Source organism: Puntigrus tetrazona, chromosome 2, assembly GCF_018831695.1.
Source record: "Puntigrus tetrazona isolate hp1 chromosome 2, ASM1883169v1, whole genome shotgun sequence".
NCBI lineage: Eukaryota > Metazoa > Chordata > Actinopteri > Cypriniformes > Cyprinidae > Puntigrus > Puntigrus tetrazona.
The window spans coordinates 24676379-24906378 of record NC_056700.1 but is presented as its reverse complement, the minus strand read 5'-3'; the positions used below and the strand labels follow the sequence as shown (position 1 = coordinate 24906378).

At 36.4% G+C, this 230000-nt stretch overlaps 11 protein-coding genes, 1 long non-coding RNA gene and 1 pseudogene across 24 annotated transcripts in view; 10 read left to right on the top strand and 3 right to left on the bottom strand.

Moving 5' to 3' along the window:
* Positions 1 to 55616, bottom strand: part of pde1cb (phosphodiesterase 1C, calmodulin-dependent b) — a 69042-nt gene extending 13426 nt beyond the window's left edge. Inside the window, exons 1-8 of one of the 3 annotated variants that reach the window (XM_043264671.1) lie at positions 55145 to 55616; positions 41752 to 41802; positions 39960 to 40131; positions 7225 to 7338; positions 4908 to 5090; positions 3656 to 3722; positions 2728 to 2844; positions 2526 to 2666 (exon numbers count right to left, since the gene is read on the bottom strand). In XM_043264671.1, coding sequence (XP_043120606.1) covers positions 2526 to 2666; positions 2728 to 2844; positions 3656 to 3722; positions 4908 to 5090; positions 7225 to 7338; positions 39960 to 40131; positions 41752 to 41802; positions 55145 to 55343 — 1044 coding nt within the window. In that variant the 5' untranslated portion in view covers positions 55344 to 55616. Of the gene's footprint in view, positions 1 to 2525; positions 2667 to 2727; positions 2845 to 3655; positions 3723 to 4907; positions 5091 to 7224; positions 7339 to 25931; positions 25959 to 29250; positions 29510 to 39959; positions 40132 to 41751; positions 41803 to 46109; positions 46416 to 55144 lie in introns of those variants that run through there. The other 2 variants (XM_043264680.1, XM_043264690.1) reach the window with 2 other exon arrangements.
* A 1647-nt stretch (positions 55617 to 57263) lies between these two features.
* Positions 57264 to 63601, bottom strand: viml (vimentin like). Its single transcript, XM_043264823.1, has 9 exons — positions 63021 to 63601; positions 61464 to 61524; positions 60114 to 60209; positions 59242 to 59403; positions 58987 to 59112; positions 58647 to 58867; positions 58484 to 58527; positions 58305 to 58390; positions 57264 to 57721 (listed from the first exon to the last, which is right to left on the bottom strand). The coding sequence occupies exons 1-9, from the start codon at positions 63521 to 63523 to the stop codon at positions 57680 to 57682; spliced, it is 1341 nt and encodes a 446-aa protein (XP_043120758.1). The 5' UTR covers positions 63524 to 63601; the 3' UTR covers positions 57264 to 57679.
* Positions 63602 to 69046: 5445 nt separating this feature from the next.
* Positions 69047 to 107120, top strand: cntnap2b (contactin associated protein 2b). The gene is made up of 25 exons (XM_043264492.1): positions 69047 to 69421; positions 81307 to 81417; positions 82263 to 82456; positions 83810 to 83957; positions 84489 to 84692; positions 85725 to 85909; positions 87171 to 87314; positions 89538 to 89796; positions 89949 to 90098; positions 91114 to 91276; positions 92979 to 93085; positions 93934 to 94053; positions 94956 to 95074; positions 95182 to 95266; positions 96093 to 96249; positions 96958 to 97085; positions 97271 to 97441; positions 97965 to 98183; positions 98309 to 98545; positions 99360 to 99587; positions 100277 to 100410; positions 100522 to 100615; positions 102778 to 103008; positions 104536 to 104610; positions 105329 to 107120. The coding sequence occupies exons 1-25, from the start codon at positions 69343 to 69345 to the stop codon at positions 105526 to 105528; spliced, it is 3942 nt and encodes a 1313-aa protein (XP_043120427.1). The 5' UTR covers positions 69047 to 69342; the 3' UTR covers positions 105529 to 107120.
* A 438-nt stretch (positions 107121 to 107558) lies between these two features.
* Positions 107559 to 117515, top strand: cul1a (cullin 1a). Of its 7 annotated transcripts, XM_043264592.1 has the most exons (25): positions 107559 to 107775; positions 107929 to 107952; positions 108040 to 108332; positions 108937 to 109013; positions 109277 to 109571; positions 109655 to 109832; positions 110168 to 110335; positions 110431 to 110481; positions 110561 to 110651; positions 110759 to 110922; positions 111754 to 111916; positions 111996 to 112126; positions 112245 to 112352; positions 113000 to 113106; positions 113194 to 113242; positions 113350 to 113481; positions 114159 to 114276; positions 114365 to 114441; positions 114531 to 114662; positions 114844 to 114936; positions 115043 to 115090; positions 115527 to 115609; positions 115721 to 115826; positions 116089 to 116202; positions 116813 to 117515. In XM_043264592.1, the coding sequence occupies exons 5-25, from the start codon at positions 109432 to 109434 to the stop codon at positions 116891 to 116893; spliced, it is 2334 nt and encodes a 777-aa protein (XP_043120527.1). In that variant the 5' UTR covers positions 107559 to 107775; positions 107929 to 107952; positions 108040 to 108332; positions 108937 to 109013; positions 109277 to 109431; the 3' UTR covers positions 116894 to 117515. The 7 variants fall into 7 exon arrangements, with proteins under 7 accessions (XP_043120527.1, XP_043120547.1, XP_043120537.1 ...); XM_043264612.1 differs by lacking the exon at positions 107929 to 107952 and having other exon boundaries at positions 108240 to 108332; XM_043264602.1 differs by lacking the exon at positions 107929 to 107952.
* A 1022-nt stretch (positions 117516 to 118537) lies between these two features.
* mcm6l (MCM6 minichromosome maintenance deficient 6, like) lies at positions 118538 to 126051 on the top strand. Its single transcript, XM_043264555.1, has 17 exons — positions 118538 to 118672; positions 118751 to 118897; positions 119297 to 119407; positions 119978 to 120227; positions 120966 to 121131; positions 121299 to 121444; positions 121940 to 122090; positions 122301 to 122442; positions 122531 to 122672; positions 122893 to 123000; positions 123082 to 123237; positions 123771 to 123899; positions 124060 to 124221; positions 124311 to 124422; positions 124987 to 125184; positions 125567 to 125706; positions 125798 to 126051. The coding sequence occupies exons 1-17, from the start codon at positions 118578 to 118580 to the stop codon at positions 125918 to 125920; spliced, it is 2478 nt and encodes an 825-aa protein (XP_043120490.1). The 5' UTR covers positions 118538 to 118577; the 3' UTR covers positions 125921 to 126051.
* A 633-nt stretch (positions 126052 to 126684) lies between these two features.
* On the top strand, positions 126685 to 142220 carry ahrrb (aryl-hydrocarbon receptor repressor b). Of its 2 annotated transcripts, none has more exons than XM_043264748.1 (9): positions 126685 to 126839; positions 126963 to 127071; positions 127375 to 127556; positions 137310 to 137407; positions 137590 to 137679; positions 139121 to 139226; positions 139440 to 139576; positions 139754 to 139926; positions 140789 to 142220. In XM_043264748.1, exons 2-9 carry the CDS (start codon positions 127010 to 127012, stop codon positions 141639 to 141641), a joined length of 1701 nt encoding a protein of 566 aa, XP_043120683.1. In that variant the 5' UTR covers positions 126685 to 126839; positions 126963 to 127009; the 3' UTR covers positions 141642 to 142220. The 2 variants fall into 2 exon arrangements, with proteins under 2 accessions (XP_043120683.1, XP_043120693.1); XM_043264758.1 differs by having other exon boundaries at positions 126686 to 126839; positions 139443 to 139576.
* Positions 142221 to 142687: 467 nt separating this feature from the next.
* Positions 142688 to 151317, top strand: exoc3 (exocyst complex component 3). Of its 2 annotated transcripts, none has more exons than XM_043264660.1 (13): positions 142688 to 142823; positions 143551 to 143727; positions 143813 to 144032; positions 144812 to 145493; positions 147231 to 147348; positions 147442 to 147567; positions 147654 to 147754; positions 147847 to 147957; positions 148530 to 148671; positions 149186 to 149308; positions 149483 to 149644; positions 149750 to 149871; positions 150208 to 151317. In XM_043264660.1, the coding sequence occupies exons 2-13, from the start codon at positions 143584 to 143586 to the stop codon at positions 150416 to 150418; spliced, it is 2262 nt and encodes a 753-aa protein (XP_043120595.1). In that variant the 5' UTR covers positions 142688 to 142823; positions 143551 to 143583; the 3' UTR covers positions 150419 to 151317. The 2 variants fall into 2 exon arrangements, with proteins under 2 accessions (XP_043120595.1, XP_043120585.1); XM_043264650.1 differs by having other exon boundaries at positions 142688 to 142829.
* A 566-nt stretch (positions 151318 to 151883) lies between these two features.
* zcchc2 (zinc finger, CCHC domain containing 2) lies at positions 151884 to 169362 on the bottom strand. Of its 3 annotated transcripts, XM_043264542.1 has the most exons (15): positions 168636 to 169362; positions 165231 to 165339; positions 165066 to 165136; positions 160988 to 161059; positions 159214 to 159314; positions 158402 to 158496; positions 158201 to 158284; positions 158051 to 158087; positions 157663 to 157747; positions 157198 to 157268; positions 156941 to 157032; positions 156718 to 156810; positions 155230 to 156288; positions 154517 to 154556; positions 151884 to 153954 (listed from the first exon to the last, which is right to left on the bottom strand). In XM_043264542.1, exons 1-14 carry the CDS (start codon positions 169197 to 169199, stop codon positions 154543 to 154545), a joined length of 2547 nt encoding a protein of 848 aa, XP_043120477.1. In that variant the 5' UTR covers positions 169200 to 169362; the 3' UTR covers positions 151884 to 153954; positions 154517 to 154542. The 3 variants fall into 3 exon arrangements, with proteins under 3 accessions (XP_043120477.1, XP_043120457.1, XP_043120467.1); XM_043264522.1 differs by lacking the exon at positions 154517 to 154556; XM_043264532.1 differs by lacking the exon at positions 154517 to 154556 and having other exon boundaries at positions 157198 to 157265.
* A 172-nt stretch (positions 169363 to 169534) lies between these two features.
* Positions 169535 to 196197, top strand: si:ch211-106n13.3 (vWFA and Collagen domain-containing protein). Its single transcript, XM_043264506.1, has 30 exons — positions 169535 to 171363; positions 171715 to 171837; positions 172210 to 172773; positions 173314 to 173479; positions 173618 to 173843; positions 174035 to 174208; positions 174356 to 174433; positions 174654 to 174665; positions 174757 to 174840; positions 174936 to 174989; positions 175069 to 175122; positions 175196 to 175249; positions 175334 to 175378; positions 175478 to 175531; positions 175624 to 175677; positions 175801 to 175845; positions 180079 to 180132; positions 182417 to 182461; positions 182728 to 182781; positions 183074 to 183127; positions 183313 to 183366; positions 184471 to 184542; positions 185205 to 185240; positions 186171 to 186215; positions 186647 to 186679; positions 188334 to 188480; positions 188561 to 188615; positions 194740 to 194931; positions 195018 to 195095; positions 195181 to 196197. The coding sequence occupies exons 2-30, from the start codon at positions 171753 to 171755 to the stop codon at positions 195369 to 195371; spliced, it is 2859 nt and encodes a 952-aa protein (XP_043120441.1). The 5' UTR covers positions 169535 to 171363; positions 171715 to 171752; the 3' UTR covers positions 195372 to 196197.
* Positions 190332 to 192800, top strand: LOC122323021. The gene is made up of 3 exons (XR_006246933.1): positions 190332 to 190628; positions 190805 to 190906; positions 192343 to 192800. It is a non-coding gene; the product is annotated as an uncharacterized LOC122323021 (long non-coding RNA).
* A 217-nt stretch (positions 196198 to 196414) lies between the features above and the next one.
* ccr12a (chemokine (C-C motif) receptor 12a) lies at positions 196415 to 198756 on the top strand. The gene is made up of 2 exons (XM_043264960.1): positions 196415 to 196498; positions 197057 to 198756. The coding sequence occupies exon 2, from the start codon at positions 197085 to 197087 to the stop codon at positions 198141 to 198143; it is 1059 nt and encodes a 352-aa protein (XP_043120895.1). The 5' UTR covers positions 196415 to 196498; positions 197057 to 197084; the 3' UTR covers positions 198144 to 198756.
* Positions 198757 to 212474: 13718 nt separating this feature from the next.
* hecw1b (HECT, C2 and WW domain containing E3 ubiquitin protein ligase 1b) lies at positions 212475 to 229771 on the top strand. The gene is given in 21 exon segments (XM_043222910.1): positions 212475 to 212961; positions 215718 to 215825; positions 217091 to 217185; positions 218617 to 218692; positions 219797 to 219966; positions 221417 to 221559; positions 221705 to 221805; positions 222247 to 223404; positions 223539 to 223640; positions 224348 to 224498; positions 225791 to 225903; positions 226601 to 226721; positions 227250 to 227436; positions 227525 to 227659; positions 227778 to 227852; positions 227854 to 227884; positions 228593 to 228689; positions 228787 to 228870; positions 228984 to 229050; positions 229052 to 229091; positions 229602 to 229771. Coding segments are annotated over 21 exon segments (3696 nt in total). The 5' UTR covers positions 212475 to 212489.
* Positions 229772 to 229991: 220 nt separating this feature from the next.
* The window catches only part of LOC122327488, a 1881-nt pseudogene continuing 1872 nt past the window's right edge, over positions 229992 to 230000 (top strand).

The following is a 230000-nucleotide window of genomic DNA, read 5'->3' as shown; positions in this document are numbered from 1 at the left end:
TCGATAATACATTGCTGACATAACAATGGGGTTAAATGGAAAGCAAATGGCTAAAACTCCCACCTTCTAAGATTTGATCTTTGATCTGGTCCCAGTGACCTCAGAAAAGATCTACACAATGCCTCAAAATATGATCATTTCTATTCTTTCACTCCATGACAACTACTGACTCACGTACATCTTTACTTCTTAAGAATATTAGATGAATCTGAGACAAAGTTGATATTAAATTTAAACAGCCTAGAACTCAAATAAAGCATTGCGATTTCAAATTAAAATTAAACTCTACACTCGTCCTTTACGACTCATTTTTATCTATTTGTATTTTAGAAGAAACAGAAGAAGAAAGAATTTTAGCATTTAGTTTTTATTTAAAGTGCCCCTATTATGGGTTATGAAAAATTCGTATTTTGGTTTTGGGAGGCTGACATGCATGCAGAGTCAAAAAAAACACTTATAATACGCGTTTATTTTTACCTTATTTGTTCAACGACTCCCAATGATTTATTTTTCGAATCGGTGATTGATCAGTTTCATTTAAAGCGGCGTTTGTGAGCTTTTAAACTCCAGAAGCGGCACCTAGAATTAGCATTTTCATTCAGACCAGTGTGTAAAGACCAACAAGTGGGCTGGCGATATGCTAACGTTTCACACTGACGTCAACACAAAACGACTCGTTTCAATGATTCAGAGTCGACTCTTTCTTTTGAGAGACAATAACTTTATACGCAGTGCACTTTCAGACTGAAAACTTTGCAGGATGTTTTCATTCACTGCTGTGTTACGCACTTCATGAAAGCTCATTTACGAAAATCCTTAATAGGGGTGCTTTAAACGCGACCGAGAACTTGTGGAAATCTTTATTTCGCGGCAATTAAAAATGCGGTTTAATTCTTGGTAAGAGAAGAGCAGAAGCAGTGGAATAATGAACATCTGTTGACAGACAGGCTCTGAAGGACATTCCCACAGGACTGCGTCTTAATATTTAATCACCTATTAGAACGACTCCAGTTTGTTTCACCTCGCTGAGTCGAGCGTGCAGAACAAACGCTGAAGTGCACTGTGATGAGAGAAGCGGCTCTCTGTGAGCAAGCATTAATTGTGCGAAGGCCAGTCAGACGGAAGATAAAGCGATTTGGGTCAGTGACATGTTAAGACACTTATACGAGTAAACAGTGAGAGGATTTCTCTTCAGGAACTGCTGCTTTATTATTGGCCTGCTGATTGTTCATTAGAAAGCTGAAGGTGTGTGTGTGTGTGTGTGTGTTTGTCAGCAGAATTAATGATTACGCCGCTGGCTTTCTGCGCAGTCACTCATGAGTTCGTGCCCACAGGCTTCGACATGTTGTCACAGTAACATTATCAAGATGATTAACACCGTATCTGCATTGGGAGCGAGTGGAACAACGCAATATTAGATCATTATAATCAACAAGCCCCGGTCTATGCTGCAAGAGCACGGCGTGAAGAGAAGGTAACGAAAGGCAGCGATTGAGTGTTGTCGTATTGTGCTGTAAACACAAGATATGAGTTGGTGTTGTCAACTTCAACTAGAAAGAATAGAAACAGTTTTGGTAGTTAGATGAAAAACTTTATATAATTATAAATTAAATAAATTATATATAAACAGAAATGAAAAAAAAACAGAATGTTGCCTTAGAAACTAACTAGTAAAATTAGGCTAAAGTTCTTAAATACTACAATAAATACTAAAATAGGTTGAAGTAAAAAAAAAAAAAAAAACTACAGCTGAAATAAAAGATGCTCTAAACTATACAGAAATACACAAAAGCAAACCAACAAAAAAATTCTATACAAAAATATATTACTCTACAAATAAAAGCTAATTTTTATAAAAAGCATTTAAATCTAAAACAAGAAAATCTGTTAAAAAAACACACAAACAAAAACAGAGACATATCTAAAAATTATTTCTTTAGATTAATTTAGCAACATTCTCCTGCACTGACATTAGCATGTTGCCAAATGTATCTCATTAATTAAAAAAGACTGAACATACAAATATTAAGTAAAAGATTGCAAAAATTGCACTTTCTTAAATTGTATTATTTTATTTTATATATTGAACTGTATCACACACACACACACACACACACACACACACATATATATATGTGTGTGTGTGTGTGTGTGTGTGTTTTTGTATATATGCGTGTGTGTGTATATATATATATGTGTGTGTATATATATATATATATATATATATATATATATATATTTTTTTATTATTTATTTTATATATATATATATATATATATATATATATATATATATATATATATATATATATATATATATATAATATATAATATGATTTATTATGAACACCTCTGTAATTTCACCTGTCATCCTGGATGGATTATTTCATTGATCTTTTGCAGAGCATAATGGGAATGTCTTTCTTATGAAGAATTAAAAAAAAAGATCTCGTGACCTCTTGACCTATTTGATTGCAGCCATGGCCCTGTGATGTGATCTCTCTGTGTTGGTGTGTTTAATCTCACCACCATCCCGGTCTTGAGGAGCAGGTAGTGCACGGTCTGTGTGACGTCGGCGGCGTGTATCAGGTTGTGGTACGGGTTTTTATGTTTGCTATATCCCACCTCCAGAGCCTCCACAAACGAGACCAGCGCTGAGACGGGGATCTGTCAGAGAAACAGAGTCAATACGGCCCTCAACTATCACTTTCACAAGAGCTGTTTTCACCTTGAAGCGGCTGATGAGGTCGTATCGGGTGAGGAGCTCATAAAAGATGAATTTGAGAGCGTGGTCACCGCTCGACTCGTTCAGAGCAAAGACATCAAAAGACCACTTATCCACATGCTGTGGAGAAAAAAAAACACAAAAATAATATTTTGGGCACTTTTATGTCCTAATAACTAGTGTTACATTAAAACCCCGCAGGAAACATTGTATTATGCCTTTATTTATAAGTGGCTATATGTATGATTTGTACAGCTTTGTATCATCATCCATTATTGTGTGATACATATACACACACACACACACATTTATATATGTGTGTGTTAGTCAAAACTTCAACAGATTATATCATATTATTATAATAAAATTATATACATTTATATAAAAACTAAATGAAATCAAATACATAATATACAATAATTCCAAATTTCTAATGATATTTTATCAATTTATTTAAATATATTATTTCTGTTCATTTTGAGAAAAAATAATTGTATTTAATAATAAACGTCGATATAACAATATTGTATTCGTATAAATATTAATAATAACTAAATATACCATTTAAAAATATTTTATAACACAATGAACTAATAAATAAATGATAGATTGAATGAATGAATGAATTTATTTATTTTTGCGTATTGTTTGCAATTTAGCTGTAATGTTGTCAAGAGAAAGAAGTCAGCCATTTTTTTCATTTTCAATTTAATTCCACCAAATAATGCTATTATACACAGTACATCATCTGAGTTATGGAGGAAATGTTCTTGACTTTCTGGGGAAGTCGTCTGTGACGCATGTTAGCGAACATGAAAAGGGAAAAAAGTATGTTTCGTCCACGTGGCCAAAAGTAGCCTGAGCCTTTTGTGATACTTTGAGAGCAAAACCAAGAGAAAGAAGCTGAGTGATAAAACACTGTGTGTTTTACCTTGAGCACTGTTATGACAGACGGAGGGTAACTCAGTCCCACCATGTTAGAGGTTCTCCGGTACATTCTGTTTGAACGAGATAAAAACATCAAGTGAAAGCGGCGGAGCAGACCACAGGCTCTCCAAACACAAGGCCCTAATCTTCACCTACAAAACCCCAAAACATCAAATGTAGAGGACAACCTGTACTTTCTTTAAGGAAATGCTTTGTCAAAGCAATTTATTTGTGCAGTGTTGCCTGAAATGCATTAGAGTTTAATGAAATGATGCTAACGGATGAGAGAGAGAGAGAGAGTGTGGCAAAGTGATTGTAGTTATTCAGACTTGTCAGGAGGATGATGTATATGCACAGGCTGACTCACTCTGAGCTCAACACATAGATTTATAATCATTTCACAGAAGACTTTAATGCTGCCTGGCAAGAGAAAAAAAACCTGAAGAGGAAGCAGATTGATTCATGAGCACTAGAAAATGTTGGCCTGTGTTCATAGTTTAAAAATAAAAACACACACGCGCACGCACACAGCTAGATGTTATTTATTTTCCAGTGTTGATATTATAACTACAAATAAAATGATGAATATTTAAATATTATACCAGTCAGATTGATCGTTGAAATAACTCTAAAGTAGAATATTTTTTAAATAAATAAAATGGGTGTTAAGTAAAGATCATGTTCCATGAAGACATTTTGTACATTTCCTACTGTAAACATATTAAAACTTAATTTTATCATTCATATGCATTACTAAGAACTTCATTTGGACGAGTATTTAGGTCAGTATTTTTTTGTAACCTCAGATTCTAGATTTTCAAACAGCTGTATCTCGGCTAACAACCAACCTATACATATATATATATATATATATTTAATAACTAAAAACTTAAATCAAAAATGCATGAATTAAAAATTGCTTAAGCTTGAACTACACTAAAAATGAAAACTAAAAATATAAAAGTATCTCAAGCTAACAACCAACCTATATATATATATATATATATATATATATATATATATATATATATATATATATATATAAAAATGAAAACTAAAAATATAAAAATTAAAATCTATGTTATGTCTCTTGATTTACTGAAATGAGTTTAATGACATTCTAGACAATGCTAGTTGTAACATTAAAAAACAAGGCAAAGGTATAATAACCTTGTTTAAATTGTAAAAAAAAAAACGAAACTACATTTTGACATAAAGGAAGAGTTTTTAGCATCCTGCTTCGTGTTTAACCCCACCTCTCCACGAATATCCCAGCCTGCACTGCGTGTACGATGCTGCGAAATCGCGGCTTCTCTTCGGTCCGTCGCAGCATCAGGCCCATCTGCCGCGTGAAGGTGGAGGCCAGCCAATCACGGACCTCTGACGGCACGGAATCTGATTGGATATCGCTAAGCTCATCCTCGGTATCGACCAATCGCCTTAGAGAAAGAGAGAGCGGGAGGGAGGGAAAGACTTTATACGTATCATCACCGCTTACACGCTGTGACAGGTAATTGTCGCGCGTATAAGGAGGATGAACAACTATTTTTACTTATTCTAAACTGTGATTGATGCTCGAGCCAAGACCTGCTGGTTTAGGACTAATCCATCGCTCATCCGCATAATTACGGTAATACCAAGTGCCTTGTAAATAAGGAAAAAAATACATTTGCTTTGAAACGGCACTGGATTGACATTTAATGATTTTACACCACTAACAACTTCTTTTGCAGTAACTGCGCCATAAACATCTGCGTGTCCAGACGTAAGCTGTTCTGACAGATTTAACGGTCATAAATCACGGAGCGAATATGAATCTGATCAGGCCGGACCGAGAGGGTCTCTGTGGTCTGGCATGTGAGCGGGTTTGTCGTAATCCCGGGCCGCAGTGACGTTCCAGTTACATAATTCCATAAGCTTTCATCATTTCTGCCATCTAGATGTTCACAGCTGTTATTCTTCACTCTGCTCGTCAAAATAAAAAGATATTAGTGGCACTGGAGCGCTGCATTGCCCCGCAGAGATATTAAATACTGTTATTGAGCGGGAATAAAAAACGCGTGTTTTCATGTCCACATTTATTTATTCAGTTATTCATTTAGAAGTTGATTTTATTCTGAGGAAAACATGTCTTGGTGACATTTCAACTCAAATATAAAAAAAAAACTATATTTTGCGTAATTCTCACACACACACACACACACACACACACACACACTACTTTTGCCAAATAATGAATCGTTTCAAGTTTTTGTTCACATAATATATGCGTATATATAAACACACACACATGCATGTATACGTTTAAGAAGAATGTTCATATTGTTTATGTTAAATATATTTATATATAATACAAATACAATATACAGTATAACTATACACTGTATGTGTGTGCATTTACATATACATAATAAATATACGCCAATTGTTTGACAGCAGTAATATATATACTCAAACATATACATACACACACACACAAGCTTAACACACACATACGTATAAATAAAAATATAAATACACACACACACACACACACACACACACACAAACAAACATATATATGTGTGTGTGTGTGTGTGTGTGTGTGTGTGTGTGTGTGTGGAAAACATAATAAATAAACATTACATAACTTTCATTAAATGACAAATACGTACCTGAGCTTTTTAATGAAATATTCTATTCATCACAAGTTAAAAAGAATCAATTATTTATCGTGTTTAAATAAGAAATTTCTCTCAAGAAATCAATGTGCAGATCTTAATAGTCCCTATCAGTCTTCCTTTCATAATAGTTTTTTTTCCGGCCGCATTCAACCAGAGAGTGGCCTGAACAGCCACATAATGGTAAAGAACTATAGTATTAAATGGTTAATAGCGCAGAAAGTATATGACCATCATAATCATCTACAGTTGCATTTGCGCGACACTTCCAAGTTATTGCTATTTTAAAGAAATATATGAATAAATAAATCACCACTTAGGTAGGGTTAAGAATATTGACATAAATTTACATACATTTAAAAAATCTTTTTTTGAAGGTCCTGCTGAAGGACACAGCAGCAGCTCTGACCCCGTGACCCTTTCAACCGGCCACTCGCTCAATCCAACAATCTTGGGATTGAAGCGCGCAGATCTTTAACCGCTAATTTAATCGACCTCTGTCCGCACGAGGTGACTGATTCTGGACCAATTTTGCAATTTTCCCATCGCAACGACTCCATTAAGGGATTGTGTGGAAAAGCTGGATCAGCATCTGACGCGGAAAGACTGAATAATGCCTTGCTACAGCTTCGTGAGCAATGCAGCGGGGTGTGAAGAGAATAAAACAGCTTGGAGATGATTATTCATCATAAATGTACAACGTAGTCCAAGCAGTTGCTTTGCAACTGATGGCTTTCATGAAACGGCACGAAAAAACCAATAAGTCTGGAACGGCATAGCTGTATTGCAATCAATACATTTTTTTAAGCCCCGTTTATAATTCCAGTTTGACTGCCTGTGGTTATATTATTTTATACAGAAGCAACAGGGAGCGGGAAAGTAAAGTAAAAGTGTAAAAACCCACACGCTTTACCTTGTTTCCTCGATATAAACCGATTCCAAAACAGTGGCAGCATATTCCAGGTTTTTCTTCAGGTCCACGAGAGACGCCTCTCCTCTCTCCAACTGTTTTACCAAACATCGTAATCTGCAAAAACATGCACATGCACATACATTTATTATGAACCGCAACTGCATGACTGTTTATTTAACGGAGTAATTATCTGAGAGCACCAGCCAGCGTCGGTGTGACAAATTCAGCGCTTAATTCTGCACAAACAAAGATCAATATTAAACTTCCTTCCCTGAAAACATAAATCTTGAAACGCAGAAACAAGAAACTACTTCTGTTATACGCAGAACAAACTAATGAATCAGCAAGGTGGCGGTAAATATATTTATTACAATAAAATAATTATATTTCGCGTATATTGCTGTAACTTTCTATTCATCAGAAATCACAAAAAAATATAAAGCGGCGCAAATAATTGAAATAGTGCTAAAAATACTAAGTAATGTTTATTGAGAATCAAATCAGTATATTAGAGTGATTTCTGAAAAATCGTGACAGTAATGATGTTGAAAAATCACAATTGCATCACATGAATATGATTTTTTTTAAATATATTGAAATAGAATTTTTTTTTTTTCACAATAGTACAGCTTTTATTGTATTTTAATGCAATAAATGCATCCACAGTGAGAATAAAAGACCTTTTTAAACAGTTTAAAGCTCAATTGCGCTTTATTTTAAAGGGTCTTTTATTGCTACTGTAATAGTAAGGACATGTAACGTGTAACAAGACACCTTAAAATGAATAAAATCTTACCAAAACCAAACCTTCAAACCCTTTTTTGCTCTGAAGTGTCTGTAAGAAGCTTGTGTTTGTACAACTGAGCTTGATTAATTGAGCTTTTAAGACTTTTAAGACTTAAGTCGATTGATTAACTGAAGCTGTTAGTCTTATCAAACCCATCTCCAACGACCCACGACTTTCGAGTCAGATCACTCAAACGCTTGACATGTCTGTTAAACCCATTAGACTGTCTGCGGATATTTTAACGCAGTGCAAAAGCGAAATCATTAAATAATAGCGAAATTAGTATTAGTGGGAAATGGCTATGCTTTTTTAATTACAGCCCTGGGGTCACAGGTCAGATCTGAGAGCTCTGATGCGGTGGGTGCTAAAAGGTCGATTTATTGGTTTGCGATTTGTTCACGTTGCTGAAACGCCGTCACGCTGATTTGATCCGTCTGTGATCATACTGCTGCGGCGGCGTGGTCATTTCCCTCAGGGCAACTATCGCGTGTTTGCATACACTGTATTCATCCGGCATTTTTATGTTAAGTGTGTATCTGGATGCGACAGCGGCGGGCATTACAGAAGCGCAGCTGCGCGCCACCTGCGTTCACCGGCACAGGTAGCGCTTTCTAGCGCGGAAAGGCGGCCGGACGGCTGTCACATTGACAATCACACGGTGGCGGGGTGCCATCGACGCTTCGGGGGTCAATGCAATCACACAGGAAGATTAACATTTTCCACTCAACGCTTTGACAGCTGCCTGCAGATAAAAAGGAAAACCCAAACCCCAACGGCCCTGTTCATCTCGACACCTGATCTCAGATCACACTCTCAAACCTCAATCAAACACAACATGACTAGTTTGGTATGTAATGCGAAATAATCGTGTCACATTACAAGGCTGCTTTTTTTGCAATTAGTTTGGGACCTAAATGACTTTTTCTGCCTTGCCTCTATTCGCTCTTAATTCAATCGCATTGCTACCTAGGGAAAAAAATGCTGAAACTATTTAAAAATGAAACAATAAATTTGTGATTTAGTATTGCAGTTTTTCTTAATGTTTGTTCATTTAAATTTTTATATATAAATTTTTTTTTTTTATAAATTTTTCTATAAAATTTTAAGAGATTTAGTCATTTTGTTGTAATTTTTATCAAATTTATTTGTCGTTTAAATTTGATTTTGTTTTTACTTACATTTTTACTTAAGGTTTTAGTCGATTTGTTGTGTTTTTTGCCGCTTGATTATTTTTATTTGTATTATTTTTATAAGATTTTTAAAAAATCCACATGGTTTAATTTTGATAAACTTTGTTTAATTTGTTTGAATTATTTTAGAAACTAATTAAAAATGAGAATTGTTGCTCGAGCAACTAATTTGAAATAAGTTTTTTGTTCTATATTTTGTTTTTAGTAGTTATTTAAGCATCTTTTTTTTTTAATTTTGTAATTTTTTTTTTGTCAGTTGTTTTTTTTCATACATCAATTACTACATAAATAACTACATAAACTACCTTACTGTAACTATTTTGTCATGTTTTTTGTATTTTATTTGTATTTTATTTTGAGTTATGGAAATCTTGTTTTATTGTTTGAGTTAACAATAATTGCCCGACAAGAGATCTTATATTTGTCTTTGGGGTTTATTCCACACAGTCAGTTATTTTCTGGATGCAAACTGTTATAGAAAGATTTATGACGGAAAAAATATAGCAGGCTTGTGTTTGAGATCCTGGGAGATAATGCCATCCATCAGAAGCATGGCAACAATAGCAGTCCTTAACGCTCTGCACACAAAGCTTGTATCTGCCGGGATTGACAGATGTCTCAAGACATGTGGGTGGAACATGACGTTTGATTGGATGAGCACAGCCGTCCGTGTCAGCGGCTGCCAATCAAGTTCAGCAAAGCAAAATCGTTTCACGAGAAACTTCAGCAGATTATTTTTTGCAACAGGAGAATGACTGCAGCCTTACCTCAGATGCACGCTTCAAATACTGTAAGCTGTTCTTGCAGCTCGTTGCTCTAAATTATGATGATTAGGGATATTTTACGCGTTCGTGATATTCATTAGGAGTCGTTTACAAGAGCTGAGTTCAAGATCATTTGTGATTTCTAGATTTCACACCTGAAAGAGAAGAGTATGCGCGTTTTCTGTTTGTATGTTCATTCTATGAATCACATGCACGCATGTCGGAAAAAGTGTTGTAAGATCAAATTTAGGATGGTTTCTCTGCAACATTTTATAAATAATACCCCTTTTCAATTTGCAAGACATTAATTCAAAGTCGGGGAGTCGGGCAGCACAAAAAAATGGTCTGTCGGGTAAACTAAAATGTGCTTCACGTGGTAACCTACCTGGTCTCATGGCATAAACGTCGCGAGACACGAAATACGTACCAATAACTACATATCACAGCAGTTTCCAAAAGAAACGAACACTTGAGGCAGTAAAATCTGACACCTTTTATTACTTTTTAAACAAATTCATAGAGTTTCGAAGACTTAATTTTATATCATAAGTATATATAAGTATATAAGTATATCATGTTATGACTTCAAAATAATATTAATATGCTGGGAGATTTAAATACTGATGCTTTTGAACTTTAGCGTCACACATATCCAGCTTCATATCTATGTGTTTTCTTAGACGCTAGCGAGGCGAGGATCTCTAGTTCAAAACCCGTGTAACTATGGTTTGACAAACAGTTAAAATCTGTGTAAAAGGAATTGAAACGACACATTTTTATATCAGTTTTGCATTTGTTAACACTATCGGGTAGGTTTATGGTTGGATTTGGTGTAGGGCGAGTTTACAACACGATCACAGTCCCTGGATATTTGAATTCTGAACTCCCTCTATATTAACACAATAAAAATGTGCCAGGGTTCACGTGAAACTATGTTTCAGCGCCAAATTAGTCTTTGAAACTGTGGCGAAACAAGCAGCAAGGCATTTAAAACGGTGTTGCACAAAAAATGCACAGAGGCACATATTTGTATGAGACCAGGTTGGTGGTAACATCTAAACAAACTTACAATACTGTATTCCAATCATTATTATCTAATGTAATTAAATCAAGTTAAACACATCAGACTAAACTTCTACAAACTGTAAGAAAGAGCTGAAGACTTTTTTTGCTCTAGCTACTGTACTACTCTACAGTTTACTCGAGTACTCTTGTACTTGCTCTTGCACACAATAAAAAAAATATTGTTGCAATTAGCTATCACAACATAAAATGTATCATTAGTGAAAATAGGGACCTTTTTACCCTGTGGAAAGCATTAGTTGAATGTAAAGATTGCATGAATGTTACAAGGAAAATTTTTACAGGAAAATCCGACTACTTTATCAGGAGACAACCTTGTATAATTGTCTAATCCAAACTGTCACTGGAGCCTAGGATTGTGTCAACTAAGCTATTAATTCACCAAATTAGCAAAACAGTTAGCACTTGCCATGAGACTGTGTTGTGAAAACCACAGATACTTGCATGCTAAGGTCTATTGGGATGCTCAGCGTGGCTCACGTTGGCTGCCTAGACCTAACATCCTTGAGCATTTATGAGCAAGAGAATTATTATATTAAACATCAACCCCATTCATCCATCATACGGGCTTTTATAGCTGTGGAAAAGAGATTTCTGCCAGAGAGAGCGAGAGCGGTTAGAGCTCAGCGTTGCTTCCATCTTGAATGTGGATTGATCCAGCGGGCTATAAATTCAGTCTCCCGAGCAAAGTCACCATTCACACTGACTGCTCATGAGATATTCATGCAGAACCGCCCGATCGCTTTAAGGCAGGCCATGTTTTCATGGCTGATGAATCTCCGATTGAATTTGCATCGTTGTGAGAAATTCACAGTTTTGGGCTGTTGTGAATACTGAGACTTCAGAACAGATTGTCAAATAACAGAGTGTTATTAGAGATAAAATAAACCGAAATAATTAAATAAAAAATGAAGTTCGGATCATTTTACCGACTCGGACCTTTGAGTCTCGTTCAGCAAAACGAGTCAATCTTTTTTCGAGTCATTTCGCTCATTTTAGCAAAACAATTAAAATGTTTTGCATCACTTCCATAACATATCTAACGTTACTACTCCTTACGCAAATGTTGATGACGCAACAAAATTGAATCGTTTGTTCATTGAATCGTTTGTTCATTGCGTGGCAGCCCAATAAGCTTTAACCAACGCAGTATGTTCCAGAAAGAGAACCGATTAGTTAATCTCCCAAGTATTTCAAACTAATTCCAGTACAGAACCTGAAGGACACTGCTCATGCACGAGTGAACGAATCACTCCCCGAGATGACTCGTTCTTCCCGAGTCAAATTAAAAATTCGTTCAAAATAAGCGAATTATTAGCCCATTAGCTGTTATAAATTCACTGTAAACCGCAGCTTCTTGAGGCTTATTGATTTTTTTATAAGATGCTTCCAGTCCTCGATTCTGATTGGTTGAGCCATGTTTGAAGCTGTTGTAAAATACTCTATAAACGCATACTTTTCTTTACATCTGTGTCGCTCGGCAACCGCTGTGTTCCAACCGCAAGCGTTTCTGAGGAACTATTTTGTTTGGGGGACGAATAATGTTTCGTATTAATTTATTACACTTTAAGCCTGGAATATACTATGGCTGGGCCAATATATATTGATCAATATCGCACATAACATTGCGGAGATTACTTTACTGATGCTTTACTGATGCGCATAATATATTGATCGATATTTATCGCCTAGCCCTAGAATATACTACATGATTTCCCTTCCGATTTCAACAAGTCATGTAGTGTATTCCAGCATTTACTTGCCAAGGTTTATTTTGTAAACCTTACATATGGAATAGGCATTCCAGACATATTTAAAAAGCAGTCTAAAAATAGTTATAATAAAATAAATAATACAAATTTGTATTTCAATTATACTAAAATAGTACTGATAATAGCACACCTTGTCAAAAAGCTACACAAATCATTAATGACAGGCTAAAGTTTTATTCATACTGCAAAGGGTTGGTTTAAATCCCCAGCCCTAGTACTATATGAGCAATGCTAACGTCAAGCAGCACTAAATAAAACACAGGGGAGAGCTAAACTGAGATTTCAGCTTGATCCAAACCACAGGCATCATAAGACCCGCTTCAAGCTTTGTTTAATCCTTGGTCTGTTATTTTTCTTCCTGGAAACAGTTTGAAATGCAGAGAAGATGTGATGGCCAAACAATCCAACAGCTTATTAGAGCGCTGATCTCTGAGCGGGCCAGCGGAGGGCAGAGCCACAGCCACCACACTGAGATTAAAAACACACAGACGCACACAGAGACAACACGCACGCTAATGCTCATTTCTATGCAGAGAGTGGAAATCACATGTGCACTGGAAAAAAATTGTGTAGGATTTACTTTGAAACAATTTGCACAAGCAATAAGAAAGAAAATGCAAGTAGCATTTAATGAAACATGAAATCTTTGTAGCAGAAAGACTATCTTCTTGTTAAATGTTCTCCAATTATCCTTAAAGAAATTCAGTTTTCAGTGTGGCATTATGGACATTTGTAGCACGCTGCATGCGGGATGCAAGAGTCAGTGTACGATAAACGATGCAAACCAATGTTTAAACCTTGACAACATTTTTTTAAAGGAGGGAAAATGATGTAAAATCTGTAATATTCCTTTTATTTCTACACTTGCTTTACAACTCTGAATAAATACTAGAATTACCGTTTACTCATTTTCCTGAGCATTTTTAAAAAAGAACATTTTATATTAAAGATGGGACCCAAGCCATATTTAGCAACCACCGGAGCAACCTCGCAGCCACAATAAAAAATCCACCTGAAGCCATTTAACACAAAGCTGTCCAATAAACATAGGTACACCATGCATCTAGATTGTACCATGATGACACTGACTTGTATTCTACGATGCACGTTTCTATAGAAAAATACATCATCTGCATGGGCTACTGATAACAAAAAGAGCATGATGAAACACTTAAGCGGTTTTATGTGTACTGAAAAAAGTGGAAGAAGAAGGAACAAAGCAACAAGGCCCTAGCAACAAACACACTGTGCGATGATCATGCTGAATTTCTGACACTTCAGAAAATGACCCCAAGATATCTTCGATCGTCTCAGGCTTAAAACAAGCTGCCGTTCACTGGATACTATCCATTCAGACCATTTTTTCCTGACCGTTTACCATTTAAAGGTTTATGAGTGACTCTAAAACATCAGTGAAACAACAGCATGCTAATTCACTCAGTCTCTCTCTCAGTGGCAGCCAATCAGTGTGTTAAGGGTCAGACTGGGCAGGAAATCAATTAATGACGAACGATCTGAAATAATGATGGAACACTGTGTTGCTGGGGTCTGGAGAAATGTCAGCGAATTGTTTTAGCGTGTAATTAGACGGTTAATGAGAGCCTTAATGAACAACATGCTCTCCGTGGATAAAAGTCCTGAAGAACGAGGACAGACAGAGAGAGCAGATATTTCAGCTTCAAAATCACTGAAAAATGTAGCTACGGAGAAATGTAGAAGAAAAGAGCTGTGATGTAGCAGCTGGTTTTAAATGAAAAGTAATAGAGAGTTAAGTACTCATCTGGTTGGCTCTGTACTCTAACTAAAGCCAAGTAAAAAAAAACAAAAAAAGATTTAAAGTGATAAATTATGATCTTAATGAGTGATTGTGGCGATACATAGTAAGCTAAGCAGATTTCTACCTACACAGCATACTAACTGAAATCAAAAACATTGATATGAAGCACTCCATGTGGCCACAAAAAATGCAAACACTGTTCAGAACTTTTTCAGAAGGTTTTGGTTTTGTTTGCGTGCAGACCGATCGGTGTATAACCACGGTTCCTTATGTTTTCGAAACCCTCTCGAGGTACTTTGAATCAAAGCAATACAGAAATTCTGGCAAGGACGCGTCTGGGAAAAATGGCACATATGGTCACCATAATTTATAGTCAACATTTGTCTCAATTAGGTCATTCATCGATTAAATACACTTGCTAAAGCACACAGCCCTTGAGTCCTCTTTTCCCCAGACAAGACCAGCACTTTAAAATTGCCTAAAATGCTTGTGTTTTGGCTTTGTTTGGTCTCTCTGCGGCGCTCAAACGTTATACGTATGTGTATTTGCACTGCTTTAGTCGTTCTCTGTAGATCTCTCCTTCTTGCACGATCGTGTACGAAGCCTGCATGCCATCGGTCAAACCACTTTTCGGTCTACACCATCAACGACAGGAAAACAAAGCCAAATTCCAGACATTTTAGGCAATCTAGAAATCCCGCCCAGAGAAAAAGAGGATGCATTCTGCCTAAACACGGTCGTTTATGCTCAAACACACAGGCACAAAATGAAGCGGGAAAGCAGTTATAAGAGCATTTGTACAAAGTCTACATCCAGTCCTCCTCTCTCGGGTATCCACACAAATTGGAAGTAAATGACACAATCGCATATACAAACACTGCAGGAAATCAGCAGGCGCTGATGGGTTGTGTTGACATGTGTCGGTTAAAAGAAAAACAGAGGAGTAATCTGGATTAAACAGACGAGGACAGTTACTGAGGGATCCAGATGGCATGCTGGAGACGCTCGGGAAGAAAAGATGGCAGAAGACTCTTTGTAGAGTCTAACTACAATATATCTTACTGACAGTATCTGCATCTGTGAAATATTTTGTTTAACTGCTTGCCATGTGACCATTAACCAACATTTAGAGAGCCACGAACACGCAGATGAATTATTAAATCTTATGTACATCATTTAATTGTTTCTCAAATATATGTCATATGCAAACACGTGCATCTTAAAACAATACGATGATTTTCTTTTGGGTGCTTTTAGTTTTACATTTTATAACAAAAAAGTTTTCAATAAGTATGAAATGATTTGGAACGCGGTGCATTATGGGATAAATCGATATAGATTTTGCGGATATGTAATTTGAGGATACGAAAAATGGTTAGATTTTTGGAATTCCATAATAATTAAACTGCACTGTGACTAAATACATTTTCGTGTGTCATGTAGCCTGGGGATAGATGTGGACCGGCACTCGGGGTATAAAGATTTCTGTCCTTATTTCCAGAACAAAAGGTCAGTTAGTCACACACGCCCGCTGTAATCCAATAAAAGCAATCCAATTTCTGAAAGGTCACTAAATCTACATATTACTCCATCAGATGAAAACATCATGGGTTTCTTTAGCAGACTGACCTGGTACACACACACACACACACACACACACATATACAATCATCATCTAGTGTTTATGGTCATAATGGCTCTGTTCTAAACCTTAGTGAGCAGCTTATGTGGCAGTATTTTAAGGATGAATTTAAAAACATCCATTCATAACAGATAATACCCAAACAATGATATATATATATATATATATATATATATATATATATATATATATATATATATATATATAGCAGTGAACATCTGCAGTGGATCAAAACCACTGCAGATGTTCATCACAGTTGTCCTACAACCAAAATCCATTGTTGTCTTAGGACTACTTTGAACCTTTTTGATCCACTTCAAATGTTGACTACTGTACACAGATATATAATGTAATATACTTCTAAAAACATTTTAAAGTGCCCCTATTATGGATTTTTGATAACAACCTTTCACGCAGTGTGTAACACAGACTACCAAGCCGTATCACGATGATAGCGTATTGCCCGCCCACTTAATGAAAATGCTAATTCATTCTTTGCCACTAGGAATCTTTTATAACCCATAGAGGCAAAAATCCTAAAATATTTTATATTATATGGAATAGTTTATGCATTTTTATTAGCACTATATATTTCAGTGCTCGCTTTTACATTTATATTTAACCTATATTTAACGACCCAGGTTTCTGGAGAAGTTTGTGACTTCCGTAGTCCGCCTCACACCTCCGTGTCACTTTGATAAAACCTCTATTGTGGCTGCGTGACAGCTGACATTGTCGAGGGAAGCAAAACTGACCTGCGGCCTGTACGGTGATTCATTCTTAATGGAGTTTCTTTGTTGACCCAAGAGTGAAAACACCAAATCACTCAACCGAGGGCGATGAGCACGGGTGAGTGTGACGGCACTGGAAAAATATCCAAACTGGTCTCAACATGAAAATACATACCTCTGTGCACTTTTTGTGCAACACCGTTTTTTGTATCTTTCTGCACGTTACGCCACAGTTTCAAAGAGAAATGTCCACCGAGTGGTGCTTAAACACAGGTTCGGTATTTTTTTTCTTACTTTGATATAGGTACATAATGCTGTGTTTTTATTACGTTGCTTCAGGTACATATTGCGACGGTTCAGAATAAATAATCTGGGGACTGTCACTAAAATGCAATGCTCTATCGTGTTGGAAATATGCCTTACACCAACCCTAAACCTACCCAGTAGTGTTAACGATTGCAAAACTGATGTTAAAAACACATTTGTTGAGGCGACAGTATCATTTTAACTTCCTTTCATGCAGATTTGAACTGTTTTGTCGAACCGGAACTCCTCGCCTCTCAAGTACATCTCTATACTCCGTGAGCTACTGAAGAAAAGCACCATTTATGATAGATATGAAGCTGGATATGTGTAATGCTAACGTTCGAAAGCATCAGTTTTCGAATCTCCCATCATATTAATATTGTTTTGAAGCCGATATTCTTTAAGCAACTGCAGCGATATGTACTTATTGGTACGTATTTCGCGTCTCGCTAAAAAGTGCACCCAGGTACGTTTATGTCATGAGACCAGGTAGCAAACATCAGTATACACTGCATGCGTTCTTCTCCTCACATTTTACCTTCTTGTTGCTATTCGTCTTCATCAAATGCGATGTGAGCGGCGCTCGCCTGTGCCAAACACGCCACCACAGTGTTAGGGTGATGTGGGTGGTTGCCAGGGTTTTGCTGTGGTTGTTAAGGTGCATGGTTGTTTACTTGCCCGAGTCAAAAAGCCCACCCCCAAGTCTCTATTCTGGTCTACTCAATGCACATCCGAGCTGAAAAGCAGCAGCTCACCTCTCTTCGACATATCGTATGATTTAAAGCAATAAATCCGGCTGAAAGTAACAGATTAGCAAGCGAGCAATTGAAATAGCGATAGTAACTCCCTTGGCACGCAAGATAAATAGCAAATTACGTCAGAGTAAATTACCCAAACATACTGTATTGGAGTATAAAATATTCATAAGTCAACAAGCCAAAGTTAATAAGCAAAGCTACGTTGAGACACTGCATGAGGAGACACGGCGCATAAAAATAATTTGTGCTTTTGCTTCGTTCAGATTAAAGTCCTCTGCATACAAACGAACGCTAAGTTGTGTCCTCGGTTCACTTGTATTTATTTACCGTAAAGAGCAGTTCTTGACCAGACACTAATATGCATGCTAATGTCTTAAGCACAGACTAGATTTACTGCTTTAGCGTTCACTTCCAATTTAATACTCCAAACCGTGGATAATTGCACGAAGGTCTGTTCTGAGCATTTTAGAGATTGGTTTCTCTGTGAAACGCAGGCTGTCCGGCACTGATTAATATTCCATTAACAGCTCAATTAAGCAATGATTCATTAAGAGAAGAATAGCGGACCAGCACTAATGCAGAAAGTCCAGCCGTGAGTGAGGAGGGCTTTAATAGATCCTACACACGGGTTACAAAAGTAACATATATTTTCAGTTTTCTTTAGTTGATGTTCTTGGAAATGCCTGCGCTGCTCTTTTCTAGTCCAAAAATTTCAAGTTATATTTTACTGTTATTATTATTATTATGCACAGGATACAAAAACTCACAGAGGTAGTTAATAAAGACGTGTAATTTGATTTGCTCTTCAAACTAAGTCGTTATATTGCTTTAAATACTTTACCAGATCGTACTATATGGACTACTTACGTACCATTTACATTTATCGAGATAATTAACGCTGTAGCATTCTTTACAAAACAAGATTTCTGCAGGGGGAAAACACATATGGAAAATTAATCTCACAAAATACACATCCAAACACTTCAAAAATGTTTAGAAGCATAGATTATTTAAACGTTTGATTCAAACAGCTTTTGAGTGTTTTCAGCTTGGTTTTTTAGTTTTCTCAACTTTTTGGTGTATAAACTGCTCAAAAACCTGCTAAAGCAGGTTGCCATACGCTTTTACATTTTCTCAGCTTTTTATTTATTGACAGTGTATAAGCCGATAGAGGCTAATATATTTAAATGAATTAATTATTGAATTAATTTAACTATTTATTTAATATTTGTTGTTGTGCACTAAATTTAGCTTTAAAAGTTACCACAGTCGATTGAAATCCTATAACATGTAAATACATGAAATGCAATTAAAATAAAATGTCGGAAAACTGTTATTTAAATTGTGTTATACGATCAGAACAAAAGTGTGTGTTGTGCTTGACAGTCCAAACTTTATTCTACCATTTGTCTTTTATATATTAAAATGTTTAGCTTGTCAAACGATTAAGCAAGATTAATCGCATACAAAATAAAAGTTTGTATTTATGTGTGTAGTATATATATATAAATATATACACACACACATATATAACACATTATATTAAATACATACACATGCATGTATATATTACAGAAAAATATGTTATATTTATATAAAATATTTATATGTATTATCTAAATTATTAGATTATTTTTAAATATATATGTGTATATTTATATACAAGTGTACATAGTTAATGCATATATAATGTAAAGTCGTAAACACAAATTTGATTTTGGATGCAATTGCGAATAATCATCGGACAGCTTTTTTTTAGGCTATTTGTTCCTTATCTACAAAATGTGTGGAAAAACATTAGATTATCAAAACATAATTGATAATCTAAATAATTGTTGCAAGACTACATAATCATGGAAAATAACACCAAGAACATTGTGTTCAGAATCAAGTCTCACTGGTTTAAAATGACATGAGGGTTAGAAAAAGATGACCGATGACTGTTCATTTTTTGGGAAACCATTTCTTTAAAAATGTTCCACCATTAGCCACTGACACACACACACACACACACACACACACACACACACACACACACACACATACACACACCTACACATTTGAAGACAAACATCAGGCAGAGCAAATAATAAATAGTTGGTCCCAAGCCCGTTCGATATCAATCCTGTTAGTCAGAGCAGCTGATGGATTGGTGAAGCCTGGCACCATGTCGAAGGAGGCCAGAGGTAATAAAGTGGCATGAATGCTTCATTAACCTCAGGAGAGATACTCGGCAGTGAATGAAGCCATCATCTGTGCAAATCTGAGTCTGCTGCAAAGTTGATATGAGTGAGAGTTCAGGGGAGCGAAGGTTTGATCTATGGTGCCGCTGCAGACGATATAGAGGCCTGTAATTACTAGTGCAAGGAACTGCCGGGACTGCTTTTCATTTCGCTCGCGGAGGAAAAATCCATTTACAGCCGCCAAAACAAAACAACACGAAAGTCAATGCTTTAAAGGGAGCAGCATTTTACGGAAGAAAGATTGCTTTTGTCCTTTTGAAACGTAAAAGTTCAAAATACTGCGCAAACTTACTCAAAACGTTCGCGACTCGCAACAAAGGCCCTTTTCAATTAAAAAAAACTAAAAAACATTAAGTGAAGCTAGTTTGACATTGAATCACTGCTGGTCAAATGAGTCCAGTACTGATGGGCGATTCATTCATATAACAAATGAAAAGTTCAGATGCAAAAGCCTCTAAGTGCCATCTGAAAGTTTAATCTAAAAATGATCATTTTTATCAAGCTCCTATGCTCAGTAATTTTACTCCAATGGCAATGAATAGGTACTTTTTTATGCAATTAAAGTGAAATGACTTATCATAAATATAGGAGCTTAACATTTCAGAAGATCATTTCATATTCAAGTATTCTTCACTATTAACTAAGCCGCAAAAAATATTTCAGAAATCTGTGACTTTTACATATTAACATAGATTAACACTTTATTTAAAATAAAGTTTATTCTGTGTTCAGAAACTTGCTCATTCCAGTCAACGTGAAGCCTTAAAAAATACATATAATTTTGTTATTTTGATAATAATAATAAGTAATATTTTCTATTTAATAATAGTAATAAAATATTTGTTATTTAGTTTATTGATGCACACCCAAATATCGTTCAGGAAACTATATTAGTGTGCTGTAAGTGAAATTATAAATGAAAAGTATTATTATTCATTTATCCGTAACATTATTAATTGATTATTTGTTTGTTTGACTGACATTATGTCAGTCACATGAGCATATTAAAACTTGACTGTCCACATTTATATTTATATCACAAAAAAAGTTACTAGTTAATATAATTATTACTACTACTGCAGTGGCTACTGCTACAATTATTAATCTTGATATGAGGTTTGGTTCATTAAAGCTTGGTCCGAGCTGTGAGATTGTTTGTCAGAGTCCTGTCTGTAGGGGGCGCTTTGTTACGAGGGGGCGGACTCACACCTGCTCCAACAAAGCCACTCGTGACAATTACACAGAGCCCACGCACGCATGCAAATCAACCCCAAACACCTGACAGGAAGAGCAGGGGGGGAGGAGAGAACGATGAAGGAGTGGGAGGAGCATCAGACAGCAGAGGAATGTAATTTGCATGAATCTGAATAAGTCACCCCTCTCATTATCAAAATTGTGTAGCTGCGGAAAGACGGGAGGAATCGCACAGGAACACAAGCACGCTAATATTATTTTCCTGCACGCAAATGTTATATGTACAGAATAGCCAAAATGTGCAGTTTATTAAACACATCACTCCTCAGGGAGCAGAATATCCCACAATGCATTGCACTCAACCTAATGAAATTAACTGAAAGCAATATCGATCACAATTTTTAAAAGACACAAAAAAGTCCATTTTTAAACTCATTTTGACAATATTTCAGTAGTTGTTCTTTAGAAAAAAACGGACAAAAGTGATTTTAAAATACTAAAAATTGAACTATAAAAGGTAAAATGTCTAATAATATTATTTCATATTTAATAAAATATTTTTAAGCTTATATTTTAATTAGATTTTTTTTTTAAATTACCGAATGGTTCTAATTCTCGTTATTAACTGATTAGCTGTAAACATATATTTGTAGTTCTCATAATTTATTTTGTTTGTAATTTTTGTGCATCTATCGTGTTTTCGAAAGAAGTCCTGTTCACCGCAAAACACAGTTATATTGTGAAAAATTATTGCAATTTAAAATAACTGTCTTCTATGTAAATATATGTTCAAACCGAATTGATTCCTTTGACGTAAAGCAGAATTTTCTAAATTTTCAAACATTTCCTATTATTATCAATGTTAAAAGCATTTGTGCTGCATCATATTTTTGTGGAAAACATGATACTATTTTGATGAATAGAAAGTGCAAACAAATTTAGAAAATTCAAACAAAATAGATGCAAAACACAAAATAATATATCTGGGTGAGAACTTGCTAAACGAAACACGCAAGAGAGGCACCAGATGCATAGCCTGTAAACACTTAAATTGCAGACACATTGCATTTCATTATATTTTAAGAGAAATCTGCCTGTTTGTGTCACACATTCGCACTCAGTCAACGTTCAGGACTCACTCATATCAGTATGTGGAGTGGTTTTGAAGAGCTCGTGTGAAGTGTGTGTGATTGCTGGTGTCATTTACATGCAGGTGTCTCAGTACCGAATGAGCCCAACGCTCCTCTCTTTACCTTCGGTGAGTGTCTGCATCAATTAATCGTGCATTGATTATCAGCCTGCATTTACAGCCTATATTTACTCAAAGGAGCCATCTCCAGGTGCAAGAGCTCTCAGACCTTCTGCCACCGCAGGTCTCCGGCAGCATTCAACTACAACAGCTACAACTACAGCCAGAAAAAGTACAAAATGATCACTTTTGAGATGAACTGCATAGACAAAGTCAAACATGAGATAACACAGGAGAATCTTAGTAAATTACATGAGAAAAAGTTTTGTGCCGAGACGTTTCACCTAAAAAATGAAACGTCTATCAATTTAGTCTCATGTTGTTTGTTTCCAAACAATGAAAGCATACGGTGTACAAATAAGTTCCATAAGCACCATACAATTATTATATATAGTATACTGCATGCGTGAGAAACACTAGAAATCCACTTCTTCAACTAATTACTAAAACTACTAAACTAAAAGTGCATAATATCTTATAAACTATTATAAATATATTGTATTTAATGTATTAATGCATTTTATTATATTTAGATATTTATTTACATTTTATAGAATTAAAAAAATATTTATGTTTATCTTTATTATAATTATGCAAATATACAAAATATTTCTTAAATCTTAAATGTATCATTTAGTAATTTACTTAAAGATATAATATTTTAAAGTTTTTCCTTCATACATTTCATATTTTGTTTAAAATAAGTGGCTTATGCTCACCAAGGCTGCATTTATTTGATCCAAAATACTGCAATACTGCGATATGTTAGAACAATTTATTCATTCATCTATTTGCTGCTCGAGAAGCACTTCTGATTATTATCGATGTCGAAAACAGTTCATCCGCTTAATACCTTTCTGAAACATGTATGTCTTTGCGATGAATTTTGCAGATTCTTAAATAAAAGAAACGTCTTGAACAGAAACGGAACCGTTTTAATAAAAGTGAATGAAAGCTCCTCAAGTCTTCCTTGTGTACCGCATGCGTGTGTGTCCGTGTGAACGCTCACACACACACACACACACACACACACACACACACACACACACACACACATGTTTGTAACTGCCCTGTTGCGTCTGTAATGACAGAGTCCCAGAATGCTCTGCAGCCAATTAGCCTGCCATAATTACCCAGACTCCCATTGAGCTGTCAATCAGAGAGGAGCTGCACAGGAAGTCATCCCTCCCTCTGTTAGCGGAGGAAAGTCTCCGCTGAGCCCTCCCCAATTAAACCCACTCTTGCTCTAATATTAGACCCAGCTTCGGCGTCTCTCTTACGCTACGCTTCAGCATGGGCTCTCCTGACATCTTTCTTTCTCTGTTATTGTCTCTCCACCTCTTCTCGCTCATAATTGCGGAGTGCTCAGCGCAGGCCGAAGTGCATTTGTTTCAACAGATGTTTTCAGAGAGCCTTATACCGCCGTCGTCTTTCTGTGCTCTGCGTTGCCATGTGATTCTGATTAATGCACAAGGTGACTGTGCTCAATCACACGCTTACTCTATAATCACACGCAGACAGCTCTTATGATGGAAGCTTGTTTCTGTAATTGGGACTTTTTGTCTCACAATTAAGACTTTTTTCTCTCGCAACTTTGAGTTGTGAAAGGCTTAACTCTGATTGTGACTTTTTATATCCCTTTATTCTGAGTTTACATCTCGCAATTCAGCATTAAGGTCACAAATTTGAGTTTATGTCATAATTCTATCCTGCAACTCATTCATTTATAACCTGCAATTTTGCATTTATATCCCATAATTATGCTTTTATATTACAATTTTGAGTTTATATTCCGCAATTCTGCATGTACATCTCATAAATCTCAGTTTATCCCTCAATACTGCGCTTATATCTTCTAATTATTCCAAAATTCTGTATTTAGATCATAAATTTTAGCTTATATCTCCCAATTCTGCATTTATAACTTATAATTCTGTTGATATCTTGCAATTCTGCATTTATATCTCACAAATCTGAGTTTATATCTTACAGTTCTGATATGATATCTCATAATTCTAGCTTGCAATTCTGTTTATTATTTCTTACAATTCTCTATTTGTGCCACAAATTTGAGCTTATATCCTACAATTCCACATTTATCTTACAATTCTGTATTTATGTTGCAATTTTCATCTTATATTCCACAATTCCGCCTTTTATATCACACATTTGAATTTATATCTCACAATTACAGCTTGCAATTATGTTTACCTTTTTGCAATTTTGCATTTATATCATATCTTACGAGTTCATATCCCAAAAGTCTGCAATTATCACAAATTTGAGCTTCTATAATTCTGCATTTATATCTTTCAATTCTGTTTATGTCTTGCAATTCTGCATTGCATCTAACAAATCTAACTGTTTTTTTTTCAGAACTGGAACAGAAAACGTGGATATTTTATTCCAAGGTGGAAACAAGCTTCCATATATGGAAATTTACAAAGTATACATTTTATTTTAAAAATAAAACAAAATAACAGGAAATCAAAACTGCCTATTTCTTTAAACTCGTCGTAGACTCATTGAATGTTATCACAAAAAACTAATAATTTTGCTGGTTTTTGGAACTGGTTTCTAGCTGGTGAAGGCTAGTTTATGTGAGCTGCTGTTATACTAACTTGGCTTAAATGATATTGCTCAAGCTGTTTAGTCCTAGTAGACCACTTTTGACCGGCAACAAAGCACTTATTATGCTCCAAAAAACCAATAAGTAACTCTACTCCATCACAAGATTACTCCAAACTCACGTGAAATCGCTTGTTATGTTCTGACCCAGCTCTAAAAAAAAAAAATCAACAGGAAGTCAAAATTGAGCAATGCACGTTTCTGGTCACACTACATCATTTTTATACCAGCCCCTGATGGAAAATCCAGTTTAAACCCACTTGAAGTCAACAGGAAGTCATAACAGACCCCATTTATTTTCTTAACGCATGTTTCTGGAACCTTTTGTGGAATGGAAATGTTCCATGCATGTTAATAGTTCTTAATGGAGCCATTCCAAAAAACAACAACAACAGCCCGACCATTAGAAGGGAGGTCATCCACCTACACCGGTTTAGACCAGCTACCTTCAGGTGCTTTTAGATGGATTTTTCCGTGCTAGAGTGAATGTTACAAGCGTTGAAGAACTCGTATTTATTGCTAAAAGTGGTTTTCACTGTAGATGGTGATGAGTTCAGCACTCCTCAGATCTTCACTGCCTTACCTCTGAGATGTTTTCTTGTACTTCCTCCTGTAACAAAACAAACACCATATTAAAACCTGTATTCAGCTGTTGCGCACAATTCTATTGGATTAATTTCACAAATAATACTAAACACACACGCACAGTGCATTTCATAACGCACACCAACACACACATACATACACACACAGACCAGAGATGTATTTATGCATATTATGATATATTTTTATTTAAGTTATATTATTTTGTCATTTAATTGTCAGGTTGTTTTTATAGCCCTGCAAGTTGCAAAACGCTTTTACTTTAATTTTAAGCATTTAAAGTTCTTCATGCAAACCCTTTCTGAGTAAAACTAAATAAAAATAGAAAATGTTAAATGTTATTCACAAATAACACATGCTCTTCTCTAAAAAATAAAGTTCATGTACATGTAAATGCGGGCCATTTTGGGAAAATTATGAAAAAATATTAATATTTAAATAAAAAAAAAACTCTGTACACCCGATTGATATCAAATCCAAATCCGGTCTTTTTTCAGTTTTTGAGAAATTAATTCATATGGAAGTTTGTTTCAAAAGGCATTAGGTCAGCTTTTTATATACAGGCTGCTTAAAGCTCTGCTTTTTTATGGCGTGTGGCTGACAGCTCATATATGTCTCTCCATAAAGCCCATTAACAGCGCGAGGACGGCGAAGCAATTAGTCAACGCACAGGAAAATCTCGGAGCTGCCCAATCATTACTCATTCCTGCCGTGAGCCACTATCACTGGTGCCTGAAATGACTCCTTAGAAAAGGAAACTCCTTCTTTCTGTCCCCCCTTTTCTTTCTAAAGTCCCAAACGCACCACTGAAGTGTTGCATACACGCAAACACGCACGCAGAACGTGCACACTCACGACAGCTGTGAGTGTCCGAGGCTTTCTGTGAGATTAAATGCTGATGCGGTCAGATTTACCCACTGCAGTAACCTTTAACATGCACATATACAGCTGCTTCTACATGCCCAAGCACAGCAAAACAGCTTAACATCCCGTCAACTGGCCTGACGTACAGTAATCCAAACCCAGTGAAGGGACTAACACAATTTTGGCAAAAAGAGCTCTTGTTTTTGTCTCTCCCCTTGAGAGAACAACAAAGTTCTTAAAGGAGTAGTTCACCCACAAATACTAAGATGTGTCATTGCTTTCAGTTACATCGTAATCGTAGGCACAACTAATGGTGCTTTTTGAAGCTTGAGAGTCACTGGTTACTTTCTACTTTATTTATAAAGACACAAACAGCTTGGATATTCTGCAAAATGCTCGATATTCTCAATACGTTCAACGAAAAACATTAAACTACATGGATTTTATCCTGACTCTGACTTCTGATGTACATTCAAGTTAAATGTGACATGTTACAATAAAATAAGGGAGAGAGACTTGATTTTATTTATAAGCAAAAAACTGATCGAAACCAAAAAGACTTTGGGACAAACAAGAATTTCAGCATTGAGATTTTTGAGACAATTAGGAAAAAATAAATATATAAATAAATCATTTACAAATGTGAAAAAGCAATAATGATATTTTTAAATTAATATTTTATATATTAATATTATAATATTATATATATTTTATTTTTATTTTTTTGTAGCATTTCCCATCTAAATCTAATTAGGAAATTAGGGCATTTTTTTAGGAAAACAATGATTAATAAGGAGAGAGGCTTCATAAAAAACTGATTGAAATAAAAGACATATTTCAGTATTAGGATATATATGAAACATATATAAACATATATAAAAACACTAAAAAAAAAAAAATATATATATATATATATATATATATATATATATATATATATATATATATATATATATATTTTATTTAGTTATTCCTGCTTTTTTATCATTACATTTTTCCATTACTAAATTATTGAAGATAATGCAAAACATTTTGGAAATACTTCGTCAGCTTAAAGTCAACATAAAACCAATTTTATGATTTTGATATGAATGTATGTTTAAGTGAAATATGATATTTAACGAGGAAAATAAGATAGAAGGGACTTGATTTTATCTCTCAAGCATTGATTGGATTATGAAACATCTGAGGGGAGGAGTTATAAAATGAAGGGTTCTTATTGACGTCAACAGAAAAAGAAAGTCATTTCAGAGTTATTATTTTTGGATGAAAGATTAAAGACATTCTCTTCTTTTAAAAAACATGCACTAATGAATCATTTGCAATAAGATCAATATAAACAAAAAATAAATAAAAAACTAAGGATCAATTTGATTTGTTGTTAACTTAACCCACACACAAAAACACTTCAAACTCAGCATTATCAGAAGAAAGGTTACTATTCTGCTACATGAAGAGAAAATATGAGAGAAGACAAACAGCCCTCCCCTCATTCATCTCTTTTTTGCCTTTTCTTTCTCCTTCTCTCACTCATCTTTTCTTCTTCACTCATTGTGAGGAAATTGCATTTCATTCACTGACTTCTGGGACAATATAGAGACTTTCTCTCTAGCTGCCCAACAACAGCCAGAGAGAAAAACCTGATTGACATCAAAGAAATGAGTCTGTCTGCAGATGATGGAGCTGTTTAATATAGATTTGAGAAGTATTTGAAACATATTCATGAAAAGTCACCAGGTCTCAGTTAAACGGCCTTATTGCAGTGTGAATAAAAACCTTTCTATGGAACAATTACTGTAATTTATTTGTTAATATTCGTTTTCTGCTAACATTTTGCATTTACAATTGCATTCTTGGGGGCATTCATCCAGAACAGTATTTAAAGTATTACGGCAGGACTATAATAACACATGACTTTTGAGAAAAAAAAATTCTCCATTGTATTATTATTATTATTATTGTATGTTATTGTGTGCATATAGTAAACTTGATTTATTATTATATTTATTATTTGGTAATTTATCAATTTGTTCATACATATTTCAAAAGGTATCCAAAAATGTTTGAATTATTTACAATTTAATTATTTAATTAATAATCTAAAAAATGTAATGACACAATACAATACAAATTTAAGAAAATATAATATAATATAATCAATATTAAATATAATGAATATTATTATTTGTCCATATTTGGGGTACTACCATTAAAACTGTATTGCAGCAAGTGACTTTCAGTGACAAAAAAAGCTTAACTGCCTCCTAAAAAAACAGGTTTCTGAATATAATTTCTTATTTTTCTCTGCTTTTTTTGGGGTGAAAAGTGAGCTTCAGAATGTTTGTCAGCCTCTTAGATGAACACACTCACACACACACACACACACAGACAGACAGAGAAAACACAAGAAAACCTGTTGAGAAGCTCATACTCACAGTCCCCGCAGTCGGAGCCAGATTTTCTCGATCTGGTCGGGCTGTAAGTACTTGAGCGAGGTGCTTTCAAACTCCTCGATCTCTCTGGTGGGAGACTCCATGATGCCAAGATAGCAAGAAAAACTTAATCCCGAGCCGGAGCAGAGGAGAGTCAGATCGCTGGTCGGGACGCTGAGCTCGTCATAGCCCTGTTCTCTCCTCCTGTCCCTCGTGTTCCTCTCCGCTCTGAGCACAGGAGCGTGTGACGGTACTGCGGTACGCTCTCTCGCTCTCTCTCTCTCTCTCTCTCTCTCTCTCTCTCTCTCTCTCTCTCTCTCTCTCTCTCAGATTAAGGCAGACTCCTGATTTCATGAGTGTCGGTGGGAGGGGTTGAGTGTGACTGAAGCCTCCAGCGGTGATGCCGTGATCAATAATGACAAACTGGGTCTCTTCCCATAGGACAAATCACAAATGACATCTCTTTAATATCTCAATTGTTTCTCCCAGACAGCAATGGGATTAAACGGAGCAAACGGTGGCTTCTGTTCGAGTCCCATAAGAAGAAAAAAATTGAATCTCCAGGTTTATCATAGCTAAAACTAAAACTATAAAAATACATTTAAAACCGTATCTGGGAAAAAAATTAATAAAAATTGGTTTAATTTGATGTACTACAACTAAAACTAAAATATAAATGAATGAAAACTATACAGGCATTACTTACTAAAAAACACAAAAAAAACAAAGATTTAACAAAAATACAACAAAACTACTAAAACTTTCAAATTTACATCAAAACAACAGTTTTCAAAATAATACAAATCAAAATAGAAACAATATTAAAACTATTTAAAATTAAAACAAAAAATCTGATTTTTCAAAACAAAAATGCAACAAAACTGCTAAAACTTTCAAATGAAAGCTAAAAAATTATATAGATTTCAAAATATTGAAATATTTCAATGTGTCTCGATAATACTAAAACAAGAAATATAGAAAGTCTAACAACGAGGTTTTAAAATGTGCTCGGGTTTGCCAAGATATAGCAGTCAAAGTCAGAAATATCTGAGGCTTTATGATATGAGATACACTATCCAGTATTTCATTGGTTATGAGAGTCATTGACATGCATTTAAATAATGTGGTGCTTTTGGAGCAAGATGCTAAAAAAACAACGGCATGTTGCAGCGGTCAAAGATGTTGAAAACCAGTAAAAGTTTCTATCTTATGCTTTTGAAGAATTGAAAAACCATATATTTGTTGGCCCCCGTTGACTTCCTTAATAGAGAAAGAACTTCTGTAGAAGTCAACGGAGAAAATTGTTCGAAATATCCTATTTTTAGAAACTCATACAGGTCTGGAACGACACGAGGGTGAGTAAATTATGACAAAAGTTTCCTTTTGAGTCAACTGTTCCTTTAAAGCCTCCTAAAAACAGAGTGCTTATTTTGCGTGATACTGTACTCATTCCATACTAGACACCGCAAGGATCGAATATGACTTAAAAAACTATTAGTAAACGATTAAGGACCATGCAAACTGATGTGAAAGCGTATCTAGGCTATGCAATAAAATCTAGTCGTCTTAATGGAATAGATGTGATGATAGAGGAGGTGAGGAGGAAAAAGAGAAATAGATCGGAGTTAAAGACACAAACTGTGACTAGAGAGATGAAGAGGCCAATCAGCCTGCAGCTGAAGAGCGGAGTGAGATTACAGTACATGTCTATTAGATGAACGCTGTCAGAAGCACATTAACACACTCTGTTCTCTGCTTCCATTTACTAAATGACCCAGTGATTGCTCACCCTTTCTTTCAAGACTCACAGATGATAAACAGATCATCTCGACGATCAGGAGATGCCATTGAGAACAAATTCATGAATAAAAGAGCTGGGTTCATTATCAGTTTATGCTGCACAGGAGCTGAACGTTATCCGAGTTTAACATCTAGAGAAAATGAGGTTAGAGTCTCTCGCTTCTTTTATTTGAACTAAATGTTTTGTTGTTTGTTTTTTTTTTCAGAAGAGATCTCAACAATGTCTTAAACCGCACATCGCTGTTCATATGCTTGGGGGAGGTACTGATTTACTTATTCAGCAATGATGTGTTGAATTGATCAGAAGTGGCAGTAACAAAATGTATAATGTTCTAAAAGATTTCTGCTTAAATGCTTTTCTTTTGAACTTTCTATTTATCAAAAAAAAAAAAAAAATAATATATATATATATATATATATATATATATATATATATATATATATATATATATATATATATTTTTAAAAAAAAATTAAGCATATTACAACTGCTCAACATTGATGATAATAATAATAATAATAATAATAATAACAATAATATTTATTAACAGAATATCAGGATATTAGAATGAATTCTGAATGACACTGAAAACTTTAGTATACATTTTTGTTCAATGGTGATGATTATGGTGATGGCCATTTTTTGTAACAATTCTGTAAAAACATATATCATTTTTTGAGAGAATACATACTATAATCTTATACAAACCTGTATTATGTGTATCGTTTTGCTTACAGTTTAAATTGTTATTTTTCAAGCTAAGATTTTCTATATTAAATTTCTTTGAAATAAGAAAATATTTTATTTTACTTATCTCAACACAAATTATGTCAACTACTTACAAACCACGTCTGATATGTCTAAAACAAATTCATATAAATATATCTCCAGTGACCTATTGTCAACGAAATTGTTTGTCAACTATGTAGGGTATTTTTATGGTTATAGTTTGCTTAGAACCAGAAAAATGAAAAGAACATACATGAAGTTCATTGCTTACCAACAGTTTAGCTCGATATTTATTTCATTTTATGCAATGCACTATAAATGCTGTTTTCATTAGCATATTCATCCGTATGAAAACACTGACGCCAAGCTGCGGTTCGCTCATGTTACACAGCTCTTGTCAAAAAATAGGCTGATTACGTTGACCGCTTCTTTTGTTTCTTGCGCTTTTGTATTTTTCCATCTGCTTCACACAATAGAGCCATTATATAATGGAGTTTCCTGAACACCCCGAAAATCCAATAAGGCTGAAAGCTGGGCTGACCGGCCTGAGACTAATGCAGAGATCTAATTCCTCACACTGGAAATGTTTTTTCTCCAGGGAGACATTCAGGGACAGCTGTTACTGAAAGCCAAGACACAGCAGCAGGTCGGTGCCGCAGATTTCGCTTAACATTCTGGTGTTCGTTGGTCAAATGTAGAGCTAAATCAGCCATGCAATATCATAGTGTACATTAAATTGAATTGTAATATTCAGCATATAAATATCAATACCAGAAGTACATTGGTTTATTAAAAGTAGTTGTTCTGTATAAATAATATGTGCAAAAATATATAAAGCAATTTCAGCTGCACAAAAAGTTACATTTTGCCTGAAAACATGCATACAGTACCTAACGGGATTAATATATATATATATATATATATATATATATATATATATATATATATATATATATATATAACATAAAGTGCTTCAGCGTGGAAACTTCGAGAAGATAAACACTAATAAAATCACCATCTACCACCTTTATATAAATATTTACCTCTCATCCCTTATTAAAAACATTTAGCATTCAAATAGTCCTGTCTGTTTACCCAGCTCTACACGTGTCTCCCTCCTGATGATGATGATGATGATGGTGATGACTCTTTCACAGGCCCTTCAATTACCTGATGCAGGAGGCAGGAGATAATGCTAGGCTAAAGTCTCAAAGACACATCAGCAGCGGGCCGCTTTCATCTATGGAGATGCTCTTCTCTCTGTCTGCTCTGAGCTCTTCAAAGGTCTCGTTTGAAGGTGCTCTTTCTGCCGTCTATACTCTACTCTTCTTTTCCTTTAAGTGAGATTTATATAGAGAGCGTGTCAGGAGGCTGAGGGCTTCTAAACGTGAATGACGTCACCTCCTGTGACCCATCACATCATCTCCAGACGCATCAAACTTGACCGGCGGCATCTAAAAACACTATAAATCTGACCAGCTCGGCTCATGAATATCAATGAGCTGATGTAACGCTAACTCAGGAGTCCTTGCTAAAAGGCACTGCTTACAGTTCATTCAGTTTGCTAACTGTTTTCAGCCAGCACTGTTATTGTTTCAGAAAGACTCATTTTGGCATTTGTGAGTTTTTAAAAAGAAATGAACACTTATTTAGCACAAATGCTGATTAAAAGTAAAAAAAGATGTTTGTTTCATATAAATGCTGTTCTTTTGAGTATTTCATTCATGGATTAACTTTAAAAAGGATCTAGCTTAAATATTAAGCAGCACAATTGTTTTCAACATTGGTAATAATCAGAAGTGTTTCTTGAGCAGCAAATCAGCGTATTAGAATAATTTCTGAAGGATCATGTGACACTGAAGTCTGCATTAAAAATGATGATGAAAATTCAGGAATAAATGTTATACAAAACAGAAGATGCTTATTTAACATTGTAAAATGTGTTTCAGAATTGTAATATTTTTACTGCATTTTTTTTTTTAAATGCAGCCTTTGGTGAGATTTCTTTCGAAAACGTAACATAATTTTACAGATCTCACATGCTTGAATCAGCAAAAAATAAAATACAAAAAGGTCAAATACGAACGCATTATTACTGTGCAACGGACAGAGTCCTAAACTGAACTTACAGTCAACAACTCAATTTAATGGCAAATTAACTTAAAATTAAACATTTCCGAACATTTAGAAGCATTTATAGTGCTCCTAATCATCCTAATCCTAATCATTCTCTATAATCTTACCTGAGAGGGTGCTAAACACTCCAGTGAAACCATAATATGCACAAAAACTGCGTGAAATCAATATTTGTCAGTGAATTAAACTATTTTTTGTAAAATAAATTCAACTTTCAACAAAAGCAGCCTCTTTAAAGGTGCATGTGCTGCATGACCAGATTGATATGAGTTTTATAAGGCATAATTATACTTTAAACAACAATTTAAGCCTTTAAATAAACCACAATCAATCATTTTATGGGGTTATACTACAATTCACTGGGACACTAAAAATGTATTATTCGTTGCACAACCAGCACTTAATACCATCTAGGTTTGTATCTCTCTAGGTTTTGGAACAGAAGCTTCCATCTGAATTATACATTTCAACCAGACTGTCAACCCAGATATTAAAAATGCAACAAAAACAGAAATTCAGACAGCAATGAGCAACACTAGACCATTTCTACTACACTGTGGGCCCGAAGAAAGGCTCTCTAGAGGCTCGCCACCAACAAGTGGTTCTTTAAACCTCTTTGAAAATCTTTGGAGTTGAACCGAATCCAGCAGACATCACAGCCTACAAAGGTGAAAGTCTCTCAAATGTCACAGGTCAATCCCAGCGGCCGTGTTGACAGAGGAAAGGTCTCACAGGAGGACATTAGAAGGTCTCTCTCCAAATGAATGCGAAAACACCGATGCCAGAGAGAAAGCACAAACCATTCGGTTTGATGCACGCTGCACACAAAATTGCAAGAACTTTCTGCAAAAATGCATAAGGTTTAGCAAAAAAACAGCTGACTGTGGTGTAACATGAAGGTCTGAGATGCTAAACGAGTCCCGGATGAGTTTAGGATGAGCCAGAGAGCGAAAAAGTCTCATTTGGTTCCGGTTAATTCTTTCAATTTGGACATTTTTCCAATGGTTTCCTGCAGGGAGATGGCATGCAGATGAATGGTTGATTTAAGGTGTTTTCTGTCCTGTTGAAGAATGACGCTATTATTCTTTAATCATCTGGTCCAGATGCTTAAATGAGAATATAACAGTGCCGCGCATCTTTGCTAAGCAATATTGAGAACATGCTGAACAAATTGAGACATCTCGCCTGTGAATGTTACAAATGGCTTGCGTCACAGTAAATGGGTCTGTAAAGGCATGTTGTCAGATCGCTATTAAGAGAGCACTTGCTAATGAGTGCCGTCTGAAGGACTGATTTTAAGCGTACTCATGCAAGCGGTATGAAAAAGTCATTCTGAAGTGCTAAAAATAATTCAAATTTGATTTGCCCATTTAATGACCAAAATCAAATAAAAAATTTAACAACAGTAGGCCTGGCTAAAAAGATGGACCTCTTCCTAGAAAAAAAATGTTGTACTAGGTGATCAAGTTTTTTTTATGTGCTCTAAATAGTTGTCATGGACATTTATTTATTACCATTTATTTAGCCATTTTTAGTGTCATTTATTTAGACTTTTATTTATATTTATTTTTGGTCGGTCTGGTTGGAGCTGGTATACAAGAATGGCAATAAACAAAAGGCTAAATAAATTAAAATAAATACATGGCAACAAATAAATGGCTAATAAATAAATGGATAAATACATTTAAATAAAAAAAAATTTAATGGCCTAATAGATAGAAATTAATGGAACTACATAATTAAATAATAAGAAATAAATTGTGCTGGGCAATGATGAATCGTGATTAATTGACCCAAAATAAATAGTTTACTGTGTATATTTATTATGTGTATATAAAAGACACACATATGCAGTATATATTTACATTTATATTCAAATAATTTATTTTCTATATAAATATATTTAATATAAAAACAAAACAGATTTTTCTTAAATATATAGATGCATGTGTGTATTTTTTACATACATAAATATACACAATACACACACATAAATGATGTACACAAAAAATGATGTTCTTTTGGATGCGATTAATCGCTGCTCAATGCTAAATGCTAAATAAACAAATAAATAAATTGTAACGCATTCTAATAAATAAATAGCAATAAGAATGTCTAAACAAATGAAAACAAAAAAGTCTGTATGGCTAAATAAATGACAATAAAGAAATGGCTACAAATAAATGGTAATTTATGAAATTAAATTAATTATTGAATGAACTGAATTAAATTATATCAAGATAAAGAATACGAGATTTGGAAATATACCGCCGTAGAACAGACGTCACCCTTGACCCTTGACTCATTATGTCATTCAAGATTTCTGATGATTTCTGATGAAGATTGTTCGTGTGTTATTGATTGGGCTGATGCATGAACTCCACCACATGTGATCAATGACAGTTTCACACTGACTGTAGTTTGAACACACTGACTTTGGCTAAACTACTGCATTTTAAACAATAACACAGTCCGGATCACTTTCTACAAAACGCTCGATGCAACAATCTCAGAACATTACTTACAGTCAGGTTCCCTGATGTGAGCTGTCAATAATGATGGTAAATGATAATGAGGTCTTTCCTCTTGACCTCTTGATGACCTTCAGAATAAATTGGTTAAGTTCATCCATCTATGGTTTGCCAAATCGATTCGCTGTGACATTATAACTTTGATGAAGTGACCGGGTCAGCAGCCCCATCAGAACACCAGCGGTTTAGTTTACTTCCTCAAACTAATTATTATAATTATTATTATTATTATCCATCATCATCACCCATATTATCATTATGACTATTTACAATACGCCTTACTTTACAATACACCCTACTGCATGTCAAATGACTTAAGGCTTATAGTTTTTTTGTCAAACAATGGCGTCTAATTAGGCAAAGACGAAACGCACAGAACCGAATCAGACCTCGTCAGAACGAGGCTAAACGAACAGAAGAGAAGTCAACAGGAAAAAACGGCACACCACAAAAACCTAAAGTGGCTTTTCTAAAGTTGAGGAACTTTCGAAACATTTGCCACGGTATTATTCAACCACAAAGCACGCACGTCACGATTAAATGCTTTAAAGTCAAGCACAATATAATAGACTGTACTAAATTAGCATGTTAAATTGACAGCCCTGCTAATTATACAATAAATCACATTTATATCACACCCGCTCTGTTTCCTCAGTGTCTGATTTTCCAGGGTATTGTAATATCGACAGCAGTCAGACAGGTGTCAGCTAATGAGCAATATTCCTCTTGTTAATTAACCCTCCGATACCACCCAACATTTCTTACTAACAATGCTGCTAATGAGCATAACTACATTATGACAACAGGCTCGGGAACAAACATGCTATCAATAACAATCATTGTAAGGACGGCGACTCTGTCGGAGTGCGTCATGATGCATATTTATTTAAAAAAAATGATCAAATGCCACTCACTTTAACGAGTAAATACTTAAAAGAAGCGTTACTCTGCTTGGTGAATGTTTTCCAGTCATATAAACAAGGCTTTATTTCATAACCGTTTCAAAATATTTCGAAATTTCACGAACTACCACCCTGTGAGCCTAGGCACCAGATACTTTATAGATTTGACCTGATCCCAGATCATTTTTTTTTCAGCATTTCCCTTGTTTTGACCAGCAGGCGTCACTAGTGTGTCACTGCAGGCGCTTTGAATCATATTTGAATCATATTTCTAAATATTGTAAAGTTCGGTTTAGTGAGGTAGGAAAAAAGTCTTTTCCAGACTAAAGTTACTCTAAGCGAAATGTCGAAGACAACAAAGTAATCTCTATAATGCAGCATTAGCAATAATGTCACACCTTGAACATAAAATATGCAACTAATTCACCTTCACATAAAACTGCTATTGATATTTGGGCCTGTATTCACAAAACATTTTACTAAGAGTTCTCCTAAACGGCAGTAAAAGTTTTCTCTTAAAAAGTATTTATAAAGCTGCAACTTTACTAAGAAACAGAGAGAAGTTTTAAGCTAAGAGTAAGGGCGGGGCTTACCTCGTTGCTATGGATGATGTCAGCATGTTTATTAACTATGCACTCAGTGATTGGCTGATAGGAGAGGGGAGGAGTCTCTGTCAGAGATGTATTCATAGAAATATTGCAGAGAGCAATGTTGTCACCATATTCAAATTCGTTCAGCCCCGTTCAGCCAATATATGTATATAAAAAGCCTTTTAATTAACAGAATACGATAATAGCTGATAGTAAGACATATAAACATAAAAGAAATCAAACTGGAAGCAAGAACATCTGGTACGTCTTGCCCAGCTGTTTAAAGACAAGGATATAATCAAAGGAAAACTGGGAGATAACCTCCAAAGCGAAAATGTCCTATATTTAGGACTGACGTGTCCACTGCTTTTAAGATTTTCTCCTAAACCAACAAGTTAGGAGCTACGTTTAGCCTTAAGATGTTTTGTGAAGACGAGCCCTGCCGTGATTCTATGTGATGTGACAGCACAGGTTTTTGGCTGGGACGTGAACCACATTTTATGGCTTAGCAAGACAAATAAGAAAGAAACACAAACAACCCCCCTTATCACGCTCTTAAAGCGCCCCTATTGTGAATTTGTTCATGCAGTGTATGTGAATCAGCTCTAAGTGAATGAAAACTTAAATATGAAAATCAAAAGAAACGTCTGAGTCATTGAAACAAATCGTCATTAGCGTGAAACAGCTTATTCCTAGCCCTCTTGTTGGTCTTTTGACATTGGTCTGAATGTAAAAGTAAACTTGATCTTTGCAACTAGGTGCCTCTTTTAGAGGTTTCCCAAAAATACAGTCTCAGCTGTGTCAGAAAGCAAGGGTCGCTATGCAAGCTCTTTAGTGATCCACCAACTAGGTAAGATTTTAAACTATCTGTCTCTAACTGCTGCATATATGAAAAAAAAGTTTTCTTCTCTGTAGTAATTACACTATGAACAGTTCAATGCACAAGCCTGATTCTATGTCCTTCCCTTCACATTGTGTTTAGTTCTGTTTTTAGTTGTGTAATCAATGCGAGCACCTTGAGTATTAGCGGCAGCTGTTTTCCTCTGTAGCTAAGAGACGCCTCGGGAGAAAACTCCAAATGAAGACATGTTTGCTTCACTTTCTCATTCCTGTTTTTGGCCTTTTGGTATTACTACTGAAACTTAAAAAAAGCGTTCTGTGCACGTTTGTAGCAAAACCAAAGCAAAAGGAATGAAAGTATAAAACGCACTTGTATTCAGAAATGAATGCGGGACGAAGGCTCTGCATGAATGGAGGAATTGGTTTCTCGAACGCTTTTTACTTCCGCAAATTAGGACAGATGGAATTTAACCTCGCAAAGCCTACTGTCTCAAATTTCCACGACCTTCAAATTACTAACATGGTTAAACTTTTACTGAAAAAACTAATGTACGCGATCAACTATACACGCCTTTAGGTTATACTTTTAAAAAGACTTCATTGTAAAAACGTCCACCTTCAGGTTGTGGTTCACGTTTCATACGAACCAAAACAAAATGGACGAATGAACATTACTGAACAGTTTTCTTCCTTACGTTATTAATACTTGACTTAAAAATGTAAAACTGCTTATCTATTGATCCCATTTGACCCTCAATAATCTACGCCATAAAAACCCCCAAAAATAAGCAACGTGATTCTTTTTACGTCTTAAAAAGTCCACATTTTTATAAAACATAATTATGAATCAGGTTTCTGTGGGTGCCATTATCAATAAGTAGGCCGATCCACCCTGTAGTCAGATCCCATAACCTGATCATCTTCCAGGTCCATTAGAAAGAAAAATGACTAACGAGATCCTCCTAGACAGAAATGAGATTAAACTTTGCTTTAATGGGAGGTTCTACTAAATTGTTCCCGCAAAAAAAAAAAAAAAAAAAAAGATCCCAGTAATCTCATGTGTCTTAAAACCGAAGTACGTTATCGAAAGTCAGAGATCTCAATATGGGAGAAAGTCCATCCTGTCGGCGATCACATGACCTGTAAAGCAACCGTTAACCATCAGAAAAGGAGAGAGATGAACCTGACAGCAGTTTTCTCTGTAGCTTCTGGGACGTCTGTGGAGGGAAGCTCATCCGCGAGGATCTCTTCTATCCTGCGTGGATCGTCTGGAACGTCCCTCTGAACTTTGACCTTCTCCTTCTTGTACGTCCCAGCGGTGAGTGTGTTCCACAGCGCGCTCTGAGACTTTGAGCCTGGAAACGAGACAAATCTGAGTCAAAAAAAAAAAGACTTCGCTAAACAATCGACTAATCCCATTCACCCTCAAAGGGACGCTTTTGTATCTATAACACAATTCATAATAATACAGCGCATTATGTCTTTGTCTGCTATGATATAACAATCTATGATCCCCCTCGCCTCCATTTCCCCTTCCCCGTCTTTTATTGCACTACAACATTGCATTCATTATTATTTGCTTTATTTGTACTCGCTTAATACGCACGCGAAGATATGCAGCAAACATTGTGGCAAATTTAAAAGAAAAATAAAATTACTCTAATTTTATTTTTGCACCCATTGTGAACACATATATTACTAATGAACCAATCCCCATTCATACCACAATATATGAATCCATTACCAATTTTACACCATTTTATTGATTTATATTCTTTTGCACACACTCTGCACACATAAACATGTTTTCAAATGTGCAAATGGTTTGCTGATTTGAAAGCATTTTTAAAAATTATAATACATATAATTTACAATATTTTAAGCCATTTCTTCTTATTTATTTACTTACTTATTCTTGCAGTGTTTTGATTCAAAACAACATTAATGGCACCAGCAGAGCCAAATTATAAGAGCTCTTGAGATCCTAATGGCTCAGTTGTTGCTTCATAGCAAATTATATTGATTTGCTCCCACCAAGCCCGTGCATATCATTATCATTAAGATTATCGTCATGAGCTCATGCTCATAATGTTGTTTTTTCAGATGTAATCTGTATGCTCAAATAAACTCTTAACTATCTTGATAGATGCTGCCATCTAGTGGCATGCTCATGTAAAGTGCAATGCAAAAAAAACAATATCAATGAGCAATATTGGAGTGAAAATGAGTATCACCAGTGTTATTTTGGTATGAATATACCATTATATATTTATTCTTAGTATATTTCTTCTATTTTTTCACATTTCATTTCATTTTTAGTATTTTGTTGCGTGTTTTATTAAGTTTTACTTTAGCTATTTTACTACTTAAACAAAAATAAGAAGTTCCTGTACATTATTTACTTCTTATATATTTATTTTGTGTTACTTATGGATAATGGTAGTTACTTTTTACTGCTTTATGCTTTCCTAAAAGCCTTAAGATTAATGGTTAATTAATATGAGAATATGTTGATGATTTAACGAACTATGATTACAAAAGTCACGTAAAAGTTCCAGATAATATGCAATGTCTAAAACTGTTTGCGATATTAAACTTTTTAATAAGAGTCATAATCTGTCTCTGGAATCTTTTAGCTGATATCCAGACTAAAATCATATTTATATGTAGAGAGATCTTAAAAGCACAAGAACAATGTTTCCATGCTTTCAAACTAACGAACCTTCAAACTGTAAAATGTTTTTTAGCAATGGAAGTTTCTGGAAATCATGTTTAACATTCTCTGATATTTCTGTTTTCCATAACTCTGCAGTTTGCGGAATAAAAGCGTATGTCGTGTGAATAAACGCAACGTGCTCTTTCTACTTTATTTCACCCTTTTGAATATGAAACAAGACGTAGATTTATAAAATGAAAATTAAAGGGCGGCGAGAATTTTTTTGCTTTCTCCAAAAAATAAATGAACGCATACTTACGTGCAAATCTCGCCAGTGGCCTGCTGTTGGTCTCCCCATCCTCATTAGCCACTACAGAGAAAAACACAGAGAGACTGAGTTATGTGCTGCCATTTCTGTGTACAGTATGTGTGTGTGTGTGTGTGTGTGTGTGTGCAAAGACATAAAGTACCTTTTTTCGAAAAGCTTTTTCAGAGGCTTAGTAAAACACATCATTAAAAATTCCTTTTTTGGTTCTTTTTTTTTAATGTGTCTTTTTTGCTTAATGTGAATATAATGAAGCGAACTGCTGGAAAAGCGTGGAAAGCTGCTTTTAAACGACTTCGGCCGCTGTTATATGAGCCTTTCATTAGGATTTGAAATGGTTTCTTGGTCAGTAGGGGACTGGAAGGGTGTTGTTAGTGCACTGTGAGTCACTTCTAGTTAAAAAATAACATGAGAAAATGAACAAAAAAGGCAGAGAAAATCAGCACGATCCGCAAGAAAGTCTTCGGAGATGCTTTACTGAGAAGGGCAAACGTTTCTAATAACTTATTTTTAATTTATAACTGCTTTTTGCTAGCTGGGGTCAAGAAATAATCGTTTTTTTTTTGGTTATTTGATTATCCATAAAAATACTTGGAGCAGTGTTTCAGAAAAAATGTTCTGTAATCAAAAATTTGTATAAAATATTAGATACATTGTAAAAAAAAAATGGAAACAAAAAGTTATTTGTCCAATAAATAAAATAAACTAGCTTCCAAAGCACTTATTCACCTTCATTGTGTGGTTTTTCAATTTTGTATTAATAAGTATTAAATATGTATTTTTACTTATTTTAGTACTAATAAAAATTAAATTTTTTACATTTGCATTTTCGTTATGTTTGTTTAAAATAATGATTTTTTTTATGGTTTTAGTTTTAGTTAATTGCTTTATTCGTTTAATATTTATGTGTTCATAGTTGATATTTTATATATTCGTATTTTATGGTTAAAATACCAAGTTGAAGTTTACTAAAAAATAAAACTGAAAAATAAATTTATATATATTATTATATTATGTATATATATATATATATATATATATATATATATATATATATATATATATATATATATATATGTGTGTGTGTGTGTGTGTGTGTGTGTGTGTGTGTGTATATACACACACACACACACACATATATATATATATATATATATATATATATATATATATATATATATATATATATATATATCATAAAAACTACAAAAAGCACATAAAGTGAAAATGACAACATAAAACATAAAAAAGCTTGTTCAAAATATTAGATTAACAAATGCTATAATAGAAAAACTCTCTAAATAATACTAAAATACACTGACTTGGGGTTAGTGAACTGAATAAACATTTAACTCTGTTTAAGCAATAGTAACAATAATGGATGCATTTTATTTTATATGCATCTTACAACACCAGTGAGTGCATTACTATGTGTGTCTAAATCTAGACTGAGCCCAGGCAGGTTCAAAGTTGAAGAGATCCTTTAGCTGGTTTGTGAGAGCTGCTTCTAGTCAGGAAAACAAAACCAGTCGATGAGATCTCATTTCAAGCGCATATGTTGTTCGAGCTGGGGAAAATCATAACATGCATTAGTGGAGTAAAACACCACACGACTCCCATTAAGAGTCATGACATTTTGCATCAAGACCAAAACACACACACACACACGCGCTATGTTTCTCCAGCACGCAACCCATTAAAAGCCCCCAGAGTGACACAGAGGACGGAGAGGAAGTGGTCACGCCGCTTCAGCCAATCATCATTAAGTTAACAGCGGCTCGTTGTCACGCTCCACTGGACCTGATTGACAACACGTCACACGTAATGAGCTCAAAGCACACTGAGCAATTGATTGCCGGACTGTGTAACCATGACGACAGGCAGATGTTTGAAAAAGCCAAAAGCATTATGAAGTGCGACTCCCTGCTGTGATCTCGCGCGATGATCAACTAGTTTATCTACAGTATTAAAAGTGCAAGTCCTAGTTAAACAAACAGTTTCGCATGCAAAGAGCCTCCTATTATAAATGCACCGAGACAGACAGCAAAAAAGCATCTCGCACCTCTGATGTTTCCATCATAACACCTTTCCTGACCGCTGTCCTCCCACGTGGGTGTGTGCTTCTCAGAAAAATAACAAACGGCTGATTAACGGAACGGTGTGTCTAAGTACGGAAAAATGTACAGTCAGATGTTCATTGGCTCAAAATAAACCCCGACAAGGTGATCGGGATCCAGACACGAAGCGTTTATTTTGAGATAATATGATAATGAGCGGCTCATGGACATGAAGTACTGATTTGACAGCTGAAATTATGGTATTATGTGAGAAGGAAGAATCTAGTGCAACTTTCAATGGTCAATGGCAATTTATTGGTTAAAATATAAATATTACACTAAATATTGAACTGAAACTGGCAAAATAAAAGGTAGCAACTAATGGAATTAAGTTTATTTGCTATATTTCTAACAATAAAATTGATCAAATAAAACAAATATATTTTTTTAAATATATAAATATTTAGTACTGATTATAAATGACCAATCAGAATCGAGTATTCTAATTAACTTTTATATTTATTCATTATATTACGTAATATTATATTATTAATTATTTTTATTTATGGCTCAAACTGTATGGTAAAATTAAATACTTGTGCTGTTATTATATTAAAACTCATTTTCTGTAATAGAATTAAGGCTGAAATTAAATAAAATATAAACATTAGACTACTGATTCAAATTTGTAACAATTGCAACAAAAGGTTGACAGTTAACAGAATTGTTCAAATTGATTGAAAAATAAAACTGAAATAAAAACAAATTAAAGCTAAAATTTTAAATGTTAAATATAAAAATAAACATTATATTAAACAAATGTTATATTTAATATATATATGTTTTGGATATAATAAATATAAAATATTATAATTTTATAAAAAAACTTGCCTTGGCAACTAACTGAAATAAGTCGAAGCGCAATAAAAATAATTAGTCAAATATTGGTAAAAACAAATAGAAATTAAATGTAATAAAATGAAAACAAAAATCTAAAAACATTAACACTGAAAATATAAAAATGCAAAAAAGAGCCCACTTTATATTAAGTGTAATATCTGTGTACTTCCATAGTAACTGTAGTGTATGTAGTATGTGACCACAGTGTAAGTACACACTGGTACATAGTATCTACAGCTCTAACGTTTGTGTAACTACACACATGTAACAAACAACTATATGGTATGTGGAAGTGTGTAACAGGAAACTGGCAACACTTTTTTCACCTCACCAAGTACTCGTGTAGCAGGAATTATATAACTACATTTTGTAACAAAAGTTTGTGCACCACGGTAATACCAGTGTACTTACATGGTAACTCCTCAGGAACTGGAACATTCTGAACACCAACCACAATTTAGATGTAAAGCCTAACTTACTGGCCGCTGCTGTGTAACAATAATTAAACGGTAAAACCATGGGTACGGTCTACTTAATGTGAAGTCTAGCACTTTCTTTACCAAAAAGTGCTGTTAGTCCTGTTACACATTTGTAATTTTCTTACCAAAAAGTGTTGTTACCAATGTCCTGTTACACATTTGTACTTACACAGTAACCAGATGTGCACCACAGTCTGGTACATAGTATCTACAGCCCTAATATTTGTATAACTACACATATGAATGGTATGTGTAAGTAAATGCGTATTAGGGGACACTTAATGTAAAGTGGGACCCAAAAGGCTGATTTAAAATATGAATACTATAATAATACATAATCAATGCCGTAGTAATGGTGTAAGAGATTTGAATAAAATGCTAAATATAAGCGGTAGTAATGCATGAATTTGCATCTTTTTTGCAAACTTCATAACTGTGCTTTAAAGTCTCAATATAAACTCATTTCTCTTCAAATAATTCCCTATAATAACTAGATGTACAGGCCGTTCACATTTATTTAAGACTTCTGTATGTACTGTTGTCTTACTGTAGAAGTACCGCAACAGAAACACCAGAGACGGAGACGATACTTAAATGAGAATTCGTTTCAATCTTACACGCCACGCAAAAACAACACAATCTGCTCCTAGTAGGTTTGTGTTTAAATGTGTATCGCACGCATATGTGTGTGTGTGAGATCAGGTGCATTTTACTCCGGTTGCTATGGCACCGCGGAGTTGCGTTCACCTGAAAGAGTCTTTTCAGAAATCAAACACTCGCACATCACATCCTCAAATCAACACATCTGTTTGTCTAAGCGCCGATGCACAAAACAACTGCCTCTACTGTACATCTGCAGCCGCGATGCCTTTCCATCAAACCCCCCCCCCGATCCCATCTTCTGTTAGTTTCTTACCAATGGTGAAGCTGAAGCCGTCGATGCTGAAAGTGGCACTTCTGCCTTTGGTGAAGCCCTTCTTTCTAGAGTCCGTCTCTGACATGTTTTCTCTCCCTCGTGTAGTATTTCGCGAGTAAATCCCAAAGTTGCGCGCGCAAAAGTCTTTTGTCTCCGGCTCGTCGGATCTCCGTACCCTGACCTGCTCCTCTCACGCTGTACACTATTTCTCTTTTTCTATCATTTCTCGTCCTCTGGCGCTCTCACCGTCTCATTATTTTCCACGGCTGAATGTGTGTCCCCTCTCAACACAGCACTTAGTGTAGCAATGCATAACACAACACACTCTGCCCCTCTCATGTTCTGCGAAGCACATTTAAAAGGAAAAAAAGCAGCTTTGCCCCCCCCACCCACCCACCGCCGGAGTGTGAGGATGTGCGCGTGTGATTTTTATCATCGAAATGCAATCAAACCTATTTCGAATCGCTGCGGATTAATTGAACACGTTCCCAGAAATGCGTCTGGCTGGGCCAAGGCCGTGAGGTTTGTGTATTTTGGTAAAGCGTGAATCATTCGCTTCTATTCACGGACTGTTGTTTTTTTTTTTAAAAAAAGATCGAAAACTATCGAGACGGATAGACAGGTGGAGGCCGAGATGTTACTCGGGTATTGTTCTGAAATAATAGCTGGAGATCTTTTTGTCTGTGTCTAAGTACAGTGGGTTTCACGACCTCAAACCCCTGAGGATTCGGTGACGGTTTAATGCCTGACTGTCTCACGTCTGAGGGAATGATTAGAGAGAAGAAGACATCCTTCGGTTAAACAATCATACGGTACAAAACTCTTCATGTATAAGCATATACTGTATAATTAAAATTATACATAACCAATAGTGATGTGATTAAAATCAATGAATAATTAAATAGGTCAATCGTTTTTATTATATATTTCAATTCATTTATATATCTAAAGGCAATTGTGCATTGTCTTTAAATATATAATAAACTAAAATAAGTTACATAAAATGTTATTATTTCAAACTATTCTTTGTTATTAATAAATGTAGGCCCGGCCATATTTTTATAAACATGCTTAGAAAACAAACATTATTGGTGTGCATCTTAAGACAAAACAAAGCCACTGACGTGTTAAGTTTTTTTAAGGTTGAAGCTCAGATTTACATTTTAGTCTAGGACTAAGCTGAAGCCTTGTACGTGAAACCATAGGTTACTGTATTAAGATGATCAAGTATGTCACTATTAATTTCGTATTTATGTTTTCCAATACGGTGTCTTCTAATTAAGGCTGAGCATGTACCACGGGCTGATAACCTGTCTAACAATCCTAGGTAATGTCCCGATTATCTTAGTGGTTCTAATGATTTTCCTGTGTGTTACGAGTGACTGAATCCGCTCGGAAGAACGCCGGAGGCAACCTGATCTCAAATCGCAAATATTCAGCATGCTGAATATTAATGATAAGAAATCCCGATGTGTTTGTGCGGGTGTCATAAACCCAGTCCGTGGACTTTCATTCCACTCACCACCAGATGTCACTCTCCCATTATTCTCACAGCACACAAACTGTAGCGCTGGACTGCATTTCCCATCAGCCATTGCACTGATGACACACACACACTCCTGATCGCACTCATCACACGCTCACCTGCATTCAATCACTCTCACACCATAAATAGCAGTTCCAAACTTCATTGTTTCAGCACTTATCACTCACCTTGTGATAGCTACAATACAAAGTTTAGTTTTCCTAGTCTACTCATAATCTTGCCTATAAAAATGATTTTCATCTTAAATTGCTTTTATGTGATTTACTAGTACATTTATTATTATATTAGATTGTTATTTATTCACTCGTTTAGAAAAAGTAAGTTTTTTCATCAGAGAATAGCATCGAGTCAATTAAACTCCTTGGATATCGATCTGTTCGGTTCGGTTAAGTATGGTTTTTGATAAGTTTCAGCTGCTTTGGAGTTAATGAAATGAACAACAGATGAAACAAGTACACTTTCATAATGTAACTAAAGTGCTCTATATTTGCGCACTAATTTTGTACTTAATATGCTAAAAATAATACTTTAGTATTCTTTAGCACAAGATAAACTTACTATTTTGAGACACCATGAAATGCACCTTTAACATAATATCTTTGTTTTTAAAAATGTATTTAATTACCACACTCGAAACCATATTTAATACAATAGTACGCTCAAGTTTAAGTGGCAATTAGATACATTTTTTAAATACAAAGGCAGTATGTTAAAGTACACTTTAGTTCATTTTCATGACGTCTCAAAATAGCACAGTTGAGTACACTTAGCTGATCTTAAGTTTATCTTAAGAAATACTAAAGAATCATTTTTAGTATATAAAGTACAAAATTAGTGCGCGAAAATAGAGCGCTTTAAGTATATTATGGAAAGGTAGCTTAGTGGGCCCCGTGCTCTTCACAGATGGGACAGAAATGAAAGGTGATTGTTTTCATTAAGTCTCCAGGGCATTTATTTGCTTAAAGAATACAGTAAAAACAGTAACATCAAAAACATGAATTCCTATAAAAACGGAAGCCGGGTTTTAAGTTTAATATACAATTAATATTAACCATGAATAAACGTAAATATAGGTCGCATTTTAACGTTGCTTGCATCGGAGAGACACGCGCTCCTTCTTCTCCAGATCAAATATTCATGGCTTTAATGAATGCATATGAAGATGGCTGCTGATTCGGTGTGCTTTTCAGGAGCTGAGATTCTTACAGAGGCAAGCAATCCTGAAAGGGCTTTAATGAGCTTCCAGTCACCGCTGAAGTTGTGAGCTTGTTTGTGTTTGTGCGTGAGGTCAGCTCATGTATATGATGTCTCTATTGTGAATGCTGGTCACTAGGCAACCAGCCAAGGCTTTTTCCCACAGCATTGAAGGGATCCTGAGGTTAATGTAATGCAACGTACAGGACAAAAGCTGGAGCTCGTGTTCACTGTGAACATATACAATCTACACTAACTGTTTTTTATTAGTGCTTATACGTGCTGTGTGTCAAAAATATATGTTACCGGTTTCTGTGTGATGTGCATGGCCTATGGAGGATGCACTGTAAAAAAATGCTTGTGTGTCATGTTCAATTAATGTGTTACTTGCCACTTATGTGGAATTAATTGGGAGATTTACTCTCAGAGTAAACTAATTGTTTCTACATTAATTTTTTGGTGAATGCACCTTTATTAGTGAAAATGTTTATTTCTGAAATCTGCTAAAGGAACAAGAAACTGTTTAAATTTGAAAAATATAAGTGTTAATAACTATATCTTGGATTCTAAACTGGAACAATTTATGCTAAAATCATCATTACATTAAATATTTATTATTAATAATAATATACCACAACAACAAGCTAATCATAACTAATAGGCTATACTATAATATAATATACTACATAAATGTATATTTTCATATGAATAAATACTGCTATTGTTGTAAATAACAATACATTATTAGTAATATTTTTCTTCTAAATTTCAGTTATTTCTCCCATGACATATATGTAGCTATGTACTAAGAGCTCCTACAAAAACACAACAAACTCCTCATGTGTTTGTGCACACTTGGCAAATAAAAGCTCATTCTTTTCTCTTCTATTCTATTCTATCCCAGTGTCTTTGGATTACTCGTGCATTCGCCTTTTCTAATCACAAGAGGGCGACAGCGCTATTAATCATAGACGATAGAGACTCTTCGGCGTTTGCGCATATTGACACTCCAGCGCTTCTCTGCTCATGATGCATAATCAATACATGTACATTAGCGCGTGCATTAGCTCACTGGCGTGATAATCAGCTTGAACAGAGCGATCGTCGACACAGATCGCGCGCTCTGCTCCCGAGCCTGTTACCATGGCAACGTACAGCGCGTGCTCTAGGAAGCCGCAGAGGCCGGTGATGTCACCGTCAGAGCGGAAACAGAGATATACAGCTATATAGATTAGTGCATCAATGTTAATTAAAAAGGTTTTACTTATCCATATTAACACGAAATCGCTAGCGGGATTCGGTTCTGATTATTAAAAAAAGAGAGAAAATTAACCTATAGTTGCCCACTGCAAGACAAATGAGATTTATTTGTTAAAATTATTATTCGCATTAGGACCAAACAGACTGTCACAGAATTACTGTCAAACCCATAGTTTATCATACTTTTGTTTTGTCTTATTCTGCTTTTGTTTTTTATTTTTATTTTATTCACTTTGTCTCTTTATATAGGCTTATATATTCTTTATTTTACTAGTTAAACTAAATTAAGTAAAAAAAAAAAAAAAAAGTTAAATTAAATTAAAATGAGAAATGTTCCCTTAGCACTGTAAAAATGCACAATAGGCCAGAGTAAAATGAAACCAATTTCAACTTACTAGACTCAGCAAACTACACAAGGCTCATCTGAATAAGTCCAGTTAAATATTATTCATGACTTGTTAAACTAGTTTGGTTAAACTTAGGTTTTTAAGTGGTAGTGAGAAGATTTTATTTCACATTTTATTTGTATTTATCGACAACATTGTGATTTTAACATGGGACAACCAACATTTGCATCGGACAGAATGGGACACCCTATCTATCTGTTTCGTATGCAGTTTTGTGTACAAACAATGTATCCTATACAATATGTACCCAATTTCACATCAATATTTAATTATAAACTGTAGGCCATTGACATTATTTACTAATAATTTTATATTATTTTTTTTTTTGACTTCCGATACAATTCCCCCGCAGAAAGAGTGCAAATTATATCACTTTTATAAAATATCTTATTTGGATTGATATTACGGATTTGCATTACCTGCTACTCCCAATTTAAAGTGTCCCTATCGTGGATTTTTGAAAATGAGCTTTCATGCAGTGTGTAACACAGCTCTAAGTGAATTCGTTTTAAATCTGAAAGTGCACCGTGTATAAAGTGATTGCGTCTCAAAAGAAAGAGTCGACTCTGAATCACTGAAACGAGTCTTTTTTTTAAATGAATCCCGAGCCATTTCATCCTGCAGGCAAAATTAAATATTAGCATACTGCCCGCCCACGCAGACCTGGGTGAACTTGACTTGTTGGTGTGAATGAAAATGCAAATTCGTTCTTCACCACTAGATGCTGTTTTGGGCGCGTAATAAATGCATATTATGAGACAAAAAATGTGTTTTTGACCTTGCATGCATGTCAACCTGTTGTTGGGGACCAAAACCAGAATATATTATCAGACAAAGTGCCAGGACAAACGGGCTGACAAGTCTCATTAGAGAGGAAGACTTCATGATAAATCTCATAATGAAGTCAAATGAACACATTCATAAGAAAGTGATCACGGAGGGGCCCCGAGTCAATATGAAACCATAGTGGGGCCCCTGTGAACAACTAAAGATGCAAATTCTTGAGCACGACCCCTTTAAACTTTCACAGAATTACGAAATTAGGCTTCTGTGTTTATTAATTTTTTTATCATTTACGACTTATATTCTCTATACTTTAGATAATCATGAAAAAGTTAGAAAAATGCGAAAAGTGGCGATCTGTGTGGCTCTACCCCGTCTGTTCGCACGCATCAATCATTATTTAAATAACAAAGCCCTAATTATTCATAGCAGGTGTCTGTCTCATCCTCAGACATGCAGAAACGACACAGACTGCTTGAAATGTGACAGGCTACATAATGCCCCGCTAAAAATAAACCACGTTCGCTTTCCGGTGAACAGTTCGTAGAAGAACCGGTTTATAATGATCTAAAAAACATTGTGAAAAGATAAACAAGCGAAAAAATAAAGGAACGTTGTCTTCATGAAACCAAAGCTGGCAACGAAGAACCTTTATGTTTAAGGGTACACTGTAAAATTTGGACTCGGGGCATCTTACCGCACCTCCAAGTCGGACAACATAGAACGGAGCTAGCTGTGTTTTGTTTTGATCTAAACGTAACATTCAGTCACTGTGTTGGTTGGTGTCTCCCCGTCTGTGGCTCTCAAGAGATGCAACGCTGTAGAGGGAGAAAAACCTGAACAACTTAGCTCCAGAGCCTCAGGGACCTCAGTAGGACACTTTACTGTCTCTGCTTCGTGGTAACCATGAAACACAGAGCTACAGGTGATATTTTAGTCACCCTCGAGGGTCGCTTCTTCCTTTACCGGTCAGGTAAAAAGGGGAGAGAGAAGAGGGATATCAAAGACTTCTTAAAAACTCGGAACAGGCTGGAAAAGTCGCTTAAAATTTTCTTTGTGCGTAATATTCATTTTCGTAATATTAAACCTTTGCGTATACGCTGCCATTCAAAAGTTTGAGGAAGAAAATATTTTAATGAAGTTAATTAAATTCGGCAAAACAGATTAAAATGATTCAAATGTCAGTCAAGACATTTATAATGTTCCAAAAGATATCAAACAAAACGTTGTTCTTTTGAACAGTATGCTTTTTCCATAAGCTGAAAATTCATGAATATAACTAATTTAATTTATAATAACGTTAATAATAATAATAATAATAATAATAAGTGTTTCCTGAGCAGGAAATTCAGCTCTGATCACAGCAAAGATTATTTTTTTAATGAAAATTGTCTTACATTTTAGTAATATTTCATAATATGTATTTTTTTTTTTTTTTAATAAACGCAGCCTTGGTGAGTATAAGAGACTTAATTCAAATGCATTTAGATATCTTACAGTATCCAATTTTTTTTTAAACGTATCTAAATATACTAAATATTCAATTCAATTTATCTTAAATCAGTGTTTTTATTTTATTTTAATTTCTTTTATTGTTATTTAAATCTTGTAATTATTTTATTTCCTCTCTTGTAAAGCACTTTGAATTACCATTGTGTATGAAATGTGCTATATAAATAAAATAAATAAAAAATAAATAAATAAATATTTGCATATACATGTTCAACAGCACACTGAAATCTTAAAAATAAGCTCGCGTGGTTATGTCCATTTTAGATTTGTGTAAAAATCCCTCTCTGAAAAACACTTGTGCTATATAAAGCCCCGCGAGGGCTGTTATTCTAACATCAAAGAGTTCAAACATAAAAAACACGGATCTGGATCCTTCAAAAGAATCGCAGCGGTGCATCATTGATCATCCCATTATGAAGCATTTTTCTCATCTGTTCCGGAGAAGTGCCTGAACTCTCTAATGTGCAGATAAATGGTCGCTATCACACCCGTTTTTGACCCAAAATGAGCAGACACCTGTTTCCCACCCGCCTCATGAAGGCATGTGCTTAAATTCCATAATTACCTAATAGAGACTGAATACAGTGATCACTGAAAGAGGATCTGCACACTTCAGCTCGCTTAACAATATAACAATATTGATAAATAATTAAGATGGGCAATGGTAACTTATTATGTTCACCAAAACAAAATAATAATAGTAATAATATATACTTTTAAATATTTTTTAAATTGTGATTATAGACACAACTTCATCAACATTTGTTTTTTTAGAAAAGGTCAAAGGTCAAAAGCTTAAATGTATGCATTGCAGTTGATGAAGAACTCACTTCCTGACCATTAATAGTAAATAGATATGTTTTGAAAGTATCATTGATCATATTTTTTAAGAAGTTGCTACTTATTTAATCTAAAATATATATATATATATATATTTTTTTAAAATACCATAAAGGCTTCAAAAGACACACAAAAATCTGAATATATCTTTAATTGATGTCAAAAGATTAATCACAGCACATGTGTTTGTGCTCAGTATATTTATGATGTACAGGCTATATATGGACACACACATATCAAATATATATTATAAAAACATTTACATGTATAAATATCATATATATATATATATATATATATATATATATATATATATATATATATATATATGTGTATATATATATATATATATATATATATATATATATATATATATATATATATATATATATATATATATATATATATATATATATATATATATATATATATATACACATATATATATATATATATATATATATATATATATATATATATATATATATATATATATATATATATATATATATATATATATATATATATATATATATATATATATATATATATATATATATATATATATATATATATATACATATATATATATATATATATATATATATATATATATATATATATATATATATATATATATACACATATACACATATACATATATATATATATATATATATATATATATATATATATACACATATACATATATATATATATATATACATATATACATATATATATATATATATATATATATATATATATACACATATATATATATATATATATATATATATATATATATATATATATATATATATATATATATATATATATATATATATATATATATATATATATATATATATATATATATATATATACATATATATATATATATATATATATATATATATATATATATATATATATATATATACATATATATATACACATATATATATATATATATATATATATATATATATATATATATATATATATATATATATATATATATATATATATATGCATTTGGGTGTATTTATATACATAATAAAAGAAAAATTACGTAAACTTTTTTTTACTTTCAATGCAATTAATAATTTGACAGCACTCATTTTAATTTACAAATTAAAACTTTCATAAATTAAAAATATTTTCAGCATAAAAAGCTATTTTGGTGCAATTCGTTTTTGTTTAATTCACTACTTATTTATCAGTCTAATAATTTTTACAGTCAGCTAACTGTTCTGTCATTAACAAAACAATAAGCCCGTCACATGACCCTAAAAGTAACCGCAAAACATGGGTGAAAAAACTCCCATTTTGCTTTTGTTTGATGTTTTGATATGCACAACGATCTTTATCGCTACAAACGTCCTATAGTTCTAGTCTCGGAGCTGCTGTAAATAAACAAAACTAGGCTATAACGAAAGCATGTAGGTTTTGGATGCTTCCTAAGGTTATGAAGGATGAGAGAAACTCACCTGTAGCAGACGCGGGAGCTTGCGGCGTGCTCGCTCTGGGGCCGCCGGTGGTTTTTCGCGCCAGGGACTGTTTGCTAGTTTGCTTCGCGGTCGCACCGGACCCGCTCCTCGTTTTCCCGTCCGCCTCTTTCTGCGGCTCCGAACCCACTTTGACCAGCGTGTTGCGAGACCTGGTGAAAGCGGAGGTCACTGAGCCCATCTCTGCCAAACAGCCTTCCGCTGGCTGACCGTCTGCTCTGGAAACGCGGTTACGTTCTCCATGACTCGGGTTCGGACTCTGTCATCGCTGTCGCGTCCTCGTGAAAGCGCGACGCCGAACCGTGTCCTCTGAGCCGCGGGCGTGCGCTTCCTCGGTTCTAACCGTGAGTCATTTTGTCGGCTAGAAACGACGAAAGCCGGCGGAAATCTCCTGTGCGCTTTCCCGGGGGACGCGGTCGTCACATGAATAAAGTTAGTTTGGCAAACACGGGTCTCTGGGGTCGAGAGCGTTGAAAACAAGCATCTGTAATTAGTCTGTCAAGTGTATCTCAGTAATGAAATCCGACAGTGGCGAGCTGCGAACATGCAATTGCTTTCTCAATTAAAATATAGAAAATAAAAAAAAATCCATTCGTTCGATACGTAGACTACAGTTTAGCTTTTACTAAAAAAAATGTATTTTTAAAAAAAGTAGCAGAATTAAAACTTTTTTTAATTTCATGGCTTAGCATGTTGGGAGTAACGTGTAATCAGATTACTTTTTTAGTAACTAGCGCACGGATTACTTTTGAACTCACTAGAAAAAACGCTAGTTGTTTGTTTTTCCCCTTTTAATAAACTGGCAAAGCTAAATGTGACAGGCTATCGCTTTAGCTGTTTCTCGAAATGAATAAAGACATGAAATGCAAACTCGGGATATGGAGCAAACGTGCAATAATGATGTTCAACAGCACAGATATGCATAAGGTGTTTAATTTTAATTGATTATCCCTGTGCTGATGTCCTGGCAAGATCCGTTTAAAGATACGAAAACTTCAAAAACGCATTGTGCGTGTTTCCTTGCTGAAGTAAGTTTCCTCTACTGTGTAGCACTGGTTGCGCAGAAGAAAGGTGGCTTTGGGGAGCTCTTTACTCGTTTGCTTTTAGTGGGAAATCACTTTTGCGTTTGCTAGAAATCGAACAAAAATAGAACAATCAAGAAAGACCATGTAGGAAAAATAAAAACTAACATAGCACATTGCTTTGTTTAAAAAGTAACTAAATAACAGTTGCTTTTTAGGGAGTAATGCAATATTTATAATGCATTCTTTTTAATAGTAACTTTCCCCAACACTGACAGCGACCTTATTTCTTATTTTCACCCCTGGTTTTCAAATATAAGAGATCCATTTAGCTGTTTGACCAATATGTTACTAACCTGACCGCTGGTAGCTAGTTTGTTACTGGCCCAAGTTGCACTAACATGCATTTTAAGTATTTTTTTTAAAAGTAAACCAATTTAAGTTAGCTTCAATCAGCCAGAAGATGCTTGAGTACCTGTTTTCTGAAATAATTGATGATAAAACTGTGCGTGGATATGTGACAAGAAGCTTAAATGAAATGTGACAACTGATAAATAGATTGTACTAGTTCAATTTCAGTTATTCTGTCACAAAAAAGCAACTGTATGCCTTTGGATGACTCAAAATGTAGTGGATGACAGCCCTTTAAACGCCGCCTTCTCTCCCTAAGTCAATATATTAATAGCATGGAATATTCTCCTTTTGTATCACACGGAAGAAAGACAATCATATGCAATCAGGATGGCATGGGATGTACAGGTGAGCTATTCCTTTAAAAATGCCGTTGGGTTACGACACCAAACACATGAGCCCTTGGTGTTATTCCCTGGGAGCGAACTGGAACATGAACATTCGTGTCCAGGGAGTACAAATCTCCATCACCGGAACAAACAGACAGGTACACACATCCTGTCCCACATGAACCACTAATAGAGGACACGGATCGTCCTCAAAGAGAGGAGCACCTTGTTCATGGTTGGACCTGTTTTTTGGTCCACAAGATGGCAGCGATGGGCTTCAAACCCAAGACCAGGAACAGAGTAGTAAGTGGTATTAAATGGAACCATTTCTCGAAACTATTTTTACCGTTTTACTTTGTTTTTGCAGATTTACCACAATGATAATAACAGCAGCCCAAGGAAGAACATTCAGACAAAGTGTGAGTTTCTTTATGAACACAAACCCTTCTTTGAATGTTTTTACCGTAGCATTTTGCTTAAACGCATTGAAGTTGGCTCAGAAATGCTATTTAGAAGATAAACGCAGGCTTAGGCAGCAAAGAAAGATTCACAGTACGCTAAAGGTCATGCTGTTTCCGTGCTTGTGCGTTATCGCTACATTTCCTCTACGGGCTCAAATACTTTCGGAGGTTGTAAAGGCACTTTGAAGCAGATTATTGTGGGTCGTTCACAGCAGACTTAGGTGATAGTTGGGATGCAGAAAGGTGCTGCGGTCGGTTGCTCGCAGCGACGATAACAGCAGGAGATTTCCTTCATCACTCCAGGTCGTCGTGGTTCTGAGTGGACTCATTGATCACCTTAATGGAAGAGAAGAGTGGAAGTGCTCATGAGAGACCCCAATGATATCATAGACTTAAAATTAGATTAGATTTATTGCAGGTTCACTGCAGAAACTTACTTAATACCGTAAATTGTAGGGATTCGTAGAGAGCATAGAGTTGTCAATTACAAAAGATTAAAAAAACAATAGCGTTTTTGGGAAGGTGCATAGTTGTAAATGCACATTAATCGTATCGTATGCTTCATTTTCTATGTTAGTTTAGTTTGAGTTGTGACCTAGAAAGTATTTTGTTGTTGCAAAACATTTTACTTCTTAATAAGCATACCATAATTAGATTTTGCTTAATTGTCAATGGAATATTGCTAAATCTTGATACTATCACATTCCACAATTGAAATAAAACTGGAAAACAACATGAAAATTATCCTTCATTTGTTCACATATTTAAGTATGCATGCATATACGTATGTATTTATGTTTTTATTGTTATGTTTTGTTTTTTAAATGCACCCAGTAAGCGATAGATTCAGTTTAGTTTCGAATCTTTTCACTTAATAATCGCGAGACTGTAAAAATACTGTGCTAAGTCAAACACATACCTGTCCATCTCTGGTCTCAATGGTCTTAATAAGAACTTTCTTAGTAAATGTATTTTCGCTGGCAGGCTTGGACTCCAGCATTGTTTCTGTCGAAATGCAAGATTATCTTCAATTAATCTGTGCAAAAACACATTTTTATGTCTTTCATTATTATATGTACTAGTGGTTTGACGTCTTACCTCTCAGGCTGAAGGAGGAGAAGTTTGGAAGAGGGGTTGAAATTCTACATCCAAGACAATAAAGAGTACGATTGCAATTACATCATAACTAAAATCCAAAAACGGCAGTTAATTGAATAAATGAATAGAGCACTAATGCACTGAAAGAGGTTGAAGCGTTCACCTGCTCTCCTCCCCCTCCAGAAGTTTCCTGTAGGTGGCGATCTCGATGTCCAGGGCCATCTTAACGTTGAGGAGATCCTGATACTCCCTCAGATGTTTTGCCATCTCGTCCTTCATGTTGCGTATGTCCTCCTCCAGCCGATCGATATTGTCGTGGGAACCCGACGACTCCATTGCAAAGTTCTCCTCCATCTCCCTCATCTGGCGCTCTAGAGACTCATTCTGCATCGTCCGTACAAAGAGTTGATTTTAGAATACATTGTCCAACTTGTATTTTGTTTGCAGTCACCATATTTCTAACCAAAGAAAAAGTCTAACTGGTAACTACGCAAGATGCTTACGGATCCCTTGAGCGCGTCCACCTCGCAGGTGAGCGCCTGTACCTGACGCCGGTACTCGTTAGCCTCCTGCTTGGCCAGTCGGAGAGCTTCATTGCTCTTGTTAGCCGCTTCCGTCATGTCGGTAAACTGAAAGCGAAGAGAGACACAGGTTAAACCTAAAAGTGACTTTAATGAACAAAGGCCCAATTAAGCCAACAAGAAACGCAAAGTGGAGAATAAATGTGGATAAATAGAGGTGAGCCCTGGCGAAGGTACCTTGGATTTGTACCAATCCTCCGACTCCTGGATGTTTTTGGTTGCCAGGTTCTCGTACTGCAGTCTGACGTCTCTCAGAGCGGCTGTCAGATCAGGTTTGGCCATGTCCATATCCACCTGCACCTGCTGGCCCTGGACCTGCGCCTGCAGCTCAGCCAGCTCCTGCAGACAGAGCGAGACACAGAGATTCCCACGTACTGCTTTCTGAAGAGCATCCGCCATTCGCGTGATCAGCTAAATACTCACATTTTAATATATGCGGTTAATATATGCAAATAGTTTTTAGCGCACAAACGTCTCCAAGAAAAAAAAATATATTTTTCTATATATCATGATATTTTGATCATGATAATAAAATATTATATTTGTTTATAATAAATAATTAATTGTAAGGATTATTAAATAAATATTTTATTTTTTACATTTTACACTCAAACATGGTATTATTAAAAGTGTAATTAAATATTTTATTATAATAATTATAATGTAAAAATATAAAATATAAAATATATAAAATATACTTAATACAGTTTTATGAAGAAACCTGTACATATTTTACACAATTTTAAACTTACATCTTAATTAAATATATCTAATATATAAATGATTACTTTTTTATGATCCTTTTATCCAAATAATTTACATCATACAGTTTTATGATTGCAAATAACGAAACCTGTGGAAAAATGCAAGCAATTCTACACGATATTTCACACACTGTTATCCTAAAAACGTAATTCAGTTTCAACAGTGCAAAAAAGATTTCAAAAAGAAACCAAATTCATCACTAGTTGAGAGTGTGACGATGTGGATTAGGTGCATTGTTTGTCCTCAAATGCCTTTTTAAGCAAAAAGGAAGCTGTGTATCTTACCTCATCATGGAGCTTTTTGAGGAAGATGAGTTCATCCTGAAGAGACTCCACCTTCCTCTCAAGATCCACTCGAGCAAGAGCAGCGTTATCCACGTCCTGCAAAACATCGACACCGCTACATGATGCAGCGCCGATATATTAAGCACACATGCACAGAAAGCGCACCCAGAAGAAGCCTTTGTGTTGTTAATGAGTATCTGGACACGGCACAATGCCCTGCAGTCTGTGTGACACCATTCGGATGTCTGCTGACAGAACTACCGCAACCCGCATTAAAACCATGAACAATAAACAGAGGCTTCAACACTCGCACCGTTTTTTACGCTTGACACATGCTCTCTCACACACACACACACACAAGTATCCAGACATTCCTGCTCTTGGCAGCCGGTTCAGTCACAACAGTTTGCTTTGTCAGGGTCTGCTGGTCTGCTGGAAGAGCAATCAGCGGCGATGGAGATTTCCCAGCGCTGATGCCAAAGACATTCAGCTCTGAGCCTGACATGCCACACCGAGCCCTTCCTCAAACGCCGACCCGCACTAGAACAGATTTGGATGAAAGCGTCTGCTAAATGACTAAAAGTAAAAGTAACAGATAGCAGTTCCCAAATTCAACAGAGAAGCAGCTGCGAGAAGATGTTAGTTTGGTCATAGCACCCAAATTTAGTACAATGATTATTCATAGATTTATCGTTATTTGTACTTTTTACGAAAGGTGTACTTACAGTGTACCTACCTGAGAAAATACTGGTAATTGGGTTAGGTTTATGGTACGTTCAGGGTCGGTACGCAGTTATTAATGCTTAGTATGTACATGAGTAACGGGACTGTAAAATAAAGCGCTACCGAATATTTGGGGTTGGTAAGATTTTAAATATTTTTGAAAAAAGTCTCTCATGCTCACCAAGGCCGCATTTATTTAATCAAAAATGCAGTAAAATTGTGAAATATTATTATGCTTCAAAATTTCGCTGAATAAAAGTATTATTTAAAAGTAAGCTGTATTGTAAAAAGATGCTGAAATGTCACAATGTTATCAATTCATATCATCCTACGTTGCTTAAATTTTAACATCTACATCCTGAAAACTCCACCCAAGGGTTAAATATTGCAACATCTATTACCATACCTCCGAAACTGTTAAAATCAGTTGCAATATCATCTTTAACTATTTGCATCAGCAAAGGCCTCTTGAAATAATTTCCTGCAAAGTTCCTGTTTTTGGTCCATAACAGAACGATTCGCTCTTGTGGTCAGACTCTTACCTCTTAACTTTCTTTCTTATATGTTTCCCAAAATGACTTGTTATTGTTATATGTATCACTATAATTAATGTTAAAGATGTTTTACCTGTCTGTAACTCCTCATGCTGCTCTCGGCATCTTCCCTCTGAAGAATCTCATCCTGCAGTCTAGAAATGAAAGGCGTCAATAAAAACTGTTCATTTTCAAATATTTTCCAGTGCAAAATGGTTTTCGCCTAATATAATTCTTTAAAATGAATAATTGTTTCGTTTATGAATCATTACACGACCCTAACATTTAAACACCTGAAATGATTTCATTGCACTAGATCACAAATCATAAAAAACGGTATGTGCAAACAAATGATGTCGGATGTCCAATGTGTTTTGTCTTTATTCTGCTCAGGGTGCGTCAAGGTTAAAGTCCCCTGAGGAAAAAGGGACAATCGATTTTATATTTTCCAAAACACTAAAAAGCAAACACCGCCACAACGCTTTCCTAAACACACTGAGGTCACCGAAAAATGAATAAATTGATATTTAATAACTTTTAAATGCTAATTTGTTGCAAAGTATTGAATGGCTATTGAAAGAAGTTTATACATGAACACTTATTATTTTTTATATGCTACTGCTTTTATTTTTTTAAATTAGAATGTCCTTAAAATGAATTGCTATCACTAACGTATTTGCATATAATCAGCAATTTTGCAAGATTACTGTTGCACATTGAACGGAGAAAAAAAAAAGATTTTTAATCAAAACAGCTTATTCAGTAAAATAAATGTTTTTCTCAATCTTCTCCCCCAAAACAAGTACTTTTTTATTTAAATGTTTATTATTTTTTATTTATTTAATTTTATTTGTGCATGTGTGTGTCAAATGCTTTGCTGAAAGTTTTTATATTTAACATGCTGCAGATAATATTTGGTTTAATATTGATTGTGATTTAAAGCGTTGCATCCGTAAAGCAACATGCCCAAATGCGCCTGAATGAATGCTTTTAAAACGAACATTCTTAAAACGTTCTGATAAGGTTCTCTCAAAGTTATGAACGAACGTTCTTCCAGTCAAGGAAATAAACCATTCATTAACTATCTGATCTTTAATAACGTTCTCGAAATGTTAGCATAAAAACTTTATGTAGCCTATAAGCTACACAGCTTTGCAAATCTTCACATTTTTATTATTCAATTCAATTCAATTCAATTCAAGTTTATTTGTATAGCGCTTTTTACAATGGCTATTATTATTATTATTATTATTATTTTAGGCTACTTCTAGTGAAGTCACCATTAGTTATGTAGCCCTTATAACAATACAGATTGTGTCATTTGAGAATAGGATGTCAGCAATGCGTAATGATGAGATTAAACACTATATGTTCAGTTGAGGACATTTCATTATTGAATTCATTGTCTATATAGCTCAGTTTCGTTGAAATAGTATCTGCGCAATCACGTCGACAATAATCGATAGAAATTAAGTGATGAGATAATACATATTGTATAACAAATACAGTTGCTTGGAACTGTATAACAGGGTTTTCTCAAAGATACAATACAAAAACGTTGATAAAACAACGTTTTTTGAATGCAACCACTTGTTTCAGAGTGCTCTGGGAACTTTCCAAAAGAGAAAAGCAATGCACAGAAAATCGTTACTTCTCTCTGAGCCGCTCTAAATCGTCTGCCAGGTTGTCTCGCGTCACTTCCACGCGCGCTTTCTCCGTGGTGAGCTGGTCCACCTGCCTCCTCAGGTCGCGCATCTCCTCCTCGTACAGATCCGTGACGCGCGACGACCTCTGGCCCCGCAGCTGCTCCAGCTCCGCGCACAGGATCTTGTTCTGCTGCTCCAGGAAGCGCACCTTCTCGATGTAACTGGCGAAGCGGTCGTTCAGAGACTGCATCTGCGCCTTTTCGTTCAGCCGGTTGACCTTGAATTCCGCGTTCAGGGCGTCCGAGAGGTTGAAGTCCAGGGTCTCGGAGGCCAGTCGGGGCATCGCCGCGCTGCTTCGGACTCTGGAGCTCCTCGACGCGTAAACGACCGGAGCCGAGGAAACGCCGAAAGGCGCCCGAGAGCGCGCGGAGCTGGGGGTCTGGCGGCTGGAGAACGAGCTGCTCCGGCCCGCGTCTCCGAAGCGCTTTCTGTAGGAGGAGGCGGACATGGTGAACCTCAGAAGTTTCTCTCTTCAGGAACCGTACCAAACGGGGAGAGACGGTCTGAGATGAAGCGTCCTTTATAGTCAAATCGTTATGCAAATCAGCAAAGCGCCGGAGGATTTGAGTGACGCTGGCAGAACCCTATCGACACTGAGAGAGTTTCTAGAGTTATTTTAATGCTCTCCGCCTACTGAGGAAATAAGACCAAATGACAGAAACGTCCTTTTTTAATGCAGCCTTTAATGGTGTTTAATAACTTTGAAATGAATGCTTATTTCACCAAATCCAAACATGCATTCATTTGCTTGCTTGTTAAATACTTTAGAATTATTTTAACATTTCTATAATTAATAGAATTATTCGTTATTTTATTTCTTTTTCGTCAACTGATTAATCGCAAGTTTTTGATTACATAAAATATGTGTGTGTGCTGTGTATAGTTATTATTTATAAAAATATCTTGTATACATTTAAGAAAAAAATATATATATATAAAATATATTCATATATGCCATTTTTTTAATATAAATTTATTTATTTATTTAATAAAAATGAATAGGATATTATTATATTGACTGGATGGTTTTAAATTAAAGAATACTGTTATAAAGATTAGATAATTTTTTTTTTTTGTGCTTATATTACCTTGAATTTTATCAGGATGACTGCTGAATTTCATCTTATTTTTATTCAGCGCACTACTCAGTATCTTGGAAAATATGTTTTATCATGCCTGAACCATCCAAGCTCACATTATTTATTTGTTTCTATACTTGTGATGGCTTTAAAAGCTGCTTTCACGTGTAAAACACACAAACGTGTAAAAATGCTGTGTAACCTGTATAATCCGTGATTGCTCACAGAGGAGCTGATCTCGATCGAATGGCACCGTTTCACAAGTCACTTCACACATCCACAAGCCTTTAGCCTTAACACTTTTTCGGCTATTTCAAGAACTTTTTTAACCTGTAGCGTGAGGCAGTAGAAAAAAACAAGAGAGATCACAGAAGTTGTTTACAGCCACTTGATCCTAAACGAATCATCCGGTTAAGAAGAAAACAGACCCTTGAGCTGCACAAAAGTCATTAGAAGTCCTTCTCGAGCTTTTTTTGGAAGCTGAAATGCCTTCATTTGGAGAGTTAATTCAATATTGCTGGTCAGGGAACATGTTCCTCTGTTAACATGGACTTTTCTCAGGCCTTGCATTTAGACTTCTGCATTAAATTGCATATTTTTTGCACGCTAGATAACAGTAGTTACACAGCTGATTACTGTTGTTAGATAAGGCTATTCAGCCTGTAATGAGACTAAATGACTGATGCTTTCCGGCAAGTGCTGTTATTTTTGATGAAGCCTTGGTTCTTATCCTCCAGCATACTTGACTGAAAAGCTCTTTTGTTTTACCTCGAGTGATTCTGAGCCACTGATCATCATGGATTATTTCTGTGGAAACTCGACATGTCCATAACCAGCGAGCAAAAGATTCGGTTTCCCCATTTACTGCTAGCATGAATAAAATGTATTATTAGTTTATAGCCGCCATAGGCCAATTACTGCCTCTTTTTTGATGGTTTATTTTTTTTCAAAGTAGCCTATTCGACATAGTCAATTGACCCTAAAACATACAGCTTTGATTGCAAAGAAATGAGTGTCAAAGAAATAAATGATTTAGGAATATGTGCTTAATCCGCAAAGCAAGCTCGTTTTTTTCTGTATCCCGCGATTTGGACACAATATCAAACACATACAACCTCAGTGAGTCACACAGTCCATTTCACCAACAAATGACTCTTTCGAGCCGAGTCCGAGTCTTTTGTAGCGAATCACATCGCATTGAACAAATGACTCTTACGAACCGAGTGCGAGTCTTTTTTTTTTTTTCTTTTTTTTCGATTTTTTTAAATTATTATTATTATTATTGAACATTACAAACGTTATAACATAGATACAATTATACATAGCCGAGTCCGTGTCTTTTGTAGCGAATCACATCGCATTGAACAAATGACTCTTACGAGCCGAGTCCGAGTCTTTTGTAGCGAGAGTCAATACTTTCTCACAAGGTATATTCTCCACAATATTGTTCCAATATAGAATTACATAAGGAATTGCAGAGTTGCTATATCTTTCTTAAAGACGACTCTTATATTATTATTATTATTATTTTAGGTTTATTAAAAATAGCACCTAGCCTACATAACGCGGAAGTAAACCTACGGTGAAACCTCCGGTTCATTAGCCGCTAAAGGTAATTTACCAGTAAAATAACAACGTGCAGTAAACAGTAAAACTATTTGTACCACAAACTATTGAGATCATAGCTGAAATAACACATTAAAATAATAAGATACGACTCACCAATTTTCAATAGACTATCAAGCAACAAAATATTAGTGTACAGCTACAAATAAATGGACGCGGATGAAACCCGATGCTAGATGCACCACGGAGTTTAGCTCTAACCCCTATCAAACATCAAAATATCAGGGTTGAAGCTAAAGTCTGCAGTGCATTTGACCTCCAGGGCAATATTTGAGGAACCCAGTGCTGGACACATAATTTACAATTATGGCCGGACCTATTTTTACGACAAGTATTGACTTGTAGCCCTACTACTACTGCTTTTCCAGGGAACAAATAGGTTAGAAAACTGGGTAAGAAAGGTCTTGGGTATGTTTCATGAGTTTCGTGAGCTAAGAAAGGTATTAGTTACAGTAAAACCTTACAGTGTTCTCATAAAGGTTTCATGTAGAGAATGAGTTTGGCACACTTTGCTCCCAACAGCACCACAAGGAATAATGAGGCTGAGTGGTCTTTGTTCAGGTCGCCATGGCGACTCAGGAGTGCTATGGAAGGGTTCCAGGACTGCAGAGGGCTAAAGAGGGGTTGACTAGTCTTTAAAAGAGCAGCAGATTTGTGTCTGTGTGTGCATGCTTACTGTAAAAAGACACCTAAAACTTACAGAAATCACTCCTTACTGTCTGCTTCAGCTCTTCGGGGTTTTTGCTCAACATTGCCTTTCGTGAAGCTGCCCATGCTCCTTTTGTTTTGCAATGCGTTTGTTCTGTTGCTAAGCAGAGGGTGGATATTTTAAAGCTCAGGCTGCAGTTGAATAAAATGTTTTTCAAAACATTTTAATATAATTGAATTAATAGTCTTCAATTTTAGTTTAGTAATTATGTATTTTTAGTTAAGTACATCAATTTAAACTTAGCTGAAATGAGAAATGAGAAATAGAAATAAAGTTTTAAAAAATATTTTATTTCCATTATATTTATTTCATTTATTTCTTCATTAGTTTGTTTTGTTATTTGGAGTATTTTAAGTTAGTTTTAGTTAAATAAATTAAACCCTGCCATATTTTTAGATAGCAGTCTATCCCTCATTTGCATGACAATTGAATATCTGTCAGTGACATCTGTGTTTTTTGCTTTCAAAATGCCAGAAACAGATGGTTTTCTGTAATCATACATCTAACCTTAACTTCTCAAAGCTGAACGCAAATATATATATATATATATATATATATATATATATATATATATATATATATATATATATATATATATTAGTTAGTCTTTCACTGGAGATTGCAAAAGCTATGAGAACTGCAGGACATAGAAAGTCAGGTGCATTGCATTGCGAGATGCAATGATTCATCCAGCATGCCTTTAAGCATAGCATACCGTGTAGTGCATGCATATATGTTGACAAAATGAGAGAGCATGCATGAATTGTTTTCGTCTGAGTAATAAAATTCACAAGGCAAGAAATGTCATATGCTAAACCAAAAATAAGACAATAAAGCCAACACAGATTTCTTTATACTGAACAGAGCCTGTGTTGTTTTTATAGAAGTCTTGCAGCTAAGCTGTCTCACATCATCTGATTAACCCCAGGCTGCTATGGGGTCAGTATATTATCAGAGATTGTTCCCTTTAAAATGCTTTCTGCAGAGAGCCACACCGGGAGCGGCTGAACCCGTGCACACCGGCTGGAAGTATCTTCAGCTGTGGTTGTGAAATGCTGACATACACTGCAGGGCTGAATGGGCTTATCCAGGCAGAAGAGAGTTAGAATTCACCGGCTTTACGAGCTCCGAAAGAGACAGACGTTGCACACGTACACCATGCCAAACACGGATCACCTACAGCTTCCTGTTTATGGATTTCACTTCAGATGTGGCCTAACATCTTAAACGTGCACGCCTTTGCTGTATATTACATTAGCTTGAATTGTTTTCCGTGCATTTACAGCTCAAATGACAGAGTGGAAAACTTTTAAGCTTGATTCCAGTAGGCTTTTATGTTGGTTGTTGTGTCACGATCGTATTTTATTGAATCTGTGCAGCCTTACAGTTCTTTTTAATAACAAAATATGCATTATTATTATTATTTTACATAAAAAAAAACAATGGCTGTGATCTTTATGCACATTAGAGAATAATGTGGGGGGAAAAAAAGTTACTAGTTGGTGTTTTGTCGCCCCTTAGTGGTTACTCATATTTTCTTGATTAAAGCATAGAGTGCCAGTAAGCAATTGTTGGCATGTGATTCTCATTACACAATCAGGTATTTAATATGGTTTTAATCATAGCAGAATGTCCCAATTGGTGTCAGATCAAGCCTTTTATTGACTCCTAGTGCAGACGCTTAATCAAGTTCTGTTGTTTTGAAAGCAGCTGCTTTCTGAAGGCAGTTTAAAGGGAAATGCTGAACCATAGCATGCCACTAGGCACCATTTGTTTTATCATTAGTTACTTAGAAACAGTTTTGTCCTTGATTACCAACGGCGTCCACTAATTACCATGGCATAATTATTCTTCAGTTAAATTATGTAGATTTCATGTTTGCAATTCAAGCTGTTTTTCTTGAGTTCTTTTGGAATACTTTTTACATGCCAGATGCCTAATAATGCATTTCTTTTATTTACTTTTTAGGCTATTCCGTTTTATTTTACACTTTCTGTGTGACAAAACAGTTCTTTCCAGACCTTTCCATTTAGTGACGCATTAATATTCCTAAAAGGATAAATGTACATGTAATCCTAAATGTAAATTACAAAAGACTCCACAAAAAAGCAAGCCTTAGGCTTTGTGTAAGGAGCAGCCTGGATTAAAAATACTATTTGATGTAAATCCCTTCTCTGCCTACAGTAGCTCTCAATCTCACATTCGCTCTCTATTTTTTTTTTCAAGTGTGACTATCTGCGTATAACGATTCTGATTTTATTATTTTCTCACATAAAGCCATATGCCATCAGTGCAAGTCACGCACACATAACGTGACCCTTTTGTTCCATCCACAGCGTGAACAGTCTTTAAAATCTCTTCTTTTGTGTTTCGTTTAAGAATAAACCATTCGGGTTTGTAAACATATGACAGCAAGTACCTTAAACGCTGACAATATTTTCATTTTTGCCTGTACTGGCCCTTTAAGAACCGCCCACCCCTCTTTTCGCATATTTTTAGCGGCTCCCGGCATCTCGCTGTGCTGCCAGACCATACCACTTTCATACGCGGAGGGGGGGACCGCGAGGGCTCATTAACTTCAGCACCTGGACAGCGACCGTCCCGGAAACCCTTCTCTGGCGGAACAATGCGAGCATTCAGCGGAACGGCGCTCCTCCAAGACACGCTTTGACAAACAATGCGAATTCCGAGACCTTTTCTTGCTGGCTAACACGGAAAGGTGGCTGTATTGCGCACCTATATCTCGCAGAAACAGCGCCAGTCCCGAGGCGTCCCTTCCTTGCAGGGAGGGTGAGAGCGAAGGAAGGACAAAACGCCGCGGTTCTCTTTGTTTACATCGGAATAAAAGTGAGAATGCGACGGATTGTCGGAACGGAGCTGCAGCTGATTTTGTGGATGTGGAGTGTTTGTGTGAAGCTCAACGCAGGAGCCCGTGAGTACATGAACGCGCGCGCGTGTGTGTATATGTATGTGTGTGTGTGTGTGTGTGTGTGTGTTCAATGATCTTATTATGCGTCAGCATGTGACTCTTCATCTATTTAACATCAACACTTTATTGTTGCGGTTTCAAATCGCTGAAATAAAATAGTGCGATTTAAATAGATCCGTGCATACAGGTTTATTAAAAAAAGGACGTCTGAAGTTGATTTATGCATGCCATATGGTCGTATGAGATTTCATGCTTTAACGCTCTTCTGAATGCATGGGAGTATCATGGGAATATCAGGGTTTTTCTGTTCAGTCGCCTGTCTATATGTGGGTGTTTTATGACTTATGATTATGAAATACTATGCTCAGTTGGTGTAGCAGGTGCTTATGGAGCCTCTCAGAAAGTTAGAGCATATCTATATTTTTAAAGACATCATTATCATATGACTATAAAAATGCAAAGTTGTAACCAAATTACTTAATTACTTTAAATGAGGTAATTTGATGTAAATATAATGTTTAGGTTGGTTCATGGCTATGATATAGTATTGTTGATGAATGAATGATTAATTTGGTTTATCTGGTAATTTTATGCTGTGCCAGTGCCATGCTCTTTCTTTCTTTCTTTCTTTTTTTTTCACACGCTTCGAGTCAAAGTCCTGCTGCGGTCAAGAACTGATGCTGTACTCATTTTTCCTGTGGCTATTATAGATCAGCGGCACGTACTAACGGTGAACGCAGGTCAGAGCTGTCTGAAAAAAATGTTCAGCAGCAATAACATGTAGCACATTAATAAAGAATGACTAAATATATACCTGGACGCATCGGCATGCTTTAATGTAGTGTAAGCTACTTTAAAAAGCATGAGAAATAGTGGCGATTGTGGGGATTGTAGACGGAGGAGAAGCACTAGAACTCAAACCTACATCACAGAAACCTGAGATGCACCGGGAGACAACGTTGAACAGCTTCTGTAGAGTGCCACCCAAGGTGGATTACTTTGCAGTCGGTTCCCTCTCAGGTTATTACGTGCGGTCTAAATTAGAGCGGACAAGTTTTCTGCACAGATCTAGTCGTAAATAAAGTGCAATGGAACAACCTCAGCCGTTCCAGCTTTACGTCGAGGCGTTTTACAATCGAATTCATCTCATTCGAGCACCGTGGAAACATTTTCATGAGAAATGAGAGCAATCACACACTTAAAGACTGAATACTGTAGCCAAATGTAAAGCATCTGACCAGCGCAGCAGGTTGTACGTTTTGTACTGTAGGAAAAATTCATGAGCGTGAGACGAGATTATCAGACAATGTATGGCAAAAAAATATTATTTTGACTTCCGGGCCAATTCTTTTCTCATACTTGTGGCTCTAACATGACGAATTTAATTGCTGATAAATCAGTGTTAAAATGCAACTTTCATTACATGCACAAATATCACACTGTATTTTAAAACCTCTTCTTTTCCGTTTCTAGAGAACAATTAAAGTCATACAGGTATAGAATTAAAGTCATACAGCTGTTAAAACATGGCTGTTTCTGATCTAATTCATTCTTATTCTGACTGTGGCTATAAAACATTTATGAACTATGCTCCGCAACACAGCCAGACTAATATGATCCCATCGAGCTCTCCTATTGGCTGTCGCAGCACCTCTAGATCAGTGCGGCTGTGTTTTGTGATGCTAATGAGGAAGCTCATTTAGATTCGGGCACCTGCCATCTTGATTTGTTGAAGCGTGTGCCGCCCCCTGTCATCTCACCCCTCCCCCAGTCGCCAGGCGCCTCCCTTTGTCCGACAGAGATGGACACGAGCAAACAAAAGCCTACGTGTGTTCCAAGCAACGAGGGTGAAAAGCACACACCCCCTAAACACTTCACGCTCCGTGTATATATAATGTCACACCTTCAGGGGCTGGCGGTTATTTTAGTTAGTGGGTCATTCATAAACAAGGTGGACATTTAGTCAGTGGTTCATTGTGGATTCGGTAGAGCAATGTTTTTGAGTACAGAAACACCAGATTATTATTATTATTATTTTTTACAGATATTATGTATAATAGATTAAATTAAATGATATCTAAACCAGTGCTGTCAAATTAATAATTGTAATAAAAGTTTTTATTTACATAATATGTGTGCACGCTGTGTATATTTATTATGTATATACAAATACAAACACATGTGTATATATTTAAGAAGATATGTTTATACAATTTTATATAATATAAAAAATAAGAATATAGATACATAAATGTATATGCACTTATTTCCAAAATATATGCTGTAAGTGTAGATATATATATATATATATAATATATATATATATATATATATATATATATATATATATATATATATATATATATATATATAATGTAAACAAAAACCTTTCTTTTGGATGCAGTCTTTTATTTTGGATGCATCTATCTATCTATCTATCTATCTATCTAATAATACAGAAATGTATATTGTGGACATATAGGTTATTACACAAGAAAGCTGCAATTTTAGTAATTGCAGAAATTAGTAATTTTGTTTTACTTCAGTTGGTATAGAAATGTAGACGTGTGTATATTTATGAGGGTATTTTTACTGCCATTTTACAGAATACTAAAGAATGTGACAATGAGGAAAATCTAGTATTGCATATTGAAATGATGACAAAAAATATAATAAATGAAACATCTGAATTGACTGTATAATTGAGAAATTGGGCTAAAATGTAATTACACAAAACAACTTTAATGGCCCTAAAACAGGGTTTATTTTTGTACAAAATGTGATGTAATTTCTTTTTATTTAACATTTTAGCAGAGAAGGATGACCTGGGTTGTTCTTGTGTAAAATTATGCCTCTAGGTATGAAGCCTCCCCGTCTGATTATGAACATGCTCCATGAATCTGAATCACAGTTCCACCGAGAGAAACATGAGCAACACAAAGCCTTCCGGCAGGACCTCCTCCCGGCCAGGCTTTGAGAGCTCATGTTTTCAATCAAATACCAATTTATGAACAATCCCCCATGAACCCATGAACAGATGCGGTTTGGAAAGCTAGAGGAGGCAAACAAAGGCTGTTCGCGATGACCTGTCAGCACATTAATTCAAGATGGGGCTGTTGATTAGATGGCTTCATAATTGACATCTTGCGCTACAAAAGGTAATTAAACATGTTGACTTAGAGCAGATGCCGGCTCAAATGAGCAGAATCAGCCATCGGTAAAAGAGCTTTGAGTGTCTAAATACTCACTTAATAGGGTTTCAGCAGGACAGTCCTTCCAGGGAAACTTCATGAGAATAAATGCAAACAAAAAATGTATGTTGTTTTTCAAAAAAATATTTATTTAGATGAATAATCTTTAAAAAAGCCTTATCTATGCGTGTAATATTTTCACTTAAAAACTTAAAAAATCCAACTCTTATGTAAACCAAAACCTTTTTGTCATCTTAGTGATGATTTTCAAGTAACGTTGAGTAGAATCTGCATGGGGAGTAAAAATAATTTGTTCAATAAAACAGCAAGTGCAACTTTTTTCTAAAAGTGTGCGGCTTCTGTGAGTTTTTTTAACTAGAAAATAAAACAAAACTGCTCAAGTTATATAATTTTCACAATGCTTAAACTGCACGTTTTACCACCTTAGACGTAGAGGTTGCAGGTTGTGTATAACATACTCAAGCAGCTTCATTTTAAGCTCATTCACAAGCTACTGCGGCATTCCAGCACACCCGCAGACTTCAGCCTGCTCACGAAAATGGTAAGAGGTTTCCAAAATCATAAGCTTTTTATCTGTCCTCCGAGACGGAAAGTTGAGTTTTCAAGGTAACAGGCTGCAACAGAGCGCTTCAGAGGAGCAGCTGCTGTAGTTTGGCAAAGTCTGCAAAAGTCTCCGCAAAACTACAGCGGAGTTAACCGTGAAATATTAAAGATCTTTGCTCTTGAAGGGAGCATGATCTGCATTCTTCCATTGGTTCTGTCTCGTGTGCGTTCCGTTACCGAAAACTCGTCCTGCGTGGCTTTAAAAAAAGTATTTGATAATGAACTTTTACTATGATTTGCTGTTATAATGTAATATTTTGTTTTAAACCTGTATGCTGTGAAACACAACAAAAAAGCATAATGGAGACGGTTGGATATCAAGTATATAAAGTCATAGGTTGCTCATATGTTTTAATCGAACATCATGACATCAAAGCTGCTCCGAAGGGGATTTGATAGCATCTGCGGTGATGACTTCCATATCAATAGCATTCATATCCATGACAAACATCTCTCTTATGTTACAGTTCCCATGTATTCACCTCTCATAACATCTTGAACTCTGTTGCTGAAGTGCAAATGGAAACCTCTCAATGCTGTTTTATTTCATCCGGACTAAGAATGGCTATAGGGGCTAATGCTCGAACAGATATGTCACTATTCATTAAATCACGCGGCATTTGTCTCCTAAATTTTATCTCCTTCTGACATCGATCAGTTCCTCCAGGTGATTTCGTAATTTAATTTTCTCTTGTATTCAGTTACTGCGGGTATCAGCAAGCAGAGGAAATCATTGAAATGAGATATTGTTATTAAGATTATTGATACGTAATTACATAGCTGTACAGATAATGCCTTTATCTCTAGTTGCTAATGTGTGGTCAGCTGTACATGTGTGATGGCATTACTTCGCGATAATACGTTTCTCAGTTTGACAGATGAATGAATTGATAAATGGTGCGTTCGTCAATAGGAAAAGGACCTCTGCTGTTGTTGCCAGGGTGTTCTTGGTGGCTGCTAGGTGCACAAATGAAGGCATCGTTCATACAGGGCAAACGGTGCGTTATCAGATGCAAGGCAACGCAAGCAACACAACTGTTCAGTTACTGAGTACTCGTTGCATTTAATAAATGCTCTGCCGGAATGTTTTGTAGACTGATTGAAGGAGTTAAACACTACTGTTTCAAATACCGCATCTTGAAGCACTTGATATGAAGGCCACAGGGGCAGAAACTGAAGTGTTAACACAAAAGCAGAAGCTCTTTGAAAGACGCGCGCATCGTCTCAGGTCATTTACAGATGAGAATGCTATTTTGTGCTTCTAAACATTACTGGTTCATCCTTGAGCCTGCAGTTGCTGTACAAAAAGTGTTTTATCTGCTGTTTTTATCTATCTATCTATCTATCTATCTATCTATCTATCTATCTATCTATCTATCTATCTATCTATCTATCTATCTATCTATCTATCTGTTGTTCTAATCTTCCATCAATCCATTGATGGATTGTCAAACATTGTAAAGCTTTTGCAACACTTTTAACACTTTTTGTATTTTGTTAAAGTGCCCTCATTATGGATTTTTGAAAATGAGCTTTCTTGCGGCGCGTAACACGGCTGTAAGCGAATGAAAGTTTTAAATCTGAAAGTGCGCCATGTAAAAACCCGTTTTTAAAACAAGTCATAAACCGTCTCATTTCGACGGCAACATAAAACATTGGCGTACTGAATAAAAATGGTAATTAATTCTTAGCGAAAGGGGCTGCTTTTGGAGCGTTAAAAGCTCACAATGCTTGTTTTATATGAAATCACCGGAGAGTTTGGAGAAATTCATCGTTGAATGAATCGTTTGGGGGTCGTTGAACAAATAGGGCAAAATTAAGATAATATTAGACGCTGTTTTTTGACCTCGCATGCATGTTAACCTGTTGTTTGGTACTCCTAAAACAAAAATATGAACTTTTCATAACTCATAATATGGGCACTTTAAATTATCATCAAAGGTAATCTGAGAATATCTTACTTCATCAAAAATAGTTTAGCTCCCCCGTTTCCATGTTGAGAGAAACAGTATAGATGTTAATTTCCTTCAACCTGAGGCTTATTCGGTTTTACTTTTAGTGTGTAAGGGCTTTTTGCCAAAAATATAACTTTTTGATGTGTAAAAACAAACGCGAATCAAGCGCAGCTAAAATAAAAAATGTAGCCCAAAAGCAACGCTTTCCACAAAAAGCATCATGTTTATTTACCTGTTTAAGGAGCAATGCGATATTGTAATGCATTATGTTTAAAAGCAACTTTCCCCAAAACTGATTTTGACGTGTTCTTATTATTTGCTACTTTTGGCTCCGTGCAGCATGTTGATCGAGCTCGCTCTGTGTTGCAGGCTTCTGTATTATTGTGGTATCATCGATTTCAGATTCACCCGCTCTTAAAGCATGTCATTCAGACGGCCCCTTCCAGTCTAAGTGGGTGGTTCTTTGCCAGATTTATGCCGATAGTCAAAAGCCTAGCTTTGTGAGACTCGTTCTTTGGGCATTGACTGGTCATTGCTGGCTCAGTGAAAAAGATGTTCGTCTGGCGGTAATGGACCGTTCCTTCACTGCAAGCTGAGAGGAATCCATACAAATGCTGATTACGAACCCAAATATTTGACAGCTGAAATATCCGTCCCAATACAGTCTGTCACTGAGACAAATGCAGCTTTTTCACTCTCTTTATCAGTATTTCTGTTACTGTACCTAAAGACCACTGCATAAGTAATGGAGGACACACATTAGCTCTGCTCTATATCCTAGTGAGCTGCCTTGAACTTTCTGTATTGGAACCTGTGCCAAACTGGAACGGGAAAGTAAATTTGCGTTATCCGTTTCAATCTCTCGTATCCACTTCGCTGTTGTTGAGTACCGCAACTCATAAAAGCAGGCCTACTTGGGCTCCTGTTCAAAGTTGTACATTTCTGAAAGAATTTTCTCATGCTTGTCAAGGTTGCATTAACGCAGTCACAGTAATACAGTTTATTTATTTAAATAAAATGTAATTTATTTATGATTCAAAGCTGAATTTTCTACTCCGCTATTTACTACTCATGTGTCACATGATCCTTCAGAAAGCAGCCTATATGTTGATTTGCAAAACATTTATTATTAATGCTGAAAACAGTTGTGCTGCTTAATATTTTAGGAGAAACCATTTTTTAGGATGCTCAAAGGAAAAATCTATTATTTGAAATATATATAAATAAATATATATATATAACTATTATATATATATATATATATATATATATATATATATATATATATATATATATATATATATATATATTTTTTTTTTTAACTAAGTCTTTAACTTTTAATTCATATTTTTAATAAGGTCTTTAACATTTAATTAATTTATTTTACTTAATTTATTATTTTAATGTCATTTCATTTTAAATTAATTTCTATTAATTGTATTCAATAATTTTACATAATATTAATTTACTTTATTAAAATATTAAACCACTATTCAGTACAACTTAGGCTTAACAATATTTGTTTCATGATGTCACTTGACAAAAATAAATAAAGGCAATTAATTTGTCATAATCAAAATTACAATATTGTAATATTGTATAATGTTGGATAATATTAAAATAATCCCTTAACATGCTCTCAGGCAACTCACTAGGTTTCGAAAAAGTCAGTTTTATGGCTGTGGACAGCATGGACTGATTTTATTACCCAGCATTCTTAGCTTTATTGCGTCTACCCCGAACACGCACACATAAAAAACACGTAGGAGTCTTCTCACTGCTCGAACCGAAGACGAGCGAGTAGAACATCACCCTGAGAATATCATCCTCTTTTTTTTTTTTTTTTTGGAGGACACAAGGGTTATTTTTGACACAGGCTCGACTCAGCAGACTCCGAGTCAATTTAAAGCTGTTCTTTTAGAACTGTGTGTAATGAGGTGAGAGGCAGAATAAGGACATATCTCAGAGCCGTGAACAGACTGCTGGCTAATGTCTTCCTCTGAAGCAAGTAAAGCAGAGATAGTGTTTGAGACATTATTTGAGTAGTCCTGGCTGGTGCTGCAGAAATTCCTGTGGATGAATAAAAACGGTCGATTGCTGACATGAAGTAAAGGTATAGAGCTATAAAACGAACGAGGAGCACTTCAGACATGCAATACGTATATATATAATATATATTTCTTGTCAGGACTGTCCTAAATGAAGCAACCGGGTGGTTTTTCCTTTCTCACATTACCTCCGTGTTGTAGAGCTCATATCGGTGATCTGAGCGGTATTAGGAGAGAGAGAGAGAGATCAGTGCTGAATCCAGGAGAATCCCAGGCTCTCCGGGTAAATGAAAGGTTAATCTCAGGGGAAGATCACGATCAATATATGAGCACTCTGGTGTTCGATCAAAGTGTATCCTCCGAGCAATCGCTCTCTCGCTCTAATTATAGAGCCCATAGGCATTCAGAGTCTCTGCGCTAGTGTTTAGGGATTCATTGAGGGTTTTTCCCTCGTTTCTTTTGCAACATACTTAAACAGTCTACAGCAGTTTGTATACATGCATCACATTTCGTTTTTCTAATATTTTCACCGGTGTCATTTTTACCAAATCTCACGTGATTTGAGGTCTTTTATAACATTCTGTGGTTGAAATGTCATTTTAAATATTCATTATATGAAATAAAACTACTTTAGCTATTGCTGTTATTGTCATTTTATGTATCCATATACACACAATTAAAAAAATTCTTGCATAATTGAAGTGTATTATGGCTTGTAAAATCACACACAAACACACACACACACACATATATATATATATATACACACACATATATATATATATATATATATATATATATATATATATATATATATATAAATTGCTTTAACTTGTCACATGCATCATATATCTCTTAACGTATCCTGTTATCTTCAAAGTAAACAAGTGCATTAGCTTTTTAAAATGCTTATTAGTGGCAAAATTGTGTTTTTGAGATGGAAATGATGCCATAAGCATCTCTTTTGAGTGCGTATTGACATGAGCTTGGGTCAGCGTGTCTCTTGCTGATTAAATTAGACTTCTCTCAGGACTCGACCTCATCACATCTTGGTTGGAGATCAACACTGCAAATGTGCTTGCTGACAATTAAGCGAACTGCGAAGTCTTCAGTAGATGTAGAACGTGTAACCATGTCGTAACGGCGTCTGCACATCCTCTCACAGCAGGAAATAATCGCTCACGTCTGTATGTGAAACCCATCTGCTGCATGATGACTCACTGGATTTTTTTGCATTGCTTTTGTTCATTCAGCACTTCACATACACATGCATGTTTGCTTTTAACTGGGTTAGAGTTTACTGCTACTTGTTTAGGTCACTTGTTTGGGGTGCCTTTGCTGGTATGTTGTACATGTGCACTGCATAGACTTACTTTCTTCCATGGATCCAGGGTAATTTGGACTGCTATATTGGTCAAAATATCTTTGGTGTTCTGCCAAAGAAAGAAGTCCAGTATCTTTTATGTACTCTTATAGTGTCTATTATAATATACACAGTAGTGTGAAAAAGTGCTGGCCCCCTTCCTGATTTTTTTATATATTTTTTTTGCATGTTTCTCACACTTTGCAATGTTTAAGATGATCTAAATTTAAATGTTAATAAAAGATAACACAAGTAAACACAACATGCAGTTTTTAAATGAAAGTTTTTATTATGAAGGGAAAACCAAAATCCAAACCCACATGGCCATGTGTGGAAAAGTGTTTGAGAAAATCTTAAAACATAAATTATCTGTGGTTTATCACACCTGAGTTCAATTTCTCTTCAATTTCTCTAGTCACATTCAGGCCTGATTACTGACACACCTGTTCGCCAACAAGAAATCACCTAAAGATCCTCAAAAGCTGCACATTGTGTTGAAATCCAAAGAAATTCAGGAACAAATGAGAAACACAGTAATTGAGATCTATCAGTCTGGAAAAGCTCATGAAGCCATTTCTAAAGCTTTGGGACTCCAGCCAACCGCAGTGAGAGCCGTTATCCACAAATGGCGAAAACATGGAACAGTGGTTAAACTTTCCCAGGAATGGCCGGCCAACCAAATTTACCCCAAGAGTGCAGCGACAACTCATCCAAGAGGTCAAAAAGACCCCACAACAATATCCAAAGAACTGCAGGTCTCACTTGCCTCAGTTAAGGTCAGTGTTCATGGCTCCTCCATAAGAAAGAGACTGGGCAAAAATTGGCCTGCAAGATGTACCCTGTCTCAGTTTGGCCAGAAAACGTCTTGATGATCCCCAAGACTTTGGGAAAATAGTGGACTCATGAGGGAAAAGTTTAACTTGTTGGAAGTTGCAAATTAAGTTTACATCTGGCATAATTGTAACCCAGCAATTCAGGAAAAGAACATCATATCAACAGTAAAATATGGTGGTGTGATGGTCTGGGGCTGTTTTGCTGCTTCAGGACCTGGTAGACTTGCTATGATAAATGGAACCATGAATTCTGCTGTCTACCAAATAATCCTGAAGGACACTTTCCGGCCATCTGTTCGTGACCTCGAGCTGAAGCGAACTTGGGTTCTGCAGCAGGACAATGATCCAAAATGGCTGAAGAAAAACAAAATTAAGACTTTGGAGCGGCCTTGTCAAAGTCCTGATCTGAATCCTATTGAGATGCTGTGGTATGAACTTCATGCTCGAAAACCCTCCAAAGTGGCTGAATTACAGCAATTCTGCAAAGATGAGTGGACCAACATTCCTCCACAGCTATGTAACAGACTCATTGCAAGTTATCGCAAATGCTTGATTGCAGATGTTGCTGGTGGTCCAACCAGTTATTAAGTTTAGGGGGCAAGCAATTTTTTACACAGGGCCCTGTGGGTTTGGATTTAATCTTTATTTACAAAATGTTGTGTTTACTTGTGTTATCTTTGACAAACATGCAAAAAATAATAATAATCAGAAAAGGGGCCAACCCTTTTCTTCCACCATATATATTTTTGCGTTAATATATTAAACATGTATTTCTTTATTTTCAAGTTTTGTTTTCATTTTAAGTTTTACTAATTTTCATGTGCTTTTGAAAAAATAAATAAATAAATAAATAAAAAATATATATATATATATATATATATATATATATATATATATATAAAAGCACATTAAAAAAAATATTAATCAAATAATTTATATAAATAAATTTTTATTTACAATTTTTAAATAAATGTTTCATGTATTATTTAAAAATTAATGTAAGATTTTAATAATTTAATAAGAGAGAAAGAGAGAGAGAAAGAAATGCAACATTTTATTTTATGTATTCAGCTTTTTAACTATAATTTTAATCACTTTAGTTAACAACTACAAAACTGCATGAGACCTAGTATGAATGAAATCCAGTAATGAATAGTGTTTCTTGGTATTCACAGTCATTACTGCCCCACTGCTGGTCATAAATATGAATGTGTGGTCATGAGCATGAAAAATTCATATAAATAAAACAGACAAATGCTTTTGATAAATTTTAACATTTCTTTTTAATGCACTCTTTCAAAATATTTTACGTTAACACTGTAAATCTCGAGGCACATAAACAGAGGCTCATACAGTTGAGAGAGGAGTACTCAGACTCTGGCCTTGAATATCGCCTCCTCTTTCCTGATAAATTGGGTTACGAGGAGCCTATTTAAACTCTGCAGACTGACCGCACCCACAGCGGCCAGAAACGTGCTCCATTTCTGAGAGCATCTCAAACCTTGACTTTCTAACGAACCTCGAATCTGCTAAGCTGAGGCATGCTGAGTTACTTCAGATGCTGTTTTTATGAAAAGTGGACAAGGAAAGAAATCGAGTAGATTCATTCTGACCGTTCTAAATTTGGAAAAAAACACATCAGTAACACAACGGAACAGCAAATATAAAAACTGCATGCAGTGTCAGATTGCAGATTTCCAACATGGCGTGGATATCTATGCACTCCTGGCACTGAATGTTACAGAAACTCAGTGATATTAAAGGAATGTTTTTTTAGCAAACCGTATGAATGACTGTGTTCTTCTATGACTGTTATGTACAGTCTGTTAGGAATTATTTCAAGCATATGTTTTTCTGTTTCTGTTTTTTTCCAGAGAGGTGTGATGAGGTGTTGGCTTCACCCCTTCCCTACAGCGCCTTCACCAGCTCCTCCGTGTTGGCCGCTGATTTTGGCGCTGGCTATGCAAAACTCAACAGGAGAGTAGGTGAGGAGGAGCACTGCGGCTGCGTTTAGAATGGGATACCAGTTTACTGCATAGTACACACTGTGTACTACACATCAGTAGTTTGCTACCTGGTCTAGAAATAACACTAGAGGCAGTAAAACTCTGACAACTTTTGTTCATTTTCACACAAGTTCACAGTTTCAATTAATAGAGCGATATATTTTAAAATGTATCACTGTGATGCAAAGCTGAATCACTACAGGCTTTAATTAATGTCACATGGTCCTTCAGATATCTTTCTAAGATGCTGATTTGCTGCCTTTGCTGAATTGTTTCTTTTTATCATGGATGATAAAAACAGTTAATATTCACTTCAGATTTTTCTGGAATAATTTCAATTAAATAACAAACTGTTGCATTGCATGTGCCTTTTAAACCAATTAAGTCACAAATGCAGTCACCATTCCTAACCATCTAACGTCTAGTCAAGTGCATGCATCCTGTGCAGTTTTCACTTTTTTATAATAACAAATGAGCAAATGCATAAAGAAAATGTGCATACTGCAGAAAGTGTAAGAATAGCATGGCTATTCTGAACCGCCCGTATGCCACAGGTCTCCTCATTAGTTTAGACAGAGATGCGATGTGCGATTAACTGCAGATAAAGTATAAAGGATGCGTTAGGTTTTGCTTAGATTGCAAAATGGAGAAAAACATCTCTATAGATCACAATGAATTTTAATGCACATTTTGGCTACCTTTAAGGAAGTGTAGTGCTAATGGAGCATTACGGCGCTGCGGTGTGAGCTAAAGCGAGCAATTCAAGCTTGGCAGCATGTGCTGTTTTCACACATCGGGTTTGACTCGTGCTTTGTCTTTTTAAGGCAATGGAGGATGGTCACCGGCAGACTCCGACAGGTACCAGTGGCTACAGGTGGACCTCAGGGCCAGGAAACAGATCACTGCCATAGCAACGCAGGGCAGATACAGCAGCTCCGATTGGACGAAACACTACAGGCTCCTCTACAGTGACACGGGAAGCAACTGGAAGCCGTATCGCCAGGACAGCAACATATGGGTGAGTTTACACGGGCGACTGTGATTTATTGCTCTGGTACTAAATATTGTTTTTGGGTTACCAAATCTGACAGTAACAGCTGCTGCTGTGTCATACGAACTGACCCACATAAGTTTAAGCCAAAGTGAAACTTTTCCAAGATTTTGGACAGTCAAATTTTAATAATCTTCTCGCTTTTTTAAATCAAGAGCAAGTCTTTTGAGAAGTAAAAACAGACAGAAACGAGACTTTAAAGAAACGGTTCACTCAAAAAGGAAAATTTTATTATTATTTACTCATCCTCAAGTATGAATTTCTTTATTGAAATACAAAGGAAGATATTTTGAAGAAAGTTTTTAAACCAAGCTGTTTTGGGTCACCGAGTCAGTGGTAACCAAAACATCATGATTACAAAGTTTGTTTTACAAACCTAAAACTAGAGGAAGTTAAAAGATGAAATGATGAAATATGAAATACAATAAAATCTAATATGTTACATGAAAAATTAACTTAAAAATCCTGAAATCATAATATTTTAAAATTATTAAAATGATAAATAAAATTAAAATAAATTAAGTCTTAATAAAAAATATATAATATATAATAAATAATATAATATAATATATAATAAATATATAAAAATAATAAAAATGACAGACGCACAGATTGCTAAAACTTTAACTAAAATGAAAATGGAAAAAATAAAGAAACTTTATACCATATTTAATACCTTATTAAATGTAACTTAATAGTAAATAAATAACACTAAAACATAACACTGTTATAAAAATGAATGTGGATAGTGTTTAAGCTTAATACTGAAATCATTTTATTGCTGAGCACAGTTTGAAATATTTATTAAATCTGTTCTGATATTCTGTAATTCTTTCTCTTATAAGCTGGAGACTTCTGGAGACTGCACATTTCTTGTTTTAATCACATTTTTCCGTGAGAAACAATATAAAAGTCTCTATTTGCTCTCAGTATTATCTCTGCTCTCAAGGAGAAGAATTTGAGAAATACATTTTTCACTTTCCTATGATTTCCTCCTTAGCATTAAAAAGCTCATAAATGACCTCATCAATGAATTTTATTACATTTTCAAAAGCTAATCCCATGCACTTTTATGTTTATGCATACTTTTGTAAATGCAGTTACACTCACTCCTCACGACGCTGCACACACGTTTCCCTCCGTTCATGAACGGTGCTTATGACGGTGAATTAAGATGCAAAGGCAGTTCTCCTGGACAGGCTTGGAGAGCCCGTCATATTGATCTGTGTACGCAGAACCCGCAGTAATGGAGTGTCTCACTCACAGGAGGAGGTTTTCTCAATGCCTTTATAAAGTGTGCTTCCCTTCTTCCTGCCTCAGACGTTTTCAGGTAACTGGAACTCAGAGCGGGCCGTGCGCCATGAACTCCAGCACCCTTTCGTGGCCCGATTCGTGCGTTTCATCCCGCTGGACTGGAGCGAGGAGGGCAGAATTGGGCTGAGAGTGGAGCTCTATGGCTGCTCTTACTGTGAGTGTTACCAAACTGGTCTTTGATGTATCTTTCACACTGGGTTATTTTTAACCTATTCATTACCTAATCTCTTTATGCATTGCTAACTTTTTGTTTGGTCCAATATTGATGTATTATTCTTCGATAACAGTCTCAATGCATAAAATACACATGACCCCGGTTTCACAGATAATCCCAATCTGAGCTGTATCAAGCGAAAGAAGCTTGCACTGACCGATCTCAAAACATGCCAGTGTCTTTGATTTATTTTAAGATGCACACCATTGATGTTTTTTTGCTAAAGCATGTTTATAAAAATGTACTTAAACGTCCTAATTGGATTAATCCTGGCTTAGGCTGAGCCCTGTTTAAGACCAGTGCATGAAGTGTTTATTTCAAGATCAAGAATAAATTCTGCATAATAATTTATGATATGGCTCCTTTGCAAGCAAATCTGTTTAGTTTCACCACCGTTGCATCATGAACTTGATGATGGGGAAATTGTTGGAAAGGCTGAGGAGGACTTCATCATTTTGTTTGTTTGTTCAGGGGCGGATGTGATCAGCTTCGACGGCCAGGGAGTGATCTCCTATCGATTTAGACAGAAAAAGATGAAGATCTTGAAGGATGTGATATCGCTGAAGTTTAAGACCACTAAAGGAGACGGCGTTCTTCTGCACGGAGAGGGACAACAGGGCGATTATATCACTGTAGAGCTGCGCCGAGCCAAACTCCTGCTGCAGATCAACCTGGGTAAAAGATTTAACTCAAAGAATGACAGTGACACACTATTTTTCACAATTTCTGGAATCTTTTTTACAGGAAATTCATGCTTTCAGTCCACAAGAATGCATTTGGTAAAAGCAACAGTATAAACATTTATAGTGTTACAATGGTTTCTATTTCAAATGCATGCAGTTACTTTCCATAAAAAAATGAAGCAGCACAAATGAGCAGAAATTTCTTGAGCAGCAAATCAGCATCTTAGAATAATTTCTGAATGAGCATGTGACGCTGGACTAATGATGCTAAAAAACAGCTTTGCATCCCAGGAATAAATTACATCTTAAAATATATTTTAAAACATAAACTGCTATTTTGAATAGCAATAATATTTCTCAATTTGAATGATTTCACTGCATTTTTGATCAAATAATTGCAGCCTGGATGAGCAAATCTTGACTGTTGCTTATGGCTGGTTTTGTAGTCCAGCGTCACAAATAGATCTAAATAGACTTTTAGTAAATTTTTTTCTTCTATGATTGACAACATGCAAAACATGTTGGTATGAGGGTTATTATAAATATGTGACCCTGGAAAACAAAACCTCTTCAGTTGCCGGGGTATATTTTGTAGCAATAGCCAAAAATACATTGATTTAAATTTTTTCATAAGGATACTAAAAATCATTAGGATATTAAAGGTAATGTCTCATGAAGACATTTTAGAAATTTCCTACTGTAACTATATGAAATCTTATTTTTTTTGTTAGTAAAACGCATTGCTAAGAACTTTATATGGACAACTTTAAATTTAACAGCTTATTTTCTCAATATTTAGATTTTCTTGCATCCTCAGATTCCATTTGTATCTCAAATCTTAACAAACCATGCATCAATAGAAGATTTCAGAGGATGCATAAATCCCAATTTCGAAAAGAATGAACACTTATGACTGGTTTTAAGGTCCAGGGTCACATATCTCCTTAGCCATTGTAGAAAGTATCCCCGTTTGACCTGTCTGACCCATTTCACTAATGGCTCTTGACGTTTGTGTCTATTTCAGGCAGTAATCAGTACGGCTCCATTCAGGGTCACACATCGGTGTCTAGCGGCAGTCTGCTGGATGACGACCACTGGCACTCTGTCCTGATCGAACGCTACAGACGCAGTGTTAACTTCACACTCGACCAGCACACACAGAGCTTCCGCACCAACGGAGAGTTCGACCATCTGGACCTGGACTACGAAGTAAATGACAGATTTCAAATAAATCTATGGCCCGGTTTCACAGACGGAGCTTAGCTTAAGCCAGGACTAGGCCTTAGTTAAATTAAGATATTTAATCAGCTTTTCTAAAAATACCTTAGATGAAAATATTACAGGTGTGCGTCTTGAGACAGATCAATGACACTGATATATTTTAAGATATGTCAGAGAAAGAGATTTTTAGTTGATACAGCATTTCAGTCTGGGACTAGCCTTAAGCCTTGTCTGTGATTTTACAATGACAATAAATGTATTGGATTATTCATCGTTAAATACAACTGGGAGATCAGACAACTATATTTTATCTGTATTATTTACTTTTCACTACTTGAAATAAAATTAAATGAAATATAGTCTACGTTTAGTGAAATGTTATGTATAAAGGCAGCATAGAAACAAATTACAAATCAAGTAAAAATTACAATTATGACAAAAAAATTGTGTTAAAAACTGTTATTTTAGCATCACTGAGATACTATTATAGTTATTAATATTTTTAAGCAGTTATTATATATTTTCAAATATTGAAATGTTTTTATTTTATTTTTATTTAAGATTAGTTAAGTGTGTGTGTGTTTATATATATATATATATATATATATATATATATATATATATTATATATTTCTTATGAATGTCTTTTTTTTTTATTTATTTTAGCGCATCATGTTTAACTAATATATAAAAAGAAAGAGTAAATAAATAAATATATTTTTTAAATTTTAAATTTTCTTTTGTTTCAAGTAACAATATATATTATATATATATATATATATATATATATATATATATATATATATATATATATATATATATATATATATATATATATATATATATATATAAATTAAAATATCAAAATAACTGATCATTCCAAAATATTACTGATACTTACTGATACAAAAGCACAACAAAAAACACTGGTTTTAAGGCAGCATTTCTGAACTGAACACTGAAAACTATCCCTTCATGATCGCAGAAGAAAGACATTAACACAATTACATATTTGCATATTATGTAATAAAGCCTCAGTCCTCTCTCAGGTTTCATTTACAGCTCTCCCCCGCTCCGTTTCATCATTTTACCCCAGTGCTGCTGCGATTTGGGTCTTTAGCACACTAATGATTGCGTTCACTGGGTGGCATTTATTCAAACAGATAGATAGCGTAGATGAGATTAGATGAGATTAATGTTCGGCTGTCTGTTTCCATCACTTTCACTGTACCTCGGTGTCTATTCCCAGATTACATTTGGAGGGATGCCGGTGTCTGCTAAGCCCAGCTCAGGGGGCAGAGAGAACTACATGGGCTGCATGGAGGCCATTCATTACAACGGGGACAACATCACTAACCTCGTGCGCAGGAGAAAAGTAGACACCTCCAGCTTCGTACGTGCCAAATTTGCATGTCTATTTTTATCAAATGAACACTGCAGAGCTCTCCAATGCCTCGTGGAGATAATTCAGGAGCTTCACAGAGGAATTGCTGTTGCTGGGTGTTACGTTGTTCCAAGACAAAGATATTTCTGGTACTTCTACTGTAATCACAAAGCTGCATGTTTTCCAACTTTTTTTTTTTTTTTCCCATTTACAGCAGCTGGGACTGTCAATATAATCAAATAAATAAAAAATGTAATAACTGTAATAAATGTAATAAAAATGCAAAGCGAATAATTAAATATGTTTACATTAAATATAGTTTAATACAATCTAAATGATTAAATTCTATAATTTAGTTTTATAAGTTCAATAATATATAAATATGACGTATGGGGTAAGGTTATAGGATAAGGACAACTCAGTAAAATGTTTTAGAGCTTGACATAATCAGAAAAATTTCCATCATTTTAATAATTGTTTCAAAACTTTTTGAAATATCCAGGTATTTCTAAGACTGCGAGAACCCTGAATCTGAAATAAACATCACAGTTTTTTGAGAGAATTCTAATGTTTTTATTCTAATGTATCTAATAATTTTTCTATTATCTATTTTTATCTAATTATTCAAATTTCTCAGTAGTTTCTACTCAAAATAATTTTTATATAATTTTTTTAATTATATTTTATTATTTATAATATTAAGTAAATATATTTAAAAAGAAATTATATTTTCTAATTATATACTATAATTTTTATAGTATTTAATACTTATAGTATTTTTAGATTTTTTTTTTTACTATATTTATAACTTTTATTTGATAAGGATTTTATTCAGTCAATGACATTTTTGTGTATAGAAATCCAGTTCCTTAATCCATTTTAATCCAAAACCTGGTTTTTAAATAAAAACATTTTAGAGAACAAAGTAAGAAAAAAAAATCAGTTCATCTTGGATTTTAGCTTATTTATCATATTTAAAAACTTGTCTTATTTTAAAATTATCACTTTAAGCCTCAGCACCCTAAATTGAGAAACACAGCTTTTAAATATTTACTTATGTCTGGTTACATTGACAAGTAATCCAAATTTCCTTTCATTTGCTTTCTTTATTACATATTTTATGTGTTCCGTTGTTTTCCGTGACTTCTCTAACTGGATTCTTTGTATTGTTTACAGTAATCTCAGCTCCCGAAGGTTTGCAGCTTTTCTTTCTCGCATTAAATATTCAGTAGATACAGTTCCTCTCCCTGCGTCGACCTCAGTCGTAAACGGAGGTTTCCTACCTTTTCCCACAATGCTGTGTCTATGTGAGGACAGACACTAATTGAGAAGCTCTGTCACTCTCTGTCCGTGTTCTGTGATTTTTCACAGTGACTACATAACGACTGGCGGCTGTCGTCCACAGTCCCTTTCTTTGCTGGAAAACACAGTTTGTGCCAGTTTAAGGGCAGCGAAGTGGTAGCTGCTTCTCTACCTAAGGTGATCTGCCAACCTTAAGCTGCTTTAGCCACAGGCTGGGATTCCTGACATCTAGACCAGTGTGGACCAGCTAGAAACTAGACTACCACCTTAAGCTGGTTTCAGCTGGATTTTCCAGTAGGGTCCTATCCAAATCCCTCTTAACTCTTTCCCCACCAGTGTTATTGTTTTAAATAGTTGCCAGCCACCGCCAGCATTTTTGATTATTTTCTGCAATGAATATATGAACATGTTATGGAAATGCAACATTTTGGACAAAAATAATTTTTTTATACAAACTACTGCATTTTCAAGCAAAATGCATTCAGATATAATTTTCTTTCACCTGTAAATAATTAGATTAATAAAAACAGAACAAACAAACAGACACAGATGCACACACTTGTTTATACACACACACATATACATATATATGTATATACACACACACATATACATACAAACACATTTAGGCAGTGGCACCTTGGATTCTAAGGGCCCGATGATGGAGAGGGGCCCCTCGAGGGGGAAACACGATTTCCGCTGTTGTGATTTTTACCGCGGGGAAACCACTGAAAAGCCATCTGTACGGCTGCGTACCACGATTGAGATTTATACCCCTGAGATATCTTGTCAATGGCAGGGAAAGAGTTAAATCAATCTGTCCTCTGAAAATACTGTAAAGTTGTGAACGCTCCTGTAGTGGTGTTTAAATCCTTGAAAAACCCTTCGATTTGAAACGTTTCATAATTTTAATTTGATCTGCCGTTCCAGCATAACCTGACGTTCTCCTGCACCGAATCACACTCGTTCCCGGCCTTCTTTAACTCCACCAGCTCCTTGCAGCTTCCGGGTCGGACCGACGCAGACACAGTGTCGGTCCGACTGCAGTTTCGGACGTGGAACCCCAGCGGTCTGCTGGTCTTTACCCCGCTGATGCCGGGAGGGGTGGAGGTCAGCCTGGTGGAGGGAAAAGTTACCGTCCACATCTACGTCACACTGGGCAAGAACACACGCGTGGACATATCCTCAGGTAACATCACACATGAAGACTTTCTGAACAGTTTCATCTTGAAAAATCCTTGTAACAGCCATTTAGATTAACTTAAGTATCTTATCTAACCATATCAACATACACGCACACACGCAAACATTTTTTGCTCAAGCTGAAGTGTTTGTCTGCAGGTTCTGGTCTTAATGACGGACAGTGGCACAGCGTTCACTTCCTGGCACTGGAAAGCATTGCCATGTTGACCATCAATGGAGATGAGATGTCCACAGTGAGAGCTGCCCTCCCCATTCAGATCAGGACTGGAGGAGATTACTTTTTTGGAGGTAATTGTATTTTTATTTGGAAAATTTGCAAAAGTATTGGGCCACCCCCTTCCGATGAACAGATCGGACTACTTTAGTAATTTTCATGAGTGCAAACCTTAATATTTATGCATATAATGATATTCTAGGGAATTGAATGCTCCTAATTTTATAGCAAGAGTTCAGACAGGAACTTTTTTATTATAACATGACAATGCCTTTGGCAAGGTTTAAAAAGCCAGTGTGGAAGAACTTGACTTGACCGCAAAGAGCAAAAAGTCATAATCCCAGCTGTACATCTTTAGTGCGACTTTAAATGCAGTCCTTGAGCCAAAAATTCATCAACAAACACCAATGACTTGTACATTCACTATATGGACAAATGTATTGGGACACCGCCAAAGTACTGGAGCACTTCCAAAGCTGTGGCAACAAAGATGAAACATAATTCAAGTTTTTACTAATTGTATTTCCATCTCTGTTGGAAAGTGTCTAAAATTACTGCATCCATATGTACAAGTCGCTGGTGATTGGTGATGAGTTTTTGGCTCAAGGACTGCATTTAAAGCCACACCAGCGGTGTTCAGCTGGGATTAGGAGTCTGCTTTTTAAAACCAGCCAATTTCTTCATAAACAAGCACACACACACACAAACACACAATTAAGGATGCACCAACACTAAATTTCTCTCACCTTATGCTGCAAAGGGAGCCTTCTGAATTTGGAACATAATATTAGAGTTTAAAATTATATTTAGCGCTGTTTATTTTCTTATGTTACAATCAAACTTTTTTATATTCGTGGCATTTATTCAAACATACATAAAAAAATTTACACTAAATAGGCTCCCTATTTATAGTCAACTAATGAATCATTGGTACATATGTAATGTAAATGCATAATTGTTTATACAAAAACGATTAAATTACTATTACATTCGATGCTGATGTAAGTATCTTCCTAGATAGTCTTGATCTGCTTTGCATGATTGCACATTTCAGAGCACAGATTTTAATTTCCTTGTCACCGTGTGCAGGATACTTCCCACGGACAGACCTTTCTCCATCACAGCGCTCCTTTCAGGGCTGCATGCAGCTCATACACGTCGATGACCAGTTGGTCGACCTGCAGTCTGTGGAGCAAGGCATGCTGGGTAGCTTTGAGAATGTCAGTCTGGATATGTGTGCCATCATAGACAGGTAATGCATTCTCAGTATGGATTTGCACTGAATTAATTTTTCACACAACTGTTTTACAGGTTTATGCATAATCTGCTTCGTAAAAGAAGAGCTCTTTAGACAGCATTGCTTTTGATATGGTAATGACACATCTCTCCGCGATAAAGTCAAACCTCCGTACCCATCCATATTCATTCATGAACCCGCTGCACTGTGCTCTCGCGGATGACTCTGCAAGCTAATGAAGAACAGATGTTTGCCTTTGTTCGCAGTGTTCTGATCAAAGCCGCTGCTGTGTTTTGATTGTCATTTTTTTCCCCCCAAAAGCAATAAGACGTTCCTCGAGTCGTGCCACCGGTTCCTTTATTAGAGTTGTGGTGACTTTTAAAGCTGTGAAGCCGTTTCGAGGAGCTTATGCAAGCCACATCTGACACTCTTCAGCAGGAGTTCCTCAACGCGCTGTCACGTGTTCTGCCCTCGTTTGATCAGGACGGCTGAGTTAACATGCAGGATCAGGGGAACCTCTCCGCTGATCTGATACTTCTGCAGACTGCCTAAATTAGGTTTTATAGAGCTACAAAGAGCAAAGATTATCAAACAGGGCAATGACTCAGAGTGCAGCTTAAACAAAGTGGCAACCTAAACTTTTTTTACTAAATAAGATTGGTCCACTAATTTCTTTTTCTTTTATGTATTTACCTCTTAACCCTGGCTTCCTTTTTTAATGAAGTTCTTTTAAAATAAAAAATCCCTCCAGCGTCTAGTCATTTTCAGTGTCTTTAAAGGGTTACTTCACCCAAAAATGACTTTGGCTGTGTTTTATTAACTTTTGAAGAATAGGTGTACATGAATTTCTTCTTTCAGGCAAATCCAATCGGAGTTATATTAAAGGGGTCATGTGATGTTGCTAAAAAGAACATTGTTTTGTGTATTTGGTGCAATGCAATGCATTTGTGCTGTTTAAGGTGCAAAAAGCACATTATTTTCCACATACTGTGCATTATTGTTCTCCTCTTAGCCCCGCCTTCTGAAACAGCTTGATTTGTACAAAACTCGTCGTTCCAAAAAAGCAAGGTGTGCTCTGATTGGTCAGATATCCAGTGCGTTGTGATTGACCATTTACCATAATGCGATGCTTTCCTGTGCTATGACACCAAAACAATAAAACTATAACATTTGGTCTGTACTGATGACATGCCTGATGGCATTTACATCTGACTACAGAACCGGCAAAAACGCGCAAACATTTCGGCCGATCATTAACGGTCCCTCATTTTTAGTTGTGTCCTCCTTTTGAAAGCTGAAACAAAGTAGATTCACTTTCACAATGAAACACAGCGTCTCCAGAACATGGCACTGGCAACAACACTACAGCTAGAATAATAGCTCCGCCTTCTTTCTTTGCATTAACATTTGGGCGGTGTTTTAAAATAAACCCACTTTTGAAATATGGATGTTCATCTTTCAAAAATGCATGGATTCACTACAGAACTGTGTGAGGCACGCTTTATTATGTTTGCGTTCACTGTATTGAATGAGTTTTGGACTATTAAAATGAAACACTCACCCACTACAATGATAGAGCTTAGAATTTTTATATAACTCAGATTAGGTTCGTCTGAAAGAAGAAAGTCGCATACACCTAGGATGCTTTGAAGGCAAGTAAAACAGCCTAATGTTTATTTTTGGGCGAATTAACCCTTTAAACTCTCTCTTTTTCCAGGTGTGTGCCAAACCACTGTGAACACGGAGGCAAGTGCTCTCAAACTGGAGACACCTTTAAATGTACCTGTGAAGGCACTGGATACTCTGGTGCCACCTGCCATAACTGTAAGCCATCTTAAATTCATATTGCACACATTTATTTGAGCATATTTGGGTTTCTCTAAAGCAGCTGATATGTAGCAATAGCATGTAGACTCTTGCTGCATCTATCAACTTTTTGAGCTTCACAAAGAATTTGGGTAACACTTTATAATACCAGCACGCTATACGTTATTAGTAATAGTCAGTTCATTTATTCTGGTAGGAAGATAACCGAGCCTTTAAATCTATGCTTATAAATCAAGAACAAGGAATTTAAAGCTGTATTCACAAACGGCTTACTAATGCCTATTAATGTTGGAACAATGCTTTATAAAAGATTTATAAACTATTTACTAAGGTCGCCGTGATCTGAAACAAACTTCTTTTTAGCATAACTCCACCCCTAAACCGACCCTTCCCTGTGGTTTTAGGTTGTACAAATTTGTATGAATTAGCCATAAATTATGTACAAAAATACATGCAAATTGGTTTTGAGACCTCAAATCTGGTTGATTGAAATGATGATCCGGGAACATCTTGTACTTGGTGAAATCACGCTCACCATTTACTAGTGCTTAATTAATGATTCACAGTGTGCAGTTATTATAAAGTGTTACCCGACTTGGTATAAGACATCTGATAACCTGTAATGAAAACTAAATTTTTCTTTTTAATCTCACAGAAACCATATAGAAAATTGAATGTTCCGTATATGCAAAGAACCCAAGAATAGAGATTTTGATTTTGGAATTATTATGCTAGGAAATTTATTTTATTGTAATTTATTTAGCTGACTGGTCCTCAGAAATGAAGCGTCGTAGATTTTCTTGCAGTCCTGGCCGTTTTGATGCTTATGCTGTGTGTTTCTGCAGCTGTGTATGAGCAGTCCTGTGAGGAATACAAACACTTGGGTCGAAGCTCAGACACATACTGGATTGATCCGGACAGCAGCGGACCCCTCGAGCCATTCAGAGTCACCTGCAATATGATGGGTCAGAACCATATATGAACGAGCATATATAAAATATTAAGAATATATATGAAATGTTTAAACCAAAAAACAACATTGGCAGGATAACGTAAAGTATGCACATATAAAGTTTTTGTATTATATAAATATATTTAAACATATATTTCTATATAAAATGTACATATTTAAATGTATATATATATATATATATATATATATATATATATATATATATATATATATATATATATATATATATATATATATTTTTTTTTTTTTTTTTTTTTTTTTTTTTAATAAGGAACTATATATATAACACAGTATCAGTAGGTTCATGTGTAGCATGCACAATTAATATATTCATATCATGTGTTAATATATTCAGAGTCATAACACGAAATAAATTAACACATAATATCCCACATTCACACATCGGTGACCCCTTTGGTACCAAAGAAATTATTAAATTATTACTGTTTGTGATGCATGAAACCTTAAATAACACTATAAAACCCATTATTATAAAACTTTGCTAATATCTTATGTTTAATTTCACTGTGTTGTGGGATATACTCCTAAAATGATATTACTCCTTCGAAGGAATAGTTCACGCAAAAATAAAACTCTTGAGGCTGTTTTGGTCACCATAGTAGGAAAAAAACTACGGTCAATGGTCAATGGTGACCGAAAACAAGCATGGTTACAAGCATTCTTCAAAATATCTTCCTTTGTGTTCGTCAGAACAAAGAAATTCATACAGATTTGTAACTATTTGAGAGTGAGTGAATTTTCATCTTTGGGTGAACTATTCCTTTAAGCAACAAAAACACCCAATGGTTTTCCAAAAGTAAGTGTGTATCATAGAAATATATCAATACCTGAATACTCACTGACTAGTACACTTGTATGTCCTGTGTATTTCAGATGACAAAGTGTGGACAACCGTGGCGAATGACCTTCCAGCTCAAAGCTCCGTGTCATCGGGTTCACGACCTGAAGACAAGACCGTGCTCACGCTCAATTACAGCATGTCTGCTGAACAGGTGGAGCTTAAAACTGTGTGAATTCATCAATGAAAACTGCTATACCTAACCAACAGATGCTGAATGTGGTGCTCACCTGCAGAGCCGCTCGTGTTTTTGTGCTTCAGGTGAACGCCGTCACCAGCAGCGCTGAGTTCTGCGAGCAGCATGTGGCGTACATGTGCTACAAATCACACCTGCTCAACTCACCAGGTAAATGATGCTAAAGACTCACAGCGCTTTGAGTTGAGTTGATTCGAAAAAGAATAGTTCACCCGAAATTAAAATTAGATGTAAATGTGCTCACTCTCAGGCCTTTCAAGATGTAGATTAGTTGTTTCTCCATCACAACAGATTTGGAGAAATTTAGCAAATTTAGCATTACACTTTCTCACCAGTGAATCCTTTACAGTGAATGGGTGCCGTCGGACGAGAGTCCCAACAGCTGATTTAAACATCACGATAGTCCACAAGTAATCCATACCACTCCAGTCCATCAGTTAATGGAAAAGCAGCATGTTTGTAAGAAACAAATCAATAAATTAAGGCTCTTTTAACTGTAAAATAAAAATAAAAAGTCTGCTATCCATATTATAACTTGTCCATAGTATAAATTGTCTTGCCTGAATCAGGAGAGAAATATACACAAACACCATTCACGAGCAGAAATAGTCCAAAACAGTTCTAAACTAATTTGATCTGAGAGAACAACAATTCTTTTCATTATTACGGATTATGATATTTTTCAGAATCGACAGTTTAAAGTTAAAACACATTAAGGATGGATCTGTTTCTTGCAAACACACAGCTTTTTGCTTCACAATGAATAAATGTACCGGAGTCGCTTGTGGATTATTGTGGTTTTTATTGTGGTTTAGTGTTTCATTTTGACGGCACCCATTCACCGCAAGTGATCAAGCGCTGTAATGCTAAATTTCTCCAAATCTGTTGCCATGAAGAAATAAACTCATCTACGTCTTGAATGGACTGAGGATGACAACATTTTCAGATCTTTTTATTTTTTTTTTTTTCGTCTTAGACGGCTCCCCATCCACATGGTGGGTTGGCAGGGGAAACGAGAAGCACTTCTACTGGGGCGGCTCAGGGCCGGGTGTGCAGAAATGTGCCTGTGGCATCGAACGCAACTGCACAGATCACAGATACTACTGCAACTGTGATGCAGATCTGAGACAGTGGTAAGATCTCGCTCTCTTCTCTTTTGCTAAAGGAAATTAGCAGCACTTTGCAGAGGACAGAGAGAAAAGCCAGCAGTCTTAGTGGCTTCATACTTATACTGGATGCTTTGATTAACCAGGGTTTCTTATAATTGCGTACTACCGTAATATATTAATATTTACTACCATTCAAAAGTTTGGGTTTTTTGCAGCTTAAGAAACATTTCTGATTATTATGTTGAAAGCATCATATGTTTGTTGGAAACTGTGGTCATTTTTACAGATTTCTTTGATAAATACAAAGCTGAACATTTCTTTGTAACATTATAAATACTCTTACTTTTGATTAATTTAGTGTGTTCTTCCTGAATAAAAGTATTAATTTCTTAAAAATGTAGTGCACGACGTACTAATTTTCTTAATGCGTGAAAATGCGATGCACTCAACTTAAATTTCCATAAACAACCACAACCATTAAATACCCTCTCCTTGACTCTGTGAACTAAAATTGCATTTTCAAAAAATGCATATGACCATGTTTATTGTATGACTGGATGCCTGTCACTGGATCAACGTAATAAATGATTGCACATTTTTACATACTAATAGACAGTCTGCAGCATCTACTGCGCAGTAAGCAGTATGCTATTCCAGCTCCTCTCTGCTGCATTGCACAATGCTATATTGCCCCCTTGTGGTCCATAGTTCTTCCTCTGTTTGTTTCTACAGGAAAGAAGATGCCGGTATGTTAATGTACAAGGACCATCTTCCTGTCAGTCAAGTGGTGGTTGGTGACGTACACCGCTCTGGATCTGAAGCCAGACTCACTGTTGGGCCGCTGCGCTGTCAGGGAGATCGTAAGTACTTAAAAAAAGTACCAGCCACACACAAACAATCACGGGCCTATCCTCAGAACTAACCTACTCCTAAAATCAGTGTGAAATGATAAATGGATAACACACCACAATAAAAATTACACACCACAGCTTTAAATTTGACCTAATCAGCGATCTAATGAGTTATCGATGCATTTCTTTTATAGGTCACTTCTGGAACGCAGCGTCCTTCAACACACCAGCATCTTATCTTCATTTTCCCACCTTCCAAGTCGAGACCAGCATAGACGTCTCCTTCTATTTTAAGACTTCAGCCTCACATGGTGTCTTTCTGGAAAACCTTGGAAATCCGGATTTTATTCGCTTAGAACTCAAATGTAAGTCCACAGACTTTTATCACCTCATCTTGAGTGGGATTGCTGTGAAGCCCTCAGTGAAGCCTGTCTTATCTGCTTTGAGTTCCTTTACTTATCAGACGGAGGAAGTAAATTACAGTTAGCCTTCCACCAGTGTTATTTTTTTAGGTCGTTTTATACAATTTATATTTAGACTTAAATCGCTGTAGTATTTATTGTTAATTAGCTTTCATTTTTATATTTTCAATTTGTATTTAAATTTAAATATTTATTATTTATTTATTCAAATTGACTGATTTTGTTTTGTGCTTTTTTATATTATTTAAACTACACTTTTTAGCGTTATTTCATTTAATTTTAGTACTTAAATTTCAACTTAAATCTGAGCTGCAAAGGCAACATTTCCATTATTCATACAATTTTAAAAGGTCATTAACATCTAATGTTATATTTTAATTCTGTTTCATTTCGTTAGATTTTCATTGTATAATTTTATATAGCTTTTAATAGATTTAGTTAACAATAAGAACACTGCTTCCCGCAGCTGCTACAGTGGTGTCGTTCTCATTTGATGTGGGCAACGGGCCGGTGGAATTAATCGTACACTCATCTACACCCCTCAATGATGACCAGTGGCACCGAGTGGAGGCCGAGCGGAATATTAAAGAGGCCGTGTTGCGATTGGACAAGGTGCATAGGGAGGCGCGGTCGGCCCCGCCTCAGGGCCACACCCACCTGCAGCTCTTCAGCCAGCTGTTTGTAGGTAAGATATCTGGGAGATGTTTGGGAAGTAGAAGTTTAGCAAGAGAAAAAATATTTTACTAGCGCATGTAATTTACCTCATTAACATTTTTAGATCTCATTATGTCTGTTGCTGCGACACTTTAGGTGCCTCAGGAGGGCAGAGAGGATTTCTGGGTTGCATTCGTTCCCTAAAAGTCAACGGAGTGACACTTGACCTTGAAGGGAGGGCGAAGGTCACACCCGGGGTGAAGCCTGGGTGCTCGGGTCACTGCAGCAGCTATGGGATGCATTGCCAGAATGAAGGAAAATGTATGGAGAAATACAACGGATACTCATGCGACTGCAGTCTGACTGCCTTCGACGGGCCTTTCTGCAATGATGGTATGGATACTTATCTTACACAAGTAACATAAATCCTTTGGTGTAATGAGCCAAAAATATCTTGCATTGCACAAATCTCATCTTATTCACGCCTCAACAGAACATTTCACTCACATTTGCGTCAAAAAATAAATGTGCGTGAACTGTAAAATGTGTTTATGGTTGTGTGCAACAAAAAGGCCTTAACGTCTTAAATATCTTAACGTGTATAAAACATGTCTTAATTATCATTTTAAGAGGTTTTAAATTTGGGGAAGGAAAAACGGGAGGCATGATATAGTATAATGTGATTATTTCAAAATAAGTGTCCCTTTGTGTTTGCGTCCTGTTTTATAACTAAAAGTCCCACATTGCGCATTTTTCAGTTTAAAACTGGCATTTTACCTTCACAAGGTGTATCTGGCATTTCAACATAAACTCTTGCTCTGTAGCTTCTGCTAAACTGCCCCTATTATGGATTTTTGGTTGCCTTTCATGCAGTGTTTAACACAGCTCTAAGTGAATAAAAAAACTTCCTGCAAATCTTTAAATTTGAAAGTGCACCATGTATAAAGTCGACTCTGAATCATCGAAATGAGTCGTTTGGGAGTTGTTGAACAAATGAGGTGAAAATTAATGCATTTTTTTGACCATGCATATCAACCTGTTGATAACCTTTCATAACCCATATAACAGAGGCACTTTGAAGCTATAATATAGTGAACCTTTTGTATTCTAATAAATGAAATCGTGCTATTTGTAAATATCTCCTTGTATCCCTTAATGAAAGGATGTTAACGTCAAGCCCTGTTGTTGTCGTCTGCCTCTGTTTTAGATGTCGGAGGGTATTTTGAGAGCGGGACGCTGGTGCGGTACGACCTCATGTCCGAGAGCAGCTCTTCTCCTGCAGCGAAGGAAGGCAGCTCTGGAGTGCTGAGCGTTGTGGGTAATCTGACCAGCGAGGAGCTGAGCTTCAGCTTCAGTACGTCCCACACACCCGCAGTCCTCATCTACATTAGCTCCAAGACTCAGGACTACCTGGCCGTGGTGTTGAGGCACAATGGTGAGACACGTTTGCATCTTTACAGCTCAGAATTAATGTTTATGATCTGTTTTGGATGCGCAAATATCGGAGCTAAGACGGTTGTTCGTTTTATATCAAAGCTCTTGAGGGGTCCCCCTAAACTGACCCCACCTGACTTTTAAAGTTTAAAGAGATTTATACACTTTACAGGCATTTTTACCTTTTATTTTGTGGTATTTAGATGTATTACATAGTTTAATGCAACTCACAGGACATTAATGCAGGTACAAATGCATAAATGTTTTGATATTTGAATCCTAAATATATTTGAATACTTTGGATATTTTAAATTATTTAAAATATATATACTAAATGCAAAATTAAAACTGCGAGTAGGTGGCAGCCGCTGTTATTAAGTGAGTCATTTCGATTGAACCGAATCATTTGAACGGTCGATTCATTCAGGAACTCAGAGAAGCAAAACAGTGCTGCGGTTGTGTTCGGGACCTTTTATGTCTGCAAAATAGTGCAAAAATATTCAAGGTGGTGTCTAAAACATGTAATCTAAAACTTGTTTATTGAATTGGTGTACAATATCATGTTTGTGATTTTCGCAGGAAAGAAACCACACTCTTCGTGTGATATTGCTATATATTTTCTGCCCCCATCGTGGATCAGGCAGTGAAAGAACGCTCTCCAAACTGATGAAAGATTGTGTTTTCTCTCAGGTACTCTACAGATCCGCTATAACCTGGGAGGACTGAGGGAGCCGTTCACGATCGGCCTGAATCATCGTAACATGGCTAACGGTCAACCTCATAACGTCAACATCACCCGACAGGACGGACTCATTCAGCTGCAGGTGCTGTATCTGTATCTGCTTTAATGCGGCCGCTAGATAAAGACGGTTCACAGGTCAGTGTGCGTGTTATATTAGATAATTACCTGGATTTTTACGATTACGGCGTTGCAGGTGGATCATTATCCTACAGTGAGCTATACTCTTCCTGAAGCTTCGGACACTGAGTTCAACCTCGTGAAGACCATTTTCCTAGGAAAAGTTTTTGGTAAGTAGGTTATCATGTATATATTTTAGCGTAATGCATCGTGCTGCCTATTAGCAACTGTTAGCATCACCAAACCTGCATTTATTTATTGCAAAAAAGGTCTTATTACTAATATTATACTTTATATAGCACAATATCATTACTCCAGTGCCACAAGACTTTTTAGAAATTATTCTAATACGCTGATTTGCTGCTCAAGAAACATTTCTTATTGTTTTCAATGTAAAAAAAAAAAAAAACTAAAGTTGTGCTGCTTTATATTTCTGTAGAAACCATGATACTGTTTTCAGAAAGTTACAGAATTTGTTATATATCTTATCTTATAAATCTTTTTTTGACGTAAATGTCTTCATTGTCACTTTTGTTGAATTTAATGCATACTTGTTGAATAACATTTTTAATTCTTCCAAAAAAAACAAAAAAAAAAACACATACTGACACCAAACCCTTAAACAGCAGTATATTTCATATAATAATACATTTATTCATATTTACATGTTCGCAAATTATTAGTAATCGTAATTTAAAAATGATATGTTTTAGAAATTAAATACTACTTTCTATATCTATTCATACATTTAGGCGTAAGTGTTTCTGACAAGGAAAAACATTATGAAATAACTTGGCTGAAGTCTTAATGTCAAGTTGTGTCGTAATCCAGCGTATAGTGGCCAAAAACGCGTCTCTCCTGCTTTTCCTTTAACTGGGCTCTGACTGTAACTCCTGACAGCATCACGTGAAAGCTCTGGGTTCTGCTCCTGATCTCGGTCCAGTCTCCAGGTTTTCCTGCAGACGTTTCTAGCGGAGATGAGCCGGAGCACCCTGAGCTGCATTACACACACAGAGCAGCCGAACGGGTGATGGTCTGCATCTACACTCGGGCAGATATAGATCGAGGGAAGTCTACAGTCTGTTAGTCAGGTTTACATGTTGATTAAGCAGTTTGAGAGAGAGACAAACAAAAAAGGAGAAATTTAGTGTTTTGCTTTGAGTCGCATGCTGGGAAGACGTATCTGTGATCGCAAACAGGTAACGTTAATTAAATGCTTTACATTCAAAATATTAGCGTATATTTCTCTGATGTGATTTTTTGCGTTGGATGTTTTTTTTTTGTTCGATGTTCGGTTATAGGGGAGGAAAAGATGAGGATAATCAAGGACAGAAAAGATTTTCTCTCTTCTCACACATACAAAAATGCATCAGCTTTATCATAATTATGTGGAAAAAGAAGGCCAAGCGTCATGTTGTTTTTTTTCTGGTTTTATTTTTCAAAGCAATAAGCGACAAGAGATGTGATGTTAAAGTTGCTTGAAAATAGTTGAGGAGATTTTAGGCTATTGACTTTATGGCATATTGCTTTTTAACAATATTGCAAGGACGCGTTAAATTGATCAATAGTGATGGTAGATGTATAATGTTATGAAAGATTCTATTTTCATAACATTAGACATTATACACAGAAATCTTATGAAAGATTTCTATTTCAGACAGTTGTTTTGAAATCTCTGTTAATCAATCGTGCAAAGAATACTAGCGCTGTTGCATGAAATATGAAAAAAGAGAGTAAAAGATTTTTTACTTTTAAAAGATTGATAAAAAAAGATGGCTATTATTTGGCTATTATTCTATTATTTTGATGATAATTTGAGTTTATAATATCATTAGGAGATACTGTAATTTGTATGTTCTGTACATAGCCATAGCCTTTATATTAACACAACCCTTTATGCAATGGAAATAAGCCAAGGCCTTTATTGTGTTTTTATCCTCAACGGTGTTTGTATGGGATACTTGTATTTGGTAAGGTTTTATAAAATTCCAATCCAAATGAAACCATGTTTCATTGTTTCCAAAAAACTGCCAAGAAAAACGGACTAATTATAATGATAATACGCAATGTGTGTTGAACAGAAAATCAGCGTATTAGAATGATTTCTAAAGGATCGTGTGACACTGAAGACTGGAGTAATGGAGCTGAAAATTCAGCATACATCACAAATACAACTGAAACATGTTCAAATAAAACTATTACTAATTTTACTGTTTAGATGACATAGTAGATTCATCCAATCAGATCCAATCAGATTTTAGATCAGCTGTGCTTTCGCCTGAACGTCGGTTTCCACCATCTGATATTTTCTGCTGTTGTTTTTGTCTTTCAGAAACAGGTCAGATTGATCCGGTGTTGATAGAGCGATATAACACCCCTGGCTTCGTGGGCTGTCTCTCCAGAGTGCAGTTTAACCGCATCGCCCCGCTGAAGGCCGCCCTGAGGACCGGAGTGCCCTCCACTGCCTCCATACAGGGAGTCCTGGTGGAGTCCAACTGCGGGGCGTCTCCACTCACAGTGCCACCGATGTCTGCGGCCTTTGACCCCTGGCACCCGGATACAGGTAACCAAACGATGATTAAAAAACAAGCTGTCCAAGATCTACATCAGATTGTTTATTTATGGGAAAAGATACAGAGATATTTCTGGATTTTAACACTCGCTCGCCAAAGAATCCTCTGCAGTGAATGGGTGCCGTCAGAACGAGAGTCCAAACAACAGATGAAAACATTTGAAACCATAAACCGATCTAGTCCATCAATTAAAAAGGCTGTTTTGGGACGTTTTAGCTTTTAATCCGGATTCTGATCATGAGCTTTTCACAACAGAAAGCAAAATTATAAACAGAGGAGCTGCGTGTTTAGATAAAGTTAAACATTTTGTAATTATGAATTTGTTACAAATACTCAGCTTTCAAGATGGAGGGGAGTGGTGTGGATTACTTGTAGATTATTGTGATCAGCTGTTTGGACTTCATTCTGACGGCACCCATTCACTGCAGAGCATCCACTGGTGAGCAAGTTAAAAAAAACATCTTAGATGATCCATTTTTAGCAAATTTTTATTTTTGGACAATCTATTCCTTTAAGGGCTAAGCTCATGCCTGCAGTGCAGGTTGGTTTCTCCTGAGACTCTGACGATCTATAACACTTAAGCAAACCCCTCAAGGCAAACTAGAGAGAGATATTGAGGGAAAAAGTTCCACTTTATCTTTTACTCTTGAGCAGGGAAAAAAACATATATTAATAGAATTTTAGGATGAATCTGATGCAGTTTTCTCGCTTCTGAAGAGATCTTTCCTGGTTGCCTGGGAGAAATCTTCTTTTAGTAAAAGACATCTGTGATCTCTTCGCTGTAGGGAGGATTATTACAGTATATTCCTGTTTGTTTGTGTGTCTGAGTGTGTGCCGATCAGGCTTTGCCTGCATTGCTGCCACAACGATATTAAAACCTAAAACAAAACACTTATTTTTAGTTCAAATATTTCTCTCTAAATTTATTAATTTATGTATTTCTTTTGATTACTTTATTATTTTCTTAGTGAGTTCTTAGTCATGTTATAATAAAAATAAATCATATAAATTAATTGAATAATAAATAATTAAAATGTAAATAATTTTATTAATATATTATAAAAAATCTATATAAAATAATCAATATAATAAAATGTTATTTAATATATCTCAGTATACAAAGCAACATTTACGTGTATATGTGAAGTCACTGTTTTTGGCATAATAAAAAACTAGATAGATAGATAGATAGATAGATAGATATATTGTGTGTGTGTGTGTTTACTTGCATGCATGACATTGAGTGCTTTAAGCTTTCATGGATATTTCTGGAACATGGCGTTTGGAGCCTGTGGAGACGGCAGATGAAAAGAGCAGACGGTTGGTCTCAGATCTGCTCCCTGCCAACAGCAGCCCACCGACTCCTCCTGAGAGAGACACTCGAGCGTGCACAGATACATTCATCTGCCCACAGCGTTCTACCGACCTTCTGTACTTCATCTATGCCAAGAAATTCAATAAAAGAGATTGTCAAAGTTTAAAGTCAGAAAACAGTGCTCTTTTCTCTTTCTTTTAAGCCGGTCCCCAGTTCCCATTCAACGAGGAGCGAGTCAGCCGTGATGGCGTCAACAGAGACTCGGCAATAATTGGAGGTGAAATGTGCTGTTCCAGTATTATGCATTTTTATTTTTAATATCATGGACATATTTAACAAGGCAAACATTAAGAGTAAAAATCATTTGAAGAATATTTTTTTATTCTTTGTTGAATCCGTATCTTCCACGATATGGCAATAAATGAAATACGCAAACAACCAACAATTATATTTCCTAGACTTTGACGTTCTTTGGTGTAGAACATTTATAAACTGAATTTTAATTACATAATTTATCCTTACAATCATGATTTTAATATATAATAATTGTTGTTTTTTATTGTTGGTTTTTTATATAAAAAATATTATAATGAAATATTTAAAATTAATTTAATACCATATTTATATAATAAACATTATTTATTATTATAAATAATTTGATTATATATAAATAATTTGACTAATTTATAGTCAATTTGACTATATAATTTGACTAATTAGCATTAATTTATATATATATATATATATATATATATATATATATATATATATATAGTATAGTGTGTAGAACTTATTTTATTAATATTATTCATTATTGCAATTATTTTAACACAATTGTTTAAATATATAATATTTTCATTTACAAATATAATATAATAATTAATGTTAAAATATTTTGAGTTATGTTACCATCGCTGTGGAATATTTCTAAATCGATTTAATGACATGATTCATCATTACAGTCATAATTTGAATATCATTTCTCTCTGGCGTAGGCATCATCGCCGTGGTGATTTTCACCATCCTCTGCACCCTGGTGTTTCTGGTGCGTCACATGTTCCATCACAAGGGCTCCTACCACACCAACGAGGCCAAAGGGGCGGAGTCTGCCGACTGCGCCGATGCAGCCATCATCGTGAATGACCCCGCCTTCACAGAGACCATCGACGAGAGCAAGAAGGAGTGGTTCATTTAGCCGCACCCCCTGGGAGGGGCTTCGTTCTCTGACACTGAGGAACACATAAAGGTCATTCTGAGCAGCCGATGTGAAACGGACACTTGGCAAGTCCACTCGGACTACAGTCTGTGCACTGACTGGCATGTCTGTTCTGTAATTATTTTGTATGTAAGTGAATACAGCACAAGGACTTCTGTGAGATCAAATTCATCCCATGCACACGTGACAAGCATATTCCATACGGGACGCCGGTGAAAACGAAAACAACCGATGCATTTTTATCATTGCAATACCGCTGGTCTGTTGACAAATGTGTGTTCGGCAAATATGAATGCACCAAATACTCCAATAGCACAAAACGGAATGTGTACAGAATGATGCATAATTATGTTTCTGATAATGACATTTGATTGTATTTAAACATTTTGTTGTCAGCATCTTCAGGACAATAATATATCGTAGCATGGTAATCAGCCAATGGCATTCTGAATCATTCATCAATGTTAATGCAGCACTTTTGTATCTCATGGTAAACGTTGTTTATAGTTATCAGAATTCAGTGTTATTTATCTGTTTCTCCATAAGTGCTCGTTCAAACTCTGTGGAAAACACGACTGGCGGTTAAGAGGGTTTTTATAAGGAGATGCTCTTAAAAACACGAAAGCTCTAGATAGAGATTTTAGTTCAGATGTGTTCAGCGGTAAATGATCCTGAACGGGCCGTTTGCTCCAGTGTCTTTTAATGTGCCTCAAAGGTTCAAGGCTTCTTCTGGCCAAGCATGGATTTTGTGATAGATTTGATGATCCTTAATTGTTAATATAGGAGAACGTTGACTTTTTGTTTTTGTGTTTGCAGTTTTGAAATCAGCTGCACAAATTTATGTACAAACCATTGTTAACGTTATCTTCATTGTGCTCGGTTAAGTCACTTTTCATTTCATAAAGGGATAAAATGAAAGCCCTGTCAGCTAGGACTCACTCTCAAGTTGTTCCAAACCTGAATGAACTTCTTTCTTCTGAAGACCTTTTGAATAATGCGGATAACCGGACAATTGATGGTTGAGTGTTTTCTTTCAATACTATGGAAGCCAATGGGAAGCAACAACCTGAGGGTGAGTAAATGTGACACAGCTGTGTCTGAATTACAGTTATGTATGTCTTTCTGGCAGTTTATTAACATGATCTCATTAGAGTTTGTCCTCTCTGCTCTTGTGAATTCACTAACAAAGAGTATTATTCAACCAACAGATAGATTACAGAACCTGGTTTATAGTGAAGCACTATAATAACGTTGCTTTCTGTGCGTTTTAAGTTGTCTCGTTAATTATTAATGTGTTTCATGTCTCCATGCATTACCAATATATCAATTGATCTTTTTAAACAAACAAAGTCGCTTATTTATTAAGGTTTGTCGCATAATTATTATTATTATCATGTGATTTTATTATAATGTAATGCAATCATTTGTTCTCATGTTCTTTTTCAAAAATGCTCATGTATGATATAATGAAATGACGTTTCATGTCGAGGGTTGTAAAAAAAACCTGACTCTCCAATAATGAACACATCGCAAATCTCAATAAACTACTGGATTGTTTTTGTAACAAAAAAGACTACATTTTTTTAGGGAATGAATGAAAAGAAAGTTGTGTTTAATATGGTGCTGAACTTAAAGAGGTCATATCTACACTTTTGTGATTTTATTTATTTTTCCTCTAATGTCAGTCACCAACCATTTGGTAGATATTATGGTATCAGAAAATGATTCAATGATACTTTGCTGCGCATATATATGTATATACAAAAAAATTATACACTTCTTAATAGTACCAGCAAAGTTAATAATCAAGTTAATTGTCGTTGTGCAACATTTTGTCCAGTGGGATTTGACTGTAGATCCTTGGTAAATAGAGAACATTTGTGGATATGTACAATGTCAAAGTCCAAATCAATTGTTCTTATAATTATTAATTACTCCCATAATTCGTACGACACCAAACTGAGGCGGAACCTTCGACCACAGCCGCTGTTTTCGTGCGGTGCGCTCGCTGACGGAGTTTGTCTCAGTTTCCGGGGGACCGTGTTTCCGTGAGCACGCGCTGACGGAGTTTTTCTGTGTTCGTTGTTTCGGGGCCGTTCTTTTTATTTTATTAGTAGAAAATAAAGATCGCCACACAAGCGTCTGAATAAAAGGGAATATTGTTAATCGGGATCCGGAGCGGCGTTGGATATTCGCGTTTACGGGTGTCGTTCTTTCTGAATGATGGTAAGAGCGCGAGATTAGCGGTTAGCTTTAGCTTTAATCCTGATCACAAACACACAGTAAATAGCGATAATTAATATATTATTATCACACGTACTGCTACATTATATACTGCATTTCCGCCGACCTGTATTAACGGACCCCTGTGTGTTTTAGAGAGTATCTGTGGTGTGTTTTGAGGTGAGGCCTCATCAGTCAGATTCTGTTTACATGAAAAACATACAATTAAGCAACTTTTAACTCGCCTTGTGATATTTTTGGACGCAGGGAGTGACTGTTATACTGAAAACATCAGCATTACGCTGAGGCACGAGTGCAGCAGTGAATATGTAACGCGTGAACCGCCCTCGTTGGCTCTTCTGGTGCGGTTGTACATGATGAACCTCGATAGACCCGACTAAACTACATCGCTCACGTCGTGAGAAATGAAGCGGGTTCTCCGGTATTGACATGTCGCTCACTCTCAGTGTAGACAGGCTCTCATGAACATCACGAACCGGGGCTCAGTCAGAGGAGGAGATCGTTAGGAGTGCAGCAGAAATCATCAGACGTCCGGAGAGGTCAGAGATGAAAAATCGGATCGAGTTTAGCAGTGAACTTGATCGAAAAACTTAATATAATAATTGCAGCATTACATGCTTTACGTTTGTGTTTAACACACATCAAGGCATGAACAGTTGATAATTAAAATATTATTTTAATCGCCTTTTTATCACCCACTATATGCATTTTTGTGTAAAAATTATTTTTTTTAACATCATTAATGTTTTAACTGTCACTTTTGATCAATTTAATGTGCCTTTGTGTAATAGAAGCATTCATTTATTTACTCTATTTAAACAGAAATCATTATGTAAAGGTTTGCATATATAAACGTTACCATTTTTACCTTTGATTAAATGAATGCGATCTTTATTATTCCAATTCTTAGCAGCCACAAGTTGTTGCAAAGATGTTAATTTTAATTTATGACAAATTAATAAATAATTACTAATATGTAATAATACATACAACAATCTGAAAAATAAATGTTATATATTAGTAAAATATTTATATTTTCTGTTATTAAATGATTTTCTCCAACATTACATTTAATCGTAATTACATTTAAACTGAATGCTTAATATAATTGCCATGTTCAGCTGTTCTTGTGTTGTTTTGTAGTTATTAACAAATAATCAGATCTGGGTCCAGATGTTCTGCTGTCCCACAGGTGCGCTGTTCCGACTGAGTAGATCACTGTAAGTCATGATTTAATGGCAGATCGCTGTTAGTATGCTTGGTTACAGCACCGGCTGCGGCTCAGAGCTCCTAGCGGAATATTTTCTGTTTCTTGAGTTGTTGCCATGGATACAAGAAGGAAACCCCAGGATATAACGAACAGTAGGAATGTTTATCCCAGGAAAAGCTAGTGCTGCTGTCTTTCTGAGATGTTTTTATCAGCAGTTTTGGCATCCGATAGCAGCTGAAATGTATTAGTCAGACTCTTTCTTGTCCCTCGCAGGTTTCTTTCCTGTCCGTCGCTGTTCCCTGAGGGTCTCCCCCTCCTCGTCCTCTCTCACCGCTTGACCCTATGGAGGAGTAGCTCTTGAGTGACAGGCACGAGAACCAATCAAACGTCAGGAGGAGCGTCAGACGCGCAGCGGCAGGGCCGAGAGGATGTCGTCTAACCGCACCCAGACCCCTCACGGTCTGAAGCAGATCGGGCTGGACCAGATCTGGGATGATCTGCGGGCGGGGATCCAGCAGGTGTACACCCGCCAGAGCATGGCCAAGTCACGCTACATGGAGCTCTACACGTATCCTCAAGTGCTGCAGCATTTGTAGATTGCTTCAAAAACTCGTCCGGTGTCTGTTGTGTCCTTAACTTCCCGGTTTTCAGTCACGTGTATAATTATTGCACTAGTGTGCATCAGTCGAATCAGACCCGCGGTGCAGGTGGCCCCCCGTCCAAACCTTCGAAGAAAACCCCCACACCTGGAGGAGCTCAGTTTGTGGGGCTGGAACTCTACAAGAGATTGAAGGAATTTCTGAAGAATTACCTTACTAATTTACTAAAGGTACCTTACAAAAATAGAGTGTTACTTTTGAAAGAAGTTGCTTGTGATGGCCGAGGCTGAATTTATTTGATTAAAAATACACTAATGTTATGAAATATTTTTATAATTAAAATAACTATATTGCAAAGTTGCTGGATCAAAACAAAGTTTTGATCAAAATTAGTCTATATTATTATTACATTATTCAGTGAAAACTGTCATCAGAAGTCTATAAGCCCACTAAGAGACTCTAGAAGTAGTACCGTAAATATTTTGACCTCAAGCTGTAGACTAGTTACAACGACTTCATTCAAGAGCACTCCCAGTGAGCCGATTCCTTTGATCGTTTTCCTCAGGATGGAGAGGATCTGATGGACGAGAGCGTTCTGAAGTTCTACACACAGCAGTGGGAGGATTACAGGTTCTCCAGTAAAGTGCTGAATGGGATCTGTGCTTACCTCAACCGCCACTGGGTGCGCCGGGAGTGTGACGAGGGCCGGAAAGGGATCTATGAAATCTACTCTGTAAGCACTTCTTGCTTTTCTTTTGCATTGCTGCACAATTTGTGTTCATTAACAACGGCACATCTTTCTTGTGTGTGTGTGTGTGCTTTTTTTAGCTTGCTCTGGTGACGTGGAGGGAGTGTTTGTTTCGGCCTCTGAATAAGCAGGTAAGATTGGAAACAGGGGTAAAGTAGGGTAAAGTGAGCATGGCATAATAAACGTCTTTTTTGGTGCCCGTCTGCTTAGGTCACGAATGCAGTATTGAAGCTGATTGAGAAGGAGAGAAATGGAGAAACCATCAACACTAGACTCATCAGCGGCGTGGTCCAGTCCTATGGTGCGGCATTGTTTTACGTCCTGATGGATTTCGCTGCTCGAGTCTGTGATGCATGACGTTTAGAAACAGTGCAGTTGCTCAGATATGTTCCTCTCCGTCTCTCGCAGTTGAGTTGGGTCTCAACGAGGACGATGCCTTCGCTAAAGGTCCCACTCTCTCGGTCTACAAGGAATACTTTGAGACTCAGTTCCTGGCAGACACCGAACGGTTTTACACGAGGGAAAGCACAGAGTTCCTGCAACAGAATCCTGTTACTGAGTACATGAAGAAGGTGCGGCTAAAATAGCTTAATATTTAAAAAATCTAAAGTGATGTATTTTTTTTATAATTTCTGTTCGATGTCTTGGTATAAAATTATTATATGGGGAAATATTACCTACATTAGTTAAATTAGTTATTATTTTATAATGTTACTCAATATAATAGCACATTGCTATTACACATTTCCATAACAAATTTATTTCTTTGTGATCTTTTAGTTTGGAAAGAAAGGATAGAATATCAATAATTTTTTATTAGGCTCCTACTTAATTTTATATCTTTTTACCTATAATAGCTGTTCTGTTGAAATTGATTTTGGTTTGATTCAAAATAAATAATTTAGTATTTATTCATGTATTTAAGTAATTGAACATTTTATTCAGCAGTAATGCAATACATTTATCAACAATTTTAAAAACATTTAGAATGGAAAAAATGTGTATTTTATAATGGCTGTATCATGCAGCACTGTTGTCTTTAACATAATGCTAATATTTGTTTCTTGAGCAGCAATTCAGCATATTAGAATAGTAATAATACAGAAAAGTGAGTTTTGCATCACAGGAATAAATTAGATTTTAAAATATTCTCAAATAGAACAGCTATTTCAAATTTTTATTTCACATTGTTACTATTTTTACTGTATTTTGGTCGTATAAACGCAGGCTTGGCAAGCGTAAGAGCAAAAACATGACATTTTTGCAGAACCCAAACTTTTGGATATTGCTGTATGTTGACATCGTAGAAAGCCTGCAACGTTTATTTTATCAGTTCATAGTTTGCTTGCCTGTTTCGTCCCATCCTGTTGTAAGGTTTAAGTGTGGTTATCTGTGTTTCGCAGGCTGAAGCACGCTTGCTGGAGGAGCAGAGGAGAGTGCAGGTGTACCTTCATGAAAGCACACAGGATGAGCTGGCCAGGAAGTGTGAGCAGGTTCTCATCGAGAAGCACCTGGAGATCTTCCACACCGAGTTCCAGAACCTCCTGGACGCAGACAAGAATGAAGGTGTGAATCGCAGTGAAAACCGAGTGTCGGTGCTTTACATTGACATCTCAATCACGGTTTACTTTTTCTCTCTCTGTAGATCTTGGTCGCATGTACAATCTCGTGTCACGGATCACCGATGGATTGGGAGAGCTAAAGAAACTTCTGGAAACGCACATTTATAATCAAGGCTTGGCTGCCATCGAGAAATGTGGGGAGTCTGCTCTCAATGTCAGTGTGCTTGGTTTGTTTTATACATCGTGCTGTCCAGCTTGAAGTTTAAATGCTTTAGATCTGATCTTTCTGATAATATGTTTTAACGTGTATGGATTTCGCTGTGTTCTTTTAGGACCCCAAAATGTATGTCCAGACGATTTTGGATGTCCATAAGAAGTACAATGCCCTTGTGATGTCAGCTTTCAACAACGATGCTGGTTTTGTGGCTGCTCTTGACAAGGTATGACCATCTTTTCAACTTTTCAGGTCTGTTTAGTCAAGATTGAATTAGTCCTAGTGATTTTATGTTTAACCTGATTTAACCTCTAAAGTTATTGCATGACAGTGGACCCGTATCTTAATACCTGTTGTGCTTCTTTTTTTTTTTTAATTGTCTCCAAAAATAACCCACTTGCTTTAAAAAAATTTTAATGTTTAGTATTATTGATTCTGTTTTTTTTCTTTACTTTTAGTTTTATTAAGTTCTTTTATGATTCTGTTGTGCATTTTAAAAAGAAATTTCTTATTTTTTATTACTTTTAGTTATTTTAGTACAAGTTAAACTTATTTAAAATGAGAAGTACTGCTTTGTCAACTAGCTGTAGCGTTTTTTTGACGTTTATTTTAAAAAAGACTAAAAACTAAAATTAAAGGCAAAAACTGATGATCTCATCAGCTAAAATCTGATTCTAAATAAACTGATTGCATATTTTTTTTCTGATATGCAGGAAAAAAAATTCATTGTTTTATTTTGTTGTTGTTGACTAGTTATATTTTATCTTTAAGGAATAATAAATGCGTATTTAGCTTATAAAATGAACCCTATCTTTAGGACTGTGGTAGCTTTTGGATATTGAAAGTATTCAAACATGTAATTTCTCTGTTCAGGCTTGTGGACGCTTCATCAATAATAATGCTGTTACAAAGATGGTCCAGTCCTCTAGCAAATCTCCTGAACTGCTGGCCAGATACTGCGACTCTCTGCTCAAGAAGAGGTGTGTTTAGGTTTCTCCATCTGTTGGCACACGCCGTGAATGTTATTAATCCCTGTGCTGAACAAAAATCCCTGTCTGATTTTTCAGCTCCAAAAACCCAGAGGAGGCAGAACTTGAAGACACTCTGAATCAAGTGGTGCGTTTTTGTTTTTTCGCAGCTTTGCTCTTTCACAGCAGTTTTTGCAAGATTCAACATCATGTATCTGCTTCGTCTGTATTGATTTGTTGTTGTTTTTTTTGTAGATGGTGGTGTTTAAGTATATTGAGGACAAGGACGTTTTCCAGAAGTTCTATGCGAAGATGCTGGCTAAGCGTCTGGTCCATCAGAACAGCGCCAGCGACGACGCAGAGGCCAGCATGATCTCCAAACTAAAGGTGCAACAGCTCTTCCACAGCTTAGGAAAACATTAACAAATGTTAAAATGAGCACTGGGTGCAATGTATTCTTCCTCGCATCTCTGATTTTAAACTTCAGCAAACGAGTTGGAATCATGTCTGATTCAACAATTCATGTGTGATCAGAAATACTCATGTACTCATTTCAAGTCCATGCTGCATTTACACTTACATTTATTTTCATTATTCTTGTAATTTAGTGAGAATTTATGAAAACAAGTCTTAAATATTATTTAAATTAGATTTCTTTCTTTTTTTTTATTTACATATTACATATTTTATTTGATGCTAGTATTTTTTTTTCTGTCAAATCTCTTTTACTTTATTACAATTTATGCATTTGGCATATGCCTTTTATCCAAAGGAATGTTATTTTAATATTAATGAAATACTATAATAGTATAAATCAGTATCAGTATAAATCAGTATAAATTATCATTAATGACTTTATTTCATTCCGTTACCAAGGCAATGTTATATATATATAATTTTTTTTTTTTTCATTAAATTTAAACATGACTTCAATTAACAAAAACAATTTGGAATAGATAGTTAATAACACTTAGTTTTTTTTTCTGTTCCACCCATCTCTGGTGGTGCCCTTGTACTTTTTATAGTTTTGGTTGTCTAACATGGTTTGATTTTCTTATTTTTAGCAAGCGTGTGGCTTTGAATACACATCGAAACTCCAGCGCATGTTCCAGGACATTGGAGTCAGCAAAGACCTCAACGAACAGTTCAAGAAGCACCTCACAAACTCTGAGCCTTTAGACCGTAAGGATGAGCTGCGTTCTTCTTTGCTACCATACGAAATGCTATAATTTGCGTTTAAAGTCCTTTATACGTGTCGTGTCGCTTCTAGTGGACTTCAGCATCCAGGTGTTGAGCTCAGGGTCATGGCCCTTTCAGCAGTCCTGCACATTTGCTCTGCCATCCGAGGTAGTAAAACAAATAGGCTTGTGTGTAAATCGCTCGCTCTGGGCCCTTCCAAGGTTTGTTGAATCGGTGATCTGTCTCTCCTGACACAGTTGGAGAGGAGCTACCAAAGGTTCACAGCCTTCTATGCCAGCAGACACAGTGGCCGGAAGCTCACCTGGCTTTACCATCTGTCCAAAGGAGAACTGGTCACCAACTGCTTCAAAAACCGCTACACCTTACAGGTCTGACGAGAAACCCTGATGAGGGTTCTTTAATGTATAGAAAGTTTTATAATATGTTATAAATTAATGTAGATAAATGAACATAGCACGTCATAATAGAAATGTTCTAACAATATGCACGTCTTTACCGTTACATTAGTGCATGGATATTAATCAGACATGTTGTGCGTTTTACTTCCAGGCATCTACGTTTCAGATGGCCATTCTTCTGCAGTATAACACAGAAGATGTTTATACAGTCCAGCAGCTGACGGACAGCACACAGATTAAAATAGTAAGGAAACAAAAGACGACCGTCTACAATAATGCTAAAACACGATCCAGATATCAGTCAGGTGTTGATTTGCACACACTAACAGTGCTTTTTTTGTGTGTTTTAGGACATATTGGTGCAGGTTTTGCAAATTTTATTGAAATCCAAGTTGCTGGTAAGCATTTTTTGTCCAAAAAAACAGTCCTGCGAAGTCATTATGAAGTAGAATCACAACTGAGCCTCTGTTCTTCATAATATGTTTTTAATTTAAATATAATTAATCTGTTTTTGAAACAACTTTCTCTTTCCGCTGATATCATAAAGGCCATGAATAGACTTAACCAATAGCCAAACAGCTATTTAGTTGTTAATTGGGTAATTCGTGGGTATTCTTAATCCACTCATGCTCAATTTTTGCTACAAACTGCTTATAATTTTTACAATACAATTCATTTTCTTTGGATTTTGCAATGGAAGCCCTTCCTTATTTTACAGAAACAAAATAGATTGTGACTGCCAATTCATGTTGACTCAACACGCAGGCTAATATTTGATGTAATCGTGCATTTGCAGATGCTTTCATTTGTAATCATCAGTGTGTGTCTGTGCAGGTTCTAGAGGACGAGAACGCAAACGTGGATGAAGTGGAATTCAAACCCGACACCCTCATAAAACTCTTCCTGGGCTATAAAAAGTAGGTCACTAGCGCATCTCGTCTTGCAGACTGTTCTGAATCTATATTTAATGTTTCACATTTCGAACGTAGTAGAGGAAATGTGTGAATATTAAGCATTTTTTTCTCCAGTAAAAAACTAAGAGTTAACATTAACGTGCCAATGAAGACGGAGCAGAAACAGGAACAGGAAACGACTCATAAAAACATCGAAGAGGACAGGAAACTCCTGATTCAGGTATTGTGGCCAAGTCTCCTGTGCCCACCAAGGCTGAATGTATTCGGTGAAAGATATAGTAAAAAAGTTACATTGAGAAATAATGTTACTATTTAAACCAACTGTCTTTGGCAAGATAAATGTCTTTAATGTCACTTTACTGTTTTTGTAGAATAAAAATATTAATTTGTCCAAAAATAAAATAAAATGCATTCAGTAAATTGCAGTATTAGTTGTGTGTTTTGTACTAGCATACCATGTGTAAGTGTTCCTCTGTGTGCAGGCGGCCATAGTGAGGATCATGAAGATGAGGAAGGTTCTGAAGCATCAGCAGCTTCTGGCCGAGGTTCTGAATCAGCTCTCATCCCGGTTCAAACCCAGAGTCCCTGTCATCAAGGTCGGTTGATCCTCTTCTACAAAATCTAGTCCGCTGAACACTTTTTACAGGGTTTCTGTGAGTCTTAAAAAGTTTTAATGTGTCCTTCCTTATGTTGAACGACTTAATGTTTGAATGCACTGCAAAAATTACATTTTTCCGATACAAATATCTAAACAAATCTATATACATTTGCTTGAGACCTCTTGTCTTGTTCTCTAAAACCCAACAAAAATGATGCTCAAATCAAGAAAAAATAAAACGAACTAGTTCTCTCTTTAAAATATGTTTTTCCATTGACTGATATTTTTTTTGTCACTCACTTTATCTTGATAAATTTCTCCAAAAACAAGGCTAAGCACTTTTGCTTTGATTTATAAAACTTAAAGAAAATTTACAAATACTGAGGAAGGACACTTATTTTTGCAGGTGCAGTTAAAGTTATGGTTGGATTTTTTTTTTTTTACTTTCAAACATTAATAATACAACCTAGACATTTATATTTAGAGGTCATTCAGATTCCTTCGGTATATTCATTACCCTTTCTTGACTTTCTCTTAAATTCACCATCATGTAACCCTGTGTTACCAACATAAGCACAAAATAGCACTCATATGGTTATGTTTTGCAGAAGTGCATCGACATCCTCATAGAGAAGGAATATCTGGAGCGGGTGGATGGAGAGAAGGACACCTACAGCTACTTGGCCTAAAGATTTCTTTGCTCCTCTACGTCTTTACTGTCTGTCTGTCTCTCTCACTCTCACTTTTTTTTTTTTTTTTTTTTTTTTTCTTTTTTTTTTAAGTTGTCTCTCGGGTAATAAATATCATTCCTCTTGATGTTCGGCCTGTGTTGAGTTTAAAAAGCAGAAGGACTAATAGAGGAGAGTGTGTGCGCGTCGGTGAATGTGTTTGTGCGAGAGACGGACTTTACTGCCGCCCTGCATATGGACGGACCGCATTGGAAATGTACATACGGAGACCTCGAGCTTTAATCTCGCAAAATAAAACATTGCAGGTTTTAAAAACCCAATCGGAAATAAACCCTACACATTAAGCATGTTATTGCCTATCAGCATTTAAATGAAGAGAAAAAAAAAAACGAACAAAGATGCATTGGAATCTTAGCAACGAGGGGCTTCTGAGATGTTTTAAGAGAAGAAAGGAAAATCATTTAGGAAAAAGGTGCAATTTTAGCTGCACGTCCCAAGAATGAACGAGTTGGACAGGTTTGTAGACAGATGTGTTGTCTGCATTGTTACCTGCTACCGGAAAACCATTTGTATAGTGTGGTTCACTTTTTTAAATGTGTGTTAAATAAAAGAATTAAAAGTTTCTGTATGTATTTCTGATGCTGTGGAGTCACTACGTGATGCAAAGAGCCATAAGACTACATATAAACTTATTTAAATATAATGCATGTGGGGATCATCTGTCAGCCACTTTTCAAGAACAATGCAAAATACAATACTGAATCTCCAAATGGTCATTGATACGTCGAGCTCCATCCTCGTGAGATCAAAATATATAAACTCTTCTATGTTAATATTTATGAAGGTTATAATTTTTCTTGCAGTACTGCAATAAATTGAATTGCGGTGTAAAACACATTAAGTTGTAAACTGTAGCAGTTACCTAGTTTTAAAAAAAGCTTGTTAGGTTGAATGGTTGAACCATGTTTTGAATTGGCTGATTAAAATAATGTTTCATTACAGTTAATGTCAATTTAATAGATGGTAACATTTTGATTGCTACCATAAACCTACATCAATTTTGTGTTAGGCCCAATCATTTTGCTAACAAACTTGAATCAATTTATTAATCAGAACATTGGTTTGTGCCTCTGTTTTGAAAGAAATATGTATATGTGAAAAAGTAATAATCACTATTTTGTTTTGTTAATTTATTATATTATACACATTGTGAAGCAGGCGTAATTGTAAATGCTAGTTCATCGAAAAGAATCGGCTCAGAAGAATCATTCGTTGCGAATCAGAATCAAAGATGATTCTATGCCCGAAGTCTCGTTTTCTTCAAATAACGGGAAACTTTTTTTTTAAACTTGGTAGATTAAAAATTAAGATATTGTGGTTTAGAATGTAATAAAATTAAAAAAAGTAAATATCTAAATAAAAAAATCTATTGCGCATATTGAGTAAATATACTTAACGATGCATACTTTTAGGACAACATTACTTTTTGATCCACGAATTACGATCTGTGCCCCAATGTGCATACTATTCATCCTAAATCGTGCGCACTTAATACTATTTAGGGCAGATAGAAACAACTGAAACGTGTACGTCTGTTGCAAAGCACGTCATTACGTCGACGTCGTAGCGCACGTATTTGATTGGCTGGCTCATTACGCTGCACAGGTGTGTGTGCGTGTACCTGATGGAGCCCGGAGTGGAAGCTGCGCCCGCGGGCGTGCAAACGCGCGATGAACTGTCCGAGAAATGTCAGAAGTTATTTCTGGAGTTTTTGGAAGAGTGAGTGCAATTGTTTGCGGCAGGTTTACACGAAGAGCTGAACGAACGCCGCTTCTACAACGTGTCCGATTTAATTAGGTTTCAGGATAAAACCGGCGACGCGCTGTATCTGTCTGACGCGCAGGAGCTCATCCGACCGGAGAGAAACACGCTGACCGTGAGCTTCAGCAACATCGAGCACTACAACCAGCAGCTCGCCACCACCATTCAAGAGGAGTACTACAGGTGCGAGAAAAGAAGCTTGCCTCCTTATTTGCGCTTATGATAATATTTATTGGCCCAAAAACTTTTGACATTCAAATTAGACGTGTAATTAACTACAAAAAAATTGCATGCATAAACAAAACATGCTTTTTAATGAAATTATATATTATCTATGAGTGTTCATTATAGATACAAAGTTTCCAGTTGCAGCTACCACACTAATAAATATACAAAATAATCAGAAAATATTTAATGTACTAAATTTGGCAAGTACATAAAGTAAATTGTATTTGTTATTATATGCAATGGTAGAATCGTGGTAGTTTTGGGCATTTAGAGAAAATTGTCGACGAAATTGTCTGTGAATGAATCGTAAGAATCATTTCATATTTTTACTGCCACCTTTGTCTTCTTTTGCAGGGTTTATCCGTATCTCTGCAGAGCGGTTCGTCACTTTGCCAGAGATCATGGAAATATTCCACCGTCCAAAGAGTTTTATGTGGCTTTTTCGGACTTTCCATCTCGGCAGAAGTATGTATTTCTGCTCATCATGCTTTTAATTAGGGCTGCAAAACGATTAATCGCAATTACTCGATTAGAAAGTAAAGTTTGTTTACATATTCTGTGTGTGTGTGTACACATACACATATACACACACACACACACACACATACATATATGCATCATGCATATATATATATATATATATATATATATATATATATATATATATATATATATATATATATATATATATATATATATATATATATATATATACACACACACACACGTTTTTGTATTACACGCACAAGTTTATATTTTAAAAGATAAATCTGATACATAATATATTGTTTATGATTTTATATAGAAACCTTAAACAATCGGTAGTTTTGCACCCCTACTTGTAATATTTTGTTTATCATTGTAATTTTTTCATTTGTAGTTTAGTTTTGCACCCTCTTTTTGACCTTTTATAATTTAACTGACATTTCTTTTGTATGCTACACTACATTTTAATGCACTACATGTAAATAGCTTTTGTTGTGACTGACTGACCTTTGTGCATGTGAAACGAGTAAGGTCATGCGCTCTGTGCAGGATCCGTGAGCTCAGCACTGCCCGCGTCGGCACTCTGTTACGCATCAGCGGTCAGGTGGTGCGAACCCACCCCGTGCATCCGGAGCTGGTCAGCGGCACCTTCCTCTGCTTGGACTGTCAGTCTGTCATCAAAGACGTGGAGCAGCAGTTCAAATACACACAGCCGACCATCTGCAAGAACCCTGTGTGTGCCAACCGCCGCCGCTTCATGCTCGACACCAACAAGTCCCGCTTCGTTGACTTCCAGAAAGTAAGCATGTAGGCATTTTTAACACTTTCAACTTTCTGTAAGATTCCAAGATTTTTTTTTTATTTTTATTTTTTTTTAATTGTTACATTAAGTACAAATAAATTTTTAAATGGCAGCTACAAAACTGAGAACAAAGAGATGGTTTAAAAAAAAAAAAAAAAAAAATTTTATGACCCTTAAGTTATAAAATAAGTAAAGCTCATGTAGGTAGCTTGTAGTGGCCATTACCTTTTAAGTCAATGTTTGCTATTATGGCAAATATTTTAAAATGGTTTCCTAATTTTGCATCCTAAATGTAATTACTGATTTTTTTTTTTTTTTCTGACAGAACATATTTTTTTATAAGCATTAAGCGTTTTCGTAAATACATTCGTTGTTATGAATTTGACAATTTCCAGGTGTTGATCAAATTATGTGGACACTTTATATGATATGCTCGTATGAAATTAAGTTATGAATACTGTAAATATCAGAATGTAATATGCATTGCAAAGATATTTTATTTTTTTTTTTTTTAATTCCAAATTTTCAAATAATATTATGCGGTCCCAACAAATCATATATAAACGGAAAGCTAATTAATGCAGCTCATTCATATATTTTTGTGGCCCAGGGTAACGAATGTTAATATTCTATACCAAATAGTGATTTTATAAATCTTGGATTTTTTTTTCTCTAATAGACTGGTGTGTTATGCTCCGAGACGTTTTTGGTCTTAAACCGTTTTAATTTCTTGAGGTGCGCATCCAGGAGACGCAGGCGGAGCTGCCGAGAGGCTCTATTCCTCGCAGTGTGGAGGTGGTTCTGAGGGCGGAGGCTGTGGAAACCGCACAAGCAGGAGATCGCTGTGACTTCACAGGCACACTGATAGTTGTGCCTGATGTATCCGCCATGGCACTCGCTGGTATCTGTTTCTATTAATACTGAGAGTTTGTCTTAGATTGCTGGGTTTGGGTTTACAGTTTGAAAGCAAATAAAAAGCCATTTGCAGATGTCCCTGTTGTGAGAACATACAGTTATTATCTGGCATATTATTCAGGCATGTTTGAATACGGTGCGTCATCTTTGTAGGCACGCGGGCAGAAACCAGCAGCAGGGTGACTGGAAAGGAGGGCTTTGAGGCTGATGGCATTCAGGGGCTCAAGGCTTTGGGTGTACGAGAACTCTCCTACAGACTGGCCTTCCTGGCTAACTATGTGGCTCCAACCAACCCACGGGTGAGAGCAGTTTATCACAACGCTGACTGTAACAGACCTGTGTGTGTATGCATGTTCAGAATCCAAATTTTACTTGGACTGTAATAATTAACCATCTAAAAACAAAACACCCTAAATGGTATATAGAGTTAATTTGGCCAGATTTAATTACCCAGGCTTACGTGTAGTTGTTTGTTTTTTCAGCTAAGTAAAAACTAATTTCAGTTCGTTAAATTTAATAAATAGGTTGCACTTTATTTATCCACTATAGACATTGTCCAAATAGTGTTACCAGTAACTAAACGTAGGTCCATCACTACTCTTACGGACATTGAAAATGTTGATTTCTCTAGGCATTACTATTAAGAACACTATGTGTGTGTGTGTGTGTGTATATATTAAACATACTATGTGGATATTACACATGCTATCTATCTATCTATGTGTGTGTGTGTGTATATATATATATACACACACACAATAATTATAACTATAGATTTTAAATTTATTCCTTAGTTTGGAGGGAAGGAGCTTCGTCAGGAGGATCAGACAGCTGAGAGCGTGAAGAACCAGATGACCGTACAGGAATGGGAGAAAGTGTTTGAGATGAGCCAGGACAAGAATCTCTATCACAACCTCTGCACAAGTCTCTTCCCCACCATTCACGGTCCGTTCTAAACGATCAGTCATGCTCGTTGGTCGCAGCGTATTCTATTCACCTTATTTTTCAATACTGAAGTAAGATTGGCTCACAATAAAAATAAGCTGAATAGAGAATATATTAACAGTTTGAGGCACATTTAGCATCAAGCAAAGTTTTTCTTGAGCACAACAGAAATGTGGAGATATCTGTGAGTATGATTTTGACTCCTTTCAGGTAACGATGAAATTAAACGTGGCATTCTGCTGATGTTGTTTGGTGGTGTTGCCAAGACGACCATGGAGGGAACGTCTTTACGTGGCGACATCAACGTGTGTATTGTTGGAGACCCGAGTACATCTAAGAGCCAGTTCCTCAAGTAAATAAAACTTGGGTTTAAATGTGAAGTACAGATAGCCGAAGTGTCGGATGGCTGGATTGGGATGCATTTGTGTGATCTCTCTCAGGCATGTGGAGGACTTTGCCCCCAGAGCAGTGTACACCAGCGGTAAAGCCAGCAGTGCTGCCGGTCTGACCGCTGCTGTGGTCAAAGACGAGGAGTCACATGAGTTCGTCATTGAAGCAGGAGCCCTCATGTTGGCCGATAATGTATATTATCTATTATTATTAATGCTGGTGGTATTTAATAGCTATATTGAGATATAATCACACAATTTCAAGCAAATTGTGTAGCTCTACCAACAAGCACTGCAAACAAGTATTCCTTTTAAATCTATTTTAAAATTTTTATAAAAAACTAAATTGCATTTTGGGTTGATTTTCTATAGCTCCCAGAACATTCTTAAATATGATGGCCTTATGTCTGCAGGGGGTTTGTTGCATTGATGAATTCGACAAGATGGACCTTAAGGACCAGGTGGCTATTCATGAAGCCATGGAGCAGCAGACCATCTCCATCACGAAGGCCGGCGTTAAGGTGTGCCTGTCCCTCCCGCTGTCCAGTATCTGAAAACACCCTCTGTTTATTCTAACCTCTAATCAAAGCTGTGTGTTCAAGGCTACTTTGAATGCTCGCACCTCCATCCTGGCTGCTGCAAACCCCATAGATGGTAGATATAACCGTGCCAAGTCTCTCAAACAGAACGTCAACATGTCAGCACCTATCATGTCCAGATTTGATCTCTTCTTCATACTGGTGGATGAATGCAATGAGGTAATGTCTTTTCAGAAATTCCTCTTACAATGTGGGGTGATATATCTTTTTAAAGAAATTAATGCCTTTTATTCAGCATTTTTTTTTTTTTTTTCAGCAATTTTTTTTTCCTAAAATGAGGGTTTAATTAAGACCTTCATGATGTTACTAAAGATTTCTATTTTAAAAGAATTCTATTCTTTAAGAATCCTGTATCATGGTTTTCACAAAAATGAAACAAGACTGTTTTTACTATTTATAATTAGATGAAATGTTTCTTGAACAGCAAATCAACAATGATTTCTGAAGGGTCATGTTACATTGTAGACTGGAGTAATTGTTATACTTATTGCATCGTCAGAATTAAATTTTACACTTATTTACATAAAGATTTTTTTTATATTTGAAATAATTTCACAATTATTACTGTCTGTTGCAATGTTTTTCACTTCTTTTGATAAGCAGAAGAGGCATCTTTACAAAAAGTAAAGTTTTTTTATTTATTTTTTATTATTATTATTATTATTATTATTATAATTTTTTTAAACCACCAGGTTACAGACTACGCCATCGCTCGGCGGATTGTAGATCTTCATGCCAGAAACGTTGAGTCTGTAGAAAGGGTTTACAGTACTGAAGAAGTCCAGAGATACATACTGTTCGCCCGGCAGTTTCAGCCAAAGGCAAGACGATATACGTTAATCCATTTGCTGTTCACTGAAATCTTGTCCTTTTTTATGGTGAATGCTTGTCCTATCTGGAGTTAGTCATTCAGAATACAGGTTTGCAAATGCGTTGTAAAAGATGAATAAGATGATTAACCTCATAACCCTGCCTCTGTAGATCACCTCAGAGGCTCAGGAGTTTGTGGTGGACCAGTACAAGCGTCTGCGGCAGCGCGATGGAGGCGGAACCACCAAATCAGCCTGGCGAATCACCGTGAGGCAGCTGGAGAGCATGTTGCGTCTGTCTGAGGCCATGGCCAGACTCTACTGCTCAGACGAGGTGCGTGTCGTCCCGTCATGCACCGGTATGCAACAGACATGGCTTATGTGAAGTGTAAAATGTGTCCTCCTCCTCTCCCTTTCGGAAAGGTTCAACCCAAACATGTGAAAGAGGCGTTTAGACTACTAAATAAGTCTATTATTCGTGTGGACTCCCCTGATATTAATTTTGACCAGGAGCAGGATGATGACAACGTGAATGGTGAGATGGGATGCTTTTAGTCTTTTTTTTTTAAGTCCAAAAATCTCATTAGAATAAATCTCTACTTTTAACAGTACCAAAAAAGTTTGTCTTTTTAAAGTGCCCCTGTTAGAAAACCAAAAAAACCCCAAAAAACATTTTTAGTAACAAGAATAATACACACATGCAAAATATCAAAAACACAATGTAATATGGACATTTATGTATGTACTGATATGATGCGCAAATTTAAAACATGCAATACTGACATGCACGCAAGGTAAAAATAACCCCCAAAACTTAAATTTTCTTAAATCCATTTATGATTTTTCAATAAATCAGAATTGACTTTCTTTTCAGAGACAATAACTTTATACATGGTACGCTTTCAGATTTAAAACTTTGCATGATGTTTTCATTCATCTTGATGTTACACAATGCATTTTTCAAAAATGCATAATAGTGGCACTTTAATTGTGCAAATACTTTGCGCCGCTGTAGTCTGTCACAAACCCATCACTTCCATTAGTGGTTTCATTAAAATCAATTATTGCAGAATGACTAATTTAGAGTTATTCTTCACAGATCAGAACGATTTGTTTGGTAAAGAGACGGAAGGTCAGAATGGAGCTGAAGTGAACGGCCATCCGGTGGAGGCCATGGACACAGATGAGGTGGAAAAGCAGAAGTCAGCGGCAGCCAAACCTGCTCTCAGAATGTCTTTCGCAGAGTACAAAAGGGTCTCCAACCTGCTGGTGCTGCACATGCAAAAGATGGAACAAAGTGAGCCCCTGTTTTTCCTTCATTAAAACTGTTCCTTCTATACAGTGTTGTTGTGTTTTGTGCATAAATGTGTGCGAGATCACACACACACACACACACATATATATATATATATATATATATATACATACATGTGTGTAGAGCATGGTTTAGATTATATATATATTTTTTTTATTTAAACTCTCGCATTTGTATGGCGTAATTCTTAAAGTGACTGACTAACTGTTGGCTCTTTTGTTAATTGTAGGACAAATTTTCATCTGAAATTAATCTAAGCCCCAGGATGTATAGATCTAGTTAAAGTTCTAAAGAGCATATACTCAACATTAAAATAAACCTGTGTAATCTGCTTTTTGTTTACCTGCTCTATTCGTGTATTTAGTGGACGAGGAGTCATCTCTGAAGAAAAGTGAGCTCATTAACTGGTACCTGAAGGAAATGGAGAGTGAAATTGATTCAGAGGCTGAACTCGTCGCCAAGAAAAACCTCATCGAGAGAGTGCTGTACAGACTCATCCATTACGTTAGTTTAACTCTTTAATCAGCTTAAATGCATCAGTTATTTGAACTTGAACTAAAGCAGTGTAACGTGCATGCAATGTTTTCCTTTTAAGGATCATATCATCATAGAGCTGACTAAAACAGGACTGAAGAAGATCAGCGAGGATGGAGATGAGCCCGTCACGGAGGAGGATCCGTTTGTGGTGGTGAATCCCAATTATACACTGGAAGATTAGTCAAGCTGGATTTAAAACCTTGATCATTTTATCTACTGATGCTTCTGTAATCTTAAATCGTGACCAATGCAATATGATACGTATTTGATTTGCGTGAATCAGAAAAAAAATAAATAAATAGATGTTTTGCATTTGTGTCATCTGTTTATTGTACACTAGATGGCGGTGGAACCCAGTATCTTAGATATCGACAAGTACATTAAAAACAATGCCATAGAAAACCATTATATAGATGTCAGATTACAAAAAAAACTGCGTTATTTAGGGGAAAATAGGTAAGTTTACAAAAATGAAAATGCATTGCAGTACATGAACATGAGAATATATGTATGTGTGTGTATTCTGGAATGGTCCCCATTTCTTGGCTTTTTATTACAATATAATCAACATTACTGAATTTGCATGACTGCAGCATCCTTGAACTGAGCTGGACACAGAAAAGAATTTTAGTTAGCCAATGTAAACTCGTAACTAATCAATAAAGCCTATTTTAAAATAGTTTTTAAATTGCATGTGTATTTGATTTCTTATTTTAAAACTATTTCTGTGAAATCAGACGCTCTGGACGCTCGCACTCTTCGGCACTTTTGTAGCATTACAATAGAATTTTAATAAAACTGCAGGTTAAAGTATTTGTCTCTTCGATGTTGTTTTGTTGTACAGGTCCGCCGGCGCAGTTTTAGCGGCTCTTTCAGTTTTGGTCGCGTCGCGTGCGCCGTGCGTGCGTCGTGCGTAACGTTCGCGTGAGGGGGCGCGTGCTGAGATCCGCCACCTGAAACGCGCTATAAAACACGAGCGCGGGCTCGATGTCGCTGGCATATCAAGAGTTTATTCCGTCTCTTTTGACACTCGGCATGATTCGACTTCGTCTCCAACGATTATTTTAAGTTACTTTACCGTCGGCCAAATGTGGATTTGGGTGAGTTTCGTTTTTTTTTCTCTGGCGAGGTGTAAACACGCTTTTTTTTTTTTAAAGTCGTCCTTTCATTGCGTATTTTTGTTGTTACCTAATTGTTTTTCCACGTTTAATACTATTTGCCAGGAACCAAAAAGAGCATCTTCGTGCTGATCTATTTGGAGAAACGAACAATGATTCCACCTGGAGACTGTCTGTATGCCGGAAGGAAAAGGAGAAAACCTGTGCAGAAACAGTTGAGTGTTTATCAGTTTACTAGCATGACATGTTTTGACAAACCCCAAGAAATCAGTAATGATAATAAACATCTAAATAACTACCATTAGTAGGGTCGATCATAGTAAATTATTTTTAATGAATATAGTTAAACTGTTACATGCATTACATTCAGTTTTTATTGGCAGTGTTAATGGTCATGAATAATATTAAATGTGTATTACTGTTATATTTATTATGTTATTGTCATGTTTCTGTGCCATTTAGTCCTTTGGATGCCACACAGGTTTTATGACGTTAAATTTAAGGTTCATATCTTCAGGAAACCAGAGAAAGCAGGTCAGAAATCGAATCCGTCCAAGCGCCACCGCGATCGTCTGAATGCAGAACTGGACCGGTTGGCGAGTCTGCTGCCCTTCGGTGCGGATGTCATCTCCAAACTGGATAAACTCTCCGTGCTGAGGCTCAGCGTCAGCTTCCTGCAGGTTAAGAGCTTCTTTCAAGGTAAGAAGGGATGTTTCCTGGTAGATTTCCGTGCAAAAGCTGAGAGCAACACTTTAAAATAAACTTGAACTCACTCATGTTTGTGTTTGACTCGAGCATATCCATAAAATTTGATTTGTCTTTTTGTATGTTTTTGTGGTTTTGTTTTGATGAATTGGAAGTATGTTTTGTCGCTTTTACATTTTTTATATGGAGCGTAAATGGATTTAGTTCGCAAAAGTTTATGGAAAACATTTCCCCCCTCTTGAATTTTTCCTCCCACATGTTCCTTAGCTCATATTCTTAGTTTGCATGCTAAAATATTTATAAGGCGAAGCAGCATAACTTTTTAAAAATAAATTAGTTCACTTTAAAAATAGGTTTTATTGTACTTTGGGGGAAAGCTGGCCAAACATTGCTGGTAAATACACTTGTGCTACTTCTGCCGTGTAGAATAATGGGATTTATTTCAGGAGAAGCCGTATAAGGACGGGGTCCTCGTAGCTTAATGTAATGTAGAGATTGCCCTTTTGCACTCACATGCTGATTGTTGTGACAGTGTCCAAACGGATCAGTGTTGAGCTGTTGTGTGAAGAGCTGGCGGTATCTGGGTTGTGTGCTGGCAGGTGGGCATCTCTCAAATGTAACCGAACTCATAACAATGTAATGAGAGTAATAAAAACAACCTTTCGCAACTAAATGGAAAGAAAGAAACATTGTGCGCCCAGCATTGTATGCAGTATGCAGTGTTTGGGAAAGCTTTTTCTGAGAGCGTAGATTGCCGTGCTGTTCATAATTTAACATCAAGTCACCTTTATTTATCGCTTTCAGGTGTCTTTGCACAGGTTTGTGTGTTTGAGTAGGTTTTTCACTACCCGCTTTAGATGGTGAAATTCATAACCGTCATAAATATAGTCATTTGTAATGAAAGACCCGACCCTGAAAAACTCGAACCTTCACGGATCTCGGTTCGTGTCAGCCTTGATCTTTCAGTTCGTATAAGATTGATGCATGTATTCTGCTCAAACAGCGGCGTTTTAATGTATTCATCTTCTCAAGGCCTTTTTGCGTTTTTTGGTCCGATCTCATTTTCTGTCACCTTTTCAAGCCATAAATTATTGACAAGGCAATGAAGTCTGTCTGAAATACTTGTCAGGTTTGAAGTTTAACTGTGAACTTGAAAGCCATCAAAAGGGGTTTTCATGGAATGGTTTACAGTTTTATATGGAAAAAAAACAGCTGGTATACTTTTTTTGCAAGTTATTAAAATAATTTCATGACGTTTCATTTACCAGAAGCTTGTTTATTCAACACTTTCTTGTTCTTTGTTTTAAAGGTGGGTCAATCGGTCTTCGCCTGTGTCTCAGTTGTTTCTCCAAGACAGCAATGGGATTCAATTCAGAGATATAAATATATAAAGAGGGGAGAGAAAAAAAAAAAAATATATATATATATATATATATATATATATATATATATATATATATATATATATATATATATATATATATATATATATATATATAATATTATTATTATATTTAATCTTTTAGATCAGACTTGGATTTAGATTTTTTTAAAGTATGTGACATTCCGGTTTTAATAGAAATTACATTTATGGTAAACTAAAACATACTCCGTACGTTCAGCCATATGCTTTCACATACACCATATTTCAAAGACGATAGTAAAGGCACATCTTAAAACCATTTATTTTTAAAAATGTTGGTCCAGACACACTGTGTTTTAATTCTCCACCGCAAGTCTTAAAACACAGTGGGAAACCCTGTGAAAGCCTTTGTATGGAACAAGCCTCTAAAAATGCCGTTTGGCCAACAATTATAATCAAATCATTTTGATTGTCACTTGGCCAGATGAATTCCAACACTTTTCCGGGCCTCTCGGGATGTGGAGGGTGTAAACTGACCTCAAAAGCTTTTCTTTATTTCCTTTAGGGATTAAACTGCTCATTTAGTGCTTGCCAACTCAAACGGCATTATTCCTCATACATTGAATTAGTGATTTAAACAAACCACTGCCCTTAAGTGTTATACTTAAGTTTATAACAACCTGCACAGTTTTTGCTGCAGACGTTTTGATTGTTAAAGTCCCAAAGAGTCACTCCTGGAGTGAAGCGTATAATGATAGCAAAGATCCAACGTGTACAGCTCTTCTGTTTGCCAACAACATTGCTTACAGTTTGCAGCAGATCTTGTTACGGGCAACACTACTATTACACACATCTGTTCTGAACCCGTTTAAAAAGCTCCTCAATACACCAGAATGCACTGATGCCTAATGATAATGAGACTAATGATCACCATGATAAAGTTTTGCAATAATTTTAATAGCAATAATTATTAATTTCAGCTGTGGATATGCTTGTTTAATAAATGTAAAGGAATAGTTGATGCAGAGTAGTACAATTCTTTTTAAACCTAAAAAAACACATTTTATTTGATTGAATTATTCTTTTATTTCTTAAAGTATACATGTTATTTTAAAGATATCAAATTAAACTGAAAGTACATATTTGCCATAGATCTTTTTAGTGAATTACTGAGTTGTCGTTGGTCTTTCTTAAATGTATTTAACCATCTATAGCCACCTTTAAATCTAATAGATGATACATGCCAAAATGTGTTAAAATAATTGTTAAAATGTCATGGAGTTTCGAAAATGATCAGTACACTCTATAGCTCTAAGTGAATGATAATATCCTGCAAAGTTTTAAATCTGAAAGTGCACAGTCTATAAAGTTATTGTCAGTGAAAAGAACGAGTAGACTCTGAATCATTTAAACAAGTAGTTTTAAAAACGAATCCCAAGCCGTTTCATGTTGACCCACTTGGTGGTCTTTTTGAGTTAGTGAAAATGCTAAATCATTCTTTGCTACTAGGTGGTGCTTCTGGAGTCGTTAAATCTTTAAAGCTTTATCAGGCAGTACAGCCATGAAGAAATGAATCAATAATTGGCGCAAATTATTGTTCCATGTAGGAGGGGTTTAGAAAAAAAGAATTATCATTGATCATTTGGGAGTCGTCAAAATTACATGCATGTTATAAGACAATCAAAGTGTGTTTTGACCTTATATGCAGATCATCCTGCTGTTGGGGACTCCCCAAAACCAAAATATAAGCCTCTCATTACCCAAAATAGAGGCACTTTAAAGTATTACCCAACATACCTTGTTAAATGAATGCATTTTCTGGAACTTCATAGAAACGTTACTGCAATTTTATGGCTCGACATTTTTTTTTTTTTTTTCTTAGAGTGCAAGATGCACGCTAAATCTTTTTTAATGAAGCAACATTTAGTTTAAATCTAAACCTGAGCTTACTCAAACATCATTTTAAACACTACTGTTCCCTTTTTAGTATGTGCTAATGCACTTTGAGAGTTAGTTGCAGTGTGTGAAAAACAGCTTAAACTGCACATCAGGGAGTAATTGAGATCCAGAGAGAGAGAGAGAGTGCATTTGTGTGTGTGGGATTTTGAAGAGAAGGGGGTTATGGGTAATGAATGCTCCACTGGCTCCTGGGGAGCGTTTGCGTGACTGCAGCCTGGCAAAGTCCCCGTCCTTGAGAAACTAAGCACTAAGAAGGGGAAGATGCAGATCGGCTTTGGTGCTTCTGTTTAGACCATTCACTATCCACTTTTAGTGGCCACATGTGGCCGTTTGGTAACCACTTGATTGAGTACTTTTAACATTTTCAGTTTTTCCAGTAATGGATCAATCTAAGATCTAGAATCCACAGGTTTTTTTTAAGCACTTTAATCTTTGCATTTTAAACACTATAAATTTTTTTTAATTTATATATCAACTTTTTATATCAAGAAAACTTCTTTATGCTTGGCTCAAAAAAATGGATATGCATTGCTGTTCTGTAGAGCTAAAAATTATTATTATTATTATTATTATTTTTTTTTTTTTTTTTAATCTTTGTATTCTATTAAAATTCAAAACCTTAATATTAAGAAATGTCCGTACAGTTTAAAATAACTGTTTTCCATTTGAAATGTTAATTATTCATGTGATACGAAGCTGGATTTTTAGTATCATTACTCCAATCTTCAGTGTCACATGAGCCTTGAGAAATCATTTAAATAATCTATTTGTGGTTTAATTTTTTTTTTTTTTTTTTTTTTTTTTTTTTTATCTATTTGTGGTTTAATTTGTGGTTTATTTGCATTGTATCAGTGTTGACAATATTTGTGGTGCTTTATATTTTTGTGGAAACGGTGCACATTTTTACAGGATTCTGTGTTGAATAGCGTTTATTTAAGAGAAATATTTACGAACACCGTTAACGCCTTTTTAGTCGCACTTTTGGCCATTTCATCCATCCTTGTGGAATAAAAGTATCGATTTAAAAAAGTTACAGTTGTATGACAAAGATCAGATAATTCAGTCTTGGAAGAAATTGAGACATGTCAGATTTAAGATCTCTGACTTTAGTATTTTGGCAAAACTGAGGAACGTTTAAGACATTGTTTGTGACATTTGGAAACTCTTGAAAAGAGGTGTCATTTTAATAATGTAGGAATGTAATAATGCTGATGGATTAGTCATCGGTTGAAGACAAGGCTGACAGCAGCAGGGTTATTGTTCTTCACGAGGGAATGATGTTGGCTCTGGTGCTCTTTCACACCGAGTGTCCAGTATCATGTTAAAACTTCCCCCCAGTGAACTCATAGCTGTGCAGAGACTTGGCAGTTGCCAGACCCTTCTTGGCAAATTCTTCTTGCGTGCAAATCAGGAAAATTCCATCTTCTGTCTCTGTCCTGGAAACATTCCTCTGTTTGTTTTCATCATGTAAGAATGTGTGCTAGATACTGATAAATGATCCAAGCGTCCAGCATCATGCATGTGCGTGAGTCTCCAAACATCTGTTTTAGCATGGGACAGAGGATTTCCCCCTCCCTTGTATGAAAAATCCCTGATCTTAGTTATCCCTCGGATAAATCCATATTTGATCTTTGTTGTGCATACACTGTAAAAAAAAAAAAAATCAGCTTTCAACGATTATTGGAGTATGTTTTACATGAAAAAAAACTATTTCAGTCTAAAACGTTAAACTTAATTCACTTACAATTTCTGAGTAAAAAAAGATTATTTTCGTTTCGTGAATGATACGAATGCATTTTAATTCTCTTAAAATGCTAGTGTTATGTATTTTGTCACTCTGTGCATTCAAACAGCTCTTTGTCAGAAAATGCAAAACGGCATAAAAAGCTGCTTCTAAAGAGCTGAGATATTTATTGTCGACATCAAAACCTTCAGTAAGAACATTTATGGGCTCCGTGTTTGTTGGCAACTGGAAGGCGGTTCCTTTGCACCCAATGTCGTGCAAACGACTAGTAAAAATGACCCAGATACATTATAAAAGAGCGTTCTGTTGCGTGACAACTGTAATAATGATCGCCTGACACGGCGAGACCTTGTGCAAATTCTTTTTCTCATTGCAACACATTAATTCGCCTCTTCCCTTTAAACTGTTTTTATGCCTGTTGTGCAGCTTGGAGACTGACTATCAGTCACTAAATAAATGACATTTTAAAATTCTTTGTGCTGTGTGTTATTTATTATAAATGCCATTTAGGGATTGCAAAGCATTCCTGGGAAAGGTTTGCAAATCAATGTGCAATGCTCAATAAAACAGAATTTATAATAACAGTCATGTAAAACAAGATTAATACCATAAACAGAGCCGTGTGCCAGCAGACTGATGCATGATCTCATGTGAAGACCGTTTCCAAACTCAGGTTTTCTCACACACAGCCATTAGTTCACAAAACGCACATGTTGACCCCTCTTTGGCAAGGTTAACCCGAGTTCAGTTGGAAAGCTATTGTCATTAGTGATAGTGATGTGAAATAATCTGGCATCAGAGCGCATGTGGCTGTTCAGTGGTCTGTTATGTTTGTCACGTGACCAGTTTACCAGGTTTGATGGTATGAGTTGAAGGATGGGAGAATTTTGTTAAATTGGATGGGAGTCTTGGGAAAAAAATATCATGCTTTCCACAAAAATATTAAGCATCACAGCTGTTTTGAAATAACATTGAAAATAAAAATAAAAGTAAATTAGCATCTTAGAATGATTTCTGAAGGGTCATGTGACCCTGAAGGCTTTGCATCACGTGAATAAATTACATTTTAAAATATTCAAATTCAAAATCACTTTAAATCATAATATTTCACATAATTTTTTTTTTTTTTTTTTTAAATTCTTTACTGTATTTTTGGATCAAATAAACAGCCTTGTGAAGCATAAATGACCAAAGAAAAAACAATCTTACTCCAGAATGTTGGGTGAATGGATGTATGGGTGGTCAGTCTCTTAGTCTGGGCAGTTTTAATTCATGTTTAAAGGAAGCTCTGGCCCTTTAAGAGCCTGTAGTACAGCTAGGTTTGCGTGACTGTAATTCACCGGAGCCTGACCTCAGAGAGACGCCGGTGAAAATGATCTAATGAACTGTCCATCAGAGCGCAGGAGACAAGCAATGTACAAATAATTCTATTAATACTTCCTGCTCTTTGTGTCCCATATTCTACCGTCTGCGAGCACACACACATAATGGGTGAAGTAACTTAATGCATCTCATACTAGAGTGCTATTCCATACACTGCAACAATGAGTACGTTTTGCATAGGTTTAGGGGGGTCTACAGAATTCTTTTGTTTTCTTTTGCCACAGTACAGAATGTTTTCTTCCTTTGCAATGGACATTAGCAAAGAAAGGAAATTGCTAGAAAAAATTAAGTACGATTTTTGTGTATGCATTATATTTAAAATGAACAGATTTATAAACGCAACAGTTTTGTTTTTGCCCCCATTTTTTTATTATGAGCTGATCTTTTTTTTTGCCGGTCAGTATCTGGTGTGACCACCATTTGCAACACATCTCCTTCGCATTGAGTTAATCAGGTTGTTGATTGTGGCCTGTGGCTATGAGAAGTAGCTGGATATTGGCATGAACTGGAACGCACTGTTGTATGCACCGGACCCAGAGCATCCCAAACATGCTCAATGGTGACATTTCCGGTGAGTATACTGGTCATGCAAGAACTGGGATGTTTTCAGCTTCCAGGAATGGGGCCGTGCATTAACATGAGGTGATGGACGTGGATGAATGGCACAACAGTGGGCCTCAGGATCTCGTCACAGTATCAATAAAATACAACTGTGTTCGTTGTGTATTCCCTGAGAAAGTTTTTGGAAAGAAATTCTTTAGTTTTGCAAACTGATTATTGCAACAGCTGTCCGGGTGGCTGGTCTCGGACGATCTTGGAGGCGAAGATGCTGGATGTGGAGGTCATGGGCTGGTGTGGTTACACCTGGTCTGTGGTTGTGAGGACAGATGGATGTACTGCCACATTCTCTGAAACTCTTTTTGGGGGAGATGGCTTATGGTGAAAGAAATGAAGCTCTGATGTACATTTTCTGCCGTCAGCATGCCAGTTGACCTATCGGTAAGCCCCGCCCCCCTTAGTTACTGTTGCTCCCTCAGAGAAACGGAGTTGCTCACTGTTTTACAATGACGGCTGCAGTGTGAAAACCTCGTCCCGCCGTGTTTTTGCACATTATTGGACGCAGACGTCCATGTAAAATATTTAAAAATAAACAGTGTATGAACGTTTTTGTCTTCATTTGGATTGAGGTTGAATGCTTGGGGACATTAAATGTTCTGTTCGAAATCAGGAAATTGAATAAAATAAGTTATATTACCTATTCTCTCAGGATACCTGGAATCAATGTAACAAGTACCCCAGACAGATGGTTTTTCCTTTTTTGAAGTTCAAACACCATTTAAAAAAACATGCCGCTGAAACCTCCAGATGTCAGAGTTCCTTTTTGTTTTTGTTTTTTTGTGCAACCGATACTTGACGACCATTGGCTCATCTGCATTCGATGGGAGGGGCTCAGCGATAGATCAGCTGCGCTCTCCCTCAAAACTCGGGATATCTCTGGCATTGTGCTGTGTGATAAAACTGCACATTTTAGAGCGCCCTTTTATTGTGGCCCACCTGTGCAATAATCAGGCTGTCCAATCAGCATCTTGATATGCCACACCTGTGAGGTGGATGGATTACCTCGGCAAAGAAGAAATGCTTACTAACACAAATTTAAACCGATTTGTGAACAAGATTTGAGAGAAATAGGCTTTTTATGTACATATTACAAGCCTTAGATCTTTGAGTTCAGATCATGAAAATTGGGGGCAAAAACAAGTGTTGCATTTGTAATTTTATTCAGTGTAGAAGAGATTAAACCAGATGTATGCATTATATAAATGGTGTGTCCAAAAAGTCTTTTTTTTTAACGTGATATTCTGCAGATATTGTAGTTATGAATTTAATAGAAAATAGTAGAAATTAATTTTTACGGTCAACCTTATACACTAAAATGTCCTTTTTAATGCATTGGATTTTTATTGATTAATATTCAGTTTAGATATTTTCAAACGTTATTATTTACAGCTCATTTTGACTTAAGGCTAGGAAAATACTATACTTCATAAATGATCTCCACAGCAATATAGTATTTTCAAGATTGTGATAAATTGTTTGTGTGCAGCCTAATTAATATTGGCGAGGCAAGTTGTTTTTGTCACTTCATGACAATTACAGGGATTTGTTGCTCAATGAAAGTCAGTGGGGTCTAGTGTTGTGGGTCGGAGTGGTGAGTAAATAATAGTAATAAATCCTGTGCTTTTTCTTGATGAGATTTTTGTTAAAGGCATTTAGCGAGGTCCAAAGTACAGGGAAGGAGAGAGAGCGAGCCCGTTGAGTCACTGCGTACAAACACACATCTGCTCGTAAATCTAACCTCAATTGTCAAGAGCAGATCTGGTTTTTATTTCCATCCCCACATCAAAACAACTCCGTGGTGAAATGGCTGCCTGTGGACAGACATTTTGTGAAAAGTAGCTCATCCACCTGTAGATTTGAGCTCGTTTGGCAGCAGACAAGAAGTAAATGAACGAGAGTGAGATGGAGATGTCCCTCATGTTTTTAAGCATAGGTTTGATTTAAGTGTATGTGAATGATTGCAGTTTCACAACTGTTAATTGTTTTTATATATATATATATATATATATATATATATATATATATATATATATATATATATATATATATATATATAAAATTGGCAACTTTATAGTGGTTAGAGATATCTCTTTTTCAGAAGACTGTGCTTAAAATGATGGAGAAATGAATGTTTTTATGTTAAATTAAAATAGCTGTTTGTAAGAAAACAAATCTGGTTTAAATCCAGATTATATGCATGATATATTTGGGTTACATAAACATTGCTGAATAAATCTGCATGGTCTGTTTGTGGTTATCTTCTCGCTTTGATGTTTGGCATTGAAGTTCCCACAAAATTAACAAAGACGACAAAAAATGTGAATTATTTCACGATTTTTATCTTGCTCGTTTTAGATTAGCACAACTAACGAAGAGCACTTGGGCTGCCTTATTTTTTTGCGACGCTTCATTCATGCTCAACCGATCGTGAAATTGGGAAAGTGCATCTAAAATGGATTGACTAAGAGCAGATGCTTAATGAAGAAGGTTTATTAGCAAGGTTTGTCAATTGCAGCTGTCCTGGTTCTCTTTATTTGTGAGATTTAAATGAGACAGAAGGGGTATTCTACTAAAAATCTTTGAAAAAACGTGTGTGTATAAAATACATTTACTTATTTTTAAACAATGCTATATATATATTTATCTAATTCTCTGTCTTTTGTGCTCTTATTCCTCGCAGTAGTCCAAGAGAAAGAAAATCACAGCAGTAATGCCTTGATCTCTGCGCACAAGAAAGAAATGCTGCCCCATGTCATAGAGAGTGATCTTCTCCTAAAGGTGACTGCTTTTCGGTCGGCTTATGGCTGAGTTTCCTTCACTACAGTTCATTACTAAGAAAAATGTATGACTTCCTTGAGGTTAATTGAACTTGAACTTTGGCCCAATCTACTGAGGGGGGGGTATTTTTGTGCACTCAGGACTGTAGTGACATGACTATTGACACATTTCATATCTTGTAGTCTCTCCCTGGATTTGCGCTGATTGTGAGCTCAGATGGTGTTATTTTCTATGCATCATCCACCATCGTTGACTACCTGGGATTTCATCAGGTAACTCTCAGATGACGATCCTATAATCATCATGTATGAATAATGCATAAATTCTCTTATTTTATAGGTTTATTTGTCATATTTATGGAAAGAGAGGATGGTATTTCACTGCACCGCTGTTATTGTAGTAATGCGTGTATGTAGCTTTCTTGTGTGACAATCCAAACAAATAATGTATAAATCCAGTATGTGACTCATTTTACCTTTTAAACAGTTCTCAAATAAAATTCCTGTCTCATCAGAGAAATCTAAACAACAATCATGTGTGCTTGTATAAGAAACACTCACGCCATCTGCGGTTGACTGGAAAACACAGAAGTATGTCGTGTTTCAAGGCCTCTTCCACCATAATGTGTAAAAATAGTTAGGTCTTTTCACCCCTCGGTTAATTTAAGACTTTCTCACAGCCTTCAAAGAGTCAGGCTTCCTCTGCAAACAAACCATCTCCTCCGAGAAGGAAATTTTGATTGGAAATTAAGATGGCACAGGGATGTGTTAGTCATGAATGTGCGCTAAAAGGCCTGCATGTCCCACACTGGAAAATAAAGGAAAGGTTGAATATTTTAGGAAGAGTTTATTGTTTATGAACAGCGGGTATGGTCATGTGGGCTGGTGTTTCAGGCTTTTGTTTTGTCGTTCTTAAGTGTAGAGAGATATGTCTGTCCGCATGCAAGCAGCCCTGGTGTCACGCAACAAACACATGGAGCTGTGAAAAGGGATTTTGTGGGTTCAGGCAAATTGTGCATTATACATAAGATCACAGATCAAGGAAATCAGAAGATTGAAATTTCTATTTTGCATTTAGATTCTATTTATTAAATTAATATTTTATATACTATATATATATATATATATATATATATATATATATATATATATATATATATATATATATATATATATATATATATAAATTTATTTTCTTTTAATTTGTCATAATTACACATAATTTAACATTTTACATTTATTTTATTAGATTTTTTTGGCTAGATAAGAGAATAACAAGGGTATGACCTATGCTGAACTCAAACATGGATTATTACAAGCACAACAGCTATTAATATGTCAGCTTTTAGTGATGCACTGCTCTGTGCCACAGTTCTGACATCCAAATGATCATTAATAGTAACCCGAAGCAAATAATAATAATTGCGTGAATTATGGACTCATTCAACTCTCTAAAATGCCTTAAGAAAATTTTGTCAGCAGTTAAAGTGACCGAAAAAGGTTCCACTATGAAACTTTTATCAGACGCGTTTCTAATGTGGTTTGACACAGACTGGATTAGACTGTATAGACTTTAGAGAAGTTGTTCACTTTACCCTGTGCAGCTCGTCTAGAGCTCAGCGCAGACAACATAAAGCACACTTATGCGGGTGCTGGAGTGCTTCTGAAATCAACATGTTCTGTTTTTATGTTGTTGTGTGATCTTTTCTGGCAGACGGACGTGATGCATCAGAAGGTCTTTGATTATATCCATGTGGAGGAGCGACAGGAGTTTCACAGGCAGCTCCACTGGGCGATGAACCCTGGCCAACAAGACACTGGTGTGTGTATAATTACCATTAACCCTATGTAGCACACTGCATATCTGGGAATATATTGCACAAGTACGCAAGCTGTATGAATATTTTTGCTTTTTTGTAAGCTAATATGCTCCAGTCATTATGATTGCATGGAAAAAATGCACACTTCTGTCATTTACACACTGTCAACTGTTTCTGAACTACGTTTTGTTTTGTTTTTTGCATGTGGTCAAGTAGGTGAGGATGTTGTGATGGGTCATCTGTATAGCGCTGAAGTGCCTGACGGTGTTCCTCTTGAACTGTCTCCGTTCCTCACGCGGTGCTTCGTCGCTCGAGTCCGCTGCCTGCTGGACAGCACCTCCGGCTTCCTGGTCAGTCACGAAATCCCTCAAAATATTTTACTTAAGAGGTTTTACGATCTTTTTCACCCTCTGATCTGATGCATCTAATTAAGGTTGAGAATCTCTGATGATTAAACTCGGACAGTCCCAAACGTACATCTCCACACAGTATGTCGGCTGAGTTTGTCTCGTTTCGCTCTCCTGTAGAACATGCAGTTTCAGGGCAGTCTGAAGTTCCTGCAGGGTCAGCGGAGGAAGACGGATTCTGGAGCTCTGCTGCCGCCTCAGCTCGCTCTGTTCTGTGTGGCTGTTCCTCTAGTCCTGCCCTCCATCACAGAGCTCAAGATGAAGAGTATGATGATGAAGAGCAAGCAGAAAAGGTGTGGCAGCAGACACGTTCAGTCTATCCATCTGCATTTTTGCACAGAATAAAGAAGTGTTAAATTTACAAAAAGAATAGTTTACTTTTTATAGTGCGTTTCTTTTTTTTGCAGTAATCATCAATTAAAAATTATTACATTTGAATTTAAATGCTCAAAAAGACGACATGAGATCAACATAAAACTTTAACTGGATATTAAAGCATGCATTTAATTGACAAAAACTGAATTAATAGTTGTGTATTAGTGTATACATAATAAATATACACAGTAAACACACACATTACATAAATAAACATCACATTACACACACATTACATTATTTTTTTATGATTAATCATGATTAATCGTTGACCATCACTAATAATTATGCTAATAAATTATATTTATTTTTAAATGCAGTCTTTAAAAAGTGTTTACACTAAATATATTAAGCTGCACTAACACTGATAAGAAAATTGAAAACAGCAAATTAACATATTAGAATGATTTCTTGGGGATCATGAGACTGCATGAGGCATCAATGAAGACTGGAGTAATGATTCTAAATATTCAGCTTTACCATACAGGAATATATTACATTTTTATAATATATATTTATGTAGAAAACAGGTATTTTAATTGTAGTAATATTTCACAGTATTGCTGTTTTTGATCAAATAAATGCAGCCTTTGAGCATGAGACAACTTGCAAACATTTGAAAAAAAATCTTACTGACCCCAAACTTTTCAAGGTTAGTGTACAGCACTACAGTATATGAATAATGTCACAGTATTATCCAAAAACAGTGCACACGAAGACAAAATGTAATACATGCTGTACAAATTGTCTTTTAATCAGTTTAACTTGTGCTGTCTTCAGTGATAAAAGGCAACGGCTTTCCCATGACTCATTCGACAGTGAAGACATGCTACATCTTAACTTGATAAACACATCCGGTAATGATGGTTCGTGCTCAGCCCTGACCAACAGGAAGTACAGAGGAGAGGGCTCCAAAACCCAAGACGAGCCGCTTAACTTCTGTGTTTCCAGGCTGCAAGCTGTTGATACTTCCTGGGACGCCCGCTGTCCTGTTGCCTTACGCACAGGACCCAGTGAAAACTACCTGCCCGGAAACTTCTATAAGCACAGCCATTCTGGAAAACCACGTATCGGATGCAACACAGAATTGCAGAAGCTTGAGAGTTACTGTGTCAACAGGAAGGCCGAGAGAAGGTACACGCAGAACGAATGTTTTAACATGATTCCTGAAGCGGCCATTAAGACCGAAGATTCAGACTCTGAGAACGGGTGTAACGCGTATGGGACGTTTTGGCGCCCTGAATACGCACAGGTGAAAACCGAGGCTGAATATTATGACTATTGTGCTTCGTATCAAAGAGGAAAAGCTGCCGTAAGTCCTCCCATCAGCGGACACCACAAGTATCTGTGTGCGGGAGTCAGCAGACCTCTCAAGTGTGTCCTGAACAAAGACATGAATCACTCGGACGGATATGCATTTTCAAATGATAATAAAAGCTGCATGCAGCATGATATCCGACTGACTTGTGAGTTCAGGAGCCACAACCTTCTGCACGCGATCAAGCAAGAACCCAACGACTCTCCACCTTGGTGTGGGGATGTTAGTCAAGGGCATGTGCAGCAACATATCACTTCCAATTGCACTATGAACGCTGTTCTTCACAAAGCTAACCCATATGTTTACATGCAATAAACTCTGGTCACGCTAACATTGATTTTTAATGGCAGTGCTTGCAAGGTGCATTACTAAATCTTCCTCTACAAAGCCCCAAACTTTTGTTTGCTTTGGTGTGCTAGAAAGGTAGAAAATCTATTAGTCCTAACTGACGATGTTTAGCATTCAAAATCCATCACTGGAGTAATGCAAGTCATATTTGCAAGATGAATTGTGATTTGTCACCTGAAAAGTCATGACAAAAGTTGTAAAGAAGGTCTAAATATTTTCCCCACCAAATTCTAATCATAACCCTTCCTAAAACCGCTGCCTTGCAAGCGCTGGTATTTCCCTCAGGAAAAATTTAAAGTAGTTAGAAGTTATTTTAGACCATTTCAGACTGTTTAATCAAACACAAATACTCAGGTTTCTAGATGTTTTGGAGATCTGTATTTTGTCTCTTTGGAGTTATTGTTTATTGGATCCAATGTGATGTATGTATGCAGACGAATAACGATCATTTCCCATGTGAAAATGTATTTGTGTATAGCATTTTAGATTTTTCAGTGTGTTTACGCATACATTTCATTCATAAATAAATAAATACATTTGACTTGATTCAGCTGACCCCCATTTTTATATGAAGCTACAGTTAAAATCATCTTTTTCCCCTTTTTTCTATTCTTTATTTTAATATTTAATTAACGCTGTCATATTTCATATTGCACTATTCTTATGCCGACTTAGAATCAGAATCACTTTATTGCCAGGTATGTTTGCACATACGAGGAATTTGTTTTAGTGACAAAAACTCTACAGTGCAACACGATGACAAGACAGATATAAAGAGAAATATGTACAATATACAAAATATAAAATGTGCAACACCATTAGATATTTAGATATTAACCATTAGATATTTCTTTGTATAAATTAAGAGAGGTAGATAGAGACAGATGAAGAAAAAAAAGATAAAGATAGGAGCAACTGAAGAGTACAGATTCTTCGTTTTATCCTCTAATTATGAGTAGTCCGTTGTCTGCGTAAAGCCTGCGCACCGTTGACGCTCTCGGTGCAGGCGCTGCTGTCATCTGACTGAGGGTTGGGCGACACCAGGAAGACGCAGCTCTTATGTTAGTAAATGAAGAGAATAAACGCTCATTAAAATAAAATATCAATGAACAGCTTATAACAACCCACAGCTCGCAAAACAAACACCAGGTCCGGGTGAGTACCTTTACATGACCTCGAGTTTTTAATGATACATGTATGAAAAGCGCAGACCTCCTAATGCTAATGTTGTTAGCCAGGTAGCATCTGTCAGTGTGGGCCTTTCAGTACAGAAAGTCAGCGATGTATATTACAATAAATAGATTACGGTTTTGTTTAATCTGTTAACTAAACCATAGATATTCTGAGCAGGTGTACGTAACTATATTACTTGTTTGTGTTAGCTTAGTTACTGCATGTTTAACCAGCTGCAAATACAAATGCACAGATAGGCGAATGTATATGAAAATACAAGTATTAAAATACATAAGTGCCCTTAAATTTTGTCACTTTGCTGATTCAGTGCATTAGGAACTAAAAACCATAAAACTTTTTTGTCACTTGAAATAAAATAAACGTTAACTGAAATTAAAGGGCATAAAATATGGACGATTATTTAATTTAAAATTTACAGTTGGCTTGATAAACGCAAATTTAAATAAAATGTGTAATATATAGTTGTATAGACGTATGTGTATATATAAATTATAATAATTAAAAAAAAAATATTCTAACTCTACAGTACCTTTACTTCTAGTAATATTTACTCCTGTTTCAGTCATTCTGAGTACATTTAACCCTTGTTGTTTGAGTTGGGTCATTCAGTATCCTTTTTCTTTTGTGGTGTAGTTTTAGTCATTTTCAGCCTTTTTAGTCCTTGCTATTTTTTCCATTTCAGTACCTTGAACCCTGCTGTTTGGGATCGGTTACTATGGAGGAGACGAACAGAGAGGCTGTTGCCACGGCAGTACAGAGGGTTGCTGGGATGCTGCAGCGCTCTGACCAGCTGGACAAAGTGGAGCAGTACCGACGGAGAGAGGCACGCAAGAAAGCATCCGTCGAAGCCAGATTAAAGGTGACGCTGCTTGCATTTAACCATGTGTTGATCTGAAAAATGCCTTTACGAGTTCATTTAAACCAAGCCTTTTATCACACTTCAGGCTGCTATTCAGTCTCAGTTGGATGGGGTACGAACAGGCCTCATGCAGCTCCATAACGCCCTGTGTGATGTGAAAGACATCCAGAACTCTCTGGCGGATGTCAGTAAAGACTGGAGGCAGAGCATCAATACCATAGAGAATCTGAAGGACGTGAAAGACGCTGTGGTTCAGCACAGTCAGCTCGCTTCAGCTGTCGAGAACCTCAAAAACATTTTCTCAGGTGAGGCCAGATGCTGCTTGAGCACAATTTATTTACTGGGTCATTTATCATAGAAAAATGTGTTTCAGTTGATTGCAGGTGTGCACGTTGTTTTTTAGTTCTTATAAGTATTTATTTACTGATAAAAACAGTGATGATAAAATCGTCATAACTTATTAAGATGATTTTTCCTATTTCCTATTTTATTTTTTTTTCTGTTGACAGCAGTGTTTTCCTCCAATAGTTTTATTATTATTATTTATTTATGCATGTATGAATGGATGGATGGATTTAGTATTAATATATATATATATATATATATATATATATATATAATTCATTAGGTATTTTTTTATATCATTACAGTGTTATTACTGTTATTATTTTATTTTATTAAACTATTAAACGTTTCAGTTAATGGTACATTCACAGACTTTATTTTACCAACCATGACCTATTTTTAGGTCATTTACAAGTTGTTTTTCCCAACAATATTTTAGTCATTTATACTACCTATGTATTTATTAATTTAGTTTAAAAACTTCCATGTATTTGTTTATTTTGCTCTTTTTAAACGCATTTATATATTATTTAATGCATTATTTTTTATTTTATTTTTTTCTTCGAAAAGTTATGACCCATTTTTTTCAGTTGATAGCATTTTTACATGTTGTGGAAAATAATGTTTTTTGCAATTCCTTTTTTTTTTTTTTTTTTTTTTTTTTTTTATAATTGGTTCTAGGTGCTATATTGGTATGATTTGTTGACACTGCACCCATGTTTTGCTCTCTTCTCTACAGTACCAGAGATCGTACGAGAGACCCACGATCTGATCGAGCAGGGCGAGCTGCTTCAAGCTCACCGCAAGCTAATGGACCTGGAGTGCTCCCGCGACGACCTCATGTACGAGCAGTACCGCATGGACAGCAAGAACACCCATGACATGAACCTCATCCGTGGCTACTTCGGCCAGGTGCAGGGCCTGTCAGAGGAACTCTCCAAACAACTCTGGATGGTCCTTCAGCGTGCCATGGTCACCGTCCGCCGTGACCCGACCATGCTGGTGTCTGTGGTCCGAATCATCGAGCGCGAAGAGAAGATCGACCGCAGGATGCTGGACCGTAAGAAGCAGACGGGGTTCATCCCGCCCGGGAGGCCCAAATGCTGGAAAAATCGAATGAACGGAGTCCTAGAGGGCACCGTGAGCGCTCGCATCGAGAGCACGCAGTCAGAAACACGAGAGTCCGACAAGATGTGGCTGGTGAGGTTGCTGGAGATCACCAGGAAGTACGTTCTGGACGACCTGATCGTGGTGAAGAACCTGATGGTGCAGTGCTTCCCGCCGCACTACAACACTTTCCAGGTGTTCTTAGACCTCTATCATAAATCAGTGTCGGCACGCGTGCAGGAGCTCGCAGCGGAAGATCTGGAGGCCAATGAGATTGTGTCTCTTCTAACATGGGTGCTCAACACGTATAAAAGGTAAGATACAAGTGGACTGCGTTCATCTTAAATGAAACAGGGATTTTCTTTATGAGTACTTGAGTGCTCTTTGATGACAGTAATCAATCTTGAAAACTGACAAATTGTTTTCATAAAAAAAATTTTTATTAATTTTTTTAATAAAAAAATGACCCTTTTGAATGTGTATATATATATATATATATATATATATATATATATATATATATATATATATATATATTATTATTTTTTTTTTTTTTTTTTTTTCAGGTAATTGCACACTTACAGGTTGTTTTCACCAACAATACTTGAGTCATTTTTACTACTCGTGCACTTATTTATTTATTTAATTAGTTATTAATCATTTTTCAGTTAATTGCATATTGTCATTTGCTGTTTGTCCCAAATTATTTATTCATTCATAATAAAATATATAAAATATAGCATTTATGCTGTTGATAATACATTTACAGGTTATGTTATATCTGCGATTATGGTTGTTTCAAATTGATTATATTTAAATCTCATCGAGGTAACATTATAAAGCTGGTTAGTTAAAAATGACAAGAAAGTCCGTTAGAAACCTAATTCATCATTTTCTAGCAAAAAAAGAAGAAGGGTTTATATATTTCCAGCTTTTATTTTAAATGAAAAACCTAGTAAATTTTAATCTAAAGAAAACATTTGCTCGATTGGAAAGCTATTATTTGTGATGCAGTTACTACTTTAACTCAGCAATGCATTCCTCAGTGGCAGACCAGTCTGTCAAAGCGCAGCAGTGAGCAATTAGCTCAATATTTAAAGCAGAGCCGAGAGCAGCAGCACAGCTTTGTGTGTTTAATCTGACTGATGGACTCACAGCAGACCATCACATCGCGTGCTTTCACAGGACTGAGCAGGAAGATTAATGCACTTATGTGTAGTAGAGCTAAACAGAGCAGGAGCAGCCTGCAGATCCTCAGCTCTGCTTTTTCTAGCCGTTTTTACTTCTTTTTTTTTTCATTTATTTGCATCAATTTTATTTTGCCATTATTTATGTGCAATTATAATTATTATTAGTGCTGTCAAACGATTAATACAGTTTACATTTACATAAAATACTTATGTAAATGTAAACTGACATTTCATCTAATATTTTATTTCAGCTTTATTTTAATTAATAAAAATAATTTGTATTAATTTTACTACTAATAATAATATTTGTTTAATTTGAATTATTTTAATATAATTTTTAATAATACTATTAACTATTCTTATTATATTTATAATCGTTAAAACTATTTGAAAGACAAACATTTTCATCCATGTGAATCTTGTTCAGGTCATGTTTCAGAAAACGGAAAGACAAAATAAGAAAATAACTTTAAAAAACGCAAGTTTAGTACTTTAAATATAAAGCACTGTAACATTATTCTGCAAGTTAAGTATTTTTACCTAGTTTCATCTACAAATCTGTTTTATTTTTTCATTTTAAAATACATTTTAAAATACTGTGTGAAAATTTGAGCAATTTTGTGAACATTTATGTTTCCATGTGTAAGCACTGTATGTTACCTATGCTCTTGATATCAGCGTCAGCCATTATAAAGCCCATGCAGATGGAAATAGACATATTTAATTCTGTCACACTGTAATGAATCATTTGTAAAAACTCAAACATTGAGTCAAGGCACTTTTCTGACATTGACGAGAAGCAGGTACGTGGGAAAATTCATGTGTATTAGTGTAAGTGATGTCTGGTTCTGTCTCTGGCAGTGTGGACATGATGGGTCATCCTGATCTGCAGCCCGAGTGTGACGTGAAGCAGCTGGAGCCGCTGCTGCCCCAAAACGTGGTGGATGATTTGCTGGGCAAATACCTCAAAACCTTTACTGTGAGTGCTGTACAGCAGATTAAAAATAAACCCTTTTATATCTTGCATGGTATGCAGCTTTTCGAAATGCTGTGTTTTTCCAATTCTGTGCAGTCAAACATCACGGGCTGGCTGCGCAAAGCTCTGGAAACCGATAAGAAAGACTGGCAGAAGGAGACGGAGCCTGAGGCCGACCAGGACGGATACTACCAAACCACCTTACCTGCTATTGTCTTCCAGGTGCAACACCTTCTAGCTGGCCTCTGGCTTTAATACACCCGCTCGTGCGAGCTTTGATGTGAGATCTTCCTTTACTTCTTCCTCAGATGTTTGAGCAGAATCTCCAGGTGGCTGCCCAGATCAACGAGACCTTTAAAGAGCAGGTGCTGAGAGTCTGTCTGAAGCAGATGAACTCATTCTTAGTAAGGTACTGTAATCTCAAACCGGCCATTTTCCCCACTTATAAAAGTTGTTATTGGTAAAGAAGCACATTTTCACCATTCGTACACGTGTGTGAAGGTACCGAGAAGAGGCGATCAGCTATAAAGAGGAACATCTGAAAGATCGTCAGCTCCCGCAGTGCTACGTTCAGTACATGATCGCCATCATCAACAACTGTCAAACGTTCAAGTGAGCGTCTTTAAAATAATACTTGAATGTTATTTAAGTAACGCATTGCATTGTTGGTAATTCAGGGTTTCTTGGAATCCTTAAAAAGAAGAAACATTTAGTTTTTTTGTTGTTGCAAGCTTGCATGTCTTTGTTTTTTTCTTCTGAGGGATGCAAATAAAAAAAGATATTTTGATGTTTGTAACCAAAATGTTTCAGGTCCCAAAAAGTATGATGAAAGTCAATGGTTTTGGTTACGTTTCATCAAAATATCTCTTCAACAGAAAAAAAAAAGTCATGCAGGATTGGAATGATATGAGTACATGATGACAGCGTTTTCATCCTTTTTAATTATCATTTTGGATTTGGAAATTGTAAAAAAAAAAAAAAAAAGAATTACCATACAGCCTAATTTTTTTTTTTTGTTTAAAGACAATTTAAACAGAATTAATTCTATGTGTGCAGTCTTAAATGTGCTTTTTAAAATAAAACTCCAAATATCCTGATAATTGTTATAAAATGCTACCTTTTCTGGAAAGCAATGCATAATTTCTGCAATACCATCAGCCAAGTTTTAATATGCTTGTTTTCAGAGAGTCTATAAATAGCCTGAAAAGGAAGTACTCTCAGTCGACTGAACCCACTCAGAACGACGCCGCTATAGACAAGCTCCTGAACGACGTGGCCAAAGAGGGCTGCCAGTTCCTGCTGGACGAAGTCTTTCTGGATTTGGAGGTGAATACTCTCAGGTTGTGTACAGTCAGCTGTTGAGGTTTACTAACTAGGATAAACAAGTTGGATTTTTAAATTAAATTTACGATTATTTGAATAGCACTTTTTTACGATTCAAAACGTTGCAAAGGAGTTTCTACAACATTTATGTATTGTAGGACCTTAATATAGTTACTTATGGCAAAAATTGGTAATTCTGTATGTTGCATGAGGGTTGACATCATCTCATGTCAGGTGGTCAGTTATCTCAGATCATTAAAGGGTTGGATCCAGACCTAAGCTTTTATAATTCTTAGTTACCACGAGGCAGAAACAGAGAAACAAACATAATCAGCTGCTCCATCCAAGCTAAAGAATAATAATGCGCATTTAATCAGATATAACTGCAGTGTAAGATTACGAGATGCATTATGTGAATAATTGGCTGAAGCTAGATTTTAACAGAGAGAGTATGTCTGAACCCTAGACGTTATCAGAAAGGCTATTCTAGAATTTTGACTTTTTTTTGTCTCCACAGCATCATCTTAATGAGCTGCTGACCCGGAAGTGGTTGACAGGGTCTCATGCCGTAGACACCATCTGTGTGACCGTGGAAGACTACTTTAATGACTTTGCCAAAATTAAAAAGCCTTATAATCAGGTTTGTACGATACATTTTTGTTATTTGTTATAATGCTGAATTTGTCTGTGCGTTCATTCATATTGCATTCATTTTCTTTGAGTCTAACGCAGATGTTACATTATTTAGCACTAACTGATAATATTTTTATTGCCGCGTTTTGATTTGGTGCTTTGTGATCCGTGTGTCAAACAGGAAATGACGAGTGAGGCTCATCGGCGAGTGGTGGTGGAGTATCTGAAGGCCATTATGCAGAAACGCATCTCGTTTAAGAACGCCGATGAGAGGAAGGAGGGAGCCGACCGGATGATGAAAGAAGCAGAGCAGTTCAAATTCCTCTTTAGGAAACTTTCTTCTGTGAGTCTCTGAGAAGGGACTGCGTCTTTAGTCTTTATTGCTTCACGGTAACGTGCAAGATTATTTTTGAAGAGCTCTTCGTAAAGTGTTTATGTATGTGCTCAGGGAGAGGACACGGACCGGCTGTGTGACTCCATCGCTGCCATCGCTGAGGTCTTCAAACTGACCGATCCTGCACTGCTCTACCTGGAGGTGTCCACCCTGGTGTCCAAATATCCTGACATTCGGTCAGACTTGGTTACATTGAATATTCCAGTTTGCTGCTTATCATTAGTTGGTAGTTGTTAAGTTTAGGTAATGGGTAGGATTAGGGATGTAGAATAAGGCATTAACGTGCTTAATTACTACCAATAAATGGCTAATATTCTAGTAATAGAGACAAAAATGATCATGAAATGAATTGCAAATAATACCGAAAAATAAATGACCGACATTTTGGGGAAAAACAATGTCTGTATTCCTTAAAGACAATGAGTTTTTTTCAACTCATCTCATTAACATTTAAATGGAGTATCACATTTGGACACTCAAAACCACCTTTCTCTCTCTTTCTCTGTCATTAGAGAGGAGCACATTGTGGCTCTGTTAGCTGTCCGTGGAGATGCCAGTCGAGAAATGAGACAGATGATCATAGAGACTCTGAACCAGAACAAACCATCCTCTTCTTCCGTGTCTCAGCCCGTCTTCAGAGACATCACCGTGCCATCCATCACCGTGCCATCCATCACCATGACCGCCATGACCTCGATGGCAGTTCCCAAACTGCTGAAATAACCTGACCTTTGAGCCCTAGAGCCTTTACTAAGCCGCTAACAGGCCACAGAGCGGAGTATCATCTCCATTAATGCACTTTGGAATAACATCTCTGTCATCTCAATGGAAACGTCTCAATGGATGAGGATGTGCTTTTGAATGGCAGCAGACCGCAGACGCTTTGATGATTTATGATGACTTGATGTACAGAAATATTTTCGGAATTTTTTTCCCTAGCCTGCCCTTTGTAAAATGGTTGAATTAAAAAAAAAAATAGTTCACCCAAAAGCAGAAGTTGCCATCACTCAAGGCTGTTTCAAACCCTTATGATTTTTATCAGTAATAAAAAATGTTTTGGGAGTTATTTTTCCGTATAATGCAGCCATAATGAATGTATAATGAAGACAACATAAGTGTGGTCCACATAGGTCGTGCACTATATAGCATGTCTTACAAAGCAAATATGGTGGCTTTTTCACGGAAAACAAACTATTTGAGGAGCTACAAAAGCAGAACTGTTCAGTTTGCATTTACACTAGCGTTGTATTTCCAATATGGCAATAAAAATACATCCATTGTTAACATTGTCGTGAGCATAGTTATCAACGTCAAACCTACAACAAGTGATGACTTATTTGTCTGTTAGTCACAATATATGTGCTGTAGAATTGGAATATATTATTATTATTATTATATAGTGCAATTGATAGAATTTTTTTTTTTGGGGTGAACTATCCCGAGGGTTGCATTCGGCACCGTTTTTGTCGTTCATTCTCATGAATAATCTTTTTTTTTTTCGCCGGCGTGACATTTACAAGCGTCCTGCTGGCTGCCGTCATGAACTGTAACAAACCACTGAACTCCATCACGTCTGTTTTCATTTCAATAAAATCTGGGTTAACACTAAGTGATCTAAATGATTTACGATGTTGGATTAAACTACAGGTCACCTCTGTTTATACACACACATGCCCTGGATCTGCCAGCTCAAGAGGCACAGGCAGCTGGCCTGACTACTTAAATTTGTAATCTCTCTTCTCATTGGCTGAGCTCGAAAGGAGGGGAGGAGCTCTGAGGGATTCTCCAGGGTGAAAGAAAGATGTCCAGTTCATTTCATTTTGTTGATGATGCAAAGCGATATTTTGAATTACTATTATACTAGATTATTGCTTGCCGTTTTGTTTTAAGAATGAATGTTAAACATTATACAGTGAATGTTTGAAACGGCTGCTTTGCTGTCACATGACCTCAATATTAGCCCTTTTTTTGTATTTTAAAGGGCCAGTTCACCCAAGAATTGTCTATTCTGCCATTTTTTATTCACCATCAAATTGTTCCAAACGCGTATGAGTTTGAGCACACAGGATTATTCTTTAAACAATGCTGGGAACCAAACAGTTGATAGCCACTGACTAGCATAGCATTTTTTCCTCATAATATATTCAATGTCAATGACAACCCTCAAATCAAAAGCAACACCACAAAATGGGTTTTTATATTTATTGCTAATATCTTGACAGAAATGACCAATTTGCCAAAAAAGCAAATGTGATCAGATTAATTTGACCTCTCAGTACAGATTAATCAACATTTACATATGAAATACAGTAAACGTAAACCTCGTTCATACAGTACAGCTTCATAAATCTATAAAAAAGTGACGAATACAGTCAACAGGTTTCAACCTTGAGTAGTTAACTCCCTTTAGAGACTATTTACAGATTAGTAACAGTTTACTGAACCGAACGAAAGCACATTTAAAAAAACCTGCAACACACTGTTGTGGAAAACAACTCGTCTAGTCCACCGCATGTTACTAACCATAAATGTGCTAAAAACACCTGGACAAGCATGAAAGGCCTTGAGCCCTTCATCAAAATCTCTTGAAAATACCAAAATAAAATTTATTTTATCAATACAAACATGCCAAATCTCCTTATATATATTTATTTAAAAAAAAAAAAAGAAAACAAGAGGGCTGCTTTGGCAAAAATTGCAATAAGATTTCAGTAATACAACTTTAAATTTTAAATATGTACTTTAAAGGAACGCTCCACTTAAAAAAAGAAAAGAAAAAAAGGTTAATTCTCCAACTTTCTTAGAGTTAATAAATTGAACTTTACTGTTTTGTAATCTATTCAGTCGATCTCCGAGTCTGGCGATAGCACTTTTGGCATAGCTTAGCATAGACAATTGAATCTGATTAGCATCGCGTTCAAAAATGTCCGAAGAATTTCGATATTTTTCCTATTTAAAACGTGACTCGTTGCGCTTTCTAGGCCGATTAGAAACTATACTCTCATTCCGGCGTACTCCACGAAATATTTAAAGAAGAGTCGAGTATTAAATAGGAAAGCTATCGAAACTAATCGGATTTAATGATCTATGCTAAGTTATGCTAAGAGTGCTAGCGCTAGACCCGGAGATCGGCTGAATGGATTCAAAAACGGTAAAAACGCAACTTATTAACTCTGGGGGAGTTGGAGAATAAGCCTATTTCCCAAAAAATGAAGTGCTCCTTTAACACAAAGAATTAAGACTTTTGAAATGATTTTCAATACACTTCCAGCTGCTTGCATGGCAATAGGCACAAATGTTCGCCCTCTGGTTCTTTGACAGTTTGCAAAAAAAAACTTAACACGCAAGCAAGATATTATGATGCTCAAAGTTGTCATATGTTAACAAAACTCTCGGTTACAGAGTATCTTGTGTCGAAACTAAACTGCATTTCCTCTAACAGTGCTTTAGGATGAACAAGTAGGAAGGATTTTGTCTGACTCAAAACACTTCAAGCACAGAGTCTCCCGCGAGAGGCCGCTGGAGTCCGTGGGGGCCCCGAGATGCTCTCTAGCGGTCGGAGCGTGTAAATGAGAGGCAGTACTGCAGATCTGAAGATTTCAGTGCATGTCAAACACCTGACTCACATTTTACGGAGAACAACAGTTGTAGTGCATCGCGTTGAGAATGAGAACAGTTCAAACCGGCAGCGTATAACGTCGCTAGAGCATCATTATAAACTGCTATCAGCAAGAGAACAAGCGCATCTTCAATAACAAAACAAACTTCCAAAATATTCCTTTTTTTTTTTTCGGGACTTTTATTGTCGTTTTCTCACGTAACGTATAAAATCCTATAAAGATCCACCCGTGTCGGAAAAACAAAAATGCACTAAAGGACTCAAGTTTAATTTTCTCATCAACTTCGCCAGACGCTGCGAATGAGAACATCAGCTTGTATAAAATCCTTCTGACAACAAACTAGTCTGAACCTAAAACAAAAATCCTCTCGCAATCCGTCCTATTTAACTATAACATTAAGATAATTTAATTTCTAAGAGAACCCATTAAGTTTAAGCAACCTGCCTTGCATTGGCTCTTTTTTTGTGTGTTTTGTTTTTTTGCTCTCCGGACAAGGATGCTTACACAAACAGAACAGAACTGTATCTCAAGGTCTGTGGAATCGCTGGCTCGCTGGGCTTTGGTCCCCTGCTCGCTGTCAATCGGTTTTATCTAGTGCTTCTGAGGAGTTTGGGGCAACGTACTTCAGTCGGAAGCCACCTGAAACAGAGAGAAAGGTGTATATGAATGATAAAAGTATTATGGGGCTAAGGAATACGGCTGGAAAAAATATTTGGCACATGCTACTTATATTCAAAGCTCCGAAACATGTGTGTGTATGCGATTATATCATATTACATTATATTATATTATATACACACACACACACATACACAACTCTGTCGCCCCCTTGAGGTTTGTATCCACTACAGCAACACAAAAATATTTCGGTGCATAAAATAAAGTTCAGTGCATTTTCAAACGTAGGCGTGGGGCTTTTATAAAAACAACAACAACAATAAAAATCTCAACTTTCTACATTCCAATCTACCGCTTTTACGACTGCCGCAAAATTCACTGAGTTTGGTTGGAAGCGTGCGCTCGCGCAAACAAACGGTTTTCCGTGCGCGCGAGACTCCGGTGAAGCAAGGAATAAGAGTGAAAGCGGCTCGAATATCGGTCTGTTTTTACAAATGACTTCACACGATGTGGGATAACGCACAAAAAAGATATATAGGCTAGTGTTATGGTACTTTCGTGTGGTTTTTAGGGGTTCACCCACCGTTATCACCACTTTCCTCTCATCCCTCAATCTTGTTTGACTGACGAAAAAGCAAAGGGGGGTTAAAAAGCGATATAAAGGTGAGTAAATGGTGAAATATTTCGTTTTATGATCTCTTTTTGGAACATACAGAGTAAACAATATAGCCATATTTACAGATAGCTCATTTAGTTAACTTTATTTGTTGAAATGTGAAAAAAAATCCACGTCTTTTCATTACTGCTAGTATACAGAGATGGATAGACGGTAACAGTTATGCAGATTTTTTTTTTTTTTAAAAAAAAGAAATCACTAAATATCAAGGTTTTTCAATTTAATTATAATTAAATCGCGTTATGGACTAGAAACGTATCCTCATTAATTGTTGCTGTAACTAACCAAATTATTATCGTTTAAATTACTCTAAGGTTTAGATAATGCTTTAGTTATATAAGGCTAAGGATTAGTTCTCTCTTTAGATTAGGATTACGTTTTTAAAATGTACAATAAATGTAAAATATGTAAATGTAGCATAAATTAGATAAATTAGTTTTTTAAATAAAAACTTGTCATATTGTGTATGTATGTTTTCCCCTTATTTGTAAGAGTAACTAAATTACGAAATAACTAAATAAAAAAATATTTAACATTTTTAAAATACCCAAACAGCTAATGGATTTCCGCAGCTGAAATCATTCACATCTGTGTTTGCAGTGTTTCTGGCATCTTCATACCTGTCAGGCCGGCGTCGATGGACGGTTGCTTGCAGTCTTGAGCGTAATGTCCGCTCATGCCGCAGTTATAGCAGGACACGTTGTTGGTCTTCTTCATGCTGTTTCCGCTAGACATCATGCCAACCGGCTGAAAGACAGGTGGATAAAAGCGACGGAAGGGGGGCATCTGAGGCAGATTGTATCCCGCCTGCGAAGCCAGCATGTGCTCGGAGTGAGCGTGCAGGAACGCCGCTGGAGGACCGGTGTGAGTGTAGAAGGGCAGCGGCGTGCCGTTATTCTGGTGACCCTGGGCAGGGAAGCTGTTGCATAGAGAGGGAGGGAGGTGGAAGAACGCAGGCGGCGGCCCGAACATCTGACGGGCTGGTTGGGGTTGGGGCGGCAGGAAGTAGCTGGGTGTCTGGTGGGCACTGTTTCCTCCGCAGGTGCCACGGCAGCCACAGGCATTACAGCCCCCTGGCTGCTGCTGCTGCTGCGTACCACTGGCCTGTGGCGTAACTGGCAGGCTGGAGCTGTTGATGTAGGACAAGGAATCGCTCTGAGCGGTGCTGTGTGTGACCGCGGGGGCCGGCAGGGGCCCCGGTCCCGGGGTGTGCGTGGGTACAGTTGTGGGACAAGGTCCTGGTACTTGGTTACTGCAGGAACTGGAAGCGACATTGGCAGTAACAGAGGCCTTGGCATTTGTTTTGACAGGATTGTTGGTTGTGGTGGTGTTGGCGGGCTGCAGAGGACACTGGCTGGGCGAGAGGACGCTGAACGCTCCCAGCGGCGGCTGCTGCTGTGGGTGAGCGCTGGCCGAGGATGCTCCAGGGTCTTGGGTCAGCGGGATGGTGATGGTTATCTTACCCTGCCCCGCGTCTCTCTGGGTGGTGCTGTTGTACTGCAGAGGGAAAGGGAGGCACGCGGTCAGCGCCAGCTCCACCACTGAAGAAGGCTGCGGAACATTCTGCGGCTCTGGAACTAATGGATTCACCATGGCAACTGCTTTCCCGCCAACGCCTTTGGCGAGGTGAGTCTTTTCAGCTGGTTCCTGGGCTGAGTTATCAGACTGACTCTCCGTATCTGAAGAGACACACATTAAATCATCATGTAGATTTCATTTAATAAATCATAACGGTATTAAACTACTGCGAGAATGGAGCATCAAAAGTCAAAGTTCAGTGAACTTGTATGGTGGTAAACGCGAACTGCAAGCAAACACAGATTTTGCATTTTCATTTTCCCCAAAAGCAGAAAATATTAAATAAAATATTGCAAATATAACAAAATGTGTGAGTTTGCTGAAAAGACATAAATGGGGGAAGCCCTCCAATAAATTATTTGAGCAAAAAAAAAATTCTCTTAAAAGACTTGTTTTCTTGTTATATAAGAGCAGTATTCTGTCCAGATGTAAAGAGGAGTTTGTCAATCTGCTAAATGTTTGGAAAAACATGAGGTTGAGTAAATTACAGAAGTTTTTTGAAGTAACCCTTTACATTATGAATAACGCACCTTGGTCCTCCAGGCTCTTCTGGTGAACAGGACTAGACGGCACTGAGTTTGAGCTCTCTGAAGATGTGTCCCCATACCGGTCCCTTCCCGTGTCTACAAACCAAAAGGACAGAAGAAAACACGGCTGTAGTTCTCTGTAGTAGTACATGCATGCAGTATGTATTTGGAGATGGGCAGATCAATCATTTTTTGCTTCGTTGTTCTTAAGCCATGGCACAAAGACCTTTGCAAGCTGCCTGGTTGATCATCAGTGCGGCAGAAGGTTTCTGGATTCCATTAGAAGTCTTGACACCGGTAACTCGTTTGCCTCTATCCCTGAAAACATAAAACAGCAATCATGACCATGAGCCCTACCTTATGCAACAGTGAAAATCATTAAGTTTCAAAATATTGTCTCAATTCAGACACAAAGACCAGGTCAAAATTTCAATCTGCTCCCATATAGAGGGAAACTAAGCACAGTAGCGGGTGTTTGAGTACCTTTTTACAACTGTTCTTCCTTTGTTCTTTTGTCCAGCTGTGAAGAGTCTTCTATCATTTGTGCAGCTCTGCTGGGAGACAGAATATGAATATGAATGTGTCGAACATGCCTCAAAACAGTGAACAACTCTGTCTGTTTTACAATTTGCAAAATAGTTATTTTAACTTCATTAACTGTGAAGTCACATCCTGCCTCCCTTTTTAAAAATAAAGGTGGTAACTAAAGATTTTGAATCCAATTATGTATAAAAACCTCAGAACATTCGACAATTCAAACCAACAGTGACATAAGATGTTAAAAATGTAATGGGCGATTACATTTTTTATGTCTCTCTAGACAATATGCATTAAAAACTATTCAATGCAATATGCATATGCATTTAAACTATTCTTACTGCAAAAGCACTATCAGTCATTTGCCATTCCAAGAATACCAAAGAGTGAGAAACTATTTCACGGCCTCACCTGTTCCAATTCATTTTCTTTCTTCCAAACCCTTTCTCCATTCTGCTCACAGTTTCCTCTCCTCTGACATTCAGAGCGCCGATTACTACAGGGAGAAGAAAACAGATTATGTGACAGGAGAAGGCTGTAAACATGGTTTACTCTGCTGATCCTTACAGGACAGACCTGATTTTAATCATGTACAGCGGACTCAAGTATTTGGACGCTTAAGACACACTTAATACATGAATGGCATTACATATAGATAATAAAATATCAAACCAAGTTACATTTATGTAAAAAACTAATAATAGGTTACTCAAGTACACTAAAAGCACAGCATAAAGCTTTGATCAACTAAATGCATCTTTGCTGAATAAAAATATTAATTTGTTCAGTAAAGGCCTACCTCAGTCCCGCAGCTCTGACGTTGTAAGCCTCCACATCTGAAAAAGAGAAAAGTCACTGATGAGACTGTAGCATCAGAGCAGCATTAGCACTTGTGTGTGTGTTGGCGAGTGTTTCTAGGGCAGATCTGACAGGTCTGTATCTCTCTCACCCTCCTCCAGGCTGGAAGTCTCTGAGCAGTCCTCAGAGAAACCGCGCTCAGGCTGATGGATTCTGGCTACGGGCGCACTGGTACCTGCAGAGACGAGCAGATGGGCAAGTGTTACACAGTGAAATCATGCTTCGTCTATTAATATACTGATATTTGGCGAGTTCAACGTTAGTCATCAACTGATAGCATTTTTTGACTCACAGTGGCTGCACGGCAGTACAGACGCGTCAGACATGAAGAACCTGGAAACGTCACATCTCTGAAGGACATCCTGTGATAAAGACAGGAACTTCTCCCTGCAAAGTAAAAAAGTTAAAGGTATTGAAACAGTCACTGATGTTTTATTTTCACAATCTGCGACCACATCTAAGTTGCGCTACAGGAAGCAGAATCCCCTCTGGTCCTGACATCAGTGTTACTGACCTAAATACTGCCATGTGTTGTGGGACTTGAAAAGGACACTTTGTTTTATGTGACAACAAAAAAAAACCAAATTGAACACTGAATCCCTTTGACAATTTAGTGAAGGACTTGATCCAAATCTTTCAATCTCTAAAGATTTAAAATACATCTGCCTAATGCCTATATAATTTGAACATCTGTAGTCAGGAAACAGTTCTAAATAGGTTTAAGTTAATATTTGTAATCCTTTCTATGTCCACTGCACGCTCTCAGTTTGAAACTAATACAACTAATGCACTAGTATTTCAAAATATGGTTGTTATGTATGGCTTTCGGTTTCTTTTGGTTTAGCACTGAGACTTTAAGCTTTCAGCACAACTACATTTATCCCATGACAGAGTTGCAAGAAAAGACTGCAATGGGATTATAATGACAGCAAATAGTGCATAAACTTGAACAAAAACCCATGCGTGCCAAAAAAAGGATCTTTAAGCTGAAGAAAATGTAAGGATGCGATTTTTTTTTTTTTTTTTTTGAAGTAACACTATTATGCAAGATTACTATTATAAGTAATGTTTCACAACACTAGTTAAAAGTGAGATGACATTTACCTGAGGTTTCTCTCCAGTTCTCTGGATTCACATTGATCTCCACGACTGAGTAACCTGACGATGCCCTTCTCAAAGCCATCAGGGCTCTGATCCTTAGGAAGCTAGAAAGAAAGAAGCATTGTTTTACATCACTTTATATATAAATATAATTTATGTAGCTTAGCTTAGCTGTATTAAATTTATATGTACAAGTGATTTAACCAGGTTTGACTACTTTAAGATTTGTACTTTTTTTCTAATATGCAATTACTAACGTTAAAGCATATAATGGTATTTCAGGGAAATGCATTTCTAATTTTATAGCAATTTATATAGCAAACTGTTAAAAAAGCCCCCTTTTCTATTCTATCATGACAATGTCCCCGTCTATAAGGCAAGGTTCACGAATAGATTACTGATTTAGTGGGTGTGGAAGAACCTGACTGGTCTGCAAAGCCAAGTCCTAACACCTTTGGTCTGACTTTAAATGCGGATCTTGGGCCAAAAACTCTAATGATTTGTACAATTTGAGTACAGTCATTTCAGACACTTTCAAAGCTGTTGCAAATAGATATACAATTTTTAAGTACATCAGTTATATTTTCATCTTTGTTGCAACAGTTTTGGAAGTGCCTCCTTCTGTTGGGTGTCCGAATACTTTGAGCCAAAAACTTATACATACACTATATGGACAAAGTATGCACAAAATACGCAGATGGGTCCATCTAGCTATATCAGACAAAATGTGCAGTGCACAACCAAAAAAAAAAAAGATTCTCAAAATGCAACCACTATTTTAACCACCTATTTCCAGTGTAATAAATTTGTGTAATGGAAAATCTCTTTGATATATAATTTGACTGGAATGTAATTTCAAACAAGATTTTTAACAAAAACAAACCCTAACTATTTCTAAAATGATAACAGGAAGGCACTCGCTAAAATAAACAGGCAAAGATCATGTTACAACAACTTGCCATACTGAAACATTTTTTTGCATACTACATACTGTTTTATACACTGATAAAGATGTTTTAGACACTGCTGAACATATAGTATGCTGTAAATGTGTTATAAATATGTAGAAATGAAAAGACATTGATCAAACAAAACTAAAAAAAAGATACAGTATGCTGTAAACCTGTTATATGTAGAAACTGAAAAACATTAAATCGAATTAAAGCTAAAATAAGAAATTGCTAATTATAGTAATGGTTGCCAAATAGCACAAATAATAACATAACATAGAAAATTAAATAAAAATTTTATGCCAATTTTTTTTAAAATAACATTCAAATTGAAATGAAATAAATATAAAAAAAATAATAATAAATATAAAATATAAATATATATATATATATATATATATATATATATATATATATATATATATATATATATATATATATATATATAAATAATATTTATTAAGATTTATAAAAATATATATATATATATATATATATATATATATATATATATATATATATATATATATATATATATATATATATATATATATATACACTTTTTTTTAAATCTTAATAAATATTGTAATATAAATGTTATTAAAATAACACTGAAGTTCATACAGCGCAGTATGCAGAATGCCAGTATTCCATTACGAACACAGCCAGAGAGAGGAAAATAGAAATAGAAACAGATGGATAATATCCCTTGCTGGTCTGGCCAGGTGGCATCTTGCCCAACTGGTGGGCACAATAGCATGTGCTACAGTCCCTCGTGACTAAACAAACACAAATACCACACCAAAGACCTGTGTCTCTCTGCTCACCTTTAATAGAAAATCCTCCAACTCACGATGACTTTTGGTGACGGCAGTAGAGGAAGAGTCTGACCATTTCACCTGCAAAAGAGGAGAAATTCTATGAGACCAGTATTGCTCTCATCTGCCTAAGCAAAACCAATCTTTTACTTGGATTCTCCAGAGCTCATCATATTTCACTCAGACATGATTAATTGTGATTGTCCTTTTGCCACAGATGCCTTAACATGGATTTTTTTCACATATCCTTGGTCAAATATTCCAATAGTTTGGGTTCCAGAAATGACATTACAGCAATAGAAGAACATTTGAGCTCTTAGACTATTAGCTCGTTTTTAAAGATTACAACGTGTTAGGTAAATAAAATATTCCAATGGAATCTCCCATTGAAATCTACGCATACCTAAAATATTTAAAGCAGCCCAAATAAATACAATGACATCAGAATGGGGCGTACGCCCAGAATCATTTTTTCGCCAAACTGGGTCATTGCAGTATTTTTTTTTATTTTTTTTTTTTAAAACTTGAGCATTTCAGCCACTAGAGTTCACTTGGTTTAAATTAATTCACCACAACTTTAGCTCATGCAAATATTATGTAGAGAAAACAAAAGTCTCAGCGCTAAACTGAAAAGAATGCATGCATAACTATCATATTTTTAACCAGTACAGACTGAAGTCTGTTGTTTTACTTAAATTCAGTAAGTGACAGACTGATATAATATTGCAAAATACATTTATATAAAGAATTAAATAAAAAGTTTACAAAAGATTTTTTTGCATTTATATAAAAATGTGTTCCAAAGAAATATGTCTTTAGTTTCTGCTAAGACATTAAAAGCCGCACAACTGTTTTCAACATTAATAATAATATGAAATGTTTGTCATCATATCATCAAAATCATCATATTAGAATGATTACTGAAGGATCATGTGACCGGAGTAACGAAAAAGTCTGCTTTGCATCACAGGAAATTTTTTTTTAAACTGTAATAGGTCTAATACGTAATATTAATTATTTATCTTTCTTTTAAATACAAATGCTGCCAATTATCAAATGCAAGCAGATTATGCGCAGAGTTTGAACACTTTTGCTTTCGACTTCACAAACTTGGCTTTTACGACAAATGAAGTATGCTGTACATCCGTTTTGGTGCATTTATCTGTATTTCAAACAAAAAAAACATTGCGATAAAGTTTTGAGCAATATTCTTATTTGTGGAGTTCACAACTGTTTTCACTTTAGTGTGTTTCTGGTAGAATTACACAATACACATCCAAATAAATGTTCTGGCAGATAACCTCCCTCCAAGAGTCAATAAGAAGATGACTGTAGTTGTTGCAATTCATCCATCTCAGACAACAAAAAAAGTGTTGAAGTGTTTATCTGTAACTCCAAACTGCCTCTTTCAACACCCGGGTAGCCCAACGCACTGAGTAAATATTTTAGCCTTAACAAGGGCTGGCATGCTATTTCGTCTGCTTCTCCAGTGAATACTGATGTCTTAATCGTAGGGTTTGGCGAGACACAGGTGGTCAGGGTTCAGTTGTAAGCCTGGGAAAGGGTGGAGAATCCGTCTTTATGGTGACGCATGGGGATTTCTGATTGGGATGCAACTCACATAAGGATGGAATACAAGACTTCAAGACGGACAGAGAAAAAGGTAGTGGCTCAAATTTGGCTGAGAACACGAAATGCTTTCCTTTTCTTTCCATTCTTTCAAACTTGTTTTGATGAGGATGCATCGGACTCGGCAGAGCGGTGCACAAAACTCAGCGTCTAATGATTTCACGTTCGCACTGAGAACATTTCACGTTCAATAATGTGGAACAGCATTCGTTTATGCTGTTTATGATAACAACCGAACGTGACAGTGATTGTGGTCTTAAACACTTAAATCTCTGTCAGAAGTGCTTTCTATCTTAATACATCCTGAGGAGAGCAGAGCGAAAGACTCATCATGTCCTCATGGGTGTCCTCAATACGTCTCCTTCCCAGCCTCCAAACAGCCTTTAGGTTATGAAAACTGAATAACAGCACAACAGACAGGCTGTTATGGAAATTTTGTGTATTTGCTATAAATATCAAAAACTTTTGACACTTAACTTGTAGCCTGTATAAAAATAATTGTATGGTTTTAAACCAACAGTCAACTACAGCTTTATTTACTTGTCAAAGCCAATTTTCACTTGCACCCGGTCCTTAACTTTAAGGCTGACAGTTCAGCATGACCTTTTACAAGATCTAATTTATAGTGAAACTGTCAAAGCCAGGAACTAGTCTTAACTATACAAGCATCCTAAAAATATTAGGAAAAAAAAAGTCATGATTCAACAGCTAAAAATGCCAGTTTCAATGAGAACAGCTGTATTAGGGAAACTAGCAATAAATATTATATATATATATATATATATATATATATATATATATATATATATATATATATATATAGAGATAGATGTCTTATGAGTTTACTATGCACACAGTTTAAAACAAAAAATAAATAAATAAATGAATAACGCTCTCAACATGACTAGCACTTGAACCAAAAGTTCTAGACAAGTGTTTTCTGTTTAAGTTGCTGGATTCCATTTCTACCATTACTCATCCAGATTTTTAGAGCATCTGCTCTTCCAGAATCCTAAAAGTGTCGGAAGGGGGATATTCCCAGACACATCATCACTTACAGCAGTCATAATGTGAGAAATCACGTTTTCCTTTATCTTTTTATAATAAAAGGAGCTCCATGTACAATCAGATTTTTTTTCCTTTTTTGATATTCAGGGTCAAATAATGCACCCTTTAATCACCACACAAAAATAATAATCAAAGTATAATTACTTGCTGAATCTCTGAAATTAATTTCCTTTTACAAACCCTCTTATTTATTCATCTTTTTGTCTTATCAAATACATTTTCTGTTGAGAAAATACACCATTTAATAAAACTGCAAATGCCAAAATGACTCATTTGTCACTCATTGAAAACGTCAGCCAATCGCAGTACAGCCCAAACAATACAAGCTACTTGCACAACATTGTGAGATAATCATCTCGTTTTCCTCAATTTCATATTTTGCTTGGTACACTATGTTGCGGTCTGCAGGATATTTATCGTGCCACGACCCAGCTTTTGTGACAAAACTGTATTGCAGGATTCCAGGGTAATTTTCAACCCTGAAAATTACACGATACATTAGGCAAAGGAAAAGAAAAGCACTTCTCTCAGTCAGGCCTCTCTCTCTCTCTCTCTCTCTCTCTCTTTCTCCCCGACTGTTTTGGCACTGGTCCATACTCTCACTGTGAGCTGAGCCAAAGCCTCTTTGGTGAGGCTGTCAACTCTGTATCAACAACCGGATGTTTACAGCTCAGGCTTTGCATGTTTCCTCGCTTGTCCTGGAGAGACAGAAATCTCATGTACACAGCCGAGAGCGTAGCTCAGCCTTCAGGACACGTCTGGAACCACAGAGGCTGAGTGCGCGTTCATTTTAAGGCCTTTTTAACACCATGAATAATGCAAAGCGTGCATGCAAATCTGAAACAACAGCTGCTACTAAGACATTAACTGTAAACTGATTCACACTATGCCTACACTACATTAACTTACTTTTTTAACCAGCAACATCGGCACAGATACAAGCATTATAAAGTAAAACCTTACGGCGTACTTTTAAATGAAATACAATATTCAATGAAGGAAAAAAGTAGCCTCTTCCATAGCGATCTAAGCCCACTTCACATAGCTATATCATTATCATACAGCTATATATTAACATTCTTATATATATTATTCGTATAGATAACAAAACTACATTTTTAAAAATACTATTATGTTAAGCAATATGGGATTTTTTTTGTAAATATTGCTGTATTTATTTACTAATTAACTTTCAATTCAAAAATGCAGTCATTTGAATTCTGTAGAAAATCGGTAACTTCACTTTCTGAGACTTTCTCTTATCGGCTTGACATACTACTGGGTACATATCACTGTAAATCATTTCCCACAATCCTGGAGCTCTCTAAGCTTCTTTTAGATGAAATGTCAGCATTGAAACTCAGCGTCTCTGATGGGTTTTTGAACTTACCTCAAAACTGTACTGCCTGCCGTCTCCTCCCATAGAAACCTCCTTCAGAATGATCTTCTCAATGTGCACAACTGCAACATCAAAAGACATCATCATTACAGTGCTGCAGCTCTCACTTTTTTTTCTGCGTTTTGAAAGGGATTTCAGCTTTGAGAGGCGAGATACCTTCCCTCTGCGACGTGCCGCTGAGGTGTGGATTGGCGTTGCTGCAAAGTGTCCAGTCTACGTCATTCTCCCGGTGTGGACAGAGGAACCCCGGCCTGGAAAACTGGCTCTGAAAGAAAAAGAAGTCATTAAGAAGGTGACTAAACATCAATTTTTACCATCAGACTCTCTAATGAGCAAAATAGACACATCTGATGTTATATAATTACTGTGGGTTCTCGTGCAGCTCTCGTGTTGAGCAACAAAACAACATCTAGTTACAGCGCATTCAGTGTTTAATACAGATAAATCAACCAACAAAAATATCTTGTCTAAAGCAACAAGACTCAGGTTAAAGGTGCATTCGCTTCTACTCAAGTTGCTTTATCGTTTCACAACAGATCAGCCAACACCGATCAAATGAACAATGAACAAAACAACTGGTCGAGAAACTAATGGATGGATTTCCAAATGCGAGGCATAAATCAGACACTTCCAATCAAATCCATTCACGTTCAGTCGTTCAAAATGTGTCAATTAATTCGATTGAACCGGTTTTCCCCCGTTGTTTTAAAGCAAGTTAGCGTAATGCCTCGGCTTACACGACCACGACTCATCACCGTCATTTTAAACCATTAACATCACTCTCAACTTGACATCAGCAACAAACAACAGACATTCATAAACAGACAGTGTTGGAGACCTGATTCGGACTAATGAGTGTGGACGTCCCATGCTACGAAAAGTCCCACACATGGCCTCATTTACAAAATGCAAAGCTCACAATAAAGTCATTCACATGGAGATCAAAAGAGATCAGGGAGGATAGCATTGGACACGGATGAATGTAGTAAACCGAACGGGCCATCATGTGGTTGTTTTAGATTAAAGCGTTTGGATATTTGACGTCTATAATTTACATTAGATAGCCAGGCATGCACTTACATGGATTTGTTCTTTTGATCTGTACTTCTGAATTAATTTAAGAGTGATTAATGTATTTGTCCACAGTATTTGCCAGGATTTTCCCTGTCAGGATCTGCCTTAAAGGTGACACTTTAAACGACTTAACATATTGACAGCTGTCAATTTGACATGAGCACACGCATCCGGCTGATGTCCGATGCACCTCTGGATGTTAAAGAGATACAAATTTTTAAAATGAAACATATTTGACTTCATTGGTAGTAAATCCTTGAGGGAATTTCCAACGTAGCTTATCAAAACTTGATTTTTAAGAATTTAGGAAATAGTGTGACATTTTTTCAGTGCATTCATTTTTTTTTCTAAACATTAACATCCAATGAATAAATAGGAGTCAGACTTTCTTCTATGGATTTCAGCTCATCTCATTTGTTACTTATTCCATTTAGGATCCTTTAGGATAGATTCAAAAGTATTATCCCCAAACAGGGATCCAGCAGACAATAATTTTTGACTATTCATCTTCAATTTAGCGATGCATAGAATGGCTGGCAACTGAAATGGTTCGGCCAAAAATAGCTAAAAAAGCTCTGTCTGTGCTTGGCCAAATAACCGAAAAGAGTGGCCAAACAATAATGTGCTGTGATCAAATAAATGCGCAGCAAACATGTCTGCAAAGTAAAAACATTTGTCAAAGAAAAACGCTAGTCATTACAAGCACCGTCAGCGAGAGACATTTAGTGCTGTCTTCAATCGGAAGACTTCAGTGGTGACCGTTGCTGGCTGATGACTGAATTAGCGAACTAGCCTCAGATGATTAGTAAATGAACTGCAGACCGTTATGATTTCTAATACACGCACAAGCTGCATGTCGTCTATTCAAACAGCGCTGCACAAGCTTGCTGTGTATCTGCTTGTCACCCGGGATTCAAAATCCAAATCTGCGCTAAAGCGGTGTTACAGGTAGGCTGCTCAGTAACAATTTGATGCATTTTTTTTTTTTTTAATAAAATAAGTAAAGTAAGATAATGATAATAATAACAATTACAACAGCTCTATTATTACCATTTATTATGAGACTCACACATAGTTTTCAATATTTTCAAAGAATTATTTTATGCTCAGCAAGGCTGCTTTTATTTGTACAGTAAAAAAATAAATAAAAAATACATGCCTGATTCTAGAAAAAAATTGCCAAATATTGTTTCCCTAAATCATTTAAGTTAAATTGTGCTTTCATGGGTTGATAAGTTACATGTGTATTTAATTTTTTTAAATATTATATGTATATAAAAGTTCATATTTTTAAGTTGTTTAATAATTTAGATTTTTTTCTTTGAAAAGCTAGACAAAAAAAAAAAAAAAAACTATAAAAAGCACATTTTGGCTATTTAATTTATTTAGTGGTTAAGTGGTGGTACCATGGAACATCGATTGCATCACGTTACGGCATGGTATTTTTATCATCTGATACCATCATTGTGCCGTGGTACTGCTGTCACAGGACTTTTCTGTAAAAAAAAAAAAAAAAAGTGGTATTCCCAGGAATACCATTGTATTGCCTTGTTAAAGTGGCAATATAATGGGTGAAAGAAAAAAAGAAAAAGAAAAACACAACTTGCTGTTACTTTTCAGGTTTGTTGTGAATCACACACATTCATGGCCGAAACAAAAATTCGAAAGCATTCATGCTAATTTTTGAAAGCATACGTTATTAATAAGTCACTAGATTAGAACTTTAGAACAAAACATTAACGTATCGTTAAGTAATGTTTACCAAAGGCTTTATTTTACTCAATTATTTTAATTTTCTTTTAAAAAACGCCATAGGACAGTCTTGAAATAACCATTGGCGAATTATTCTTTCAGGTTCTGAGGTCAGAGTACCCCTACTCTATATTAATATGATTATTAAAACCATTGTATTTATATGCAACTCCATGCATTTTAAAGACTGCAATGTATTAGAATAATACACGTACAAAAGACCACAGTAATGACATGGTCATTTGGTGACTTTAGCCAATACTTAAAAAGGTACCGCATGAATATCGCCATTGTACCACGACTTTTCTTAAAGTGCCATATTCTCAAGACTACTATGGTATTGCCATATTCATATAACAATATGAATGTGATTTTCAGAAAACCACTCTACATATTTCAAAGAATAAGGTGGTATTAGCACAGTGCACATCTAGAATACCAAGATAATGTCATGGTTATTTTGTATAAGCGACTTGAAACAATAGCCTACATGAAAATGTACTTTGGAACTACCACGGTTTTGGAAAATGTACCACAGTAAGAAAGATAATATTCCCTGGAGCACCACGTAAATACCAGGTTTACATTGTACTGTAATGTAACATGGTACTGTGACAGGACTTTACTACACGAGTGGTGCTCCCAGGAATACCATGGTATTTAGGGTACGTTTCCGACTATTTTAGCCACTTTTGTTAATCTGATGTCAGTGATTTTGAGATAAACGTAACACACCCATCTTTGGAGCCTGTCCAACTGCGCTCGCAGCTCTTCCCGCTGATAGAAACTGAACGCCGGGTGTAACGATCCCATCGTGAAGAGCAGTCGCAGTTGATCCACAGTCTCCGGCTCCGGTAGAGCGCCGCACATCCCGGCGTCCATTCGACTCAACGTCCTGAAGAGAATCCCGGCGCATTCCCTGCTCTTGGATCCGAGCAGAGACAAATAAACGAGCAGTTTGGACAGCACGACGGGGTCGCTTACGTCCACCAGCCCCTCCAGATCAGCGGGGCAGTTGGCCCGGATCTCATAATCCCGCAGGACGGTGAAATCTCTCCGGGCCAGATCCTCCAGACAGGCGCCGAGGAAGCGTAGCTCCAGCGGCTGACACATATGCAGCAGCCCGCAAAGCAGCTCCACGCGTCCGGACGGGTTCAGCTGTAAGCCGAACCACTCGAACACCGCCTCCTTGTCGAGCTGAGCCGCTCCGGTGCCGCTCTCCCGATCGGATCCGTTAACGGAATTCAAGTCGCATCGGTGATTTTCGCCTCCCGCCGCTCGCAGCTTCATCTTCATCATTATCAGCTCTCAAACGCGAACATCAGAGATGGAAGTCCATGGATGGTACTTTCCGGCCAATATTTCGGCATCAAAATGCGATGAAATTCCCGATTCGGGGCGGAATTTCGTATAAATTTGCTGTCTGTAGTCTGACGGTGTGGCTGTGGTCAGTTTGCCAGATTACTCGCCTGCCGTGCCTCCAGAATATCCTGTCAATCATCCGTGGCTCCGCCCACTCGTCATACCAGTCGCAGGGTCCTAAACTCACCGGCTCCAAATATATAACGGACTGACAAAACATACAAATAAAAACAGACGAGTACATTAATTATGAATGTAATAAAATACGAAAAAAATAATATGGCACGAAATATATTACGGTGCTATAATCATATACTCGAGTGGCCTTTTACGTTATATAAAAATGACCGTTCTAAGAATATGATATAGTTTATTTAATTACATTAATATATGACAATTAAAAAAAAACAGCAACAATAAAATAGTTCTTCCGACTAATTATATTGGTACATTTTGGCCTGAGCTCACTGATGCATAATTAATTTGACCTCGACTCACTTTTAAGTGTTTTGTTACGATGCTGTTTATACACTTGACTTAAAACGCTCAATACATAACAAATGATTACAGATAACTTCCTAACAACCTGCTAAATAAAGAATGTAATATTGCCTACAATGAAGGGTGTGAGTTAGTGTTTGACGACTCTAACAACCATTGTAGTCCAGCGGCATCAAATGACTTCAAACTATTTAAACCACAAGCTTGTTTCACTCATAAATCGAAAACCCCCGAAGAAACAAATGGTGAGTTAATGTTGGCCTTCAAATAATGGCGTAATGACAAGATGAAGCATTCAGTCTAGTGTGAGTGTAAGTTTTTCTTTTTAGTTATTTTGAGTAAAAAAAATTAAGGGGAACATTTTTTTTTTTTAATTTTTGAACTGATTAAAGTACCAGCATGGACCACTAGATGTTCCCCAAACCTGAATTTAAGAAAGCAAGCATTCAAGAGGGGCGGTTTAAAGGCCATTATATCCAGCAGATGGCGACATTGTATAGCCGTGACATGATGTGTATATTTCAACAAGTACTCTGTTTCACTAAGCTATCAAGAACTTGTTAAAGTTCAGCAAATATCCTAACCAACCTCCCCAATACCACCATTTCCTTTCATATATTGGAAAAAGCAGAAAAAAATTAATTCATGTGATGCACGCTGCCTTTATTCCCATAGCCTTTCCACCCCACATCCTCCACACAACAAAAGCATTGTATTTCAGCGTCATTACATCATATTAAAAACACTACACACCATTAAACTAAACTTGCATGCTTCGCTTGACTTGTTTACGTCTCCTCTATTTTGGTCTAGTGTGATTCCTCTGGTACCTGGAGGAGCCCACCTTTGATCCAGAATAGCTGTGCTAATATATAAATGTGTTTGAACAGCGGATATGTGTTCAAGTCTGTGGTGTATAAATATATACAGAGAAAACTCACAGGTTATTCCTTCCTCGGGGTACTAATGTGGTTGGATGTGTTACTTTCTCTCTAAACATCGTTTTATTCATAAACATGCCAATGGAGAACGATGGTGGTCCCCAAGGGGTTATTTCACAGTATTAGGATTCAGTAAAAAGCACCAACATCTGTGTTTAAGTATCTGGCCTAAACGGATGGAAACAAACTCTGTGCTACTGGAAGAATAAAGGCATAGTCTTCACTGTCGCACAAAAGACATTGCACAGACAAGATGTTAATGTAATGTCAATGGACTCTTCTAAATAACTCAATGCATGACAGAAGAGAAAATAAAGACGTTTTGGACTGCGCTATTTGTGGAATGGGCCTTGGGATTGGAGGCTCGGAGCCATTTGGCTTGACTTGCTTTGAAGATGGTTTTGTGGAGGGTTAAACCCGTACTCCTCCCTCTCTCTGATGCCCGTCGCTCTTTCATTCTGCCCAGGAAAGGCTGTACGTCACTGTGGGTGCACATATAAAATAGTCTTTGGTTGTATCTCGCCATCTGCACTCTGCTTCTGTAGCACTGGACTGTAATTCATGTCAGTGATGAGAGCATTTTTAGCTCTTGTCCTGTAACGTGTTGGTTGCGACGTGTTGGTGTTTAAACCAGTGGATCCCCAGGATTTACGTCGCTGGTGAGAGAAACGTTATTTATTTTAGTGGGTTTTTTTCTTTACTCTACTTGTTTATTGGAATAATTGATGTTTTTTTTTAAATGAAACTTTTCTAAGGGACAGGGTTTTTATGTTGAGGGCCATGTGTAATTAGGGAAACAGCATGTTTTAGATGCATTTGTTAAAATAACTATCAAAATACCATGGCATTATCATTTGTTCATTGAATCATGGTTCTGCTAAAGTACCTTTTTTGTATGTGTTCATTTAGAATTCTAATAATAAGTAAATAACTAAATATGCAGTAATTATGTATGATATATTTAAATGTGTAGGCAGATTACAAAATGTGTTTTTTTTTGTCCCATGTAGGCATTTTTAAGTGCTGCTTGGCTTCTTGTTGCCAAACCATGTGGACATGGATGTTTTCCTCACTGATTGTTTGTGTTTTGTTGCCACACATCAGTGGATTCCAGCAAGAGGACACTCAAGCTGGTTTGTAACTTATTCTTGTACTCTATAATATATTAGTCAAATGGTTTAAATGGTTTATAGACATTCCTATAGCTCAAACAGATCATGGCACTTGCAATGCCAAGGTTTAATTTTTAGGAAATGCATGAACTGGTAAAACCTTAAAAGCAAATGTAAATCTCTTTAGAATTAGCGCATGTGCCAAATGCATAAATGTAAAGGAATACAATTGAGATAATACTTCATTCTTGTGTATTTCAAGCATATAGATTAGATGCCAGGCAAAAAGTGTCCAAATGTACCTGGGTTTATTCTATATTTGAATTCAAGAAATGTAACTCAGCTTGGTCTGTGAGTGGGACCCTATGTGCAAATGTTTTCCTGGGCTTGCAGGTTGCAGCACAACTCCCAATGACCTTGCGTTCATCGTCGATGGCTCCTCGAGCTTGGGTGTCCCTAATTTTGAAACAGCCAAGCGTTGGCTCATCAACATCACCAGTGGCTTTGACGTGAGCACCAGGCACACTCAGGTAGCAGTTGTCCAGTACAGCGACACCCCTCGACTGGAGATTCCTCTGGGAAAGCATGAGAACAGCCAGGAACTCACTGAGGCCATCTCCTCCATCTCATACCTGGGGGGCAACACACGGACCGGCCGCGCCATCAAATTCACCACAGACCACGTCTTCGGGATGCCTAACCGCACACTTCAGTCTTCCAGAAACCGCATTGCTGTGGTTCTCACCGATGGGCGTTCGCAGGATGACGTCGAGGATGCTGCCATGGAGGCCAGGGCACAGAATATTGTTCTGTTTGCAGTCGGTGTAGGAAATGAGATCACTAACACCGAGTTGGTGTCTGTGGCCAACAAGCCATCTTCGACTTACGTGCTACACGTGGAGGATTATAAATCCATTGCCAGCATATGGGACCTGATGGAGCAGAAACTGTGTGAGGGTGAGTAGTGCTAAACTATGGAGCATATTTTTCTCTAGGACCACTGACTTTAAATGGATGTAAACTTTGAGGCCCAATTCATCTGTTTAATCCTGAAAATAAACTGTTTATCATCATTGGTCATGATTAAGCAATATTAAGTGATGCTAACACTATTTCTTCTTTATTGCTGAAATCCATGCAAATGAGTCAAACAAAGATTAATGTGGATAGCAGTTCAGATTTGGTGTGTGTTTACATGTAATGTTTGTATCTTCACATCTAATAAGATCTCTCTTTCGAATGCAAACTTTGGTGTCTTGGAAAATAAAAGCATGGTGTTGAGATCTCTTTCGAATTTAAGTTTTCATTTGCTTTCTATTTCATCTCATTACTGTCTAGGAAACAACTGAGATTTTAAATAGATCTAAATAAATCAGAAAACAGACATACAGACTTGTTTTCTGGTAATCTAAAGGCACTTTGATTCAAAGCGTCACATAACAGCTTAAGTGCAACTGAAGCTTTGTGAACTGAGCAGTTATGTTCTCTCATTCACAGAATCGGTGTGTCCGACGCGGATCCCCGGGACGGTGAATGATCAGAAGGGCTTTGATTTAATGAGCCTGATGAAGATCGAGCAGGTGGCTCAGAAGGTTCAGGGCTCTTTGATATCAGAGAGAGCGTCACAGCTCAGCCCTCGTATGAATATCACTCACAACACCAGGTGATTTTACCACATCTATAGTTCTTAATACGCACTCCCTAGTTCGTGTTCTTGCACATGTTGAAGTGTTGGACTTATGTAACTTGTTGTGGTTGGAAAATTCAGCCTACTTTGACCTCCAACTGATGTTCCTTACAGAGAGATCTTTCCAGAAGGCCTTCCACCAGTTTTTGTGTTCGTGGCCACTCTGCGCTTGAAGAACCCAGCTCACTGGATGAAGTTTGACCTGTTAAGAGTGTTATCTCAGGACGGGGTTAAGCAGATGGCGGTGACTGTGAACGGAGCAGACAAATCAGTCACCTTCACCTGCACCAGCACTCTGAAGAAAGAGCAAAGCGTCATATTTAATGACCGAGGCATCAAGGTCTCAGAATTTTTTATATCACTTTTAAATCTAATTAAAAAAACATTGGCTGCATCCCATTTCACAATATCTGTGTTAATACGCAAGATTAGAATGATTGCATCCAATATACCTATTTTTAAAATGTCTAATGTGTAAGAATATCAATGTGTATGTGTTTATGTCTTTTGCTAATATTTATGTCCCTGTAGAGGCTCTTTGACACGGATTGGCATCAGCTGAAGTTCCTGGTGAAGCCCAAACGCATCACTTGTTTCATAGATGGCACATACGTGGAGGAGCAGCTTCTAGATCCGGTTGTTCCCATCTACATTAACGGAAAGACTCAAGTCGCCAAGAAAATTAATATTGAGACTACAGTACCTGTGAGTGATTCCAATGTTTCATTGCTCTTTTCGACTCTTACCTGATCACAAGTTTAAACAAAGTGAAACTTGGAAGACTGATCATTTGCTACCACAGTATTGTTCCACATCATAAAATTTCTGTTGTGCTCTTTGTTTCTTGATCAGATAATGCTGCAGAAGTTACGGATCTACTGTGACCCCCAGCAAAGCGAGCGTGAGACAGCATGTGAAATTTACTCAGTGGTAAGACCGAATTGCTGCTGGTCTTGATAGCCAAGTTGTTCACCATCAGAAGCTAGTTTGTGTCAACCAGCATGTTTCAATTTAGCATAAAGGTTTTAGAAAAAGGAATGTAGTTCTAGGACCAACAGGAATGTTGATACAGGAATAAATCCATCTTGTGTAAATCATGTTATCTGAATCCAGTGATTTCCTTCCCACTAAAACTCTCTTTTTCTTGCAGGATGATGACAGGGTAAGTTACCAGCATTACTATTCTTGCTTTTTAAAATATTTAATTTGATTGGTGAATGGTTGGGTTTATGTGCAATGTGTCCTATTTCCAGTGTCCTTCGGATCGCTCTCCTGCTGTGGAAGGTTGCGATTGTCCTAGTGGTAAACCTGGTCTGCCTGGTCTACCTGGGCCTATGGTGAGACATTATTTTTAAACTATAGGTCTTTTGCTTGTTTTGGAGATCTGAAAATACACGTTAAAACACATATTTAACTCATTGTTTCAATGCAGGGCTTCAGAGGTGAGAAAGGCAGAGAAGGGCCTCCTGGTCCTGATGGTAAACCTGTAAGTACAACAGAATTATTAGTGCCGTTCATCATAAGGGTTGAACTTGTATAATCACCATGATCTGTTTGTTCACCAGGGGAAGCCAGGAGAAAAGGGAGCTTCTGGAGAGCTTGGTCGAGACGGACAAAAAGTCAGTAAAACATCAAGAATATTTTCTAATAACGGTAAAGCTTTGCATCATTATTTCGTTCTTCTATTTATAGGGTGAAGCAGGTGAACTGGGACAAAAGGGGGAGCGAGGGCTGGAAGGACCCAAAGTATGTAGATTTTCAGATTGTCATTGTCGTTGAAATTAGAAATACATATTGGCTTGCATAATTCTTCCCCCAATCTTTTAATAGGGTGAAATGGGACCACCAGGGCCACCAGGGCCTTCAGGACCAATGGTGAGTCTCAAACTTCTCACATTTTTCGTGCAAAAAGTTTCTCTTTAGTAAGCAAAAACTACAATGATCGTGAAATCATTTGCTTAAAATCTCTTTTAGGGCACTGGCTTTTCCAGAATGGATTTAGATGACTTGGGAATTCAAGGAAGTAAGGTAAGAAACAATAAATCTTATTAAATATATTGCAAATGAGAAATTATTGGCAAAAATTTTCTTTGCTTATGCAAACTATTGTCAATTTACAGGGAATCCCAGGAGAACGAGGGGAAATGGGACCACCTGGAATACCTGGAATGAATGTAAGAATTCTACTTTTAGCATCTGCTTACAAATGTTCATACTGTGCATTGGTTTTTATCTCATGTTACAGTATTCTTTTTTAAAATGAAAAAAGTCTTCAATTAATTCTCATTTCTCTGCAGGGTGAACCTGGGAAACCTGGTCTACCTGGACTTGCTGGTCCTAAGGTAAGACAGATTTCAGACTGACGTACAAACTAACAAACTACACATACATACAAGAATTTGTCCATGTTAAGTGAGTTTATGCTTAAATAAAAAGAAAAATATATGCCAACAGTGTAGGAAAAACAAGATTTGGATTAAGATATTTCTTAGCCCATTGGAAAACATTTTGTCTTGATTCAAGCATAAGCCCACTTTACTGTGATGAGTCCATCATAAATTCATCTTAAATCTCTATGCTTTTAAGGTAAATGTCAGTTGATTTGAGAAAGCGTAGATGTTTTGTAAATCACTGGCTTTGGTTCCATAGAAAGGAAATGTTATTATCCATCAAAACCTTGCCATTTTTTGTCAGCACTGCTTGTTTTCTGCCGGCTGTGCATGAGAATGAATTCACATCCTGTGCCAATATCACAAAAAATGCAATTTGTTGTGATATATATTTTTAAGAAAAAACCCACTTGTTAATATTTGTCCTGTTCCTCACAAAGTTTTTTTGAGTGATTTTGATGACTTCTGTCTTGTTGTTGAAGTTCATGAATATGCGGAGTTGTTTTTTTCTGTTCTTGCATACATCACAGACAGGCAACCCTAAGCTGTTTCAACTTCACACCCAAAATTTTTGAAGTATTTAAAGCAGCACAGGGTGTAAACCATCAGATGTGTTAGGGATACGATCAGACATCCTCTCACATGAGAAAGTCCTGGATTATTTTAAGCACAAGGGCATATTTGTGGCCTTGTTGTCCTTTTTATCCGTCTCTCGAACATTTTTCTTAGCTTTTTGCCAGCAGCAGACTGTAGTCTTGCCCAAAGGTCTATGTATAGCGACTTAAACACCCAGATTATGATGGGCCAATGACACAGTACGCATCGTGAGCTGCTCTCTGCTCTAGATGAATATAAGGTCACATGCCAGCCAAATTACTATGTGCTGGTTACATATTACATGAGCTAAGGTTTAGCGTTAGTGTAGTTATACTGTGGTATGATGATAAATAATAGATGAATGTTGCTTTATGAAGTTTGTGTATCGTGGCAAAGCTCATTTTCAGCAGGATGTTGACACTTTGTAAAAATAAAGTAGCACCTAGCAATAACATTTGGGAATGCCACCATGAATATTTAAAACACATTTGATGAATATTGTGCACTACTAGTGTACAACCCAGAGATCTTTAGTGCTCAGGTGTTGCACTTTTAAAGCTAAAGAGACTTCCTAGTTTTCAGAAATTTTTACTATTTTTACTATTGATCAACTTTGTCTCAGATATTTCTCTTTGAGTGTCTTGAGAGATAAGAAAATAGAAAAACAAATGAACTGTTAGTGGTGTTGATGCGTTCGTTTATATAACTTGATGAGAACTGTTTGAGCTCATATTGAGATCTATGATGTCTGATCGCAGTTTTTGTATATACATGTACATTTTGTATAAGTAATATTTATTATTATGATTGTGCTTAGGCACAAATAACTGCAGTTTTTTTAGACATAAATTGGACGCCTGTCACTCCAATCTATTTTCAGGCTACTGCATCTGTCTCAGCATCTGTGTGCCGCCCGTTCTCTGCAAATTAGTGCCGCCCTGCCATTTACTGCCCCATTAAATCAAGCCTGTTTATCAGTACGGGGCTTTGATTTGCCTCTTGGCGGGCACTTGATGTTTGTTCAGGTTTGGATGTGGCTTGGTTCGAAAGATGTGACATTTAGATTTTGTTCCACATAGCTATAAAATAACCTTTAAAACATCGGAAACACGTTTGGTTATGTTCACTGAAATGATCCAACTTATAAAAAATGATGATGCAAATCTCTTTGCACATCTTTAAGCAGTGTTATTGTAAGAAAACATTCAAATCATGTGATTCTTTTAGGTTTTACTTTACATGTGTAATGCATCAGACAACTATCGTATCAACTTGTTTAAAGCGTGCCTTGGTTATAGATTCGTGTTTGCGAATTTGTGTAAGCTTTGTAAACTCATTGTTGTGTATTTTAGCACTTTGATAAGAAACTGTCTTCCGATTGTATGCTTACACATTCGTAGAAGGCCATAGCTGGCATATGCATGCAACTTAAGTGAAAATTGAACTGGACAGGATCAGTATTATCATGTTTGCTAGTTTACGTTATTAAGTCTCAGCCTTTGGATCTGAGACAGAATTGCTCGCTTTAGCGGTAACACCAGGTTTCCTCAGACCACTAAGGGATGATTAGTTAACCAAAACTCGGTTTAATGTGGTGTGCCAGAAGAGAGCTCTTTTGTAAGGGTGGGTTTCCTGCAGCACAAGTGGTGCCGCCAACCCTGGAAACAGCCTTTAATCACGACATGCTGACATACATGCATATGGACTGTTAAAAGACACTGAAACACACAGACCCAAAAACCCAAGAACAACTTGTGATCAACTATGTTGATTATAAGTTTATTTGAACTGAAATGGGTCATTACTTACGCTTCACCTGAATCAAACGTTCAGTGCATGCTCAAAAAACTGCCACCAATAGGTTAAATGAGATAAAAGTCATGTGGAATCTCATAAATTCCTTTTAATTGGTTTCTCCTGGATATAATTGCAGAGCGACGGTATAAGGTACAATTATTGTTTGTCATGTTTCAAAAGCATGCTTTGTGTGAGGTCTTTTCAAATGTCAGCGTTTTAGGGTAAAGTTTATATGTGCATGTATTTAAGGAATGAAAATGAGAAATAAGAGTAAGAGAACTACTGGGAAATAAACATTTTATACAGTTTTTATGTATGTATATATATATATATATATATATATATATATATATATATATATATATATATATATATATATATATATATATAGTAAAATATGTTACTTTATTGCATGACCTCACATTGTAGGTTAAATTCAGAAAAAAATAATATAATCTCAGAAATAAAACACATTGTTATTCATTTTTTAAACCAACTTACCAATTTACCTAATTTAGTGTTTCTGTCAAAAATTACAAGTCCTTTAAAAAAATTGCTTGTAGATTTTTATTTTTTCTAATTAGTTTTGTAATTCGTTTTAAAAAAAAGTGATTAGTAGACTTCATTTATCTGAATGTATTTCCCATGAGTCCTTCAAGGAGTCATCACTTTATTTAGGAGTGTATTCATATTATGTACAGATTTTATGTATGGCTTTTAAGTGAAATTTGTGAATAATTTTAGTAATATTCACCCAAACACTGAGGCTGCATAAGTTCACTACAAAAACATGTTAATTGACAAATTTTTGTGCCATGTAATAAGATTATAGTATTTTCATTAAGGGGGAAAAATCCTCTTCAAGTGAAAGTGACTGGAAAACATAATGATGGTTCAATTTTTATTATTTGCATGGCTACTGGAAGCATACAAAAATCAAACACATGTAGAGTTCACAAAATGTACGGTATGCATACTGCTTGTGTAATACTAGTCTGCTACCCTACAAAGCCAAAACTACTACTAGAAATAGAAAAGTGTCTTAATTTTTTCCCCAGCCTATATTTAAATATCGGTGTCCATACCCTTTTTTTCCTTTTTAAATAATTGCCTAAGATGTGTAATTTTGTGCAATTTTAAATGTGTAGTTACACTTTTTGCCTTCATATGGCAGTGTGGTACAGCAGTGTGTTTTCTGAACACATCCCATGCCCCATGCAAAATGTCAGATGTTACATATTTTTTATCAGGTGTGTTTCCCCATACACAAATTACATGCACATGTAACCAGAAACACGCTATTTTTGAATTCACATGATGGCCAGCCACAGCCCAGCATCTCGGGAAAAAGGAGGACATCTCTTACCAGCATTCCCACATGTGTATGGCTTGTAATTTAGTACTTCAGAAAGTGCAAAAAAGTCTTTAGATAAGCTCCCTTTACAGTTGGGTGTAACATGTTTAGATTTTAATGACAGACTGTCTCAAATTTCATACTTACTTTACAATTAAGATGTGTGCATATTTAACTTTTCAGCGCTTAATTTCTCCTTATGTAATTAGTATGTAAAAAATGTAACCCAAATTGGAACTGCAAAACTCTAATTATATCTGCAATTAGTGGAATGTACTATGATTATTTAAGGCAAAGTGATAGCTTACCACATTCGCCCTGTTTCTAAAAAATGTGTGAATTATTCCAATTAGAAAAATCTGTCATTTTGTGATAGTTTTCTTCTTTTGATTCTGAAGCGATTCTGTGTTCTTCTAACCATTTTTGTTTTTATTTAGGGAGAGAAAGGAGGTGTTGGTGCGGCAGCTTCAGATGGACAACCAGGAATCCCTGTGAGTTCGTTTTTTTCATCTTATGTGTCCTTATTGTTTGTTTTGTTTTTCTTTTTTTCACCTCGGTTTTAGTTCTTAGGGCTTCATTTAAAAACTTCAGTTGCTTTGAAAATATAGTTCATCCAGTTTGATTGGTAATGCATCAATGTCACAAACCAATACAATTCTAGCTCAGATTTATTTTTTTAATTTATCAACTGCTTCTCTGTAAAGGTTTTGCACTCCATTATAGAAATGTTGCATTTCATTTGCATTACTTATTTCAAACTCTCTTGTATGGTCTTTTCTGGTCGTCACCACGTTGAAACATTTAAATCACGCATTAGCATAATATTAATGTTGATTTATGATATATATATATATATATATATATATTTTTTAGAATTATATTCTATTATATTTAGAATTCATATTTATGTTATGAGATTGACTGTGTCATAGTGAAAGTGCACTATTTAGAGTTTATTGAGTGATTTTTCTGGTGGAAGGGGCCTTGTCAAAAGGTTGTTGGGAGCCCCACATATTTGTGGCGTGCTTCTAACTTCTAACTAGATTTGGAAATGATGAAACCACAGTGTTTACCAATCCCAGAATACATCACTGAGAGGTAGAGTAGCAGATGATGCACGTATATAGTCAACATCAGCTCTGTTTATTCTCTAGATGTTGTTTAAAATCATCCTGCTTCATTACCAATCACGCACATGCAAACTGCAACTCTGACTATGAGGAAGGAAGGCGCTTCTTTATAGCAACAGAGAAGGCCTTAGTCAGTATTATTTCAAAATGCCGCAGAATGAATAGACTAGTTAACAAAAATGTATGTTTCACTTAATACTTAATTATAATGTTCTTTCACGTTTTTAGCACTGGTTTTAAATGAAAAAAGATTTCTTTTTAGATTGTTCTTTAAACTAAAAGATGCAATGGAGGTCTTTGATGTTTTTGTTCTCATCTTAACTTGTATCTTGCACATGAGCTGGGCAGGAAGAGCATGAAAGTTACTGGTGATGATCTGCAAAGTTTCATGATTGTGGGTTGCAAGAGTGTTACTTCTGGAGAATGAGATCATAATTTCTGATACTGCATTCTTTTATTAGCAGCTGCTTTGTTAGAAGAGCATAACTTGTCACACAGTTCCTCTGCACTCTGCTCACTCTTCCGGTCAGTGATTTGAACCTAGCCCTATTTTTTATCTTGCAGCTGTATATTTCAACATGAGGAGTGTTGTTAGATGGTTTCAATCCAAAGCTAATTTAAAGTGACTTCAAATTGTTTATGCTTTCAAATGAAGTCAGTTTTCATTTCTATTTCAGCTAATGACTTGAAGTGATGTGGTTTAGGCCTCAGTGTAAATATTTAGATATTCTTGGCTTAGTTTGATATATGTGAAACATAGTAAGTGGGGTAGCGTTTTGGCAAGCACACAGTTCTTCTCATTTCCAAGGCCAGATGCCGAGAACAGCCCTATGGAAACTTTTCAGCTGACATCTGTCTAGTGTCGTGTGATTAATATAACAGCTAATACACCCCTCCTTCTTTCTGAGGTTGTGGTCAACCTCTGAGTGTTCTCGTTTCTCGTTCTTTCCTGCAGAACCATTTTATTTGGCTAATGCGTGCACACAGAGCAGGTGGAGACAGCGATATTTCTAGTAACCAATGTCAATAAATGCTCTTGTGCACTCACTAGAGTTCAGACGGTTTCCTTCTGTCTTTCTCTGCAATCTCTTTTATGTCTACTGCCGCATGCACCGCGCGGAAACTTTGCAGTGGAACATTTGCTGTTTGATTGAACACTTTTACACTCATTCATTTCTGTGCTTCCTGGGCTGTACTTCCTGTTTATGGCCAGTCAAACTGGCTCATTTGAAAGAAAAATGTACAAAATTATGGGATCCCTGAAATCTGATGTAGGAAACGGGATGCATCAGCTGTGGAGGCTTATAGGTGTGGTGATTTATGCCTCTCTTTTATCTTTCACCATAAACTGTCAAGTAAACTGCTCTAATGAAAGAATACATCCTTGCCAGTACATTGGATGGGTTACAGTGTGGCTTGGCAATGCTACAGAAAGGCAGCGCTTGGTAAGTAAACATGCAGTAGTGGCAGTAAAAGGTGCTGCCAGCATGTTAAGCCTGTGTTTTAGACTGGATCCTTTTTGTAGTTGTGTATTTCAATCACCCTACCAAATTTGTACAGATAGAAAGAATGGAATCTTGGAATGTAAAACTGTATTGCCTAAACTATAAACAACTTTATGAATACTTCTTGTGTTTTTCTTTAGGGTATGCGGGGGCTTCCTGGAGAGATAGGCCCTGCAGGACCCCAAGTAAGAACCCAGATTAATCAAAAAAATATACAAATGATTAAATATAATAAAATATCATATGTTTCTTAAGCAGCAAATCAGCATATTAAATTTATTTTTGAGACATTATGTGACACTGAAGACTTCTAAAAAGAAGTGCAGTAAAAGTAAACGCAGCTTCAGCAAGCAAAAGAGACTTCTTATCCACTCTGACAGCAGTCATTTACAGAGTATTGATTTTGTCACAGCTTTTGTGCTTTTTTTTATAAAAAAAATTGTTTTGACAGGGTGAGCGTGGGATGCCAGGACCAGCAGGTTTTACTGGACCAACAGGACAGCAGGTACAATATCTCATAATTTTACATGCAGTAACTATTTTGGTTGATTATCAAGGCTTCTAAATGCCATGTATTTTTTCATGAACTAAATCAGGTTTCTATTAAATAATTTTAAATGATTTATTTTTCAAGGTGAAGTGCAGCTCAAACTCACGTAATTGGTTAATGTTACCAGGTTAATGTGGTACCAATGTGTTTCAACTTTCTGTGAAATTTACCTGCAAATGACTTTCTTATTGCACATTAAAACTGTCATGGACTACGAAAAAAGAACACAAAATGTCTTTGATTCTAGGGACCCCTAGGCCCAATTGGCCCACCAGGCATAGAAGGTCCTCCAGGTCCAAAAGTAAGTCATCCCAGTTGTAGTTTATTTTATATATATATATATATATATATATATATATATATATATGTATACATATATATATATATATATATATATATATAATTAAAGAAAAAAATTGGCATTTTTCTTTTATATCACATCTTAGCATTTTATTGACATGGAGTGAAACCTTTATTTGTTGACAGGGGAATTCTGGCTTTCGTGGACAGGATGGGCTCCCTGGACCACCTGGTGCTAAAGTGAGTGAGCGAGGGGAGGGGGATTTCCAGACATAAAGGTCTGAAAATACGATATTATCTCTTTCAGTGACATACCTGCCGCTTCCTCAGTCATCTTCAGGAAATAACTTTGAATAACAGACGCTATATTAAGCCTCCATCAAGTCATAATGTTCAGAAACCTTTAATTCACTTTACATAAGTTACACTGCTTGAAGGCTGACAGTTAACAAGCCAAATGCTTATGAAAAAATAGGTATGAGAGGAAGGTTTTTTATTTAGGCCTAAGAGACTTTTCGAGAGCGTGAAAAGTTAATAAGCATTAGCAAACAGTTATAAATGTTTTGCTCTTGAGCATATCTATAATGTTTAATAATTGTATTTATACTTTTTTAACAAGTAAATGATTAAAAAAGTATAAATGTGTAAATCATATTACTTAGAAACATGGAAGTAGTTGCTCAGTGTGTTAATAAATGCCTTGTTAACACATATTCTTGCTTTAATCAATGATTAGGTCAGGTAGTTATATAACATTTAGTAGTTGCCAATCGTCTATTTTGATGAGCTCATCTAAAGTGAGGATTTATATCTTGTAAAGCATTTAAAAGTTAAACACAACACAGAGGGATACAGAACATAAGATGAAAAAAGTTATACTTTACATCTGTACACTTAAAAATAAAATAGATAAAAATAATGAAAAATAAATGTCAGCAAAAAAAAAACACTAAATAAAAATTCAAGTTTGCAGCTGTACAGTTTCATTTTTTGAACCTTAAAATACTTATTTCTGCATTCTGTATCTGTGTGTTGTGTTTGTTTATTATTATTTTTTTGGTAGGAAGATAACTGAGCCTTTAAATCTCTTTTATAACAGATGCTTATACATCAAGAACAATGCATTTATAGCTGCATTTATCAACTGCTTACTAATGATTATTAATTTTGGGACAAAGCTTTATAAAGACAAAAACAGACTGTGTATTTATTCAGTGAGAAGTGTCTATAAGTGATGTTGAATTTGCTAAATGATACCTGTCTTTAAGTAGAATAGTGATATTGCACAAGAAAACTAATTATGCTGAGTCTTATACTAGTGGGGGTGCATGCATGTATCCACAGGGTTCAGATGGAGAGCACGGCATTCAAGGTCCCCCTGGCATTAGAGGTCTACCAGGGTTTAAAGGTTATAAGGTATGTCTATCTTCAACCTAAACCTAACCTGATTTAGCGTCTGTGTTGCTCTAGAGCAGGGGTGTCCTGGCAATGGACTGTCCTGCAAAGTTTGGGCACCCCTGCTTTAGAGGGTTCAATGAAAATGAAATGACAATGGATGCCATTTAAACAATAGGTTGTATTACAAATAATCATAATAGAAAAAGAAAAAACTGTAGGTCAATGAATTGGTTCTGTACATCAGTTGTGTAAATTTGAGATGTGGATGTTGCATTTGTGGTTTGAGCAGAATAAATTATTGGAGTGCCGCATACTGAATGTTACACAAAGTCTGTGGTTTTTACCGGAAGATTCAGTTATGATTAATAAAACTACCAAAACATGCATTTCACGCTGACTTTAATATGGCATTGACATCCCAAATTCAGTCAAACTCACAGTATTCTTTCTTTTTTCCCTCTTCCTACCCTTACTATGATTTAATTAACAATATCAACTTTAACTTGATTTAATTAACATCATCACATTAATCATTCCAGAAATTTGTGCTTTTTTTCTTAATTAGGAAAACACAATAGGCTGAATGACTAATTTTAGTTAATGTGACCTCTGTACTGTACTTTTGTGAACTTTAATGAATTATTATATAAGGCCAATGCTCTTACGCTTGTTATTTGCAGGGTGACTCAGGATCTTCTGGGCCAAAGGGAAGTCAGGTAGCGTGACATCTCAGTGATTAGCTTTGCCTTTGACATTTGATTTCTTATGTCTCTTCACTTTGTGTGTTAACATGAAAAGAGGAAGTAAAAAAAGGTGTTAACGTGCTATGCAAAATTACAGCCTATGATAGATGAACACAAATGTTTTTATTCATCTTTCAAGATCAAAAAGAAAATAAAGTGCCACACAGCATACCAACTGGTCCAGGCTGCTAGTTAACGCAAAAGTTTTACTCACCTTTGAAGCATGCTAGGTGTATGTGACTTTCTTCTTTCAGGCGAATCCAATTCTTAAAATTTTTATATTAAAATTGTCCTGGCACTTCTAAGCTCTGCCATTGCAGTAGGGGGGTGATTCCCTTTAACAGTCCAAAACATGTTAAGTAAAGTGTGTGTAAATGTAATAATGAATAAAGGCCCTCTGTAGTGAATCTGTGCAGTTTTGTTCAGATAAATATGATATTTTTCTCACTTCTGCTAAATGTGTTTACATCATCCCCCGGGACTGTTTACTCTAACCACAGTCAGCGGAAGTGTTTATTATAATTGAAATATGGATATTTAGTTTACAAAAATGCATGCATTCGCCACAAGAGGCCTTTATTCGTCCCCCAGAGTCATGTAAGAGGGTTTTTTGTTTCGGTTGTGCATAGTTTATTTAACATCTTCCAAAGAGTAAACAGCAAACACATGTTTAGTCCCATGGAAAGGCTTGGAGTGCTCTGGACAGTTTTTAATATAACTCCAATTGGATTAATCTGAAAGAACAATATCATACATACCTAGGATGCTTCAAAAACAAATAAAACACAGCCTAATTTTCCTTTTTGTGTGAACTCTTTAATGCTGGTGTAGATCATAGATAGGCACAATCAAGCAAAAACAAAAGAAATGACTATGACTATGTTATTGCATCTCTCTTTCTAGGGTGAGAAAGGAAACCAAGGAGAACCCGGAATCTCTGGAAAACATGTATGTAACAGACTTTATGCTTCATTAGTGGTGTTTCTAATGCAAGTATACTTACACATTAAACTCTGAAACCCAGCTTGGCCTGCAGTGCTTGTGCGATAGAAAAAAACATCTCGCAGTCTTACTTTGTAGGGGAAACCCAAATCATATCTAGAATCATATGTATTATTCAGATTCCGTTCAGCAAGAATGCTTAAAATTGCTAAAAAGCAACATAACAGACATTGGTAATGTTACAAAAGATTTCCATTTCAGATAAATGCTGTTCTTTTCAACTTTCTGTTCATCAAAGAATCCTGATAAATAGATGTTTCTTGAGCAGCAAATCAAGACTGCTGTCAAAAATAAAAATATCAATGCCTAAATGTGTTTTAACAAAATGTCAGTATATTCAAATCGCACTTCACATTGTAATCTTCTATTCTTAACAGGGTGAACCAGGCCTGAAAGGGAACAAAGGAGAGGTACAAAGCTACTCTTAAAACTTAACTACCGTTGTCAATGTTAGTTGTTAACCATTTTCTGGTGAGTCAGAATCTAAAGCTCTTTTGGTTACTTAGCAAGAAAGTAAAACAAACTTCAATGTTTTGAGCCAAACATACGCAGTCTGTCAGCATCCTAAGATCTTGTTTGCACCTCTTTCATAAACGAAACCTTTTTTTTTTTCACATCACTCGATGTTATTCATTCTGTAACCGCGACGTGAATAGTTCTCCAAAGCATTTTAAGTATGTGTAAAATAGAATATAATTACAACACAATAATAAAGTAAATGAGTAACAAGAGAAGATACAATAAAATTTTAATAATTTAAATGATAAAAGCAAAAATGTCACATTGTGATTGCAGGAAATGAGCGCCCAAAAGTATAGCTTTTAACAATCTTTAATCTACTACAAAGAGCAAAATAAACATACAGACATGCAGGTAGACTCCAACCACACACATAAATTGAGGTTTCTAAAGACACTATCTTGGCAAAATGTTGAGTAACAGAACAAATAAGCTGTTCTGGAAGTTCCGGTGATGCCACGAAATGATCTATACAGAAATCGTAACCTGGCTAAAGTCGCAGTTTTCTTGCCTTTCCTAGCACTCGTGAATTTACATTCAGGTCAGTTTGATAGATAATACGTTTCTGGATCTATTGATATGAGATCAGGTGTGAACTCAAAGATGATTGGAATCTGTATTTAGGAGGCAAACTATCTGGAAGCTTTTTCTCACAAAATAATAAAATGTAGTGTCAATAAAGTTATTTATTTTAGAATTTATTATGTTAAAAATTAAAATTAGAGAACTTTGTCTCAAGCCCACTGATATAATCTATCATTTGCAGAAATAAACACAAAAAAACATTTTCTTTATCTCAGAATTAGATTATGTGACTTTAACCGGGGACTTTTCACAGGCAGGGTCACATCTCTGGCCACTAGATGATTGGCCAATTCGTTTCATTGTTTACCCATTGACAAGGTGGTATGGCAAACAAATCTGTTAGACGTATCCCACTCACTAACATCAATTTAAATGAAAATAATACCTAATCAAAATATTCTATAGCCTAATATTTGAATAAATATTTAGTACCATGTTCGTGTAATTGTCTCACTGCTGACTCTCCTGCGTTTTCTGCATCCATGATACGCACACATCCCTGATGTTTACAATTTTTTAAGTGGTCTATCTAATGTGCTTTCTTTCTTTTAATTGCTTGATTGATTAGTAATTTGCCAGTTTGGTGGTTCTGTTAAGGGCCTGAATAGCATTGGAGTTTGGTTTAAAAGTTAAACTTGTTTTTTAATTTTTCTTGATAGATATACTTTAGATTTTTGTAAATTTCTTTTAGAAATGTTAAGGTTGTGGTTGGAGTCGAACTCAGCTTCAGTGTCATTTATTAATAGAATCACAAGCGTATTTAGAAGATGAGTCACTGTGGCGGGTTTCACTGGCAGGGAGGGATTCATATTACATAGATTCAGCGTCAGGTCATGTCTGAATTAAAGAAAAGAATTAAATATAAAACCAGTTCGCCCTATTTTGTAAATGCCAGTTGTGTTCCACTAAACTTTTAATCACAAAATTTAACACTGGTCTCCAAATTTCACTCCTTTTCAGCCAGGAGTAGCAGGGGAGCCGGGTAGCAGAGGGACTGATGGGAAAAAAGGAGATGTGGGTCCATCAGGGCCACCTGGATCTCAAGGCTTTCCTGGTCTAGACGGTTTACCAGGGCAGCCAGGACTTCCAGGATACCCAGGGAAACCAGTGAGTGTGATGCTTATGAGCATTTCTGGGGCACGCATGATGACAATGATGGCCGTGCTCAAACAAACACACTGTTACAGGGCAAAGCTCCTTCAGAAGAGCAGCTGATGAAGATCTGTGCCTCTGTGATGCAGAGTAAGTGTCTTATTTCAATGGCAAATAAATTGAGTGAGGTTAAGATGAATGACAAAACAAAGATAATGCATGCTAAAGCAATGTTTGCCCATATTTGAGGTTAGAATTTGATCAAACCTCTAGCAATAAGTATTAAATGCAGTCACATAACTCATCCTTCTTATTTTTAACATGAAACTGTAGCAACCAAAAATGCTGAAAACACCTTAGCAACACACCCACAACCATGTCTGTGACTTGTACAATGAGGAAATCTTCTGAAAATGTAAAACTCTATAACCTTTGAGATATGTTCCTTTGTCCTAATATGCTTTTTGCATCTTAGATTTTTTTCTATTTTGCTTAAAAAGACCTACGTATTTTCTATTTTGCTTAAAAATGGCTTACGTATATGTGCCTAATTGTCATATAGCTGCACGCATCTGGAATATAGTAGCTTCTAGTGTAACTTTCAGTTCTCTCTCAAAAAGAGGAAAAATATAAATGCGATTGTGAAATGCATTTGTTAAGCCAGGATACAGCTATTTTTTAAACTGCTAATGCTGTCACAAATGTTACACCATCCCCTCTACACTCCTAAAAAGTCTACAAAATCGACACAAATTATATACTTGATGCTTGTATACTGTAAGGGATAATGGTTTTCACTGCAAAATAATGAGCAGCATTTCTACATTATGTTGCTCTGTTTGATTAATAATTTATGTGAGAATGAGATGCATGATGCAACAACTGACCAACTATGAAATAACATCAATAGCATTGTATCTAGCAACTGCATATACGGGTGTGTAGTGTGTTCATTCATATTAGACTGTAAGGTCCACAAATTGGCCCAAGGAAGGCATCCAATGGTGGATGGTTTCCTTTGTGTTTTGTTTCTTCAGCTCGTAGTGTTATTCAGTTTTAGGTTAAACTCAAATCTGACTCCATTTTATTATGACCTCGAATTTTAGGTTGAAATACAAATTGGTTGTCTGTCTATTTCTAATTAGTATTTTGATATTTTGGATTAGTTTATTCTAGTTATTATTCACTCATTCATTCCAGTCAAGTAAATATGTATTATGCCAATTCAAACACATCAAATCTTATTAATACAAAACATCAAGTCGTCAGAGACTAATCTAAAGGTAAAATGTGCACACCAGACCTTAAGAAATACATAGTGTAGAGAAACACTTCATACTACGAGCTTTCTGGTTACAGAATCGTCCCTGACCCATTTGCTACATTCCCTTAAAATACCAAACCAAGATGGCACATGCGCCCCATATGAAGGAAAGTATCAAGAACTGAAATATGCATTAACCCAGGTGTCAGACTTGGGTACTTTACACCTCAATGGGAACCGAAGGTAATTTACATGGAATGACCCTTGGAGAGGGCACACCCATTGCAATAAGTAAAATATCTATGAAATCTTGAAATCTTTGTTACCTTTAATCTTAGAAATAAGACCGTTGTGCCAGTCATTTCAAATGATACTAGACATGACTAGTAGTTCACTCACATTGGCATTTTCATGTAGCAAGCTGAGTAGAAGGAAAGATGGGTGGAGGGGTTTTAGAAAGAATGAAATGGAAAGGTAGTTTCCTACACCTTCACTCTGTGGCGTGTCTTGAGGATGTCTTTATGTCTGCGTTGTATCTGAGTATCTGAGGTTCTTTTATCCTTACAAGACAAAAAGGTTTAAAATAAGCTAAAACATGGAGAAGTAAGCTGACATCGTGTTTCTTATTTTAACTTGTGCCCTCAACATCTCTTATTTTATTTAAAACTTCATGTAAATGAGGAAGAGTTCACAGTAAAATCAGAAGTGTAATTAAAAGCATTAAAAGTTATTCATTCCCAAAGAGTTGAATTAACAATCTACAGCGTTAAACATGTTCTTGTTCAGCGTTGTTACATGGAGTAATTTTTGTGTAAAAGTGTAAAAAATGATCTGACTCTCTTCAAGAACTGCTGCATCGTTGAGCGATGGCGCAATTTTATCTTCGTGCCACCAAAGCGGTAAGTTGGATTGCTTTTCTCTTAATACAATTGCACAGGACAAATACTTTTTGTTCATAATTTACTCAAAATATGGTTGGTGGATATATATGGTGGATATATATATATATTGGAATGGGCTTACAATTTATGTTATGTATATACTTTTAGCTTCTTTCGTTTTGGTTCGTTAACAGATCCTCTCACCTCCATCCTCACCGAGGCCTGGTTTTACTACGAATCTGAAGCAGCCACATTTGAACAGGGTTTTCTACTCAGAGGAGCTATCTTGTCAAATGGTAAATTTATATTTGTTTTTTAAATCATTGAATGTGGCATTACCAATTTCTATACTTTGAAACGTTAAATATGTTAAACATTCACTGTTAACAATTTAATTTTCATGATGCATTAACCTACTCCAGGGCTATTCAATTGGCCTTATTCTATTAAATGTTTCAATTGTACTGTAACGTTGATTTGCTATAATTAGTGGCTAAAATTGAGGGGAAATGCATTTAATAGAAACATCAACAGCAGTATTATATTATAAAATTATCATTATAAAAATACTAGGCTACTTAGTAAAAAGAGGCAATTGTACACATTTAAAAATATACAATTTTTATATTGTTTCTGCATTAATTTGGAGGTTTAGTGTAAAATTATAACCGCATATTAACATATTTATAATTTCCAATTAATTAATTACTTATTTTAATCAATTCACAGACAGCACTAATGTTAGCCCTGTATAGATGTTGGTGTTGATCATATTAGTTAATTTTACTGCTGAATATGCATTTAAATTTAATTTCTAATTTTGTAGGCCCCTCAGAAAGAGATCAGGATTGCCACCAACTCTCTTGGCCCTCAGCAAAATTTAAATTCAACAATCAGCCCTCAAATGAAACTAAATGAATAGCCCTGGCCTACTCTGTGTTGCAATGTCATGAACCATAAACCATATGATGTGTTCAAGTCATGAGTTGAAAGCACATAAATGCCACAAATGTTATGAGTGGGAAACTTGAAATTATCTTTAAGTTTCCAAGTTAGGGGGGTCAGTGAAATAAAATGTTGGATGCAGTGGACGCAGTCAAAGACTAAAGATATGCAGCATCTGTAAAATTGTTGAAATTAATTTAAAAAAAATGTAAAATGTACAATAAAACTAAGTTACAAATACAAAATATTACATTATTGTATAATTATAACAGAATATAATATAGGCTTAAGTATGAATTGCATAATTTGTACGATGCTTGTTTTCAGCGCATGAAATTCATGTTTGTTATGCTGTCATATCTGCATCATGAAACCCGCTACCATCGAGTTTTTGTGCATTGTGAAAATGGGTTAAAAGTAAATTAAACTAAATCCATCAGTCTTTCAGTTTCCTTCAGTGCAACTGAGCAGAGCATGCAGCTACTTTTTTAATGCATGGTATGCTTTTTTGGGATAAATAATGTCCTAAATATTTTCAGATGTCCAAACTTAAGTTTTAATATAGCTGTATTTTCTTTTCAAATTATAAAAAAAGTAATCATAAAGAGATCATAATAGTCATCCAAATTAATAGAGCGGTTTAGTCCAAATTTTCTGAAGAGAGTCGATCGCTTGACAATATGTCTGCCTAAAAATATTGCCAGATGTGTTGTATATGAAAGAGTAATATCAATAAAAAAAAATTGGAGACCTGACATTAATTGTTATTTTTGTCTTTGATCTGCAGGCAAGAAGAACTCATTGATTGCACAGAGGAGATGATCATTGATTTAATGATTTTATGTATTTTATGTTTCCGACAACACTTACTGAATGTGACTGATTATTTAACCCTTACACATCTGGTATGTGCTTTAAAGTTGTTAAATAAACGTCAAAATTTATACATCTGTCTGAAGATGCTTGATTTTATATGTGATCTTGTACATTAACACCACATTTTTATTTTGCACCTGTAAGCCCCTGACCACCAAATTTGGTGAGGTTAGCTCAGGTTGTCCACTCAGGAAATACAGCAGGCAGGTTTAGGCGGAACAGAACTTATTATTTTGTAATAAGGTGAGGGAGAGGGAAACCATAACTAAAGCTGTTCCTTCTTTGCGGGCTGGTCTCTGGGCAGCAAATCAATTTCACTGAGGGGAAGACAGAATATGTCCAGGCTACTCACGGCCACACTGCACTTCTGTGGTGCAGGGGTTCCGGGGTTCCGGGGTTCCGGGTTCGGGTTCGGGTTCGGGTTCGGGTTCGGGTTCGGGTTCGGCCTCTGCCCCTCTGCCCCTCTGCCCTTCTCTACTGAGGCTTCTCCATTCTCTTATGTGGTGGTTCCTGATTGCACCCAACAGCCTGCAGCTGAGGCTCCCTATTAGCGAAGCAAGGATGAACACCTGTGTGGGAGCTATCCTTGGTCCTGATTACTTGGTGACCCCATTCTTATGGCTTGCCCTGACAGGGTTCTCCATGGTGCTGAAAGTGCTCAGGCCGCCTTGTGGGGGGACCAGTACTCTTCCTGGCCACCACATACCCCTCTTTCCAGCTCCAGGCCCCCTGGAGCGCATGTACCACAGCCGTCATGTCTTCTAGACATTCCATTCGCATTTGCATGAGAATTGCCGGCACGGTGTTCTACCTCAAATTGGGAGTCCTGCAACTGAAGAAACCAACGAGTGATTAATGCATTTTCCCCGTTTTGAGACATCTATTTGAGCGGGGCATGATCAGTTACTAATATAAACTTTCGCCCCAACAATTAATTATCTAAATTTCTCAACAGCCCATTTTATGGCAAGACACTCTTTTTCTATGGTTGCATAGTTTCTCTCATTTGGAAGTAGCTTACGGCTAATATACATGACAGGGTGTTCCATACCATTTTGTAGCTGGGACAGCACTGCTCCCACTCCAACTTCAGAGGCATCTGTTTGTAAGATGAAGGGTTTATTGAAATCTGGGGCTTGCAGGATAGGTTCACCACAGAGAGCCTGCTTTAGGTTGGTGAAAGCCTGCTCTGCTTCCTTAGTCCAGTTTACCTGGTTTGGGTGGCACTTGTGGGTCAGCTCAGTTAAGAGGGCTGCTTTTGTGGCAAAACTAGGGATAAAGGGTCGGTAGTAGCTGACAAGCTTAAGGAAGTACTTACTTGCTTCTTGGTTTGGGGCTGGAGCCAGGAAAGTATAGAGTCAACCTTCTTGGATTGTGGTTTCACATTTCCTCTTCCAACAGTATACCCCAGGTAGTTGGCCTCCTCTTGGGCTAGTGAACACTTGGAGGCATTTGCTGTTAGGGTGGCTGCCCAAAATGCCTGTAGGACTGCCTCCAGTTGGTGAAGATGTTCCTCCCAACTTCTGCTGTAGACAACAATGTCATCCAAGTATGCTGCAGAATAGTGTTGGTGGGGTCAAAGGACTCTATCCATGAACCTTTGAAAGGTTGCGGGAGCCTCATGGACCCCGAAGGGAAGAACCTGGTATTGAAAAGCCCCATCCGGAGTGGAAAAGGCTGTCTTTGGTTTGGCTTGAGGAGTTAGAGGTACTTGCCAATAGCCTTTGGTCAAGTCAAGGGTTGTGATAAAGCGTGCAGGACCCAATCTTTCAATCAGCTCATCTATTCTTGGCATTGGGTAAGTGTCAAACCTGGAAATCTCATTCAGCTTTCTGTAGTCATTACAGAACCGTGTACTTCCATCAGGCTTTGGCACTAAGACAATGGTGCGTGACCAAGCACTCTGGGACTCCTCGATAACTAGGTTCAACATTTACCTCACGGTGCCGCCACAGAAATTCTCGCAGCTCTTGCCTCTGCCTGGGGGATAACTGGTCACCCATTTTGACCGGGGGAGTTATGGGGGTCTGGATCTCCACTGCAAAGACATCACTGGGAGAGTGTTAAAACTGATACTTTATGTAAAAAATTGACACTGCGTTTTTTTACTCTGATCAAAATCATCAGGGTTACTGCAGTAAATAAGATAAAAACTTTTTATTTTCACTTTTTTATTTGGCTAGCCAAAAACATTTTTTCATTTCAATATATGTACAATTTTATTTTATTTTTTTTAGATATTACCACTCCTAGTACCACATACCAGTCTAATAGGTTGAATTCACTATACTGAATGTTCCTTCAACAGGCCAGCTGCCACAGCTCCTGCAGGTCATGGGCCAAAGCAGCTGCCAACACTGTGAAACCCAGCAAGGACCGCCAGGCGATCCAGGTCCCCCAGGCCCAACTGGCCCATCTGGACCCCCAGGGTATCCCGGCAGGGCAGGGTCTACAGGATATCCAGGACCTCCAGGGAGGAGGGGACCTGAGGGGGTAAAAGGTGAGGATCAAGTCAATCTGTTTTACAGTTTATTTCAGCTTTAAAGTGACTAAAGAGAAAATTGTGCTTTTATGTTTTTCTTACAGGTGATATTGGCCCAGTGGGCTTGAAAGGTGCTAAAGGACAGGGTGAAATGGGGTTGCCAGGTCCACCTGGTCAGGCAGGTATAAAAACAACTGATGATAATCTCATTTACTGTTTTTTTTGTCATTTTGTAAGCACGTTCAGAAGTAATTTTCTCTTCCACAGGTTTGCAGGGCCCACGTGGCGATGACGGTGAGGGATATCCTGGGCCTTCTGGGTTACCAGGGAAACCTGGCGCTCCTGGTACCCCAGGCAAACGGGGGCCTCCAGGACCCATGGGGGTTTGTGACCTGTCCTCGTGTTATCAAGCATACGGTTTTCGGGATGATCCTTTCAGGAAAGGACCTAACTTTTAGCATCAGGACAGTGGGATCGTACTGATTCTGTCCAGTCTTTTCTGTCTCAGATGGACCTTTCTGGTGCTCAGCCTTGACCTCAAGAACTCATAACCTCTAAAGAACGAAGATCTTGACTTTAAATATGTGATGTTTTTTTCTGTTTGAGAATCTTGTGTTGAATGTGTTAAATCAGGAAGCCATGTTTTTGATTTATTTCGATGCATGTCTTGGCTGCCCTTTTCACTAGGAACCCCAAAAAGCGGTCAGTTGAACTCTTGCATTATATTCCAAGTTTTTTGAAGCCTTTGTGCAAGAAACAGACAAAAAAATGTATCAATACTTGGTAAAAATGCTTTCAAACGTCACGCATGTTCACGTACTGTACATACATCTTTGATTCTCCTGTGTTCTGTGACAAATTTCATTTTCTATTTTTTGATGAATTGTTCCTTTGAAGAAAAATTGCTATACTGTGTCCACTGCACTGCCCTAGGCAAGCTACCTCTGTACAGGATGTGAAGCAATTACTACGGGCTATACTTTGAACGTTTGTTCAAATTTGACAATACTTCTGCTCAAGGGCTATTTGTTAGTTTTTATAGGAACATTTTTACTACTATTGTTATTATTTAATTATACTTTTCATTGTTTGAGAATTTGTCTTGTAGGTTTTTAGCAGTAATTTTAGTAGTGTAGTTTTGTCATGTCTATTTTTGACTGAATAGATTTGTGCAAAGAGCACCAATTAACATCTATTTATTATTTAATGTTTCCTGTTTATATTACTTTTCATTAATGCGCATTTTTACTGATCATTTCATTTGTGCAGCTGCCATTTGGAATTATTAAAATGACAATAAATATTTAAGAATTTGAATAATTTTACTTTTTCATTTTACTACTTGTTTTACATTCTCTACAAAGCAATTTTTCTAAAAAAGAGAGATGTTTTCCCCCCATGATATTTAGAAAACATTGTTGAAAAAATAGCAGAGGAGGTGTAATTTCCTGAGAGATGACATGGTTATTTAAATGCAGTTCCTCGTTCATGATGTGTGCGGGATTTTTACAAAAGCCACAACGTGACTTTATCAGTTCTGTCAGTGCTGCTGAGAGATTAACACATTGCTCTACCAAAGGCATCGGTAAGTGAAGGCAATATTTCAATCGATCAATCAATCAATCACTTTTATTTATATAGCGCTCTGGGTGCTAATCCACCATCTAATCTGGATAGAAACTGAGAAACAGAATAAAAAAGAGACAAGAAAAATATTAGCGTAGATGCCATTTTTTTTTACAATGTCACGAATAGATTGTGTTTTATGAGAAGTGTTCCCGGTTCTAGCTGACCTAATTAATGCAGCCTAATGCACAGATTAACATTTCTGTATTAGACGTTGAAAGCATAGGTTGCAATTTGGATTTATTTTTATTAAAATTTTTGTATACATTTATATTTTCAAAATTTAATATAGTATAAATTGATTAATAGTATAAAAATTGTAGCAATACCTCCCCCTTTACCTTTTAGGTGTGCCTCATCAGCAGTAATTTTGGGGGGTAGACTCATTTAAAGTAATGTATTCATCTGGTTTTAGCCAGGTTTCTGTCAGACAGAGCAAATCTAGATCTATTTCATGCTCAGGATGAATCTCAAAACAAATGTATATTAACTGTGTTTGCGTTTGATTTTACTGCAGCCAAAATCTGACCTGATTAACCAGAAAGATGGAATTGGAAGATGACTTCTACAATTTTTTCAACGAATCCAATGACACAGTATACGCAGGACAAGTCGTAACTATAGAGGTTCCTTTATGCAAGAAAAACAGCGTGATTGAGTTCGGAGCAGCGGTTCTCCCAGCCTTCTACTACACCAACTTCTTTCTGAGCTTGATTGGAAATGGACTGGTGCTGTGCATCATTTACAAATATGAGAAGCTCAGCACGGTAACCAACATATTCTTGCTCAACCTCGTAATTTCGGACCTCATCTTTGCCTCCAGTCTACCTTTCTGGGCAATCTACCACAAATATGAATGGATCTTTGGCAGAGGTCTTTGCAAGTTGGTGGGAAGCTGTTATTCCATCGGCTTCAACAGCTCCATCCTCTTCCTCACCCTCATGACCTTTGACCGCTACCTCGCGGTGGTCCATGCCATCTCTTCAGCCCAGAGCAGGAGGACGAACTACGCGTTTGCCTCATCCGCCGCTGTCTGGTTGCTCAGTATTTTGGCCAGTATAAAGGACATAGTTTTACACGACGTGATGAAAGGAGGAGACAACTTGCTGTGTGAAATGTCCGGTTACCACCAGAAATTCCTCACAAAATGGGAACTGTTTGGTTATTATCAGCAGTTTTTCCTTTTCTTCTTGGTTCCTCTGTGTATCGTCTTGTACTGCTACATCCGCATAACCATCAAGATCATGTCCACTCGCATGAAGGAGAAGTGCAGGGCGGTCAAACTCATCTTTGTCATCGTCTTCACCTTCTTCATCTGCTGGACGCCTTACAACGTGGTCATCCTGTTGAAAGCCGTCAAGACGTCCTATGAAGAGCAGCAAGATTGCTCAGACTCCCTCGACTATGCGCTGTACATCACGCGAAACTTTGCTTACCTGTACTGCTGCATCTGCCCCGTCTTCTACACCTTTTTGGGGAAGAAGTTTCAAAACCACTTTCTGAAGCTTCTGTCCAAGCGTGTCCCGTGTCTGAAGATCAATGCTGCCATGCTGTCAACAACCAGCAAATCCACATCAATCAGGAGCCCGAACACTGACTACTGAGCTTTCGCCTGAATAACAAGACTGTGGTTTGTGAGCGAAATAAAAAAACGAACAATCCAAAGGGTAAATTCAGTAATTTATCATTTAATCTGATAAGTTCGAGTTTTCATAATTTAGAAACCCATTCCAAAATGCACTTAAAGTGCTCTGTTTTTCGTGGATGTTAAAAGTGCGTTTTAGTTTATATTCATGGTCTCTCAAAATAACATAGTTGAGTACTCTTAGATGACTTTTAAGTTTATCTTAAGAAGTACTAAAGAATAACTTTTAGTATATTAAGTATGAAAATTAGTGCGTGAAAACAGAGCACTTTAATTACATTATGAATGTGTACTTGTTTTTTACCTGGGAAAAGCAATGATGATCATTTCTGTTTGATGTACATATGTAAATATGTTTTCACAAATACATATACAATATAAAACACACACACACACACACACACACACACATGTATATATATGGCAAATTAAAATATAAAAACTTGTTTTGTAAGTTATGAGTAGTTTCAATTTAAGGGGGAAAAAAAGAGCAAAAAGAAAAAAAAAAGCTTCTGTGGTGAAAGAATTTCATTGGTCTGTGGATTCCAATAAATCTCTCCTTCTTTGTGCAATTTTCTGTTTTGTGTCAAATTATTGCTGTAAAGACTTTTGACAAGTAGGTCAACTTATCATTAATTGCTTGTGTATTCTAAAAAATATATATTAGTGACAGGAAGCTTCCTTGTACTATCTTTTCTTATTGACCTGTTCTTTAAACAGTACATGAAACTCACACGTAGCCTTTTAAAGTTCTCTGAAGTTAGTAAACTTCCTGTTTTGTGAATGTCAGAATGTCTGAAATAATCTTTATTTTATAGATGAACTCATATGTGGTATATTCATTTGGTTTTGTAAGATAATTTTAAGGCATGACAATGAAAATGGTTGTTTTCAGTTAAGACGCACACATTGTTTTTTTGTTTACTTTTTTAATTGATAATGTTGTATAGCTTTTTTTCCATTGCATCAAACCATGTTTTAGTCCTTTGTAGTTGACGCCTTTTCTTTTAAGATTAGCTTGATTAAAGATTTGGTCACTACACTGTTGGTTTCTGGGTATTTTTTGTACCTGTTATCAGTTAACTGTCTGTAATAGTTTCACATTAGGCTAAGATTGTAACGGTTTACATCATCAACTATCACTTCTATATTAAAATGTCTCTTTAACCCTTTCTTTTTTCAGTGAGTGAGCCCACGTGAGCCTCGCTAATATGTACAAAAACAAAGTTGAGCACAGATAATCACACATCACATACAAACATATAGAAGGTCAAATGTGAAAAAAAGCATGTCGCAAATGCCAAATTGCAATATATAGTAATATAAAGAGTTTATAAAAGGAAAAAAACACCAACATTTCTACTTCACTTTAACTGAAGTTAATGTCAAGTTAAAGTTTTTTTTGTTTTGTTTTGTTTTGTTGTCTATTTCGACGCTGGACGGTTGTAAAGAGCATTGCACTGCATGTCGCACCATGTATGTATGTGTATGTGACAAATAAAATTTGAATTTGAATTTTTCATTTTATCTTAACACATTCAGGTAAATTGGGCCAGTAACCAAAAAAAAGATTTTTCTTATTTAACAAAATCAGTATTTTATCTCAGAGAGGCCATCAAGACATGGGTTCCGAGTCACTATTTATAAATGTGATTTATCGTCCTTATTAATGAGAAGTAATATTAGATATGCCAGGTGGTGTGGTCTCAGAATGAGCCATTGCCCCTCCTCCGCTAGCAACAACAGACCTATAAAATGATTTGCTAAATGTCAGGTACTGTTATGGCAACAGTTTGAAATTCTTTGCAGTCATTGGCTGTTAACTTTTAAAGAGATAAGACACTTCAACCTTAAACGTCCCATTTTACCTAATGCCCTACATTACTCCGATGTCACCCTATTTCCAAATGAAAATGACAATAGCCTTTTTTCGGGGCTGTTTGATTCTGAAACTTTCAGACTTGATTCTGATTCCTGGTTCTAGAAAAGAAACAAAAACATAGCATCTGACTATCTGCCTATACATATAGATAGTTGGCTATACATAATCCAAGACTGTACAAGAACTTTACAGGAATATACTGTAAGAAATTAGCAAAAGAGATATTTTAGGGGAAGCAGTGCAGAGTGCAAGTAAACATATATTATCAAAACTGGGTCTGTTATCTAAGTGTCTATAAAAGTGTCCAGTGCACATACAGGGGTATTTGTGCGCTCATTTATAACCTTTAAATGAATGCATAATCTCCTTCTTAATTCATTTTATAATCTCTTCTAAATACGTATCTTTCCATTTCCATTTTTCCACCAACAACATTTTTCATCGTTAAAACACGGTTTCCCAGAACCACTCGTTTTCTAGCTGCGTCCTGTGAGGAGCATCAAATCACGTCCAAGCCCGACCACCCATTCATCCAATCAAATCCCGTCACCATAGAAACGACCAATCAGCAGCCGGTCGCTACCCAGACATCCAATCAGCGTCCGGGCAATCCTTGCGGAATGTGCGTACGTGCGCGGGTGGGGTGAATGACGTAACCACGATCATAACTGGGAAGAAAAAAAAAACAGAAATCAATCTGACGGAGCGTTTCCATTGGTTACAGGCTCCTGGTACCCAGGAAAGAGGATGTAGCATCTGCTGCGGTAGCTTAGCAAACAGGGCAAATGTGAGGAAAGGGCGGCTGTTGTGCGGGTAAATATGGGACGGATAATGGTCATATGAACGAGAAGGTGATGATTCACCGGCAGGTGATACTGACCCAGGTGAGTGTGTGTGTGTTACACTGATGTACCGCTAGCCAGGCGTGATTTGCTATGTCTGTAGCAAGAGGCAGTGGTTGACAGTACAACAGTCAGGAGGCTTCGGTAGTGTACGGCGCTGCGATATAATGCTGTTTAAAAAGCTATTTCGGTATATTTTGCCCGGTGTTATTCAGATGATGTTAAACATCACTCGCGGCCTCGCACGTCTTTGTGTGGTGCGCGCGCGTTTGCGTGCACGTGCGTGTGTATTTGGCCCAGATGAGCATCCTCATCCTCATTCCTGAACCCTAAATTCGACACAGCAACACTACACCTAAGGCAATATACAATATGTACAATACAATATACTATATATAGTATAGTATAGTATAGTATATATATAATATATATATATATATATATATATATATATATATATATATATATATATATATATATATATATATATATATATATGTATCAAAATGTAAATATTTTAAAAGTATATATTGTATGTGTGTGAATTTTTATATATAATAAATATACACAGTACTCACACACACATATATAATGTAAACTAAAACTTTTGTTCTGGATTCAGTTAATTGCAATTACACTCTTGTTTTTTTTTTTTTTTTTTTTTCAATTAGTATAATTAAAGAAAAAAAAACAACTTAAACCTTTGAGTATATAATTACTACACTGCTACTAAAAGGTTTACACCTAAACTCCATCTTTAGTGAATGCAAATGAAGTTATGATGAACTCATAGGTCGATAATCATTTTTGATTACATAACTGTTCCTGGCTGTATGATAATATAGGCACTTTTAAATCTGCTGAAAATATTTACAAGCTGTTTTCTGAAATCGTTAAAACAGTGATGCCATATAAAATTCAATAGCAATATAAACAAGCAAATAACATAATGGATGTAAAAGCTGATGTCTGCCGCAGATGATAAGCTGGTTGTCCGTGTTTAGTTGGGGACGTGTGTTCATTACTCAGGGGTCGTTAAGAGCAGGAATCATTTAGCCGAGGAGCAGAGATGAGGTAGATTAGTATTGATTCACCTGAGACCAGTCTATTGATCCACTCTAAAATCAGAAAAGCTTTAGAAGAGGGGAAAAAAAGGCCTTGTTCCTCTCCTGGCAGAAGTGCTTCCTGTTAAACGACCTTCACATGATGACGTGAACATTATTGAGTGAACTGATTTCATAGGTTTTTATTTATACATCACATTTCCTGTAAATACGGTCCCAGAGTGTCTGCTTGTATCTGATTTTATGATTATGTAATTTTATAATGCATGATTTTTATTATTTTGTCATTTCATAAAAAAAGTGGGAACGCTTCACAATAAGGTTCCTTTTAATCATTACATTAGTTAACATGAACTAACTATGAAAATACTTCTAAAGTATTTATTACTCTTAATTATTTCCACATTTTCTAACACATTATTGTTTTTATGTGTTTAATGGACTGAGTTGCCATGAACTATGGATGGTTATATTTTTATAAAATAATGTTAACAAAACAATGTATTGCTCATTCCTAATGTTGTCAACTAATGTGAACTGATGGGATATCATTGTAAATTTTACCATCGATGTACTCATTTATTCTACTTTTATAATGTTCCTCGAAAATGCTTTCACATCGAAAATACAATCTAAAATAAAAACGATCATTTAGCTTTTTAATTCCAGTTCTATGCGTGCATGCATTGACATTTATGCATTTAAATTTTTCCAAAGTGACGTTAAACACGAGAACGAAACCAGTGCATGCTATATTATATTCCGATTTGCAAAACTGCGTTTACATTTATGCGCAGTAGAAGACTGTAAGCAATTTGTCACAATACCAGGATTATTCATAGCGCACAGTGCCAGGTTTCTCGTGGTAAACAAACTGCGAGGTGCAAAAATAGTATCACGGCACTTATGCTATTAAGTATAAATGCAAGATGTTAGCAGATTTAATGTGGCGTCCTCTGCCGTGCCAGAGTCTGTTCACGTCACAGAGCAGATTACGTACTTCAGATCTTCTTTCTAAAAGAATTGTGGCTTGATCTCTGTATTCTGGGGAGAAATATCCGCTCCCGTAGGCCTGCGCGCTCCGTTATGTAAGTACATTAAGATTCTCGGGTTTCATTTTGGCACGGCGAGCCTGACGCCGCTCGAGCTAATGCATCTCATCCTGCGAGAGACACAGACGCGCACGGTGGTATTTATTGGAGCCCGTCCCCGGGGCCTTAATGATTATAATTAATTTATCTGTGTCAGTGTGATTGCAAGGTGCATTGTTAAAGCTTCCTTTCATCTTGTAAACACAAACGCTGCCCAGTGGAAGATTCAATTTGTTTCAATTCCATTCAATCAGCGTCGGAATTTGCATTCCTGCTATTTTCTGTCAACAAAAAGGAGTAAAGCGGCGAGCTCGTTACAAAATAGTTCCTGTCCTTTCGTTAACCTTTACGAGGGTCACGTGTGTCCGCGCCGCTGGAGGTCTGCTGATGATATGACTGTGCTGCGATCGGCTTTCTGCCCGCCGCTGACCTTACTGCATTGGCCAGGAAAACACGGCAGATGAAGCCCTGACCGAATCACGCCTGCTTTTGCGTCTTCTGTGCTTGCGTTTCAGATCAGCGTTATGTAATTTCAGACAATCTCTGGCCAGTCGACGTTAAATTATATCCTGGAACAAAAAAAGAATATTCCAGATTCAGATTAAGCATTTGTGACATAATTCCGTAATGTTTTGGAAATTGCTAAATTACAGTGAGGCGCTTAAAATAGAAGTATTATTTCTTAGTTTGATGTTTTTCGACTTTTGCTGCTAGAAATGCTGAATAGTACTTTAGGAAGTTCTTTGTTTTTATTTACAACTTTTTGCATTGCACTTTTGACAGTTAATGGTCATTTTTGGCTTTACATTGTTATGGAAAAGAAGTTTTATGCTTTTGAAAGAAGTGTCTTTACTGCAAAAAATACAGTAAAACGCAGTAATATTGTAAAATATTATTACACTTTAAAATAACTGTTTTCTATCGAATGTATTCTACAGTGTAATTTATTTACTTTAATATTTACTGATTTTTCAGCATCATTACTGTAGTCTTAAGTGTCACATGATTCTTCAGAAATCCTTCTTATATGCCGATTTGCTGCTTGAGCAAGTATTTGTTTCTTTAAAAATAGATTGCTGACCCCAAACTTTTGAATATTTCCTCCCTCCCTTGTTTTTGCATGATCAGCAATATGCCCTAAATTTTGACAATTTTGTAATTCAAATCACAAATGTTTATTTTTAGCTCTTAGGGGTTTTGTTGTCAGTGAAGAGTAAATAGAGATCAAGTCACAGGAACAGAAAGAGGAAATGCTTGGAGCCCTTGGCAACTGGACAAGCTCAATGTCTTGAAACAATATATATATATATATAACGAGATAAATGTCACATAACAATAAGTGCAAATCCTGCATTAATGTGTTCGCGTTTTCATTATTGTGCCGGTGGCGCTTATTGCTTTTCACATTTGTAGGTGAGTCGCGCTCCACTTAGAAATTTAATAAAGTAATTTCATGTAAAATTTAAGGCATGAAAGGCATACACATCATAGACTATGTCACAATTTTACGTGGAATTAATCATACGCGCCATTTTGCCACAACAAATTGAAACGTGTTCTGAATAGGTGGAATTGTAACTCTGCGAACTTGCCTTAATCGCTTCTGTATGCAGGTAATTGTTTCTTTGTTGTTTATTTGAGTGTTTTCTGTATTTAAATGTTTGTTCGTGAAAAACTTAGTCTCATAAAACGGGTGACGAAGCCTTGTAATTTATGTACCATGTTATATACACTATTTTATTTTTGCTATTTAAAATGTATAAATACGCACGAATGATGTTTAATTGTTTAGCAGAGCTATTTAGGTGGAATTGTAACATCTTACCGCTCGCCCTATCGCTCTGTATGCAGGAGACAAATAAACATTTTACGAACCAAGTCCAGAGTTCAAACCGTCACAAGACCAGCAGGTGCCGTGACTTAGACTTATGCCATTCATCAATCGGCGGGCCTTCTTCTTCTTCACAACAGAACCTTCAGCTAAGCTTTTGTTAGTGAGACTTTTAGACTGACACTTTAAAGTACTTGGACATTATTATTGAGTTTAACGTTTTGCAGCATTTATAGTATGTATGCATTTTCTTTCTTTTCTATCTCTTTTTCTGAGTTGTTTACCTCTATTACTTAATTATGGAAAACACAAGGTTAAATGAATCTGGTTATAGGCACTCCTTTAAATGTTGGTCGAGGAAGAGGGCTGTTAGTGACTTTTCCAGACATTAGCCCTGGCTCTAGTATACACTGTAAACAAGCAGAATCACACAGAAGCGAATGACATTCGGTGTGATTCATTTTCATAGCACGCTCCATTCCAGTGACATAATGAGTCAGATGCCAGCAAGTTACATTGGCAGATAGTATCCTTGCACATTAATTTACAAATCACACAGATGTGCATCAGAGTAGTCATGAGTAGATGCACAGCTGATTCCTCCCAGTTCCAAGTTGTGCGCCAAAGGGAAGTTCTCCGTTTCAGGGGCGATGCATTGTTACACTTGATGAGTGGGTGGAGCATGCCTTTGGAGGAACAAGGTGAAGAGATTTTAATCCACCTGAGAGGCAAAGCCAAAGATGTTGTTAAGGTGGGATTCTGTCAAGTGGTTTAGATATTCAACAAATCCTGATGCAATTGCACACCCTATTACGCAAGCATTTCAGTTGCCAGCAGTGCAAGATTTCTACACTACTAATTTTTATCTTGAACTGTCTGAAGCAACAAGGAAAAGTTCTGGATAATCACAGAAGTCATTGTTATTAGCTTGTCCAAATTCATCTAGTGCTGACTTTCCGCTCAAATTGAAAATGTTCTGAAGCAAGATTTGTATGAGTTTGTGAGAAAATATCAGAACAACAGGTAAAGGACATGGATCTGTCAAATGTGAACAGAAATTTTCGCATAAGTCCATTTATGCCCAATAAAAGTGGAACAGGACTCACTTCAGTCAAAGCAGAAACAATGGCTTCAAAAGGTTCGACATGCTGGAGAGGGTTTTGATGAATTTTTCAGAAAGAGGCTGTCAGAATTCCAGGCTTGAATGCTTCACCATGCTTAGTGTGCAAGGAGAGCTTTTTACTCACTGTAAAAATCACAGGCTCTGTTTCCAGCTTCAAGGAATCACTGTCCAAAGGAAGGGAAGGATGCTGCCTCAGTCAACCAGCAGTCATCTTGGAGAGTCTCCATTTCTATACGTAATTCCTGATTCTTTCGTGGATGTTTAGTGACGTGAGGTCACGTGGGTGTAGCCGCGCCGCATTTGTTTCACTTGAGAATTAATTTATCTGTGCTTTAATCGATGATCGATGCTGCGTCCTTTCTATCAGCCAATCCGCTGAAGAAACTTTGCTGAAGAGCAACACAGATATTACAAGTCAGCACGAGATATTGATCCTTGCTGCGGTGCACCATGTTATTCAATCTATGATCTTAATGCTGCGATAATTCCTTTCAAATCAGCGATGCAATATGAGAGAAACCAATGGTTATTTTGTGTCTAAGTCAAGTAACTTCTGCTCTGGCCACAGAACGATGGAGAGGTAAATACCTGAGATTGGGACAGTAAAATTGCAAAGGAGTGTGAAGAACCACAAACCGAACATCTGGTTTGGGGAAAGCTACCACAGTCTTCTGTCTGTCAGTTGGCAGCACCGCTCCAGCCATAACACCACTATGGGGAGATGGTTCGATCCCATTGAAAGTCATCAATCCCACTAATCACAGAGTTGTGTTGAAGAGAAATACAAAATAGCCGACGTGTCACCTTGTATTGCTGTGCGTAACGCCACCGGAAGTCAAATCTGCAAACGTATTACAGATGCTATTCAGACTTAACCTTTAGTCGGTGAAGTGTCAGACCTCTGGATTGTTGTATATATTGAAATTTTTCTCAAGTATGATGTTTTTACCGATTTCTTCTTCTGCTATGAAACTGCTAAATGAGATAGTATCATTTAGTGAAGTTCTTGTGTTCAATTTACAACTGTCAGAGATGACCTGTTTTTCAACTTACATCAGGGTTTATATGTTCCCTGAAGAACATAAAAGTACTAAATTAATATAATATTCCAGTTCCAGCCATTGATGATGTCTGTGCAGTAGTGTCCTATTTACAGATTTAATGGTGTTTGCCCCTGAGTTGTGCTTGAAATGGTTCTCTCTCGTTTTAAAGTTGGCTCCAAAGAAATGAGACGATCAGTGTCTTGGACACAATAAGAAATACTGAATCCAGTAAAAGAAGTTTAACTGTCTTTTGATTTAAATTAAGTATTATGTGGATGTTCGCAAAAGAAAGCCCTATTTAAGCTGACATCATAACTTGTATTGTAAAGTTTTTTTCCCCAGTGATTAATTTGACAAATACAGTGTAACACTTGCTCATTTTAACCAGCCTTTCATTTTATGCTGATATTACTGATTTGCCAGTTTTGCAAAGCATGCTCTTGAAATAGCTAAGTATTATATTAGCATGATTTTCAGAAATCCTTCTACTGTATTGCTTACAGGTTTTATATTGTATGTGGAGCCATTTGTTCAGAAGTATTACCTGTCTTTTATAGTACAACACTTGCTTGCATGCCAGTAATCATCAGGTGTTGACTTCTTCTGACACTACCATCAATGAATTCTCTCGCCTGCAGGTTTTTCTTTCTTTTTAGCAGCGCAGGCTACTGGTGGATTATATATAGTACCAGATAACCTTATTGACCCCTTTATCGCATGGAACAAGATATTTTGAACATTGAAGTGTCCATTTATCAAAAATAAATCAGTACTAATATGCAGTAATATTGTATTTTTGCATCTTGAGTCACAAATTTTTCATGGTATTTGTTGTTCATTTCGAATGTATTGACGATTACAGAACCACAAATGTTCTAAGCACATTATTTAGGATGGAAAGTTTGGAGTGTTTTGTGACTGATTTTTAGAGTCAGAATCAGTTACTTCTGGTCTATGGATTCCCCAAAAGAATTCATTCGATCTTAAGAACTGATTCTTGTGAAATCACACAATCTATTGCCAGGACTATTTGCTGCTGAGTCAAGTATTTGCAGCTTTGTTAAAAATGAGATTGCTGACCATAACTTTTGAATATTTCCTCCAAAATGTGCTTCCTTGTTTTTATATATCAAATATAAATGTTTGACAATTTTGTATTATACAAATGTTATTTATATTAAGGATGTCAACTATATGCACAGAAATCTTTACCTGTATATCAGTGATATATAGATATATCATATATAGGAACAGAAAGTATGGAAATATATATGGATATATATATATATACATATATCATATGTCTTGAAACAATATATATATATATATATATATATATGTATGTATATATATATATATATATATATATATATATATGTATATATATATATATATATATATATATATATATATATATATATATATATGTGTATATATATATATATATATATATATGTGTATATATGTGTATATATATATATATATATATATGTGTATATATGTATATATATATATATATATATATATGTATATATATATATATATATATATATATATATATATATATGTGTATATATGTGTATATATATATATATATATATATGTGTATATATGTGTATATATATATATATGTATATATATATATATGTATATATGTATATATATATATATGTGTATATATGTATATATATATATATATATATATATGTATATATGTGTATATATATATATATATATATATATATATATATATGTATATATATATATATATATATATATGTATATATGTATATATGTGTATATATATATATATATGTGTGTGTATATATATATATATATATATATATATATATATATATATATATATATATATATATATATATATATATATATATATATATATATATGTAATGTGTATATATATATGTATATGTGTGTGTATGTATATACTGTATATATTTTCATTTTCCTGGTCTGAGATATACTCTCTTTTCAGCATGATCTGTGCTGTAAGTTTGCCAGATTGGCCAGTCGAATCGAGGAAGCAGGAACCGCTGATGATTGTGTGTGAAATTGGATTTGGTGCATGTCTTTTGTGGATGTTTTTGAGTGCTGGGACTGCTCTTGTCTACAGTACATCTTTTGCTCGGTGCAGTTTTACAAGTGCATGTTGTGTGAGTTTCGTTGCACTAGAGGTTTCATGCAAACTGGGATAGTGAAGAGGAGGAGGTGAGGCCTCGGCTTATGCTGTGATTCAGAAGGGTTTGGTAACTTCTCACCAGGGTTGTAATATAGCAACTGATACATCTTATTTGTTTTCTCTGCTTTGTGACGAACAACGCAGGTCATGATGACTTCATCAGCGCTCAAAAAATTCCATGGAAACCTGACACACCATGTATTATGTTGCGTTTATACCAAGTTATCAGGTTACTCGGCTATATGGTATTTAATCACCGCACATGTATTTTTTGCCAAAGATAGATTTCATAATTTACAAGTTAGAAACTTTTTATTTTAGTCTTTGTCTTAATTTTGAACAAACAATCCACTTTAGTGTCCCTCTGATCGTTGACGGCTGGTCTAAACATGGCTTATGATCTAAAATATGTAAGTATTAGCATCTTTACATGGCTCACTACCTTCTAAAATACCATTTTTGTAGTACAAAACATTTTAAATCTGTAAAGACTCTTTTATTTGTGTGCACAATGAAAGCAAACAGGATGCACTTTCTGTCGTCTCTGACTGTGAACATGAAACGGTGTATATATCTCTGCATTACAGACGTTAAAATATATATCTATAGAGAGTGTAATCATCAGCGGGAGCAAGCAATGCATCAGGCTCCCTTGCACGCTCTTCATCGGACAGATTTTTGAATTCATCTTCATGTTTGGTCGTGTAATTGCGATTCAAATTATACTCTTTAAACGCAGCAATCTATGTACCACAGATTAAGCACACTGCTTTACCTTTAACCTCTGTACAGAAATATTTGACAGTCCAGTTTTTGTTAAAAATCCGGCATTCTTTATCAACTTTTATTTTCTTAGCGTGAGCCGATACCTTGAGGGTTAACGGTCTTGTATCATTTGTAGTTGTTAACCGTCACCCACTTACGTGCATACGTTCGTTTAATTAGTGACGTAACGCTTTTCAAAATAAAAGTTTAAAAAAAATGGTTTAATTTATGGTAATTACATTTGACCTCGCGCGGGCCGGAAACCAACGTACAAAGGGTCGGATGTGGCCTGTAGTTTGCCCAGGTCTGGTGTAATGTATACTTTCAAATAAACCACTTATATTTACCACACACATATTTTCAGATTAGTTAAACCAGAGTATGTGAAACAGGCACACATAATGCGGGGATGATGAGTCAGTGTCACCGAGTTCATCTCTTAAACCGAAACAAAGAAAGCACTTGTTCATCAGTGAATTACTAAATGGTTAATGCAGCCCTCTTACTGTTTTTCACCGACACATTCATAATCATATCTTCTGCCGGGGTGATGTGGTGCTTGAGCACTTATTAGGCTTCATAGGCAATTAAAGGCTAAATAAATAATGGGATTAGTTGACTAATGCTTAAAATTTTCACTGTATTTTAAAATTTATCAGTTTAAAAACCAACCCCCAATTTTTCAGTCATTTTATGTTAAATGATATTGAAGTTATTTAATATAGAAATAGTTTTTATTATATTTAAATAGTGATTTCAATATCTGATAGCCATGTAGTGTAGGGGTCGACTGATTATTACAAAGCAAGTAGATCTTCTTATATGTTAGGCACTTTTTTTTATAGTTTAAGCTTATATTTTTATGCCTACATATGTAAAAAATAATATTAATGTCAAAATTAAGAATATCAAGGCCTCTATTACAATATTCTTTTGTGTCAAATGGAAAAACTAAATGTTTGTTTTTTTCCTAAAATCCATTAAAAGATGCAAGAAACCTGACGCATGCATTGTGTTGCAGTTAGACCAGTTATTAAGTTATTATACAGCCAAAGATGGATTTTATCATTTTATATTAACTTTGTAAAAAAAAAAAAAAAAAATTATTATTATTTTACCTTATTTGCATCATGGTAGGCGTAATATTAAATCACAAACAAAACAAACTCACAAAAGCTTTTTGGTTTTTGGTCGTTTGGCCATTTGTTGATTTTTGACCCTGCATCTGCATTTGTGCATCGAACAAAAATGATCATAATTATCTAAAATGGTTGAATTCATAGCAAACACATTTAAGCATGCCTACATTGTACATTCAGCCTTCATGTTTGGGATCGCGTCTCTGAATTTATCCCTTTTAACATTTACATTTATGCCTTTGGCAGGACACCAAAAGAAACTGGAATTGGCCTCATGACCTTGGTGTTGCCTTGCTGTGCTGTTTGAACTAAAACAATACTGCTACAGCAAGAAGGAAAATCTTGATAAACTCTTTGGTTTACCTCTAATTGATTAAGAAGTTGTTGGATGATCGTGACCTATCTCTGCTGCACAGCAAACCACACGACCCAGTTTGATTTCAACACAGATTTTGGCATCCCACAGAGACGAATATGTCCTGGCCTGTGGTTTATTCTGCACATGCATCTACGAGGCTACCGTGGCGTCTGTTTTTTTGCTGCTTGATTGCCTCTTGCTCTTTCAGAGCAGGAAATGCTGTCTTTAGAAAATGCGTGTTAGTGTGTGAACAGAGACGGAGGGAGAAGAAGTGGGGGAAACGTAATGCCTGCAAATCATTTGTTTAGCCATTTCAAAGGGAATTAAATAACCCTGTTTATTTCTGGGATTTACATTACATTCATATTTAATCGACTGAAAACAGGACATCACTCACGGTCTGAATTAAACATGGCATGGAGTGAGGTCATGTGACAAAGTTAGTACACTGTTGTTTTTCCTAAATATTCTCAGTCTTAGAATTCAGTCTTCAGTCGATATCATGCGCAATATCGTATCATATTTTGGGAAAAGCGTGTTTATTTTTAACAACTGAATGCTTTTATTCTGCAAAGACTCATTTAACAAAATAGAGAGCAGTTATTTTAAAGAAGCCTCATTTGCGTATATGTGCGGGACTGAGGTGAAATAATGGGGCAATTTGATAATAATAGGCCGCCTAATAATAATAATAATAAAAAATTTTCACATGAATAGGAGAATGAGCCAAATATCGTCTTGACTATCAACGTTTGGTATCGTTAATATCTGTATACGTTGCTTATTCAGCATGCATCCATTTTCTAGCATCGTTCAATACAGCTAAAGAAGAAGTCATGTCTTGCGATATAGAACAATCCTTTCAACCCCCTGTTGGTGGCATTTATCGTCTCATGTGCTGTTTTCGCTCCTCAGACGTGTCCCTGCCTGCCTCGCTCCCAGCAGCTTTGTCATTTCTGATCTGACTATGAAAAACCTGCATTTACTGCAGCATCTGAACCCCCCCGAGGACGTGATTGTTCTTTCGATGGTTGGATGTGCGCACCATATGCTCCAAAAGAGCATTTGCATCATGTTTTACTCTTCCCTCTTGTTTTTTTTCTCTCAGAACTTGTACCAGAACAGGTTTCTCGGGCTTGCAGCTATGGCCTCTCCATCTCGCGCATCTCAGGGCAGGCGGCGGTGTAAGGACCCGATTCGGCACAGTTTCAACCCCGAGCAGTTTCCCAATGTGGACTTCCAGAACGGCATACCGGAGGAGCTGGCGGCGGCTGTGCTGCGCTCCACCAGCGACACCGACCTTGTGACCTCCCACTGCCGCTCCACCCTCACCGTCAGCACCTCCAGCTACACCATCGGCCAGACGCAGGACATCACCCTCAGCTGGGACATCAAGGAGGAAGTGGACGCCGGCGACTGGATCGGCATGTACCTCATTGGTGAGCGTGTTACTGGTTGGTTGCGTTTTCTGATTCTTGAGTTTGGGGTCAGTAAAATCTGTTAAAGCTGTAAGATTGGCCTTTTTGTTGCCATCTCTGTTTGAAGAATTATCTTCCTGGCACGGCTTGTTTACTGACTTTAGTAAGTGCAGATTCTAGCCTACGTCTTGGAATATATGACCCAAATAAGAATTTTCACCATATTTTGCCATTTGCACAAGTAAGTAACAAATCCGCCACGTTTATTCAGACTAATTGAGGAAAAAAGCATTACAATAAATCCTACTAACAATGGTGATTTAATCTAAACAATGGTTACCCCATATCGCATCAAAAATAATAATGCAAATTATTATTATTGTTATACTTTATTCTCAAATCAATAATGTTAACAACATCAGCATTGCTTGACTGTGAGTATAGGGTGTATTAGAGTTCAGTTTATGTATGGTCTAATCTAATGTCATGCCGTTCAAATTTCATATTAAAAAATTATGTTAACCCAAAAAGCAAATTATGCTACTTCGGACTGGTTTTCTTTTAAAATACAAATCTTGTGTAATCCCAGGCTGTCTGTAATCAGAAACACATTTTAAACTGGAATATAATTAATAATATAATAAACTAATTAAGCAATAATTGACTATGGGCTGATATTAGAATACTATTAGAAAAATAATGCACCTGAGGTGGTAATTCTTCCACATCGCATCCACCTTTGTTCATTCCAAAACATAATTTTAGACCTAATAACAGAAGCTTGAGCCTTTGATAATAATTAAGTTTTGTGTGTGTGTGTGTGTGTGTGTGTGAGAGAGAGAGAGAGAGAGAGAGAGAGAGAGAGAGAGAGAGAGAGAAAGAGAGAGAGAGAGAGAGAGCATGTGCGAATTACCTCCGAGGCTAATAGTGAAACTTTTAAGTACATTTTCTTCATCAACAGCGCCAAGTTAAGTTGATGTTAAAGTCACATTAGCGTGCATATTAATGTGTGTGTGTCTCTGAGGAAGAGAGAGAGCGAGAGAGATAGAGTATGTGCTCTCTGTACATAATAAAACATAATTTTGTAGCAAAACATGGAAATGAGCTGTAGCTTTTATCATATTGATTACTATATTTATTTGATTGGCCAGCGTGTCATTATGAGTTTAGGTTATTTTGCTGTTGTAAGCATAAACATGTATATATATATATCAATGGCTGTCAGTAAATAATAGAAACCATTTGGCGAAGTCATATGGAACTGTAATGCGAAGAGCTGACTACATTTGTTTTGCGATTCCCTGAAAATAATTGCACACCTTAGAACGTTCATCAGCCAATGAGATTCAAGCATTCTGTTCCCCCGATAGTATAAAATAAACTAAATTATACGAGCTGTTGAGAAAAAGGCTATAAACGATCTTCCACCCGCAGGATCCTCACATGAGGCAACATCTTACAGACCTGATATAATAATGCAGCGATATGCATGAATTTCCTGTGAAAACCATTAAATACCACTTAGGTTTGAAATACCACTTAAATTAAAAAAACATTATTTTTAGCAAACCGTTGTGAATCGCACTAAAGAAAGGCAAGGTTATGATTTCTGTTCATTTTTAATTTAAAAGTAGTATTAAATGTATTTTTTTTAAATATATTCTCATTAACCCCAATTTTTCTTTAACAGTGATTTATGTTGGCTATGCATTCTTGATGTTACATTATTGGTTTCTGTGGGTTTTTTTTCTTTCAATAGATGGTTTTCTACTGCATGCTCATGTAATTAGAAACAAAACAAGATATTTTAAGCCCGTTTCCACCTCAGTAGAGTAAAAACTGGCATTGCAACTTCATGTAATTGCAACTTTATTTCTCTGAATTGCAACTCTGTTTCTCAGAATTTGCTACTTGGTGTCTTAAAATGGCTACATTGTAACACATAGTGACTGTCATCCTTTCCTTATAACTGCAGTCTTTTTCTTGCAATAGCAACATTATCTCATAGTGACACTGTTTTCTTAAGTTAAACATTCATCTTGCTATTAACTATATTATTTTTCACCATGAGGTGGAAATACACTTAAAAACCATGCATACTAATTTTGATGTTTAGTATAACATACACTACAAAGTGCACAAAGTAATTTGTTCAGCATATTAGAATGACTTCTGAAGGATCATGTGATACTGAAGACTAGAATAATGATGCTGAAAATTCAGCTTTAATAAATTACACTTTAAAATGTGTATTGTATTTGTTAATATTTCACAAAATTAAAGTTTTTACTCATTTAATCAAATAAAGGCAGCCCCGCTTTTCCATGGGAAACATAACAGAAGACTTTTAAAAACATTTTTAAAAATCGTCATTTTGACTGGTAGTTTAAATAACTTAACAAATGAAATTATTGTTAGAATCATATTTTATTTCAACGTAAAACATGACATTTGCATGATGTATAATGTCATTGTATTTCAAATAAAGTGGGAGGAGTAATTCTGCAGCACAGAAAAATAGTACCAGGTTGTTTGTCAGCTGAAGACCACGCACTTCTTCTGTAGACAGCAGTGTGGGTTGCATTTGTAGCGATATAGATGTGTCACGTGTGTCTGGTCTCATAAAGGTTGGCCTGTAAAGGCCGTCAAATGTTCTTTAAAGAGTTTGCGTCTTTTTAAAGAGTGAAAAGCTTGAAAGTGTTTTAAAACGATCATGAATGTATACTACTGTATACTAGAAAAAAATTACAATAAAATTTCTCTTTTGTTTCCCTTAGATGAGGTTCTGTCAGAGAACTTTCTGGACTACAAGAACAGAGGTGTGAATGGCTCCCACAAAGGTCAGATCGTCTGGAAGATCGAGGCCAGCTCCTACTTCGTGGAACGTATGTGTGTGTTTTATAAAGCATCCTTGTTAAGCAATACAGCGTTACAGCCGCTCATTTCCCACACACAGGATGCCATTAGAGCTGCTTGTTTGTGACTCTGCATGGCTGCGAAGGTAGCACCTCAAAGCAAACCACTTCCACGCTAAATATTTGTTTGATGTTTTAGATAAGAGGTGTGAAGGGAAATTCACCCAGGTGCGAATTCTGCTAGCACGCGAAAACACTTCTTGTTTCTCATGAAGATTCCTTTGTGCTTGTATTAATATAAAGCTGAGGGTTATATCAGGCTGCGCTTGTCTTCGCCTTGACAGCCCAGAAAGCGCAAAGTCCATATGGCTCATGTGCTGCTGTGTTTTTCTTTTATTTTTGGCACCTTCGCTGTTTTCGGATACTAGAGAGGAAACGACATCCCAAGGGCTGTGGGCTGTTGGCCTGGGCCTGTGGACAAAGGCCACCTCTTTCAAACTCACTTCGGCATTTGAATATTCCTGGTTTCGATTTGAATAAGCTCCCTACAGTGTAATTTTAAAAGCACGTAAACATAGAAATAACTAAATGCAAAAGTAATGATGTGAAGGATGTAATACTAATCTATAGGTACTCGAGATTAGCATGAGATTGGTGCGTGCCATAGCAGTCTTTTTGCAGTTTAATAATCAAAAGACACTAGTCCATATTGCATTTGAATTTTGTTCATTGTACAGCCCCGCTTAATCCAAAACTCAATTGCATCATCAATTAGCACATTATGGACATCGGGACCCTCTCAAAAACATAACTGAAGGTTAAATTTGATGTATTTGAAGATGGTTATGGTGTTTCAAGCCATTATTTCTCAAACCGCAAGCAAGATTTCTTCTGTCACAGTATTTTTTTCTCTGCCCATAAAGAGGAAGTTGAGATGGAACGTAGTCAGGGGCCACTTTTCCAAATATAATTAGTCAATTACCACATTCAACTATTTTTACAATAAACGGAACCAACCAGTCACAATCGTTTCTAGACACATCCTTCCAGCCTGGTGAAAACTGATGGAAGGGTCCTGAAATGAAGTACAAGTGATAAACAGACATGGCTACCTGGTATTTTTAGTCGATGACAGAATTTGCTATTTAAAGGGTGGAAATGTTCGTCTTCTAGATGGTATTTTAACAGCCCCACGTGATTAGATGAGCTATGTGCATCTGGAAGAAGAACAATTTTGAATATGTAAAATCTGCAAGAAGTTTCTCCCTGTGACCTTTTTCTGTGCTCTTTTTCAGTGGAGACTAAGATCAGTTTTAAATATTATCACGGAGTGAGCGGAGCCCTGCGGGCCACAACGCCATGTGTGACGGTGAAGAACCCCTCCGCACCGGTGAGCGAAAGAAAGAACAGACGTCTGTATCTTTTATTTTGAGTCATGGTTTAAATCTCCAGACGTCATGTCTTCAGATGAGCAACGATGAGGAACAGACGTATATGCACCGTGCTGCTGCATTGTGTTGCAGATGTGTGGTGAATGCTGCAGTTTTTTCTTTCATCACGCCTTATCAAGAGTTTTTCAAGAGCAGAATAGCCTTTGCCATCTGTTTCTCAGAGGATTAATGCTGCAGATAATCTCAGGTCATCATTTGGTGGCTTAATGCGGGCCTACCTCCATAGCCACAGAGTCAGCCAAACTCTCTTTTTGTTTCTTAAAGCTAAAGTGTACCAATTCCAAGACGCAGGCCTTTATGGTGACCTTAGCCTAAAATGACCAAAAAATGAAACTTCTTGTTCATGTCATTTCAAACGCTTAAGGCTTTGGTTAACCTTCAAACCCCAGATTAAGATATTTTTTAATGAAACATTTCCTTGCCATTGAAAGTACAGGTAACCAAAACTTAAAAGATGCACAAAGGTCATGAAAATGTCGTAAAATAATCCCTTGTGAATTAATTGAGTGGCTTTATCGAGTCTTGTAATGAAACATGATGGCTTTATACAAATAGCAGATTTAATTTGGGCTGGTATTCACTTATAAACACACATCGCATATGATAAGCAACACACACTAAAGCATCTCTAAACATCTCACATCTCTAAAACCTAATTGTTTAGATGCAAACAAAAGCATATATGAAGTGTGTTCATCATTTGAGGCAATCTTCACAAATCACTTGATTCCTATAGATTCATTTTACGATACCTGCATGACGTTTTTGGATCTTCAAAGTTGTGGTTACCTTGACTTTCAGTGGAGAGACAGAAATCTCTCAGGTTTCATTAAAAATATCTTCATTTGCGTTTCAAAGTTAATCAATGTCTGATAAGTTTGGAACAACGTGAGGGGGAGCAAATAATGACATCATTTTCCTATGTGGGTGAACGTTAAATATTTTATTTCCACACGTGAAAAGGAGACATTTTTACAAACTCTACAGCAATTTATTTTTCTCTACACTTATGACCATCATTCAGCTTCATTAAACGTGCTATGTTTGATTTTTCAAAATAACTTGAATCTTGTTTTGTCCAACCCAGTGTCAGCAATGCATTCATCATTGCATTGAGATGCAAAGCTTTAATTACAGTGAAAAAAATTCTTAAGTCTGACTTTAAAGGAAATCTTAGTTGCTGTGACACATTTTGTTCAGTGTTCAGTGGGGCACAAAATTGAAATATTGAATATATTTTTGGTGATATATGTTGCCAGTGTTGTATATGTTGTAGTTTTTGATCAGGCATTGCTGCTGATGTAATGTGAAAGGTGTTTACTGGTTCCAGTGAAATGTAAGGTATTTTACACTGAGCTTTCTGCCATCAGGTGTTTAAGCCGGTGGCCACAGATGACTTACCCCAGAGTCAAGGCAGCAGAAGACTCATCAGCTTCTCTCTCTCAGGTTTGTGTTGTGTGAAAACTGGCATGACCAGACAGTCGATCATTAGGCTTTATCAATATTAATGAGGCTTCTATATTTAGCGTCTCTAGAGGATTTCGTGATTGATCCACCGCTTTCAGTCTCCTGTAAACAACTATAGGAACATATTACCCCAATTACTTGTTTCTTCCGCAAGGTGCTTTTTGGCTAATGGTGTTCATCTTTGGAGAGCAATTTAGACATTTTTAGGATGCAAATTTGATGTTGGTCATTACATTATAATGAAATGTTCTATTTTATGATATTCTGTTTTTATTTTCTATTTTGTTGTTTTTTTATTGTTATATTATGCTATGTTTTATTTTATTTTCTGCTGTTTTCTGTTTTCTTGTTTATAATGCGCTATGGTTTATTTCTTGTTCTTGTCCATTCTGTGCTGTTTACTTTGTTTTGTTTGTTTTTCTATTCTGTTTATTTTGGAATGTTCAGTTTTGTTTTATTTTGTTCTATTTTTGTATGATCTGTTCTGTTTTTCTGTTTTTGATATGTTCTTTGTTTTGTTTGTTTTTTTACTGCTATTTTGTAGTTTTAATCTAGTAGGGCATGCTAGTAACTTGCTAATTATGCTAGCGACATGCTAATTATGCTAACGACACACTAGTCACTTGCTAGTCATGCTAACCACTTACTAATCTTGCTAGCAACATGCTAGTCACTTGCTAATCATGTTAAAAATATGCTAGCGACGTGCTTTAACAACTGCTTTAAACCAAGCCAACCTAAAGTTTATCTTTACAAACATTTCTGTTTAGTTTGTCTATACTGTTTTGTTTTGTTTATTTGGTTCCATTCAGGTTTGTTTTGCTGTCTTCTGTGGTTTAATTCCATTTTATTTTACCTGATTCTGTTCTATTTTGTCCTGTTTTAATGACTTGAATATTATTTTTCTGTTTAGTTCTCTTCATTAGCAGTTTTTTCTCTTATATTTTGTTCTGTTGTACTGTATTCTGCTTGCTTGTCTTATTTTATACGCTGATATGCGTCTTTCTGTGCCAGTTTGTTTTTTAATTCAGTTGTATTTTGTTCTCATTCATCTCTCTTATATTTTTTTAATGATGTGGGCAGATTTCCAGGCCACTGGGCTAAAGAAAGGCATGTTCTTTAACCCCGACCCTTACCTGAAGATCGCCATCCACCCCGGCAAGCACAGCATCTTTCCTGCCCTGCCTCACCACGGCCAGGAGAAGAGATCAGGCATCGTCTGCAATACCATTAATCCCGTTTGGCAGAGGGAGGTATGGGAAGCACACACAATAGATTAAACATGCTCATATAAAAACCCTTACAAAACAATATCTGGTTCCAGAGTTATTTATTCACAGACGTTTAACCCAACGCTGCCCTTCTGTGCTTTGTACAGAGTCCACATGGGGTTCGCCATGTAAATCCAAATATACTCGATGCGTCACTGCACAATCACAAATAGAGCTCACTGTCTTGTTGACTGATGGATGGGATTTAGTTTGGATCTTTTTCTGTTTTCATTACACAGCATGTCATGTCCATAGGGCTTGGAATTGAGAAACAATACTATTCATGAAAAACCAAGGAAGCGTATGACTTGAGTCACAAACAAAATCATTGGTCTAAAACAACTAATAATACTATACATAAACAGTATACATTATATTAGATATTTTAATGTAATTTTCTGCTCACCAGGACTTGTATTGATTTGTTACAGTAAAAAACAGTAAAAACTGCAATATTGTGAAATATTACAATTAAAAAAATAATCTTTAAATATATTATTATTATTATTATTATTATTATTATTATGTAATTTAGTCATGTGGTCAAAGCAGAATTTTTTGCATCATTACTCCAATTTTCAGTGGTACACAATCCCTCAGAAATCATTGTAATATGCTGATTTGCTGCTCAAGAAACATTATCCTTATATTATCAATGCTGATAAATATTGCTACATATTGTTTGTGGAAAACACATTTTTTTTTAGGATACTTTAAAACATAATAAATGTCTTTACTGTCACTTTTGGTCATTTTACTACATCTTTCTTGCATTTATTTCAGAAAAAATCCTTTCTGACCTATTTTTTTTTGCAGTTAATATGAATTATTTGGTGCTTTCTCAAAAAGACTTAATCCTTAAAATAGCCACAATCATTAAATGGATTCATAATCAGAAATGTCAAATTCTTTGTGATTCCCATCAGTACGTCTTTATTTGTGCAGATGAGATCACCTGGATTTGATGGGATTGTTTTCATGTTGTAGAGTGGCTGTTTCTGGCTGACGTTCTCTTCCGCTAAGTGCTTTTATTAGATTAGTGAAGAGTAGAGGAGATCTCCTTACAGGAGTGGATTAAAATAGGTCAAGACGTGGAGAATGAATGATAGAAGGCATTTCCTTACTATCATTATTTCAAGGCATACTTTTTGGTTACTGCTACATGACTTATAGGTGATCATAATTGCTAACTTTCAGTCCTTAACTATTTTATTAAAATTAAATTATGGCCATTTTATCTGTTTGTTTTAGTTCTTGCCTTTTCTTGCATAAATAACACCAGCAACAGCTGTGATGAAGAAGGACTTCTCACAATGCATTCACATTCTATTTTTAAAATGCACGTTTGCTTGATACCGACATGATTTGTTTCAATTTAGGTTACAAGGTTTGTTTGTAATGATTGCTGTGTCTTTGTTTTTCCTGCCCGTAGCGCTTTAACTTTGTGTCTCTGCCCACGGATGTGTTGGAGATCGAGGTGAAGGACAAGTTTGCCAAAAGCCGACCCATCATAAAGCGTTTCTTGGGCAAGCTGTCCATGCCAGTGCAAAGATTACTGGAGAAACATGCGATCGGGTATGTGCTCAAAAAAATGAAGAAACTCGCAAATAACTTATTGTGAAAAATAGGCTTTTTTTAACATTTTGAAACATGGGCTTGATTTGTTATGCTAATTGAAATGCTAATTTTGAGGTGTTTGTTTGTGTTTTTTTTGTCGCAGTGATCGAGTAGTCAGCTATACTCTGGGTCGGAGGCTACCAACAGAGCATGTCAGTGGCCAGCTGCAGTTCAGGTTTGAGATTACATCCTCCATCCATCCAGGTGAATACTGATCTTTAATCTACCTTTTACTGAGAGCCCATCCTCCAATGATTTATAAAAATACACTACCGTTCAAAAATGTGGTTTGTATTATTTCTAAATGTTTTCTAAGTCTCTTAAGCTCATCAAAACTTCATTTATCTGAGCAAAAATATAGAGAATAGTAATATTGTGAAATATTATTACAATTTAAATAACTGTTTTCTATTTAATGTATTTAAATATTTACCGTTCAATGCATAATTTCTGAATAACGATATTAATTACTCACCTTAAACTTTTGACTATTGATGTAATTCATATAACAAACCATCATATTATTATTATTATTATTAACACTAATCTAATCAGGCCACTCTTGATAACACAGTAGATTGTGAATACTTACAAACTAGTATGTTTGTGTATACATTAGATCACAGGTTTCTGTCCTCTCCACAGATGATGAGGACATGTCTTTAAGTACAGAGCAACCAGTGGCACCAGCAGAAGCTCAAGTCCAGCCTCAAGCAGAAGACACCATGAGTTTGGACCTCGGGGCACCAGAGTTGCCCTTAGATGAAGAAACGGCTTCTGTAGAGACGCCCATGGATGTTGATTCAGCTGAAGCAGAAGCTGTAGATGAAGAGCCTTTAGAGGAAGAGCATCAGACACATCCAGAGCTGCAGGAGGAAACAGCAGTCGAGAGCAGAGAACAATTGGAACAAGAAGAGACTAACGTTCAAGCAGAAGGGATGCCCCAAGAAGAGGCAGAAAATGATAGTGCCTTTGCCGAAGGGCCTGCAGAATCTTCAGGAGATCTTGCAGGATCTGAAGAGGAGGCCATGTTAGAACAGCAACCGGTTTCAGATGAGCCAGATGTGGATCTAGAAGAAGGCTGCTCGCTGAGGATCAGAACCACCCCGAGAAGGAAACCGCGGCCTTGTTCTCTACCGGTGTCTGAGCTGGAGACGGTCATCGCTCCGGCCTGCGGTGAACCAGAGACGCCACGCTCCCATTACATCCGAATCCACCACCTGCTGCACAGCCTCCCGTCCACCCAGCCTCAACCAGGAGACGGGGCTGGACCCGAACCCGACCGGCCACAGGGAGTAGAAGAGCAAGAGGAAGACGAGGAGGAGGGCGCGACCCTTGAACCTCACGCTTTAACACCCAACGGCCCTCGCAGGACTCTGCCTCGCAGCCGCTCGCACGAGCGCCTCTCCGACCTCATCCAGATGCTCGATGGAGATGGACAGCCGCTCGGGGCTGAGGGACAAACCGCAGGTCAAAGGTCACCGGGAGAAAGCGAGTGCGATTTGAGCCCGGTGCCGTGCTGCAGTCACATGACACAGAGGGCCTCGGGCCCCGTGCGGGCGCCGTCTCTAGACAGTGCACGTCGGTCAGAGAGCACTGTGTTTTCCTCACAGGATGATGAGGATGAGATGGACAGAGTGAATGGCATTCTGGAATTGGAAGCGGAGACAGAACAGGGCGCTAAGAGCCGGGAGCCAGGGGACGGGAGCTGTCAGTGGGAGGAGGCACCGGACACTCACGTCCAGAGCCCGCATGGCATTATGGGTAATGGAGAATCACCGGTAGCTGGACCAAGCAGCAGAAGTAAGTAGACTACTAATGGTAGAATGTGTAGATCCTGCTTTTTATTTGAAAAAGGTCTGGATTTCCCTTTTGTGAGCTTGTGATAGAACAGTATCTATGAAGAATGGCTTGGTTTGTGTTTGTGGTGTGTTTAGGAGAATGTCCTTTGCCTTGTAACCATCCTGCAGTGAGTCAGCTGCCTGCCCTGCGGCCCGACCCGCATCACTATCCCACCATAGACGAGCCGCTGCCACCGAGTAAGTCCTGCTGTACAGTACATGCACGTATGCAGCACAGTCCTTTGATGACTGAAGTTGCAAAATATTGCAGCAAATCGAAATTGCTAAAAGACATACAAATGTATCACTTTCTCTTGGTGTGCCTGCCCTCATATTTTTCATTGCATTTCAAAGCTATGTAGAGTCAAACTACAACTACTTACACGCAAACAACTTTCATATTACGCATGAACATCTCCAGTGTCTCTCTCACTAAGCCTCACCGTGAGACTGATTGTTGATTAATGTTATTCCTAGACCCACTCAAAACCGTCTGTCACTTCGTCACGCTACTGTTAATATGAGTCAAATCTGTAGCATCCTACACTGAGGGGATCTTTGTGGCATTCCCATAATAGCAACAGCTGCATTAAGGGTTTTTATATATATATATGTGTATATGTGTATATATATATATATATATATATATATATATATATGTGTGTGTATATATATATATATATATATATATATATATATATATATATATATATATATATATATATATATATATATATATATATATATATATATATATATATATAATATAAATATAAACAATTACCTAATTAGAAATATCCACTATAATTTTTTAATCTATCAGACTTGTTTGAAATATTTTTGCCTGGCAGACCAGAATATTGACTTGGGCTTGGGTGTGTGTTTGTTTTGTTTGGCACGCTCAGACTGGGAGGCCCGTATTGACAGTCACGGCCGTGTGTTTTATGTGGATCACATTAACCGGACCACCACTTGGCAACGGCCAACGTCCGCTGCCACGCCGGATGGCCTTCGCAGGTCTGGTTCCGTCCAACAGATGGAGCAGCTCAACAGGAGGTAAACAACACTGTTTATACTAACAACAGTTTTGTGAGGACACCATCATTTTTAAACTTTTTATATATACGTAATATACGTATATACGTAACATTTATGATACAGATACATACTGTCATAGTGCATCCTGTGAAGACTCTATATGTTTACTTTGTTTAGTTCTGCCTCTCAGATCTGATTGGATGAGCCGCATTGCAGTGTTGCCAATGCACCTACTTGTTTAACTATATTGTAGTGAACTATATTACTTAATGGTTTTATTTGTTTTAAAATATGTATTCATTGAACATCTGTGTCTTTAATCACTGAACTGTTTTCCATTGTTTTACAAAAGTAATGATTTGGTCATTTTTTTGCTTAGAATTATTATAGTGTTGTTTTACAGTACAAATATATAAGCATTTTAAAGTCAAGAAACTTTTCAGATGCACAGTGACCCACATATTTCTTTCCAGGTTTATTAGAGCCTTTTATGGTTTGCAAAGCAACCACAACAACAACAACAAAAAACAAATACTGTCAGGATTTACTGAAGACGTGAACTGAAACAATAGTGAGAAAGTGTGGGCACGGGTGTTTTTGTGGATGACTTTTTAGATGCATTTCACCTTTCAGAGAATGCCAAATTGATTGAAGGGCAGCATTTTAATTAATAGTTCACCATGATTTACCAAAATGTACGGTAGTCAGTTTACTGGTATTTTAGGCTTTTTTTAAAACATGGAAAATATCTTTCACTGGGTTAACAAAAATAAACTTACTTCAAAGGAGAAACAGTTGTATTTTTCCTACGCCATTGACAGATATTTTTATTCTTTGAGATAAGCATGATGTGTTACTGTAATTTTGAAGCTTTGGTAAAATCACTGACAGAATCAAGCGTTTTGTATATAGCAAAGTACGACTGCTGTAGTTTAACCAAATAGGCGCATGTAACAGTAAAAGCTACAGTAACCTTTGTAAAAATGCTACGAATGCAAAAAAAAGGCCAGTGATTCATTTTCAAATGATTCACTTCTTTGGGTCAAAAGCTGCATTTTTCTAGAAAGCAAGCGTGTTCTCGTGCACTCTTTTGCCACCTACAGGACAAAAATACAGGTGCTTCATCGTGTTTCCATTTAGAGTGCAATTAAATGCTGTTTGTTTAATAGTCCACAAGCAGTAGATGACTGATGTAGATTATTCTCTAACCACACCATTTTACTGAACCATTTGTAAAAGGTTTTTTATAGCGGGAGTCGTACTGTATTGCTATTACTGACTAATGACAGCAATACTCGGATTCCCATCAGATACCAGACCATCCAGAGGACGATGGCCACAGAGAGAAGAGACGAGGAGTCAGGCAGCCCACGCAACGAGAGAACAGCCAGCACCGAGACAGACTCGCCTCCACAGACAACCGGTGACTTCACACTCATCAAACATAACGACACACAAAACCTGGAGACGATTCGTGTCTTTGCATCTCCAGTGCGGAATTTTCTTTTCTAAACCATTTGATAATTGCCAGTTGCCAAATAGAGTATTTTTGACACGTTTTGCCATGTTTAAATCCGTGCGCTGATTCCATCTGGACCCGCTTATTTGCATGTTACAAATATAGATAATAACTTATTGCTGTCAAGTGTAAAACACACTGAAAAGTAGCATATGCGGTTCGATGCAAATCAGGTTTTCTAAAGCAATCTCATAGCTTTCCTTTTGGAAAACTGACTCCATAATAAAATTTAAGTCATTAGTAATTTTAAAACCATGCCTTTTGAAATACAAACGACACAAGATCGTCTACGCCACTATTTGTTCATGGCAGGCTCGCCGTGATTCGGTCATGCTGACATAAGGATTGACAATAAAAAAATACACAGAAATACTAATTGTCACAATAGTATCATTTAGATGTAATATCTAAGCTTCCGTCACATAGTTTGCTATTCATATTTCATAAACATCCAAGTCTATGTGGGAATGTCTCATATAAATAGGTATTATTGAAAAATAGGAAGTAAACACAGAACCCGTTGTCTTATCAGTGTGGTAGGTTGACTGTTCAGATCAGTAAACATTTTTATTCATTTTAATTGATGTTTTTATCTTTTCAGAGTTGAGGAGAGACACTCCATGTTCTCCAGGTCACTGTCAGAAGATCACATTACTGCTGCAGAGTCCTCGCGTCAAATTCATCACTCACCCAGAGTTCTTCACCGTTCTCCACGCAAACTATGTGAGTTCACTGTGTCTTAATCATTCATTCTCCCTCTGAAGATTATTCCATTTAAGCTGCACTGTCGTTCAAACTTTTATTGCGGAAGGAAATTAATACTTTTATGTAGGAAGAACACATTGAATTGCTCAAAATAAAGGCAGTAAAGGCATTCCTAATTTAGGGAAAAAGGCTTGATTTCCACAGAAACAGTTTTTAACATTGATAATAAAAATGTTTTTGGGCACCAAATCAGCATTTAAATCATTTCTGAAGGATCATGTGGCACTGAAGACTGGAGTAATGACGCAAAAAATTTCAGCTTTGCATCACAGGAATAACATACATTTTGTTACATGTTCAAATAGAAAACAGTTATTTTAAATGGTAATAATATTTCACAATATTGCTGTTTTTACTGTATTTTTGATCAAATAAATGCAGCCTTGGTGAGCAGAAAATATTTAGAAAAAAAATAAAATCATACATACACAAAACTTATCTTGTCATGTTAACGTTATCTTTTCTTCTTCCTTTTTTTTTTTTTTTGGGGCATATCGTATGTTCACCAACAGCTCGTGTCTGAAACACATGGTCCTAAAGATCAGGCGTGATGCCCGAAACTTTGAGCGTTACCAGCACAACCGTGACCTGGTGACCTTCTTGAACAGGTTTGCTGATGCTCAGTTGGAGCTGCCTCGTGGCTGGGAGATCAAAACAGACCCGCAGGGGAAGGTACCTCTCCTCACGCTCTTCCTAACATCTCCCCACAGTGTCCGTCAAGCCATTATTTCAACTGCCTCTCCTTCACTTTTCTCTGCAGTCTTTCTTTGTAGACCACAACAGTCGTGCCACAACCTTCATTGATCCCAGGATCCCCCTGCAAAACGGCAGATTGCCCAACCACCTGACGCACCGCCAGCACCTGCAGAGATTACGCAGCTACAGCGCAGGAGAGGTCAGACACACTCGCAGTCTACAGGCAATCTGTCTCCTCGGACTTCAAACTGTGCTGATTTCTCCTCGTGTAAATGATACAGAGATTACTGTTACATAATTGATTTATTTATTTCCAGGCATCTGAGGTGTCACGCACCAGAGGGGTGTCCTTGTTAGCCAGGCCTGGAAACAGCCTGGTAGCAGCCATACTGAAACCAAAGCCAGCAGGAGCCAGTGCCATTAGGTATGAACCACTTACTATAATTAAAATGCACCAACAGGACTGGTTGGTTATATATATATATATATATATATATATATATATATATATATATATATATATATATATATATATATAGTTAAAATAATAATAAAAAAAGTATTTTTTTAAAAAGAGCATTGCAATGTATGTTACAAAATTAAAATTGAAATAAATGCTGTTGTATTTGATTATTTATTCATCAATATAAATATAAACTAAATGTTTCTTGAGCAGAAAAAAACATATTAGAATGATTTCTGAAGGAATGTGTGACACTAATTACTTCAGCTTTGATATTTGGAATAAATTATATTTTCAAATATATGCAAATAGAATGCAGTTATTTTCAACTGTTATAATATTTAATAACATAGCATAGCTATAAACAGCAATATTAACCAATATAATAATAATATATAGAGACTTGAAAAGATTTGAGTGATGAAATTTGATTTCATGATGATTTGAGTGGCTGAAACTTTTTATATTTTCAAAAATTAATTTGCAGAAATGAATCAGTCTATGGTCGTTTTGACAATACATTTAAGGCTTCATTTAAAAAATTATTTGCATTGGCGTTTTCTTTAGGGTTCTTAACTGACTAATATCATTAATACCACAATCGCTATGATCATAACCAACTCAGTATGTACAGTTGAGTTGATGAATTCTTTTCCATTTGTTTCCCAGCATACAATGATAAGATTGTAGCGTTTTTACGGCAACCAAACATCTTTGAGGTGCTACAGGAACGGCAGCCGAGCCTGGCGAGGAATCACTCGCTCAAGTATGACCCTACACTTTCCTCTGTTACTGTAACAAAAGACACCATTTGTACGTCCAAACAGTTCTCCGTTGTTTGAGTGTATTTATTATGTCTTAAGGGAAAAGGTGCATCACATCCGAACTGAAGGCACACAGAGACTGGAGAAGCTGTGTTGTGATGCTGACCTGGTCATGCTATTAAGGTAAAGCTCCCTACTTCCTATGAACTGGCTGCGCACAGGAAATGTTTACCAGAGTGAAATGTACACTGTCAAGCATGCTTTTATTTCAGAACGTGTTTTGCTTTGCTTTTCAGTTTGTTTGAAGAGGACATCATGTCTTACGTTCCGCTCACATCATTTCACCCCGGGTTCAACTTCTCTCCCAGCTTGCTCTCCTGGCTCCTCACCTCAAAACTCTCCAGGTGAGTCGGCTGAGAGCTTAAACACAGGCCCTCATATGATATCAAGTGAGGTTTGCAAATTAAAAACTTATTTTGTTGACCCTGAAACAACATTATAAACCTAACCTTACCTAAAATTCACAAAAACTATAAAATGGATCTTCAAATCTGATCTAATCGCAGTGGCTCAAAGATCCAGGAACATGTCACACACTCGGGTTCTGCCATTTGTTATATGATTTAACATACTTATCGCTGCTGACCTTAAATTTCATTAAACAGAACAGGACCTGTGGGGACTCTTCTTATTCACACACATGGTCCTAAATACATTTTACAGTTCACACGCATCTATTTTTAGTTGCAAATGTTTGAGCCCTAAATATGCCTCTCATAAGCACATACACACCCATATTTAGAAGTGGGATAGGATCCAAGATGGGTGTTAACACCAGTTAAATTGATTTATTTACACAAAGAACCAGTCCAGTCGGAGTTCATTGACACACGCTCTGATCTGCTCTGATAAAGGCTTCCTTGAGCGAACTCCTCTCGTTCCTGCCTGCTGTCTGTCTGGTGAGAGCTCCAGGTCAGCCGCTCTCAGCTTTAAATCCTGTCCCAACCCAGTTGCCCGTCTCTGTGTCATCAGCACTTTAACAGACCCCCAAGCTTTGTCCGCCACTTTCCTTGGTGTTTATTGAGTCTTTTTTTTTTTTTTATAAATCTTGACTGCATGTTTGGACCGGATAAAACCGGATAACCGTTTTGAAGACGAAACTGCCCACTGAAACATTATCTTTGCCCTGAAATATGTATTTTACATATGAAGAAATAATTATCTCCCCCTTTTGTGTGTTTGTCCTTAGGTGAACTCTTTCCGAGTTGTTTGATGGCCTGATGATCCTTGACAGTCTTTCCTTGATGGCTGGT

Bases quoted from the DNA above. Each gene is read 5' to 3' on its own strand.
- viml (XM_043264823.1), bottom strand. From the start codon at position 63,523: ATGTCCGCCTCCTCCTACAGAAAGCGCTTCGGAGACGCGGGCCGGAGC. The intron at 60,210-61,463 runs GTAAAACATCTT...GATGTTTTGCAG, and splicing joins GCATGAGGAGTTACAGACAG to GACGTGGATAACGCTGCTCT. The intron at 58,868-58,986 runs GTAAGCATCTTG...CGGACGATGCAG, and splicing joins TGGACGCGCTCAAGGGATCC to AATGAGTCTCTAGAGCGCCA.
- cntnap2b (XM_043264492.1), top strand. From the start codon at position 69,343: ATGCGACGGATTGTCGGAACGGAGCTGCAGCTGATTTTGTGGATGTGG. The intron at 97,086-97,270 runs GTAAGTACTTAA...TTTCTTTTATAG, and splicing joins GCTGCGCTGTCAGGGAGATC to GTCACTTCTGGAACGCAGCG. The intron at 103,009-104,535 runs GTAACCAAACGA...CTTTCTTTTAAG, and splicing joins CCCCTGGCACCCGGATACAG to CCGGTCCCCAGTTCCCATTC.
- cul1a (XM_043264583.1), top strand. From the start codon at position 109,432: ATGTCGTCTAACCGCACCCAGACCCCTCACGGTCTGAAGCAGATCGGG. The intron at 113,243-113,349 runs GTGCGTTTTTGT...TTTTTTTTGTAG, and splicing joins AAGACACTCTGAATCAAGTG to ATGGTGGTGTTTAAGTATAT. The intron at 114,663-114,843 runs GTCTGACGAGAA...TTTTACTTCCAG, and splicing joins AAAACCGCTACACCTTACAG to GCATCTACGTTTCAGATGGC.
- mcm6l (XM_043264555.1), top strand. From the start codon at position 118,578: ATGGAGCCCGGAGTGGAAGCTGCGCCCGCGGGCGTGCAAACGCGCGAT. The intron at 120,228-120,965 runs GTAAGCATGTAG...TAATTTCTTGAG, and splicing joins GCTTCGTTGACTTCCAGAAA to GTGCGCATCCAGGAGACGCA. The intron at 122,091-122,300 runs GTCCGTTCTAAA...GACTCCTTTCAG, and splicing joins TCTCTTCCCCACCATTCACG to GTAACGATGAAATTAAACGT.
- ahrrb (XM_043264748.1), top strand. From the start codon at position 127,010: ATGATTCCACCTGGAGACTGTCTGTATGCCGGAAGGAAAAGGAGAAAA. The intron at 127,072-127,374 runs GTTGAGTGTTTA...TCATATCTTCAG, and splicing joins AGAAAACCTGTGCAGAAACA to GAAACCAGAGAAAGCAGGTC. The intron at 137,408-137,589 runs GTGACTGCTTTT...CATATCTTGTAG, and splicing joins AGAGTGATCTTCTCCTAAAG to TCTCTCCCTGGATTTGCGCT.
- exoc3 (XM_043264660.1), top strand. From the start codon at position 143,584: ATGGAGGAGACGAACAGAGAGGCTGTTGCCACGGCAGTACAGAGGGTT. The intron at 147,755-147,846 runs GTACTGTAATCT...ACGTGTGTGAAG, and splicing joins ATGAACTCATTCTTAGTAAG to GTACCGAGAAGAGGCGATCA. The intron at 147,958-148,529 runs GTGAGCGTCTTT...GCTTGTTTTCAG, and splicing joins AACAACTGTCAAACGTTCAA to AGAGTCTATAAATAGCCTGA.
- zcchc2 (XM_043264522.1), bottom strand. From the start codon at position 169,199: ATGATGAAGATGAAGCTGCGAGCGGCGGGAGGCGAAAATCACCGATGC. The intron at 157,033-157,197 runs GTACTCAAACAC...TTATGTTTTCAG, and splicing joins GGAAGAACAGTTGTAAAAAG to GGATAGAGGCAAACGAGTTA. The intron at 156,811-156,940 runs GTCTTTGTGCCA...TTTGGTTTGTAG, and splicing joins CAACCAGGCAGCTTGCAAAG to ACACGGGAAGGGACCGGTAT.
- si:ch211-106n13.3 (XM_043264506.1), top strand. From the start codon at position 171,753: ATGTGGACATGGATGTTTTCCTCACTGATTGTTTGTGTTTTGTTGCCA. The intron at 175,532-175,623 runs GTAAGAAACAAT...GTCAATTTACAG, and splicing joins TGGGAATTCAAGGAAGTAAG to GGAATCCCAGGAGAACGAGG. The intron at 184,543-185,204 runs GTATGTCTATCT...TGTTATTTGCAG, and splicing joins CAGGGTTTAAAGGTTATAAG to GGTGACTCAGGATCTTCTGG.
- ccr12a (XM_043264960.1), top strand. From the start codon at position 197,085: ATGGAATTGGAAGATGACTTCTACAATTTTTTCAACGAATCCAATGAC.